Here is a 215,709-nt window from a genome sequence, read left to right as displayed (position 1 = left end):
GGACGGGAAAGGGGCTCTATCTTCCCCACCTCACAGGGCCGGTCTCCTTTCTAGCCAGCTCCTTCTCTCCAACTTCCCGAACCCACTGCAGCTCAAGGCTAAATTATTGGGCTCAGGAGCCACCCTCCCCATGGCCATTTTGGGATTCCTGAACCCCTGGCCTCCCCTCCTCCCCTCTCCGCTTAGGTCACCGCTACCTATCTTGGCCACCTGGATGGTGGGGGCTTCTGAGCCTAAAGGATGGGTGAGAAAGAGGAGGATGCTTGAGAGAAGACAGCGGTGCCTGAGGCCTATGGAAATAGAACGGCGGAGGGGAGAGGAAGAACTGCAGGGTGGCAAGGACAGAGGAGCTGGAAGACGGTGGAAAGAAAAGGAGGACGCTACTGGTTATTAAAGACAGGGCGTTCACACATGTTAGTTTGCTTAATACGTAAGACATCCCTTTAAGGTGGGCATTTTGCGTGGACAGTTTGCAGGTGGGGAAACAGTCCCTGAATGGTGCGTTGGACCAAGGAGCTGCAGACAGTAAGTGGTGGCATTTCGGAAGAGCCTGCGAGAAAGAGAAGGGCAGCAAGGGCAAAGCGGAGCCCTTCCTAACCTACCCAGGTGCCAGGGCAGCACCAGAACTTCGTTACAGCACAATTTGAATATCCGCTTTAACTCTTTTGGAGTTAACTTTCTTTGTTTTTTTTTTTTTTTTCGTTTTTTGTTTTTGTTTTTGTTTTTGTTTTTGTTTTTTTTGAGACGAGTCTCACTCTGTTACCCAGCCTGCAGTGCAGTGTGCAGTGGCGTGATCTCGGCTCACTGCAACCTCTGCCTCCTGGGTTCAAGGGCTTCTCCCGCCTCAGCCTCCCGAGCAGCTGGGATTACAGACGTGCACCACCACACCCGGCTAATTTTTGTATTCTTAGTAGAGATGGGGTTTTGCCATGTTGACCAGGCTGGTCTCGAACTCCTGACCTCAAGGGATCCACCCACTTCGGCCTCTCAAAGTGCTGGGATTACAAGCATGAGCCACTGCGCTTGGCCTGGAGTTAACTTTTATAGTAGGACTGTAGCATCCTGCCTCGCTTTTGGGTACAAAATCGTACATGGCCTGAGGTCAGTCTTCAATACGTACTAGGTGAGTGAGTGAGAGATGGAATGAATGCAATATGAGGAGATGCAAAGAACAAGTGGGATTCAGGCTTTGGGGAGAGAAGAGGCAGTGGAGGGCACTTTTCAGATCACTGTGCCAATAATACCAGGTGTTACTGGCAGGCCATCCCCAGTTTGGCTTGCCTCAGAGCAAGGCGGCAAGTGGCTGCCACCTCAGTGGATGTTATGAAAGAGGTGGGGGAAGACCTCTGGGGAGTTCTCAATCAGGCTGAAGCTGTGCCCACAGCCCCTGAGTCACAGAGGCCCTCCCCCTTCACCTGTGGAGCAGCCATAACAAGGGCAGTGGAGGAAGTGGGGAGCCAAGTTACAATGGACTAAGAATGAGACCTTTACATTCAAAGAGGTTACCCACCACCCCCACCCTTAGCCAGGTGTGTTCCAGGACTTGTTGCTTCCCCAAAGGCTCTGGCTCTACTCTATTTGCTCCTTCCTGCCGTCCATGCCAACAACGAGTATCTGCAGGACTCCAGCCAGAAAGAGGGCTGCAGCCTCCTCGCACAGAATCAAGCCAAGCGAACTGGCCTGATATGCTTCAACTTTTCCACGGCAGCAGACTCAGCTGCCTACTGTTCTGATCAAAGCCTTGTGTCAATCTGGTGCCCCAACTTCTTCTCCTAAGCACGTCAGAGGAAGCCAGCCTGCCTTCCCAGGCTATTAGGAGAGTCAGAGCTGTAATCAATTTGGTTAAATGAAAAATGTGGTGTCCCTGGCTACAGCCTTAATGTTCTCTTAATTCATCAGGACCAGTAGTGTCTGGGTTACAAACCTAATCAAGAGCTCAACATCCCTCTTGCTTATTCCCCCAGGCTTCAGGAGCTGGAAAAGGAAAGAATGGAAAAGACATCCACCCCCTCCACACCCAGCCTATTATTAGATACTTTGCTTTTCAACTGTTCATCATTGTAGAAAGATGAGCCTCTAGTATCTTAGACCAACATCACTCAATTGCATGCCCATCCAGGGCCATCAGGGCAATCCCTCTGCTTCCACACAAGGTCATTTTGAACCCACAAAAGTTGGGGGAGGGCTATCTAACACAGAGTTATTCAGGAAGAAAGTCTATAACTCCCTCAATTACATTGTTTTACCACTTTCTGCTGAATAGTGTGCTTCCTGGTGGCTTCATTTTCTGTTTTTTTCTAGGGAGGGGAGAGAAGAGAGCAGGGAACTGCAGCATCGTGCCCCTGTCACAGCTTTCCCTGGGGACTGAAAGCCCCTGTACTTTTTTCCTGCCTGCCACCCGCCTTCTGCTTAAAGAATTCCCTTTTTGTCCATCCTTGATCGTAGGTCTACTAGCACTTGCAGTACCTCACTCTTGGATTGTTTCTCTGATGTTCTGGTCAGGCCTTCATCCCTGCAAACTTGTTCCAAGCCCTGCTGTCGTCGTTAGAGCAAACAGAAATGAGCTGGGACAGGAGAGCGAGTCTTCATCGCCGCTGACCCTGGCCAGCTCCCATTTCCTTCCTTCTCTTGATACACACAGAAACAAACACCCCTTCAAAAAGCTGTTGTTCTCGCCCTCCCACCTCCTGCACATACCCGTATTATTCTTCCAGAGCAGTTTGTATTGTTCCTGACAATTAAGCAAACAATGACTAAACTCTCCTCTGAAACATGCCTGCTTTACTGGTTGTAACTGAGTAAATGGTTCTTTAAAACTTACAGCCTGGCAAAGTGGCTCATGCCTATAATTCCAGCCCTTTGGGAGGCTGAGGTGGGCAGATCGCGAGGCCAGGAGTTTGAGACCATCCTGGCCAACATGGTGAGACCCCACCTCTACTAAAAATACAAAAATTAGCCAGGTGTGGTGGTGGGTGCCTGTAATCCCAGCTACTCAGGAAGCTGAGGCAGGAGAATCGCTTGAAACCAGAAGGCGGAGGTTGCAGTGAGCCGAGATCACACCACTGTACTCCAGCCTGGGCAAGAAGAGTGAAACTCCGTCTCAAAAAAAAAAAAAAAAAAATTACATGTAAGTCCTATCACTAAAGGTCTTGGTTTTCTTCTTCTAATCTAATTTTGTAGACATACTAAGCTTAAATATACTTTAACTTTTATTTAAATTACCCTATACTACCTATACTCTAGCTCCACTGAGCTATTTTCATTTCCCTAAGCCACATAATAGTAGCTACCTATTTTGCTAAGGCCTTGCTCAGTGTTTATAACCATTATACTACTTACTCTTCAATAATATATGTCTGGCTGGGTGTAGTGGCTCACGCCTGTAATCCCAGCACTTTGGGAGGCTGAAGCAAGCAGATCACCTGAGGTCAGGAGTTCAAGACCAGCCTGGCCAATATGGTGAAACCTTGTCTCTACTAGAAATACAAAAATTAGCCAGGCATGGTGACAGGTGCCTGTAATCCCAACTACTCGGGAGGCTGAGGCAGGAGAATCCTTGTACCTGGGAAGCAGAGGTTGCAGTGAGCTGAGATTGTGTCACTGCACTCCAGCCTGGACAACAAGAGTGAAACTCCATCTCAAAAAAATAATAATAACATATTTCATACTACAGTCAACTTTTAGATATCCCATGATATACTTTCCTTTTTTTTTTATTCTTTTCTCTTCTTTATTTTACTTTATTTATTTATTTATGTATTTTGAGATGGGGGTCTTGCTCTGTCACCCAGTTTGAAGTGCAGTGGCACAATCAGGGCTCACTGCAGCCTTGAGGCTCAAGTGATCTTCCTGCCTCAGCCTCCCTAGTAACTGGGACTACAGGTGTGCACCACCATGCCCCGTTAATTTTTTAATTCTGTGTAGAGATAGGGTCTCTCTATATTGCCCAGGCTGGTTTTGAATTCCCGGACTCAAGCGATCCTCCCATCTCGGCCTCCCAAAGTGCTGGGATTACAAGCATGAGCCACTGAGCCTGACCTCAGAATGCTTTCAATACAGAAGACATGAACTGATCAGATGTGGGGAAAGAAATCAAACATAAGCAAAATAAAGATAAATATAACTATCATATATCATATAATCTACATGATATCTTAGGTTTTGATTAAAAAAGAAAAACCCTAGTCTTCCAACAGGCAGTGAAGGCCAACTCTTCCAAAAAGCTGATTAAGTGGACTATAATTATTTCTTCTCTATGCAATGAACAAAATAAAAACAAATAACTCTGAGCTCAGATGAAACATTTAAATACAACAGAATGGGGAAGACAGAGGACTACTGGATCTATAACATTATACTCCTAGAGGGGAAGCTTTTTAAAGTTTTCAAGATCATATCTGGCATATGGAAGAAAGTCACTAGGATGCAAATAATAATCACAGAATTTTATCAGATCCCAGGAACTAAAGAATATCATGAGGACCTTGTCTTTTCATACAGTAACAATGATTGTTTTTCCTTCTCAAAGGAAATAATAACCTACAACACCAGAGCAGACCCTTCTTCCTTCTGCGATGAAGTACCAGTCACAGTTTTATGTCCCAGGTAAGTTTCGCTGAGCCTCAGTTTTCACCCCTCTCATAGAAGAGAAGGTTCTTCTGAGGTGCTCACCTTCTGGAATGTGAAGAGCAAATGGCTCAGACTACTAATCATACAAGGGCAGGATGTCTCTCCTTACCAGAAGGCAACTGTAGGCTTTGAAGCTACCCATCATGGGGGAGATGAAAAGCAAGTCAGTTGAAACATTTTCTGAATAATTAACCCTGGTGCTTTAATATCCGTGTGTCCATTAAAACTCTCCATAAATTGGAGTTGTATCACAGAACTGCCCTTGGGATGTGCACTAGCTGTGGAAGGCAAGCACCAAAGCACAGGAAGCCACAGCAGACATATGTGGGGAAGAAGCTCTAGGATTCATACAGTCCTTTCTTCAGTATCCCAAGTCCATCTGCCACTCTTCTCTGTAGCTCAGGAGCAAATCTGGAACAAGTCTCTTAAGCTTCATATTTGTCCATGTACCCATCACCTATCCAGTCAATAACATTTACCACGGCCGGGTGCGGTGGCTCACGCCTGTAATCCCAGCACTTTGGAAGGCCGAGGTGGGAGGACCAGCTGAGGTAAGGAGTTAAAGACCAGCCTGACCAACATGCTGAAACCCTGTCTCTACTAAAAATACAAAAATTAGCTGGGCGTGGTGGCGAGCGCCTGTAATCCCAGCTACTTGAGAGGCCGAGGAAGGAGAATCTCTTGAATCTGGGAGGTGGATATTGCAGTGAGCCAAGATTGCACCACATCCTGGGTGACAAGAGCAAAACTCGGTCTCAAAAATGAAAAAGAAAACAAACAAACAAAAACACCCGGAAAAAAGAAATTGCCTGGAGTGCAGATAATACCACCACCCAGGGTATTATCTGTCAGGAGCCCTGCAGGGAGCGGGCAACGTGGAGGGGAACACTTAAACACTTCAAGGATTTCACAGCTTCCTTGATGCAGGCAGTGAGAAACATGTGCCAAAAGAAAAGTATAAGATGCTGTGGGAACCAGAGAGAGAGCCACTAACTCAACCTGGTAGGAGGTCAAGAAATAATGGCAGGCTTCCCTGATGAAATAACCTTTCAGCTACCTCCAGAGGAAAGACTGGTTTTCTAGGTAGGCAATGAAGAGAATGGCATTCTGGGCAAAGACAGCAGTAGTGGGATAAAAGTATACAGTGCACTTATTGAAGAGCTTAAGCACTGGAGTCAGAAAGCTATGTGACTACTCTAACGCCTCAGTTTCCTTATTTGTTAAATGAAGACTTCACCACCTACTTTGAGGGATTGTTGTGAAAATTAAATAGTATAATGGTTCTAAACAGCAAGCAGGGCCTTAACAAAATAGGTAGCTTCTATTATGTGGCTTAAGGAAATGTAAATAGCTCATTGGAGCTAGAGTATAGGGTAGGTTTGGGGAGGAGGGAAAGATCAGAGGCAAAGGCAAACTCATGACAGATTCGGTAGACCAACTGTTTGGATTTTCTTCAGAAGGTAATGGAAACCATTGAAGGAATCTAAGTATGGGAGCAACTTGATCCATTTTATGCTTTTAGAAAAACCACTCACAGCTGGAGTTGGGTTAGAGTGCCTGTAAGTTCCCTTCCTTTGCTGACTTCTGAAAGGAGGCCGCATACTACCTACTGTCGTGCTCACCACTTTGGATTCTGGAGCCAGGCTTCCTGAGTTCCAATCTCGGCTCACCTCTCAGAGGCCATGAGTTAGTGACTTCATTTCATAGCAGCATGGTGAGAGTCAGCTTAGGTTATCTGATATCTAGGACAGTACCTGATGCTCAGTCAGTGCTCAGTGCGTATTGAATATTACAGTAACTGTTATTATTTCTGGCTCCAGAAGACCAGCAAGCCTAATGATGAGTCTCTACATTGTTTGCTCCAGAGAGGTTGAGTGACTTTCCCAAGGAAGCCCAGTGAGTCTGGAAGCCATGGGATAGCTGCCTACCTCCTCATACTGTCTAGGGCCTGGCTGGAGAAAAGTTCAAAAAGGAGGATTGAACACCGTTTGTTAGATCCTGTTCCTACCACCCTAACCCCTGGCCACAGAACATTGATTGCACATGGTCTCATTTCTAGACTCAAGATAGCTGTGTGTGTGTGTGCGTGTGTGCACGCGCATGTGCGCACATGCTAAGACCTACAAGCAAAATATGTTTATTGGGTCTTTTAAATTTTTTATTTATTTTTGTGATGGAGTCTTCCTCTGTTGCCCAGGCTGGAGTACAGTAGTGCGATCTTGGCTCACTGCAACCTCCTCCTCCTCCTGGGTTCAAGCAATTCTCCTGCCTCAGCCTCCCAAGTAGCTGGGATTACAGGCACCCACCACCATGCCTGGCTAATTTTTGTATTTTCAGTAAAGACAGGGTTTCACCATGTCGGCCAGGCTGGTCTTGAACTCCTGACCTCAGGTGATCCATCTGCCTCATCCTCCCAAAGTACTGGGATTACAGGTGTGAGCCACTGCGCCCGGCATTGTTGGGTCTTTTTTCTGGGTTTTGGAGCACTGTCTAGGAGCTTCTGCCCGAAAACGTTCTGCTATCCCAAGGGCAACTTACCTTGGGTCTGACCAGCCTAATGCCGTGGTTTCCTTTCCCTAGTCAGGCCAGGCACCTTAAGAGTTTCCATACATTTGCTTATAAAGTTCCCCATCACTAAGCTCTTCTTGTATGGATTTGCTTTGGTTGCCAGGAATGCCATATACCTGGCCTCAGACCCAACTGAGGTGGCTTTGCTGATGGTGGGTGGAGGAGTTGAGAGCTGAGTACCATGGTAGAGCTGCCACCCACACCCCAGCAGGCCCCTGAAGGCAGGGTCCCTGCCTACAGACCTGAGTGTCTGCCCTCTGGGGCAGCAGGTACCATAGCCTTAAAGAGGCAGCTGAAATGCATTTGTGACTTCAGTGAATTACCCAAACTGGTTTAGGAAAAAAAGAATGTTCACTCAGTTCTCTAAAAGAAGGCTTATATAAGCCTCACTCAACTGCCGGTGGGAGAAAAACCACAGCCTTTAAGGGCATCCATCAGCAGCTATGTTGGGGAGTCGTTAGGAATGGTTTACTGCTTTGCGGAACCACACATCTGAGAGGCGGCTCAAGAGTACTCAGTGGCCTTCCATCTTGTTTATAGGGCTCAGCCTCAGGAGCCAGACTGTCTGGGTGCATCCTGGCTGTCTATGTACCAGCTGAATGGCCTTCAGTCTTCACCTCGCTGAAGCCCAGTTTCCGCATCTGTGAAATGGGCATGATAGTATCCATCTCATTGGGATGTTGTGAAGATTAAATGAGTTAATATATGCAAGGGATCCAGAGCCTGGAATGTACTAAGTGCTGTGTTAGCTTTTATTATTTCTCATCATGAAGTGTGCTAATGTGAAATGCCTTCTTCCTCAGCTTGCCCTAGATGTACATCTTGTTCTGGCTACACAGAAGTCACTGAAGGTACAGAGCACAGACTCCTGGGACCTCTTCCCTGGTTCTTCTCCATTCACACAAAGAGTTGCCTCAGTATTCAAGGGAACCACTGAGCCAAAGTCTGTCCCTAGTCAGAGAACCATTACTGGAACAATTTGCAGCCAATGCCCCTGACTTACCTTAGGTGGTGCTTTAGGGAGCTGCAGTCAAACCAAACTTACGAGGGGAGAAGCAGATAAGGACAGAGAACCCCTGGGGACCTTGTAAACCAGTCTTATTTTAAACATGCCAAGGCTCCATCTTCGGCAAAGCCACATGGCCAGTTTGGCAATAACCTTATTTCAAGTGTCAAGTCAAATCAAATTTTCACTTTTCCTAAGCCTTGCTCTTTCTTCTCTAGCTCCATCACAATGTGCATGCACACTGGAACAAGAAACTTGAAACATTATTTCACATAGTTTCCTTCTATATTAAATTTCAAGCTCCTTGGGTATAGTGCAGTGTCCATGTTCTATACAAATCTACGAAGCCTAGTAAGTGGTTAGTATGCTAGGCACGTAACTGGGATCATCACTGGCTTAGGGATTGGCTCCACCTCAGATAGAATGAGAATCCAAAGCCTGATTTTCAGTCTTAGGTCTACAGCCCAGTCCAGCCTGGGCAATAGCAAGACTCCATCACTAAAAAGATAAAAATTAGACTGGGCATGGTGGCTCACGCCTGTAATCCCAGGACTTTTGGAGGCTGAGGCAAGAGGATAGCTTGAGCCCAAGAGTTAGAGACCAGCCTGGGCAACAGTGAGACCTTATCTCTATTTTTTAAAAAACAGAAAAAAAGAGTAAAAACTAAAAAAAAAAAAAAAAAACCATTAAATCTACAACCTAATCTTCCAAACAGCAAGCAGGTTAGATATACACAATGAACTGAAGAATTTTGTGAGGGGCAAAACATTGCAGAAGATTAGATCCTGATGTCTAACTTTAGGGCAGGTCGCAGACCAGAAAGGGAATGGAGAGTGGCCTTGGGTATTCAAGTCTTTCCACCACCGCTTTCCCTCCCGTGGAACTAGGAGGGGAAAGCAGCTCAATCCTGGTCCTCTGCTGCCCTCTTCTGTTGCTTATTAGAAGCTCCTCCTGGCTTGTCCCGAAGGGCCTGGAAAACAGCCACTTCCTCTTCAACATCCCATCCCACCTGCCCCACCCTATGGTTTCAGTATATTAGTGGATTGATATTACAAGCAAGAAAGATAACTGTGATTGCCATTAGTTCTGACTGGGCTACTAATTTGTCTTCCTGAGCAAAAAAGCAGTAGACTTGGGCACAGCCTTCCTTTTTGTGTGTGTGTGTTTTTTTTTTTGAGACGGAGTCTAGCTCTGTTACCCAGGCTGGAGTGCAGTGGTGCGATCTCGGCTCACTGAAACCTCTGCCTCCTGGGTTCACGCCATTCTCCTGTCTCAGCCTCCCGAGTAGCTGGGACTGCAGGCGCATGCCATCATGCCTAGCTAATTTTTGTACTTTTAGTAGAGACGAAGCTTCACCATGTTGGCCAGGCTGGTCTCAAACTCCTGACCTCGTGATCTGCCCGCCTTGGCCTCCCAAAGTGCTGGGATTACAGGCGTGAGCCACCGCGCCCGGCCAGCCTTTCTTTTAAGAACGCTGGAGTTACCCCCACCTCCAAGGATCTGGCAGATACGGAGCATGCTCCTTATTTTGAACTCTAAAGCTAACAAGTTATCCTATAGAGGCAGATCTTTTTTTTAAGCTTACAAGTGAGGGCACAATTTTGCATCAAAATTCCAGCCTTCCACCCTCACCCACAGGGAAGTATTACCTCATGTGTTACAAGGATTAAATAACATATGTAAAGCCCTAAGAAGACTGGGCGCGGTGGCTCACGCCTGTAATCCCAGCACTTTCGGAGGCTGAGGGAGGCAGATCACTTGAGGCCGGAAGTTGGCCAGGAGTTCAAGATCAGCCTGACCAACATGGTGCAATCCCATCTCTACTAAAAATACAAAAATTAGCCAGCATGGAGGCACAGGCCTGTAATCCCAGCTACTCGGGAGGCTGAGGCATAAGAATCGTTGGAATCCAGGAGGTGGAGGTTACAGTAAGCAGAGATCTCGCCACTGCATTCCAGCTGGGGAGACAGAGTGAGACTCTGTCTCAGTTAAAAAAAAAAAAAAAAAAAAAAAAAAGCCATAAGAACAATATCTGGTAGTTAGTGCTATAGAAGTGTTTTGTTTTTGTTTTTGTTGTTGTTTTTGGGATGGAGTCTCACGCTCTCGCCCAGGCTGGAGTGCAGTGGCGCCATTTTGGCTCACTGCAAGCTCTGCCTCCCGAGTTCATGCCATTCTCCTTCCTCAGCCTCCCAAGTAGCTGGGACTACAGGCACCCATCACCACGCCCGGCTAAGTTTTTGTATTTTTGTATTTCACTGTGTTAGCCAGGATGGTCTTGATCTCCTGACCTCGTGATCCGCCTGCCTCGGCTTCCCAAAGTGCTGGGATTACAGGCATGAGCCACCACGCCCGGCATGTCTTTTTTTTTTTTGAGATGGAGTTTTGCTCTTGTTGCCCAGGCTGGAGTGCAATGGCACGATCTCGGCTCACTACAACCTCCGCCTCCCAGGTTCAAGTGATTCTCCTGCCTCAGCCTCCCTAGTAACTGGGATTACAGGCATGTGCCACCACATCCGGCTAATTTTGTATTTTTAGTAGAGACGGGGTTTCTCCGTGTTGGTCAGGCTGGTCTCGAACTCCCGACCTCAGGTGATCCACCCGCCTCAGCATCCCAAAGTGCTGGGATTACAGGCATGAGCCACCGTGCCCAGAGTGTTTTATTTTTTAAACTCATAGATGTGACAGAGGTCACAGTATTAACAGGACATGGGATTGGAGTCTGGTTCAGCTACTGGCCACAAGCCTTATGCAACTTCTGCCCATATCCCAGTTTAAGTCACACCTCCTCCACAACTGATTCCTTGGTGCTCAGTCTATAGGCCATCTAGCAAAAGAGATAATGACACCTTCCTATGTCCGCCTCCCTGAGGACCTCATCATTCTGGACTCATAAAAAGCCCTCAGCAATAATACATGCCAATTCTGTCTCCAACCCTTGTCCAGTGAAGGTGGCTCTGGGGTAAGGAATTAACAGTGAAGTTTCCGATCAGCACACTTTGGCCCTCTGTCCAGGGCCGCCTTTCCTTGTGGTCATCACTTAAATTGTAATGCCTACACCAAGAGCACCTCGACTCTTCCCATTTTCCCTTTGATCTATACACAAACGTATCCCATGACCAAAGTTTAGAGGAGGTATGCAAAGACCCAGAGGTTTTCTCCGCTAGTAAGGGCTGGAGCCTTACAACCCCTAATAATCTTACTGAAGATTAGTACCTAAACTCAGTGTCATGTTTTTCCCTCCTTCTGGCCAATAGGACCAGCCATCAATATGGCAAGAGGATACATGGCCCTTATGGAAACCGAATGGTGCTATCTGGTGGCCAAGCTGGAGTGGCAGCCAGAGTTGCCCTAAGTTTAGCAGTGGCTCAAAGGACACATACTGAATGAAATCAATGGGAAGGATGTTGAGGTAAGTGCTTGCATATTCAGTCACACTGCCTTATTCTCTCTTCTAACTCCCCTCTGCTTAACTGGACATTCTTTTCCTTGATCCAATAAGACCTACTTTAGTTGTTCACTCTTGCTCCTTGAAGGGTTTGAGTGGAGTGTGAAGTGGTATGGAAATGAAGAGGGCACAGAAACAGGCTGTGGGCACTCATGTCCACCATGTCCTCTGCTAATCTCCTAAGGCATGCCAAAGTCCAGAAGCCTGTGCCCAGGATCTGCCTCTTGTGAAATTGCCTAATATACAGAGGTGTCTGTGGAACACACCATGTTAAGGACTATGGGTTCTTGGTCTCAAGAGGAAAAAGGAAACTAATCATTGAGGCATTTTGGCCATTTGAGGGTGGCCACTTCAAGGCTAAACATGGCTGCTAGATTTCAAGACATCTCTAAAAAATAAAAGTACTCCACAAACAGGGCTATAAAAAAAAATAAATGATCTATCAGTGACTGGAGGTTAAACCCTAAGTCACATTTGCTCGCTCTATTCCCTGCTGGCTGGAAGTAAGAGGAAATGTGGGGACAGCAACAGAGATGAAGCAGGTTCACCAATTCCAGGACCAATACTCTTAGTTCTTTGAGACATGTACAATGTCCTGGACAAGGAACTAGCAAAGCAACCAGACCAAGAGCTCTTCCTTACAATAAGGCTAAGGCCCAGATCAGGGATAAGGCCCGCATATTATTCCAAAGCCCACCTCTCCTAAGGACTGGCTTAGTCAAGTGTTGCTTCATCTATTTAGTTTCCACGCCTGTGACATAGTAACAGTGACTATGATGGATTAAAAGCATTAAAAGAACAAAATTCCAAGTGTGCTATAACTGGCCAGTGGATTAGGATGGCTTCAGAAGCTATGGAGCATCTTAAACACCAGGCATCTCCTAGGAGCTTAGAAAGTCTTGCAAGAGGCCAGGTGCAGTGGCTCACTCCTGTAATCCCAGCACTTTGCGAGGCCGAGCCAAGCAGATCACTTGTGGTCAGGAGTTCAAAACCAGCCTGGCCAACACGGTGAGACCCTGTTTCTACTAAAAGTACAAAAATTAGCTGGGCATGGTGGTGGGCACCTGTAATCCCAACTACTTGGGAGGCTGAGGCAGGAGAATCACTTGAACCCAGGAGGCGGAAGTTGCCGTGAGCCGAGATTGCGCCACTGCACTCCAGCCTCGGTGACAGAGTGAGACCTCATCTCAAAAAAAAAAAAAAAAAGAAGAAAGTCTTGCAAGAGGCAGACCAAGTGATTTAAAAACAGACACTCTCTTGCATGTAATGCCAGCACTTTGGGAGGCCAAGGCAGGATGATCCCCCGCTGAGCACAGGAGTTTGAGACTGGCCTGGACAACATAGTGAGACCCCATCTCTACAAAAAACTTTTTTAAAAATTAGCCAGGGTTGGTGGCCCACACCTGTAGTCCCAGCTACCTGGAAGGCTGAGATGGGAGGACCGCTTGAAGCATGGGAGGTGGAAGCTGCATTGAGCTATGATCATGCCACTGTACTCCAAACTATATGAAAGAGCAAGACCTTGTCTCAAAAAAACAAAAACAAAACCAAAAACCACACACACACACACACACACACACATACATACACACACAACCAGGTACTAACACTCTCTTAAGCAACTTCGACCAACCTACGCTCTCCCTCTACATTCCTTCTGTAAAATATACTCATGGTCTCAGCCTGCTGAGCACCTGTGGCCTGCTCTCACTGAGTAGTATTTGTTCCTAATCATATACTAGTCAAATTGTTATAGTAACTATGTTTTGACTATTACATAAACCAATGAAATGAGTGTGAAAAGAGTTTTTATAAAAACCAGATTGAGTTAGTTGTAAAACTGTCTATTTAGGTGGGTAAAATTCTTACAAAAGATTGGAGAAAATGAGTAAATATTTAGAATTCTAAAATCAAATTCCTAGGCCAGGCGTGGTGGCTCATGTTGGGAGGCTGAGGCAGGTGGATCGCTTGAGGTCAGGAGTTCGAAATCAGCCTGGCCAACATGGTGAAACCCTGTCTGTACTAAAAATACAAAATTAGCCGGGTGTGGTGGTACATGCCTGTAATCCCAGCTACTTTAGAGGCTGAGGCAGGAGAATCACTTGAACCTGGGAGGTGGAGGTTGCAGTGAGTCGAGATCGTGCCATTGCGGCCCAGCCTGGACAACAAGAGTGAAACACTGTCTCAAAAAAAAAAAAAAAATCAAATTTCTTTTGTTGTTCAAATTCTTTATGCATTTTAAAGAAGCTCAATCAAGCTCACATCATAGATAATACATTATGGCTATTATGAATGAAGGCCCTCATCCCCAAACTAATTTTTCTCAATTTTAGTGTTTATTAAATGGATATACATATTTATGATTTAGGTTAAATATATCTTTCTCATCCAATAATTTAACTTTTTTATTAACTGTTGAACTACGTGTCCCGATCATACACAGAAGGGGCTTGTGTGTGTGTGTGTTTGTGTGTGTGCGTGTGTTCGCAGCAGAATCACAGTCAGTGAGAACGTATTGGCAAGGGCAGAAAGGAAGCATGGTTTGAAACCGCACTCTTCTCCAACTTCTAGCTAGGTAAGTTTGCCAGGAGCTAAAAGTTTTGGTGTTTAGAGGGGTGCCTTTGGACATTTATTTTAAATAGAGAAAATAACTTTTGTTTCCTCGGAAAGGCAACTTTTTAATTTCTCAATTTTCCCATGCAAGGGGAGGCAGAAAGAATGTTCTTTGGCCTCCACTCACCTGGAACAGGTCAAATGACCTCACCATTCCATTCCTCTACTGCAATGCAGCCGGTTATCCTGAAAATAAGAAACACACCCAAACTCACCACTTTCTAGCCCTTCATCCTTGCAAAATTAACCCAGAACACAAACAGGGAGCTGGATTATCTGTTCTGTTGTTGACTGGTTTTAAATGTTCCATTTATACTGATAAAAACGTAAGGTGCATTCCTATGTAAGCAATATTGAAACATGAAAAACTTGTTCACATAAATCTGAAGGGAGAAGTGAAAATATACACTTTACAAATTGATTCTTTACATCTTGAAGATGGATTTACAACAGTATTACTTTATACAAATTCCTACTTTATACAATTTTTTGTTTAGGCAGCTTTTCAGTAACATTTCTATAATAAGTTACACAAGAAGCCTCCCAGAAGAAAGCTGAGAAGCTTAAAATAGCCACATTGCAAAGGACTGGTGACAGAGGGGCAAAGAGGGCGAAGCCATCACACTGCTGCTTCATAGTCACTAGGAGTTGAGGGACCCTGACCCACATACATAGCTCAATAAAGGCCGACACTGGGATCTTCATTGCTTTCCTCAGCTCTTCTTCCCAAGAAGCAATGTTTCATCAGAAGGGATTGGGTTTTCTGCAGCACTATGGCAAGGAAAGACTATTTTAATATAGGCTGACACTAGCATGGACTAGTATGTAGTCAGTCTGATAATGAATAACCGGCTCTGGCTTAATGCTTTACAATGGGCAATGACTCTTAAAATCCTTGTTGTCCAATTCTGTCTCCTGTCACAGGTATATAGCATCTGGAATCCATTCCGGTATGTGCTATATGGCAAGAAACATAGGCAAGACTGAGCCCAGAAAAACACCCATGGGTACTAAATACCAATCAATGCCTGCTCCAAGCCAGAAGCAGGTCTTAACAGACTGCCAAATATCCATCAAGATTTTTAAGTGAAATTAAAAGAGGCAGAAACCCATTACAAAGGACCTTCAGAGTACAACCCGAATCAGTAGAGAACCATGTTTCACCCTCTTCCAGGTAGAGATCTACTCTATTCTTAGGCTAATCTTGCACTAACCCAAAGGGCCATGTTGCTTTTGATGGTGGGTATAATGGCAAATTAGGTGCATTTCAGATACTTCTGCCAAAATATCCAAAGCCTCATTTTCTTAAGCTCTTCACTGGAGAATGAAGCAGGGAAATTCAGGTTTTTAACAACCTCCATCACCACAAGTGGCATCTCTCCTTTAGGTTAACTTAAGACAGAAAAATGAATCCCACCTCCTAGGATACTGAAACGAAGCTGTAAAGAAGTCAACTTCCTTTACAGCTAGTCCAAATTACATAACCTTTCTCCAGGATAGAGGATACATATAATCAAGCCCTTTATCCTATATAAGAAATCCCCCAAAGTCTAATCTGGAAGGAAAAACAAAAAACAAACAGTATTCACTTAGGTGAGGTGGAAGGCACACCTCATCTACCCTTTCTTTCTTTACCCACTGACCCTCCTTCTGGCTCAGGCTCTAACTTAACACAGTCCCTTCCCCTCTCCCACCTCACAAAGCTGCAGGACTACTGAGATGGAAACTGAAGTGTCAGTTTCCGTGTGCATTTTATCATTTTCCCCTACAAGTTCAGAGGTTTCTCTGGTACAGGCCAGCTTCACAGCTAATACACAATGAAACATGGTTTTTAGATCACAGCAGTCTGTAGTCACTTTAGGGATACAACAAAAGGCATAAATTGGAAAGTAAACGTTATCTGTGTTCATTAGTAGTGTGATGGTGTACAAGGTAGGAGGAACACTGTAGGAAAACTGGAAGATAAAACCCAGGCTTTGTTATTTACTAGTAGTACAGTGTAGCTTTGGGCAACTGACATTCTCTTTAAATTCAGCATCAACACACGTAAAACGATCAGTGGTTCTCATCCAGGGAAGGAGTGGTTCAAATATACACATGCCTACCTTTTCTAACTCCCTCAGAGATACAAAGATCCGACTTCCTCAAAGATGCTATTGTCAGGGACTGTGTACCACCCACAGGTGAAGAAGAAAAACTAGTGGGGATGGGGGCAGGGGTTGTGCTTACTAAGATGGCAAAAGCTCTCTAAAGGCAGTGGCTTTATATTAGCAGCAGGGTCTCCTTTTAAGCTTAATTTCTCAATGGAAGGTGAGGACTGGGACAGTTGGCATCCTATCTCAATGTCGGGGGTGATGGAGGGGGTTCTAAGAATTTGAATACTAACAAGGCCAAACCACGATGATTCCAAATTGTACTCTGGAGACTATTCTTCTCTATTGGCCCCAGAACCACCAACAGACGAGGAGAAACATCACAACAACTGCAGAAAACTGCAGACAACTAGAAGTCATTCTTAAAGAGATTTAATTATTTGAAGTGCATAAAAGGGGAGGGTACATTTAAATCTCTGCTATATCACAAACTGCTGTTTTTGTTGTTGTTTTATTAAAGACCCACCAGTTTTACTCATCTTCAGGTTTATGGCTATAGAATGTGGGGAAAACAAAAATTGGCAACAGAATAGGAAAAAGTAAGCAAAAGTCTGTTCACCAGAATGTCTTCTTCACTGCAGAACAGACCCCTTTAAAAAAGAAAAGCAAGGAAAATAGCTATGGGCTATCTACAGCCAGTAATGATAGCTACAGTTAGAAAGGAATGAGAAAGGAAACCAGGAGGCAGAGTCTGGGAATTCACAAGTCTCCTCTCAAGACATATACTAAACCCAGACCTCTATGAGGATTAATTTTCCTTAGATTTCCTTCCAACGTCTTAACCCTAAACCAAGTTCCCCTGTCAATTCAAATATAATAAAGGCATCATTCCACAAGGAGGACTGATTTGAGGATTGAAGTGATTTGCCAACATTCTGAGAAAGCTTATTTTAAAAGAGCACGGCTTTAAGATAGGTTCTAGTCCTTGAAGACAGGGGGGTTCTTTGTTAGTGAGGGCTATAGGCATATGGCCCACCAAACAGAGCAGGACACAAAAGAAGAATCCCCTAATGTTGTTTGCAGGCTAACATCCACTGCTACTGCAACCTGGTTGGGCAGAGGCAAAAGCAAGCAGCCCCTTCTGGCTGTGCAACAGTAGAGGGGCAGAAGAAGCTGTGCTCTAATGGCTGTAAATAATCAGCATTTAGTGTTATGTTAGGACGAAGGATTTATTCCACAATATAAACTGTAACATTTGATACAAGCTACCAAAAAATAGGGGAGAAAGGAAGGGACAGGGAGAAAGCCAAAATACAGCTGTGGCAATTACTTACAGAGAAGTCTCTTTTCTACATCACTAGTTCATCAGTGACACTAGAAACTAGACATTTGTGTTCTGTACATCAATCAATCGCTAAAGCACCAACACACTGTTTGGAAGTTTGTTTTGTTTTGTTTTAATTCCAGCCACTGAAACCAACACAGAAGTTATTGCTCAGATAAATAAACCTAGTCTACCAGGAAAAAGAAAAGTGGATAAAGGAAAAGAAGAAACAAACAAAAACCCCCAAAGTGAAAAACTTAAAAATTTCCCCAATGTGGTAACAGAGTAAACAAGGGAGAGCTTCCTCAAATGAGGATTTACTGGAATTTCTGGTGGGTGCCCTTTTGGGCACTGGAAGTGAGTTGGACTCTTAAGCTGGTAAATCCCAGAGAGAGGTAAAATTTTAATGCTGTACATGAAAAGGTGCAAGCTTCAATGCCTTCCAAATTGGTGGGAACCCCTGCAAAAAACAGTCAGCTTTTCAAACCTCAACAACCACAAATAGCTCTTAAGGAAAAAATACAAAAAGTGTCAAAAATTTTTTTAGTTGTTTTTTCTTTTCTTCAAAGAGTCCTGGAAAAATGATCCCGTAAGGAATAGAAATAGCACCGTTTACAGGCTGGTTTGAGTACCAGTCCTGTAGCTTTGCTGAGATTTGAAGAAATCCTCTTGGTTGGAGTCCTGAATTACATTAAGTAGGGGGGTATCTGTTTTTGTGTTTTTACTTTCGGCTTGGTGCGTCCTTCACAGTACAGCGCACACAGATGTAGTCTTCTTTCTCTGCCATCTCTGGGGAGACACCAACACAGACCTGATGAAACCACTGATTGCAGCTGCCATCACACTGGACCCAGTCCACCTGGTTACAAAGAGCAGGAAGATGGGGTTTTCAGAAGAAAAAAATGGATTCAAAATTGGGCAGGCCAGCCTCAAGAAATTCAGGCCGTTTGCCAATAACAGCCACTGTCCCACCACTGGGACCTCTGGCACAACAGCTAAGCCAAATGAGTGTAGCTGGCCCCCTAGCCAAAGCAACCGAGTCAAAGTCATTCTTCAAGTCGTGTCTGCTTTGGGGTTAAGACAGCGCTGCCCTGTGATAAGTAAGCCAAGGGGCATCACATCAGCATCCCTCCCACCTTCTTAGCGCCGGGAAGGTGAAAGCTGGAAGAGCAAGAAAAGGAAAAAGGGAAGAACAAGAGTTTCTTCAAGAAAAGGGAGGAGACCCAGGAACGATGGTAAGAGCACAGATATCAGTGGGGGAAGGGCTGAGCAATCCATTCAGATCAGCTCAAAGCAGATAAGCAGAGGAGAAAGACCCAGCGAGATGAGGTCTAGCTTACAGGGTTTCTGAGTTAAGGGAAAGCACGTCCTCTATGGCCCAAACCTCACTGACCTCATCTCCTTCTGGCTGCAGGCAGCTCACAGCTGGGCAGATGGCATCTTCATCCTCAGAGTCTTCCTGTTCGGAATAGGATGTGTCTGAGGGCAGGGAATGAGTTTCAGCAGAACGAACTAATTCATAGCTACGCTCTCTCTCTAACTTGAAATTGTTCATGTCCTTGGGGTGGCTCAGTTTGATTTTCTTCTTTTTGGGGGTCCGCATTTTCTTAACTCGTTCCCACCGCTCACTGGAGAGGCCCTCTCTTTCCAGGCGTCTCTTCAGTTTTCTCTCAAGACTGTTAATTCCATCTCGCTTCCCTCGGCAACAGTCATTCTGGGTGGAAGATAGGAAAGTTCAATTTTAGCCTATGGGTCACCTATTACTAAAACTGATGAAGCTAAAGAGAACATGTAAATTAGAAATCAGATGATCCCCCAATCTACACGGGAAAAAAATACTGCATCTTAACCACTCCCCTCCCAGTCTTATATAAGACAACCAGTTTGGGTTTAACAAACTTCCTTCCCCTGTCACTGTTAGTGCTACCAAAGGATCACTGGAAAAAGGAATGTTAAAGACGTGATTAGCCTTCCAATTAACCAACCAATACCAGAAGATGGAGAGGTGCCCACTAAGAGTCTTCCTTTCACCAAATCCCTGAATGACTAACTACTATATAGTTTCTGTCTAGGTGTTTATGTCTATCCTTTGACCTATAGGGTCCTGAGGAACCACACTAATAATCTTCCTTCTTGAAGGATGTACACCCCCACACCTCATAGGTGTAAGGTGCATTAACTGAACACATTCAATGATTGTGCCATACTACTTGGTATGGCAAATGAAATTTGCGATGAAAAATGAAATTCTAAATGCCAACATCAGCCCTCATGCTATCTTTAGTGAAGTTCTTCCCTAATTTGGCTTCAGGCTTCCTAGTAGATTTCTATCCTAACTATATTCTCAGGGGCCTTGAATGTGATGGGTCAGTTAGTTCACTAGAAGGAAGTGGCAGCAGCCGCAGTATCCTTAACTATGTTAAGAAACAGGACATTAAGGAGTATCCTTCAAGTAAGTCAGCATTCAAAATGGGTCATCCTCAGTCTAATCACCCAGTCCTCACACCAGCTGTCTGGTTATGTTTCGAGGAGTAAAATAAAGCATACCCCCACCCCAGACTGTGCCTTGCCCCAGAAGCTTCTCAGACACTCACCTTCTCACTGCTGGGTCTCACTGGTGAGCTTCGGTCAGTCTGCTGAGCAGGGCTTGGCTTTGCAAGTAAAGTCTGGTAAAGTTCCTGAATTTCAGGAAGGGATACCTGGAGCAGCTGGGCTTCCATCAATAGTTCATTCACTTCTGGACTAACACCTGTAAAAGACCAGACCAAATCAAAATGATAACAACAAAGGGTGTTTCACATTCACATTTGGGTTTATGAGACAAATAGAAGGACTGCCCCTAATACCACTACTACCCTCTCCTTCTTAAATTACAAATTACCTTCAGTTGAAGTGAGGTTTACTTAATGTGCCTAAAGCCACAATATAATAAACACAGCCAAAACTAGATTTCCTAAGTCTTCTGATTACTAGTATTAATTATACACTGAATCCCCTTCTCATTTAACTTATTGCTAATGCAGAAGAGATTGTACTTCTGCCTTGATGGCTTCTAACAGAAAGCACAGAAACAGACTGATGGCCACAGTGTCAACAGTCTGAGTAGATCAAGGAGCTCTAACCACATTACTAGACACACACTGAGATGCTATGACTAAGGATCAGGACTCTAGCAAATGTGGATTATCCCTAAGATTCTCCACAAGTCTCCTAAGTAATGAAGCAACAAGAGAGCCCATGACTTAGCATCTGACTTAAAAGCCTGGTGTTTATCAGCTGGTGTGGCATGAACCCTTTCATCCTGAGGACAATGGATATAAAGTCTTCCTCTCTGTTCCTTTGCATTTATAAGCCTTCAAATAGTATCCCTTCCCTATTTTGCAAATACATAATAGCCTATATCCTACATTTCAGCATAAAGTCCTTTTTTATGGTATTTGATCATCTATAATAAAAACCTAGTAATACAAGATCACTCATTACTATCCAGCCCTCAACATAATAACAAAATACAAACCATGGAGGGGGATACAACTTCGTCCAGTTGAGAAGGGAGAGTGCAAATATGAGGTTCTGTTGTCCCAGTCATCAGGCAAGGAAAATGATGTTGTGCCAGGAGGTTGAGATACCTAATGGAGGGAAAACGTTTTATAATAAAATCTCTTCAGGATTAAAAATACTCCCATCAGTCCCATGACAGTAGCTTGCATTACCCAGGCAGGCAACCAGGGGAAAAAAAACAAAACAACTTGATTTTCCCCTACTGAAGAGTCTCCTGGCATTTCAGAACTGGCCAAATCAACTCATATCTTCCCAAAGACCAAGCCTTTAATCTTTCCAGTTTTACTTGGACTGATTTCAGAGATGTAAAGAAGACCACTGGGAAATAAGCCACTTTCTCAGTGTGAGAACAGATCATACAGCCTTTTAATCCTTTTCTAATTCTCCTTATTGAAGATTAAAACACGATGAACACCTATGTACCCCCCCTTTGAGTAAATCAAATGAGGACCTGTCAGAAATCATCCATAACCACTTTCCTATCTTCCTTAGTGTTTTATTAAAGGAGCTAGGGGAAACACTCCTTTGACCATGAATTAATATAAGAGTTGTGTCCTTTCCCTCTACTAAGAAAGGTAAACTCCTAGCACATCCTGGGTAAAGAACACCAATGACTCCACTTTGGGAGCGTGCACAAATGCCACAACTCATCTATGCAACAAATATTTAATTCATCATCTACGTCGTCAGGCACTGTATTTCAGAAGCCTGCAAAGAAAGAAAAAACCAAGGAAACAAATATGACAGACTGTTTTTTTTTTTTTTTGGTCTTCATCTTATCAACAATTTAACTCATAAAATCCATGTGTCTGTGCTCATATGGCACAAGAGAGTTGTGGTATCTCTGGTACAGAGATGTTTACCACCTTTAAAAACCATCAGATTAACCTCATAAAGATTGAATACTGTCTTCCTGATTGTACTTTTGTATTGTCTTCACATTCTTTTACTGCAGCCACCTATGGAAGATGACAGAAAACTCTGCCCATCCAGTGATGGTCAAAAGAATCCAGCTTTTAGCAGAAAGATCACAAATAGTGTGTAACCCAGGAGCTTTCCTCTGAAATAACACAGTGCTCAAACAGTTCTTCCAAAAAATATTTTCCCTTAAAGGGCAAAAAGAGATAAAAGGCAGGAAGTGCTTTCCCTTTCTACTAATTGACTTACATGAGAAAGAAACAGGGTAAAAAACTTTTTAGTCAAGCAAAGACTTAAAGATACATCATATATGTATATGTAAAATATAAATGGGTCAGCACACATATAAATGAAAAAATTATTTGTATCTGTGAAAAGCTAAATATATGCTCTGTAGAAAGAGTGCCTGGGAAACAACTTCTAATAAGAGCAGAGGAAACTAAAAGAATATGTTATACCTGCATGGTCTTGAAGTGGGAAGCTACAGGTAAAGTGGGTGCTGTTAACAGTAAAGTGATCACACCACGGGAATAGCAACACCAAAGCTACAGGTTCGAGAGAAAGGTACAGAGCTTTGCAAATTCCAATAACCAACAAGGAAAGTCCAGATTCACCTTGTTTGTGTCTGACACCTGTCCTGCTGAGGCTTGCCATCTGCTATATAACAGTCCTGAGCCCACTCGATCTTGCACAAATTTAAGATTCCCTGACGAAAGCAGTTGCTGGGCTCTGTGCTGCCAGTTCACGGTTCTTTCAATCATATATCGAAGTGCATCTCCCTCAGGAAGGCGAACTCGGATACGCTGAAGGGAGGCGAGCAGGGGCAGAATTTTCTCTAATGGAGGTTTCTCTGACCTCCGACAATGGGGACAAAGCCAGATTCGGGGGCCCTGTGAAATACTGGGTACCGCCACACAACTGGTGTGGAAAGCATCCCTGCAGAGTTCACACTGAATCATAGGGGCAGCTGGGGCCTTCTGACATAGGCAGATTTTTATATCCACATCTTGGACAGACGACAGCAATTTCCCTTCATTGGCGAGTCTGAGAGACTGCAAGGCTTCCATTTCCCTTAGGCGAGCTTCCCCGAGAGTTGCCATCTGAAAAAGAGTTAACAATCAAGGATGATGTCCTAGATAACTTGGCTTTCCCCTAAAACTCAAAGTCCTAGTGGTTAAGAGCATGGGATACTGAGTAGATCATCTGTATTCAAATCCTGACTCTGCCTCATACTAAGCTGTGTGAGTGACCTGGTGCCATGTATTCCATTGTGGCTAAATTTCTGCATGTGTAAAATGGAGGTGATAATAGTGCCCACCTCACAGGGCTGAGATGACAAGTGAGAGATGTGGGATAGGACACTCTTTGCCTGGCACATAGTAAACAAGTTCTCAAAAAATCTGTCACAGTTAAAAAACCATTTCCAATCATCACATCTATCCCCTTTCAGATCCATCATGATTCACCAGATGAAGCACCCTTACAAGGCCAGAATAAACTCTCCATTATCTCTATTAAAAAAAAAAAAAAAAAAAAAAAAAAAGCCTAAAAGCAAATCAGGTAAAGACCTTTGGTATATTAAAAAAAAAAAAAAATCCACTTCTTTTGTAAATATAATACACAGGTAATATGTGTGGGTTATATGATAAACAAGGTAACTTCTGACAGCTTAGAGATGGAAAGCAAATGACTAACCTTTGAGTTCCACCATAAATTAACAGATAACACGTAGGGAGAATTCTTAAAACCAGGGGTCTACAGACAGATGGACAGACTAAAATCTACGAAAGATACTGCATATAAAGTTTCAAACCAACATATATACATCTCAGGAGAGGAGGACTGTAACTTTCAGTTAGTCTTTATAAAAACAAACCACAGATGGAATGGAGGACCTCTGATGGCAGAATTCTGTCTAGAACCTGACTGAATATACAAATATACACTAAAGAACATCTGTGTCAAAATACCTAAATAAATCAAGGCAACTCATGTCTATCGCAAGAGGTCTGGCAGCTACAAAGAAATCAATGGGAGAAGGTGTCCAGATCCACAGATGAACCCATTCAATCTAGTCCCAGTAGCAGGTATACATTCCCACTCTAGAACGGGCAATGCTTCGTGCCATTAAAAGCATCACATAGCTATCCCTTTTTTATCCTGATAAGGTGCTTAATGTGTAACATTAGTTATACATTGCTTCATCTTCTTTAAACTATCATCTTTGAATCAACAGTATTTACTAAATGCAGGTCAGAGATGTAACGTATTCCAGATGAGTATCAAAGTATCCAGTAAACTTTTAAATGTACTTCTTAACTATAAACTAATAAATAAGCATTGCACTTTCATATATCTATTAATATTAGTCTCAATATCTTTAGTTAGCATTCCTGGATCAACCCACAGGCACTAAACAAGACTGTTTCTGTGTCTGCGAGACCCTGACTGGGAACCTACCCTGAAACTTTCCCACGTCTATGCATCTTACCATTCAAAACTCTTAACACTTGACAATTTTCAAAGTCTTTTTAGTAAAACTGAACACTTTCAAGTTACTCTACTTGCCTTCTCCAAATTCCTATAAAACAGAAAGGGTTAGAAATTATTCTTCCCAATAACACAGAAAGGAGAAGAAAAAACCCCTACATACAGCTGAAGCAGTCTCCTTGCTTTCAGTTAAAGCTCTCTCCAGGTCACTCAGACTCTCTAATTTGGTGCTTTTTTTCTTTCCATTTGGCAAGGGCTCCTTTAACTTTCTCTGCTTCCTTTTCAATCCCAAAAGGCCAATATCACATCGAGGACACAGCACCTAATGTGGGACAAAGCACAACCAATGGTAAAATAAATTTCAGATAAAGCATTATGTAGGAAGTCCCAAAATAAAAGCCTAAGCAGTAAAAAGGATGTGCATTTCTTAGTATTGAAGATTTTCTTCAGAACATGCAACCCTGAGACTCTCCTTTACAAAAGGAGGAGGAAGACTCATAAAACATAGACTGATTCCTGATTCAATTAAGTAACAAGTTAAAAATGTGATATATACCGGCTGATCCCAGTCATGATGCACAAGCAAGTTTACAGAAAATACAAAAAGTGCAGTTAAAGCACTTTTAAAAGATGGGGGAGATCATTTATCAGGCTTACTAAATTCAGGTGGGCGAAGCACGGCCAAGTTTAAGAGTCCAATTTCAACACAGAGGAATTTCACCCAATAGGAAAAAATTTTCTTCTTTAGATACTGTTATGCTAAATCAACCAAGAAAACATTTAAAGGTTGCTTCACCAGAAAATTAGAAGAGTCTCCCTGGCTTTATTGGAAGAACAACTCACAGAATATAGATTAATCTGTGATGTCATCTTTGTATGTGATGAACTGCATGTTTTACCAAACTAGGAGATCTAAGGTCTTGCAGATGAGCTGGTTGTAAACTTACCTCTAAGAGAGAATATGGAGAATTCTCAGTCAAGAATGTATTAACAGCACATTCTTTCCAAGCCTGAACCTCAGCTACTAGGGTTTCCAGTCTTGGCAAAGAATTCAGATGTACCGGGATAGATCGGCCTCGTGTAACAAGTTCTATGAGTGTGTCTAACACTGGCACACGTCCTCCAGCCTAATAAATCAAGAAAAATTACAGCAGTTTAGAAAAAAGAACACTTCTATGAAAAACAGGAAAAGCTTAATTCAGATTGGTCCATTGAATACTTCAGATTACTCCATGATCTCAGCATGCTAAATTCACAAACGTTGACTAACCTGCCAGCTGACCAATGATATTGGAGGTAGAAGTGACATTTGTTCCTTCATTACACAGAGAACCTAGTTTGGGTCTTTTGTTGGTGGTGGTGTTTTTTTTCTTCTTCTTCTTTTAAGACGGAGTATCACTCTTGCCTGGGCTGCAATGCAGTGGTGCAATCTCAGCTCACTGCAACCTCTACCTCCTGGGTTCAAGCAATTCTCCTGCCTCAGCCTCCCGAGTAGCTGGGATTACAGGCACCCATCACCACGCCCAACTAATTTTTGTATTTTTAGTAGAGACGGTGTTTCACCATGTTGGCCAGGCTGGTCTCAAATTCCTGGCCTCAAGCAATCCTCCCACCTTGGCCTCCCAAAGTGCTGGGATTACAGTGAGCCACTGTGCCGGGCCTAGAGAACCTAGTTTGTGCTAGGCTCTAAGGATACAAATGTGAACATGGCATATACTGTGGTCCCTTTGTTCTATTTATACCCTTCTAAATTCACTCATCTCATTGGTCCCTATTGACAGTTTGAAAAAATTTCAACAGAAATGAAGGTTTGTAGTAACTCAAGACTTTCATACTGAATTACACAAATAAAAAGCAACAAAACAATATTTTACCCCAATCCACTCACCAATGATTAATTAAAGCAACTCAATATAAATTATTCAGGAAACTAAAATACAAGTTGAGACAGCCCAGTGGTTCTCTAACTTTAGCATGCATAAGAATCATCTGGAAGGCTTGTTTAAACACAGTTTCCTTAGTCCTATCCCCAAATATTCTAATTCAGTGGGTCAGAGGAAGGTCCACAAATTTGCACTTCTAACAAGTTCCCAGGTGAAGCTGCTGTTGCCGATGCTAATACTGCTGGTCTGGGAACTGCATTTTTAGAAAGAGATAGCCAAACTAGAAGGAGAGTAAAAGCATTAAGGTTATGGAGGATGAAATGCATTGGTGTTGCTCTAATACAATGTAAAACTTAGCATCACTAATGGTAGGTCATCCAGATATGTCTCCTGTTGTGATGCAATATAGAATATACAGTATTACCTGACATTTTAATGCATTATATTAAAAAAATGTTTAACCTGGATGCACCAGGGCTTTAAAACTAACTTCCAATTTATAGGAAATACAGAGAATAGAACACTCCACAAAGAAACAATCAAACAAATCCAGAAGGTGGAGCATACCATGGGATAACTGTCTAGTCAATAACATGAGAAAAAGTGGGGTGGGGAGGAAAACGCTACAAGATTAAAAGAAACTTAAAGAGATGACAATTAGGTGCAACATGTGTTTCTGGGTTAGACAAACAGCCATAAGGGACATTTTTGGGACAACTAGGGAAGACTGGGTAGGTTGAGATTTTGCTGCCTTTGATATTTAATCTTACAGAATTAAAACTGTTAGGGCATAAATGTTCTGATGGACACTTAAGAATGTGACTCATAAATTAATGCTATTCCTATGATATTTAATTTAGAAATCTGAGTGCTTCCTATGTGTAAAGCAGAATACTGCATAACATTTAAATAATCCACTAAATAGAAAGTAGTTCCTTGTTGTTAGTCATGTGTATTAGTCCTTAAATATATGATGCATAAAAAAGGTAGGCTACTTTTTCAGGAATGAAGCAAAACTTGCCTTTTGCCCTTAATGGCACTGTTGCAAACATAGTAAGTAGCATATACATATAAAATATGAAGGAAATAAACTCATCCAGAAGCATGCCCTTGCTTTCTGATTTTATACGTCAGCCACTCCTTATTGCCATGACTTCACCTTCTGGCTGCTAGCAATCATGGAGTAAAAAGGAGGACCATGACTAAAACTAATTACTACAATACCAACTATCATTGACAAGTGCCTGCATCTAAAACTCTCATTAACAAAGTTTATGTCCATAGTAAATACTTTCTTTGTTTTTGTTTTTTTTTTGGCTTGCTGGAGTCAGTCCTTAATTATGTAATCTCCTCAAACAATATATCTTCTTTTCCCTATTAACAAGAACAGATGCCCAGATGCAAACATTTGTCTAGAATTGTCCTGTTTGGTATTTCTTGTTAGCAACTAGCCAATTAACACCACTTAAAATTACACAAATATTCAGAAAGCCAGATAGCATTTTTATTTCTAGAATTTGAGGACTTCAACAAAATAGAACTTGAGACTTTTTTTTTTCTCAATAGGTCAGTAACACCTATTGGTTTATGATGATAAGAGATAAGGGAAGACATCCCCCATCAAACACGTTTCAAATTAAGTCATTCAGCCAGTCATCTGAAAACTGGGAAAATCATATTAAAGAATGCATTCTTTTTGTACCTTAACAATGCTACAAGTGAATTTAATTCTTTTTTAAAACTTATATACAGGTCAATAAGTATAACATCTAGCATAAAACCACAAATACCTGGTGGAAATGACTTTGGATACTTTGGATAATTACTTTGGAACTAGGTAGGTTTTATTTCTTTTGTAGGGTTGGGAGGGTACTTTTAAGTCACTACTTCATGAAAATTCTGGGCCTTGGGGCTTAGTTTGGGCATTTAGTCATATAACTAGATTCACTGAATCTAATATTACTGATTGTCTGAACTTCAAAGTTGTGGACAAGCCAACAAGAGATAATCATACTTATCAAAGAGTAGAAAACTACTTTCTTTCACTACTTCACTGTTAGCTCTTTTGCTTCAATCTGCAGTCAAGTACTCAAGTTTGTTATGAAAGACTCCCCAGCTCCCAGAAAAAGTTGGTGACACTGTCTAAGCTTTAAATATTTGAGACAACTGGTCAGGATAATAGCTGGTAAGTACATCCAAATAAGTATGAATAGAATTAGTCTTCTGGTCAACCCCTAAAATACTGAAACTGTACAGCGAGATCCAACGTATTATTCTTCACAACTTTCCAATATTGCTCTTTATGGATGCACTTACACATTCTGTATATACTTTTTAAAACCAACCTGCAGGGCCTCTACATCCTGAAGCCAATCTCTGGCTCTCTGCACTGAGTCTTTCAGAGCTGCACCATTGGGCAGATATGCAGGGATCTCTTCGATTTCCTTTACTGCCGTAGCAAGGCTATTCAATGAATGTCGTGGCCTACAAAATGCAAACAAACATTTCTTAGCATTTTAAATGATGGTTCATTTTTCTTATGGTTACCAAAAAGACTAGCATTTCAAAGGAAATTCAGTATGGCAAATAAATTTTTTCAAATGACATTGTCTATTCCTGTTGAAAATTATCTGCACTGTTTTCTTGCAGAACAGTGCCTATTAACTCTCAGACATTTCTCTTTAAGACTCCTTGGAACCGTATTAACTGTGAGTTTAAACAGCTTCACCTATTTGTAAATATTTTCCTCTCTCAAAGACAGGATATTAACAGGATCCAGGGAAATTTCATTAAACCAACTCTAGAAAAGGTGTGTCCGATTGAATTATTCATTTTATAATCAGAAAAATAAGAAAAAATTAACATTCTTTTATTCAGGTCCCAAAGCAGCTCCAAATATCTCAGCTATTTCTACATGTCTTCCACATGCATAATAACTGCAGCTACTGAGCACTTGCCATACACCAATCATTGTGCTCTGTGTTTAAGATAGAGATAACTGTTCAACCTTCCCAAAGAAAGAGAAGTCTGCTTTTTCACCTGGCCTTGAGGAGACTCTTGGCTTTGTCGTCCCAGTGTTCTGACACTGTGAGCAGTTCCTGCAGCCGGGCCATAGCTTTCTCCACTGCTGAATAGGGGGCCAGCCCTACCCCTAGGTCTATGAGACGTCTCATATCATCTAAAGTAAGGGAGCTGGGGTCTAGGCAAGCTTGTTGCACCTCTTCTAGCCAACGGGCTTGTTCCAAACGGATACGCATCTCAGCAAGCTGTGGAAGTTCAACATCAAATTCAAAGCTGACATCTAGCAAGTCCTGCAGCTCCACAGCACTAGGCATTTCCTCAGAGAGTAGTTTCTGACTATGCTGTTGAAAATCTTCTACACGATTCAAGAGATCCTAAAAAAAAATACACAGGTTGTTGCATTAAAACAGTAATTTCAGTAATTGGCTTCTTTCAAACTTAGAAACTTAAATTCATATTCAATGAGATCCCATTTAATTTTAGTAATAATATAGGTAAATAAGATAATACATAAGCCAACTGACAGCAAATAGTAAGTGACTATAACAGAGACATCCCAGCTTAAACTAGCTGAGGTCACTTTTTTTTTTTTCTGCAACCTCCGCCTCTTGGGTTCAAGCGATTCTCCTGCTTCAGCCTCCCGAGTAGCTGGGACTACAGGCATGCACCACCAAGCCTGGCTAATTTTTCTATTTTTAGTAGAGATGGGGTTTCACCATATTGGTCAGGCTGGTCTTGAACTCCTGACCTCGTGATCCACCTCCTCAGCCTCCCAAAGTGCTGGGGTTACAGGTGTGAGCCACCATGCCCAGCCAAGGTCACTTTCAAAGTAAAAATTTCCAACTTTATTTCCCCTCTGTGGACCTACTACAATCTCTTTATATACACATACCACTCAATGGGTTATTAAAAGCATCTGCAAATAAATGTACATATTAATCATCAAAGATTACTTAGTAATGTCAATCGAGTTTATATACAAAATACAGGATTAGCAAAGTATTCTCCCACACATCCCTCTATGGTTACCTTTAGTAATGGTGTCTGACTGAGGACACATGGAAGAGCATACAGCTGTGTTACAAACTGCCGGAGCTCATTCACTGTCAACTGATTTTGGGATTTCCCTCCACCAGATCGATATCTGTGAAGAAAAAGGCCCAACGAAGCCATGTAAGAGTACATATATGTCCACCACACCCAGGTGGTCACAGAAATTCAAGACAGGAGTCACAACAGGTTTCCAAACATAGGTCGCAAAGAATCCAAACTCACGCAGTCAGAAGCACATACCTAGTTTGCCTTTTGCCATTAAGCAATTGCTGCGCAACAGAGGCACACTTCTCTGCATCCTGTGTGACTAGGCGAAGGTGTCGCAAAAGATCATTGTCTGGGAATTTCTTCATTTCAGATTCTTCAATTAAAGCCTTGAAGCTGACAAGGCCTAGGAATGAAGAAAAAAGTCATATTTTCTGTAATCATTATGTTTATTACTACTGGTATGAAATTCAGAGGAGACTGGTTTTGTCAGTTCTTGTCTAGAAATGTAACTTACAAATTTTTGCAATGCTTTAAATTATTAACAAATTTGTTGATTTGATTTTTGCAGGGTGGTGGCTGAACACGGAGTTTTTTAAACAAGTGCCTAGAGTTGAACTTAAATATAACAATGCTAAGACCTGACATGTTTTAGGGCGGGTACAGTGGCTCACGCCTGTAAATCCCAGCAATTTGCAAGGCCAAGGCAGGAAGATCACTTGAGGCCAGGAGTTTAACACCAGCCTGGTCAACACAGCAAGATCTCATCTCTACAAAATTAAAGAACTTAGCCAGGCATGGTGGCACACAACTGTAGTCCCAACTATTTGACAACCTAAAGCAGGAGGATTACTTAAACCCAGGATTTCAAAGCTGCCGTGAGCCATGACCATGCCACTGCACTCCAGTCGAGATGACAGAGCAAGACCCTGTCTAAAAAAACAAAACAAAACAAAAAAAACCTGGCATGTTTAAAATAGACAAAAAGAAAAAAAACAACTGACTTATGAAAGCAAAGTAAATATAAATCTTATTGTGGCTTGAACCACTTCTTCCTCCTGCATTTTATTCTGCAGTTAGTGAGTAACTAGTGTGCTCAGTTACTAGAGCACAGTAGACTCAGAGACAATGATATTGCTCCTTTCCCCTAAATAAAAGTGGGTGGAGTTACGTGTTGGGCTACAGAAATGAAAGCAAGTGAAAACACTCTGAAAGAGAAATGGACTGGTACAAAAACAGACACACAGACCAATAGAACAGAATAGAGAACCCAGAAATAAAAAGGCACACCTACAACTATCTGATCTTCAACTAATCTAACAAAAACAAGCAATGGAGAAAGGATTCCCTATTCAATAAATGGTGCTGGAATAACAGCTAGCCATATGCAGAAGATTAAAACTGGACCCCTTCCTTACACCATATACAAAAATTAACTCAAGAGGAATGAAAGACTTAAATGTAAAACCCAAAACTATAATAACCCTGGATGACAACCTAGGCAATACCTGTCAGGACACAGGCACAGGCAAAGATTTCATGAACATGCCAAAAGCAACTTCAACAAAAGCAAAAACTGACAAATGGGATCTAATTAAAGAGCTTCTGCACAGCAAAAGAAACTACCATCAGAGTGAATAAACCACCTACAGAATGGGAGAAAATATTTGCAAACTGTGCATCTGACAAAGGTCTAATATCCAGCATATATAAGGAACTTAAAACAAATTTACAAGAAAAAAAACATTAAAAAGTAGGCAAAGGATATGAAAAGATACTTTTCAAAAGAAGACATGCATATGGCCAACAAGCATATGAAAAAAAGCTCAACATCACTGATCATTAGAGAAATGCAAATCAAAACCACAATGAAAGGCTGGGCGCAGTGGCTCACGCCTGTAATCCCAGTACTTTGGGAGGCCGAAGCAAACATATCACAAGGTCAGGAGTTCAAAGCCAGCCTGACCAACATGGTGAAACCCTGTCTCTACTAAAAATACAAAAATTAGCTGGGCGTGTTGGCGCGTGCCTGTAGTCCCAGCTACTCAGGAGGCTGAGGCAGGAGAACTACTTGAACCCAGGAGGTGGAGGTTGCAGTGAGCTGAGATCGCACCACTGCACTCCAGTCTGGGTGACAGAGCAAGACTCCGTCTCAAAAAAACAACAACAACAACAAAAAAACACCACAATGACATATCATCTTATACCAGTCAGAATGGCTATTATTAAAAAGTCAAAAAGTAACATGCTGGCAAGGTTGTGGAGAAAAAGGAACGCATATACACTGTTGGTAGAAGTGTAAATTAGTTCAACTATTGTGGAAGACAGTGTGGTGATTCTTCAAAGATCTAAAGACTGAAATACCATTTGACCGAGCAGAGCAATGCCATTACTGGGTATATACCCAAAGGAATATAAATCATTCCATTTATAAAGACACATGCATGTGTATGTTCACTGCAACACTATTCACAATAGCAAAGACATAGAATCAACCTAAATACCCATCAATGATAGACTGGATAAAGAAAAATGTGGTACATATACACCATGGAATACTATGCAGTCATAAAAAAGAATGAGCTCGTGTCCTTTGCAGGAACATGGATGGAACTGGAGGCAATTAGTTAGCAAACTAACACTAGGAACAGGAAAGCAAATACTGCATATTCTCACTTATAAGTGGGAGCTAAATGATGAAAACACATGGATGCATAGAGGGGAATAACATATGAACAAATACAGGGGAACAACACACAATGGAGCCTATTGGAGGGTGGAGGGCAGGAGGAGGGAGAGGGTCCAGAAAAATAACTAATGGGTACTAAGCTTAATACCTGGATGATGAAATAATCTGTACAACAAACGCCCATGACACAAGTTTATCTATGTAACAAACTTGCACATATACCCCTGAGGTGAAAAGTAAAAAACAAAAAACAAACTATATTTTCATAAAAAAAAAAAGAGAGAGATAAAAAGGGTAGCAGTGACTTTCAAAGGTAATGACAAGTGCCAGGGACCTTAACTTTAATTAGAACTAAGAAGTGATAAACTACCATTTCAGAGACTCCTGATTTAGTGTCATGCTGCCTTTGTCACAAGATGTTTTGTTTTTGTTTTTTTTAAAAAGATTTCAATGCCTTTGTAAGAAATGTGAAATTTTTATTTCTGAGACAAAAATAAAGGTTTCCTAACAATATCATTTTTATTAAGTAAGTGATGTTGCACAACTCATATAACAAAATTTCACTGTGATGTAAGGGCAACTGCCTTATCCACTCTTGGTTTTAAAACCTTCTCTGCTGGTGCTCTGTAAACCCGGCTATGTCGAGGGGCTAACCAAGGATGAGGTCAGGCTGTTTCAAGAAATGTTTTGTTGACTTTAATTTGGCTACATCACAATGAGCCCCAATTTGCCAATCACCAAGTCACTTTCTGTATCACGTACTTTTCTTCTTGTTGATCTTTGCCTCCAAAGCTTCATTCACATTCAAGGCCCATTCGTTGTAAGATTCTGCTCGAAGCTTCAATGCATTCATCATAGGGTAGAGATCATCCAGCGTGTATCTATACCTGGAAATAATACCACCACACTTAGCTTTGAGACGTGTAGCTTTGGAGAAAACTAGATGTTTTATACTTAACATTTCAGCCCTAGAACTGCGGTATCACTGAGCTTTTAGTAAGGATCAACTGTTTTCCATAGGAAAAAAAAATCATTCTTCCTACTTACCGCAATTTATATTTATAAGGAGGACAGGAACACAATTCTTTTACATGATGCAGGCAAACAAGCAGGCCAGGTTTACAAGAACAGGAGATGGCAGACATGAAGCATGTAGTTTTGCATTTTACACACTGACGTTCATCATCTGGCAACAGCTCAAAATCCATTCTTTCCGAATCAATCACGCCCTAGAATAAAGTATACTTTAGAGAGACCTCCAAAGGATAATATAATCCACCAGCCCAAGACAAACATGCAGCAGTACTTGAGTTTGGGAAAAAAAAAAAAAAAAAAAGCTTTACCAAAACAGGGATGCATGATTAAAAATGTGTGGCATACAAAGAAACAAACGACCTAGCAAATATAGGCAAGTTCATTTGTCTAGGGGGATCTCCTTTTTCAGACAAGGCAGGTCCTTATGTTTGGTCATTTTGATCTGAGTATGAACACCATAGGACTGTAAAACTACTGAGATTAGTTATCTGTTCTACTCTAAATTAGCCATGTCCACACTTTGGGTATAGATAAGAGATATAGATAAGAGTAAAAGAAAGGAACATGTTTCCTACTTCTGAGGAAATATGGAGAATCTATTAAAAGGACAAAAATGAAAGAAGATGGGACGAGTGGAAAAGACTATCATGAAATTGAGTTTGGGAAGATGCTGAGTGGTCTCTTAGCCTTTTACAGGAAGTTTTATGAAAGGATGTCATTACCTGAATAGATAGAAAATTTGTGCAATAGGAAAGACTAAAGTCATAATTAAACATTCCCTCCTAAAAGACTGTCAGGAAAAATAAGGTCTTGAACCAGTAAATTTCAACATAATCTGTACCACCGAACATCTAGAGAACCCTTCTTGGATATACCTTTTGTCATTTAAAGACCAAACTTCTATCACCTTTTTTCCCTATCTAAAACTGGATCCTAATCCAGCCTTGAGAATGCCAGTCAGTTTATGAACTACTGGGCTTCTTTCTTTTATTGTCTTATCCTGTATTTTAACCTTTTAACTATTTCATATCTGCCAATTATATGGGCCAACAAAGATGAGGAAGGTAAGGAAAATGCTAATTAGATTTTGGTTTTATTCTTGAATTGGTCATTAAAAAGGACTTCATAGGATGGAGAAAGTTAACATTTTTGTTTAAAATAAGATTAAGGACCAACTCTATGGATTTTAGTTGAGAATCAATCATGTAGTTCATACCTAATTTTAATTTGTAAATTCCATATATGGAAAAAGTCTCAGAGTTCTAAAAATGAGCTACCATTTTTGATGTAAGACTTTGGTAAGTTACTTAAACCCTCTGGGCACTATTTTCCCCCAACTGTAAAATATAAGGGGGTAAGGTAGGTGACCTGCTGTTAAAATGTAATGTGCTGTAGAGAGAGCCAATATTCCAGGATTCTACCCAAAAAGGCACATATTTAAAAAAAAAAAAAAAAAAAAAAACAGTATTACTATTTGCAGATATTATTACTCCAAAAGAATCCATGAAAAAGCTACTGGGAATTAAGTGACTTTAGCAAGGTCTCAGGAGACAAGGTCAATATACAAGTCAATTGTCTCTCTAAATACTAGCAATAAACAATTAGAAATTCAAAGTTTTTAAAGTACAATTTATAATACTGCCAAAAAACATGCAATATAAAATTATACTATGTTCATGAATTGGAAGACTCAATATTATTAAGATATCAATTCTCCCCCAAACTATCCATAGTTTCATGCAGTCTCAATCAAAATTCCAACAGGAATTGATTTGGTAGAAATCAATAAGCTGATTCTAAAATTTACATTAAAAAAAGTAAAAGAGATAAAACAATTTTTTAAAAAAAACAAAGTTAGAAGACTCATAGTACCTGATTTCAAGACTTCTTAGAAAACTACAATAATCAAGACCATTTGGTATTAGCAATAGAATAGATGCATAGATCACCAGAACACAATAGAGTCCAGAAATAGACCCATACTTATGTGGTGAACTGATTTTCAACAAAGGTGCCAAAGCAATTTAATGAAGAAAACATAGTCTTTTCAAGAAATGCTGCTGGAAGAACTAGATATCCACATGTAAAAAAATGAACCTTGACTCATATTTTTGAAAAACAAAAATTACTTGAAATAGATGAAAGACCTAAATGTAAAACTTGAAACTATGAAATTCTAGATGACTTAGTAGGAGAAAATCTTTGTAACTTTGGACTAGGCAAGATTTATTAAATAGGAAACCAAAAAAAACATGATTCACACAAGAAAATAATTAACAAACTGGACTTCATCAAAATGAAAAACTCCTGCTTGCTGAAAGACACTGGTAGGCAAATCAAAGACAAGCCACAGACTGCGAGAAAACATTAGCAAAACACCTATCTGATTTAAAAAAAAAAAAAAAAACTGGTATGCAGAATACATAAAGAATTATTACAAAAATCAAATTTTTTAAAAAAATAAAGGGCAAGCCCGGTGTGGGGGCTCACGCCTGTAATCCCAGCACATTGGGAGGTTGAGCTGGGTGGATAGCTTGAACCCAGGAGTTTGAGACCAGCCTGGGCAACATAGTGAGACCCTGTCTCTACAAAACATTTTTTTTAAAGGGGCAAAACATTTGAACAGCTACTTCAAAGAGACATATGTACATGTGGCAAATAAGACAGTGAATAAAAATTAAAACCACGGGAGATACTACTATACATCTATTACAATGGCCTCAAAGAAAATAGGCTTTAAAAAGACTGCTTAAAATGATATTAAAGTGCGTAAAAATTTTACTAAATAATACCCAGTGACAACATGCAGTTGGATTTCCATAAGCCTTACCAATTTACGGACAGTTTCCCTTAAAGCTTTCTCATCCTCAATCATAATGGCCATGTCTTTCTGAACAGTTGAAGCCACTACAACATCTAGTACATCAGCCTTGGAAGCCATCTTGCAGATCATCTCATCGTGGGAAAACACACAATATCGATGAAGCAAGCGATAATGCTCCACACACTGTCGGCCTAATGGCAGCTGTATCAAAAGACGGAAAGAAAAAAATAACATTCATCTTTCTTCTATTTCCAAACACCTCTGACCCATTATTATCAAATTACCAAACATCACACTATGGGTCTTAACACATATCATTTACCAACCCTAAAACCAGACTCTGGGCCAGGCAGATGGCTCACACCTGTAATTCCAACACTTTGGGAGGCCAAGCCTTGCTTGAGTCTAAAAATTGGAGACCAGCCTGTGCAGTATGGAGACCATCTCTACAAACAAATATAAACATTAGTCGGGTGTGGTGGTGCACGCCTGTAGTCCCAGCTACTCGGGAGGCTGACATGGAAGGATTGCTTGATCCTGGGAGGTAGAAGTTGCAACGAGCCATGATTGCACCACTGCACTCCAGCCTGGGTGACAGAGCGAGACTGTCTCAAAAAAAATTAAAAAAACAAACAAAACACCAGACTCATAAGATTCCTAGCCTAGGCCCTAGGCCTTATTTATCTTTGCATCCCAGAGATCTGTAATGTTACATATCTTAATTAAAAAGTGGTTTTAAAAAAAAAAAAGACCTAGTATATTAACAATGTATTAGGATCTACAACAATGTAGAATCTAATTAGAAGTATGACCTTATATATTTCCTGAAATAATTGTGCTGAACTGGTTTGATCAACCTACTTCAGGGAATAATACTCTGAAAAACTACGTAATGGGGGCCGGGCGCGGTGGCTCATGCCTGTAATCTCAGCACTTCGGGAGACCGAGGCAGGCGGATCACGAGGTCAGGAGATCGAGACCATCCTCGATAACATGGTGAAACCCCGTCTCTACTAAAAATACCAAAAATTAGCCGGGCGTGGTGGTAGGCGCCTGTAGTCCCAGCTACTTGGGAGGCTGAGGCAGGAGAAGGGCGTGAACCCAGGAGGCAGAGCTTGCCGTGAGTGGAGATCGCGCCACTGCACTCCAGCCTGGGTGACAAACCCAGACTCTGTCTCCAAAAAAAAAAAAAAAAAAAACAAAACAAAACAAAACAAAACAACAAAAAACTACGTAATGGAAAATAAGTATAGATATAGCAAGTCCAATTATAACAAAGTTATAATTCATTAGCTTTAACACCACTTAATCTAGAACTTTTTAGGTAAATGAAAAGTATTAATACAAATATAAAAATTAAACTTTACAACTAATGAAACCAAATGTGTCCTTAAATTGCTGTACTGCAGATAATGTAAGCTAGTACTATACAAAGCCTTTAGACTGGAATTATTTGTCAGTTTGCAATGAGATGCTGAGCTTCAGCCAGAAGGTAAATCAATAGACTCCTTTCTTCATCAAGAAAGTCTTGCTACAAAAGAAAAAACATCAGCTGAACTAAGCAGTATGCTTAGGTAATTCATGCTTGATTTACACTGTGGTACAAGTGCTTTATCTCATTGCAGACTGGTAAACAATTTGCAGACTGACCATTTGAGCAGTAATGGATCAAGGCAACTATCCGTGTGACATTTATTTATTTTTTTGAGACAGAGTTTCAGTCTGTTGCCCAGGCTGGAGTGCAATGGCATGATCTTGGCTCACAGCGACCTCCACCTCCTGGGTTCAAGTGATTCTCCTGCCTCAGCCTCCAAAGTAATTGAGATTACAGGCGCCCACCGCCACACCTAATTTTTGTATTTTTAGTAGAGATGGGGTTTCACCATGTTGGCCAGGCTGGTCTCGAACTCCTGACCTCAGGTGATCTGCCCACCTTGGCTTCCGAAAGTGCTGGGATTACAGGCATGAGCCACCACACCCAGCCCACATGACACTTTAAAACATTATATTCCATTTCCTCAGGAAAAACAATAAATTTGAAAAGGTTCACTAAATTGTAATTACATACCCAATCAACAGTGCAGAAGTTAACAGCCTCAGCAAAATTAAAACCCTGGTTAAAACCACTGTGGTAGGCTCTTGGAAATGTAATCACAAACTCCCCAGCACACTGATTAGTTCGGTAAACCTAAAGAGACAGAAATTGAAGATTTTTGAGTTTCTTAAAGAGTGACATTCTTACTAAAGACAATCTGGACACAGACTACTAGATAATTTTCAAAAAAAGGCAGCTTTCTGAAATTGAGCCAGAAAAAACAAATTACTATAGTAGAATATCACCTAGAGATACTAATTTATGTCACAAGATGGAGCAGTATCCCAGACTACCAAAGTTGATTAGTATCTGAACACAAAACAAAAATGTGGCCATATTAAGGTTCAAGGTATAATTTTTAAAAACAGCTACAATTAAGAATATCCTAATATATTATTATTACCCCTCAAGTAGTATCTTCTACCACCAATTAAAGCAATCCCACTCTATTTCAAGAATCTCATAACATACAGAGCTCCTCCTCATTTGGAACTCAAACTTACCTCCCATCATTCCCTTCTTCCTACCACCACCCTCACCCCAAAAGTACCTATATTGCTCTAGGCACACAAATCCTTATACTGAGCTTATTATTATATAATAATATTAGATTCCTTTTCAAGTGTCTACATTTCTACATCAATGCTTACCTAGTGTATGGTCCCCCAGAACAAAAGCATCAACATCTACTAGGAGCTTGTTGGAAATGCAAATCCTCAAGCCCCACTCAGACTAACAAAATAACAGGATCAGAAATTCTAGGAGTGGAGACCAGCCATCTGTGTGGTAATACGGCCTTCAGGGTTCTGTGTAAAGACTACTACCCATCACAGGAACACCATATCTTCTACTTGGAATACTTCCTCCTTCCCTGACTCTGCCAAACGTGATAATTTATCAGAGTTCCAGCTCCTACTACAGATGTCATCTCATTTACGAGCCCTTTCTGATTCTCAATAGTTATAAGATCAGTCTCATAGTTGTCACCACTGTCAAACCACACCACCTTTCCATTATCTGTATAAACATTATCTTTTACTTCAGATTGTGAATCCCTAAATGCACAAGTTCATTCATTCATCTATCTCTGTAGGTCCAGAATCTAACCCCAGAAAGTTTGCTCAATTATTAAAGAACTAGGGTCAGGTCTCAATTAAAGCAATCTACTCTAAACAAATTAGAAAAAACAGTCAACATGAGAAAAGAAAAATATTGAGAAAAAATACCAACTATGAGGACATGGTGAGATTGTGGTGCTTACTGGTGATTATTTTCTAAGCTATGGTCCATGCATAATTTATAATGCCTCAAATGAAAGTCCTTTCTGTTGTCTCCATTGACTAGCCTATGAACCCAAAAGCATAAACTTTAGGTCACAACAAGTTCAAGAATTCACTTTAACACTGTAAATGTATCATTTACATTTTATTTAGCTAAGATGGACTCTTCATACATTTCAATATGGCCTCCCAAATGTCTTCAGAGTATTCTCCAAAAGGAAGCCAGTATAGTTGTACACCATGTAACAACATTTTGGTCACAGACAGACCACATATCAATGGTGGTCCATAAGATTATAATACCATATTTTCACTGTATCTTTTCTGTTTAGATACATTTAAATACACAAATCCTTACTATTGTGTTACAGCTATCTAAGGTATTCAGTACAGTAACATGCTGTACAAATTTGTAGCCTAGCAGCAATAGCCTACACCATACAGCCTAGGTGTGTAGTTGGCTATACCATCTAGGTTTGTGTAAGTACACTCTATGAAGTTCACATGACAAAATCACCTAGCATCGCATTTCTCAGAACATATCCCTATTGTTAGGTGTCCCATGACTGTATAGTTGTCACTTCATTTAGCAACCTCTAGACTTTTCAGTCTAGACTGGGAACCCTAAAATACAAGCTCAAGACCTTGAAATAAATTTTCACTTACAAATATACTAAAACCAATGAATTGCAATTATTACTTGCAAAGGAAGGCCGTTTAGCAATCTAGTTATTAGCTGCAACAAATTAGTTTTTACGGTATCTAAGGATCCAGTCCTACTGAGTAAATGTACAGTACCGCAGCAAAACAGCTGTTTCTGCTATCAAGTCATGCTATGGAAAACACACAACTAAATCAACATCATAAAAAAGTGAATAAAAAGGAAAAAGAGAAGTGGTGAATTAAGCTTGAGTGGCAGGAGGATTAACCCAGAACATACAGGCACTTCATGAGTCATCAGGGTATTGGGGTTCATGATGGTCACAAGCTGATGGAGGAGATCCGGCTGGGACACAAAGAGTTCTGGAGCCAGTTTCTTCATTACATTTTCTAGCTGCTCAGCAGCATAGCCTGGGACTCCATACCAGGTTTTTGGCTCACCCCTGGAAATAGATTATAAAAATAAATCAATCTGCAACACCAACACAAACAAAATGGGTTACCAGTTCATATTTTTCAGACTCGGCTTTGTAAGACTACGCTAAAAATGAATCCGCAAACTGACGAAATATCATTAGAAATGTGAATGTGAGCCGGGTGCTGTGGCTCACGTCTGTAATCCCAGCACTTTGGGAGACCGAGGCGGGTAGATCACGAGGTCAGGAGTTCAAGACCAGCCTGGCCAACATGGTGAAACCCCATCTCTATTAAAAATACAAAAATTAGCCAGGCACGGTGGCAGGCACCTGTAATCCCAGCTACTTGGGAGGCTGAGGCAGAAGACTCACTTGACCCCAGGAGGTGGAGGATCCAGTGAACAGAGATAGCACCATTGCATTCCTGCCTGGGTGACAAGAGCAAGACTCCATCTCAAAAAAAAAAAAAAAAAAAAAAAATGTGATATGAACATATATAATGCATTTTCCCCTTTCACGTATGAATGAACAGAAGACTTTCCATCTGAAGTCCCTCTCCCCACTCTCATTTTTATCTGACTCTTTAGAAAATGCAGACACCTAGAATTTCTCTTTTGTTGTTGTTGTTTTTGTTTTTTTTTTTTTTTTGAGACTCAGTCTTGCTCTGTTGTCTAGGCTGAAGTGCAGTGATGCAATCTTGGCTCACTGCAACCTCTGCCTCCCAGGTTCAAGCAATTCTCCTGCCTCAGCCTCCTGAGTAGCTAGTATTACAGGTGTGCACCACCATGCCCAGCTAATTTTTGTATTTTTAGTGGAGACGGGGTTTCACCATGTTGGCCAGGCTGGTCTCGAACTCCTGACCTCAGGTGAACCGCCCACCTCAGCTTAGTGCTGAGATTACAGGCATGAGCCACCGTGCCCAGCCAATATCCAGAATTTCTAAGAATATAAGGTATCATATTCACTTCAGGATATGTTGTTATCACACTTTCCTAAAGCAACCGACAAGGTAAGGCAACTGTCCATTTTTCTTTTCCCTTGCCCATTCTGGCAGATGAGGTTAAATCAAACACTAATAAGGCAATTCGCATTTCTAAGGAATTCTTATTCTTCAAAGGACTTTAAATTATCAAACAATTTATCTGTATCATCCCTGTGAAGTATGGTAAATATAATATTCATTTTACAGCTGGGAGAAACTGCCTAGGGAAGCAGAATTAATTCTATACATATATATGCCAGTTCTCTTTCTTGTGGTACATCCTCAAATTCCTTGTGTGAGGATTTGAGTGAGTTATAGATTTTCAAATATTTTTATATTTAGAAGAAAAATAGAGAAGAAAACAGATGTGAAGAAATGGCTTGAAGAGTTTAAAAAGTAAAGAAGCCCAAATATCTGCACATCCCCCCTGCCTTGCCCCCTCAATGCGCACACCAAGATAAGGCTCACTCTACTGTGCATAGTGATACCTGATTCAGCACAACAAAAGAGAGGCTGGTCATTACACAGACCTGGAGGACACTGTGGTACCTACTATAATTCACGCTTCTCCCAAAGGGGTATCCAGGCTACCACTGCCACCAAATGGGATTTTCTATAGTAAAAGTAACTTTTATTTAGAATATGCTTTTTCTATAGGTAAAGACTTCTTTTTGTTTTGAGGCAGAGTTTCGCTCTGTTGCCCAGGCAGGAGTGCAATGGTGCGGTCTCTTGGCTCACTGCAACCTCTGCCTCCCAGGTTCAAGTGATTCTGCTCCCTCCACCTCCCAAGTAGCTGGGATTATAGGTGCTCACCACCACACCCAGCTAATTTTTATATTTTTAGTAGAGACGGGGTTTCTCCATGTTGGCCAGGCTGGTCTCGAACTCCCGACCTCAGGTAATCCGCCCATCTTGGCCTCCCAAAGTGCTGGGATTACAGGCGTGAGCCACTGCACCCAGCCTAGACAAAGACTTCTTTACTTCAGATAAAAACTACCTTTCCCCCAGAAATACGTTGTTCTTACAAAGTAGTGTGTGTGCAATTTCAGGGAATTCATGGATGCTCTAGGAATCTTAAGACCCACTGTCTTAACTTGTCAGGATGCCTGTTCTAACGGAAGTGAAAAACCTTAGGGAAAAAAGTAGTTCATTACTCTTTAGACACAGTTAAGACACATCTGCACTGAAAAGGAAAGTTTTCCTATCCAGCATGCATACTACTCATGGGTTCTTTTTGGAACTTCTCACCAGTGCAAGTAGTTAATTGAATAGCTCCAGTGGTCTTCAATATGCCAACAGAATGAAGAAAAGCACATTCCCACATACAACCAAGGAAGTTTCATGCCACATATATCAGCAGTAATATGTGCAAGGACAGACTGCTCCATCACTGGCATGTTGTTCAAATTCCAGCCACTATCAAGATACTCCTAAAAATAAGAAGACAAAAGAGGATAAAGGCTTAGCTATATAATGCTAACATTTTAGAACTCTGTTTCAAAAGGCCAGCTAAAAATATTCTCCTTCAAAATAAAAAACGAAATGTGGAAGAGGAGGGGCCACCATGCTGACCTTCTAGGATGCCCAGAGATTTGTTTTGCCCAGTTTTGAGCTTTGTATAAATGGACTCACACAGCACATACTTCTGTATCTGTCTCTTTTTAAATATATATAGAGGAACATAAGCCATGAGTCCACTTCAACAAAGTTCAAAATCAGGCAAACTAATCTATAGTGTTAGAAGTCAGGATAGGGATTATCCTGAGGGCACAGTGCTTGTCCTGAAAGAGGAAAAGTAGTGAAGGAGAGCAGGCAAAAAGGGAACTTCTGGGGTGCTGGGAATATCCTGTTTCTTGTTTTAGTTAGTGCTGGTTACATGGGTGTGTTCAGTTTGTGGAAATTCATCAGGCTGTATACATATAACTATGTACTTTTCTGATCATATGTAATATTTTCAAAGAAAACTACCAAAAAAAAAAAAAAATCACACTTTCCAAGATAGAAACAGAACCCTTCCTAAGAGTTCGCTAGTATGGAAAAAAATACTCAAAATATTAAAGTTCAAAAATAAATAGACCTGGTCTCAGTCCTTCAGGTTTTCTTCAAAAGGAGAAACCAAGGTTATAAAATCTGAAGGCAAAGAGTGATAAGTAATTTTCCCCTATGACCACAATATAGTGACATAGTTAGGACTAGAACTCTTCTGTAGGCTCTTTCTACTTTTCTTGAAATCATTAAAAATCTGGTAATTAAGGATTTGCTAAAAGTAATCCTAAGTTACCTCAAGCCAGCCAAACAGAATTTCAATAAATACCTCAATTTCCAAGCCACTTATATGCCTACCTCTTCCTCGGGTGAGAGTTTGATTTTCCCATCTCGGACAGGAAAGCCACTGCCAAATTCCTTTGAGGCAATGTCTGCTCCATATTCCACTGTGACATCCTCCTCAATAGTGCTTACCAGTCTCCAAAATTCTTTCTCAACAAGCTCTGTGGGGACCATCTGGAAATACAAGGAATAGAAAAAATGAGTTTCCTCACAAACTGTGACCAATTAAGCTCAGTGATGGGAATCAAAGAACAGCATCCTAAGGAAAAATTGTGTCTATAATGTTCTATAATTGATCTTAGGCAATTCAGGAAACCTCTGATGTCTAAAAGGAATTTCTGTTCCTCTATCACCAGCCAGGCCACAACTGTAAAAGGGAGCCAAGGAAAGCAATTATTTATGACCGGGAGATATTTCTGTGTTTCAAAAAATGTAACATAAACTGTATAGTAATAATGGTTAGTTGTGTCTGAATGACGTATAGCACTGTACAGTTGATAACAGCATAATAATAAGGTTTGTTGTTTCAATGATGCTTGATACTTTGAGATGCTTTCAAATACATTACCTGAGTCCATCCTTTCATTCTTTTCACTGGACCTGTCTGAGAGCAATGTAGGCAACCAACACAAAAAAGACAGTATATAGCAGTGGTCCCCAGTGGACCTGTGTTTTTGGCACCAGGGATGGGTTTCACGGAAGGCAATTTTTCCATGGATGGGGAAGGGCAGGGCACAAGGGCTGGGAGGTGGGGGGGATTAGATTCTCATAAGGAACATGCAGCCTAGATCCTTTGCATAGGCAGTTCACAATAGGGTTTGCCCTCCTATGAGAATCTAATGCAGCTGCTGATCTGACAGGACGCAGAGCTCGGGTGGTAATGTTTGCCCACTGATCACCTCCTGCTGTGTGGCCCTGTTCCTAACAGGCCACCGACTGGTATTGGTCAATGGCCAGGTTGAGAAAGGGTGGTTGGGGACCTCCAGTATATATGATATGACAATAGGAGCAATTTGTAGCAGCATGCCCTTAGAATAAAGAGTCACCAGACTAAATGTCAATCTGTTGTTAATCTGGTGTAAATCCAGAGGCAGGTAACATTTAAATGTCTATCCCTCAATGTCCTCATCTAATATTCCGTCAAAATATACAGTTAACCACAAATAGAAGAGGTTACATGCGAGTCATCAGGATTGGTTAAGCAAACATATTGGCAAATATTATAACACATAAGGAAGTCAAGAGAACTGAAAATTCAAATGGGATATAAATTTAAGTCCATTAAATAAGCAAACATTTTTAAGTAACTAATAGCTGATGTTAGAGGTGCTGGGGAAAAACAAGTTCACTCATATACTGCTGGGATCCATAAACTGATATAGCAACTGGGATGGAATGAGGGAGAATGACTCTCATCTGACCTCAATAATCATCCCAAGAAAATCATCCAATTAAAGAGTACTACACGCATAAAGGGTTTGCTGCAGTGCTTTATTAGTAGTGACAAAAATCATAGCTTAAATATCCAGAATTAAAGCATTACATTTTGGTGTACTCATTTGATGGAGTATTAAATGCTGAATGGAAAATGCTTATGCTTCAAAGTGCATAAAGGGGAATTCAAAATGGACTCATCCTGAAATTTATAATACTAACTTATGATTACATAACAATATACAACAAATGTGTTCCCAATGCATAGTACACCTTGGCACATAGTAGTCATTTAATACATTTTGTGAAGTATTCTTTATATTTGTTGGGCCAAAATGATTGCTGGTGATTTTCTTTATTAGTGTTCTATTACTGGTGCTGTATAATCTGTGTGGAAGAGGTATCTTTAGAGAAATCCTAAAATAAAAAATTAGAATGCTCTTTAAAGTATTGTGAAATTTTAAATACCACAAAACAAATTAAAGTTTTCATTCTGCTTTCTGTGTGATAATGCCTACTAGAGTGAGGCCTCAACTAAAAATGGGTCTTCAGGTACACTTTTCTCCAAAAGCTATTAAAATCCTAAATCAAAGCAGTATATATGTACATACATGGACTGGCATGTTGAAGTAATCAGATTTGAACGCATCTGCCATTTCCCCAAAAGTACGGAGGGTATAGTCCCTGGCTGCTTGTTCAAAGCCAAATGCTTCTTGTGGCTTACTACATTCCTGAAAATAAAGAAAATTACTTTCTAGGTGACACTGAAAACATCAAGTATACTTGGTCAATTATCAAGCTGGCAGATAAAAAACAACGCTTTAATTTGTTTATTTTACTTCTATGCTAGGTCTACATTATAAAAATACACCTGCCTCAAAAATGTGGTTATTTTAATAAGCAAATGAAATACATTTTATTTATTTGCTAATGAGCAAATAAAATGTCAATTTTAACAACCACAACTAGGATAAATTTATATATTTATAAGAGGCAGGCTAAAGATTCGACTTCCTTCAAAATCAAATAATGTTTTCAATACTGAAAATGAGAGTAATAATGTCCTCCTGGGAGTTAAAACTATAAAATCAACATACAATAGATCAAAATAGAGATAAACCACTTGATGGAAACAGAATGGCTCTCAGGCCAGCAATATTTGATTATAATCTAATACTGGGAGTTAACAGGGGCAGTATAAGCTGCCTTAGATCTTCGTGAGCCAATAGACTTAAATATTCCAGATCCACTGATAAGGTCATCCCTATTATGAGGTATTAAATAATTTATCCCTGTCCCATGCCTAATAACCTCCCATTGATGGAGATATCATTATGTTGTAACATAGCTACATGGAAAAGCACTCAAACCTTTATATCCATGCTATACTTAAAATAAACCTCCTTACTATTATAATTCAACCCTAACAAGGGTAATAGACTGACTGCTACATAATATTAATGCAAAATAATCCTAATGGCTGGGTGCGGTGGCTCACACCTGTAATCCGGCACTTTGGGAGGCCGGGGCAGGCGGATCAACTGAGCTCAGGAGTTTGAGACCAGCATGGACAACATGGCAAAACCCTGTCTCTACTGAAAAATACAAAAATTAGCTGGGCATGGTGGTGCAAGCCTGTAGTCCCAGCTACTTGGGAGGCTGAGATGGGAGAATCACTTGAGCTGGGGAGACAGAGGTTGCAGTGAGCTGACATCACGCCACTGCACTCCACTGTACTCCAGCCTGGGCGATAGAGTGAGATCCTGTCTCAAAAAAAAAAAAAAAAAAAATCCTCATGAAGATAATGGTAGATCCTTTTTAGATTTTACCAATGACAGCATGCACTATTAAAAACATCAGTAATCACAGTGCTACATGAAAATGTCTCTATAAATGAAAAAAGCAGATTACTAAAATTACTTATATAATGTAGCTCCATTTGTTTAAAATAGAAAAAAGTCTGGATGAATATACACCAAGACATTAACAGTGGTTATGTATACATTGTGAAAGCATAGCTCTACTTTTTAAGTTGTTCAATGTTTTAATAATTCTTGCAAAGAGCATGTAATGCTTTTTATAAGAATTAAAAAATAATAATAAGATACTTATTACAAATTATCTTCTGCCTCTTAACTACCCACATACATTGTGGAACTCACTTCTAAGACCTCTTTCCTATTCAAGTCCATCCCAGTTTTCTTCACGGGCCTCATTACTGCCGACTGCCAAATCTAAAACTCAAAGGCAGGCCAAGTGAGGTGGCTCAGACCTGTAATCCCAGCAATTTGGAAGGCCGAGGTAGGAGGACTATTTGAGCTCAGGAGTTCGAGACCAGCCCTGGGCAACATGGTGAAACCCCCTCTGTACAAAATATACAAAAATTAGCCAGGCATCATGGCGTGGGCCTGTAGTCCCAGCTACTTGGGGGGCTGAGGTGGGAGAACTGCTTGAGCCAGGGAGGTTGAGCTGCAGTGAGCCATGTTTGTGCCACTGCACTCCAGCCTGGGCAACAAAGTGAGTCCTTATCTAAAAAAAATAAAATAAAATAAAAAATAAATAAAACTCAAAGGCAAAGAAAAATGCCCTAAAAAAAATTTTCTAGTGTTACCTCTACCATTAATTATTACCTGAGCCAAACACTTAGGACACCTCCAGTCTCCCTTGGGAACATCATGGAGAGGTGGGATCAAGCAAAAGGTATGGTAACTGTCATCACAGCCATCACACAACAGTAGCCGGTCTTCATCATTGCCACTGCCACATAAAAGACAGACATACAGGTCCACCTGTAGCAATAAAACAAAGGAACATGAGCTATTATTTGATTTTCTAAAATTCTAGAAATGAAATGGATCTGAGACATAATCTAGTCTCTACATCCTGCTACAAATGCTTCAACCTCTATAAAGGATATTTTAAATAAAAATGTTTCACTTTCTATGAAGGATATTTTGCAATACCTCATGCATACCAAATCTAAAGTGGAATCTCCTAGCTTTCTCAATTGTCGTGTGTTTAAAGTTATTTAAAGACCTAGATTTTAGTAGGTTCCAAAACAAGATGCTAAGGTTATAGGCCAAGAGTGGTGGCACATGTCTGTAGTTCCAACTACTTGGGGAGTTGAGACAGGAGGATTTCTTGAGCCTGGTAGGTCAAAGTTGGAGTGAGCCCTTATTGCACCACTGCACTCTAGCCTGGATGACAGAGACCCTGTCTCAGGAGAAAAAAAAAAAAAGATACCAGGTAATACATTACCAACCTAACCAAAAGTAGAATTTATGAAAGAAAAATACAAGTTTTCCATATTTAAAACAAAACTGTTTTAAAGTTAACCACATTAAACTACCAATTTAGGCCTGGCACGGTGGCTTAAGCCTGTAATCCCAACACTTTTGGGGGCCCTGGCAGGACTGCTTGAAGCCAGGAGTTTGAGACCAGCCTGGGCAATATGGCAAGACACTGCCTCTACAAGAAATTAAAAAAAGAAAAATTAGCCGGACATGGTGGTGCACATCTGTGGTCCCAGCTACTTAAGAGGCTGGGGCAAGAGGATCCCTTGAGCCCAGGAGTTCAAGGCAGCAGTAGCTATGATTGTGTCACTGTACTCCAGCCATCTCTTAAAAAATACAAATAAACTACCACTTTTAATTCTAATTAAGGGGACATGGTTAAGAAGTTCTCCTAATGCCCAGTGATAAAGCATAGTTATTACTTTTTATGGGGTACACTGTATTCCCCCAAAAACTCACATGTTGAAGTCCTAACCCTCAGTGCCTCAGAATGTGACTATATTTGGAAATGAGTCCTTACGGAGGTAATCATCAATATGACTGGTGTCCTTATAAGGACAAAGAGATGCACAGAGGAAAGACCATGTGAAAGACAGCCATCCACAGCCAAGGAAAGAGGGCTCAGAAGAAACCAACCCTGCCAACACCTTGATCTCAAATTTCCCAGCCTACACAACTGTGAAAAAATAAATTTCTGTTGTTTAAGCCACTCAGTCTGTGGCAGGTCCTTATGGCAGCCACAGCAAACTGATACATTACTCAATACTAGAAAGCTGAGAATTCAACTAAATGGGGAGTCTGTTTCAGTCTATTTATTGTAGCAAATAAAAATCTAGCTCTGTCAGTTTTCTGATTGTATTGGGGAGAGGGGGTGGGGCAGAAGGTGACATTTATGGAGAGAACATTCAATTAGAATAATTTCTAGTTCCAAGAAAAAAAAGCACCGTTTCAGGCTCTCAGAAGGGGGCAGAGAAGAACCAGATCCTTTCTAATGCCATCAGGCTTTACTTTTAATAAAAGTTTTCCACAGAATAAACAGCTCCCAGCCCTCTAACTCTGCCATGTCCTCCTCCCTACTCCCAACTGCTTTCCTTTGTTCCTTTTCCTTTTCTTCCTTCCTTCTCTACTTCCTTTTCATTCCTTCCTTCCTCTTCCTTCTTCCTTTCTCTTTTTTGTTCCTTCTTTCCATTTCCTTCCTTCCCTTTGCTAGCTGGAAAGTTGGAAAACACTAACTTGGATTTTTGAGCTAGCCTTCAGCTCATGTAGAAGTGAGCTAGTGACTTATGAGCAATTCTATGTATAATGAGCTAGATTACAGTTCATTATTAGTCAGTGCTAAACTGAATGTATTCCAGAAAATGGCAGTCAATGCTGCCCCGGATGTTACTACCATCTTTATAGTATGATCATGTATTTCCTCATTTATTAACTAACACTATAAACTGACTTCAGAAGATATTTTTATTGTCAGACACTAAGTTAAACAATCTTATTTAAGGCACAAATTTAAGTTTAAACTTGGGGGTAAAGGGGATTAAAGAAAGGAAGGGAAGAGGGAAAAGAGGAAAGAAAAAGGAGAAAGGGAGATGTCACTCACAGCATTGGTGGCTTTTTTGGATCGACTCTTGGGCTTTTCCTTCTCATTTTCTACAATATAATCTTTCCTCTCAATAGGTTCTTGCTTGATGCTACTCTTCATTTCTTTCTCTGTAGGAGGCAATCCAAAATTAGCTCTTTATGATGCTTTTCTCCACTTCCTCAACACATCGTCTCCCTCCCAAAGCACATACTGTACACAAACATAATTTCATGTGTGTTTTCACATTTTAATAGCAATAGCACCCAGTATACTTTATTCAAGGGCTTAAATGCTGATTACTTTATGATAAAATGCAAACTCTTGTGCCATTTAAATTTCAAGATGTAGGTTACTTCTGGAGATCTCCCTCAGGTTTGTATGCTTTCAAAATAGGAATTAGAGTTTTCTTAAGACCAAGACATAACATATACCAATGAAATCAAATTCCTCTTGGCCATGACTACAAGAAACCAACAGTTCACCAACTATACCTCCTCCACATAACACGTTATCTCTCCATGACCTAAGATGACTTCCTGGTCATCCTCCTGGTCTCCAAATTCCTGGTTCTGAAGACTGAGAAGTTTGGCGAAAACACTGGCTATCAATTACTGAACTATCATGTGGTAGGCATTATGTTCAATGCTTTCCATAAAGTATTTAATCCTTCACAACAAACCCATTTCAAAGGTAAGAAAACTGATGTTAAAGTAAATCAAGAAACATCTCTAAGGTTACATAACTAGTTAGCAGTTGTGCCAAGATTACTGTATTACTTTATATTGTATCTCTATTACTTTCCACTGCATTGTGCTGCGTTTCCACTAGCTCATTAATCCCTAGGTTGAACAAATTTTAGTAACTTCTTAATTTGTATGTGCCTCCTATATAGGATATAAGATTTCTCTTAAAAGAATCTTAAATCCACCTCTCAGTGACTTACATCAAGTAACAGCCAAGCAAGCAATTAACTACAATTCAGATTTAGGAAGCATGTCTGTTTGCCTTGCCTGAAATAAATCTATTAAACATTCGGTCAAAGGCACCTATGTTTTTCACAAATTACTTCTTTTAAGTAACTGCATTGAATCAAATTTCAAAGTAGCAACTCGCTACAGCTGAGAAACTCATCCACACTCCTAATATGCATACATATAGTTTCAGTTTCTCTCTCTCACTAGTCAGTTAATTATGAGAACAAGGACATTGTTGATATATTAAGATTTTATTTCTCAAAGCCCAACCCAGTAACTACTATGTACTGGCTGCTCTAATGTTTACTTTTTAATTTTTTTCTATTGACTTTTTCAGCTTATAATGTTTACTTATGAATAGTTATTTTTACTTTATTTACTTATTCTTTCCTATTCATTGATAAATTTTCTTACCATTTTCACATTTTGGAGTTGGACAACCCATTCGACGTCTCAGATTATGAGTTCTGGCTTCTGTTGTCTCCTCAGGCTCTATTTTAATATTCGTGGCCTTAAAAAAATTGTCATATACATGAATATTTCCTTTAAGAAGAAATAATCTTTAAAAATCCAACTGGAATCTCAAGGTGACTACATCCTACCAATTGCCTCTATTAACAGGGCATTCAAAACATACTTCTCTCTCTTCCTAAGGAAGAGAGCTCACCTTTGAAACTACTATTAAAGCATGAATGAGAAATTTAAAAATAGGGAAAAGTTGGCCAGGCACAGTGGCTCACACCTATAATCGCAGCACTATGGGAGGCCGAGGCAGGCAGATCACTTAAGGTCAGGAGTTCAAGACCAGCCTGGCTAACAGTGAAACCCTGTCTCTACTAAAATTACAAAAAGTAGCCGGGCATGGTGGCACGCACCTGTAGTCCCAGCTACTTGGGAGGCTGAGGCAGGAGAATCGCTTGAACCTGGGAGACGGAGGCTGCAGTGAGCTGAGATGGTGCCACTGCACTCCAGCCTGGGTGACAGAGCAAGACTCTGTCTCAAAAAAAAAAAAAACAAAACAAAAAACAAATAGGGAAAAGTCAAAGGATCAAGAACAAATTGTGGCTGGGCGAGGTGGCTCACACCTGTAATCCCAGCATTTTGGGGGGGGCCAAGGCAGGTGGATCACTTGAGGCCAGGAGTTTGAGATCAGCCTGCCATCATGGTAAAACTCCATCTCTAACTAAAAATACAAAAATTAGCCAGATGTTGTGCACACCTGTGGTCCCAGCTACTCAGGAGGCTGAGGCATGAGAATTGCTTGAACCCAGGGGGCAGAGGTTGCAGTGAGCCGAGACCACACCACTATACTCCAGCCTGGGCAACAAGAGCCAATCTCTGTCTCAAAACAAAGAGAAGTATTTCTATTCAAATTCGGAAGAACAACTCTTATTTTCCTCCTAGAAGGTTCTTGGTTCTTATCTATTTGCTTTATGCTTTATTCAATCATCGCACTAAGCCAAATCCTAAGTAGTTATATAAATGTCATAATTCCATTAGCATCTAAGAGTTTGCTGACCTCTTCCAAGGTCTGTCAGTATTTATAGAAAATTTTGCTTCCACAATAATTTTCCATAAATTATTTTAATAAACTATTATTATAAACTACACTTCTAACATCACTAAACTATTAAGGGCTCCTTCCTCATTGAGGGTAGAGAAGCCAATCTCAATTTCTATTATTTCTTAAAGTGCTGATACTTATTGGTAAAGCAAATAAAACCATTTTTGTGGTAATACTGAAGTATTTGTGGAACTGTGCTTTCTCACTTTGCCTGTGTTTATTCATACATTTTAACGATGTCCACTGCTAAAAGAGTTTATTCCATGGGCAATATCATTACTATCAGGTGTCATCAAGGCAGATGTAGGCATCCACAGCACTGGGGCATTTCTTATATACACATGTATAAGATCAAGAATATGCTCAAGAAAGAACTGATTCATAGATTAATTTACTTTAAACATGCTTATGGGCTTCAAATAACCATATTTTCCTATTCTGGGCAGTCTCCTTCATTCAGAAAAAGTGAATCACTAAATTTTTTTCCTATCTCCAACTTACCAAAGTGAAAAACTATTCTCTTATTTATCTATTTCTTCAGAAAACAAAATGGCTGATTTTTTTCATTTTTGATAATTATTGAAAACCAGTTACTGATTTAGTATGATTAATGCAATGAGGTTTCCCAGCTCTAAACAGTTCCCTATATATTATCTCTGAGTCCTAAAACTCACAGATCCATCAGGCTAGGCAGGAATCCAAAACCTTCATACCTCTGGTATGGGAACAAGATCACTAGAAAAATACTCTTCTTCTTCCTTTCCCAGGGAAAGCTTCTCAGAGCAGAAAAATCTTAAAGCAAATAATCCTTCTCCAGCCTGGACAACACAGTGAGACCTTGTCTTTATTAAAATTTTTTTTTAGTTAGCTAGGCATGCATGGCATGCATCTGTAGTTCCAGCTACTTGGGAGGCTGAGGTGGCAGCTATCACCTGAGCCTGGGAGTTCAAAGTTGCAGTAAGCTATGATCATGCCACTGCACTCCAGTCTAGGTGAAAGAGCAAGACCATCTCTAAAAAGAAGAGGCGGCTGGGTGAGGTGGCTCACGCCTGTAATCCCAGCACTTTGGGAGGCCAAGATGGGTGGATCACCAGGTCAGGAGATCGAGACCATCCTGGCCAACACGGTGAAACCCGTCTCTACTAAAAATACAAACCAAATTAGCCGGGCGTGGTGGCACATGCCTGTAGTCCCACCTACTTGGGAGGCTGAGGCAGAAGAATTGCTGGAATCTAGGAGGCGGAGGTTTGCAGTGAGCCAAGATCGCGCCACTGCACTCCAGCCTGGGCAACACAGCGAGACTCTGTCTCTAAAAAAAAAAAAAGTCTGAGAAAAGTGGCTTTAACTGTCTTCTAACCACTCTGTTTAAAAAAACTCCTAATCTTCATGTTTTCTAGCCTTAATCTCCATTAAACAATGCCCAACTTTGTAAGGGTAATGGGCAATCCAAGTAGGAACACAGGAACACCAATTCTTCTAAGGTCTTGACTGGTAACAAGCAGCTGTCTGTCCAGGCAGCATAAACTTAGAAAGACTTCTTCGATTCCTTACCCCTTTGATGGCACAATTCACCCAAGTGTAAAAGCTAGAATACAAACAGCATCCCTTTGTGAGATTAACAAGGTTCAACACTACAAAGAGCATACACATGAGAGAAATCCAGTGCCAGACAGCCATTGGTATTAGGGCTTGAGAATTCCTTCTAAATTAACCTCATGAGGCTCTTACCTCTGCTCTCATGCGTTTTGCTCGTCGGGCTGGGGGGCACGTTTCCGAAGGCTGCACAGACTGCCTCTGGGGAATATCATGGGGTTTGTACTCCTTGTCCTTAGTGTCTGTGGTCAGGTTTGGCTTCTGCAAACACTGGAAATAACAACTGTGCTGATAAATTCCCTCCTTTTGCTTTTTTTTCACATCATAAGTTTCTTGACAAACATATCTAGTATGCCACATGAGTTCGAGTTTGATCCACTTCCAGAGGCTGCACCTCTTAAAATACTCTTCATATCTGTTAAATGGAGGAACTGAAACACCCTTATGATTTAAGCAGTTGGTGTCTTACTACAAGGAAGGGTGTAGCAAATGCAGATCCAAAGTACAAACACATCTTAGCTAGTAACGACCACTTGTTTTCCACTGAAAATGGCAAATTCTTCCCAGGGCCCTCCTCATAGTGGCTCCTACGGACCACAGAGGTTGTGAACCTCCGGATGCTCTGGCCCAACATAGTGCTGCTGGAAGCTCTGCAAAAGGCGCAGAGACCGAGGACGGATGAAATGGCGGCACCTCACCAAGACCTTTTTTTCACGACCTTGTTCCCCGGTGTGCAAGGACTAAAAGGATTCCCTCCTTTTTTAATCTTAGAGAGTTTCAGTGGACTTTTGTAAGGTACATTTTACAACTATTTATGTAGACAACAGGCCTACAACTTTTAAAAATCTAAATAAAAATAAAGACAAGTCTGCAGTTACCAACCACATACATACATCTATACAGGTTTAAAACATTAAAAAAAATTTTTAACAGGTGGTGTTGCTTTGATTTTTCATTGCTGACATCATCAGGTTACAACAGGCCATAGCAGTCTCAAGGCATTCCCAATGAACCACTTGGAATTATTTGTGCTTGTGACTGTCAGTTAATAGAAGGTTCATAGTTAGAAAGGCCCCTTATAAGCTCCCAGAACAATTTTCCATATTAAAAATACCTCATTTTTAACAAGTGTTTGGAATAAAAAAAAAATTAGGAATCCAATATGTTTTCTAGATTTTACAACTGTATAGTTTCAGATACAACTAGCAAAGTTATCCAAAGATATCACCTGAATTGAGAAAACAGGTCATTTGACTAAAGTAGTCTTCCTCACTAGGGTTTCCATTTACCACAGTATATCCCTACAGAGTCTAACTCGCAAGGCAAAGATCAACGGGTAGCCCACAGCAATAACTTTGGTTCTGATCAGAAATGCATCTCTTCTTGCTTTGGTTTTTCTTTTTAGTTTTATTCTAAGCTGGCTAAAGGAGGGTATTTAATGCCAATATAACATTAACACGACAAAATATTGCCACCGAAGCTAATATGAATTTCAGGTAAGCACTACTTTTTCATAACAGGACCCACGAACATCACGAAAAACCTTTGTAAAAGTAAGTTCCACAAGTAACCCTCTAGGGTGTGTTATAGCAGCTATATCTGGAATGAGATACATGGAAATAACAACCTTCCTGAAGCACTAACACTATGGGCACAGTTACTACCATAGAATCTCACTAATGAGATTCGCCCCTTTCCCCCTCACATTTGCAGAAATACAGAGACTGGGGGAAGAACAAAATAAAGTACAAAGCAACAAAATGATAAAATTGATTTCTCATAGTTAAGAAATATTATACTATTAAAAACTGACTCATTACTCGTTAACAAGTAATAAATCTACCACTGGTAAGAGCGCCCTATAAATATTAAATATTCTGCTCATTCTATTTAAACCTACATATTGATTTGATCCAGAAAAGTTAACTATTATATTCTTTTTTTTTTTTTTTTTTGAGACGGAGTTTCACTCTTGTTGCCCAGGCTGGAGTGCTATGGTGCGATCCAGACTCACTGCAACCTCCACCTCCCAGGTTCAAGCAATTCTCCTGCCTCAACCTCCCGAGTAGCTGGGATTACAGGCATGTACCACCATGCCTGGCTGATTTTGTATTTTTAGTAGAGACGGAGTTTCTCCATGTTGAGGCTGGTCTCTAACTCCTGACCTCAGGTGATCAGCCCGCCTCAGCCTCCCAAAGTGCTGGGATTACAGGTGTGAGCCACCGTGCCCAGCCTACGGCCTATTATATTCTTTTTTTTTTTTTTTTTTTGAGACAGAGTCTCACTTTGTCGCCCAGGCTGCAGTGCAGTGGCGCCATCTCGGCTCACTGCAAGCTCCGCCTCCCGGGTTCACGCCATTCTCCTGCCTCAGCCTCCCGAGTAGCTGGGACTACAGGCACCTGCCACCACACCCAGCTATTTTTTTGTATTTTTAGTAGAGATAGGGTTTCACCGTGTTATCCAGGATGGTTTCGATCTCCTGACCTCATGATCCACCCGCCTCAGCCTCCCAAAGTGCTGAGATTACAGGCGTGAGCCACTGCGCCCAGCCACCCGGCCTATTATATTCTTAATAGTCAAGCATTTACATTCTGAAAAAAGTTGGTCAGGCGCGGTGGCTCAAGCCTGTAATCCCAGCACTTTGGGAGGCCAAGGCAGGTAGATCACTTGAGGTCAGGAGTTTGAAACCAGCTTGGCCAACATACTGAAACCCCGTCCTTACTAAAAATACAAAAATTAGCCAAGGTGGTGATGCACGCCTGTAATCCCACCTACTCGGGAGACTGAGGCAGGAGAATCACTTGAACCGGGAGGCATACGTTGCAGTGAGCCGAGATCATGCCACTGCACTCCAGCCTGGGTGACAGAGCAAGACTCTGTCTCAAAAAAAAAAAAAGAAAAGAAAAATTATGAGACAAATTAAACACCCAACAATTGAGAGAAACAAATATTCTGTTTTTTAAAAAAATTTGTATAGAACATTGCCTTCTATTCTATAACAAGTCCTCAGTTGAGCATTTAGAGTATGTTTAATGAAAGCATGCACAGGGGAATAAAACCTGTTCATCATCTAAATTAATCCCCTTTATGTATCCAATGTACCTTCTATTTGAGACACAAAAGTATGAGTGATTAGGAAAATACTAATTAAGCTGAATGACATAAATTGTATTAAGCAGATGATCACAAATTCAGATGCGATATACGTGGCTCCTATCTCCTACTAGTTAGTCTCAACGGTTCCATCATCTATGGTCAGCTTGGTTCTGTAAGGATTTTGCAGATCTAAGAAAATCATGCCCTGTAGTTTTTTAGAATAAATATGAAGAGCTTTATTATTTTGTTCCAAATCGCAATTAAAAATACACACGATATGGTTTTATATCTAATGTTATTAACATACAGATGCTAATTTTAACCTTTACTTGAGAAACTAGGACTTACAGGTGATTAATAACATCATCATGCCATAAGCACATCATCCCAAAGGCAGAGAAATCCCTTAAGACATTTAGAAAACATGATGATGCAAGATTGAGGCCTCTGTTCCACTGGAACAGTGTATCAACTTTTCTCAAGCTTCCTAAAATTTAACTTACACCCTACTTCACCCTTTTGCAATAATTCCTTTACTGTACACCTCTGTTTTTCTTAAGTATATGTTCTTCAATTCTTCTCTCCCTAATAACTATTTCAAAAATCAGAAATAGTTGTAAAAATTTACATACAAGGAATGTTCATCATAGTATTATAATAAAAAACTAGAATTGACCTAAACATTCTACTATAGAAGACATCAAAATAAAGTCTGGCTATAAAAAACGGATTGCCGCAGTCATTAGAAATTGCATTTTCAAAAACTATTCAATGATACGGCAAATGCTCATATGATTAGTAAAAAAACCTAAGATGCAATGATGTATATAAAGAGTACACTTCCAATTTGTGAATGTATGCATAAAAATAGCCGTGAGAGAAATAACAGGTGGAAGGATCAGGAGTGATTTTATATTTGCCATACTTTCCTCCTATGTTTTTAAACTTTCTACAAAGAATGTGTATCACTTCCTAAAACATACTTGGCACAGAGTAAGTCCCTCACAAATATCTACCTATACTGTAGATGCAATGTTTACAAAAGGGTACCTTTAAATACTTATTCCTTTCAGACCCCTTGATTGTATAAATACTTAAGTGCTTTTTAACCATAAAACTACATTGTCTTTTTAAGTATATAAGTGACATGTTTCTAAAATGTTACAACCCACAAAGCATCATTAAAGGGACTCTCTCTCCATTTATTCACTATAACTTCCATACTTAGGAAGAGTTCAAGAAGAGAAAATTAATCTACTACAGGCAACTGTATCTAGATCTGACTATAAGAGGCAAAAAGGTTCCACATTCAACATTCTATTTTTTATTTTTTATGTTTGTTTATTTATTTTTTGAGACAGTCTCATTCTGAGTCTCATTCTGTCACCCAGGCTGGTTTGCAATGGCACGATCTCGGCTCATTGCAACCTCTGCCTCCCGGGTTCAAGCAATTCTCCTGCCTCAGCCTCCCAAGTAGCTTGAGATTACAAGCGCCTACCACCACATCCAGCTAATTTTTTTTTTTTTTTTTTTTTGTATTTTTAGTAAAGGCGGGGTTTTGCCATGTTGGCCAGCCTGATCTCAAACTCCTGACCTCTGGGGATCCACCTGCCTCGGCCTCCCAAAGTGCTGGGATTATAGGCATGAGCCACCGCACCCAGCCTATTTTTTATTTTTTTAAGTTTTTGTTTATTTATTTTTTTTTTGAGACGGGGTCTTGCTCTGTCACCCAGGCTGGAGTGCAGTGGCACAATCTCACCTCACTGCAACCTCCGCCTCCTGGGTTCAAGTGATTCTCCTGCCCCAGCCTCCCAAGTAGCTGGGACTACAGGCACGCACCACCACACCCAGCTAATTTATGTATTTTTAGTGGAGACAGGGTTTCACCATGTTGGCCAGGATGGTCTCCTTCTCTTGACCTCATGATCCGCCCACCTTGGCCTCCCAAAGTGCTGGGATTATAGGTGTGAGCCATCGTGCCCAGCTCACATTCAACATTCTAAACAATTTCATCCATGGGCTCACTAAACATTCACATAATGTATTAAAAAAAAAAATTTTTTTGAATGTCAGATTGGTTACTTTCTTCTAGGCTAAAAAGTGTTCACCTGGAATCAATAAGGGAGAGAGGGAAGAAAAACAAAATCTACTGGATTTAAGCATTACAGATGGTGTGTTTGTGTGTGTATAGTATTAGGACGAGACTTTGTTTAGTGATTTACCCCTCAAAAATTATGTTATTCTCTTCCTACCTCTCTACAGCACAGAAAACAATTCTTAAAGTTATAGGGCTCACTGCTGTAGTCCTAAAATAACTCAAAGGGTGTGAATGGATAATGACACCCTTCTTCTTTCTACCAAGGCCTGGAAATAAATGGGAAGCTTTTACAGTACTGTTTTACCTAAAAGTTTTTAAGTGAATAATTTCACAAATACCATTTTGTCAGAAATGAACATGGCTACATAGGAATTACTAGAAGAGGAACCCATTAGCTATGTAGCATTATAAAATCCCCTTTTACCATATCAACATTCTGACAATCTCCTCAAAAATCTCAGCTGGCAAAAGAGAATAGGTAGGCAAGTTATTTCACAGCTTATACCTTCATATGACAGCCAGGAATACTTTAGCTACTTTAAATTTAAAGAGAATGCAAAGTTGTAACAAGTAGATAATAATCAACTCCTCAGCTTTGGACAGTAAAAAAATTAATTTCCTCCACAATCTTACTCATTCCAGAAACAAACTTCTAAGTATAGCTGCTCTCAAAGCAGAACAAAAACACTAGCGGAAAAAAACACAAAACAAGGTCTTCTTTTTTTTTTTTTTTTTTTCAGATGGAGTCTCAGAGTCTCGCTCTTTGCCCAGGCTTGAGTGAAGTGGCACGATCTCGGCTCACTGTAACCTCCACCTTCTGGGTTCAAGCGGTTCTCCTGTCTCAGCCTCCCTAGTAGCTGGGATTACAGGCACACGCCACCATGCCCAGCTAATTTTTGTATTTTTAGTAGAGACGAGGTTTTGCCATGTTGGCCAGGCTGGTCTCAAACTCCTGTCCTCAGGTGATTCACCTGCCTTGGCCTCCCAAAGTGTTGGGATTACAGGAGTGAGCCACCGCACCCCGCCAAAACAAGGTCTTCTAAAACAAGGTCTTCCAAACACAATCAAGGCTTTTTCATTTCCCTGAAAAGACAATGTACCAATAAGTAGTAAGATAAAACAGGTTAAGGCTAGCCCCCACACTTACCCTTAGGCTGTCTCCAGACAGGAATAAGTTATAGGGGTTGAGGATTCGTTCATAATGCCCTCTGATATGTGAGCCCACTGCTTTGCCAGGAGCAAACCCCATCTTGGTAGCAATTTTGGTCCATTTTCTATCCTTGCAAACAACTGCAAATCCACCTTCTTCTGCAACTAACTGTTAAAACAGCAAAATTAGAGACAACTATACGGAAGTCACTTCTAATCACATCTAAGTATGACTCCAAGGGGAAAATGTTCTTGGCTATGGTTATCTTTTAAAAACATGTTTTGCCAATCAAATATATATATATACATATACATATATATATACACACACACACATATATACACACTATTAATTTGAAGTTAGAAATTTTAAACATCTCTCTTGACAACATGGTCCATAAACATTTTGTCCCCTCTAAGCTAGTTTTCACACCCCCAAAGCAATCATGTGGAAAGAACCAGGTTACCTAAAACTAAATCTCTACCAAAGAAGGGACTGTAATACTTGGTCTTACTCTGGGCTCTTAAATAAGTCTCCAAAAACTAAAGACTAGGATGCATGCCAGCATGTTTGATGGAAAGAATGTAAATTTCAGAATCAAATGGGCCTGGTATTGAATTATGGCTCAGTTTCTTTTTTTTTTTTTTCTGAGACGGAGTTTCTCTCTTGTTGCCCAGCCTGCAGTGCAATGGCACAATCTCAGCTCACTGCAACCTCCGCCTCCTGGATTGAGGCCATTTTCCTGCCTCGGCCTCCTGAGTAGCTGGGATTACAGGCATGTGCCACCAACACCCAGCTAATTTTGTATTTTTAGTAGAGACGGGGTTTCAACATGTTGGTCAGGCTGGTCTCGAACTCCTGACCTCAGGTGATCCACCGACCTCGACCTCCCAAAATGCTGGGAGTACAGGCATGAGCCACCACGCCCGGCCATGGCTCAGCTTTTTTTAGCTTTTTTAATCACCCTGAGCCTCAGTTTCCTTATCTGTAACAAAAAGAAATAGCTTGCAGAATTTTTGTAAAGTGTGAAAATGAGAAAAACAGGTGGCAGCAAAATATTCCACAAGGCTTCAAGACCTGATGATCCTCATCACTCAACTGACTTGAGAATCTCATTTCACACATCTCAAAAAATAAGTTTATTTGTTCTTTCTTTTTTGAGACAGGGTCTCGCTCAGTTACCCAGGCTGGAGTGCAGTGGCGCAATCACAGCTCACTGCAGCCTCCACCTCCTGGGCTCAAGTGATCCTCCCTCCTTAGCCACCCAAAGAGCTGGTACTACAGGCACATGCCACCATGCCTGCCTAATTTCCAAATTTTTTGTAAAGACAGGGTTTCCTTATGTTACCCAGGCTGGTCTCAAGCAATCCTCCTCCCTTGACCTCCCAAAGTGCTGAGAGTACAGGCGTGAACCACCTGGCTGAGCAATAAGTTCCTTTTTAAGGCAAAGAAGATCAAATTCATTCTGTTAGTAAGATTATAAAATAAGTAAGATGGTCATTAGCCCTTTACCTTATTAAGCTGAAATAAGTCCAAGATCTTCCTCTCCACATGTGGAATTTTCAGAGTACTTCCCTGTAACTCCCAGTACTTTGCAATCTGGTCCAAGAAATTCAATTTTACACGAGTTTGGGCCTAAAAGACAAAGAATTGAGTTTTCATCTCATTTAGCTTATTTTAAAGCTCCTATTATCTGCCCATGTGATATTTTCTTTCACAGAATATTTAAGTACAATACCACTTAAAAAATTTTTTAATTTAATGCTCTTTCAGCAAAATCATATAATACCACTTTCTAAATTCAATGAGAAACAGCCAAAAATACACAAAATAAAGCTGGTTAAATAATTATACATGGCCGGCCGGGCACGGTGGCTCATGTCTGTAATCCCAGCACTTTGGGAGGCTGAGGCGAGCGAATCACAAGGTCGGGAGTTCGAGACCAGCCTGGCCAACATGATGAAACCCCCATCTCTACTAACAAAAATCAGCCGAGTGTGGTGGCACATGCCTGGAATCTCAGCTACTCAGGAGGCTGAGGCAGGAGAATTTCTTGAACTCAGGAGGCAGAGGTTGCAGTAAGCTGAGATCACACCACTGTACTCCAGCCTGGATGAGACAGTAAGACTCCGTCTCAAAATAATAATAATTATACGGCTGAGCGGTGGCTCATGGCTGTAATCCCAGCACTTTGGGAGGGCGAGACGGGTGAATCACGAGGTCGTCAGGAGTTCGAGACCAGCCTGGGAGACATGGTGAAATTCCGTCTCTACTAAAATACAAAAAATTAGCTGGGCGTAGTGGCAGGGGCCTGTAATCCCAGCTACTCAGGAGGCTGAGGCAGGAAAATCACCTGAACCTGGGAGGCGGAGGTTGCAGTGAGCCAAGATCATGCCACTGCACTCCAGCCCAGGTGACAGTGCAAGACTCCGTCTCAATAAAACAGAAAAATTAAAAAAAAAAAAAATTATACAGGTGGTAGCTCACACCTGTAATCCCAGCACTTTGGGAGGCCAAAATGGGCAGATCACTTGAGGCCAGGAGTTTGAGACCAGCCTGGCCAACATGGTGAAACCCCATCTCTACTAAAAATACAAAAATTAGCTGGATGTGGTAGTACACGTCTGTAATCCCAACTACTCAGGAGGCCAAGGCAGGAGAATCACTTGAACCTAAGAGGCAGAGGTTGCAGTGAGCTGAGATTGTGCCACTGCACTCCAGCCTTGGCGACAGAACAAGACTCTGTCTCAAAAAAAAAAAAAATATATATATATATATATATATATAATATATAAAAAAATTTATATTATATATAAAATTTATATTATATATAAAAAAATAATATATATATTATATATACACACACATACATTAACTCAACAAAAATTTAATTCAGGCTGGGCATGGTGGCTCATGCCTGTAATCCCAACACTCTCGGAGGCCGAGGCAGTCGCATCACCTGAGGTCAGGATTTCAAGACCAGCCTGGCCAAAATGGTGAAACCCCATCTCTACTAAAAATACCAAAATTAGCCAGGCTTGGTGGCACACACCTGTAATCCCAGCTACTTGGGAGGCTGAGGCAGGAGAATCACTTGAACCCAGGACGCAGAGGTTGCAGTGAACCAGGATAATGCTGCTGCACTCCAGCCTGGGCGACAGAGCGGGACTCCATAACAAAAAAAGTAAAAATTTTAATTGACTGTTAAAAAAAATTTAATTCAGCCCCTACCACGTGACAGACAAGGAATTAAACACTCAGTAAACCTTCCTGTGACGTAAGTAGGCACTCTGAAAGGAACTTAAGTAGTACCGTAAGCACAATTCCATATTACTGTTTAAAATTATATGGCAAGTAAATAAGCTTTTATATGCCCAGCTTTGGGAGGCAGAGGCAGGAGGATCGCTTCAGCCCAGGAGTTTGAGACCAGCCTGGGCAACATACAGAGACCTCATCCCTACAAAAAAAAAATACAATTCTGTGTGTGTGTATCTTCACATATGTAAATATATATATATAAAATATAGGGTCTTGCTCTGTTGCCCAGGCTGGAGTGCAGAGTGCAGTGGCACAACCATGGCTCACTATAGTCTTGACCTCCCAGGCTGAAGCAATCCACCCACCTCAGCCTCCTGAGTAGCTGGAACTACAGGCACACACCATCACACCTGGCTAATTTTTTAAATTATGTTTTAGCAGAGACAGGGTCTCGCTATGTTGCCCTGGCCAACCCTCCTGCCCCAGCCTCCCAAAGTGCTGAGATTACAAGTGTGAGCCACCATGCCTAGCCAATTCGATATTTTAAAGACCTGTTCTCTACAGAAAGAAATGTTCTTATTTGCTCAAATACAAATCTAAAAACAGATTTACAATGGTGATTCTGTAACAATTTTAATATATCGTAATAATTTCAAAGACAGTCCCCCTGGAATACAGGCAAACAGAACAATAGTGAAGACATTACCTCCAATTCATTCAGTCTCTGGATACGTGGCGTAAAATGAAGTTTATCAACATCACATGCAAATGGCGGCTGCCAATCCTAGGAGAAAGCAAAGGCTCTTATTAGAATAACTTATAACCATTTGACATTTAAAAATTTGTTTTAAAATTAAAACCCAGGTTAGGTAAATCTTTTTCTAACCAATCAAACAAAATAGAACACAGAGTAGTGGTTTCTCAACCTTTTGTCCATGAGAGCAGCAAAATATGTATGAATACCCTTTCCCAAATAAATGATACATCACATATACACCTCTCCCCACAAGCCTTCCCACTGAGCAATGTCACTGAGCCTATAAAAAAAAAAAACACTCATTTAGGCAAAAGACACTTTGACTTCTGTATTACCATAGAAGTATCTCATTTTTTATATAACAGCTATATATCTATAACTTTAAAAAACAAATTTAACCTTCCAGTCACATTAACTTTTAATTTTTTTTTTTTTTTGAGATAAGGTTTCACTCTGTTGCCCAGACTTTTAAGTGCAGTGGTGTGATCACAGCTCGTGGAAACCTCTGCCTCCCAAGTATCTGGGACCACAGGTGAACACCACCACACTCAGCTAATTGTTTAAGGTTTTTGTTAGAGACGAGGTGTAGGTACATGTATTGCCCAGATCAATCTTGAACTCTACGGCTCCAATGATCCTCCCACCTTGGCCTCCCAAAGTGCTGAGATTACAAGTGTGAGCCACTGAGCCTGGCCCACACTTTTCTTATTAAATAACTTTTCTTATTAAATTGAGGGTAAATTCTACAGTGGTGTCAGGGGGAGAAAAACTGACATCCAAATCCAATTTTAAAAGTCATCCTTGGCCGGGCAAGGTGGCTCAACCTGTAATCCTAGCACTTTGGGAGGCCGAGGAGGGTGGATCACCTGAGGTCAGGAGTTCAAGACCAGCCTGACCAACATGGTGAAACCCTGTCTCTACTAAAACTACAAAAATTAGCCAGGTGGGGTGGCAGGTGCCTGTAGTCCCAGCTACTCAGGAGGCTGAGACAGGAGAATCGCTTGAACACAAGAGGGAGAGGTTGCAGTGAGCCGAGATCATGCCATTGCACTCCAACCTGGGCAACAGAGCAAGACTTCATCTCAAAAAAAAAAAAAAAAAATTGTCCTTAATACGTATACTCGTATAGACAACTGTTCTCTAGAGAATTTTCCTATCATGGAAGAACTGCCATCATGAGGAAGTAATCAGACAATTAAAAAAATACATATATATATACACACACACATATATATGTATGAATTGTTACCTACAAAGGGAGAAAACTGGAAATGAATGTCTACAACAAGAGAACAGCTAAAGGTATAAAAATGTGTTAATAGGTTTCAGTCTGGGATAATGATGAAAGGGTCTGGAGGTAGACAATGGTGATGGTTGTACAGCAATGTAAATGTACCCAATGCCACTGAACTGTATCCTTAAAAATGGTTACAAAGGCAAAAATTTAATTTTATGTACATTTTAATATTTTAATACAACGAAAAAAGCAAAAAAGGAAAAATGTACCCTGTAGTATAGATCTTTTATTTATTTATTTATTTACTTATTTATTCACTTTTTGGAGACAGAGTTTCGCTCTGTCACCCACGCTGGAGCACAATGATGTGACCTCAGCTCGCTGCAGCCTCCGCCTCCCGGGTTCAAGCGATTCTCCTGCCTGAGCCTCCCGAGTAGCTGGCATTACAGGCATGCGCCACCACGCCCAGCTAATTTTGTATTTTTAGTAGAGATGGGGTTTCACCATGTTGGTCAGGCTGGTCTCAAACTCCTGACCTCAGATGATCCGCCTGCCTCGGCCTCCCAAAGTGCTGGGATTACAGGAATGAGCCACCACACCCAGCCTAGATCTCTATTTACTAATGTGGGAAGATTTTCCCTATATATGTTAAGGGGTCAGGGGGGTGGAACAGGCTTTACAGTAGAAAAATAAAACACTGGAAAGCTATCTAGAGCAAAAAGGCTCACAACGGTGGTTGTCCTTAGTGGTAGGGTTATAGGTAATTTTACATCCTTGTTTGTTTTAAATATAATCCAAAATACATTAAATATTTATTAAATAATAAATGTATTATTTCAGATTGTATGAATATATTAATGAGGAAATTCACAGCCTTTAAACTCAATTTTATACCAAGTTTATCCTAAGAAAACAATTCAACCGGCCCGGTGCAGTGGCTCACACCTGTAATCACATCACTTTGGGAGGATCATGAGGTCAGGAGATCAAGACCATCCTGGCTAACACAAAAAATTAGCCGGGCATGGTGGCACGCGGCTGTAGTCCCAGCTACTCGGGAAGCTGAGGCAGGAAAATGGTGTGAACCCAGGAGGCGGAGTTTGCAGTGAGCTGAGATCGCGCCACCGCACTCTAGCCTGGGTGACAGAGCGAGACTCCGTCTCAAAAAAAAAAAAAAAAAAGAAAGAAAGAAAGAAAGAAAGAAAACAATTCAACCAGCGTTGAATGGCCAGGCTCACTGGATCACACCAGTAATCCCAGCACTCTGGGAGTCTGAGGCAAGCAGATCACCTGAGGTCAGGAGACCAGCCTGGCCAACATGGTAAAACCCTGTCTCTACTAAAAATACAAAAAAAATTAGCCGGGTGTGGTGACACATGCCTGTAGTCCCAGCTACTCAGGAGTCTGAGGCAGGAGAATCGCTTGAGCCCAGGAGGTGGAGGTCGCAGTGAGCTGAGATCATGCCTTTGCACTCCAGCCTGGGCGACAGAGTCAGACTCCGTCTCAAAAATAAATAAATAAATAAATAAATATAAAATAAAAAATAAAGGAAGAAAAAACAAAATACATGAATGAAATTAACTGCAGCATTACATTAGGAATGTACGATTATTATGGTATTACAATAACACTGAATATTATATAGCATTTAAAAGTGCTAGATTTATAAAGAGTTCATAACAATCAATAAGACAAAATAATAACTTACAGAAAAATGGGCAAATTGTATCAACAGCCAAAAGGGAAAAATGGCCAATCGTAAGACTGGCGCCCAACTTCACTCAAAATTCAAGAAATATACAAACTCTCATTGTTTTTACCTATCAGATTAACAGTGCATGCCTTGTGACCCAGCAATTTTATTTTTATTTTATTTTATTATTATTATTTTTTGAGATGGAGTCTCACGCTGTCACCCAGGCTGGAGCACAATGGCATGGTCTTCACTCACTGCAAGCAAGAACTGAACATCCCGGGTTCAAGCAATTCTCCTGCCTCAGTCTCCCAAGCAGCTGTACCACCATGCCTGGCTAATTTTTGTATTTTTAGTAGAGACGGGGTTTCACCATGTTGGCCAGGCTGGTCTTGAACACCTGACCTCAAATGATCCACCTGCCTAAGCCTCCCAAAGTGCTGGGATTACAGGCGTGAGCCACTGCGCCTGGCCGTCACCCAGCAATTTTCTGATAGGAACTTACAAACATCTATTACCACTCACAACCACCTCGATATAGGCAAAAGGAAATTCACTGCAAAATTCCTTCAAGTTAAAATGTAAGCATCTATCAGTAGAGAAAAAGCTAAATAAATGTTGGTATATCTATAACCAACAATAAAAATCACTCAGCTATAATAAAAAATATCTAGATGTTCTAAATATGGAAAGATACCCAAGCTTCAATGAGTAAAAAACTAGAACAAAAACATGTATTAGGTTGGTGCAAATGTAATTGCAGCTTTTGCCATTACTAAAAAAAAAAAAAAATACATATATATGTGGCAAAAGCTGTAATTTTGCCATTACCTACATATACATATGACAAAAAACACAATTACGTTTGCGCCAACCTAATAACGTTGTGTTGAATTTTACATATGCAGATTTTAAATAATATCACAATAATAAGGAAAAAAGAGGCTTTTTTAACATTTCAAATTTGTGCTGTTGGAACTTATCATTATAGATTGCTTTTAGTTTAGAATAAAAATGAGGGCCAGGCACAGTGGCTCATGCCTATAATCTCAGCACTTTGGGCTGCAGCGCCAGGAGGATCACTTGAAGCTAGCAGTTTGAGACCAGTCTCTACCTGTCTCTACCAAAAAATGTAAAAATTAGGCATAGTGGTGCAAACCTGTAGTCCTACCTACTCAGGAGGCTAAGGCAGGAGGATGACTTAAGCCCAGGGGTTCAAGTTTACAGTGAGCTATGATTGTGCCACTGCACTCCCGCTTGGGCAACAGAGCACGAACCCAGCTCTAAAATAAATACATAAATGAAATTTTGTTTTGTTTTAGTGATAACAAAGACTTCAGTAAAAATGCCTGCCGGTGATGCATGATAAAATGTTAAGCTAAAAAGCAAAGGTAATATGGGTAGGCCTTCAAGTGTTTAACATAGTTGTACTGCCTTTTTATGGTTAATGTTTTAAATGTCAGTTAAAAAATACTATACTTTGTTAAAGTTAAAAAAAACCTCCATCTCAAGTGAAAAAGATTAAAGTCTGATTTATTTTTGTTTAGCTCAATAACTAAAAGCTAAAGTAATGTGTTTAATTTGTACAGAACACATCCTAGCAAAAAGAAATCACACTGCTTCTTGATATTCTATGGTAGGCTAAAAGGAAGAGCCTTTATATTGCTCAGAGCTTTGCTTCTAGTGTGTTATAAAAGCTGTTGGTTTTCAGAAATGAATTGATCTGGGTTAAGGTGAGATCAAAAGCCTATCAAAAATAATGTGTCAGAATATAGAAGTAAATGTTCAAATATTTAGTCTTAACATACTTTCAAAATGGCCTGAAAATTTTAACAACTAAGACTTACAGGTGATATATAATGTTATTCCCTGATTGATCAGATAATATACCTTCTAATCCCAAAACACAATTATAAAGATATTAATTTGATGTTCTCAAAAGCCTGTATATTAAAGTTTTACAAATTAAAATGAGCTTCTATCTATATATGAATATATACACAGTATGCTTATTTTAGCCTAAAGCTAAAGTGAATCCTGAAAATGATTCATCAAATGGAAATTAGTACATATCTGTCAATAAGGATGCTCATACAGTGGGTATAATATGTTTAAAACTAAAGAAATAGTTGAGAAGATCATTTTTGCATGAAAAATGGATCACTACAAACTCTGTCATCTCTTCTGGTTATAAAGAATGAGAGAAGAGATAAATGTCATTCAGTTTTGGGACATTCACTGTCAGCTGCAAAACTAGACTCCAATAAAAAAAATTAAATTTATTTGTAATGTTCACTATCATATGGAACTAAAATACCTTTGGCAAAGTCTGTCCACAATGGGACACGAATTTTTTTTTCTTTTCATTTTAAGTAGAGATGAGGTCTCGCGCTATGTTGCCCAGGCTGGTCTTGAACTCCTGGGCTCGAGCAATCCTCACACCTAGGCCTCCCAAAGTGCCAGGATTACAGGTGTGAGGCATGGCAGAAGCCAAGCCATGACTTTTAAATGGGGGGGTAGGGGAAGCCATTATGAAAGGTAAATACAAGAGATCATAATAAAGCTTCTAAGGTGAAAATTTTGAAAAATAATCTTCAAGTTATGTAGCCAAATAAATAATCCAAATCCCCACTTAGAAACGTTGTGATAAAGTTTAACTTGATGCTTAAGTGTCTAAAAGGAATATAATGTAAGCTGGCCAAAAAGTAAAACTTGTACTCCCTACCAATAAAACTGATCATAAATCACTTTTTCTAACATAAAACAGCCTTTTCATACTAACTAGATGTAACAAGAATTTGTAGATTACATGCAGTTCCATATAAATTCCTCGCTGAGATTATTTTAATTTCCTTTACTTTCAAAACTTGAAAGTAAGCCAGGTGTAGTGGGGTTCACACTTTGCGAGGCCAAAAGGGGGAGGGCTGCTTGAGCCTGAGAGCTCAAGACCAACCTAGGGGCTGGGCGTGATGGCTCATGCCTGTAATCACAGCACTTTCGGAGGCCAAGGCGGGCGGATCACCTGATGTCAGGAGTTTGAATCCAGCCTGGCCAACATAGCGAAATCCCATTTCTAATAAAAATACAAAAATTAGCCGGACGTGGTGGCGCATGCCTGATAAAATACCTCTCTCATTCTTTATAACCAGCTACTCAGGAGGCTGAGACAGGAGAATCACTTGAACCCAGGAGGCGGAGGTGGCAGTGAGTGGAGATTGCGCCATTGCACTCCAGCCTGGGTGACAGAGCAAGATTCTGTCTGACAAGAAAAGAAGAGAAGAGAAAAGAGAAGAGACCAGCCTAGACTCGGAAACATATTGAGGCTCTGTCTCTACAAAAAAAAAATTAAGTTAGCCAGGCATGGTGGCATGCATCTGTAGTCCCAGCTAATCAGGAGGCTGAGGTGGGAGGATTAATTGAATCCAGGAGGTCAATCCTTTAGTGAGCCATGATCATGCTACTGCACTGCAGCCTGGTGACAGAGCAAGACTGTCTCAAAAAAACAAACAAAAAAACTTGAAAATGGTTTTATTTTAACCCTTACAAGATAAAGTACAAGAACCTTATTATTTAAAAGTTCAGGCCGGGTGCAGTGGCTCATGCCTGTAATCCCAGCACTTTGGGAGGCCGAGGCAGGCGGATCATGAGGTCAGGAGATCGAGACCATCCTGGCTAACACCGTGAAACCCCGTCTCTACTAAAAAAAAATACAAAAAATTAGCCAGGCGTGGTGGCAGGCGCCTGTAGTCCCAGCTACTCGGGAGACTGAGGTAGGAGAATGGTGTGAACCCAGGAGGCGGAGCTTGCAGTGAGCCAAGATCACACCACTGCACTCCAGACTGGGGACAGAGCGAGACTCTGTCTCAAAAAAAAAAAAAAAGAGAGAAGTTCAATTAGTTTCCTTAGGACTCAAAAATGTATTCCTTAGGAAGGCAATTAAGTAGAAAGTTGAAGCTTCAAAATCCTCAGAGGCCTGAGAAACATCAGGTAAACATTTTCCTCAGTGCCAGCATTAACTTAACAACAACTAAAAGCAGATTTAACTGAGAGAAATGTTTAAAAAATAAAGTCAACCACTGTGAGAACAACTTTCAAAAGATGCTGAAGATTTTTCCAAAAAATGCCAGGAAAATTCACTCTGTAGAGGATCTGCTATTAACATCCACATATTTAATATATTAGAATACTGTTTTTATCCTTCTAATTATAGAAAGGCTGTCATTTTGAGATCTGATAATTGGCAAAATGAAAAAGTATATGCTCTACAGAGGCTACGAAAGTTGGCTCTAACTCCCTGCAGACAAAACCAATTAGAAATCAGTGTCACAAAAGCACATTCTTGTTAGTTTACCAAGAATAACATCAACTAAGGACCAAAGCATTGCTTTAATTGTATATGTTCTATGAAACCCAGTCATCATAGAATAAATACACTTGCAAGTTAGCAAATCTTTCAGGCGAGGATGACAAAATTTAACTTTAATATAAACATCAGAATAACAGATATATGAAACATAAAAGAACACTTTCTCATCAAGTAAATGGTTTTAGGTCAGTAATATGCCCTTAAAACACCTGCACAAATGCAAAAGGTAGAACCAGGTCTATCACAACCATTGTAAACTCCTATAAAAGACAAGCAGAGTTAACTATTTATGAGAGCCCCTGATGGAGTCTAATTGCCACTCACTGATAGGTGTCTATCAGAAAAGTTTTGTACGACAAAGAATTGCATTCAAGGTCTTCCAAACAGGGCCAGGAGCGGTGGCTCACGCCAGTAATCCCAGCACTTTGGGAGGCCCAGACAGGCCTTGAGGCCAGGAGTTCAAGACCAGCCAGGCCAACGTGGCAAAATCAAGTCTCTACAAAAAATACAAAAATTGGCCAGCCATTGTGGCGCACACCTGTCATCCTAACTACTCAGGAGGTTGAGGCATGATAATTGCTTGAACCTGGGAGGCAAAGACTGCACTCCAGCCTAGATGACAAAGTGAGAGCCTGTCTCAAAAGAAAAAAAAAAGTACAGACTACCTTTTAGGACTATGGTGAGAACTGATTTTACAAATATAAAGGTTTTTTTCATTAAATTGTAAAGTAAAAGTAACAATTATAATTATGTTAAGTTCTGACCACTGAAATATGAATTTTGCTATACAAAAAGTGCTGCAACCTCAACTTTCAAGGAGCATCTGACCTCTAAACCTTACTTACCTTTAAGGACCCTATCCTTCCAGTCTAACCCTAGTTGGCATGTAATTGTCAACTAGCACATTTTATCATAGCCACTTTAACACAGGTTAAAGGCCTCCTCTGTATTTCCCCATTTTAACCTCCTCTATATTTTCTCATTGTTATTTCTCCGATGGTCATTTTTTTTAAAACACAGTGAGGCCATTTACCTTTACCTTGTACATCAAAATAGATGTCAAAAAGGACAGATTCTCAAGTCACACTGCCTGGGTTCAAATCCTAGTACTACTGTATGGCTTTGTACTAGGTTAAGTTCCTTGTACCTTACGTATGTGAATAAAGGGATAATTGTGAGAGTTAAGTAAAATAATACAGGTAGAACCCTTAGACAACATTTACTTTACTTTATTTAAGTAAATGGTCAAAAAATATTAGTTTTGGGAAGGTGTGGTGGCTCATGCCTGTAATCTCAGCACTTTGGGAAGCCAAGGCGGGCAGATCACGAGGTCAGGAGTTCGAGAGCAGCCTGGCCAACATGGCAAAACCCAGTCTCTATTAAAAATACAAAAGTTAGCTCGGTGTGGTGGTGCACACCGGTAGTCTCAGCTACTCAGGAGGCAGAGCACGAGAATTGCTTGAACCCAGGAGGCAGATGATGCGGTGAGCAGAGATTGCACCACTGCATTCCAGCCTGGGCAACAGAGCAAGACTCCCAATTAACAACAACAACAACAAAAAAAAGTGCTGGTTTTTCTTAGGAAAATATTCATGTTGCAAAGCTTTCGTTTCCAAGTGGCCTAATGCAGGCTTGTTTTTTGTTTGTTTTTGTTTCTGTTTTTTAAGAGACAAGGTCATCCAGGCTGGAGTGCAATGGCATAAACTTGGCTCATTATAGCCTCAATCTCCTGGGCTCAAGTGATCCTCCCACCTCAGCCTCCAGAGTACCTGGGACTACAGGTGCACACCACCATGACCAGCTAATTTTTTTTTTTTTTAAGAGACAGGGGGTGGGGGGTCTCACTATGTTGCACAGGTTGGTCTCAAACTCCTGGCCTCAAGCGATCCTTTCCACTTTGGCCTCCCAAAGTGCTGGGATTACAGGTGTGAGCCACCACACCCAATCCAACCTTGCTTTTTAAAATAAGAGCACATATTGTTAGATTTCCATGCTTAAAGAGCTTCTAAGATTTTTTTTTAGATATATAGTTCAAGGGTAAAGGCAGACACACTGAGAGTAGAGCTGCTGGGATGGCAATGGAATTGAACTTGTATACTGTAAAAGTTAACACTGTAGCCAGCAAACCTAGGTATGGTTCCATGATAGCAGTATTTCACATTTATTAGGTTGGTGCAAAAGTAATCGCAGTTCTGCCATTAAAGCAAAAATGCAAAAATGGCAAAAACCACAATTACTTTTGCACCAACCTAATACCATGCCATTTCCTGTGTGCCCACTATACAAAACTTCTTGACTGCATGTTCTCTTACTGGGGGCAAAAGCTAAGCAACAGAATAGATTTAAAATAATTTTAATACAAATGTAAGGCTTATTACTGAAGTTTTAGAAAATACACATATTGGCCGGGCGTGGTGGCTCACACCTGTAATCCCAGCACTTTGGGAGGTCGAGGTGGGTGGATCACCTGAGGTCAGGAGTTCGAGACCAGCCTGACCAACATGCAGAAACCCCGTCTCTACTAAATATACAAAAAGCTAAGATCTTAGACCAGCCTGACCAACATGGAGAAACTCCGTCTCTAAATATACAAAAAGCTAAGATCTTAGCTCTACTCCTACTGAGTCATTTCTTTGCAGAATCAAGTTTCCCTTTTTTTTTTTTTTTTCTTTTTGAGACAGGATTTTGCTCTGTCCCTAGGCTGGAATGCAGTGGCACAATCATAGCTCACTGCAGCCTCAAACTCCAGGGCTCATGCAATTCTCTCACCTCAGTCTCCCAAGTATACATGCATGCCACCACATCAGGCTAATTTTTTAAAGAAATTTTTTGTAGAGTCAGAGTCTTGCTATGTTGACTAAGTTGGTCTCAAACTTTTGGGCGCAAGGGATACTCCAACCTTTGGCCTCCCAAAGTGCTGAGATTACAGGTGTGAGCCACCCATCCGACCAAGTTTCCCTTTTTAATACTGCAATAACTCAACGTTTTGTCCTTAGGAGTCCTTTAAAATCTTAAAAATTGAGGACCTCAAAGAATGTTAATTTACATGGATTGTATCTATAGATTATCACATTAAAAATTAAAACTGAAACATTTTAAAAATGAGTTAATCTCTTTAATCTGTAATGCATTGTATTATTTTGCAAATCTCTTTAATGTCTGGTTTAATAGAAATAAACTGGGTTTTAATTTCTTCTCCAATCAGGTGTGGTATATTGTTTTGGTTAAAAGTATGTGAAGTAGGCCGGGTGCAGTGGCTCACACCTGTAATCCCAGCACTTTGGGAGGCCAAGGCGGGTGGATCACGAGGTCAGTTCGAGACCATCGTGGCCAACATAGTGAAACCCTGTCTCTACTTAAAAAAAAAAAAAAAATACAAAAAATTAGCTGGGCATGGTGGCGGGCGCCTGTAATCCCAGTTACTTGGGAGGCTGAGGCAGAATCACTTGAACCCGGGAGGTGGAGGTTGCAGTGAGCCAAGATCACACCACCATTGCACTCCAGCCCGGGCAACAGTGTGAGACTCTGTCTCAAAAAAAAAAAAAAATTATGTGAAGTAAATCTGGCCTCTCACAGATATTTAGTTGAAAGGGGGGAGTTTTCTTGGATCCACTGAAAGGGTCTTGGGAACCCTCCAAGGGTTCTCGGCCCACACCCTGGAAGTAACTGCCCTATTGAACGCCCTGCAGATCACCCCATACAATCTGTCCTTCCAAAGAACTCTTTCCATCCAGATTTAAAACACAGCCCCTTCAAGTGTATTCTCCATTCACTAATAGTGATTTACTGACCACCTATTTTTACAATGTCAACATTTTTAGAAAAGTTATACCTGGGTCAACCCAGTCTTCCCTAAAGTCCTATCACCAAAAAGACCCTGAAAATACCAATGCAATCATGTGGACTTTTAATAGTCATTATTAAAAATAAGTACCAAGGAATGAGAACTTGTACTATAACTTTTACAGATAGGCCACGGTGAAAGCTATCAGTTTTAAAGAACTTGTTTCAAAGATTATTTTAGCTTCTGAATATTAAATACTTGGGAATGCAAAGCACTGTTTCTATGGAATATTATTAAATAAAAATATAGTAGTAATAAAGGGATATACCATGGCATTTACTGTTTAAGCATTAGTCACATTAAATTCCTCTTTCACCACTTTTAATAAAACTTGGTAATAATAATGATCTGTATTGTATTGGTATTGGTATTGGTATTGGTAGGTCCTCTAAACAGGAAAGCATTATTTCTTTCATGTCAATCACAGACATTTTATGATACTTCAATCACTGAATGGGATGAGAAGAAATTTCAGATCCTTCCCCCTACATCAATTATAATTGGTGCACATATTACTTCAGCATGCCTATACCAAGCCATGCTGTAATCAAGTATATGTAATTTCACAGTTTTTCCAAGGAGGTTTTTAGTAACTAGTTTTCATTGTGTTTTTTTCCATACCTAGAATCCAGGGAAGAAAAAATTGCTGGCAGAAAAGTGAGGCTGCCAAGGTTAAGAAAGGATTACATACTTTAAAAAGATTCCGAAAATGATCTGTCTGTCAGGGGGAAGGGATTTGGGAAAGAGGTTGGACTCTGACCCCAACCTTGCCTAAGCAACACCCAAACCTACCTGGGCACTAAGGGCAGGGGAAGCTTAAACATCCCACACCCTAACTTTAAGGCCTCATTAGATCTGTAAACACACGCCTGGAGATTCAACATCAGGGTCAGGAAACGATCAGAAGTGAGACTAAAAATCAGTCTGAGCCTCAAAAAATACTACAAGATGGTAAAATCTTTGTTGTGTCAATATCCCATCTAAAGATGACACATTTGCAATTGTATTAAAGAAAGAAGGGCCGGGCACAGTGGCTCATTATGTCTGTAAGCCCAGCACTTTGGGAGGCCAAGGCGGGTGGATCACTTGAGGTCAGGAGTTCGAGGCCAGCCTGACCAACATGGTGAAACCCCATCTCTACTGAAAATACAAAAACTAGCAGGACGCGGTGGTGGGCGCCTATAATCCCAGCTACTGGGGAGGCTGAGACACGATAATCACTTGAGCCCAGGAGACAGAGGTTGCAAAGTGAGCCGAGACAAGTGAACTGAGATGGTGCCACTGAACTCCAGCCTGGGTGACAGAGCGAGGCTCCACAGGAAAGGGAAAGGGAAAGGCAAAGGGAAAAGGAAAGGAGAAAGGAAAAGGGGAAAGGAAAGGAAAGGAAAGGAGGAAAGAGAAAGGGAAGGGGAAAGGGGAAGGGAAGAGAAAGAGAAAAAGAGAAAGGGAAGGGAAGAGAAAGAGAAAAAGAGAAAGGGAAGGGAAGAGAAATGGGGGAGGTGAGGGGAAGGGAAGAGGGGAAGGGGAGGGAAGGCAGGGGAGGGGAGTAGAAGGGAAGAGGGGAAGGGGGAGGGGAGAGGGAAGGGAGAAGGGATTCGAGGGGAAGGGAGGGGGAGAGGAGGCAGAAGGTAGGGGAGGAGGAAAGGAAGGCAAGGGAGAGGGTAATGGGAAAGTTAAGGAAAGGGGAAGGGAAGGTGAGAGGGAGGGGTGGGGAAGGGGGAGGGTAATGAGAAGGTTAGGGGAAGGGAAAGGGAAAGGGAAGGGGAGAGGGAAGGGAGGGGAAGGGGGAGGGTAGGGGAAGGGAAGGGGAAGAGAAGTGAGAAGGGAAGGGGAGGGGGAGAGAAAGGGGGAAGGGAAGGGGGAAGGGTAGGGGAGGGGAAGGGGGAAGGGGGAAGGGTAGGGGAGGGGAAAGGGGAATGGAAAGGAAAGGAAAGGAATTAAGACAATTCAAGACCAGCCGGAGCACCACGGCGGGACCCTACAAAAAAAAATTTTTTTTTTAAATTAGCTAGGCATGGTAGCATGCACCTGTAGTTCCACCTACCTGGGAGGCTTAAGACAGAGAGAGAGAGAGAGAGCAAGAGAAGCAAGCCTGAGCAACACAGTGAGATACCATCTCTACAAAATGTTAAAACATTATCCAGACATATTGGCACGTGCCTGTAGTCCCATCTACTGCAGTGAGCTACAGTGGCGCTGCTGCATTCCAGCCTGGGAAACACAAGACCTCATCTCTAAAAAATAATAATAAGGCTGAGTGCAGTGGCTCATGCCTGTAATCCCAGCACTTTGGGAGGCCGAGGTGGGCAGATCACTTGAGATCTGGAGTTCGAGACCAGCGAGGTGGGCAGATCACCTGAGGCCGAGGGTTCGAGACCAAGCCTGACCAACATGGAGAAACCCTGTTTCTACTAAAAATACAAAAAATTAGCTGGGTGTGGTGGCACACACCTGTATTCCCAGCTACTCAGGAGGCTGAGGCAGGAGAATCTCAAACTCGGGAGGTAGAGGTTGCAGTAAGCCGAGATCACGCCACTGCACCCAAGCCTTGGCAACAAGAGTGAAACTCTGTCTCATAAATGAATGAATGAATGAATGAATGAAAGGTAGGCCAAATGCAGTGGCTCATGCTTGTAACCCCAGCACTTTGGGAGGCCAACCAACCGGATTGCTTGAGCCTGGAAGTTTGAGACCAGCCTGGGCAAGGCAGCAAAATCTCATCTCTACAAAACATATTTAACACAAAAATTAGGCCAGGCACCATGGCTCACGCCTGTAATCCCAGCACTTTGGGAGGCCGAGGTGGGCAGATCACTTGAGGTCTGGAGTTTGAGACCAGCATGGTCAACATGGCAAAACCCCGTCTCTACTAAAAATACAAAAATTATCTGGGTGTGGTGGCACACACCTGTGATTCCAGCTACTCGGGAGGCTGAGGCAGGAGAATTGCTTGAACCTGGGAGGCAGAGATTGCAGTGAGCCGAGATTGCGCCACTGAACTCCAGCCTGGGTGACAGAGTGAGACTGTCTCAAAGAAAAAATAAATAAATAAATAAATAAAAGAGTTGCAAGAACCTACACCCTAGGCCCCTTTTGCCCTTCCACATAGCATTAAAGGCACCATCTTGAAAGTGGAGACCAGGCCAGCACAAGACATCAAACCTGACAGCGCCTTGATCTTGAGTTCCCAGTCTCCAGTACTGCAAGAAATAAATTTCTATTATTTATAAATTACCCAGTCTCAGATATAGTTATATCAACACAAATGAACTAAGACACTGACCAAGCTTCAAGGCTAGATCTCCTACTTTAAAGAGATAAGGATGTACTAATAATACATAGGCATGCTCAATTTAGGATGGTAGATAAAAGTATGTCAAAAGATCTTAAAAGAAACTTACCCTATGATATATTTCAGACTATGCTGTGTGACTGTAGTAGCGCTGGTATTATCAAATGCTTTACTTCTTTCAAATTTATTGCCATAGTCCAAAGTAAATTTGATTTGAAAGATAACCCACTTTAGCCTAAAATATGAGGAACTTGCAGCCTGATAAAACTGGTTTTCTTTTGAATGGCTGCCTGGTATCAATGGGATATACTCTATAAAAACTGTAATTATCTACTTTTCCAGGGTTTTACAGCTGGGTCTAAAGTTGAGACTTCAGAAATATCACCATTAAGCCACCTAAGTCTGAAATACAAACAATGAACTTAACTATTTTCTCCTTAGCTTCCTAACAACACATTTCCTGGTACCTCCAACCAAATTCTCTTCCTTCCTTGAATATTGTTGTTTTGTAGGAGGATGTCATGACCCTCATTCTCATTCTACACACCTATTTCCTCCCGCAACCCTACTCTAATCCAAGTGAAGCAAAGCCTTCCCAGACAGCTCCCTCTCATCCACCTCCATATACCCCCAACCTTTAACCACTCAGTACATAACTTCTATTCCTTGCATACATCATACTTGCTAATCTTTCTCACCAGTCAATTATGAGTTTCTTTATTTATATTTTTTAAATTTATTTATTTGAGATGGAGTCTTGCTCTGTCACCCAGGCTGGAGTGCAGTGGCGTGATCTCGGCTCACTGCAACCTCTGCCTCCCAGGTTCAAGCAATTCTTCTGCCTCAGCCTCCCAAGTAGCTGGGAATACAGGTGCGTGCCACCATGCCCAGCTAATTTTTATATTTTTAGTAGAGACGGAGCTTCACCATATTGGCCATGCTGGTCTTGAACTACTGACCTCGTCTCAGCCTCCCAAAATGCTGGGATTACAGGCATGAGCCACCTAGGACTTTAACACAATGCACTTACTGACATATCAATAATAAGTACTGAATTGAGACCACAACCAGCTCCAAGGACTCAATTCATTTCTTCATTCAACAGAGTTGATAAAAAGAATTGCCCAGTTTTCTGCAGTAGAACTGAGAAATTACTGATTAATTTGAAGTCAACAGGTAAGATAATTCTTATTTTTTCTTTCTTTTTTATTTTTATTTTGTTTTCTATATTTTGAGGGATTTTGGTGTTTAGATTTTTTTTTTTTTTTTTTTTTGAGAATTCCTCATATTAGCTGCCTAAACCTGTCATGAAATTACTGGGTCTCAAACCTAGCAGCGCTTCCGGAGGAGCTTTTTAAAATTCAAACACTTAGGCCCACCTGAGATTCTAATTCAGTTATTCTGGGATGAACCCCAGAATGACTTTGATGGGAGGCAGAGGCACATTTATATAGGGAGCCCCAAGTCCTAAATACTCTTCCAATGTGAAGCTGAGTGGTCACTGGAGTTGATGAGCCAGGAGTTTACATATAAATGAGCCAACAAACAGTATATGAAGGGGCTAAGTTCATAAATACTGATAAGTAGATAAAACACACAAATCTAAATGGTACTTTGATAACTGTTTACATGCAGCTTACTATTGTTATTAATGAATTCAAGTCTGGGTGGCCAGAAGGAAGAGAGAGAAGACCACGGTCAAAAAAAGACTGTAGGCCGGGCACAGTGGCCCACGCCTGTAATCCCAGCACTTTGGGAGGCCGAGGTGGGTGGATCACAAGGTCAAGAGTTTGAGACCAGCCTGGCCAACATGGTGAAACCCCGTCTCTACTAAAAATACAAAAAAAATTAGCCGGGCATGGTGGCGGGTGCCTGTAATCCCAGCTGCTCTGGAGGCTGAGGCAGGAGAATCGCTTGAACCCAGGAGGCAGAGGTTGCAGTGAGCCAAGACCGTGCCATTGCACTCCAACTCCAGCCTGGGTGACACAGCGAGACTCCCTCTCAAAAAAAAAGAGACTGTAAGGGGAGATGAAAGAGAGAAGCAGGCTAATTTCTGGGATCTATGAAGGGAGCCATTATATATTAAATTAGAAGAACACTGAACTTGGGACTAAAGAGCCATGGTTTGCAACATCCAATTTGTCCTTTCAAGGCTGTGTCACCTTAGGCAAGTCACGTCTCTCAAGCTCAGTTTGTTTCCTTTTCTATAAAATGGATCTGCCTTAGCAGCAAAAACCAACAAATATGTTGCTTTTGTTTTTGTTTTGCTGAACCTACCAGGATACAAAGTATATAAGCAAAAATAATAGATTCATAATTTCCCATTAATCCTCTCATGAAATCACAATTGTATCATTACTATGGTTATATAAAAGGCAATGCAGTAGTTAAGAGCAGTAACTGAGGACCTGCACAGCCTAAGTTCAAATCTGGCTCTACCAGGATTTGGGCAAGATTCCTTCCCTCTTTGGGCCTCACTATGTAAAGAAGGGCTGATATTTTAAGCTGCCCATTTTACAGACAGGTTAACAGAATGAAGCTCTGAAAATAGTCATGACCCTCCTTAAGGTTAGGAGCTCAAGGATAACATGGAAATAATGGAACACATGCCAGAAACCCAACATTTTGATTCCTACTCTAGTATTCTTTCCACAAAATCTCTATTCTCTTGCAGTTTTCATTTCCTAGCTGGCTAATGTTACCCCTCAAAACCAAATTATCTTAGAATCCTAAATCAAATTCTAAACTTTGTTCTTGTCAAAGAAAATCTTGATGAGCAACTATATATTCTATAAATCAAAAATATATTTTAGAAATGGAAGATGGGAAAAGCCACAAGGTTGCCAGAGAAAAACAGTAGTTATAGAGGAACCCAGAAGAATGGGCTGCTACCAAGTACAATCTTTAAAAGCCCCAAACCCATACTCTACCACAAATCCCTGAAGCCAGCCTCCCACTGGAAAATTTGGTGGCTGTTCTCAATTTGTCCAAAATGCATCATATTGGATGAGAGCCTCTCTGAGACAGGGAAAAGTTTAAAGACCTGGAATTTTACAAAGTGGAGGTAATACTCAAATTTCACTGTATAAACTTCTCTTATATCCACCCCTTTCCCCACTGTCCTATAAATAAAAAGATAACAGAATACAAATCCTAAGGGATCCTACCTCCCATCTCTTCCAAGTTAAAGCCTGGCAAGGATGAGATATTACCATCTGGTTTAAATATCACCAAATGATGAGTTGGTATAACCACAGAAAATTGGGAGGATCCTGCCTTAAAGACCTTGTAATTATGTGGGCTTGATAGGGATTTGTTCTTTGTTTCTGGGGTTATGTGATTAGAGTAGTATTAAAATGTTTCAGTATCTGTAGCCTGTAGTATGATGCCCCATAAGAATATGTGCTTAATGAAAAGTTCCAATCAAGTGCTTGAAACACACTAAGTTTAGGCTTTAGTTCTCTGAACATTACAATTTGGTCAAGCCAGTGAGATGGCAAAAATTAACTCAAAAATGCACAAAAATCTGCCTAAGGGCACATAAAGTACATAGCTGGGAAAAGAAATCTTAGCCTAGCTATCTACTCCTAACAAAAATACCTAAGCATTTGACAATTTTAAATGGTACATATACCATTGGGGAGTGTCTTAATACATTTAGAAAGCAGTATTAAGTGACTGATTCAAGACCAAAAAATCCACATTAAAGTCACAATAGAAAGAAATGTAGTATATGGTAGTCCCCATCCTTATGTGGAGGGATACATTCCAAGACCCCCAGCGGATGCCTGAAACCATGGATAGCAAGTACTAAACCCTATATATACTATGTTTTTTCCTATACATACGTACCTATGATAAAATTTAACTTATAAATTAGGCACAGTAAGAGATTAACAATAACAATTAAACAATACACTGTAATAAAAGTTACATGGGGCCGGGTGCGGTGGCTCACACCTGTAATCCCAGAACTTTGGAAGGCTGAGGTGGGCAGATCACTTGAGGTCAGGAGTTCGAGACCAGCCTGGCCAACATGGTAAAACCCCCATCTCTACTAAAAATACAAAAATTAGCTGGGCGTGGTAGCAGGTGCCTGTAGTCTCAGCTACTCAAGAGGCTGAGGCAAGAGAATCGCTTGAGCCCAGGAGGCGGAGGTTGCAGTGAGCCGAGATCACACTACTGCACTCCAGCCTGGGGGACAGAGTGAGACTCTGTCTCCAAAAAATAAATAATAAAAAATAATAATAAAATTACATGAATGTAGTCTTTCTCTCAAAATGTCTTATTGTACTGTCCTCACCTATTTTTGGACAGCGGTTGACAAATTCTATCCAAGGTTTTCCTTTCTGCAGATAAGAGGAGACTACTAGAGGCTGGGCGCAGTGGCTCACACCTGCAATCTCAGCACTTTGGGAGGCTGAGGTAGACAGATCATCTGAGGTCAGGAGTTTGAGACCAGCCTGGCTAACACAGTGAAACCCCATCTCTATTAAAAATACAAAAATTAGTTGGGCGTGGCGGCACGTCGCTGTGATCCCACCTACTCAGGAGGCTGAGGCAGGAGAACCGCTTGAACCCAGAGGCAGAGGTTGCAGTGAGCTGAGATCGTACCATTGCACTCGAACCTAGGCAACAGAACAAGACTCCATCTCAAAAAAAAAAAAAAAGAGGGGACTACTCTCTACATGGGTTTACCTAAGAGGCAATGTTATGAGGTCCAATAACAGAAGATATATTTGAATAAAAAACTGGGAAATTTAAGTTTATATGATTACATAGGGGTCCTAATTAGCTTTTTTTTTTTTTTTTAAATAAGATTGTCTAATTGTTGGTAAATAATAAAATATAGGGAGTAAAATACAGGGAGTCAGTCTTGGTGCAAGGTGAGGCCACAGAGCTGGAATGGGCCTGACCAGCCTTGCACTGTACAAGCACCAATCTAAAGCTAGGACTGAAGCTGCAAGATGACGGACAGGACTCTGGGGGCATTAGCTCCCTCCAACAAATGGTGGTCTCAGGTTTCAAGGGCTGTGGTCACCTCCTTCCTCATGACACCCCTGGACATGGTGGAAGGTCCATTTGCAGTCTCAGTGCCCACTGGTGGCCAGTGAGCTGACACCTTCCTCCAGACTTCAGAGCCTCTCTTATGCCAAGCTGCCCTCCTCTTTCCAATCCCGTACTACAATGGTGTCCTGGAGCCTCTGTACCTATGACCAAATTGTCCCCGCTGTGCCACCTGGTTTTAAGACCCTACCAGCTTCACTGGCACCATGGATGCCTCTGTGAAGATTTTGAGGCACAAGGGCACCAGGACCCTGTGGAGTGGCCTCCCAGCCACCCTGGTGATGACTGTGCCAGCTACCACCAACTACTTCACTGCCTACAACCAACTCAAGGCCTGCCTGTGTGGCTGAGCCCTTACCTCTACATAACCTTGGTAGCTGGTGTGCTGGCCCACCCTGGCACTATCACTGCAATCATCAGTGCCCTGGAGCTTATGCAGACAAAGCTGCAGGTTCAGCATATGTTATACTATGTGCTGGTACCTGTGTTTGAGCTCCGGTGGCTTAGAGTGGTTGGTGCTCACTGTGGCTGTGCCGGGGCCCTACTCTCCTTTGAGATGTGCCCTTCTCAGCCCTGTACTGGTTCAGCTACGAGTTAGTGAAGAGCTGGCTGAATGGGCTCAGACCAAAGGACCTCCATGGTCCCATGACAACCATGGGAGTCAGCTTTGCAGCTGGCAGCATCACCATGATGCTGGCTACAGTGCTGACCCTAACCTTTGTCGTGATGAAGACTCAACACCAGGCCACACTCGGAGTGATGGAAGCTGTGGAAATGACATCCCTGGATGTGGACTCTACCTGGTTGCTCAGAGGTGGATCTGTGCCAAGTCGGGCATCAGAGAGCTCTTTGCAGGCTTCCTCCCTTGGATCATCAAGTCTATCCCCTCCTATGCTATCACGATCACCACTTATGAGTTCAGCAAAAGTCTCTTAAAGAGACTCAATCAGGACCAGCATCTGGGCCATTCAAAGGGGCAAAGAGGCAAGGACCCCCATCTCTCCAACAGATGGGGAAAGAGGGGAGGAGAGACTGAACCAAGTGCCTTTTCCTCAGCCCTAAGGGGAGGATCCTTGTTTCCATTTCCGCTGGGCAACAGCCCCAGGGGTTCAGGGGTAGGCTGCCCCTCTGGGCAGCCCAGGCCTTCCTCAGACACAACTTCTTCCTGCTGCTTCCATCCTGGGGATCATCAATTTCCCACCCTCCAAGTTCAAGACCAAATCTGCTATCTGCCCCTCCCCTATGTTTCCCTCTGTGCTTGCTGTAGCTGGGCCTGCCCCAAGGAGTCAAGAAATCCTGGGACCTGGTCTAGTCTCCCTGCTCCTTTGTTAATTCCTTAAGTCTAAATATAATTAACCTCAATAAATAAATAAATAAAAATAAAATATGACGGTGGCTCTTGTCCTAAAATATTTTCTTAAAAGATCTAGGTAAACATTTTTCCTGCCACTTCTACTTTTCTCCCCACTTTACAAGTAGGATAATTGCAAAATTACTAGACTTCAACTATTGACCCCTCCTGTCAGACATGAATTGAGATTATTTAAATTATGTTAGTAAGTACAATATCCTTCTATTTGCAGGGCTTCCACAACGTCACAGTCATCCCATATTGGGGGAAATTTAAATCACTGTAAACCCTTCTTAATACAAATCTCACCAAACTGAACTCCTGCCTATATACACGCACTACATAAGACACACAAATGCATCTGCAAATTTTCTGAAATAATTTTTAACAGCTCTACCTTTTAAAAAATGTTAATCTCACTAATCTGTTTAGGGACAGGCCGGGCGTGGTGGCTTGTGCCTGTAATCCCAGCACTTTGGGAGGCCTAGGCGGGCGGACTGCTTGAGCTCAGGAGTTCAAGACCAGCCTAGGCAACATGGTGAACCCCATCTCTATTAAAATAAATACAAAAACTAGCTGGGCATGATGGTATGCACCTGTAGTCCCAGTCCCAGCTACTTGGGAGGCTGAGGTGGAAGGATGGCTTGAGCCCAGGAGGCAGAGGTTGCAGTGAGCCAAGATCACATCATGCTGCACTCCAGCCTGGCAACATAGTGAGACCCTGTCTCAAAAAAAATAAATAAAGATTCAGGGACAGAAAAGCTTCGTCTAAACCAATAGAAGGATTATAGTCTATATATTCTAGGGTTTTTTTGTTTGATTGGTTTTTGTCTTTTTTTTGTACAGATAGGGTCTGCTATGGTGCCCAGGCTGGTTTCAAATTCCTATGCTCAAGCAATCCTCCCACCTGCGCCTCCCCAAGTGCTGGAATTATGGGTGTGAGCCACTATGCTGGCTATACTCTCTTTTGATGATGGGTTTTTGCCTTTTTTTGGGGTGGGGGGTGCGGTTTGCCTTTTCAAGTTTCACTTTTACAACATCCCTTCATGGCCAGCCTGGCTAACATAGTGAGACACCATCTCTACAAAAAAATTTGAAAAATTACCCAGGCATGGTGGTGTGTGCCTGTAATCTCAACTAAATGGGGGGCTGAGGTGGGATCACTTGAGCCCAGGAGTTCGAGGCTGCAGGGATCTGTGATTGTGCCACTGCATTACAGTTTGGGCAACAAAACAAGAAAAAAAGAAAACAATCCCTTCACAGCTAGGTGCAGTGGCTCACGCCTGTAGTTCCAGCACTGTGGGAAGCTGAGGTGGGAGGATGGCTTAAGGCCAGGAGTTCGAACCAGCCTGCAACACAGCAAGACCCTGTCCCTAAAAAAATAATAATTCTGGGTGTGGTGGCATGTATACCTGTGGTCCCAGCTATTCAGGAGGCCGAGCTGAGAGGATGGCTTCAGCTCATGAGGTCGAGGCTGCAATGAACTATGATTGCACCACTGCACTCCAGCCTGGGCAACAGAGCAAGACTCTGTCCCCAGGGGACAAGGGGAAATCCCTTCACTATATGGGAAAATGAGGGATGTGTACTTGGCACTAACCCTTGTCTCACTAAATCTGTCCCCAGACTCTTCTTAGCAATGAGCAAATAAAGCTTTGGGATTTAAGCTCCTTGCAATCCATCAATTAATCAGTCTGGACAGTAGCCCTAGGTCAGTGTCAGATCCCCTTAGAGCAGATGACAAGCATATGTTGCAGAAAAATGACTTTGTCCAAGGTCATGATGTAACTAGATTGAAAACTCTACCCACCTATTTTTTAAAATCTAGAAAATACCCCTCCTGTCCTCTTTTACATAATAGAGGAACTGGCTTTTGAAAAGTAATTTTAAGCCCGGCGCGGTGGCTCACGCCTGTAGTCCCAGCATTTTGGGAGGCCGAGGTGGGCGGGTCACCTGTGGTCAGGAGTTCGAGACCAGCCTGACCAACATGGAGAAACCCCATCTCTACTAAAAATACAAAATCAGCCGGGCGTGGTGGCAGGTGCCTGTAATCCCAGCTACCAGGAAGGCTGAGGCAGGAATTACTTGAACCTGGGAGGCGGAGGTTGCGGTGAGCCGAGATCACGCCACTGCATGCACTCCAGCCTGAGCGACAAGCGTGAAACTCCGTCCCAAAAAAAAAGTAATTTTTAAAAAAGAAAAACACGTGATAAATAAAAATATACATTCCCCTTGATAAACCTCATTTTTATCCCTGCAAAATAATAGTTAAATTTCACAGCATTTTACAAGAGATTACCATGTGAAATGAAATCAACAAGTTCTAAAACGTCATTATGTGACCTTCTGCCTGGTGGCATCTCCTATCTCAGAAATGAAGTTATTATTTCAGGGAAGCAGGGAGAAGTCTTTAGATTTTAAGGGACATTAATAGAAAATATTTCCCGATGACCTAATTTTTAAATTGAACCTAACAATCTAACAAGTAATTCATCAGACTCTTCAAATTCTCATTTCCCTAAAACTTCTTTTCCAGAAAGGGACTTTTGTTTTGTTTTTGTTTTTTGAGACGGAGTCTTGCTCTGTCACCAGGCTGGAGTGCAGTGGTGCAATATCGGCTCACTGCAACCTCCACCTCCCGGGTTCAAGTGATTCTCCTGCTTCAGCCTCCCAAGTAGCTTGGGACTACAGGTGCGCACCACCACGCCCAGCTAATTTTTGTACTTTTAGTAAAGACAGGGTTTCACCATGTTGGCCAGGATGGTCTCAATCTCTTGACCTCATGATCCACCTGCCTCGGCCTCCCAAAGTGCTGAGATTACAGGCGTGAGCCACTGCACCCAGCCATTTTGTTTTGTTTGTTTTTGAAACAAAGTCTTGCTCTGTTGCCCAAGCTGGAGTGCAGTGGCGTGATCAGGGCTCATCGCAACCTGGAACTTCTGAGCTCAAGCCATCCTCCCACCTTGGCCTCCCAAGTAGCTGGGACTATAGGTGCATGGCACCATTCCCAGCTAATTTTTTGTCTTTTGTAGAGATAGGGTCTCACTATGTTTCCCATGCTGATCTCAAACTCCTGACCTCAAGCGATCCTCCTGCCTGGAGCCTCCCAAAGTGCTGGAATTACAGGTGAGAGCCACCATGCCTGGATAGAACATCATTCTGTTTCTTGGTTACTACTGATGTCAGCTCTGTTTCGTCAGGCTAAATAACCACTCTGACCAGAAGCCCCTTCCTAAGAAAAGAAAGTTCAGATAAAGTCTGGCCAATACAAAAATGAACAGATAAAGAATGAAGTGATGTTAGCAGAGACTACCCTCCACCCACCAACTGACTCCAACACCTCCATGTGCCAACAGACCTGCAGCCGGTCAAGTTACTTGACATGTCCCAACAAATGTGTAACAAAGCAACAAAGCCATTGACTAAAACTGAGAAATACTATCCCCAACCTAATTGGGCAAAATGACCATCACTGACTGAAGCCTAGAAAGCTCACCTCATAATTGCCCAAATGTCACTTATAACCTGAATAGGACAAAAGCTAAGCTAAGCTGTTCTTTACAAATGAAGATCCCTAGTTTTCTCTCAACTCCAATGCTGCTACTCCACTTTCTGCTCTTCTACCCAGGAAAATAGCTAAAGTAACTATTCTTTACACTTTTGTGTATGCTTGACATTTTTCGTAATAAAATTTTTTAATTTACTCCCTGAAGTGATGGGTCTGGCAGAACAAAATGATTAGTTTTTATATCTGAAAGAAAGCTTAAATGCTTAAAAAAAAAAGCAGCAGCAGCACATATGGGATGACTGTAAGGCCATGTGTAAAGATATATGCTGATGGTGCTTTAAGAAGGATGGTCTACAGTTAAAGGTCTGAGTGTCTTAAATCATGGTGGGGGGTAGAGGACTTAAAAGAATGCATTCAGTCAAATTCTGCATCTTTGTTCCAAACATCCTACAATTATGGAACTGAAATGCCTCACTGTCCTAGAGACATCTTTTCTTCATTAATCTGGTTCATAAACTTGGTTGTAAAAAGCAAATTCAACGAATTCATCTAATAATGACAGAAAAATAAACATTTCTGGAGGAATTTGTGGAAGTGTACAATTTAATTTTTCATTTAATTTTTATTTACAATTTTATTTAAAATTAAATTTTCATTTAATTTTCATATTAATTTTTCCTCTTTAATTCCATGCAAGGACATAGCAGTTAATAAATACTTAAGAAATACTTCTCAATTGCATACCATTCTTATGTCTAAAACAAGTTTCTCACAATCTGGATTTTATAAATCCAGTTATTAGTATCTCAAACTTTAAATAATCAAAAGTCAATGGCAGCAGCCCAAGAATATGGCTTTCCCAAGGTATCAACTAACCCACCCACTCACCCCAAAGAGACTCGTTGGTATGCCCTCTGGTGAGTCCCCTTCAAGAGACCCAAACTGAAATTTGACAATGCGTAGCCCTCCAGTTCCCAACCTTCATTCCATCTTTTTTTTTTTTTTTTTGAGTCTGCCAATGATCTGTACTATAACACGTATATCAGAAAATACCTAATTCTCTTAGAGAAAAAAAAACTGCACAACAATCTCAACACTGAGAGGACTGTCCAAGGATGAAAGCAAGGTACTCCTAGGTTAGTAGTTTTTCAAACCTATAGATGGCATTTGGAAAGAAGTACACGCATAGGCTTCAAAAAACCCTGAACACCAGAAACCTAATTAGCACTTTCATTTTAGGGGCACGGGCTTTCCCTTATCCTTTTCTACAGCCAACCTTAATGGGGTCCAATTAAGGCAACAATGAAAGGTTACAAAAGTCTACAAAAAGGTCCCATTACAGCATTTAAACAGGGTTCGATTTTTTAAATCGAATAGTTTACACTATTTTTTTTGTTGTTGTTGTTGCTGTGTTTGTTTTCTTTTTTGAGCCTGTCGCCCAGGCTAGAGTGCAATGGAGTGATCTCGGCTCACTGCAACCTCTGCCTCCTGGGTTCAAGTGATTCTCCTGCCTCAGCCTCCCGAGTAGCTGGGATTTCAGGCGCCCGCCACCATGCCCAGCTAATTTTTGTATTTTTAGTAGAGACAGGGTTTCGCTATGTCGGCCAGGCTGGTTTTGAACTCCTTACCTCAAGCGATCCGCCCACCTAGGCCTCTCAAAAGTGCTGGGATTACAGGCACGAGCCACTACGCCCAGCCCTGTATTTTTTTGCCCAAGAGAAAATTCCCCCACTGGCAGATTTCTACCCACTTATAAATGTAAACCAATAAACACATTTTTCACTGATCTATCAACATGAAATACTCTAATACTCTAAGTCTAGGCCAACAGGTCATAAAGAAAATTACCCTAGAAACAGAAAGAATAAAATTAAGGGTTAATAATTTTCTCTTAATTTTTCTTATCAGTGTCTCAACAAAATAATTCAGGCCAGGTGCACTGGCCCATGCCTGTAATCCCAGCACTTTGGGAGGCCAAAGTGGGAGAACTGCTTGAAGCCAGGAGTTCAAGACCAGCCTGGGCAACATACTGAGAAACTGCATCCCTACAATTTATTAGAGGCTGAGGAGGGAGAAGCACTTGAGCCCAAGAAGTGGAAGCTGCAGTGAGCCTTGATTGCAACACTGCATGCCAGCCTGGGTGACAGAGTGAGATTTAAAAAAAAAAAAGGAAATTTCAGGCCCTGGCTTTTAATAGAGAATGCTTATTAACGCTTTTCAAAGATAATTCTCTACTCATTTCGCTCTTTTAAAAGTTTAGATTGCATGTTTAAAACCATACCCTATAACCATAGGAAGGGAAGGAAATTTTTCCAGTGGGGGTGGGGACTCAAATCTTTAGCTGACTCATATTTGCAATATCATTCACATTACATTCTTAAAGTCTACAAGTTTTGTTTATTAGTTCACTAAGAATTACAACTGGGTAGATATGTTTGTGGCTACTAATGTGCCCAATTTACCACTGGCAAAGTCAAATTTAGCTAAACACCCATTCAATAACTACAACAAATGAAGTTTGTTTTTGCTTTAAGGCAGACATTTGTGGCCTGGGTGCGGTGGCTCACGCCTGTAATGCCAGCACTTTGGGAGGCCAAGGTGGGTGGATCACCTGAGGTCAGGAGTTCAAGACCAGCCTAACCAACATGGTGAAACCCCGTCTCTACTAAAAATACAAAGCTAGCCGGGCGTGGTGGTGCATGCCCACCCAGCTACTCAGGAGGCTGAGGCAGGAGAATCACTTGAATCCGGGAGGCGGATGTTGCAGTGAGCAACATGACGTTGCGCCATGGCACTCCAGCCTGGGCGACAACAGCAAAACTCCTTCTCAAAAAAAAAAAAAAGTAGACCATTTGTGGCCTGGAACTGTAGGACTTAATCCAACCTCCTACCAGGTTTTTCTCCTGGGCATTATATTCCTAAATTTGTCTTAAAAAGTAGTTAGGGGTCGGGGGAGGGGGGAGGGGGGAGGGAAAGCATTAGGAGATATACTTAATGTAAATGATGAGTTACTGGGTGCAGCACACCAACATGGCACATGTATACATATGTAACAAACCTGCATGTTGTACACATGTACCCTAGAACTTAAAGTATAATAAAAAAAAAGAAAGAAAAAAAAAGTAGTTACAAGTGAGTTCAGGGTTTCTTTTGAGGGAGATGAAAATGTTCTACAATTGATTGTGGTGATGGTTGTACAACTCTGAAAATATCAAAAACCTCTGAATTGCACATCATAAATTGGTGAATTGTATGGTATATTTCAATAAAAGGGTTTTTTTTAAGTAGTTATAAGTTCTTCCTTTGCTCAAGGATGTTTCTACTGATAAGCCTCTTCTCTAAACGTTAAAGGCTTAAAGTGGCCAAAGATACCACAAGTAGGGAAAGATTTCATGACACCAAAGAAATAGGGAAAACAGAGAGAGGGTTAGGCCTAAGTCAATCAAACCCCAAATTAGGGAGAATGATACACTGGAAAGGGAGTAAATGAGCTCCATATCATTAACACTTCTACCATACAAAGAAGTGTGTAAGTTCCTCCCTCTTCTCTAGGAGTGGAACCAATAGGCTCACTCAAAGATGGTGACTGTATTAAAACATTTAAGGGCAGTTTTACACTTGGCTATAAAGATGAAGGAATCAAACTAGTAACCACAAGAAGTTAAAGCTGAAAAATTTTTGTCTCTTGTGCCCTCTGGAGTTTGATTTAAACCTTCTCCTGGCACAAAGAAGAAATCTGTGGAATCTAGGCCGGGCGCGGTGGCTCACGCCTGTAATCCCAGCACTTTGGGAGGCTGAAGCGGGTGGATCACCTGGGGTCAGGAGGCAGAGGCTGTGATGAGCCACTGCACTCCAGGACTGGGCAACAAGAGCAAAACTCCGTCTCAAAAAAAAAAGAAATTTGTGGAATCTATCTATGTCCAAATGTGAGACATTTGAAAGCAAGAAAATAAGTTACTAAAGCCATAAATACATTCCTATCAAAATCTGGGAGACAAAAAAGTATTTACTGAGCAGCCAACTATTTTTCTGCCTAATAGTTACACCCTTAAAATTATTCATCTCCAAATACCACAAAGTGATATGGAAAAATATCATTTGTCCTTAAACAGACATCTAAGTACAGTATCAAGGAGGAAATTACAAATTTGCATTTTAAAGGTGACAAAACCAGAAGCCAAATGAATTGTAAATTTAAGAAGGTTTTGGCCCAGAAAACAAGCCTGGTTATCCTACATAGTTGATATAATTTGAAACTAAGGTTTGTATTAAACTTCAAACTCAGAATTGAAGTATAGTCTTCTTGACTTAATTACGTTTTCTCACATTTATCTTACTATATTTTCAAATTTCTGAGAACCCCTAAGCTGCCATATACAAAATAATGTAAGCACTCTAAGTTTTCAGAAGCCAAGCAGTTTGGGAGTCTCACTGAGAAAGCAGCTATAAACTGAAGCTATATTAAGTACCATTGGTAAAGATACAAAGGTAAGAACAAAAGGAGACAGAAATGTTTTATACTTCTCCTTACCTTCTAACAAGTAAAATACCAATAGTCCCAATTCCCCTTCTAATATAACCATTTGTGTTCCAAAAACTCGGTGAACAAAAATCATCCAGAAATACAGACATTATATATATCACCATGGAAAATATTTCACACTTCTTGAAGGGTTTTTTTGTTGCTATGTATCAACTATATGAAACCACTTGTTCACAGTTAGCTTTCCTAAAAACAAAACAGTTTCTAAAACAAAGACTGTTTACATCTCTTAAGAAGCCTTTGTTCCAACAAGACCCCTCTTCAAGAGCTACAACTTCTGGAAAGATTTCCCTTTTTGTGGTTATATCAACAACAAATACTCTCAAACTCTTTCCATTTGGCAAAGGAGTTTGTTAAACAAAGGAGGAAACAAGTCCCCTCCACACAAAGGAGGTCTCCAAAACAGAGTACTGGTTGTATTTGTAGATTATTGGTGCCTCTTTAACCCCTTTCCTCAGGCTGTACTATGTAGCACTCTCAATACAAAATGGTGGCCATCATGTCTGTCTGACATTCAGAGTGAGAAAAAGGCAATTCGATCACACATTTTGCAAAGATTGCCATTAATATTTTAGCCAAGATGAGGAAATGGGTAGCCAAGCCTAACCAGAGCAACACTATCCTTTCAGGAAAAGGGCCCTCTAAAAGGCAAAGGACAAGAAAACAAGATAAAGGATTTACCCCAGCCCTGGTATACCACAATACCAACATGGAGGACACCTCCCAGGAACCTGACTCCCCACATTTTGGTTACTAAGAACTTAGTCAAGTTACCCAATTTCTGAATAAAATCCCATTATGCAAATGTGCAATATTCATATTCACCCGTCCTAGCATGTGACATAAAGCTACATTACTACAGTGTGAAACATGACCTATTATTCAAGAATTAAAACCTTGGCTCTAACCAGCCCTGTTATAACTTCTGCAGGCCTCTTTGCACTAAGAGAAACGTACTTCCCTTAAGCAGCAAGAATCAACCTTGCCCACTTCGCTGTAAGAAATGGATCTATTTTCAAACATTTCCCTCATATTCGCTGGCCAGTTATTTTCTGAAGCATATATTTCATCTCCATTTTCAAACTTGCTTAAGAAAAACTAAAGTAGGTGTCCATGTTTTAATTTGGGGCAGGGAAGGGTTAAGAAGCCTTATTTTCAGGGATCTCCCTGAAAACAGCTTTCCAAAACATAACGATTACAAACAGAATCCCTACAACTCAAAATGTCATTACAAAAAGCAAGCTGAAGGGAGAAAGGGGTGGGAAGGGGTCTTCCTCCACTTAGGAGTGGGGGTGGGGGAAGAGAGTGGGAGAAGATTCTTAAACAGTAGGAAAGGCAGTTAAACCCCATTCCCAACGGTCCCAGCCCGTCCAACCGCCGCTTAGGCCAACTCGGACTCAGACCCTCCCGAAAGGTGGGCAAAAAAACAGGGGTGTAGGAGCGCACCCAGTTCCGGCCACGGGGGAAGGAGTTGGCCGGGCTCTCCTCAGCGAACGTTGGAGCCGTTACGGATGGTTTCAACAACACCCACCCCTCACTCACTGCCCCCAGGCCCGAGGCGCTGTAGACAGGGCTGGAAGGGCTGCAAGGGCTGCGGTGGGTGACTGCCTTTCAGCGCCCGGAGGCTGAGGGCCGGGGGAAACGAGCACGAAATCTTCGGAGGTCTCTCCGTCTGACATTCCCCTACAAACACGGCCTCGCCCGGACCCCATCCCCACCAGCACAGCCCAGGCCTCCCCGGGGAGCCGAGCGGCTGAGCCAGAAGAAGCCGGGAGTGTGCGCTTTCCGGAGCGCGGGCGGGCATCGGGGCCCACCGCCGCCCGTCCTGCCCCTGGCGCCCCAAAAGTGTCCCCCAGACACTAACGCCCCCCAGAACACATCCGCTCCGGGGCTGGACCCGCGGCTCCTCCCCGCCCCCAGCCAGCGCTGGCCGCCCCCTTCTTGACCCCGGCCCGGGGGACACCTGGAGGCCCGGGGACCAGGCGGTGGAGGGGTGCCCTGGTCTGGAGGGTGGGGCGCCCAGGTGAGGGCCGCTCCGGGCCGACGCCGCCACCACACAAAGGACCAGGGGCTCCCGCCGCCATATTGAAAACTTTCCTCCTCGCACGACAACTCGCAAGTCCCCCACCCCCACCCCACCCCATCACACACCCCCGCACCCCGGGAGCGGAGGCGAGGACCAGCCTGCCGAGCCTCGCCGGGCCCACAGTCCTCCCTCCAGCCCGCGCCTCCGCCGGGCTCCGTGAGGAAACTCCCCCGCGACCACCCCCGGCTCCTGCCATCACTCCATCCGGAACCGAACCCGAACCTCCGGACCCGGCCGCCCGAGCCCCGCGGCGACCCGGCCCTCCCATAGCACCGCCGAAGCCCCCGGTTCTCCCACGCTCCTCATCTCCCACCCTGGAGAAGCCCCCGTCTTCCTCCCCCGGCCTCAACTCCGACCTTCTAGGCAGCCCCAAACTTGAGGCCGGCGGGGCGACCGGCTCCCCGCCCCCCGCGCCTCGGGCCTCCCCGGACCCGCGCGTCCCCGCTCCCTCCCCCAGCCACGAGCTGGATCCAGGGTGCTGGCGTGACTCACCGGCGGCGGCCGCACCTTACAGATCCCAGTCTGCTCGGCTATGGGCCGGATCTTGTGGATGAAAGCGAAGGGGTCCGCGAACTCTTCCCAGCTGGGCTCGAAGACCGGGCACTCGGGGGGAGGCAGGAACTCGCCCAGCGGGCCCGGGCCCCCGAGGGGCAGCGCCGGGCGCGGGCCTGGGTGCAGCCCGGTGGCCGCCTCCATCACCGCAGGCTGGGCAAGGGCGAAGCGAGGATGGGCTCCGGGACCGAGGCTGCGAGCTTCGCTCGGTCCGAGACCCGTGCAGACACAGCTCGGGCAACAGCAAGTCCGAGTTGTACGGGCAACGGCAGCACCTTGGGCTTTTTCAGCCTCCGACGACGACGTCTAGCCGCAAGCCCACGCCGTGCGCCTCCGCCGCCACGGCGAGGAAAAAGAGTCCCACCCCACCCCCACCCACCCACCCTCCGCGCACGGCTCCCCGCCCCGCCCCCGAATCGGGCGGGGCCGCGCCTTCCGCTGTGGATGGAGTTTATCCTTAGGGTTTCAGTTGAGCCAACTTTTATTGACCATTTACTATGTATCAGAGTTCCTGCCCTAAAGAAGTTAAGTCTGGTAGAAAGGATCAGTCCCCTAAGCCAATCATTCAATCATGTCAGTACACAATGGTAGGTGCAGTAAAACCCAGGAGGGGGTTTTGGAAAGAGCATTGGAAACGGAGAAGGATATTCCAGTAGAGATAACAGCTTGAACATACAAATAACATGTTCATGAGAAGGCAATAGTAATAATAATAATAATAACGTAACACTTTTGGGCACTTTCATATCCTAGGCACTGTTCTAATTGCATCGCATGATTAATCACACAACCCTATGAGATAGGTACTCTTATTTCCACTTTACAATAAGGAAAGTGAGGCATAGGTAGGTTAAGCAATTTGCCAAAATTCACATGGCTAATAAGTGATGGACACTATTGGGAAGTGGAGATGTTGCAGGAAAAATAATCATCCACAAACAATCTATGACAAGGTCAGACTTGAGAGGGGCAAAAGACTCTTGAAATAATCCAGACAAGAAATGATAGGACCTAAATTAAGGCAGTGGTGCTGATAATTATGAGGAAGGGATGCAAAGGTAGGAAATAAAATTAGGACATAGTGACAGATTGAGGGGGGACGGTGAGGTATTAAGATTCAGATGTCTGGCGTACCTGCCTGAGTAGATGCTAGCCCGTTGGCATTGCTGGGACATTCACGCCCATTATATACACAAGGGAGTTATTCAAGGGAAGAAGATACTGTGTTCATTTCTGGACATTTTGAATTTGAGGTGTCTCTGGTACATACAGGTAGAAATACACAACGGGGTATACTGAAGGGTATAAATCTGAAGGGGCGAGATCAGAATTGGAGATATAAATCTGGGAGTTATGTGCATGTGGGTGATAGCCGCTATTTAATGCTACCGTGTGTAAAGCACTGTTCTAAACGCTCTGCATGTATTAGCTCACTGAGTCTTCACAACCCACCATATTGAGTAGGTACGATATTATCCTCATTTTGCAGAGCAGGCAACGGAGGCAAAGAGAGGTTAACGAACTTTAAGAGATACGAACACTTTTGAGGCATCTTTTTTTTTTTTCTTTTGACGGAAGACAGGGGACGGGGGACGGGGGTGGGGGGGTAGTGTCCACCAGCCTCAGAAAAAAGGAGGAAGCTCAAAAAGTAGAACGTCAACATTGAAATGACCTCTTTCATCCAGAAAGCTGCCAAACGTATGCAAGGAATGTTTGTCAAGATCTTAGTTCGCTTTCAGATTCACCTAGTGGAAGGAAATCTCTTATGCTTAAGAAGTCTTCAATTAAAAAGGGGGATGGGCGTGGGGGGAGAAGAAAACCGCCTTCCCTTCAACAAATTTTTCCCAGAGGTACCGGGCCCCGGAAAGAGTTTACAGTGGTCCTGGGAGAACGTATTCCTTTTCTTAGCTCTCTAGGGCTTTGGGACCTGGAGCCTTTTCCTGCTCCCTACTGTAATGGAGAATCAAGCCCAGGAGACAGCTAACACACTATGAAAAGAATTATCAGTGCAAGATAGATATGCGATGTGGCAAGTTATAATAGAATCTAGGTAGTGGGTATAGAGGAATTTGATGCAAATTTAAATTTACTGAAAATTTAATAATACTAAATAAAAGTTGGGTAGAAGAATTATTATCGTCGATGGCTCTTTGGTGCGCATTCTGTGCCTCTGAGGGTCTTGATGAAGATTATGTCTTGTCATGTGCTCTCTCGGGAGAGCGTTGACTATTTTCACTCTTAACGTTGGCATCCTACGAGCCAGGTAGGCATAACTTTGAGACAAATTCTAGACTTATATGAGTTATGATTATTATTTAACTGAGATGGACAGGAAGAACAAGCCTAAGAACATCTTTCCCAATTCTCAGCTGCGTCCTACGATTCCCAACTCTCAAGGTCTCCCAGTCCGGCTTCCTCCATTTCCGGTAGTGACCCTAAGTGATGAGATTCTATCGCTCCCAGATCAGGCCGCAGCTGTTTGGCTCCCAACGGACCCGGTGTGACGTTAAGGGAGGGGGCGGTTGCCGGCGTCTTGAGGGGAACCTAGGGACCAACACGACTCTCCGGGAAGGCAGCCGCTCCCCCGCCCGCAGCAGACGCTCCCCTTGCCCTTTATGATGTTTACATGGGCGGAGGGATCCCTCCCAGCTGACAGCCACACCGCGCCGGCCCTTCTTTTTTTAAAGAGCCTAGCCACTGGCGCTGATTGGCCGGTAGCCGGGCGCGTCAGCCTCCGGGGGCGGGGCCCGGGCCGCATTGTCTCGTCTAGGGCCGGCTGGACACCCCAGAGGCCGGACCTGGGCAACCCCAGCCTGGAGGTGCCGGGGCCGGAGCTCCCAGAGGGCTGGGTGCGAGGCCTAGGCGGGGTCAGGTTCGGGTTCCTAGGCCATAGCGGAGCTGCAGCCCAGGCGGCCGGAGCGGAACCCAGCCCCGCTCCGAGTGCCACGTCTCCAGGAACCCCCTCCTTACTCTTGGACAACACTCCGCCCCCGCCCGGGCCTCCGTCCCCCAAACCGCCCTCATTTGTGCAGCGCCAGATCCTTCGGACACATCCCTAGGTGTCTCCATCCTCATCCGATCCATCCAACTCCCAGACACCACGTCTCCAACCGGCTGCACCCCACTCTCCAGCCTGCGCCCCAGATGCAGCCTTCGCCCCTAGATACACCCGCCTGGTGATGAGGCGCTCTTCCCGTTCCTTCCGGTAGCCGCGTTGTGAAGACCACGCTGCCGGCTTGCAAACTTGGGGGGACTTCCTCCCTCCCCTCCCCCTGGGCGCCGTGCAACTGCCCTGGGACCTGGTTCGGGGATGAGGGGGGCAGACCGGGCTCCCCAGCGGCCGGCGCAGCACGTAGCGCACGTGTAGGGCCCGCTCCCCACCCCCTCGCCGCCTCTGACAACTTTCCAGGGCTCCCGGTGTCGTCCGTGAGCCTCCCTTCCGCCCTGGCCTCCGGTCTCTGCCTTGCTCGTGCTTCTACCACCACCCTTCCCCTCCCAACCCGGTGGATCCTCTCGTCTCCCCCAGTCTCCAGTGCACCGGTTTTCCCTCGTCCTCTGCGCAGTCCATCTCAGCTCATCTCTCCAATTCAATGCCATCATCTCTCCTCACCATCTCTCGGTGCCCTGGAATGTTTGCTGTCAGATGTCCCCTGTGAAACCCACAAACCCTTGGTCTTCTTGTTTTATTTTGTGTAGTCCTACAACGTCTTGTTACTACTCCCTATTACAACACTTATAACTCAGTATTTGTCTTTTTTCCGCGGTGTCCCTGCACTCTCCCCATACATGTTCCTCTCCTGCCAGACTGTAAGCCTCTAGAGGGAAGGAGTAATGTCTCTCTCCTTGGCACCAGGCACGTGGCACACGTTCCACAAATATTTGTTGAAAGGGAGGGTAAATGGCCTTGAGTTTCTGTGGCTACCATTGGCTGAGGATGGAGCTTTGGGCTGGACAAAGAAGAATCTGGTTGACCACATGAAGCAGGAAGGAGGCTCAGAACGGTGTTGAGGGAGCCTCCACAATGGGTGGGCACCACAGGTGAGATAAACCCATCCTCCCCCATTCCCTGCCCTGCTTAATTCCCGGGAACCGGCAACCCCTCCTATGCTATCGTCTACTGCTGAGCTGGTCCCTTATGGTGGACTTCTGTGCTCACTGTTCTGCCTTAGCCCCAGCTGTCGGGGCTGCCCTTGGGGACCAGCTCACACCTTGACCAGGCGCTCATTTCTGGGTTTCTGTTCTTGGGAAGCTGGGTCTGGGTCCTGGGAGCCACCTGGTAACTAATAAATACCTCTTCCTCCTCCCATCTGCTCTTCCTCTCCTGTCCTGGAATACCTCTCTGATGACTCATCCCAACTGAGATCCAGGGTAACTTCACCCTCAGTCCTGGGCTTTGGTTTACCTGGGTGTGGGGCTCAAAGGGCTAGACCCTTGTGGGGGTCAGGCGCTGACAAGTGGAACATTCCCAGGGTGCTGCCAGCCCTGCCCACAGGGATTCAGAGGGGCAGAGTTAGCCACACCAGGGCTTCAGGGCGTGTTTCTTCCCATTCCAGTTGAGCAACTTCAGGAGCCCTGGACTCCCAAGGAGCAATCCTGTGAGCTGCTTAGAGAAGCTGTGAGGATTAGAGGGAAACTCATGTTCCCTGTTCAACCCGCAGTGGCACCACCAGCACCCCTAATTTGGGTCTCTGGGCTGAGGGGCCCCTGGCAGCATGCTCAATGGCCTTGGATAGCTGGAATGTTTGGAATTGCCTGTATCTTGGATGAAAGTCTTAACAATAGAATGAAAACTGCTGCAACACTATGTCAGCACTTTACAGACCACCACTGTAAATTCCCAGTTGAAACTGGGAATTTGGAATTCCATGTCCAACCAAATCATTCTGAGTGCCCAGCACAGCGTCTGACACATTAAATGCTACAGGTGAATTCCCTTTTTCCTCTTTCCTGGCAGGAAGCGGGGATATGGGAACCACTAGAAATACTGTAATAACATGAATAAGACAAGGCCATTAGCCGGGAGTAAATCATAGAACATTAGCCCTGTGAAATGAGTGGTATTAGTGTTACCATTTTTCAGATGGAGAAATTGAGACTCAGAAAGGTTAATTAGCCAAAAATCACACAGACAGTAATAGCAGAGCTAGGAAAAGAATGTTCATCCTAGTACCTACCTTTGGTCTTCCCAAAACACCAAACTGACTTTTCTAAAGCTGAAGAAAGAGGACACAGAAGCTTCCTCTCAGATCTCACCACCAGCTGCCCCTTAATCTGCCAACATCGAACCATTCTCTCCCCTCTAGACTACAGTGGCTTCAAACTTTGACTTCTCTCCAGTATTTTTTTGTACATAGCAACAGCAACAAAAGTTTCACAAAACAATATTACCTTTATATGGCCAGGCATGGTGGCTCATGCCTGTAATCCCAACATTTTGGGAGGCCGAGGTGGGCAGATCATGAGGTCAGGAGATCAAGACCATCCTGGCCAACATGGTGAAACCCCGTCTCTACTAAAAATACAAAAATTAGCCTGGCGTGGTGGCATATGCCTGTAGTCCCAGTTACCCGGGAGGCTGAGGCAGGAGAATTGCTTGAACCCAGGAGGCAGAGCTGCAGTGAGCTGAGATCGCACCACTGCACTCCAGCCTGGGCAACAGAGCAAGACTCCATCTCCAAAAGAAAAAAAATAGCCAGGTGTGGTGGCACACACCTGTGGTTCTAGCTACTTGGGAGGCTGAGGTGGGAGGATCACTTGAGCCCAGGAGTTTGAGGCTGCAATGAGCTATGATTGTGCCACTGCACTCCAGCCTAGGTGACAAAGCAAGACCCTGTCTCTAAAAAGTAACAATAATCGGCCGGCACAGTGGCTCATGCCTGTAATCCCAGCACTTTGGGAGGCCGAGGCAGGCAGATCACAAGGTCAGGAGATTGAGACCATCTTGGCTCACACAGTGAAACCCCGTCTCTACTGAAAATACAAAAAATTAGCCGGCCATGGTGGCCGGTGCCTGTAGTCCCAGCTGCTGCAGAGGCTGAGGCAGGAGAATGGCATGAACCTGGGAGGCGGAGCTTGCAGTGAGCCGAGATCGCGCCACTGCACTCCAGCCTGGGTGACAGAGCGAGACTCTGTCTCAAAAATAAAATAATTAAAAAAAAAAAACAATAATCTTAATTTCAGTCACTCCCTCTATATTCCCCATGAACAATGGAATTCTCCCAGAATATCGTCTACATCACATACAAAATCAATAATTATATCTTTTCTCTTCCATTTATTTTTCACCATTTATTTTTTTCACTGGTCTTCATTTATTTATTTATTTATTTATTTTTGAGACAGAGTCTCCCTTTGTCACCCAGGCTGGAGTGCAGTGGCGCGATCTCACTGCAACCTCTACTTCTTGGGTTCAAGAGATCCTCCTGCATCAGCCTCCCGAGTAGCTGGGACTACAGGCACAGGCCACAACGCCCGGCTAATTTTTGTATTTTTAGTAGAGATGGGGTTTCACCATGTTGGCCAGTCTGGTCTTGAACTCCTGACCTCAGGTGATCTGCCTGACTCAGCTGCCCAAAGTGCTGGGATTACAGGTGTGTAATCTGCCACCCTGGCCAGCCACATTTTCCTTCTATCTCTACCCACAGCCCTTCAACCCCAGGGATCACTTAGTGCCTTATCTTTATAGCACCCTATGCTAAACAGGTGCCACATCTAAGACCAAGAGCTAGCACAGAGTCTTCGAACCTCTCAAGACCTGAGTGAGAGCAGGAGTTAAAAACTCAAGTGCCTGTGTAGAAGCCAGACAGGTACATGGGGGAGGTGAGCAAAGTGAAGTCTGTGGGGAGGTGAGAATGCAAGTCCAGCTACTGGGGGCCATCACTACTCAGACCAGGGTTGCACCACGTTTCTACTTTTCAAGAGAAGCCAGTTATTTAGGCTTTTATATAAAAACTCTCCCAGTTTTTGTTTGTTTGATTTTTGTTTGAGACAGAGTCTCCCTCTGTCACCCAGACTGGATTGCAGTGGTGTGATCTCATCTCACTATAAACTCCACCTTCCAGGCTCAAACAATTCTCCTGCCTTGTCTTTCCAAGCAGATGGCATTACAGGCATGTGCTACCACGCCCGGCTAATTTTTCATTTTTAGTAGAGACACGGTTTTGCCATGTCGACCAGGCTGGTCTCAAACTCCTGGCCTCAAGTGATCCGACCACCTCGGCCTCCCAAAGTGCTGGGATTACAGGCGTGAGCCACACCTGTTCAGCTCTCCTAATTCTTTTTTTCCCCCTGGCTGGAGTGCAGTGACATGATCTCAGCTCACTGCAACCTCTGCCTCCCAGGTTCAAGCTATTCTTCTGCCTCAGCCTCCCGAGTAACTGGGACTACAGGCACGTGCCACCGCACCCAGCTAATTTTTTATATTTTTATTAGAGACAGCGTTTCACCATATTGGCCAGGCTGGTCTCGAACTCCTGACCTCATGATCCACCCACCTTAGCCTCCCAAAGTGCTGGGATTACAGGCGTGAGCCACCGCATCCAGCCTCCAATTCTTAAATGTTCAATCTTTCATCAGATTTTTAAGAAACAGTGTGTGGGCTAATCACACATGCCTGTGGCCATACCCCTTCTCCACCTGCCAGAAGAGACTAGTGGGATGATGAGATTCTTGCCCTTCAGAAAAAACAATGGTTGCCAAGGGAGCATTAGCTACGGTACCCAGAGATAAATGCTGGAATGGAGGTGAGCTCCTGGCCCATCCCTACACTATGGGTCTAGTTCATGCTCTTAGGCTTAAAGGAAAACTCTGGCTTCCAGCAAAGTGCAGAGCCCACTCCTGGAACACACACTGGCAACAGGCACACTGTCATGGATGGCCACCCCTAACTGTAATGTGGATGAGGAACCTGGATGGGGTGTCAGGGCTTTTTAATATTTATTTCTCCTTCTCTATTTTTTGCCTCCTCTAAATCCCTTAGAAAAGTGGGAATCAGATGGCAAGATACAGAGAGGTTCTCAGAGTGTTGTGCATCTGTGTGAAAATCTAAAAGAAAAAAAATTGGGATGAGGATTTAGGAATAAGGGAAGATGGAACTCTCAGGTATAATGGGAAAGCAAGCAGTGCTGGTCTGCATGGTTGAAGATGGTAATCATTCCTTACAGAAAAGAGCTAACATTTATTGAGCACTTGCTATATGCCAAGAATGTTCATGTGGATACTCTCTTTTTTTATTTTTAAAAATAATAACTATTTATATAGGATGATCTCTTTTGATCCTCATAAGAACTCTTGAAAGTAGCCATCATTTATTTTTATTTTTATTTATTTTTTGTTAGCCAGCCCTGTCCTGGGTAGCCATCGTTTTTATCTCCATTTTATAGATGAGGAACTGGGGTTCAGAGAGGCTGAGTTATTTGGCCAAGGTCACATGGACAACAAGTCTTGCAGAACCAGATTCCAGCTCTGGCTGTCTGAGTCCCGAATCTGAGCGCTTAACCATCACCCATATGCTGCCCTTCTCTGGAGTACTGCCCAGTCCCCCTGACACCGCTGTGCCCCTAGCACCTAGCATAGTGTTTGTTGAAGAAAGATGACCATTCACCATTATCATGTAGTCCCTATAATTGGCAAGTTAATAAATACTTGTTTAGCATGTTCTCTGGATCAGGTTTTATGCAGAGTGCTATGGCTATAGCACTGAATCGAACAAAGTCCCTGCCCTTTAAGGGCTTATATTCTAATCTAGTGGATGGAGACAGACAATAAACACACACACAAAGAAGTAAGTTAGCTTCTGGTAGAAATGAATGCTGAGAGGCCAAGCGCAGTGACTCACACCTGTAATTCCAGCACTTTGGGAGGCCAAGGCGGGCGGATCACTTGAGGTCAGGAGTTTGAGACCAGCCCAGCCAACATCGCAAAACCCTGTCTCTACTAAAAATATAAAAATTAGCCAGGTGTGGTGGCGCATGCCTGTAATCCCATCTACTCAGAAGGCTGGGGCAGGAGAATCTCTTGAACCCTGGAGGCAGAGGTTGCAGTGAGCCAAGATCGTGCCATTGCACTCCAGCCTGGGCAACAGAGCGAGGCTCTGTCTCAAAAACAAAACAAAACAATGAAATAAATGATGAGAAAAACAGAATACATGATAAAAGTACTGGGAGGCTGGAATGGGAGGAGTGGCAAGCGCTGTTAGACACGATGATCTAAGGCAGCAAAGAGAAGATCAGAGCTCAGATCTGAATGTTAGGAAGACAGCAGTTATTGGAAAATCTATAGTGGAGAGTTCTAAGAAGAACATTGAATGTCATGAAGATATTGTAAAATAAAAAAATAGAAAAAAAATTTTAAAGAGGAACAGCATGTGCAAAGACTCTGAGTCAAGAAACAGCTTGGTATGTCCAATGGACATACCAAGAAAAGAAAAAGAAAAAGAAAGTCCCTGAGGCTGGAGAGTGGGGAGGGAGATGAGGTCAAAGCAGCAGGCAAAATGCTAGATCAGAGGTGGGTGTGGTGGCTTACGCCTGTAATCCCAGCACTTTGGGAGGCTGAGGCGGATGGGTCACTTGAGGTCAAGAGTTTGAGACCAGCCTGGCTAACATGGCAAAACCCCGTTTCTACTAAAAATACAAAAATTAGCCGGGTGTGGTAGCAGGGGCCTGTAATCCCAGCTACCCAGGAGGCTGAGACAGAAGAATCACTTGAATCCAGGAGGTTGGAGGTTGCAGTGAGCTGAGATCGCACCACTGCTCTCCAGCCTGGGTGACAAAGTGAGACTCTGTCTCAAAAAACAAACAGCGGCCGGACGCGGTGGCTCACGCCTGTAATTCCAGCACTTTGGGAGGCCGAGGCGGGCAGATCACAAGGTCAGGAGATCAAGACCACCCTGGCTAACACGGTGAAACCCCGTCTCTACTAAAAATACAAAAAAATTAGCCAGGCGTGGCGGCATGCCCCTGTAGTCCCAGCTGCTGGGGAGGCTGAGGCAGGAGAATGGCATGAACCTGGGAGGCAGAGCTTGCAGTGAGCCAAGATCGCGCCACTACACTCCAGCCTGGGCGACAGAGCGAGACTCCGTCTCAAAAAAAAAAAAACACAAAACAACAACAACAAAAAACAACAACAACAACAACAAAACAACAAAAAAAACCCAAACACTAGATCAGGTGAAAGCCTGCAGACCATGGGTAGGAATTTGGGTTTCATCTTATTTGCAGTGGGAAGGCACTGGGGAATTGTAGGCAGGGAGTGGGTATCACTTGATTTACAACTTGAAAAGGTCTGTCTGACTGCCACGTGGAGAACAGATTGCAGAAGAATCAGGGTAGAGGTGAGAGATCAATTAGGAGGTGGTTGCAGTAGGTCAGAAGATGATTTTGAAAAGTGGTCATATTCTGGGTAAATTTTGGAGGAAAAGGTAGCAGGATTAAATAGACTGTGGAGTATTAAGGAGAAAGAAGGCTGGGTGTGGTGGCTCACACCTATAATTCCAGCACTTTGGGGGCCAAGGCAGGAGGATCATTTGAGGCCAGGAGTTCAAGACAAGCCTGGCCAACATAGCGAGACCTTGTCTCTATATAAAAATCAAGAGTAAAAAAAAAAAAAAAGGAGAGAGGCACCAAGTATAACTCCCTGATTTTTTTTTTCTCTAACGGGTTGAATGGTGGTGCTATATACTGGGGTAGAAAAAACTTGGGGAGGAAATTATTTGGGAGGTAGGAGGAATCCGTAGTTTTATTTTGGTTCTGTTAAAGTTGAGATATCTTATCATCCAATTGAAGATGTTGAATAGTCAGGTAATCTGGAGCTCAGGATAGGGATCAAGATAAGAGTCAGGGCTAGAGATAAGATTTGGGAGTTACCTGATAACATACATACACACATGCATAATATGTGTGTGTGTGTGTGTGTGTGTGTGTGTCTGTGTGTATCTACATTACTTACAGCCATGGGACTGGGATAAAATCACCCAGGGAAAGTGTGTAGGAAGAGAAGAGAGCCCTATGAGACTGCTACATATACAGGTTGGGAAGAGAGTGAGCCAAGAAAGGAAACTAAGAGGGCGCAATCAGCGTGGCAAGAGAGATGCCAGAGCAGAGTCTTTTTTTTTTTTTTTTTTTTTAAGATGGAGTCTCGATCTGTCACCCAGGCTGGAGTGCAGTGGTGCAATCTCGGCTCACTGCAGCCTCCGCTTCCCAGGTTTAAGCGATTCTCCGATCTCAGCCTCCTGAGTAGCTGGGACTACAGGCACACACCACTGCACCCAGCTAGTTTTTGTATTTTTTTTGGAGACGGGGTTTCACCATGTTGGTCAGGCTGGTCTCAAACTCCTGACCTTGTGATCCGCCTGTCTCGGCCTCTCAAAGTGCTGGGATTACAGGTGTGAGCCACCACACCGGGCTGTGCCCCCAGAAAGTCTTTCAAGGAGGCAGTAGCGGTCAACCGAGTCAAAGTTGCAGAAAGGTTGAGTAAGATGAGAAGGGAGAATGTGAAATGAAGTGGGGCTAATTAACAAAGACAACACTTTCAAGGGGCTTTGCTGTGTGCAGTTGTAGAGAAATGGCACAGAACTGGAAAAGAACACGAATTCAGGGAGGCATTTTGCTTTTTGTCTTCTTCCCACTGGGAGATAATAAACCTCCTTTTCCTAGTGATGAGAATTGTCCAGTAGAAAGGGAGAAGTGGATCATGCAGAAGAGAAGAGGATAACTGCAGAGGTGAAGAACTTGGGAAGGCGACGGGGAGGAGGAGTCTGAGCCTAAGCGTCAGTGGAACCAACAGGAGGGAAGGAGAGAATGCAGGAGATACGTAAGGAAGTAGAGGACAGAGTGGGGGTGGGGAGGTGAGTGCTCAGTATCTAAAAAGATACTGATGCTGGTCTTCAGGGTGAATGCGAAGTCATAGCTCCCAGTGATGAAGCACAAACAGGTCACATGTAAGTCCTGCATGTGCATTCCTCTGACAATGGGGAGTAGGTGGCTGGGACACAACAGTAACATCACAGAGGGAGCTTAGCTCAAGGACAGAAAACTGGGGAGACCTTTGTTTGCTGTACCTGGCCTCACCCTCTGTTCATTATTCCTAGAGTGACTGGTCCTTATCACCCCAGCTCCTTTTTTTTTTCTCTCTGTCTCCTGCCTTTTCCAGAAGTCTGTTGAACTCAGAGGGCTGAATGAGAGCAGTCTTCCCTCCGTGACTGGGAAATTACACGGGAGGTACCAAAGGGGAACAGAGCTATGCCTGTGGTGGTGAAACCCTTTAACTGCAATTAGAGCCTTATTCCCTGCCTAAAGCCTTTTTTTTTTTTTTTTTTTGAGACAGAGACAGAGAGGGTCTCACTGTCCCCTAGGTTGGATGGAGTGCAGTGGCACAATCTCAGCTCACTCCAGCCTCGACCTACTGGGCTAAGGCGATCCTCCCACCTCAGCCTCCTGAGTAGCTGGGACTTCAGGCATGTGCCACTATACCTGGCTAATTTTACTTTTTGTAGAGACGGGGTCTCACTATGTTGCCCAGGCTGGTCTCCAACTCCTGGCCTCAAGTGATCCTCCTGCTGTGGCCTCCCAAAATGCTGGGATTACAGGCCTGAGTGCCCACACACTTTCACTGGGTGATCTTTATCCAAGTCCCACCTCACCTGGCCCAAAAGCCCCCACCCCCTTTTTCCCCCCGCCCGAGGTGGAATCTCGCTCTGTTGCCCAGGCTGGAGTACAGTAGCACAATCTCGGTTCACTGCAACCTCCGCCTCCCAGGTTCAAGTGATTCTCCTGCCTCAGCCTCCTGAATAGCTGGGATTACAGGCATGTGCCACCATGCCTGGCTAATTCTTATATTTTTAGTAGAGAAGGGGTTTCGCGATGTTGGCCAGGCTGGTCTCGAACTCCTGACCTCAGGTGATCCACCCTCCTCGACCTCCCAAAGTGCTGGGATTACAGGCGTAAGCTACTGTGCACAGCGGTGTATACACACACACACACACACACACACACACTCACACACATATATTTATGGTCTAGAGAAGAGAGGCCTATTTCTTTTACATGAAGAGGTTTGTATGTGAATCACCTATGGGACTAAAAGTCTTTCCTAAAGGAAGCCAAGTAAGAAAAGTTTAATCTGTAAAGCCTTACTACTATAAGATTTTTTTATCCTCATCCCTGTGATTACCAGGAGATATAAGTATTATTGTTATTTTTTTTTTTTTTCTTAAACAGAGGTGGAGCTCTCCCTGTGTTGCCCAGGCTGGTCTCAGTACTCCTGGGCTCAAGCAATCCTCCTGCCTCAGCCTCCCAAAGAGCTGGGATTCCAGACGTGAGCCACTGTGCCCAGCCTACTTTTATAACTCATCAAAAAGCGAAGTGGCTAAGGGAGAAAAGCATGTTAACCTCTACCAAAATACTAAACTGGAAGGCATCCCTGGAATGGGGAAGATTAGAGAATAGTATGGCCTCAGGAGCACAGAAATCACTGACTACAGCTTTTCTTTTGTGTACTGATCACACAGGGAAAGAATCAAGAAGGGGTGAGAAGGCATATTAAAGCCTTTTCTCTGATAATCTTGAAGCAATCAGAGAAACACATCTCACTAGAGAAAAAACACTCACAGAGGAAGAGAGCAGCATACAAGCACTTCTGAGGCTGAGCCAGCCTGAATTCCAATAACCCAACACGCAGGAAAGGTTTTTTTTTTTTGATTAGAACATGATAACAGAATCATGTTCTAATCAAGGTCTGTGAATAAGATTAAAGATTGGAATAAATTAAGGATACTCTTTATGAAAAAAAGTGACAAAGACACCAATTTGGCATAGCACTTGGCAACACTTGAGGTTTAGTTGTTTTAATAGTTTGATTTGGTTTTAAAAAATGTGGGAGGCATGGTGTGGTGGCTCACGCCGGCAATCCCAGCACTTTCGGAGGCTGATACAGGAAGATCACGTGACTCCAGGAGTTCAAGATGACCCTGGGCAACACAGGGAGAGCTTATCTCTACAAAAAAAAAAAAAATTTTTTTTTAATTAGCTGGCTGTGGTGGTGTGCATCTGTCGTCCCCGCTACTTGGGAGGCTGAGATGGGAGGATCGTTTGAGCCCGAAAGGTCAAGGCTGCAGTGAGCCATGATCACGCCACTGCACTCCAGTCTCAGCAACAGAGCGAGGCCTTGTCTCAAAAAATAAAATAAAAAAGCAGGGGTAAGGAAAGTACAATGGCCATCTGTTTACTCAGATAAATTGACTGTATCAGCCAGGCACGGTGGCTCACATCTGTAAACGCAGCACTTCGGGAGGCTGAGGCGGGCGGATCAAGAGGTCAGGAGATCAAGACCATCCTGGCTAACAAGGTGAAACCCTGTCTCTACTGAAAATACAAAAATTAGTCGGGCATGGTGGTGGGTACCTGTAGTCCCAGCTACTCGGGAGGCTGAGGCAGGAGAATGGCATGAACCCGGGAGGTGGAGCTTGCAGTGAGCTGACACTGTGCCACTGCACTCCAGCCTGGGCAACAGAGTGAGATTCCATCTCAAAAAAAAAAAAAAAAAAAAATTGACTGTATCACTAAAGCTTCAGCCAACCTTCATCATTTTGAGTAGGGGAGACTTTGGGGGAGTTGAATCTCCAAGCATATGAAGTGAACACAACAAATATCATCACGGGACATGTGACCTTCCTTCTTTAGCAGGGAATAAGGCTCTATTGTATCAGGTTCCTAGATCAGATAAAAGGGTGTGCTTGGATGGCGGGCACGGTGGCTCACGCCTGTAATCCCAGCACTTTGGGAGGCTGAGGTGGGCGGATCACTTGAGGTCAGGAGTTCGAGACCAGCCTGGCCAACATGGTAAAACCCCATCTCTACTAAAAATACAAAAATTAGCCAGGCGCAGTGGTGCGTGCCTGTAATCCCAGCTACTCAGGAGGCTGAGGCAGGAGAATCGCTTGAACCCAGGAGGCGGAGGTCATAGGGAGCTGAGATCTTGGAAATAAGTTAACAATGAGGAAAGACAGAATATGGGGGCGGACACGGGGTGGTTAATACAAGTGGGAAAGCCTTCCAGAGGGCAGAAGGGAAGTTCTAGGCATGGACTGGAGGGAGAGAGTCCTCCAGCTGTACACGTTGACTTCTTGCTATAGGAACTGTATCCTGACGCAGACGCGATGCGGTGTTCCATCAGGAAATGCTTCATACTCTCAGTGGGCATCGTATTCCTGTGGCTCTTCATCACTTTGAAAATCCCCAAGGAAACTGAAGATGATCAAAATGTGATGACTATCCAAGGCCTAGTAGCAAGCCTTGAGCCTTGCTCAGTTTGGGAACTGGGAATATAGGGTGGAAATGGTGTGGACAGGCAGATTCTTGAAAACCCCTGGGCTTGCTTCCTTCCTGAGCTTTTCACCTGAGAGCAGGAAGCTCCAAAGGGGATGGGGGTAGGGACCTGGGCCTATTAGTCCATGAAGAAGCTGTATTTATTTTCCTTATTCGTTAAGGTAAAGGAGAGCAAATACTGCTTGAGCCCTGGATATTTCAGCCAATGGCCAGGCATCCTGAGAATGTGCCAGGCTCACTCTAGGGAGAATGGTTGACTCCACCTCTTTCCCTAGAAAAGCTTATGGGAAGCCACTGGGGTGTAAAATTTGTTCTTTTTATGAAAGGATATATATGTTTGCCCTCGTCAATGCCCCAGGAGGCCAGTTATAACAGCAGGAAGGACCCAAGACCACTAGAAGACTGGCAGAACCTCACCTTCAAATATATGGAAAAAATCCAGAAGAGAAGAAAGAGTGAGTACCAACAAGAGGGAGGAATTCAGTATCCCAGGGGAGGTAGGGACAGCCAGAGAGATCAGGCAGATAGGAAGGAAAGCAGAAGAGGGAAGGAGAAAGACAGACTGTGCCCAGGAATATTACAATCTGGCAGACAATTGCCAAGTGTGGTGGCTGATGCCTGTAATCCCAGCACTTTGGGAGGCCTAGGTGAGTAGATCACGAAGTCAGGAGTTCGAGACCAGCCTGGCCAAGATGGTGAAATCCCATCTCTACTAAAAATACAAAAATTAGCTGGGCACACTGGGGGACACCTGTAATCCCAGCTACTCAGGAAGCTGAGGCAGGAGAATCGCTTTAACCTGGGAGGCGGTGGTAGCAGTGAGCCAAGATCGCACCATTGCACTCCAGCCTGGGCAACAGAGTGAGACTCCTTCTCAAAAAAAAAAAAAAAAAAAAAAAAAAAAGAATCTGGCAGTTAATTCTCTCCTCCTTCCCCAAGGCAAATATTTATATATCAGCAGTATGAGGAGGAAGGAGGAAAAAGATAAAGTTGGCTACTACTTTTCTTTTTTTCCCTTCTTGGCCAGTTACTAAAGTTAATTGCTATAAGAAGGTGGAATCACTAGATTAGAGAACATTTGGATTAGAGGGGGTCTTAGAGTCGCATAGTCCAACTCCCCCAGTTTATGGATCAGGAACTAAACTCAGGGCTGAAGGGACTTGCTCAAGTTCACACAATCAGTGGCAGAACTGGGACAAAAACTCCAGGCTCCTGACTTCCAGGGGAAGTCCTTTTCCTAATATACCTCCTTCAAAGGGCAGCTTTGGGAAGATGACAACAATTGACAACAATATAATAATATAATTGACAACAATTATAACTATTATAATAGCCAATATTTATTGAGCCCCTAAACCATACACCACAAAGTTCTAGGCTCAAAGAAGACTGAGCAGAACCCACAGACACTCAACATCACCTAGCTTAGTACTTCTCAAACTTTACTGTGCATACAAGTTACCTGGTGATACTGTGAAAATGCAGCTTCTGATTAAATCTGAGGTAGGGATCGAGATCCTGTATTTGAAATGAGCTTACAGAGCAGCCTGATGTTGCTGGACTAAGGACCACACTTCGAGCAGCAAGGATGTAAACATCCCCTCCGCCAAGGGAAAAACAGGTGGGAAATAAGAGGGAGGAAGGAAGAGTGAAGGTCCCACATAGGATCCCAACCCCTAACCCTTCTGACAACCGTCACTATTACTGTGCACTGACAGTTGTCCCTATTTTTACCTCTCCTCAGCATGGCTGACAGTGGGGATCTCATCAGTGCAGCGAGGGGATGGAAGCAGCCTCTTGTACACATTGGTCTCCCTGTTCCGTGTTTCCTCTAAGGCTGAGCAGAAACGTCTCACGGTGCTGGTCCACCTGGCAGATTCTGACCTCACCTGGCTCAGAGAAACTCTTGCCCATATTTCAAGCCTCTTCAGCCCACAGATCTTGAAAGGGCAGTTGCTACTGATCCATGCTCCATCCGATGCCTACCCCACTGTGGACAGTATCAGGGATGAGGCCTTTCGTGGCGAATTCTACTCCAAGCAGAACGTAGATCATGCCTTCCTCATGAGCTTTGCCACAAAGCTCTCTGATTACTTCCTGTTAATAGAGGACAATGCCTTTTTTGCCCCTAACTTTGTCACCCACATTCATTCAAGGGTGACCACCATGAAGTCCAACTCGTGGGTGCTACTGGAGTTCTCCAATATGGGCTTCCTTGGCAAACTCTTCCACAGCAGGGACCTCCCGCTCCTGGCCCATTTCCTCCTCCTCTTTTACAAGGAGAAATCCCTTGACAGCCTGATTTCTCATTTCCGTACACTCCTGGTCCAGGAAAGCCCAATCCTCTGCAAACCTTTCCTCTTCTACCGCAGGGTCTCCTACACCGCCTTTGATCACAAGCAGAAGGCCACAGCACTTCAGAAAAAGAATGCTGATGGTCCCAACAACCCGCCTGGAGCTGTCTTCACTGATATGCAGGTTTCCGATGTGCATTTCCCCTGGGAGGCCTACACTCTGGATGAGTCATTCTTTTGGACACACAACATTAGTATAGGAAGCCACCTGACAGTGATTCTGAACCATCCAGCAAACCTGAGCAGGGTTCAAGTGATGACGGGCTCCATTGTGGATGGGAGGTACGCCCTGGAGAAGGGGCAGGTGGAGCTGGGCTACCAACCTGAGGGGGTGCCGCAGCACTGCACCAGCTTTGCCTTGCTGGGACATCTTTTGGAGGGGCAGATGGATCAGAAGATACTTCTGAAAGGTATGGGGTACCACGTGAGCTGTGTGAGGCTGATGGTGAAAGCTGGTCAGGCTGGGGGGCTCATGATCAGGCATATCTACCTCTGGGAGAAAAATGACAAATAGCAGCAAGTGGATCAATGCTGAAGATAAATCAGTAGGGGGATGAAAAATTAAAATCTTAAAGCCATTTCATTCTAGTCTATATGAGTGACATAGGGGAGACACAATGGAATGAAGGGCAGACAGAGAAGACTATCAGTCTTTTGGTGCCGCCGAGATGTCAGGAGACTTATTGCTTCCTTTCTATCCAAACAACTCTCATAGGATATCTTTTGCTGTGGCATATATAGCTTATCCGAATTTGGGGAGAGTTTTGGTCACTCCCAAAATCTTTAGATACCTGGGATGCTGAGATCAGCCCAAATCAAGGTGTCTCTGTGTGTACATGCGTGTGCGTGTATGCATTTCTATGTTCACACAGAGGCAGAGGTGGGGATGAGGTATGTGGTCATAGGAGGGCAGGCAGGAAAATCACGGCTGAATCCCTAGAATTGACATCATAAAAAGTCGTGAAAGGGACTCTCATGAGAAGTTAAAATCTCTGAAGTGCAGGAAAGTAGCAGATGGACAAATAGCAATAAAACAAATCCCTTAGCTCTATTATTGAAGCTGTTTCACAGTGCCAATCTAGTTCCCTCCTTTCCTCACCAACAAACTTGGGCACAAATAGGTTTTAACTAGGCTGGGTATGGTGGCTCATGCCAGTAATTGCAGCCTCCCTTAGGAGGCTGAGGTGGGAGGATCTCTTGAGGCCAGCAGTTCAAGACCAACCTAGGCAACACGGCAAGACCCTGTCTCCACAAAAAATTAAAAAGTTAGCTAGCTTGTAGTTGCATGTGCCTGTGGTCCTAGCTACTCAGGAGGCTGAGGCAGGAGGATCACTTGAGCCCAGGAGGTTGAGGCTGCAGTGAGCCATGATTATGCCATTACACTCCAGCCTGGGCAACAGAGTGAGACCCTGTCTCAAAAAAAAAAAAAAGTTTGTAACTAAAGCTTCACTCATCAGCAATTCATTCCTTAACTCCGGTTTCTGCGTGCACACTGGCCTCTGCATCCACAATGCTACCGAAACTCTTCCCTATTTGTCATGACGAGAATAGTCAAAACCCAGTGACTTTTTCAGATCTCATTCTCCCTAACTTTCTGCAGCAATACACAGTTCTAATTATGTCCTCCTTCTCAAAATTGTCCTCTTCCTTTACTTCTGGGATTCATCAGATATTTATTGAGTGCCTACTACATGCCAGGCACAAAAAAAGCCCCTATCTGTGAAGAGGGTTTTTATGGGAGTAAGATATACACAGGTGTGTTAAGCATCACATTGAGGTTAAGTACAGGGTCCTTGGGAGCACAGAATTGCTGTTCCCAAAACATTCTTGAGGATTTAGGAAAGGCTTTTTGGAAGATGTAACATCTAAGCCTAGAGCTGTCAGATCATTAGAGAAAATAGCCAAGTGATATGAGAAGAGAGGCAGGGAGACTTTTCAGTAGAAGCAGCAGCATGCGGTGAAGTGGGCCAGAGGTGAGACAGAGTAAATCATTTAGTGAATCTGGAGATGGAGGGCAAGTCTGGGTGAGGGTAACGCAAAAGATGAAGCCACAGGACTAAGAAAGGGCCAGCTTAAGAAGGTCAAAGGAGGTCAGGCGCAGTAGCTCATGCCTGTAATCCCAGCACTTGGGAGGCTGAGGTGGGTGGATTGCTTGAGTCCAGGAGTTCGAGACCAGCCTGGACAACATAGTGAAAACCCGTCTCTACAAAAAAAAAAAAAAAAAAAAAAAATTAGCCAGGCGTGATGTCATGTACCTGTAATCCCCGCTATTCAAGAGGCTGAGGCGGGAGAATCGCTTAAGCATGGGAGGTGAAGGTCTGCAGAGCCCAATCCTCTGCAGACCTTTCCTCTTCTACCGCAGGGTCTCCTACACCACCTTTGATCACAAGCAGAAGGCCACATCTTGCTGTGAGCCAAGATTGCGCCACTGTACTCTAGCCTGGGTGATAGAGTGAGACCCTGTCTAAAAAAATAAATAAGTAAAAAGAAGGGCCATAGATAATCAAGTGGGGGAAAGAATTGTCTTTTCAACAAATGGTGTTGGAACAACTGAATATCCACATGCAAAAGAATGAAGTTGGGCTAGGCCTGGTGGCTCACACCTGTAATCCCAGCACTTTGGGATGCCAAGGTGGAAGGATTGCCTGAGCCCAGGAGTTCGAGACCAGCCTGGGCAACATGACAAGACCTAGTCTCAGAAAAAAAAAAAAGAGGCCGGGCGTGGTGGCTCACGCCTGTAATCCCAGCACCTTGGGAGGCTGAGGCAGGTGATCGCCTGAGGTCAGGAGTTCTAGACCAGCCTCAACATGGAGAAACCCCATCTCTACTAAAAATACAAAATTAGCCGGGCATGGTGGTGCATACTTGGGAGGCTAAGGCAGGAGAATAGCTTAAACCTGGGAGGCAGAGGTTGTGGTGAGCCGAGATCATGCCATTGCACTCCAGCCTGGGCAAAAAGAGCGAAACTCTGTCTCAAAAAAAAAAAAAAAGAAAGAAAAAGAAAAATTAAATTAAAAAAAAAGAATGAATTTGGACCCCTAACTCACATCATATAAAAAATAAGTCTGGACATGGTGGCTCACGCCTGTAATCCCAGCACTCTGGGAGGCTGAGGCAGGTGGATCACCTGAGGTCAGGAGTTCAAGACCAGCCTGGCCAACATGGTAAAACCCTGTCTCTACTAAAAATAGAAAAATTAGCCAGGTATGGTGGCATGTGCCTGTAATCCTAGCTACTCAGGAGGCTGGGGTAGGAGGATCCCTTGAACCCAGAAGGTGGAGGTTGAAGTGTGCCGAGATCAGGCCACTGCACTCCAGCCTGGGAGACAGAGCAAGACTCCATCCCCCCAAAAAATAAAATAAAAATAAAATAAAAACATAAAAAAGCATTATAGACCTAAATGTAAGAACTAAAACTATAAAATTCTTAGATGAAAACAAAAATATCAATCGTGATCTTGGATTAGGCAAGTTTCTTAAATATGACACCAGAACACAAGCACTCAAAGAATAGATACATTAGACTTCAACAAATTAAATTTTTTTGTGTGCTTCAAAGCAACTATTAAAGTGAAAAGACAACAAACAGCATGGGAAAAAAAATTGCAAATCATATATCTGATAAGAGACTGGTATCCAGAATATAGAAAGAATTCTTTATTTATTTATTTATTTGTTTTTGAGATGGAGTCTCGCTCTGTTGCTCTGTTGCCAGGCTGGAGTGCAGTAGCGCAATCTCTGCTCACTGCAACCTCTGCCTCCCGGGTTCAAGCGATTCTCCTGCCTCAGCCGCCCAAGTAGTTGGGAATATAGGCACTCACCACCACGTCCAGCTAATTTTTTGTATTTTTAGTAGAGATGGGGTTTCACTATGTTGGCCAGGCTGGTCTCAAACTCCTGACCTCATGATCCACCTGCCTTGATCTCCCAAAGTGCTGGGGGTCCAAATTCATTCATTTTTTTTTTAAATTTAATTTTTCTTTCCTTTTTTTTTTTTTTTTTTTGAGACGGAGTTTCGCTCTTGTTGCCCAGGCTGGAGTGCAATGGCGCGATCTCGGCTCACCACAACCTCTGCCTCCCAGGTTCAAGCTATTCTCCTACCTCAGCCTCCCAAGTACGCACCACCATGCCCGGCTAATTTTGTATTTTCAGTAGAGATGGGGTTTCTCCATGTTGAGGCTGGTCTAGAACTCCTGACCTCGGGTGATCTGCCCACCTCGGCCTCCCAAAGTGCTGGGATTATGGATTACAGGCATGAGCCACCGCTCCTGGCCTCCTTTTTTTTTTTTTTTGAGACTAGGTCTTGTCATGTTGCCCAGGCTGGTCTCAAACTCCTGGGCTCAGGCAATCCTTCCACCTTGGCATCCCAAAGTGCTGGGATTACAGGTGTGAGCCACCATGCCTGGGTGGCTATAATTCTTTTTTTAAACGAAAATAAATGTTGTCTAGGATGTGGAGAAATTAGAACCCTCATACATGCTGCTGGGGTTGTAAAATGGTGCAACCACTTTGGAAAAGCATTTAGCAGTTCTTCAAAATGTTAGAATTGCCATATTATCAAGTAATTCCACTCCCAGGTACATACTCAAGAGAATGAAAACATATATTCACACAAAGGCTTATACATGAATGTTCATACCAGCATTATTATAAACAAAGCATGGTAACAATGAACATGTCCATCAACTGATGAATGGGTAAGGAAAATGTAGTACCTTCATACAGTGAAATATTATTCAGCAATAAAAAAGAATGAAGCACAGATACATACACGTATGAACCTTAAAAACATTCTGCTACATGAAATAAGTGAGTCACAGAAGGCTACATATTGTATTATTCATTTATGTGAAGTATCCAGAAGACACAAATCCATAGAAACAGGAAGTAGATTGGTGGCCAGGGGCTGGGGAAAGGGGAATGGGAAATGACTGCTAACAGGTATGGGGTTTCTTTTTGGAATGATGATAATGTTCCGAAATTGACTGTGGTGATTGTTGCACTACTCTGTTAATATGCTAAAAACCATTAAATTGTGAACTTTGAAAAGAATGAATTTTGTGGTATGTGAATTATATCTCAAAAAAAGCTATTTAAAAAACAAACCAGCCAGGAACAGTGCCTCACACTTGCAGTCTCAGCAACTCAGGAGGCTGAGGTGGGAGGATCACTCGAGCCCAGGAGTTCAAGGCTGCAGCGAGCTAAAATCACGCCACTATACTCCAGCCTGGGCAACAGAGCGAGACTCTGTCTCAAAAACAAAAACAAAAGGCTGTAGAAGCAAATGAAAGGGTTTAGGCTATCTTGATTGTAATAGGGAATCATCAAACAGTTTTCAGAAGGACAACAAAATGATCCAAGTTGTGCTTTGAAAAGATCACTATGGGCATCATGTGAGGACTAGATGAAAAGAGGTCACGATGAGGAAAACAATTAAAGAAGAAAATATGGGCCAGGCGTGGTGGCTCACGCCTGTAATTCCAACACTTTCGGAGGCCAAGGCGGGCAGATAGCTTGACCAACATAGTGAAGCCCTGTCTCTACAAAAAAAATACAAAAATTGGCTGGGTGAGGTGGTACATGCCTGTAGTCCCAGCTACTTGGGAGGTTGAGGTGGGAGGATGGCTTCACTCCAGGAGGCAGAGGTTGCAGTGAGCTGAGATCCCACCACTGCACTCCAGCCTGGGCGACAGAGCCAGACCATACCTAAAAAAAAAAAAAAAAAAAAGAAGAAGAAGAAGAAGAAAATATGTATAAGATGTCGATTTCAGTGCCTGGCATATAATAGATATTTGATAAAGGGCACTTCCCTTTTCTTTCTCCATGGACTGAGATCATATCAGGGCACTCTGCCTTAGACAGTGACTGAGGCCTCGTTCTCATGTCTACAGGGGCTGCAAGACAACATAGCTGGGTAAAGTAGGCCTGGTGTAAGACTCCAGTAGCAGCCAGGCATGGTGGCTCATGCCTCTAATCCCAGCACTTTGGGAGGCCAAGGCAGGCGGATCACCTGAGGTCAGGAATTTGAGACCAACCTGACCAACACGGAGAAACCCCATCTCTATTAAAAGCACAAAATTAGTCAGGCATGGTGGTGCATGCCTGTAATCCCAGCTACTTGGGAGGCTGAGACAGGAGAATCTCTTGAACCTGGGAGGCGGAGCTTGCAGTGAGCCGAGATCGCGCCTTTGCACTCCACCCTGGGCAACGAGAGTGAAATTCTGTCTCAAAAAAAAAAAAGGAATCCAGTAGCAAAAGTGTCATTATAACTGACAACTGAGGCTCAGCCTCCAAGTCTGGGGGATGGTGGAGAGTGGTAGGCTCATGCCTAACTCAGGTCTGCATGCTGTCTCTGAAGCTCAGCGTTACTGGACAGGTGCCCTGGGGGAAGGTGGGTCCAGCATTGCAGATCTGGTCATCTGTCAAGAGAAGTTGGAAATTTCAATTTTTATGTTAGACCTCTCAATTTTCTGAATGCTGGCAACTAATTCAGAATGTTATCAACAGATGGTTTTAACACAATGGCCAGGTGCAGTGGCTCACACCTTTAAATCCCAGTGCTTTGGGAGGCTGAGGTGGGAGGATTGCTTGAGCCCGGAGTTCAAGACTAGCCTGGGCAACAGAGTGAGACCCCCACCTCTATAAAATAAAAACAAAAACAAAATAGAATCATCATCAACCACAAAACAACAAAAAACACTACGAGCCACTGTTTTGCTCTGTTCCGGGGAGGCTTTCTCGAGTTAACAGTTTTGCCTCAGGTTACTACGTACTTGATTGGGTTACAACTTCCTGGAAATCATTTTTAGCTTCAGAAGCACTGGTCCCCTAAACGGATTCCTGGGACATACCCCTATCTCTGTCAGTAACACTAAGCTCCTCTGAGCGTGGATTACTCTGCAGATGGCCGAATCGATCTGTTGTTGATTCTATTAAGTCCACTTTCAGAGGTTGGCATTTTCCTCGTACTGACCCACCCACCCACCCTATTTGAGGCTTAACATTGTTTAGGACGAGCCAGCAGGTGATTTACAATGAGTGTTATTATTCAAAAGAAAGTCCTATATTTGCTACAGACTGGGGTGTGGTATCAAAGGTTGGGGGGGCCTGGAGTTTAGGGTGGAGTTCAGGCCAGGTCCTGGCCAAGCCCTCACATGCAGGCGATGTGAGTTCAAGTCATACACAACCAAGTGGGCATGCCATGTCCCTGAGACAGGCCTCCTTTTTGTGTGCTGGGTCGTGGGTTTCACCTTGAAGAAGGTGAATGGTGAGCATGGACAATGAGGGAAGTTATTATGGGGTTGGCAGGGGAAAGGCAGTTAGGAAAGAAAGGAACGTAGGTCACCGCATAGTCCCAGGGGCCCTGGTGATGAGTTCTGAGAATGCCACCCTTCCTGGGCCCTCTTCTCCTTAAAGGCAAAGCCAGGCAAGGGAGGGGGTTTACTGCCTGATTGAGCCTTACTGGCCTCCCATCCCCCAAACCTTCTTCTCTGAGACATTCTTTTTTCCCTAAAGTGGAGGCCTTGCCTTCTGTTGCAAGTGAGGGTTAGGGCAGGGAAAGACAAGAAAGTCAGCTTGATAAAACTTGCTGGCCAGGCACGGTGGCTCATGCCTGTAATCTCAGTACTTTGGGAGGCCGAGGTGGGTGGATCACCTGAGGTCAGGAGTTCGAGACCAGCCTGGCCAACATGGCAAAACCTCGTCTCTACTAAAAATACCAAATAAATTAGCTGGGCATGGTGGTGGGCAACTGTAATCCCAGCTACTCGGGAGGCTGAGGCAGGAGAATCACTTGAACCCAGGAGGCGGAGGTTGCAGTGAGCTGAGATCACGCCATTACACTCCAGCCTGGGTGACAGGAGCAAAACTCTGTCTCAAAAAAAGCAAAAACAAAAACAAAAACAAAAACACAATGTGCCTTAATTTTCCTTGGGGGAAGTGAACTCTGCAAGGAGATCAGCCTTGGTTACCAGAAAGCACAATGCTTCTCTGAGCATAAATGCTGCTGTTGCCCTCCTCCAACTCCTTGCTTGGACTTTTTGGGACAGGTGAGATGCGGAGGTTAAGGGGCCTTGGGCTTGGGCCTGATTTCTGGTTCACTCTAGGCCCTGGTCCCTTCATAAACACTTTCCTCCAAATCTTCTTTCCATGCCCTGACACCTCATTCTGGCCTCTCACAAGCTGGACACCCTCTTACAAAAAGCTCAAGGAATTAAGATTCTGTTTTTGGGAAAGAGGAAGGGTAACATCCTCAAGTTAAGGAAATGTTGCTTAAGAGGATTTTTGGAGGGTTGAGTAAAAGTGAAGGGGCTTTCTAACAAGGAGGTTAAAACCATGGCTTTTGGAGTCTGAAAGGGTTCAAAGTTTACCTGTCATTTACTAGCTGAGTGACTTTGGGAAGTTACTTTAACTTCTGGACCCCATTTTCTCATCCGGTAAAATGGGGTTACGAATACAGGCTCTGAGGATTAAGAGGTGAGAAGTACAATGAATACTTAGAACATTGCTTGGTTCTTAGCACTGAAAAATGTTAGCCATCACTAGTTTTACCAAAGAAAAAAGGAGAAAAGATGATGTGGTTCCCGGCAGGTGTTTGGTGGCTCCCTGACACCCACATACTCTGCACCCTGCCCGGAACCTCCTCCCTCCTTTGTCTGCATTAGTAATCCCTGCTTCCTCTGCAGGAGCCAGCTCAGCGGCCCCTCCTCTGAGCTCCCAGGGCACCTTGAGTTGGATTTGTCTGGACATTGGGTTCCTGTTTTACCTCCAAATCCACTGCTAGAGCTCAGTGGATGTTTGTTGAATTAGTGAATAATCCCTTGCTTTTGTATGTCACTTCAGTTCATAAAGCTCATAGGAATACATTATCTGATTTAATCTTCAGAAGCACACTGCAGGGAAGATCCTGTTTTACGGATTAAAAATATACGTATATGAGAGACCAGTTACCTGCAGTCTGCATGGCTCATGCAGATTGCGACAACCTAGACCCTGCCTGAGGTGCAGCTCCTGGGTCACCTCATGCAACCAAAGGTGGGCGTCTCGGGGAGGTTCCCACCAGCGCAGGGAGGTGGCTTCTGAGCAACCTCACTGAAGTCTCCACCAAATTGCCAGCAGGGCCCAGGTCTTTCCCTGACTGTCCCAGCTCTCTCAATGCAATGAATCTGGGAAACCCAAACATCCTGCCCCTCTTACCCCATCAGACCTGCCCTTCCAGGGATGTGGCTTTCCCTCACCCAGGGAAAAGGCTGAGGTGGCCTCAGGCTGCTGTGGGAGACACGGGTGTCCTCCTTTCTTGGTGACCAGCAATTTGACTTTGGCCAGTGTGAAGAGTGGGGCTCTGACGGGGGTGTGGGAGGAGGAGGAAACGAAGTGGGAGCACAGCCCGCCCCCATCCTCTTTGCAGCCTCTGGGGCTCCCCTCAGGTCTCTCTGGCAGCTGTCTTCCCCACTGACCTCTTTTCCTCCCTCTGTACTGGCCACATCCTTCCTTTATCAAAAGCAGCTGTTTCGGGTTCTCCTGAATTGCCTCTTAGGTGAAAGGCTTTGTGTCTCTTGGTAGCTGTTTCCTGCTGAGTAAGGTGGGACAGGCTCTGGCTTCCCAGGTGAGACTGGAGAGGCCAAGGCAATCCTTCACTCCTGGAGAGCTGGGGAGGAGCCCACACCACTGGGGCAATTGAGACCCCGTCCCCTCCCCTCCCCTCCACTCCACTCCCTTCTCCTCTCTCCACCTCCAGGATCCAGCAGCAATCCTTTTTACTCCAGGTTTCTCATTCATCCAAACATTTACTAAGCTCCTGAGTGCTAAGCACCTGAGAGGAGGGTCTCAGTGTCAGCGTCACCTCCTCCTCGAAGCTTTAGAGCTCTCCCTGGGAATAAGTAAGCTCTTCTTTGGTTACTATGGCTCAAAGGAAGGTGCACAGACAGTGATGCCTCTCAAACTTGGGTTTTAATTCCAGCGCTGTTTACTAGCTGAGAGATTTTATGTTATTTAACCTCTCTGAGCCAGTCTCCCCACCCATGAAACAGGGATTCCAGCTAGCACACAGGGTTGGCACTAGGGCTAAAGGGAGTTCTCCATGTAAGGCAAATGAGAGACACTTGGAGGGCATCAGCTCAACTCTCCCTCTCCAGAAGATGGAGGTGCCTAGCCTTCAGCATTTGTCAAGCCTGGCACCCTCTTTCACCCCATCACATCCTTCCATGGGGGACCACAGGCTTCAGCCCATTCCAAGGGCCTCTGTTGCTCCTGCTGACGTATCCCTAGGGACTCCAGGGCAACTGCCACTCAGCCCTGGTCTCTGGGCTGCCCCCTCACCAGGTCTGGGCTCCTTCTTTGTTAGGAAGCTTCAGACAGGCTCAGGCAGGCAGGACATTTCCACTGTTGCCAGCCCTGCCCCAGGTGGGTGGGGAGGGGCAGATTTCTCCCACCCAGTGGCCTCAGGGCATAGTTCTCCCTTTTCTGGTTAGGCTACTTTAGGAGCCCTGTGCATGCAAGGAGCAATATTGTTAACCATGAGGGCTAACAGATGGGGCAGAGAGACCATCCAGGCTCTCTGGGTCCCCTACAGGCATCATCACCTCCCTTAGGTGTGGTGGTGTCTCTCTGGTAGGAGAAAGAGCAAGAGGTGGGGCAGAGCTGTGGTCTGGATATGTAATTTCAGACATCTGACCTCCAATTGGAATAAGGATTCCAGCTGTCTTTATCTGTAAAACGGAGGTAATATCTTCACAAGGTTACTGTGGCAATCAAATGAGACTAATGTGTGGGAGGGTTCAGAATTGTAAGGCAAGAAACCCATCACAGGACATTACCCAATTTAAAGTCCTTCCATGGCTTCCCCATAGCTTTTGGGGTACAAACATGTTTACCACAGCCTCCGACCAGCTCACTAACCTCATCTCCCACCATCTGACCCACATGGTTCTTGCAGCTGAGCTCATGCCTGCTCTGGGTCTCCTGCATGCGCTACTTCCTGGTCCGGACTTCCTCCATCTAACCAACTACTCATCATCAGCTTTTTAATCTTTCTCAGAGAAGCCTTCCCCGACTCTTCACACAAGGCCAGGGCCGCTTGTTACTTGCCCTCTTCGAACCTTCATTTTTGCACACTTACAACGAGTTGTGTGACTGTCCGAGGTCTGCATCCGCCCACCTCTGTTCCCTGAATGTGGGCTTCCTGAGGATAGGTACTGAGCAGCATGCCGACAGTATCTCCAGGCTTCGCAGAGCATTCAGCACACAGTAGGCATTTTATTTGTTGAAAGAAAAAAGCCGGGCGCGGTGGCTCATGCCTGTAATTCCAGCACTTTGGGAGGCTGAGGTGGGTGGATCACGAGGTCAGGAGTTCGAGACCGGCCTGACCAACATGGTGAAACCCCATCTCTACTAAAAATACAAAAATTAGCGGGCATGGTGGGGCACGCCTGTAATCCCAGCTACTCAGGAGGCTGAGGCAGGAGAATAGCTTGAACCTGGAAGACAGAGGTTGCAGTGAGCAGAGATCACGCCACTGCACTCCAGCCTGGGGGACAGAGCAAGAGTCTGTCTCAAAAAAAAAGGAAAAAAAAAAAAAAAGGCAACTGACTCAGAGGCAGCTCCACCCCCAGGCCCTCAGGCTCTTCATCCACTCTCCTTAGCCTGAAGTCTGTGGCATTCACAGTCCTCCCCAGCTCCACTCGACTCAGCAACTGCTCTTAGTCCAGCAGAGGAATCAGGAGCTGACTTTCCTCCTTGCTCCTCCATATCAAAACTCAAAATTCCGGTCACTTGCATCTTCCTTCTTGACTCCCTTTCATGAGACCAGAGAATGCATGGCCTGTTTACCATGTCACCTCAGTTTCTAGTTTGGGGCTGTTGTGTAGATGGATCACTTGCCTATTAGTAAACCTCCTGAGGATGGCTCCCATCCCTCCCTGTTAGGCAAAGAGCAGAGCCTCTTGAATCCAAAGGCTTGAGCACAGGTCCAAGTCCAGCACTGTCCCAGTTGTTAAGGCTTTTGACAAATCAATTACTGAACCAGTTTCCTCATCAGTAAAATAGAATACCACTTCACAGAAGGGTGGAAATCAGGAGGTACACAAATTACGGTGTTCGACACTGCTAAGCACTCTATCTGTGCAGCTCAATGTGATGGAAAACTGTACTTCATTTTCCATGTGGGGTAACTGAGGCATGGAGGGGTTACACATGCGGCTCGCTCACACCACCATTAAAGTAGTCTGAACTCAGGCAAGCTCCCCCAGGAGACCCAAGCCCTTTCCTAACTGCCAGGCTTGCTCTGTTCTCTTAAAGTCAGGGGCAGAAAAGGTGCTCAGTAGTTTCAGATTATTTTGATTCAAATTTGGCCGGGTGTGGTGGCTCATGCCTGTAATCTCAGCACTTTGGGAGGCAGAGGTGGGTGGATCACAAGGTCAGGAGATTGAGACCATCCTGGCTAACAAGGTGAAACCCCGCCTCTACTAAAAATACAAAAAATTAGCTGGGCGTGGTGGCGGGCGCCTGTAGTCCCAGCTACTCAGGAGGCTGAGGCAGGAGAATGGCGTGAACCCGCGAGGCGGAGCTTGCAGTGAGCCGAGATAGCGCCACTGCACTCCAGCCTGGGCGACAGTGCGAGACTCTGTCTCAAAAACAAACAAACAAACAAACAAATTCACCAAGGCAGCTAGGGAGGTTTGTTTCCTGGAGCTCACTTGGAGCTTGTAGAAGTACGTGCTGATGTCACAAACAGGGATGTAGAAACTAAATTTAGAGATTCTCCTTCTCCCTCCTGTATTAACAAGTGAACTAGCTGGGCGTGGTGGCTCATGCCTGTAATCCCAGCACTTTGGGAGGCTGAGGCAGGCGGATCACAAGGTCAGGAGTTCAAGACCACCCTGGCCAATATGGTGAAGCCCCGTCTCTACTAAAAATATAAAAATCAGCTGGGCATGGCGGCGGGCGCCTGTAATCCCAGCTACTTGGGAGGCTGAGGCAGGAGAATTGCTTGAACCCGGGAGGTGGAGGTTGCAGTGAGCTGAGATCATACCACTGCACTCTAGCCTGGGTAACAGAGCGAGACTCCTAAAAAAATAATAATAAAATAAAATAAAACAAATGAACTCCCACCTTGTTCTTGCAAGGGAGGACAAGAAATTACAGCGTAATGATGAGACAAGAAGAAATTACTGTGTTCAAAAGAGGTGAAGGAACTTGAGTCCCTAACACTATTTCAAATTTCTTTGTTTTTTTTTTTTTTTTTTTTTTTGAGACAGAGTCTCACTCTGTCACCCAGGCTGGAGTGCAGGGTGCAATCTCGGCTCACTGCAAGCTCCGCCTCCCGGGTTCACGCCATTCTCCTGCCTCAGCTTCCGGAGTAGCTGGGACTACAGATGCCTGCCACCACGCCCGGCTATTTTTTGTATTTTTAGTAGAGACGGGGTTTCACTGTGTTAGCCAGGATGGTCTCAATCTCCTGACCTCGTGATCCGCCCACCTCAGCCTCCCAAAGTGCTGGGATTACAGGCGTGAGCCACCGCACCCGGCCTTATTTCAAATTTCTTAACCTCGGCAAGTTAGCAAACAATTTTTGTCTTTTTTTTTCTTTTGAGACATAGTTTCGCTCTTGTCGCCCAGGCTGGAGAGCAGTGGCCCATTCTTGGCTCATTGCAACCTCCACCTCCCGGGTTCAAGCTACTCTCCTGCCTCAGCCTCCCAAGTAGCTGGGATTACAGGCATGTGCCACCACGCCCAGCTAATTTTGTATTTTTAGTAGAGATGGGGTTTTGCCATATTGGTCAGGCTGGTCTCGAATTCCTGACCTCAGATAATCCGCCTGCCTTGGCCTCCCAGAGTGCTGGGATTACAGGCGTGAGCCACTGTGCCTGGTCATTTCTTCATTTTTTAAAGCTATTGGGCTATGAATGTCAGAATGAGGAACCTTTTTTTTTTTTTTTGAGATGGAGTTTCGCTCTTGTTGCCCAGGCTGGAGTGCAATGGCATGATCTCGGCTCACTGCAACTTCGGCCTCCCGGGTTCAAGCAATTCTCTTGCCTCAGCCTCCTGAGTAGCTGGGATTACAGGCATGCACCACCACGTCCGGCTAATTTGGTATTTTCAGTAGAGATGGGGTTTCTCTGTGTTGGTCAGGCTGGCCTCGAACTCCTGACCTCAGATAATCCACCCGCCTCAGCTTCCCAAAGTGCTGGGATTATAGGCATGAGCCACTGTGCCCGGCCGAGCAATCTTTTTTAAAGCTATATTTTGTTTGGGCCATGAATGTCAGATTGAGGAACCTTTTTTAAAGTATGCACCAACACAGTTTTACTGCATTCTTGTTTCCTTAAATGTCTGAGGCTCCTAGGGCAGTGGTTCTCAACTCTGGCTGCACATTTGCCTCACTTAGGAAGATTTTTACTTACTTATTAATTAATTAATTTTTTTTTTTTTTGAGACAGAGTCTTGCTTTGTCTCCCAGGCTGGAGGGCAATGGTCTGATCACTGATCACTGCAGCCTCAACTTCCCAGGCTCCAGCGATCCTCCCACCTCAGCCTCTTGAGTACCTAGGACTACAGGTAAGCATCACCATGCCCAGCTTATTTTTTCTATTTTGTGTAGAGATGGTATCTCACTATGTGGCCCAGGCTGGTCTCGAACTCCTGGGCCCAAGTGATCCTCCCGCCTTGGCCTCTCAGTGTTGGGATTACAGGTGTGAGCAACTGCACCAGCCTAGGCTAATGGAAATGTTCTGAGCATGTTTAAAGAAGGCTAAACTCTAATGTTCACTGGGTATATTAAATTGACTTATGATCAGTTTATTAGGATGCAACCCATCCTAAGTCGAGGAGCAACTGTATTTGTTAAGAGCTTCCCATGTTATTCTAATATGCAGGCAGAACGGAGAAGCGCTGACCTAGAACCGGTATTCTCAGTGTGGTCTCAGCCAGCATTAGCATTGCCTGGGAACTTGTTAGAAATGAAAATAATCAGGCCTCACCCCAGATCTCCTGAAACTCAAGGGGTAGGACCGGTAATCTGAGTTTACAACTCCTCCAGGGGGTTCTAGTATAGGCTAAAGAACTCTTATGGAGGCACTCAATTTTAAAGCAGAAAATAATCAAAAAGGGTGTCTTACCTAAGTCTGTCCTTTTGTTCTCTGGGAAAAGGAGGGAGAGTTAAACAGCTTCCCAACATGTTCTTGGCATAGTCAGACCTAGAAGTTGGGTTTTGCTCCCCACATGCAGTCCCCTCCTCCGTTGTCCTGTCCACTCTTGCACAGCCTTGTGTCAGACAGTCCACAAAGGATACAATTCCTACCACCCTGTACATGCCTGTTACCTTTCCCATCAAGAGGCAGACTTGATTTCTCCCTGTTAGTTCACTAGGGTGGCTGCAGCAAAGTGCCACAGACTGGGCAGCTTAAAACAACCAAAATGGGCCGGGCACAGTGGCTCACGCTGTAATCCCAGCACTTTGAGAGGCTGAGGCGGGCAGATCATGAGGTCAGGAGATCGAGACCATCCTGGTTAACAAGGTGAAACCCCGTCTCTACTAAAAATACAAAAATTAGCTGGGCATGGTGGCGGGTGCCTGTAGTTCCAGCTACTCGGGAGGCTGAGGCAGGAGAATGGTGTGAACCCGGGAGGCGGAGCTTGCAGTGAGCCGAGATAGTGCCACTGCACTCCAGCCTGGGCAACAGAGTGAGACTCCGTCTCAAAAACAAAACAAAACAAAACAAAACAAAAACAACCAAAATGTATTGTCTTATGGTTCTGGAGGCCAGAAGTCTGAGATCAAGGTGTCAGCAGGGCTGTTTCCTCTAAAGGCACTAAGGAAGGATCTGTTCCGGGCTTCTTTCCTAGCACCTGCTAGCTGTGGCAACATAATGCCAATCTTCACACAGCCTCCTACCTGCCTGTGTGTATATATGTTGAAATGTCTCCATTATAAAGGACCCCAGTCATATTGGATGAGGGGCCCACCCTACTCCAGTAGGACCTCATCTTCATTAATCAAATCTGCAATTACTTTATTTCCAATTAAGGTCACATTCTGAGATACTGGGGGTTAGGAGTTCAAAATTCAGTGTTGGGAAGACACAACATTGTGTCTCCCAGTGAATGTGGACCTTAAGGCCTAAGTCTTTTTCTTGAGACAGGGTCTCATTCTGTCACCCGGGCTGGACTGCAGTGGCATGATCTCGGTTCACTGCAACCTCTGCCTCCCAGGCTCAAGCAATCCTCCTGCCTCAGCCTCCCGAGTAGCTGGGATTACAGGTATGCACCACTACACCTGGCTAATGTTTTGTAGAGACAATGTTTCGCCATGTTGGCCAGGCTGGTCTCAAACTCCTGAGCTCAAGCAATCCGCGTGCCTCAGCCTCCAAAAGTGCTGAGATTACAGTCGTGAGCCGCTGCTTCTGGCCAAGGCTGAGGTCTTAAGAGGCCTCACAGCTTGTTTTTTCTCTCTGGAAGCCAACTGCCATGTAAAGAAGTCCAGCTACACTGCTGGAGAAAAAAGCCCTGTAGGATAAGGGCTAAGGAGAAAGCAAGGGAGGCCCCCGGCCATGCCAGCTGAGACGTAAGATGTGCGAGTGTGGCCATATTTAGTTCTTGAGTGGCCCCAGTCAACTCCACAGAGAGGGTGCACCACCACCAAGCCCTCCCACAAACTACAGAAATGTGAATCAATGGCGGTTGTTTGAAGCCACTAAGTTTTGGGGTAGTCTGTTACATAGCAAGACATAACTGTGACATGCCTCACACAGCACAGGACCTTCGTAATTTATTCTCGATTCCTTCTGTTGGAAACCCTTCTGTCAGAGGCCAATGCCTGCCTATCACTCAGATAAAATATTTGGGTCTCACTGCTAGCGGAGTGGCTGGGAATGAGGACAAAGTTGTGCTTGTATTTAATGAATGGCACTCTCTGACCTACCTAAAAGCTTCTGAGAGCTCGGGTGAGAAGCTGGGCCCCTGGCGTGAGCAGGGGAGGGGGCAGAGAGGTACTGAGGGGCGCTTTGTGCGGGTGGGCTTACAGCCAGAGCTCGGGCGCACAGAGCCAATTGTGTGGGCTCCAGGACACTGGAACCTCGGGGGGTAAGAGGAGGAATACAAGTAGCGAGAGGCCTTGGCTAGGGGAAAATTGGAATAATTAACCATTGAGAATGAGCGTCTTCAAAAGAGCTTAATTTTGGGGAAATGAAGAGCTACAGAGAAGCACAAAGAAGTGATTACTTAGAATAGGAACAGAGGATTATTATATGGAGACCAGTGATGGAAGAGAAAGTGCTTAAATACATAAAGCCCCTTTTCCTCCCCCATGATGGGTTATGGTCCCAATCATATTGATAATAGCGAACACTGATGACCACTTACTGTGTCCCAGGTACTATTCTAAGCACTGTCTATTTAATCCTCAAGATGACCCTGAAGGGGGTACTACTGTTCTAGTCTCATTTTATAGATCAGGAAACAGGCCAGTAACACGACCAAGGCCACACAGTTATGAGGTGGCAAAGCTGGGATTCAAATCCAGGTATTCTGGCTTCAGAGTCTGTGTTCTTCATTACCTGTGCTGCTCTTTTTCTTTCTTTCTTTCTTTTCTTTTTTTTTGAGACACAGTCTTGCTCTGTCACCCAGGCTGGAGTGCAGTGGCACGATCTCGGCTCACTGCAACCTCCATCTCCTGGGTTCAAGCGATTCTCCTGCCTCAGCCTCCCAGATAGCTGGGATTACAGGTGCCTGCCACCATGTCAGCTAATTTTTGTATTTTTAGTAGAGATGGGGTTTCACCATGTTGGACCAGGCTGGTATCGAACTCCTCAGGTGATCTGTCCACCTCGGCCTCCCAAAGTGCTGGGATTACAGGCGTGAGCCACCATGCCTGGCCTGCTCTGTCCTTTCTAAGGCCAGCACTGTCTCATCACACCTCTACAGAGCCTTAATCACAGCAATTAGACATGGCTTGTGCTGGGGCTGGTAAAATCCACTCCAAGGGGCCCAGCCTTCAGGGTTGGGGACTATTTTGTAGTGTGATGCTCTGGAACAAGATGACCACATGGGCGAGGCGCTGCCGCAGAAAATCCTCCATGGGCCTGTCTACTACTTTTCTGATAGCCTGGATGCAGCTCCTCCCAGAATAGGCACTCACAACCCTTTAAGAACCTGCCCAGACTTGATGAGGGATTAAAAAAAAAAAAATCAGACTCCAGATCGGCAAGACAGGATAGGATGTGGGAGGGATGCCTACACCTAAGACACCCTTATCTTTTTTCCATTTCTTCCCAGTTGCTGGGTTCCACATAGAGACATGTGCTGGTCGTGGTGGGGGTGGAGGGTGTTATTTTTATTATTATTTTTTTTTGAGACAGAGTTTCACTCTTGTTGCCCAGGCTGGAGTGCAATGGCGCGATCTCAGCTCCCCACAACCTCTGCCTCCCAGGTTCAAGCAATTTCCTGCCTCAGCCTCCTGAGTAGCTGGGATTACAGCGCCACCACCATGCCTAATTTTAAATTTTCAGTAGAGACAGGGTTCCTCCATGTTGGTCAGGCTGGTCTCGAACTCTCAACCTCAGGTGATCTGCCCACCTCGGCCTCCCAAAGTGCTGGGATTACAGGCATGAGCCACCATGCCTGGCCGAGTGTGTTCTTAACTGGAGGTTTAGTCCAAGTTCCTGAATTTATAAACAAAGACAGCATCCAGAAGAATTACTTGACAAGGTCTCTACCCCTCCCCCAAGTGAGAGAGGGGGTCATCTCTTTTCCCAGGGCTGATATACCGCACTGTCTTTCTTCCCGAAGACTGAGGACTGGGGAGGGGTGGGGAAAGGAAGCACGTGCTGTCAGCTTCCGCATTCTTCCTGTCCGCAAGGGAATTCCATACAGCCTCATTAGCTGAGTCCTGCCACATCCTTTTGAGCAGGTGTTCAAGTCCCCGGTGAAGCCAGCATCAACAGCCCCCTCAGCCTGCTCCTCAGGCTGCCCAGAGTGCCCCAGGAAGTACGCAGAGACAGTCCCAGCTCGACACCCTGAACTTTCACTAGGATTTGGTTTCTAACTTTGTTCCCTCTCTCCCTGGCCAATGAGCCAGCTTCACTGTGAAGGTGCCAGGGATATGAGAATCATCTACATTTATTACCATCCCTTGGATTCTAATTCCCAGACATCTAAGGCTTTCAGTGGTCACCGTCTTTCTCCCACCATAAGTTGGGGCTCCAACTCCTATCTCCCTGCCTCCCAGTGGGTTCAACCGAGCTCAGTACCCGAGTATGCACGGGATGGGGAACCAGGACTGCGTGGCATGTGATTAACACACACCCTGCCCTCAAAGTCTTACGCACTGGGGGAGTCCCTTCCTCTCACTCTTTGGCACGAATCTTTCACTTTGGTCAGAAGATTCCTGTTCCATGGACACACAGCCTACCTGTGTTGAGTTTTCATCTCTTTTCCACCACTCTGCCTTTCACCTTAAGCCCCAGCATTAGGAAGCCTGTTACAGTTCTGAGATAGTATGCTGTTCCCCCAGCCTTGTTCCTTCCTGGTCTGTCTGGCCAACTAACTCAGCCTCCAAAATCCACCGCCATTTACCACAGGTCTGCCCTGCTTCTGGACTTTAGTCACATTTCTCCACATATTTGTCATGTTATATTGTGATTTATTTAGAGCTTCCCCTTCCTAACTTTGTCCTCTTCCAAGCTTAGACTCAGAGGCCAAGTAGGTTTCATGCTCCGTGTGCTGGGGACTCTCGGCCCCATCAGGGCTCGGAAGCAGGTGAGAAAGTGCATGCTCCTGATGGAACTGGGGGCTAGCCTTCACCTGCTTTATCTTACTACTTATTGGTACATTGTCTTTTCAGGGAAATGAAAAGGCCTTCAGTGTGTTTGGAAGATCTTGTTTTAGAAGACCTTATTTTGGCTGGGTGCAGCGGCTCAGGCTTGTAATCCCAGCACTTTGGGAGGCCGAGGCGGGTGGATCACCTGAGGTCAGGAGTTTGAGACCAGCCTGGCCAACATGGCGAAATCCTGTCTCTACTAAAAATACAAAAATTAGCTGGGCATGGTGGCAGGCGCCTAAAATCCCAGCTACTTGGGAGGCTGAGGCAGGAGAATAGCTTGAACCTGGGAGGCTGAGGCAGCAGTGAGCTGAGATCGTGCCATTGCACTCCAGCCTGGGCAACAGAGCAAGACTCAGTCTCAAAAAAAAAAAAAAAAAAAAGTAAAATGAGGTCATAAGGGTAGATTCTAATCCAATAGGACTGATGGCCTTCTAAGAGGAGGCAATCAGGACAGAGGCCAGAGATAGCCATCTGCAAGCCAAGGAGAGAGGCCTCAGAAGAAACTAACCTGCCAACACATCTCGACCTTGGACTTCTAGCCTCCCAAGTGTGAGGCACATTTCTGTTGTTTAAGACACCTCATGTGTGGTGCTTTGTTATGGCAACCTCAGCAGACTAATACAACATCTAAAACTGAATTCTTCTCCAAGCCTAAATAGGAAACATGGAAGGGAGAACATCTCATGCTGTCCAAGCAGCAAGTCACCCATGACCCTTCTCCCTGTGTGCCATGTCAACTGGTCACTAAGCGCTGTGACCCAACCCTTTAACTCTTCCCTCCTCCATCTCACTGCTCTGGTCCAAGCATTGGTTTTTCACCTTGATTACTACAACAGCCACTATCCCTCTACTGTACTGTGCCCAGAAATCTATCCTTCTTGCAACTGTCAAGCAATCCTTTAAGGCAAGATTTCTTTTTTTTTTTTGAGACGGAGTTTCACTCTTGTTGCCCAGGCTGGAGTGCAATGGAGCAATCTCAGCTCACTGTAACCTCCGCCTCCTGGGTTCAAGTGATTCTCCTGCCTCAGCCTCCTGAGTAGCTGGGATTACAGGCATGTCCCAACAGGGCCAGCTAATTTTTTTTTTTTTTTTTTTTGAGACAGAGTCTCGCTGTCTTGCCCAGGCTGGAGTGCAGTGGCACGATCTCAGCTGACTGCAAGCTCCGCCTCCCGGGTTCAGGCCATTCTCCTGCCTCAGCCTCCCAAGTAGCTGGAACTACAGGTGCCCGCCACCACGCCCGGCTAATTTTTTGTATTTTTAGTAGAGCTGGGGTTTCACCGTGTTAGCCAGGATGGTCTCGATCTCCTGACCTCGTGATCCACCTGCCTTGGCCTCCCAAAGTGCTGGCATTACAGGCATGAGCCACTGTGCCCAGCCATGGCCAGCTAATTTTTTAATATTTTTAGTAGAGATGAGGTTTCTCCATGTTGGTCAGGCTGGTCTCGAACTCCCAACCTCAGGTGATCTGCCCACCTCGGCCTCCCAAAGTGCTGGGATTACAGGCATGAGTCACCGCGCCCGGCCTAAGATTTCTTAATCTCAGCAGTATTGACATTTCTGGCAGGATAATTCTTTGTGGTGTGGGCATGTCTGTTCTGTGCTTTGTAGGACTGAGCCACAACCCTGGTCTCTATACGCGACATGCCAGATCCCCCCTACCCGCAGTTGCAACAGTCAAAAACGTCTCTAAACATTGCCAAATGTCCGCTGGAGGGCAAAAGTGTCCCAGGTTGAGAACCACTGCTTTAAGGATGGGTTATCTCTGAATGCAGGCACCTGAATGCCACTAAACATTTTATACAGGAGAAAGTTCAAATTTCTTTGCTCCCCACAACGGCCCCTAACATCTAGAATAATCCATGGCTCATAGTAGGTGCTCAATAAATATTTGAAAAAGAAATCCAAACCAAGGTCATTCAGCCCTGTACCTTTTTCTCTAGTTCCTTCCTCTGTTCCAAATTCCAGCTACAAGCTAGTCAAGATCACCCAAATATAACATGCTTGCGTTTTCCACATTTTTTCCTGTAACAGTCTCTGCCTTGAACCCTGCCCTGTACCCCAACTCACTGTCAGTATCTGGTGCAAGTGCCAGTCCTCCTGGAAAGCTCCCCTCGTCTTGCCTGAGGCTTCCTGTGGCCTCCAGGCACTGTGCATATGTCTCACCCACTCTACTGAGCTTTAAGCAGACGGAAGACAGAAAAAGAGCAGCTTCCTCACTGCAGGTGGGTGTACTAGTGCAGGACACTGAACGCCTAGAAGCAGCAAGATGAGTCACATCACAGAATCTCAGTTCTGAAGGTGGGGATACAGGGTAGAGCTGAGAATAGCACAAGTCTTCATGAGGGAAAAGTTAGGGCCCAAGACCCTTTCACTTTATACAAGCAGAAAACTAACGCATCCAACAGAAAACAAGTTTACACCCTGGGACAGTCAAATCTAAAACTCTGGCCTCAGGTACAGCGCAGACTGTAGGTGAGGAACCAGACTCAAAGCCAGGCAGAACTTACTGACAGTCTGCACTACAGAGACAAACAAACAGTCAAGGTCTCCTGTCCCATCTATGCGTTCTTGGAGGTCAGAAACTGTTGGATTTCTAATAGGTACCGGGCACTTTGGAGGTGCCCTGTCTTCTCTTAAGCCACTTCCCCTTAGTTTTCAGTTCTGCATCACCAAAGTAACCACCCTCCACTCCAAGGACTCCATGGAGCCAGCTGAGCATGGGGACCTGGGTCTTGGGGCAGTTATAAATGGAAGCCTATGGGACCTGCAGGAAGTCATCTAGGTTTAGATCTTGTTATGGCCAAGACTGGGACTAGAGTCTATCTGTCGCATCCTCCAGTAACAACATCCGTGAGAAAGCCAGCCCAGGAAAGGCAATGCTTACCCATGCTCATGCTTCAAGTAGAATAGAGTTGACCATTGCACAATATGGGTTTGAGAGGCATGGGTCCACTTAGATGTGGCTTTTTCAATAAAAGTTGCATTGAGCCCAGGAAAGGCAATGCTTACCCATGCTCATGCTTCAAGTAGAATAGAGTTGACCGTTGCACAATATGGGTTTGAGAGGCATGGGTCCACTTAGATGTGGCTTTTTCAATAAAAGTTGCATTGAGTGTGCCTGCCTTCCCTTTTACCTCTTCAACCCTCTTTTGCCTCTGCCACCCCTGAGATAGCAAGAACTCCTCCTCTTCCTCCTCAAGGTAAAGATGAGGATGAAGACCTTTATAATGATCCATTTCCACTTAATGAACAGTAAATATATTTTCTCTTCTTTTTCTCTAGCTTACTTTCTTATAAGAATGTGATATATAATACATTAATAATGTGTTAATTGGTTGTTTATATTATTGGTAAGGCTTCCAGTGAATGGTAGGTTATTGGTTAAGTTTTGGGGCAGACAAAAGTTATATGTGGATTTGACTGCACAGGGTCAGCATCCCAACCCCTGTGTTGTTCAATGGTCAACTGTGCTTGTTAAGACTCCAAGAGTCTCTCAGTTTCAGGTCACAACCCCAAAGCAAGAATTTCCTCTTCTCCATCCTCACCCTATCAGAGGTTCCATAGTTTGAAAGGAACCCCGGCAAGGCTCTCCCAAGGGACTGGGCCCTATCTGGGGCTTGGAGGTGGGGAGGTGGGAGTTAAGGTCAGGCAAAGACTGAACAAAAACCCTTCCTGTTTATTTCAAAAGTGCAAAAAGAGGGATGGGTCATAGCTGAGAACATGACTTACCTTCCATTCTACCTGGGGGCCAGAAGAGGTATGGCAGCTGCTAGCTTATCCAAATAAATCATCGAGCTTGCTACCCCCAGCTTTAACTGACTCATTCTATCTGGTATCTCATCACAGGAGAGTGCTCAGGGTTAGGAGTCCAACCCTCACTGGATGTTCACCTTCCTGTGGCCTGGGGCATGTGCTCGGGGAGGGGTGGTCTCTCTGCATGATGGATTGAACTGCTAATACGTATGAATTCATGGGCCCAGTGAGAGGAAGAGAAGGAAAGAAAACATCAGCTCACTGGTTTCTGGGTGAAGATGCCGGCAGAGCAGACCAGGGGCACCTGCCAAACATCAACAGATCCAGATCCATTAACAGGCACTTTAATTAATTAATTAATTATTTTTTGGAGACAGAGTTTTGCTCTTGTTGCCCAAGCTGGAGTGCAATGGTGCAATCTTGGCTCACTGCATGCTCCGCCTCCTGGGTTCAAGCGATTCTCCTGCCTCAGCCTCCTGAGTAGCTGAAATTACAGGCATGCGCCACCACGCCCGGCTAATGTTTTGTATTTTTAGTAGAGACGGGGTTTCACCATGTTGGCCAGGCTGGTCTCGAACTCCTGACCTCAGGTGATCCACCCGCCTCGGCCTCCCAAAGTGCTGGGATTACAGGCGTGAGCCACCACATCTGGCAACAGGCACTTTAATAGAGCAGGTTTCTCCAACCTCTTTCCCTTCCTTCTGTGCCCTTATTTCACCTCTACCCAGTACTAGAGGAACCAGTAGGTTAGCAGTCTCCTAGGAATAGCTTTGGAGAAAGACTCTGGAGTAAAATAGAAAAAATCAACCGCTATAGCAAGGGAGACTTGTGTTGCTTACACCAAAGAAAGGGGGCACAAGTAAGGACACACACCCATGTCAGAGCCACGCTATTAGCGAATTAAGACAAATGAACACAGTAGGTTGAGGCCCTTGTCTTTTGGGGACTATGGGGACTGAGGGAAAGGGGGAATATAGCCAAGCAGAAGACTATCAGACCTCTCTGCTCAGAAATGCAAATACACAGGAAGATGCTAAAAAAGGAAGAGGCCCAACACGTGGGGACCGACCAGCACACAAGGCCACAGCCCCTCTGGACCTAAGCATGCAGTTCCATGGTAGGGGCAGTCTGTGACCCTGGGCACTATGCTGTAGGCTCTGGGATTCCATCCTTTTGGCAAATACCCTCCCAGAGATCAAGGAGCAAGGCTCACAGATACTGGGAATAAGTCTCTAGATTAACGCTAGTAACCAGTTTCCTGAAGCCAAAGCAAGGCCATAGATGACATTTAGACAGCCCCAAGGCTCACTGTGCTTAAGAGAGCAAACACATGCTAGAATTGTGTCCAAAAACCAGAGTAGGTAGTTCCAGGCCAAGAGTATGGGTGGCCCTCGCCTTTCTGGCAGGGGCTGGGTTAGGTTCTGCTCAGTGGCCTTGCCAGGAACAGAGCCTGGCTCCATGGAGATTCTCTGTGGTTTAAGAGTACATAAGCTTGCAACCTCTCCTGGCTGAGGGGACTTTAAGCACATTATTTAAAAGCAGCCTGGCCAGGCGAGGTTGGCTCATGCCTGTGATCCCTGCACTTTGGGAGGCTGAGGCGGGTGGATCACCCGAGATCAGGGGTGTGAGACCAGCCTGGCCAACATAGTGAAACCCCACCTCTACTAAAAATACAAAAATTAGCCAGGCATGGTGGCGCATGCCTGTAATCCCAGCTATTCAGGAGGCTGAGGCAGAAGAATTGCTTGAACCTGGAAGGCACAGGTTGCAGTGAGCTGAGATCACGCCACTGCATGCCAGCCCGGGAGAGAGAGTGAGACTCTGTCTCAAAAAAGAAAAAAAAAAAAATAGCTGGGCGTGGTGGCTCACGCCTGTAATCCTAGCACTTTGGGAGGGTGAGGAGGGCAGACTGCCTGAGCTCAGGAGTTCAAGACCAGCTTGGGCAACATGGTGAAACCCTGTCTCCACTAAAATACAAAAAATTAGCCAGGCGTGGCAGTGTGCGCCCATAGTCCCAGCTACTCGGGAGGCTGAGGCGGGAGAATCGCTTGAACCCAGAAGGCGGAGGTTGCAGTGAGCTGAGATCGTGCCACTGCACTCCAGCCTGGGCAACAGAGTGAGACTCCATCTCCAAAAAAATTAAAAAATAAAAAATAATAAAATAATAATAAAAGCAGCCTCCTTGAACCTGGACTGTTCTAGAAGGGGCCATTTGTTTAGTCATTAGCTACTGCCAGAACCTTTTACTAATACATTGATCTCTGAAACCACATGTGAGCAGATATGGCTATGCTTCTGGAACAATAGTTCCTAATTTCCTCATTAGGAACTCCGTTGAGAATAAGAGGTATGGATCTTCTTGCCTAAAAATCTCATAGGCACTTTTAAGATTTACTTCATAGCCAGGCATGAGGTAGTGCCTGTAGGCTACCACATGGGGAGCTGAGGCAGGAGGATGGCTTGAGTCCAGGAGTCCAAGGCTGTAGCATGCTGTGACCACATCTGTGAGAATAACCACTACATTCCAGCGTGTGCAACACAGCGAGACCCTGTCCCTTAAAGTAAGTTGTTTCGTATCTTCATAGTCCTAGGCTGGAGACCACTGTTTTTTTTTGGAATCCTATTTCTTGGACCCTGCATTTGTAAGGCATCAGGACAGAGCCCTCAAGTCTAAGATGGCTGCTGCGGAGAGGCCTGTGAAGGCCACCTCTACTGCCCTCTCTTGGCCATCAGATGGGAGGAGTGGTTACAAGTGCTTGATTCCTTGTGGCACTGAAGTCCTGCAGCTTCTGTCCCAGAATGCTGGGGGCAGATAAACTTACGGCAGCTTTCATCAGAATCTCTAGAAAGCTTACTCTTCCTCGAACTGGGCTGGAGACAAGGGGGTACACATAAGGACCCCTGTGAAGTCGAAGTACTACAGCCTGGGTGCTGAGCCGGCGAAGATGGGTCAGGGTGGTCCGCTCACACAGGAGGGAAGCAGTACCAATCCTCCACTAGACATGCCCTGGCTGGAGGCCCTAGCAGCAGAGGCCACCCTGCCCTTTAACTTAGAAAGACATTAAAGGAAGCTGAGAAGCTTAAAGATGGCCCACTGCCTGGGCAGAATTCCACAGAGTTCCATATCACTTGCAACATCCATTGTATTTGTAGGGGTCAGGGAATAGTGGAATGAGATACACACACAACTGCGGTGCAAGAGACCAGGTGTTACAGGTGCCAGGACCCCTAGAACTCCTCATGCTCATCCTTGCTGTCCAAAGATTCTGTGCCTACTTCATAATCCTTCTCTAGGGCAGCCAGGTCCTCTCGGGCCCAGAGAGCTCCCCTTCCTCCATGCCCTCGTCCACATAACAGTGCATAAATGCCCGTTTGGCATACATCAGGTCAAACTTTTGGTTGAGGCGGGCCCAGGCCTCGGTGATGGCTGTGGTATTGTTTAGCATGCAGACTGCCCGCTGCACCTTGGCTACGGCACCCCCGGGCACCACTGTGGGGGACTGGTAGTTGATGTCAACCTGAGAAAAAACAAAGAAGTATAAGCGCCTGGTTCTGTGTTTCCTGGAAGGGTCTGTACGGGGATCCGCGGAACTAGGGAAGAGGCATTTGTCAACTTGTAAGAAACAAAGATAGAGGAAGATGATCACCACCACAAGGAAACAAACAAGTCTAGAATGAGAGAGCTTCTGCAAGACAAGACTAGTGCCTTCAAAGTCAGTCAAGAAAAAGGGGGCCGGGTGCAGTGGCTCACGCTTGTAATCCCAGCACTTTGGCAGGCCGAGGCGGGTGGATCACCTGAGGTCAGGAGTTCAAGACCAGCCTGGCCAACATGGCGAAACCCCGACTCTACTAAAAATATAAAAAAATTAGCCAGCCTGGTGGCAGGCGCCTGTAACCCCAGCTACTCGGGAGGCTGAGGCAGGAGAATCGCTTGAACCCAGGAGGCGGAGCTTGCAGTGAACCGAGATCGCGCCATTGCACTCCAGCCTGGGGGATAAGAGTGAGACTTCGTCTCAAAAAAAAAAATAAAAAGGGCGGACTCTTATGCTAAGAGACAAATAAGCATAATGCCTGCTCGTTGACTAGATCATGACTGAAAAACTGACAATAAAAAACATTGGGGGCCGGGCACAGTGGCTCACACCTGTAATCCCAACACTTTGGAAGGCTGAGGCAGGCAGATCACTTTGAGGTCAGGAGTTCGAGACCATCCTAGCCAACATGGCGAAACCCCATCTCTACTAAAAATACAAAAAATTAGCTAGGCATGGTGGTGCATGCCTGTAATCCCAGTGACTCAGGAGGCTGAGACAAGAGAATCGTCTGAACCCTGGAGGTGGAGGTTGCAGTGAGCCAAGATGGCACCACTGCACTCCATTCTGGGCAACAGAGCAAGACTCCGTCTTACCCCACTGCCACCCCCCCAAAAAAGTAGTGCATTTAAATGGGTCAGTAAGGCAAAAATAAAGGAAACAGACCTAGATGTTAAATCAAGGGAGTGGCTATACGGGTGTTAAATGAACTAGTACCCCTACTTTCCTGTAGCTTAGAAAACTAAGTTTAAAAAGTGTTAAACTTAGGGAAGATCTCCAATTAGACCTACTTTAACCATTTGTCTACCCAGAATATGTTGTTTTATTTTTTAAAAAATAGGGTCTCGCTCTGTTGCTGAGGCTGGAGTGGGGGGTACAATCATAGCTCACTGCAGCCTAAACCTCCTGGACCCAGGTGATCCTCCCACCTCAGCCTTCTGAGTAGCTAGAACTATAAGCATACACTAGCACGACTGGCTAATTTTTAAAAATATTTTGTACAGATGGAGTCTCACATTGCCCAGGCTGGGCTCAAGCCATCCTCCCACCTCTGCCTCCCAAAGTGCTGGATTGCAGGCCTGAATCACTGCACCCAGCCCAGAATATATAATACATTTTAGTGTTTCTCATCCTCAAAAAAGAAAAAGAAAAAAAAAAAAAAGGTCAACTTCCCATTAGTGTCTCTAGGGACAACAAGCTGACCATGTCCTAAAGGCAGCCTACTGTTCCCTTAAGCAGCTAAAGATCTTCCTAATATGGAGGCAGCAACAGTCTGTTTCCCAGATATCCTACCCCTCATTTCCATTTCTGAGCTACAGGACAACTCTTCCACACTAGCAAGCAGCTATTATTCCTGCCTCTCCTTCCGTTGTGGTCATGTCCACAGCAGTGTCACGGGGCAGGAAAGCTATATATGTTTTCTTTTTTTATTTTTTTTGAGACGGAGTCTTGCTCTATTGCCCAGGCTGGAGTGCAGTGGCGCGATCTTGGGTCACTGCAAGCTCCGCCTCCCAGGTTCATGCCATTCTCCTGCCTCAGCCTCCCCCAGCAGCTGGGACTACAGGGGCATGCCGCCACGCCTGGCTAATTTTTTTTCGTGTTTTTAGTAGAGACGGGGTTTCACCGTGTTAGCCAGGATGGTCTCGATCATCTCCTGACCTTGTGATCCGCCCACCTCGGCCTCCCAAAGTGAGCCACTGCGCCCGGCCGCTATATATGTTTTCTAATGCCACAGCTGCCATATTTAATCTTTCTGGAGTCTTACCTCACAACAAAACCCATAAAACAAACTAGGTCATATGCCCAGCACCCTGGGAAGGTCAACTGATAACAGGGTGGGGCATAAATGAGTGCTTCTTCCTCATTACTGCAAAAGGAAGAGAACGCATCCACAGACGCAGAACACAAGAAGCCTCTGACCTTCTCATCCGCACTTTCCCCATCATCTGATAATGGGCCTCTCTGGCTTCTGAAAGCCTTCCCTTCTGAGCAGGAGCCTATAGCACGGGTTATGTCCCTAGCACAAGTGATGAGGAGGCCATTCTCCCCATGTGACTGGCAGCCCTAGGGAACGCCTTTTTACCAGGCTAAGTAAAATGAAATTGATACTTTCCTTTCAACAAGGCGATCTTTCAAGTAGAACCCACCCTGGCTTACAGTCCAAAGGCCTGGCTTCTAGACCAGCTGAGATCTATCCAGTTAAAGGCATCCTCTAGCAGGGCACAGTGGCTCATACCTGTAACACTTTGGGAGGCCACTGTAGGTGGATCACCCATGTGCAGGAGTCTGAGACCAACCCGGGCAATATGGTGAAGCCCCACCTCTCCAAAAAATACAAAGTTAGCAGGGTGTGATGGCACAAACCTGTGGTCCCAGCTACTGAGAAGGCTGACGCAGGAGGACTGCTTGAGCGCAGGAGGTCGAGGCTGCAGTGAGCCATGATGATGCCAGTGTACTCCAGCCTGGGTGACAGTGAGATCCTGTGCATTTGTTCCTCACACCTGCCCTGCAGGAAGCTCCCTTCTCAGCAGGTACACAGGCCATGTGCTAACTGCCCTTTACCCCCGCTTGCCTTGAAACCTGTGGGACACCAGTCTGCAAAACAAATATTCGCTTGGTTTTAATGGTGGCGATGATGGCATTCTCATCCTTGGGCACCACTTCTCCATGGTAGAGCAGGCAGCAGGCCATGTACTTGCCGTGGCGAGTGTCACACTTGGCCATCTGATTGGAGGGCTCAAAGTAGGCACTGGTGATCTCTGCCACTGAGAGGTGCTCATGGTAGGCCTTCTCAGCTGAGATAATAGGTGAGTAGGTCACCAGGGGAAAGTGGATGCGAGGGTAGGGCACCAGATTGGTCTGGAACTCTGTAAGGTCCATGCTGAGGGCACCATCAAACACAAGGAAGCAGTGATGGAGGACACAATCTGGCTGATGAGGCAGTTCAGGTTGGTATAGGTAGGGCGCAGGTTGTGGCAGCAGAGCTCATAGATGGCCTCATTGTCTACCATGAAGGCAGTCTGAGTGCTCCAGGGTGGTGTGGGTGGTCAAGATGGAGTTATAGGGTTCTACAACTGTCATGGACACTTGGGGGACTGGCTAGATAGCAAATTCCAACTTGAACTTCTTGCCATAGTCAACAGAAAGCCGCTCCATCACCAGGAAGGTAAAGCCTAAGCCAGTGCCATCCCCAAAACTATGGAAGATCAAGAAGCTCTGAAGCCTGGTGCACTGGTCTGTCTGGAGTAGGAGATAACATTGTTAAGGATGTAGATGCCATGTCACCTGTCCCAACCCTCTTCTCCTGAGGAAACTTCTGTGTTGAAAGCTACTATTACCAACTACACTTGCATTCACTTCTGTATTTTAGAAAGACTTTGAAGTATAGTTTATACTTAAGTGTGTGCATCTTTTGGACATACAATGAATGAATGATTTGACATGCATAGACACCTATATAACCAAACCAACAGAGATACAGAAATTCCCATCACCCCGAGAAAGTTCCCTTGTGTCCTTTTGCTTCACCTCCATAGAGGTAAAAAAAAGATCACCTGTCCAGGTGTGGTGGTTCACGCCTGTAATCCCAGCACTTTGGCTTACCAAAGTGCTGGGATGGCAACACCCCAACTCTACAAAAACACACAAAAAGTATCTGGGTGTTGCAGTGTGCACCTGTAGTCCCAGCTACTCAGGAGGCTGAGGCGGGAGGACTGTTTGAACCCAGGAGGTGGAGGTTGCAGTGAGCTGTGACTGCACCACTAGTGGCACTCCAGCCTAGGCGACAGAGCAACTCTCTCAAAAAAGAAAAAAAAAAAAAAAGATCACCTACAGGAGGCTTGGAGTTCCTAGGGAAAAGATGACTTGGAAAGGCAGTGTTGTGCATATGCAATGGTAGGGATGAGGCAGGACAGAGGATTTGCAGTCAGAGAGCCAGGCCCTCTCTGTTTTGTTGCCCTGCCCCCTAGTTACAGCAGAGTGGGAGTGGTGGTGGCATCCTGTTGAACATACAGATTAGCAGGCCTCACCTCAGACTGGAACCCAGGAACCCGCAGCTTTAACAAGTACTCCACGCGATTCTGATACAGCTGTTTCTTGGGTAAGAAAATCATCAGTCTATACCAGACATATGGTAGTGACAGTATAAAAGAAGTCTAACCCTAGGAGGTATTTTATTTTCATTCTTGAGGAAGGGAGCACAGAATCCTACTCCTCAGGTCACTTCCAAGTCCTCAGTCTCTACTGAGCAGCAGAGAGTATGTCCAGGCAATCCCTCTACAGCAACAGGGCCAAAGTCCTGGCTCACAGGCAGCCTCATTCGTGGTTCTCAATGCCTCGGATAGGGGAAGGGTGAACTGGAGAAATGGTTGAGTGCTAAATAGGAGCCCCTCCCACCTGGACAGATCTGCATAGGAGTCTAAGAACAACAAGCTGAGCTGCTGTAGAGATGGATCAAAGGTCAAAGAAGGCTTGGATCAGACAGACCTGGCAAAGTGAGGAACAACCAGGGCAGAAGCTTGAGTCCACAAACTCAAGGCAGAGTAGGTTATTCAGGTTTCCAACCCTAGATCCGTACCCAGGACAGAAAACACATATCCCCTTAAGAGAAGCTGAGTGGACTTGACAGGCCGGAGGAATGATGTCAGGTACGAGCACAGGCTGTGGTTGCCTCCGAGCCAGGAAGAGGGTTAAGGATGCAATGACCTCCTGTAGGTGCCAGAGGCCTGCTCATCAGTTTTCAGATTCGCTCCAGCACCAAATCGATGATCTCCTTCCCCGCAGTGTAGTGGCCACGGGCATAGTTGTTGGCAGCATCTTCCACGCCAGATATCAGCTGTTCAGGGTGGAAGAGCTGCCTATAAATGTCAGTTCTTACCCCATCTTGAGAGGAAGAAAGAACAAAGGTAAAACAAGCTGGTTCATTCCCCAAGGGAATGCCAGACACCAGAACCTTTGCTGCTACGCCTCCCCAGGTACAACTGCTCAACAGAGTGATGATGCATGGCATCCCAGAGGCCCCCACTTCTTTTTCTTTTCTTTTCCTTTTTTTTTTTTTTTTTTGAGACGGAGTTTCACTCTGTTGCCCAGGCTGGAGTGCAATCGCGCGATCTTGGCTCACCACAGCCTCCGTCTCCCGGGTTCAAGCAATTCTCCTGCCTCAGCCTCCCGACCAGAGACCCACTTCTAAGGCCGGGTCCTGCCTGGGCTTGAGATGGGGAGAGCAGGTGGCACCTTCAGGGGTCCCTTCCCTCTGATCACAGCCACTTCATTGTGCTAGGTGAGGAATCAGAGTGGTGTTAAGGAGAATCTCACTTCACTTTCGAATGGGGTAAGAATACAGACTAATGTAAATTTTCACCATGGAAAAAGAAAAGAAAAAAAAAGAATACAGACTAATGAAGAAACCCAGTCCACCATTTAACATCTAAAATAACAGCTTTAAAAAATGGAGGAGGTAGAATTGTCATGATTAGGAAACTGAGGAGATCCAGATGCAGAAGGGAGGAAGCAGGAAAGCCTCCGGAAGCCAGCAACAGCCAAGTTCACATAGGCCCGCGTCCTACATGGGGGCCTATTTCAGTTAAGGCTAAGCAGGAGGCCAGTATGAATGTTCTTGGCTCCCTGCTTCTTACGCAATGGGCCACCCTCAAGAGTCTGAGGACAGGGAAAAGCAAGTTTGAAATTTCTGCTTTTACATCTGCTCCTTTCTGCAGTCTGCATTCTAAGCCTGATCCCTGACTCCTATCTGGCAGTTTCCTGGCAGAGCTGTGCGAATGATCTTCCTCTCAATACAGGAAGCCCCCAGGACCCCTTCTGAGAACACAGTCTAGACAAAAGCAATAGACTTCAGACTTCAATGCTGTTCATGGCAGAAGACTGCTTCCATCTCAAGTATTTTCCCCTTAAGCAGAGCTCCCATCTGACATTGGCGCTAACAAAAACTATGGCCTGGGGGAAGGAGCCCCCACTCCTCTGTCTACTCACCTATGACAGCAGGCTCCAGGTCCACAGACAGCCCAGGACACATGCCTGCCAGGCTGGGTCTCCCTGAAGAAGGTGTTGAAGGAGTCATCACTGCTCCCCAGGGCCTTGTGGCTGGGCATGGTGCCACTGGGCTGGATGTCGTGCTCCAGGCAGTACAGCTCCCAGCAGGCATTGCCCATCTGCACTCCGGCCTGGCCCACATGGATGGAGATGCACTCACACTGCGAGGGTGAGCAGAGGAATATGCCCTGAGTGGTGTGGAGTGAAAGGTGGGGACTTGAAAAGCCTTCCCTGGGAGCACCCCTTGTCTTTCCTCCCTGAAGGCTGAAGCTTAGTGTTACCTAGTCCAAAGTTCAGATGACTGGCAGGGTGCAGTGGCTCATGCCTATAATCCCAGCACTCTGGGAGGCCAAGGCAGGCAGATCACCTGAGGTGAGGAGTTCGAGATTATCCTGGCCAACATAGTGAAATCCCGTCTCTACTAAAAATACAAAATTAGCCGGGCGTGGTGGTGGGCGCCTGTAGTCCCAGCTACTCAGGAGGCTGAGGCAGGAGAATCACTTGAACCCGGGAGGCAGAGGTTGCAGTGAGCCGAGATCACAACACTGCACTACAGCCTAGGTGACAGAGCAAGACTCCATCTCAAAAAAAAAAGCAAAAGCAAACCAAAGAACCAAAGTCCAGAAGACTCGGTTCTCTTTCCAAGTCTTCCCATATTTTAAGCCAAACCACCTTCAGGCCCTCATTTTCCTTCATTCACTCAGAGCTTAAGAAGGTGGTTATGCCTAGGTCTCTGGGGCAGGAACTAGAGAAAGCCAAAACCAAATAGCCAAATCCCACTGCACAGTGTCCTCCCTGCTGTTTGGGGTGCCTTGGGAAAGCTCAGAGTCCTGTATTCCAAGACAGGCCCACCAAGAGCTTCTAGATTCAAGCACTGGGGCCTAGAAAAGGAGGTCTCCCATGGGCAGCAACTGTCTCCCCCACATCCCAAAAGGGCAGAAGACTAAGTTCAGACCTGTGGATCAACTGAGGAAGCAGCCTTGGAGTTAGAGCTAGCCTTCTGAAAGCTCACCCACAAACTCCCCTTTTGGGGGGACAGGCACCTACTCTAGACACCTGTCCCTGCCAACTGCAGTACAGGCAAGCTAATCCAAGCCAGTACTCCTTCATTAAGCGTCGCAGCGGAGACCAGAAGACCCACCCCACCTTTCGACTCTTTTCACTCAGGTAACTCCTATAATGGATAAACCCTCCCTCCCATCTTCTGGTCCTTCACCCAACCCACAGTCTAGGGCACCAATTTAAAAGGGCCGAGCACCTCCCAGATGTAGAAGGGATCTTCTAGGGTGACAGTAGGCAACAGTTTAACAGTCTTAGGAACTACCCTCTAAGACAGCCTCAGAGCCTTTAAGGGGGCTCAGAGCGAGGCGGGGATCAAGAGGTTTCCGGGGGGTACAGGGACCTCTGTGTACCCACCCCAAGTTCTCAGGTTTTTTTTTTTTTTTTTTGCTTTGATTTTTTTGAGACGGAGTTTCGCTCTTGTTGCCCAGGCTAGAGTGCAATGGCGGGATTTCCGCTCAACGCAACCTCAGTCTCCCAGGTTCAAGCGATTCTCCTGCCTCAGCCTCCCGAGTAGCTGGGACTACAGGCATGCGCCACCATGGCTGGCCAATTTTGTATTTTTAGTAGAGACGGGTTTCTCCATGTTGGTCAGGCTGGTCTCGAACTCCCGACCTCAGGTGGTCCGCCCGCCTTGGCCTCCCAAAGTGCTGGGATTACAGGCGTGAGCCACCCGCGCCTGGCCAGGCAAGTTCTCAGTTTTAACAGAGGGACCTCAAGTCCTTGGGCACCAAACAGGAGAAAAGTGGAGTCAAGAACATTCTTTTCAAGGCCCCAAGAGCTTACAAGAATCCCTAGTCAAGTATCGGGCCAAAGGGCGAGGACCTCTACCTCTGGCCAGAGTCGGGAGCCCAAGACAAAGACATTCAGGGGAACAGGTTTTGAACTGGAGAAACCTGTTAGAGCTTCCCAATCATCCTGGGCCTTGCCTCCTGCGCGGGAGTGTGATCTCAGAGGGAGGCGGGGACCGCAGCTACAAGCGGGCACCTCTTCGTCCAGGACCGCAGCGGGAGAAATACGGGGCGGGCCCTAGATCCCCTCCAGGCTCCAGAGCGCAGAGCCGCAGAGCCGACTCCGCTGCCCGACCTTGCGCGAAGCGCACAAGCGACCCCACCACGTTCTCGCCCACGCTTTACCGCTCGCCAGCCTCCCTAGTCCCGCAGCGCTTCTGGGGAGCTCAGAACGTTTCTAGCTCGCACCGCCTCCCGTAGGGGCAGCAGGGTAGAAAAGTGGTGCCGGCACTCCTCGGGCGTCCCCGGGCTTTCTGCAGAGCCCACCTTCGCCCTGAACGCCCAAACACCCCTAGCAGCCCCGCGCAGCCCACCCCACACCCTGGACTGCCGGGGCGCCCTTCCTTTTTGCGCTGCGGGCCCTTCCCACCGACCCCCCGTGCGCCCCCGGCATCCTCCCCATCGTGCGACACCCTCCCCCGCACAGCATGCCGCACCATGGTTGATCCAGTAGTTGAAGGTGGAGGGTCGCTGACTGCAGACACAACACGGGTCTCAAGCAACACCACGAATCCCAACGCGCGGTTACTGGCGTGGCCCTATAAATGTTCGGAGGGCCGCCGGTTGTGTCTCCTGGCGGGGACTCCCATTGGGTCGCAGCTGGACAGAGGCCGTCCCCCGCGCGACTCTCACTGGGCCAGGCCCCCACCGAGGCCCGCCCCTCTCTCCGTTATTGGCCGGCCGCTTACGAAACATTCCCGCCGCAGCGGGTCATTGGGCAGTTTGTAAAGCCAAACGGAGGCAGAGTCTCGGGCGTCCGCGTCTTCCCGGCCGGCTCGACCCTCTTCTCTGTTGGGGTGAGTGCTAGGTCTACGAGGTGGAATCTTTGGGGGAAACACCTTCGTTCTGTTTTAGTTTTAGGACTTTACACCGGTGACACCGCTGACCTGATTCGAAAAGTGTGTCGGCCTTGGAGGAGGGTGTATACTTAAGTTCAGCAACCACTACAGAAGGAAAGATGCTGTGATGAGAACCGACTGCTGGGAGTTTCCAGAGCGGGATAAGGTGCGGCTGGGGTGGGTAGGATAGGCAGACAGGCATGGGAAAGGACATTGCAGGCGCCGGTAGTTGACGTTTACTTTCCTTTTGACCGGAGCAACTGCTCAGGTTCAGGTGACTCAGATTCCCGCAAGAGCAAGGGGTCTGGGCTGGCCAAAGCAGGCTGAGGGCGGCCTGTGGGGTGGAGGTGAAAAGGAGGCGTGGGGCCTTCAATGTTAGGCTGGAGAGCTTGCGTATAATTTCCCTGGCATATAATTTCAAACCATGGAGGGGTTTTGAGCAGAGGAGTGATGTGATCACTGCAGCATTCTGAGTAGTACTTAGATGTTACTTGTGCATTATTTTTTTCCAGTGGTGGTTTCATATTGTTCCATGCTAAAGAACATTCACATACTTTTCCCTTTTTCCAAACTTTTCCTTAGTTGAAATGTTTTACTGCGAAATATCTAAGTGTAACAAATTAGCCCCTTTCTTTTTGGGAGGGTTAATTGGTGTTTGGTTTATCAAATGACTGGCCACCCCACCCAATGATTACCCTTAGTATTTGTGAGGCACATCCCAGAGGAACCCAAAGCATCGCCATCTCCTATTCATCCCCACTTCCCAGTGGACAGGTGATTGCATCTAGTTTGTATAGAATCAGGCTTGGAGACTTGAATTACCTGAGGAAAATCTGCAGCTGATATGACTTTGTGCTGATAGAACTCAGGAAGACCCTGTCACTGGCCAGTGTGACATCAGACCAGCTGTCCCCTGGATGCCTGCACCCATTTTTACACAAGACTCTAGCCATGTCATTCAAAACTGTCCTGAAATGTTTTGAAACGAAATGCCTGTTCAGGTGACTCAAGAAGGTTTAAGTCCAGAGTGCAGAGGTTAACTTCAAAGTCTGAAAAGTATTCTTTGGTCTCAATCCTTGTTAATGGGCTCCATGAGGCTGCCAGCTCTAAAGTAGGTGCCTCTGGTTAGGGGACAAGGTGAGAGAATGTGGGCAAACATCCAAATAAGTGCTTTGAAACCTCATGTATATAAAGAGTTAAGACACGGCTATTCATTGGCTGTCACTACCCCTAGCAAAACAACTCAAATGTTGCAGGCAGAACTATCAATGATTAAAATAAAGCTACCTGGTAATAAACTCAAAACATCATAAACTCAACACTGTCATCTCTTGCTTTCCTCACCTCATGAAGCACTCATTCCACCTGCTGGTAGAGTCAGCCAGTTAAAAACGTCTTTCCATTCCTGAGTTGACTCTAACCCAGGGATTATAAATACATTTGAAACAGTGACATTCAGTGTTATTTATGGAAGTTACACAATCCCCCATCCCCGCCATTGGCAGTATACTTCTTTACATCAAACTGATTAAAACTAATCCTCTTATAAGCTGTTTGGAGTTATTTCTATTATCCAGACTGCCTTCTAGCTTAGAGTTTTATTCCTAACTTTTCCTCCTCCTCTACTCTATATCACCCTACTCAACTCCTTTGCCATCACAGGCACACCATTTTCACACATCTCTTCAGGAATTTGTTCCTGGAAAAAGGGGTCCAATCCAGACCCCAAGAGAGGGTTCTTGGATCTCACACAGGAAGGAATTCAAGGCGAGTCACAGAGTGCACAAGGCGTCCTCAGAAAGCAAGAGGAGGAACGTGCCATCCCTGTTTTAAACTCTTCTTATGTAGGGGTCTTAACCATGTTAAAGCTAAGTTATGTCTACATGCTGGTGGGCTGACAGCATGACAATTTAGGAGTTTGTTGATTGAAAGAAAGTTATCCTTGGCATTTGAGTGTGTAAGTACCTCAAAGCATGATTATAACTATCTTAAAACCATATATTGTTACTCAATGTCAGGACATCTGGACATTCTGCTGTCATAGGAGTTTGTCCTCGCAGGTATTACTAAACTGCTTCCTTAGCCAAAACATCTTATGGGCACGGGTGGTGACTGGCAAGGAATATGCCTTGCTGGTTTTAGACGGAGTTGATTTTTTTTTTTTTTTTTTTTTTTGAGACAGAGTCTCACTGTGTTGCCCAGGCTGGAGTGCAGTGGTGCGATCTCGGCTCACTGCAAGCTCCGCCTCCCGGGTTCACGCCATTCTCCTGCCTCAGCCTCCTGAGTAGCTGAGACTACAGGCACCCGCCACCACGCCCAGAGAATTTTTTGTATTTTTAGTGGGGACGGGGTTTCACTGTGTTAGCCAGGATGGTCTCGATCTCCTGACCTCGTGATCCGCCTGCCTCGGCCTCCCAAAGGGCTGGGATCATAGGCGTGAGCCACCGTGCCCGGCCCCTAGATGGAATTGATTTTTTAAAATGGTATCACCCTGGCTCTCCTATGCTCCTATTTCCCTAACATAATCCTCGATTTATAAGAGATCTCTTAATCTTAAGGAGAGATGAGGTGCGAAGGTCATTCTTCTGTAACTTCTTGCTGATTTTATGGGCATAAGATTGGAGAAGTAAAAATTATCTGTTTGCCCCATCTATGGGCCCAAAGGCGGATGTCTTTATTTCCTGGGTCAGAAAATGGGATGGGCTGGAAGCCTTGTGCCAGCATTATGCAGAATTGTAATCTAGAAGACACAAACTTCACTAGGAGTTAAACAAGTAAAGGGCTAAGATTGGTAATAACCAGACAGCTATCAAAGGTCCTAAGAAGGGCAAAAAAACAGTGACACTCAGGAGGGAGCATCTTTTTGAGATGGAGTCTTGCTCTGTCACCCAGGCTGGAGTGCAATGGCATGATCTCAGTTCACTGCAACTTCCACCTCCCGGGTTCAAGCAGTTCTCTGCCTCAGCCTCCCAAGTAGCTGGGATTACAGGTGCCTGCACCACACCTGGCTGATTTTTTTTTTTCAATCAATTTAGAAAGTTTATTTTGCCAAGGTTGAGCACACACTCATGACATGACACAGCCTCAGGAGATTCTGACAACACGTGCTAAAGGTAGTCGGGGCACAGCTTGGTTTTATACATTTTGGGGAGACGAGACATCAATCAATATGTGTAAGGTGTACACTGGTTCAGTCTGGAAAGGCGGGACAACTCAAAGTGGGGGCTTCCAGGTCATAGGTAGATAAGAGACAAAAGGCTGCATTCTTTTGGGTCTTTGATCAGCCTTTCACTGAATACACAATTTACATGGAGTGGGGAGTAAAGGAATAGTCACGCTGATGCCTTGGTCTGGCTCAGTGGATCTGCATTTTTGCATAAACAATAGGGCAGAAGAAGCAATCATTCATTCATTTGTCTCAGGTGAGCAGAGGGATGACTTTGAGTTCTGTCCGTTGTCCTGCACCTGAGAACTGGGCAGCCTCATCCTGAGCATGACAGAGAAGGGGACCTGGGGCTAGGGAATCCCTGATTCAATCATGCCACTCCTCAGGAGACGTTCGGAGCCCAGGACATGTCGGGAATGAGGAGACACGAGGTGGCCGATTTTTTGTATTTTTAGTAGAGACAGGGTTTCACCATGTTGGCCAGGCTGGTCTTGAACTCTTGATCTCAGGTGATCCGCCTGTGTTGGCCTCCCAAAGTGTTGGGATTACAGGTGTGGGCCACCAGGCCTGGCCACAAGAGCACTTTTAATGGTTGACCAGTTAAGACATGGCTTGTCACTATTCATTGCCTGTCACTACCCCTAGCAAAACAACTCAAATGTTGCATCCAACTGAAGGCGGGCATATCAATGATTAAAATAAAGCTACCTAGTAATGAACTAGGGATTGACGTCTTGGTTATATTTATGCAACCAGGCAGTTTGTTCATATATTTTCTGTAGATCTTCTTCTATTTGACTGGAGGCGTTTACACGAGTGCAGCAGGGTTTATTGATTATAGTGCAAATACTCCCCCTTGTTCAACCAAGTAATCTAGTGCTAATCTATTATCCATTGCTATATTTGCTAAGGAATCAAGGAAGAGTTTTTATTTATCTAAAGCCTCCCCCATTTTATAAGACAGTCTATAGAATGAAGTAAAGTTTCGAAGAGTTGCCTTGGGATAGGCAAATTTTCCCTACGCGGCCAATAAACCATTGGCAGCCCCAACCCCAGCCAATATAAGGCCAGTTGCCTGCTTAGCTCTCAGGTGAGTGATGTTATGTAATTATATATTAAAGAGCTTTGCTTGTTCTATTATACATTGACCCCCGAACCAAACATTATCAATACACTGTGTATCCATGGGTTTCCATGATCCCAAATGAGAGACAAGTTATTTATAGGCTGATTGAATGGATGACCACATAGCCACAGGTATAATCCATTGGGGGTGCAAACCTGTATGGGATGGGAGTTGTTAAGAAGATTGAGTACCTGTAGGAGGGACTGAGGATGTTACTTATCTCTTTCTTTGCAAAACAACAGCTTTAGGTCTTCTAGGGGTTCACAAGTGTAGGTTGTGGTGTCTTTCTCAGGTGCCTGTGGGGACTTGTAAAAAACAGGTTTAATCTTGGACAGGTGTACTCAGCTAGTGAGTCCCTGAAGCTTAACAGCAGTGGAGGTGCTGTGCTTAACAATATTCCCCAATAAGGGCCCTTTCATTTTAGTTGTAATTGATTTTGGGTGATCCTCCTTTCCAAGTTTTTTTTTTTTTTTTTTTTAACAGAGTCTTCCTCTGTCGCCCAGGCTGGAGTACAGTGGCATGATCTTGGTTCACTGCTACCTCCATCTCCCAGTGCAAATGATTCTCCTGCCTCAGCCTCCTGAGTAGCTTGGATGACAGGCACCCACCACCACACCTGGCTAATTTTTGTATTTTTAGTAGAGACGGGGTTTTGCCATGTTGGCCAGGCTGGTCTTGAACTCCTGACCTCAGGTGATCCACCCACCTCAGCCTCCCAAAGTGCTAGGATTACAGGCGTGAGCCATTGTGCCCAGCCTTCTTTCCAGGTTTTTAATAAGACTAAGTCTCCTGGTTGAATAGGGGAGCTACGAATATTTATGGCAGTGGCCTGCCTGACACAGGTATATTGAAGAAACATGCATGTAACATATGACTTTGTTTACGCTGTGGTGAAGACTTAACCCCACACCTGGTCATAGATCCTGCTTATAATTTGATATCTTATTGCCATAAATAATCTGTTCTGTTAGTTTTATGATCTTTATTTTAATGTTAATGCTGGCCAGTTGTATGTGAATCCCAAGAGGGGAAATGTATAGTGAGGTATGTCTGACCCCCAGCTTCCCATTATAACCTGAACTAGTTTTTCAGGGGTTTTTTTTTTTTTTTTTTGAGACGGAGTCTCGCTCTGTCTCCCAGGCTGGAGTGCAGTGGTGCGATCTTGGCTCACTGCAAGCTCCGCCTCCTGGGTTCACGCCATTCTCCTGCCTCAGCCTCCTGAATAGCTGGGACTACAGGCGCCCGCCACCATGCCCGGCTAATTTTTTGTATTTTTAGTAGAGACGGGGTTTCACCATGTTAACCAGGGTGGTCTCGATCTCCTGACCTCGTGATCCGCCCGCCTCGGCCTCCCAAAGTGCTGGGATTACACACGTGAGCCACCGCGCCTGGCCTTTTTCAGGGTATTTTTAAAATTCTCTTTGTCCAAGAGGGGGTTCTGCTCTGTTGGGGGGCTTAGGGTTTTTTTATTTTTTAGTTTATATTCCTCCTTTTTTGTCAAGGTATGCCAGAGGCAGTATTAAAAAACTAACCAGGCTGGGCACAGTGGCTCATGCTTTTAATCCCAGCACTTTGGGAGGCCGAGGCGGGTGGATTACCTGAGGTCAGGAGTTTGAAACCAGCCTGACCAACATGGTGAAACCCCATCTCTACTAAAAATACAAAATTAGCTGGGCGTGGAGGCGCATCCCTGTAAGCCCAGCTACTAGGGAGGCCGAGGCAGGAAAATCGCTTGAACCCAAGAGGCAGAGGTTGCAGTGAGCCAAGATCACACCATTGCACTCTAGCCTGGGTAACAAGAACAAAACTCCATCTCAAAAAAAACAAAAAACAAAACAAAAAAACAAGAAAATGAAACCCCAAAAGTTTACATTTTATCAAGATAATTCCTATGCTATGTTTATTAGGATTTTGGTTGCTAAAACAACTGAGATTTAAAGCGTTAAAGCTTTTTTTTTTTTTGACAGAGTCTCTCACTCTGTCCCCCAGGCTGGAGTGCAATGGCTTGATCTCGGCTCACTGCAACCTCTGCCTCCTGGATTCAAGCTATTCTCCTGCCTCAGCCTCCGAAGTACCTGGGACTACAGGCGCGTGCCACCACTCCCAGCTAATTTTTGTATTTTTAGTACAGATGGGGTTTCACCATGTTGGCCAGGCTGGTCTTGAACTCCTGACCTCAGGTGATCCGCCTGCCTCGGCTTCCCAAAGTGCTGGGATTACAGGTGTGAGCCACCGTGCCCGGCTACCTTTTTTTAATATAAAATTACTCTCTTTATAACTTGCCTTACCAAAAATACATCTTCATTTCCAAAACTTTTTTCATCTCTCTCCCCTACTTACTCATTCCTTTCTACCTTTTTTCATAAGTAACCATTTTCTTTTCTTGAGATGGTGTTTCACTCTTGTTGCCCAGGCTGGAGTACAATGGCACGATCTTGGCTCACCACAACCTCCACCTCCCGGGTTCAAGCGATTCTCCTGCCTCAGCCTCCCAAGTAGCTGGGATTATAGGCATGTACCACCACACCCGGCTAATTTTATATTTTTAGTAGAGATGGGGTTTCTCCATGTTGATCAGGCTGGTCTTGAACTCCCAACCTCAGGTGATCCATCCACCTTGGCCTCCCAAAGTGCTGCGATTACAGGCATGAGCCATTGCACCCAGCTTTTTTTTTTTTTTCCCCCGAGATGGAGTCTTGCTCTGTCGCCCAGGCTGTAGTACAGTGGCATGATCTTGGCTCACTGCAACCTCTGCCTCCCGGGTTCAAGCAATTCTCTTGCCTCAGCCTCCTGAGTAGCTGGGATTACAGGTGCCTGCCACCACGCTTGGCTAATTTTTGTGTTTTTAGTAGAGACGGTGTTTCACTATGTTGGCCAGGCTGGTCTCGAACTTGTGACCTCAGGTGATCCTCCTGCCTCAGCCTCCCAAAGTATTGGGATTACAGGCGTGAGCCACCGTGCCCAGCCATAAGTAACCTTTTTTTTTTTTTGAGTCAGAGTTTTGCTCTTGTTGCCCAAGCTGGAGTGCAATGGCATGATCTTGGCTCACCACAACCTCTGCCTCCCGGGTTCAAGTGTCTGCCCTGCCTCAGCCTCCTGAGTAGCTGGGATTACAGGCATGTGCCACCACGCGCAGCTAATTTTGTATTTTTAGTAGAGAGGGGGTTTCTCCATGTTGGTCAGGCTGGTCTTGAACCCTGACCTCAGGTGATCTGCCCGCCTTGGCCTCCCAAAGTGCTGGGATTACAGGTGTGAGCCACCACACCCAGCCAAGTAACCATTTTCTTCTTTTTTTTTGAGACAGAGTTTTGCTCTTGTTGCCCAGGCTGGAGTGCAATGGTGCCATCTCGGCTTACTGCAAACTCCGCCTCCCGGGTTCAAGCAATTCTCCTGCGTCAGCCTCCCGAGTAGCTGGGATTGCAGGCATGTGCCTCCACGCCCAGCTAATTTTGTATTTTTAGTAGAGACGGGGTTTCACCATGTTGGTCAGGCTGGTCTTGAACTTCTGACCTCAGGTGATCTGCTCACCTCAGCCTCCCAAAGTGCTGGGTTACAGGCGTGAGCCACCGTGCCCGGCCCAAGTAACCATTTTCAAGTCCATAATTTGAATTGACCCTTAGATGGCTTCTGAATTAGACAACATTATTCTTTTTCTCAATAAGACTAGTTCCCAGGAGGCTTTTGCCCTCCAATGCTGCCCAGAGAGAAGCTGAATTAAACAACCCAAAGAATGAAAACCATCAAGACCAGAAGGAAAATGACAGGTGTAAGCTTAGGGCATACAAGCTGAGGGTTGCGTGTGTCACTAGTGAGGCATACACAGCAAATATGCAGCCGAGAAAGGGGACAAGGGGGACTGAGAACCAGTAGGTGCTGGCAAATATGCCTCTGAACCTCAATTTATCCAACAGCCCTGGACAGGGGCCTATAACCCCCAGTTCCCAGTGAATATAAAGAACCATGAGCATCCCATGACTCCTGGGGCTCAGAAGGCTCAACAGGAAAAGGAACAACACAGGGAAGGGAAGGAACGCAAAGGGCACTCACTTGTCTGTGAATCTGAAAACTTAAGAAGCATTTTATAGAGAAAACCATTCCACAGTCCTAGAAACATGTTTTTCCATATCATAAACTTTTCTTAATTGGATATAACTCAGACATCCATCAAGTAATCCAAGGAAAGCTATGGACCAAAATTTTTGTTAGTCTTTATGGAAGTTTGGATTTTTTAGGGTTTGTGTTTGTTTGTTTGTTGTTGTTGTTGTTGTTTTTGAGATGGAGTCTCACTCTGTGGCCCAGGCTGGAGTGCAGTGGTGTGATCATGGCTCACTGCAACCTCCATCTCCCAGGCTTAAGCAATTCTCCTGCCTCAGCCTTCCGAGTAGCTGGGATTACAGGCATGCACCACCATGTCCGGGTAATTTTTGTATTTTCAGTAGTGATGCAGTTTCACCATGTTGGCCAGGCTGGTCTCAAACTGCTGGCTTCAAGTGATCCACCCATTTTGACCTCCCAAAGTGCTGGGATTACAAGCGGGAGCCACCACACCCAGCTGGAAGTTTGGTTTTTAAGAAGCCTTTTTCACATTTTTTTTCTCAGTGTCAAATTAGTCTCTAATATTTCCATTTTATCTAGAACTCACTGAATTGTATAAGAAAAACAAAATCTCAGCCAGGTGCAGTGGCTCATGCCTGTAATGCCAGCAGTTTGTGCGCCTGTATTCCGAGCTATTCGGGAGGCTGAGGCAGGAGAATCGCTTGTACTCGGGAGGCAGAGGTTGCAGTGAGCTAAGATCACGCCACTGAACTCCAGCCTGGGTGACAAGAGCCAAACTCCGTCTCAAAAAAAAAAAAAGAAAAGAAAGTTATCCTTGGCATTTGAGTAAGTATGTCAAAGCATAACTATAATTATTTTTAAAACATATTGTTATGCAATATTGGGACAGCTGGACGTTCTGCTGTCATAGGAGTTTGTTCTTGCAGGCATTACTAAAACATCTTCAAGACATCTTATGGCCATGGGTCGTGACTGGCAAGGAATGTGCCTTGCTGGTTTTAAGCTGGAGTTGATTTTAAAATGGTGTCACCCTGGCTTTCCATGCTCCTGTTTCCTTAACCCCATGGTCAACTCTAGTTTTCAAGCAATCCAAAGTATCCTGATAAACCTGCATCCTTTCTCTCTATATATCCTCCCCATCCTCCTCCACCACATAGCAATGAAGTGACACTGTGAATTGAAGTAACACCCGTCAGTCTGGGCAAGGGAAGGACAAAAGAAGTTCGATGGAGAGGCTTTTATGGGAACAAGAATATCCTGTTAACCTAGTGGTGAAGAATCAAGGTAAACAGAGATAGACCAGGACCATGTTTCAGGATTTATTCTTGAGCCAGTGCCAAGACTGTATAGGCAGTACCTGGCTTTCAAATGGTGGAATTTCTTTCTTTCTTTATTTTATTTTATTTTTTTGAGACTGAGTCTTGCTCTGCCACCCAGGCTGGAGTGCAATGGCGCGATCTCGGCTCACTGCAACCTTGGCCTCCTGGGTTCAAGCGATTCTCCTGCCTCATCCTTCCAAGTAACTGGGATTATAGGCACCCACCACCATGCCCAGCTAATTTTTTTGTATTTTTTGTAGAGACTGGGTCTCACCATGTTGGCCAGGCTGGTCTTCAACTCCTGACCTCAGGTGATCCACCCGCCTCAGCCTCCCAAAGTGCTGGGATTACAGGTGTGAGCCACCGTGCTTGGCCTGGAATTTCTTACAAATACCTTAGAACAGTTGCCCAAGCTGAGTGTCGATATGAGCTTTCTTTTCTTACTGTCTTAGCTTGAAATTTATTTCCCCTTTGACTCAGGCAACTGCTCTCTAGGATAGAACCCCCAGTTTCCAGCCAATGCCTATTTTACATCTCGTTTCAGGGCCCATTCAGGACACAGGGGAGAAGGGATGATGTATAAACCCATGGAGTTGCTCACTCTCCTCTTACCTCCTTGAGGCAGTAAGTGTTCCCAGCCCACATTCTCTCCTCAGTAGTTTCCCTATCATTATGTAAGTCAGAGTTTATCCTGATCCCCAACTTGAAATAGACTGTCTGGGGTCACCAGGTTTGGATTGTGAAGGGACCCTGCCCTCACAGCAGCACAGGCCTTGCTCCTGGCATTCAACATTAGAATTGTTTGTTATGGCGCTGTGCTTCCGGTACACATATGGGCTTGTGTCATACGTTAAAAACTACTCAACATCTATTGTTTCTCTCCGAGGCAAAATGCATTCTAAGTTTCAGCTGACTTCAGGTGAATTTGATGGACACTCCTGCCACTTAACTCTAAATTCTGACACCTACAGATTCCAGGAATTTAATTTTCCAAACACAAGAAAATCTTGGTCATAATTGAATGGTTGGTTAGCACATTAGCTGGGCGTGGCGGCACATGCCTATAGTCCCAGCTACTCAGGAGGCTGAGGCACAAGAATCTCTTGAATCTGGGAGGTGGAGGTTGCAGTGAGAGGAGATCACGCCACTGCACTCAGCCTAGGTGTCAGAGGGAGACTCTTTCTAAAAAAAAAAAAAGAAAAGGAAAAAAAAAAAGTTGCACCTGCTGAGGTTAACATCTTTATTCCCTTACCCTCTGAAGACTTAGCCATGGTCACGACCACATTGAAATACTCTCTCACTAACCTGTATAACGGTTTTCACTGTCTTTTTCAAACAGCATTGAGAAAAAAGTATAGTACCTATTCTATTTTTTTTTTTTTTGAAACAGAGTCTCTGGTACTCAGGCTGGAGTGCAGTGGTGTGATCTTGGCTCACCGTAACCTCAAGCTCCTGAACTCAAGCAATTTTCCTGCCTTGGCCTCCCAAAGTGCTGGGATTGCAGGTGTGAACTGCCACACCTGGCCCCCCGACTATTCCTGTATCAGAAATGTAACTCGCCCACTCACCACCAGCCCACACTCTGAGTTCTCCCATCACTCCACTGCCTGCTCCTCTGCTGATCACAATGGAAGAAGAGATCATGGCATTTGTCATTGACAATGGCTCCAGCACATGCAAAGCTGGCTTTGCTGGGTACAGTTCCCCCTGAGCCATGTTCCCCTCCATCAATGGGCATCCCTGGCACCAGGGCATGATGGTGGGCATAGGCCAGAAGGACTCCTACCTGGGTGATGAGGCCCAAAGCAAGTGCAGCATCCTGACCCTGAAAGTGCCCCGTGGACCACTGCATCATCACCAACTGGGATGACATGGAGAAGATCTGGCACCACACCTTCTACAATTAGCTGCACGTGGCTCCCAAGGAGCACCCAGTGCTGCTGCCTGAGGCCCCTCTGAACCCCAGGGCCAACAGAAATAAGATGACTCGGATTGAGACGTTCAACACCCCAGCAAGGTACATGGCCATCCAGGCTGTGCTGTCCCTGTACACCTCTGGTCACACCACTGGTATTATCATACACAGCCGAGACCCACACGGTGCCCGTCGACAAGGGCTATGCCTTCCCCCATGCTATCCTGCATCTGGATGACTGGCACCTGACCGACCACCCCATGGAGATCTTCAGGGAGCCCAGTTACTGCTTCACCACCACAGCCAAATGGGAGATCGTGCGCAACATCAAGGAGAAGCTGCGGAAATGGCCACCACAGCGTCCTCCTCCTCCCTGGAGAAGATCTAGGAGCTGTCCAAGTGGCTCCAGTGTCTGGAGGCGCTGTTCCAGCCCTCCTTCTTGGGTATGGAATCTTGTGGCATCCACCAGGCCACTTTCAACTCCATAAAGTATGATGTGCACATCCGCAAGGACCTGCTTGCCAACGTGGTGCTGTCTGGCGACACCCCTGTGTACCTGGGCATCACCTACAAGATGCAGAAGATCACGACCCTGGTGCCCAGCTCCAAGAAGATCATCACCTCCCCTGAGCACAAGTCCTTGTGTGGATTGGCAGCTCCATCCTGGCCACCTTCCAGCAGATGTGGATCATCAAGCAGGAGCAGGATGAGTCAAGCCCCTTCATCACCCACTGCAGATGCTTCTAAATGGACTGCAAGCAGATGCGTGTCATGTGCTTCATGGATTAATGTAGAAGTATAAATTTGCCCCTGGCAAATGCATACACCTCATGCTAGCCTCAATAAACCAGAATAAGCCTTTCAAAAGAACTGGTCCTTGAAACTTGTGTATCAGCACTGGATTGTAGAACTTGTTGCTGATTTTGACTTTAACTGTTCCCTTGGTATTTGTTTAATACCCTGTACATATCTTTGATTTATACCCTTAGTACATGTGGCTCAGTAACTTCATGGCTGAGGTGAGGACATGCTTGTGGGAGGGAAGTCTGTGGCTTGGTGAGTCTGTGTGAGCTGCAGTCTCCTTAACTGTGCAGGTACTAATGTGTCGGAGAGCTCAGTGTTCCAGGATTTTCCTTTTATTTTTTTTTTGAGACAGAGTTTCGCTCCAGTTGCCCACGCTGGAGTGCAATGGTGCGATCTTGGCTCACTGCAACCTCCGCCTCCTGGGTCCAAGCGATTCTCCTGCTTCAGCCTCCCAAGTAGCTGGGATTACAGGCATGCGCCACCACAGCTGGCTAATTTTGTATTTTTGGTAGAGACAGGGTTTCTCCATGTTGGTCAGGCTAGTCTGAAACTCCCGACCTTAGGTGATCCACTGCGCCCAGCCATTCTAGGATTTTTCTAGAGCCTGGCAAGAGCTCCTGAACCAGTTTCATTTCTGTCTTGCTGGTCTATTAGTGTTAAGTCTTGAGCTAGAAGCGGTTTACATTTACACCTGTAAATTTACTCATTCTTTTAATTTATGTAAGTTTTTTGTACATAATTCTCAATTTTTAAAGAGATGACCACAAATTTTGGTTTTCCACTGTTATTTATGTAAGGAAAAATAAAGTTATTTATGTAAAGAAAAAAGAAAGTAAACCAAAAAATAAATATAATTCGCTCTAACCTCTAGCTCCATTTTCAAAAGTCTGCATGAACTTCGTTAAATTAGTCCCCTTAAAATGATAACAGTATTCAGCAAAGTTTATTTTAAATTCTCTTCAAAACTATTTACTGAACTATTATAAATTTGTCAGACACTAGGCCATGCACCAAGAGCAAATAGGATATTTATTCTGAGTCCTTATGCTTATGAAATTTATCATCCTTGGAAGTGAGGAAGTAGAGTCAGGTGTTTAATTTTTAAATATGTATACATTTAGGAGATAATGGAAATGAAATGCTATCTGATTTTGAAGGGAAGAACTGATGTTTAGAAAAGTGGGCTTTGTATAGAACCACTACTTACATTCTTTTAAAAATCTTACTGTTGCCAGGCACGGTGGCTCACATCTGTGATCCCAGCATTTTGGGAGGTTGAAGCAGGAGGATCACTTGAGGCCAGGAGTTCCAGACCAGCCTGGGGAACACAGTGAGACCCCACCTCTACCAAAAAAAAAAAAAAAAAAAAAAATAGCCGGGCACAGCAGCATGCAGCTGTAGTCCCAGCTACTCATAGGCTAAGAGGCAGGAGGATCATTTGACCCTCGGAGTTCGAGGTTGCAATGAGCCACAATCATGCCATTGTGCTCCAGCCTCAGTGACAGAGTGAGGCCCTGTCCCAAGAAAAATAAAAACCTTATTGTGAAAACATGTTCAGAAAAGTACACAGAAGATGTACAGCTCAATTTATTACATAGCAACTATCAAGATTTTTAAATGTAGAACATTACCAGCATTGCAGAAGCTCTCCTCATGCCCCCTCCAAATCATTACTCCTACCTTTATCATAAATCAAGTGTCCATATATATGCATGGGTTTGTTTCTGAGCTCTTTTGTTCCACTAGTCTATTTGTCTATCCTTGTGACAAGCTACACTGTCTGTCCAATAGAAAAATTCTCCCACCTTGTTTTTCTCCATGACTGTCTCGGCTACTCCTGTTCCTCTGCATTTTCATTTAACTTTTACAATCACGTTTGTTGAATTTCACACACACAAACTTTTTGAGTTTTTGACTGGGATTTACTGAATTTATACACCAGTTTGAAGTTGAGATTGTTAACAATATTAGGAGTTAACCAACTTTTTTCTTAAAAGGGTTAGATAAGTATTCTAAGCTTTGTGGGCTGAGGCAGAATTGGAGATACTTATATAACCATTTACAAAACATAAAAACCAGCCAGGTGCAGTGGCTCACACCTGTAATTCCAGCACTTTGGGAGTCCAAGGTAGAAGGATCACTTGGGCCCAAGAGTTTGAGACCAGCCTGGGCAACACGGCAAACCCTGTCTCTACCAAAAATACAAATTAGCTGGGCACGCTGGCACGTGCCCGTGTTCCCAGCTACTCAGGAGGCCCAGGTGGGAGGCTCACCTGAGCCTGGGAGGTCGACGCTGCAGTGAGCTGTGATTGTGCCACTGCACTCCAGGCTAGGTAATAGAGTAAGACCCTGTCTCAAAAAAAAAAAAAAGTAAAAACTATTTTTAGCTTGAAAGTTTCTGAGCCTCAGTAGGTACTGGCTGAATGAATTTGGCCTGTGGGCTATAGTTTCCTGGCCCCATGAATTTGTTTTCTTTTACTTTCTCTCAGTAATGTCATATAAGGTTTTGTGTTGTGGTCTTACACATCTACTGTTAGTTATGTCTAGCCCCTAGTTTTCTAGTTCTCTCCTCAGTTGTGCCTAAGCTGCTGTTAAAGAATTCCAGTGAACTTTAAATTTAGAGACAGGGGCTCATTGTTGCCCGGGCTTGAGTATAGTGGCCATCATCATAGCTCACTGAAGCTTCTAACTCCTGGGCTCAAGTGATCCTCTCATATCAGCCTCAAAAGTAGCTGGGACTACAAGCAGGTACCACCGTACCAGGCTATTTTATTTATTTTATTTTTCGTAGAGACAGGGTCTCACTATGTTGCCCATGCTGGTTCCACTGTATTTTTTCTTTCTTTTTTTGAGACGGAATCTCTCCCTGTCCCAGGCTGGAGTGCAGTGGCACGATCTCGGCTCACTCACTGCAACCTCCGCCTCCTGGGTTCAAGCGATTCTCCTGCCTCAGCCTTCCGAGTAGCTGGGATTACAGGTGTGCGCCACCTAATTTTTGTATTTTTACTACAGACAGGGTTTCACATTGGCCAGGCTGGTCTTGAACTCTTGACCTCGTGATCCGCCGGCCTCGGCCTCCCAAAGTGCTGGGATTATGGGCGTGAGCCACCATGTCCAGCCAAGATTTCACTGTATTCTTAATTTTGATTATTGGATTCTTACAAATTCTAGAATTCACTTTTTTAAAAAACATGTCCATGTAGGCTGCTGAAATTCCCAAACTAGTGTCTCTCCTTGAACATGGTAAGCAGTTATTTTAGTCTGATGGCGCCAATGTCTCCAGCCACTGTGGGCCTGCTATCTTGTCTCACATGCCTGGTTACATCTTGTTGTACTCAGGATACTGTATTAGCAAAATTGTAGAAATAATCTGAAGTTTAGGATAATAATAATATCCTCTAGAGAGGGTTTTTGTTTGCTTATCCAAAGAGTTTGGGCAAACTACCACTCTGGGATCACCTTAATCTAATTTCAAGGATTAAGATCCGTAATCGGAGGCTGGGCTGCAGTCCCGAGAACCTGTTTCCTACACCGCCTCACCCTTATTCCTGGGGTGCAAAAGACTGAGGGCTTCAACCAAAAGTGAGGGACACCACCAAGTCCATCGCCCTTTCACAGGCCCTGTACCCTATTTCTGAAAGGCTGCTAAAATCACTGCTAAACCTCTGAATCACCTCCAAGTTTGGCAAATGCTCCCAGGAGAACAGTGGCCCTCACACCAAGCCCATCTCCCAGGGTTTCCATCTCCTCTGCTGTCCTGGTTTAGCAATTCTTCAAAGTCATGTCGGCTCTCTTGGTGCCTTCACACAGATTTCTAAAGTATTTTGTCCAGCCTTTCTAGTTAACCAGTGAGCTGATCAGTCCAAAGGACCTATCCACCATTACCAGAAGCAGAAGTCCTCATAGTTACTCAGTTACATGTGTAGCCTCATATACAACATGGTGACAATTTGTGAAATGTCAGTACACCACTGCCCATCTTTGATTCTGTGTTTTTGTAAAACAACAGACAATTATGTGGAAACAATCAGGCCTTCGCAAAATCAACTGCTCTCCCCAATAGAAAACGGAAGTTTCTATACTCGGAGCAGAAAGCACAGGTTGCCTCTATCTATCCACAGCAAATAGCAGCTGATTCACAAGTATGTACTGAGAGCCCATTATGTGTGAGGGAAATGAAGAAATGACATTTGCATTTTATAGCTGACTAGATAATCAGTTGGTTGACCTTAAGCTAAACCCCAATGTTCAGGTTTCAGCTCTCCTCTGTTTTTTCAATTTATATATTCTTCCCAAGGACATGCAGAAATCTAACTTCCATTGCTTAAATGCCTTTATTTCTTTCAGATCAAACTGAAAAGGCAGAATAGCAACTTGATATTTTTGGCTACTAGGGCAACATTTGGCAGTTCTCAAAAAAGGAAATAGAAATGACCAATACGTATATAAAAGTTTCACTAGAAATAAAATAAATGCAAATTAAAACAATGAAATACTATGGTTTCCTATTCAAGTCGCTATATATTATATATATTTTTTTGTTGAAACTGTTGTTGTTGTTTGAGACAGGGTCTCACTCTGTTGCCCAGGCTGGAGTGCCAGTGGTGTGATCTTGGCTTACTGCAGCCACCATCTTTGGGGCTCAAGTGATCCTCCCACCTGAGCCTCCCAAGTAGCAGGGACTACAGGTATATACCACCATGCCCAGGTAATTTTGTTCATTTTTTAAATAGAGATGGGGTCTCACTATGTTGCCCAGGCTAGTCTCAAACTCAATGTAAAAAATGCTTAGCTTAGGTTCTGGCTTGTGATGTGAGGGGCCATGTGCCCCTAGAGGCATCTACTTGGGTTTTGCTCCTGACTTGAGTGGATAACTCTGTTTTTCTGCAGATGCCGTAATGATGGACATGTGACCATTTGTCAGAAAAACACAGTTCTCTCAATTGCTTACTAAAGCTCATTCAGGCTAACTGGAGAAGGAAGCCACCTTTCCAGGCGAGTAGGTTGGTTGCAAAACTGTGCCCAAGGCCAGCTTGCACTGCAGTCGGGGAGTCCTTAGAAAGTCTGGGGGTAAAGGAATGAGGAAGCAACTAGAAAACAATGGAAGGGACTTCAGATGGTAAGGTTTCTATTTAGTACTTATTTCAATTTTAGGCCTCCTGAATAGTAGAGGTGGTGACAGGAGGATACCTGAAACCTTGGTTATATAATAAACTTCCTTCTACGACGGTGAGTCACTTCAGAATAGAAATGATGGAATAATTGGAAATCAAATTGAAGGCTTAAACAAGTCTGCTGATATCAAACTGTTAGAGCAGCCCCGGAGCTATGGAAATTTGTATCCATGCATCTGGATGGAAGTTTGTATCCTGGGTTGGCACAGAGATTCCAGTTGAACCAAAACTCCATGAGGACCATGCCCAGTAGGTTCAGTAAATGATAATATCCATTAAAGAAGTCTTGCCTACGAACAAAGGAAGAAAATTACTTGTCCAGATAAGGCAAATTATAAACTTTTGTATAATGTGGCAAAGGCCTAACCCTCATATCCTACACCCTCCACTCTCATTCTAAGACAGCCTGAGTAAACAGCCAGGGCTGGGTTTTCCTTGAGTGGCTGCCAGATGGGGTTAAAATCTGCTTCTCACCTTCTAGGCTGTAGCAGTGAGGAGCTAATATAAAAAGAAACTACAAGATTTCAAGGGAAGAGGGACCACACCCATCTTCACAATAAAATGTCATTCTCAACCTAGAGCAGAGGTGCTCAAACATGGTATTAGAGATGCATCCAAAGTAATGTTTCTGGTTAGTGGTTTAAATACTGAGTTTTGAAAATGCTTTACTTTCAGAAAGAATAAATTACTGTAGATGACAAGGGTAGCCATACAACAAAGTCACTCTCAGATATTTGTATGCCTTCTTGAATGAGAAAAAGGCAGACTTTCAACTATTAGTACATAAGCATCTTTTGTTATGTGTCGTCATAGCTAAAAGGTTGAATACTGCTCTTCTAGAACGAGAAAAAGAGGGAGCCCCTGGGCAAAACAGAGCCTAGGGAGAATGCCAGGAAAGAGATGAGATTTTTGGAGGTAAGCACAGTGTCCCAAAACTGGGGGAAAAGGGAGCTTAGGAAATGTGATGCAAAGTGAACTAAGCAGGAGGCATGTACTTGAGGCTTTAGGAAGCAGGATTAACCCTCTGCATGTTCAAGTGGACATGCTGGTACTCAGTATTTATATTAGCACAGAGAAGAAGGCAGCGGAACAGTTATACCACATTAAAGGCCAGTTCTTGTGGGGAGTAGGTTTATCTTTGGAGGTGGACCTGAGTACCCCTCCCCTCAGTTACTCATGGGAAACTCGTTCCAAGGCCACATAGAAACTGTTCTTGTCATCTAGGCAATGCCAGCCAATTGGTCCAATTTCACAGTCTGCGCAGACCAGAAACTTGATGTTGCCCACGTCCTTGGTGAAGCCCACATTCTCAAAAATGAACATGTCCTCAACCAGCCAGTGTTCCTGGAGGAGATCGCCGTCAGGATTGCTGCCGTCAGACAGAGCTGGCTTCTTTCTCATGGAGGGAAGGAAAAGCTGCAGTGGGAGAGAACATAAAGAACGCAGAAGTTGAACTGGCCCAGTTCCATCAACACCCCCGTTCTAGGTACACTTCACATTGCTCCCTAGCAGGAATGACAAAAAAAGAGAAGCCCTCTCGTTAAGCTGTAGACGATGGTGTTGGGTGGCTCTTCTTTGCCTCTGGTCTCTGCCCTGATTCTTTTTTTTTTTTTTGAGACGGATTCTCCCACTGTCGCCCAGGCTGGAATGCAGTGGTGCGATCTCAGCTCACTGCAACCTCCGCCTCCTGGGTTCACGCCATTCTTCTGCCTCAGCCTCCTGAGCAGCTGGGACTACAGGCGCCCGCCACCAAGCCTGGCTAATTTTTTGTATTTTTTTTAGTAAAGATGGCGTTTTACCGTGTTAGCCAGGATGGTCTCGATCTCATCTCTTGACCTCATGATCTGCCTGCCTCGGCCTCCCAAAGTGCTGGGATTACAGGCGTGAGCCTGATTCTTAAGAGAAATGAAAGAGGGGCACCAGCTGGGTGGTCTGGGAACTCGGTTTCACTGCTGTCCTCAACATGGGCCCGACATGGTCCTAGTTTCCCCGGCTCATTATGCTTCAGACACACTGGATTTCTTGCCTTCCTCAAACAGCATTAGTCTGTTCTGCCCTCAGATCTTGGCATGGCTAGCTCCTCCTTGGTAGTCAGCTCAAATGTAGCCTTCTCAGGAGGTCTTCTCTAACCAAACAACCTGAATTAGCTTTACTTACTGCCCACTGTATTTTTTTTTAAATAGTTTTACTGAGGTATAATTGACATATGAACTGCACATATTTTAAATGCACATCAGCTTGGGCAACATAATGAGACCTAGTCTCTACAAAAAGTAGTTTGAAAAAATTAGCCAGGGCTGGGTGTGGTGCTACGCGCCTGTAATCCCAGCACTTTGGGAGGCTGAAGCAGGAGGATCGCCTGAGCTCAGGAGTTCAAGACCAGCCTAGGCAACATAGTGAGACCCCATCTCTACAAAAAACACAAAAATTAGCTGGCTGTGGTGATGCACACCTGTAGTCCCAGCCACTCATGGGGCTGAGGTAAGAGGATCGCTTGAGCCCAGGAGGTCATTGAGGCTGCAGTGAGCTGAGATCACACCACTGCTCTCCAGCCTGGGTGACAGAGCAAGACTCTGTCTCAAAAAAAAAAAAAAAAAAAAAAAAAAAAAATTAGCTGGGCATGGTGGCAAGTGTTTGTACTCCCAGCTACTCAGGAGGCTGAGGTGGGAGGATCACTTGAGCCAGGGAGATTGAGACTGCAGTGAGCCAAGATCATACCACTGTACTCCAACCTGGGTGACAGAGTGAGATCCTGTCTCAAAAAGTAATAAAATAAAACGCACAGTTTATTTCACTTTAGCACATGTATAATGGTGAAACCATTATCATAATCAAGATAATGAACACATTCATTTCCCCTGGAAGTCTCTTCCTGCCACTCCTACTTGTTTACTTCTTGCTTATTTTCTGAAATTATCGTGTTAATTTATTGGCTTACTTATTTACCACCTGTCTACCTCCACTAGAATATCAGCTCCTGGAAAGCAAGGAGCTTACCTTGTTCATTACTAGATCTCTAGTGCTTAGAATAGCAACTGGTATAGAGCAGGATCTCAACTATTTGTTAAGCGAATAAACACAGAATATCTGGCTTTGATCTATTCCATCACTGTTAGGGATATACTGGATTTATCTTATAAAAAGAAAAATCTAGTTCTACAATTTGGAATTATTAGCTCTAGGATGCTTGTACCCTCCAACCTATATGACTTCTCAATCATTAGGAGAAGGCCTCTGGCACACACACAATTGCTTTAATTTCTTCAATATGGATAGTGTATACACTCTTAGCTGTCCCTTATTGATAGTGTATACACTCTTAGCTGTCCCAGACTACTGCAAAATATCATGCCAGCCAAGTTTGTTACCCCTCTGCTCCTCATATGGCTGTTGTCATATCACTTATTTCCCATTTCCCACCCCACGATATACTTTTTTTTTTTTTTGTAATTAGAGATGGGGTCTCTCTACATTGCCCAGGCTGGGTTTGAACTCCTGGGCTCAGGCAATCCTCCAGCCTCAGTCTCCCAAGTAACTGGGGTTACAGTACAAGCCATTGTGTCATACTGTTACTCCAGTCATTCTTTTTGCCTCATGTTAAAGGTCTCCTTAACACTTTGTTCTACCTTAAACAAAAACAGGAACAAGTAGAGGCAAAGAGAGTTAGGAATCAAAATTAAGGAACCAGGAAACCTGAATTCCGGTCGCATCTGTAACTTTCTGTGGGCCTCAATTTTCCTAAATGTATTTCTGGCTTATCCCCTATACTGTAGGTGTGAAATCCCACACATCTTCACATGGATGGAGTAAACTTCAGTGGACTAGTTAAGACATCTAACCAATCAACCAAGAATTCGGTGTGTCCAACAAAACAGAAAACTGACTAAAGCATTAGTGTTCAGGAGGTGCCCAACAAAACATCACCCCCTTCCCTCTCTCGGTTCCCATTTGTAGCACAAAGCGTCACCTGTCCAGTTCTCTCTCCTTTGATTTGAGATTTAAAGGTACTACTATAATTAACGGTCCATTCAAGGCATCATATTGGGTCCTGTTTGCTCTATTCCTCAACATTCCCATTTTAACTTAGACCATCTAAGTCAGGCCCACAAGACTATACTCATATATATGCATATGTATGTGCATCTCTGCCTGGATCTCAACCTATTCACTGCAATGCCAAGGACCATTGCTAGGGCCAGGAGATTAGCTATAACATCTGGAATATAATGAGGCTTTCTGGATAGACTACTGGGGATGGCAACAAAAAAATTAGTATGTAATTTGAGGCAAACTCAACTTGGTGCGAAGTTGCCAGTGAGATCCCTGACCAGATGGGTTGGTTACCTTTGTTCTGTCAGGACCCCAGCGAATCCTGGACAGCCTCTTCAGAACTAGACAGAACACCACAACTCAGTGAGACTCTGCTGATATACTACTAAGAGCACCCTTTTAAAAATAAAATACTACCTTTCTCATTGTAAAAATACATTTTCATTGTAGAAAACTTGGCAAGCATGCTATAATACAGATGAGAATAAAAACTGTTACAATACAGAGTACACTTCTGTTAACTTTTTCGTAATTTTTTCCCTTCTGGGAGTTACTTGTGTTGGTTTCAAAACACATCCGAAAATTCTCTGATAATCCTTCCACCAAGAGTGGAGTCCATACCCCTCTCCTTTGGTCTGGGCAGGCCATGGTGATTGCTTGATGAATATATGCAGTGGAAGTGACAGGCTGGTTAGAAAATGGCATGCAACTTTTGCCATTTCTCATGGGACACGCGCTGGGAGCCTTCAGCCACTGTGTTAGAAGTCCAGCTATCCTGAGGGTGCCATGTGGAGACCAGGCTGGGGGGTCCATGTAGGGACGGAGGTGGCCCCAAATCCTGTTCCAGTGCTCAGGTGTGTGAGCCCTCCCAGCCCACAGGCAGACGCGTGACAGAATGGCCTTTCTGACTGCCATCACAACAGAGACCCCCAGTGAGAACTGCCTCACTAAACCCAGTCGACCCCTAAATTCCTGAGCAAAATACATCATTGTTCGGGCCGGGCACAGTGGCTCATGCCTGTAATCCCAGCATTTTGGGAGGCTGAGGTGGCCGATCACCTGAGGTCAGGAGTTCAAGACCAGCCTGGCCAACATGGTGAAACCCCCATCTGTACTAAAAAATGCAAAAAATTAGCCTGGGCGTGGTGGGGGCACCTGTAATCCCAGCTACTCGGGAGGCTGAGACTGGAGAATCTCTTGAACCCAGGAGGCGGAGGTTAGGTGAGCAGAGATCGTGCCACTGCACTCCAGCATGGGCAACAGAGTGAGACTCCAACTCAAAAAAAAAAAAAAGAAAGAAAAGAAAGAAAAAGATGCTTAACAGCATCCCTGGCTTCTACCCACTAGATGCCAGTAGCACACCTCCCTCATTCTGACAACTAAAAATGTCTCCAGATATTGCTACATGTCCTCTGGAGGTCTGGGGGTGCGGGAGGAATCGAGAAACACACTACTTTAGACTAAAGAACTCTGGAATATAAGATACAGTAAGTGCTAGGCCCTGGATCACCTCAAAGGTAGGAATGGCAGTCTAGTTCTCCAATTGTTCCCATCTGCAGACTACTAGGCTATTCCACTGGGTGGAGCGAGAGAGAAAGCTGTAGGCCACCTCTAGCCAGACTCCTTACACCTTTCTCCAGGCTTAACGGCTGGGAGTGGTCCTTTAACACCTGCAGAGATGAGTAACAGCCCTGCTGTAATTGCCCTAACGGTGGTTTATCTGCAATATGTCACAGTTATAACAAAAAAGAGCTACCCTGAACCTTTTCAGGGTTTACCCCAAGGCTTTAGTTAAGGAGCTCAGCATCTCAGAAGCTGCTTGTTTTCTCTAAGGATGGAACTGCTTTTCCCCACCTTAAAATGTGTGACACAGAGCAGGGAAAGGACTAATAAATAACTGGTTAAAATCTTCCATGAAATTTTCTACCTTCTATTTACGTCATGTCCTAGAAGTTATATTTTTGCTGAAATTAGTATTTGAGAAAAGAAAGGAGAAAACAATTAGGACTGAGAGTAAGGAGAACACTGGGTTGGATTACAGCTGAGTTGCTCGAGTCCAGAAAAAGGGATAGGATTCTTCCAACAGCGCTTTCTCAAGAAATAGGAAATTTCCAGAAATATTGAAGCCATTGTTAAAAAACACAACCAAAAAAAAAAAAAACCCCCACCTTTTTGCCTTTTTAAAAGAGGGAAAACATTTTAAAACACTTAAAATGCATTAAAAAAAATTCTTAAGCCCCTTTCTAGAATAGGGGCCACTGTGTTCACTGAGAAACAAAAAGAAATGTAACATATATAATTTAATTTGCTCACACAATTTTTGGCAAAATCAGTTTAAAATAGTATCAAACAAGAATTAAGAATTTTGACTGATCAGAAGCTGCAGTGAGCCATGCTTTTGACAGAGCACAACGGGGAACGGGGAGGGGAGGGGAGGGAGGAAGGGAAGGGGGGAAAGGAAAACGGGGGAGGGGAGGGGAGGGAGGAAGGGAAGGGGGGAAAGGAAAACGGGGGAGGGGAGGGGAGGGAGGAAGGGAAGGGGGGAAAGGAAAACGGGGGGAGGGGAGGGGGAGGGGATGGGAGGGGAGTGGGAAGGGAAGGGAGGGGAGGGCAGGGCAGGGCAGAAGGGCGCAGCGGCTCACCTGGCCAACATGCTGAAACCCCATCTCTACTAAAAATACAAAAATTAGCTGGGCATGGTGGCGTGCACCTGTAATCCCAGCTACTTGGGAAGCTGAGGTAGGAGAATCACTTGAACCCGGGAGGCGGAGGTTGCAGTGAGCCGAAATCATGCCACTACACTCCAGCCTCGGCGACAGAGTGAGACTCCATCTCAAAAACAAAAGAAAAGAAAAGAAAGATCCTGGCCAGGCACGGTGGCTCATACCTGTAATCCCATCACTTTGGGAGGCCAAAGTGGATGAATCACTTGAGCCCAAAGTGGATGAATCACTTGAGCCCAGGAGTTGGAGACCAGCCTGAGCAATACAGTGAGCGCGTCTTTTTCTTTTTTTCTTTTTTTTTTTTTTTGAGACGGAGTCACCCAGGCTGGAGTGCGGTGGTGCAATCTTGAACTTCTGCCTCCCGGGTTCAAGCGATTCTTGCCCCTCAGCCTCCCAAGTAGCTGGGATTACAGGTGCCCACCAACACGTCCAGATAATTTTTGTATTTTTAGTAGACATGGGATTTCACCATGTCGGCCAGGCAGTTGTTGAGATCCTGACCTCAAGTGATCCGCCCAACTCAGCCTCCCAAAAGAGCTGGGATTACAGGCGTGGGCTATGTTTTTTTTTTAAAGAAAAAAAAATTAAGAATTTTAAAACAAACTATAAACTCCATTTAGAAGTCTCTTAATTTATGTCAGTTTATAAAATTAGACAAAACCTTGCCATGGAAAAGGAGTATGGGAACTAACCTATATTATGGGCTATATACTAGGCACAGTGCTAAGTGCTTTTATACAAATTCTTCCCTCTATCATCATCTTCATTTTACAACAAGCTTGTCCAACCCGCGGCCGGCAAACGGCTCAGAATGGCTTTGAATGCGGCCCAACACAAATTCGGAAACTTTCTTAAAACATTATGAGGTTTTTTTTTGCAATTTATTTTTATTTATTTATTTTTTTTTAGCTCATCAGCTATCGTTAGTGTATTGTGTGTGGCCCAAGACAAGTCTTCCAATATGGCCCAGGGAAGCCAAAAGACTGGACACCCCTGTTTTACACGATAAGCAACCTGCATCTCACGGAGGTTAAATAACTTTTTTTTTTTTTTTTTGAGATGGAGTCTCACTCTGTTGCCCACACTGGAGTGCAGTGACTCAATCTCCGCTGACTGCAACCTCCGCTTCCCAGGTTCAAGCGATTCTCCTGCCTCAGCCTCCCGAGTAGCTGGGATTACAGGCTTGTGCCACCACGCCCAACTAATTTTTGTATTTTTTTTTTTTTGTAGAGATGGGGTTTTGCCATGTTGGCCAGGCTGGTCTCACACTCCTGACCTCAGGTGTTCCGCCCGCCTCAGCCTCCCAAAGTGCTGGGATTACAGTCATGAGCCACCGCGCCCAGCCTAACTCTTTTAATGTTAATGAATGATAAAGTCAGGCCTCAATTCCATGTATGTTTTAATTCCAAGATCCATGTTCTTTCCACTGACTCCATAACGCCACTAACTTCGTAAAATTAATTGAGAACTCTACTCCTAAACCTTGGAAGTCTTAAAAGAACCCCGGGACCTCCACCAATCTCTAGATCAAAAGTCATCAAAATACCTACAAAACAACAGACACAGATTCCTTTTTTCCTTCTTTGATGAAAGGCTGTTTTGGAGGAATGGGTGCTTCTTGTTCTTCTACTAGACATTACACTTCACCATCTGCTCAAGCACGTGAAATAATAAAATGATCTGCATATTTTTAGAAATAATTTTGAATGATAGGATGTGCCTATGGTTGAAATGACACTATATTTGCACTTCAACACAGTTTACCGAAATAAATTTTTTTTTTCAACTTTCTCACTTGCGATGATGGTGGTAGGAAGGGTATAAAAATCCCTAAACTGAAGGGAAAAAAAAAAGTTTTTCTTCGAAATTTACTTCCAGGACGTCAGGGATCTACTGCACTTGAAATACGATTCATCTGGAAAACCAGACGGTTCCAGTGCCTCGGTAAAGTGGGTAGGTTACCAGGGTTATTTTGCCGCGTCCCCTACACCCGTTGTTCCTGGGGATCCTCTGTGGAGCAGATGGGTGCCCGTCATAAATGAGACGGTGAATTCAGGACTGGCGGGTGGGGTCTGAAGTGGGGCGGGAACCCGGCAACACTCGCGGTGAGCGGCGGCCGAGAGGCACCTGCCGAGTCCTGCAAGCTGGCGGGAGCTCGGGAGCCGGAATGGGGCGCCTTCCTTCCACGCGCCCACGGAGCAGTGGCCCTGGACGGCGGCGGGGCGCACGGCCCGCGCTCGAAGCGGCCCCGGGGGCAGAGGGCCGGGCTGGCTGGGCCGGGTGGCCCAGGGAAGGGTTCCCGCGGCAAAAGATGCCGGGGCAGGACCCGGTTCCCTCCCCAGCCTTCAGCGGCCCCAGGGGCAGAGCCTCGCCAAGCTGAGGCCCGAGGGGCGGGGCTTAAGGCCGCGCGAGGAGGGCGCGGTCGCCGGAAATTGAGGAGCCGGGGTTCAGATTCTGACCGCGGCGGCTCGTCGGGAAGACTGCGGGTGTAAACGGCCTCCAACCTGCCTCCCTACCTGTCGGCGAGAGAAGAGAGCTGTCCCTGGCTGCAGCACCCGGGAGCCGCAACGCTGGCACAGCACCGCCTTCCGGTTTCGGCCCTCGGCTGACACTAACTCGCTCAGCGGCTCCGTTGATTCCATTGCCGCTGCCGCCACAGGCTCCTCACCCACGGCTGCGCAGACGCTGTGTCTGCGGCTCGTTCTTCACTGCGCTGGCGCGGCTTGGCAGAGGCGGGGCGGCGAGCGGACGGTCACTACGTCTCTGCGCAGGCGCCCGCTTCCCCGGCGCCTGCGCAAGCGCCTTCATTCATTGCCTAACCTGAGTGGCTAGGTGTCGGCAGGCTTTGTGACAGGGACATTTCTTGGCACCAGTGACACATCTCCATACCCACCTGGTCACTGGGCTTCACTTAATATTAAAACCTAGACAAATCATTAGGTTGACCTTACTGTTTAGTTTTCTGAGATCTGAATTTAGTCTCCTGAATAAATGGGGACATTATTAGGGGCAATGTGAAGGGAATCTGTGTCGGACTTCCCATCAAGTTTTAGCCACATTAGCTTCTTCTATAGGAAACTACTTAGAGGGGCATGTATCTTTTCGGTATTGGAAAAAGATGCGTGGAAGCTTTAATTGCTGGTCTCTTCTACTCATTGTGACCATTTACTATGCGGCAAAACGTGTCAAAGCGCCTTTAGAAACTTACTAAATCATCACAGTTTCCTTACGGGGTCGGTACGCTTGTGCACAAAATGAGAAAGGTAAAGATCAGAAAAAGCAGCACAACTCTAAAGCCACTGCTCTTAATTAACTAGGATTGTCAGGAAAGCAAGATTATTTCAGACAGAACAGTATTATATATGAACAAGGGTGAGAACAAATTTAGGAATGGTTAGTAGACCACTGTGGCTGACCCACATTACACGTGGGGAGAAGGGGTAGTAGAGGTAGGTAAGGCAGAGTGGGCCCAGAGCTCCATGGCTTTAATGTCACGCCAAGGAATTTAACATTAATAACATGAATAATGGGAATCTGTGGAATTTTAGGCCAGAAATAACTGTTCGATATTTACTGTCTGCTGTATGTTAAGTACTGTAATGATCCTACCTGTGCTTCAGAAAGATAACCTATGACTAAATAGAGGGGCTAGATTGAACAGAGGAAAAAGAGTAGAGGTAAGGTATCAGGTAGCTATTACCTCATGAGTCTAGCTCAGAAAGGCCCTGAAGCTAGCAGAGGGAACAAAGATATGGGAATGGACTTGGAACAATTAAAATTGTACAGAACTTAGAAACTAGCTGGATGTCTGTATTGTGATGGGGGTGACACAAAGCAACTGCTGGCTTTCCTAGCTTAGATAACTAAGTAGCTGGTTGCCAGTTATGGGAGCTTAAAAAAATAAGATGAACCACCAAATTAGGGGTATCTCTGTGTATGTATGTGAGCACATGAAAGTGTGTACGATTGTGAAAAGAGTGAAAAAGCTATAAGTTTTACGTGTTGATTTTTCTGTAGAACATTCCATTGTGGCTTCGGTGTATGAACTATTTGTGAAGTTGGTCTGAAACTCATTAGTGAGCACTGAAGACAGCATAGAAGCCATCAGTCCTTCACCCTCCCCTGGATCTCTTCCTGAGATAGGAAAAGCCACGTTTTATAGGCTTTGGTTTAATTAGCAGGCGCAATCCATCTGCCGAAGTCACCAGGCATCTTTTAAGGAAAATAACTTCCTCATGTGGCTCCTCCTTCCTTTTGCTCTGGAAGCATCAGGATTGTTTCAGTTTTGCAGGCCTTCTGCATAGCTGTTTATATCACATGCCATAATTCAAAGCAAATGGAAAAAAGGACTGGTGTGACTGAAACCCTAAAATTCAAGTGGGTGCTAAGTGAATTCAAGATGTCTTTTCTTTATTCCTTTGATTTTCAAGTAACTCCAAGCATGAGGGGGCTAATGAATACGGCAAATCAGGTAAATATTTTACTGATGAGAATCTCCAAAGTGTAAAGTGGCTACCTCTTACCTGTGTCTAACAGAGAAATAGCGGAACTAGTTGGCAAACACACAAGATGAACAGCTTGAAGAGATAGGAGCTACGGCTGATCCCTACATCTTTGCCTCCCAAATATTTACTAAAGGCAATGTTGGTTAGCCACAAACTCTCGGCATTTGAGACCGTTGATTTTTAATATTTTCTTAAAAAAATACAAAGGAAATTAACTCTGTAGGTCAATACAACTCAGGGAAAGAGGGAAAAATGGAATTTCAGAGCAAAAGTTGTTCAGGTTATCACATTCCCACACTCCTAATACCCACAAAACAAGAATTTCACTCCATGACACAGAGGAACATTGAATGATAGCTCAGAAATGTTGATAGCTGAGGTACTGAAACTAACAAAAGGATTTTGGTTGTCCTTGATTATTCTGTCCTGTGATGAATAAAATCTACACTAAAGGACAGGTAAGGAAAACTTAAAGCAGAAAAAAGGCTAAATGTACCAAACACAGCAGTACAAACCACTCCTTGGCAGAAGTGTGCTTCTAAAAGAATGGGGCAGTAATCAGGTAGCTGAACTACTAGGCTACTGTCACTCCCAGCCCATCCCCAAATAAATAGTGTGGAAGTGTAATAGTGTAGTAGTATTTGATTCAACAAAGAAAGGCTTTCACCCCCATTCAAGGCAAACATTGCCATGGCTAGATGAGCTCTGGCAGGTAATAAGATGACTGTAAAATCACAGGTACTTCTAGTTTATCCCCAGTTATACTGAACTCCCACATTGATGTCATCTTCTCTCATCCCAACATTTGTTCACTCTTTTATGCTATCTCCAGTGCAAAAGACCTTGGGGAAATAAAAAGATCCTTCAAATATCTCGGTCTTCCAGCTTATGTAATACTTCAGTGCTGTTCTAGGTTCACTCACAATCAAATTCAGTTTAATTCACTTATTCTAACTTCAATTCTGATATACAAATCCTAACCTCCAAAAGAAGTGTCAGATGAGTCTCTCCGTTGTCCCCAAAGTTTTGTGGGGCTCTCCCTTTTGTTTCCCTCTAGAATGGAACTGTGTTGCCCCTAGCTACCTGTAGATGAGAAAATGTAGTTGTTCCTGGAAAAAAAAAAAAAAAGACTTGGATTTTACCAAGTTTACTTAAATTGGTATCTTTCCAATCATCTAGGCTGGATATTGCCCATATCTAGTAGGCTATACTCATCTTAGTTCTTTGCAACATATGAGGCACAACATACATATAGTACACCAAGCATATGGTAAGTTAGAAATGACAGGAAAGTGCTCCCCAAAGCAGTGGGAGAGGCAATGTGGTCTCTCACATCCATTCAATGGATTCTTTTTCCTGGAATATCTGTTACCCACCCTTCTCATGAACAAGAACCAGGACGACGGGGAGTATGTGTCAAGTAAGTACAATCATCACTGCACTGGTGCCTGTAATCACCCTGTGCACACAGTGAGAAACAGACATTCTGGAAAGGATTTTTGATTCTCCCACTAACTGTCCACTGGACTGGTCACTAGCTCTGGATGGTGCTCCAACAATGGTCACTTCTCGCGGAGAACACAAACACCAGCATCACAGCGCTGGGTTCCCATGGATGTCACGACTTCCCAGCTGTCGATGATAGGGTCATAACATTCAATGCTACTTAGCAGGGAATTACCATCATATCTGAGTGAGAAAGAAGCAGAAGAAAGAAATGAGTCAGCTGCGTTAAGTGGCACGTGCCTGTAATCCCAACTATGCAGGAGGCTGAGGTAAGAGGATTGCTTAAGCCCAGGAGGGAATTTGAGACCAACCTGGGCAACATGGTGAGACCCTGTCTCAATAAAATTTAAAGAAAGAAAGAAAGAAATTCGCCTTCTATTCCTTTCCACACAAGTCCTTCCTTAAGGCTGCCACTGGAGGCCAGGCATGGTGACTCTCACCTGTAATCCTAGCACTTTGGGAGACTGAGGTGGAAGGATTGCTTGAGCCCAGGAGTTGGAGACCAGCCTAGGCAACATAAAAAACTAGTCTGGCACAGTGGCGTGCACCTGTGTTCCCAGCTACTCTACTCAGACTCCAGCCTGGGTGACAGAGCAAGACTCTGTCTCTAAAAAATAAAAAAAATCTAATAAAATCAAGTTGCCACTGGAGATGTCTACCCCTACCCAAGTCTTGTCTCCATCCAAAAATGAGGATCAGATCACATAGACTCTTGCTCTGGCTACATACTGAGTCTGGATTCGTTTCTAAATCCTCACCCTGCAATTGCATAGAGTCTCCCCCGAAGCACTGTGGCCCCTACATAGCATCGTGGAGTGGTCATACTGGTGACAGTTGTCCAGGAATCAGTGCGAATGTTGTATGCTTCAACGGAAGAAAGGTGGGCTGTACCATCAAATCCCCCCACCACATAAATATGGTCATTCAGCAGGGCTACTCCTGCACCTGGGGAAAATGAAGGCATTAGCAAATGAATGGTACTAAGCCTAGAATCTGAATTATAGAAATAAACTATGGTCACTAATGATTAGCTGAGTTCTAGGGTAGATGAGGGATATGGACTGGGCCCACACAGGCCTAGAATAATCTAGTCCAGCACAAGTTATTCCATCTATAAACCCTTTGGCTTGGACTTGAAATGATAAAAGATAAATAATAAAAATGGTTCTCTTCTTCACTTTCATTAACTCAGAGCCCAACCCTTCTAATTAGGAGAAAGGGAGGAAGTGAAAAAAAGGCGGCGATAAAGGCAGATGGAGGGAAAGGAGTTGTGATTATGGTTCTGAAGCAATTTTTACCCAGAGTAAGTAAACTAGAACAGCACAGTGTTCTCTCCTTTTCTATATCCCAGCCTGCTCCACTTCAAAAAGCTCTCAGTGAAGATAAGTAGCTACTTTTTTGTCCTTATGCATTAGAGACTTTATTTAACAGACATTTATTTAACATGTACTACACAGGCAAAATTGTACTAGATATTCTAAAATGTAGGGAGAGAACAAAGACATGAAGGCTTTTGTTTTCAAACTTATAATCTAGTTGTAAGTATCAACTGTCTTTATCCTAATATTTAGAGAAAACAAGAGACAAGGAGGAGAGCAGAATCTCATTTTTACATTAATCTACGTTTTGTCCCGTGCACCACCATTATATATGTAAAGGTCTGACAACATCGCCTATTGTCCCCTCCCTCAGATCTGGTCTTACCAGAACGCTTGGTGGCCATTGGTGTAACATTAGTCCAATGTCCTGTATGAGGGTCGTATTTCTCAACTGAATTTAAGATATTCAAGCCGTCATATCCTCCTGGAAGACAGAGACCATTCCAGAAAGAGTGGAAAATCCTCATGCCCATTCCTGGTCGGTCTTTCTCTGAGTGCTTCAACTAATTATTTTAGTTTCAATTTTCCCACAAGAGTTCCAATAACTCTAAGAGAAATCTGACAGTACACTTATAAGAAAAAGATAATCCCAATTAATGGAAAATATATTAAGACACACCAGGGTTTTACTTGAAGGGAAGTCTATGAACTTCATTCTGGTAAAAAGGAATCCTTACCCACAGTCCATTACCCATTGAGTTCCCTCCCATTCCTGCATCCCAGACTCAATACCTAGACAGTAGATCATTCCACTGGCCACTACGAGTCCGGCACCTTCCCGGGCTGTCTGCATATCTCCCAGCATGCTCCACTGGTCAATGTTTGGATCATACCGCTCCATACTGGTGTGACGCCTGCTTCCATCAAAGCCTCCAGAGACATAGATCATATCTGCTCAGAATAAACAAATTACAGACTATTAGAGAATGAGAGATTTCTAAGAACTCTTTCCTCTACAAATTTTCCAAGGGTCCTTTAAAAGTCTGAGAGCAAAAACAAAGTATTTTTTAATGAGATAAGTCAATTAAGTTTTATAGACAAGGAAGACATCTAAAAAGAATGGGGTAAAATAAAATCCTTAAAAGCATTCAAAGACCACCTGTGAGTTTGCAAAAACACAACTAGTGCCAGTTCCCCACCCAGCACATTGGAACTTGATTTGCCAACTTTGTAGTCAATACTGAAACATCCATGAATATTGAACAGCTTCTATTACACGGGTATTTCTGAAAGCAAAAAGGAGTATTTGTCAGCTGGGCACAGTGGCTCACACCTGTAATCCCAGCACCTTGGGAGGCCGAGGCGGGTAAATCACTTGAGCTCAGGAGTTAGAGATCAGCCTGGGCAACATGGCGAAACCCCGTCTCTACTAAAAATACAAAAATATAGCTGGGCATGGTGATGCATGCCTGTAGTCCCAGCTACTCAGGAAGCTGAGGTGGGAGGATCGCTTGAGCTTGGGGAGATTGAGGCTGCAGTGAGCCGTGATGACACCACTGCACTCCAGCCTGGGCAACAGAGAGACACCCTGTCTCAAATAATAATAATAATAATAACATTTGACCTTAATTTTTTCTCCATATTTCATGCTCCTGCCAGACAACAGGAGAGGTTAAAAACCCTGGTCCAGCCACAGTAAGATGGAAATAATTGCCCTGCACACCCAGCCTACCTCCCAGGGTGGTGGCTCCAGCAAGACCTCGTCGGACATTCATAGGGGCCACAGAATACCAGACCCCATCCTCATCTGCTGTGTAGTCTAGACATTCCACTGAACTAAGGCGGGAACGGCCATCATAGCCACCAATGACGTAGATCCGGTCATGTAGGGACACTGAGGCCACATAACGTCTCTTACGAGTGATGCTCTATGGATTTGGAGAGAAGAGGTACAGAGCATTTCAGTTAGGCAAGTTTTGGGCCTTACCTTTTGCTATCTTCCCTGTTGTATCTGCACACCTCTATGCTTCTTCGCCTGTCATGATGAACCCTCCTTAAGTGGTTCATCCTCAAGTGGCTCCCAAATAGCTACCTACTGAACATGCCTGTTGTGGTGCTCTTAAAGATACAAGCTTTCTGTATATCTGCTTCTTTCCAAGGCTTCCAAAAGATTTAACAGCTTTCTGTTATCCAGTATCTGACTCCTTTCTTTTCCATAAGGTACTGGGTTAAGAGACTGATATCCTTCCATAAAGTGGAAAAGTATTCCCACATTGCTAATCAAAAGGCGAGGATTTATTATAAGAACCTTAAAAGGTAGGAGGGTTGGATTTCCATGTTTTCTCAGAAATTACTATTGTTCATTCAACACTGAGAGACATGCTGAGGGAAACAGATACGAACTTTTTTTTTCTGAGTTAGGATCTCACTATCACCCAGGCTGGTGTGCAGTGGCACAATCACAGTTCACTGGAACCTCGAACTCCTGGGCTCAAGCAATCTTCTGCCACAGCCTCCCAAGTAGCTAGGACTACAGGCATGCACCACCATGCCTGGCTAATTTTTTTGTTTACTTTTTTGTAGAGACAGAGTCTCACCATATTGCCCAGGCTGGTCTTGAACTCCTGGCTTCAAGAGATCCTCCCATCTCAGCCTCCCAAAGGGCTGGGATTATAGGTGTGAGCTACCACGCCCAGCCCAAACTTCTGAGCTCAACTGAACACTAGGTTCAATTCAACACAATTTAACATTCAATTCAGTTTCACACAGCACGACCAATGAAATGTGCTGGGAATTATACAGACAGCTAAGAAAGGCACCTAACTAGTGGTGGCCATCTGAGTTTACCTTGACACAGGGCCACTGACATTTCTAAGGCATAATCTTCTAATCTAAACAGTCAAAAACTGTTAAGTGAGTACCTACTATATGCACAAGACTGTTGTAAGAAACATCCTGTTATTAGGCTTTTCTACTCTTAAGGCTGGATTAGCTATGATCTGGAGCCAGAGACTGAGGACATTTAAGATCCCTCCCAACGAATGGTTTCACCATTATTTACTGGCAAAAAGCTCCACTCCTGAGTCTTGGGGTCATATTTCTCTACCACGTCAATGGGAGACTGCTGGCTTCCGAAGCCCCCAACCACCAAAAGCACTTCATTGGCTCCTGAAGACAAAGGCAGAAAAAAGCTGGGTTAGTTCAGCATCCCTGGATGGGTAACTAGTCACAGGAAAGTGTCAGCAGAAACAGTTTTATGTGGCTGAGGGATGCAATCCGAAATGGGAGATAATCATAAGGCTGTAGAATGGGGAGTTATTTTTCCTTGAGGCTGTAGCTCTCGAGTCTCTGAAACTTAAACTTCTGGACGTTAAAACTCTAGAAAGCAAACTTCAACATGACACTGCACCATTTCTTTTCTTTTCTTTTCTTTTTTTTTTTTTTTTGGAGACAGTGTTTCACTCTTGTTGACCAGGCTGGAGTGCAATGGCGTGATCTCGGCTCACCACAACCTCTGCCTCCTGGGCTCAAACGATTCTCCTGCCTCAGCCTCCCGAGTAGCTAGGATTACAGGCATGTGCCACCATGCCCGGCTAATTTTGTATTTTTAGTAGAGATGGGGTTGGTCAGGCTGGTCCCGAACTCCCAACCTCAAGTGATCCGCCAGCCTCGACCTCCCAAAGTGCTGGGATTACAGGTGTGAGTCACTGTCCCCGCCAACACTGCACCATTTCAACCTATTGAGATGACTGGCTGACATAATCCTTGAGGTCTTAAGTGCAGGTGAGAGGCTAAAGGCACTCTTTGCACTTAGCCTGAAAAACTCAAATTGGGAGGTTTTTTTGTTGTAATGGGGAGAGAACTCTCCTAACCTTGTCACAAAAAAAGCTGCATGTTGAAACTTAGGATCCAAGTGATGGATTTAAAATCTCTTTTTCTTTTTCTGAACTGAGAAAGGGTCTCGCTATATTGCCCAGGCTGATCTCAAAGTCCTAGCCTAAAGTGATTCTCCTGCCTCAGCCTCCCAAAGTGCTGGGATTACAGGAATGAGTCACTGTTCCTGGCCTAAAATCTCTTTTCCATGAACACTTCCTTCTCCAATTTAGTCAACTATATGATCACATTCCCTGCCAATTCATCAAAACCACCAGGCAACAAAAGACTAGAGTTTTAAAGGAAAAGTCTTTTTCTCTAATTTTCCCAAAGAAGCTATTCTGACAGCCTTTATATCTTCCCCTTCCCCTAAGGCCTTACTCTGATAAAATATTTCCTACCTTGGCTCTTAGAGACAGGGTCTTGCTATATTGCCCAGGCTGGTCTCAAACTCCCGGCCTCAAGCGATACTCCTGCCTTAGCCTCCCAAGTAGCTCGGATTACAGGTATGAGCCACAGCACCTGGCTTGGCTTTTTTCAAAGAACAAAGTCTCTTTGAGAAAATCCCCTGTGCATGTGCTCCATTAGAATTCATGGAGAGAATAGTTAGCTGGAGCTTTGGAAAATTCAATCACTAGGAAGCATCTAGGAGACCAAAGTGATCTTGTAAGTAACCTGGACTTGAAAGAGCAAATGTAGTACATTGAAGCTGACAGGAAACACAGATAAACCCCTAATGAAGTAATGGATTTGACAATTATCATCAATTGCTGGGCTAGAATCATTATTTCAAAAGCCAATATATTACTATGAGACATTGTGTGCTTCCTAACAGTGATGAACAGGAAGGACCACACTACCACCTTGTCTTTTTTCCAAAAAATTGAGCCTGACTCTTAACGAGCCTCTAATTTACAGGCAATACATGGGAGAAGAACATGTTAAATGACACTACAAAGATGCAACAGCAGAGTCTAGAATGTGGGAAATTCTACAGGTCGAACAGCTTGGCTTCTTCAAGAAATAAATTGGCTAGGAAAAACCAAAACGGGATGGAAACCTTTTGGATTAAGATGAGACTGAAAAGAGACATGAAATCACGAGCAACGTGTGGACTTTGTCTGGATTCTGATTTGAACAACATTAAGTACTCAAAAACAAACAACAAAAAATTATGGAAAAAAAGTTACACAAACATGTGACAATAAGGAATTGTGTGATTTTAAACAGTGATAATGGCATTCTAGATGTGTCAAAATTTTTTTTCCTTATCTTTTAGAGACACATGTGGAAGTATGACACATAGGGATGGAATAATATCCAGTCTGGAATTTGCTTCAAAATAGCCCAGGCGCAGTGGCTCACGCCTATAATCCCAACACTTTGGGAGGCCAAGGCTGGCAGATCACTTGAGGTAAGGAGTTCGAGGCCAGCCTAGCCAACAAGGCAAAACCCCGTCTCTACTAAAAATACAAAAATTAGCTGAGTCTGGTGGCGCACACCTGAAATCCCAACTACTCAGGTGGCTCAGGCATGAGAATGCTTGAACCCGGGAAGTGGAGGTTGTAGTGAGCTGAGATAGCACCACTACACTCCAGCCTGGGTAATAAGGCAAAACTCCATCTCAAAGAAAAAGCTATGTGTTGATAATTGTTAAAATTGAGTGATGGGTATGGGGGATCATTATATTACTACTTTTATGTTTGAGATTTTTCTTAATAAAACATATACACTCACACATAAACCATGGAGTTTTTCTAAGAGGGCACTTGTCTTATGTACTTGCCAAATAAAGTGGACCCTCTCCAAAGTGAGCCAGCAAGTAGGTCTCAGGAGTCAGCTCCTTCGAAAATCAAAGCATGGCCAGGTGTGGCTCACGCCTGTAATCCTAGCACTTTGGGAGGCCAAAGCAGGTAAATCATCTGAGGTCAGGAATTCAAGACCAGCCTGTCTAACATGGCAAAACCCTGTCTCTACTAAAAATACAAAAATTAGCTGGGTGCGGTGATGTGCACCTGTAGTCTCAGCTACTTGGGAGGCTGAGGCAGGAGAATCACTTGAACTCAGGAGAAAGAGGTTGCAGTGAGCCGAGATTGCACCACTGCACTCCAGACTAGGCAACAGAGCAAGACTCCATCTCAAAAAATAATAATAATAATAATAAATAAATGAATAAATAAATCAAAGCATAAGAATGAAGGGTTCTTTAGTGATTGAACTAATTTTATGTCTGCCTAAAATTACTTCAAGTTGGGAGAAGCTAGGACCACAAGTTATTTGTTTCTTCTTTGGGAACACTATTCCCCTACCTATTCCTTTTTCTTACTCCACCTCTTTTCTTCCTGACTTGAATAGACAAGGTAAGTGTGATCCTTCTATCCAAACACATTTCCCATGTAGATGAATATGATGCCAGCAGATGATATATGTATGAATAAAAATTTCCACACCAACCAAGAGGTACTTCCTGTGCTATGCAAATTTTAAAGTTTTCTATTGATTTTTCAGCTCTTATTTCTGTTGCTTTATATAACTCCCTGCCCCACCCCCCCAGCCCCCCAAATATAAATATATATATCTAAAGAAGTCAGGCACAGTGGCTCATGACTATAATCCTAGCACTCTGGGAGGCCAAAGTGGGCAGATTGCTTGTGCCCAGGGGTTCGAGGCCACTTTGGGTAACATGGTGAGACTCCCATATCCAGAAAAAAATTAAAAAAAAAAAAAATAGCCAGATGTGATGGCAAATGCCTGTAGTCCCAGCTACTCCTGAGGCTGACATGGGAGGACCACTTAAGTCCAGGAGGTTACAGCTGCAGTGAACAAGATCGTGTTCCTGCACTCCAGCCTGGGGAACAGAGTGAGAACTTGTCTCAAAAAATAAAATAAAGTAACACAAAATAAAGAAGGCTGGGCGTGGTGGCTCACGCCTGGAATCACAGCACTTTGGGAGGCTGAGGCGGGTGGATCACTTGAGGTCAGGAGTCCGAGGCCAGCCTGGCCAACATGGTGAAACCCCATCTCTACTAAAAATACAAAAATTAGCCAGGTGTGGTGGTACACACCTGTAGTCCCCCCAGCTACTTGGGAGGGTGAGGCACGAGAATCGCTTGAACCTGGGAGATGCAGGTTGCAGTGAGCAGAGGTCACACCACTGCACTCCAGCCTAGGTGACAGAGCAAGACTCTGTCTCAAAAAAATTAAATACAAACACAAAAATTAGCCAGGTGTGGTGGTGTGCATTTGTAGTCCCAGCTACTCCAGAGACTGAGGCAGGAGAATCACTTGAACCTCGGAGGCGGAGGTTGCAGTGAGCCGAGATCATGCCACTACACTCCAGCCTGGGTGACAAAGCAAGACTGTCTCAAAAATAAAATAAAGAAAAAACCCCTCTCTTTCTTGATATGATTTCATTCAGGCACCTTTTGAAGGGTGGGAGAAAAGAAGTAGAAAGGAAATAGATTATATATTATATTAAAAACCCAGAGAACTGACAGTACTTCCTGTTGGCTGCAATTTTCCCAATAAACATTCTGGTAACTATATGTCTACAGTGGAACTTGGTAAGAGGTGTTGGTGTGATGTGTAAAGGAGTTTGTTTTGTTCTGTTTAAAAGACAAGGCCTTCCTCTGTCACCTAGGCTGGAGTGCAGTGGCACAATCTCAGCTCACCACAGCATCGACCTCCCAGGCTCAAGCAATCCTCCTACCTCAGCCTCCTGAGCAGCTGGGAGCACAGTGTGTGCCACCAAACCCAGCTATTTTTTTTTTTTTTTTAATTTTTTAAAGAGAGGAGGTCTCACTATGTTGCTTAGGCTGGTCTCTAACTCCTGAACTCAAGCGATGCTTCTGCTTCGGCCTCCCAAAGTGCTGGGATTACAGACGTGAGCCACTGTACCAGCCACTCAGGGGTTTTATGGCTCTAAATGGCTGGGATCCTTCGATCACTGATTCCCAAACTTCTTTGCTGTGAAGGACTCTCTTCACTATTTTCCCCGACAGATCCTGTGTTTTGACAGACTGTCTACCAAAGTGAGTTTAAGTAATTAACTTCCCCTCAACTGCCAACAGAGCTTTTGATAACTATGAGAGCAACAGTGTTTCACACTGAATGGATATAATTTTAGTTAAATCTGAAGTCTTTATTTAGCCTGTTCAGCTTTTTCTAGCACAAAAATGATTTTCTTTTAGAAAATTTAAAAATAACTCAAGGACTAGTATAATCACCATCCCCACTCACATATTACCCCTCCCTGTTGAAAAGAATTGAAAAGTATTTTCCTTGTGATTATAAAACATATAATATACATTTTTACTGCTAAAAAACTTGGAAAATACAAACAAGTATTATGAAAAAAAATTACCCATAGTTCCACAATACAAAGACACACCAAAATGTAACATAATTTCCTTCCAGCCTTGTTTCTGCACATTTATAAAACACAAATGGGGGCTGGGCACAGTGGCTAGTGCCTGTAATCCCAGCACTTTGGGAGGCTGAGGTGGGTGGATCACGAGGTCAGGAGTTCGAGACTAGCCTGGCCAACATGGTGAAACCCCATCTCTGGTGAAAATACAAAAATCAGCCGGACATGGTAGCACATGCCTGTAATCCCAGCTACTCAGGAGGCTGAGGCAGGAGAATCGCTTGAACTTTGGAAGCGGAGACTGTAGTGAGCCGAGATCACACCATTGCCCTCCAGCCTGGGTGACAGAGCGAGACTCCATCCAAAAAAAAAAACCAAAACCAAACAAACAAAAAAACCTACAAATGTGACCATATTATATTGTATCCTGATGTTTTTCGTTTTCCAAATATATGAATAACTCTTTTAGTACATGGTTATAATATTCTTAGGCATTTCAGGGTTCATAATTTTGGGTTATAAACAATCACATAAATAACCCTGTGATAAATATCCTGAATATGAAACTTTTCCTGGTTATTTCCTTAAAGAAATGGGAAGAATGCTGAGTAATGAACCTGAATTAGAGAAAAATTTTTTGAGCTAGCCATGGTGGCTCACACCTGTAACCCTAGCACTTTGGGAGGCCAAAGCAGGCAGATCACATGAGCCCAGGAGATCAAGACCAGCCTGAGCAGCATGGCAAAACCCTGTCTCTACTAAAAATACAAAAAATTAGCCAGGTCTGGTGGTGCACCCCTGTAGTCCCAAGTCCCAGCTACCTGGGAGGCTGAGGTGGGAGGATCACTTGAGTCCAGGAAGTGGACGCTGCAGTGAGCCAAAATCATGCCATTGTACTATAGTGACAGAGTGAGACCTTGTATCAAAACAAACAAACAAACAAAATAGATGACCATGGTGGCATACACCTGTAGTCCCAGCTACCAAGGAGACTGAGGTCAGAGGATTGCTTGAGCCCAGGAAGTGAAGTTTCAGTGAACCAAGATCATGCCACTGCACTCTAGCCTAGGAGCCAGAGTGAGACCCTGTCTCAAAAAAAAAAAAAAAAAATTATTTGGAGATATAAGGTGACTTTTTGAAGCTGTTACCAATTATACTCCCACCAACACTATAAAGGTGCCAACTCATTCTACTTTTTGAGGCACTGGATAGTTCTTAAATCTCTGACACTCTGGTAGGCAAAAAATTATGTTTAATTCTTTATTACTAATAAGACCCTATTATTAATTAGGTTGAACTACCCTCCCTTGTATCTAGTGGCCAGCTTTACTTGCCCTTCTGTGAACTGTACACTCAAATCTTTATTGTTTCTCTCATGTGTTCTTTTTTTTTTTTTTTCTTTTTTGAGACAAGGTCTTGCTCTGTTGCCCAGGCTAGAGTGCACTGGTGCAATTATGGCTCACTGCAGCCTCAGCCTCGACCTCCTGGGCTCAAGCATCCTCCTAGCATCCCACTTCAGCTTCCCTAGTAGCTGGGACCACTAATTTTTTTCTTTTCTTTTTTTTTTTTGAGACGGCGTCTTGCTCTGTGGCCCAGGCTGGAGTACAGTGGTGTGATCTTGGCTCACTGCAACCTCTGCCTCCTGGGCTAAAATGATTCTCCTGCCTCAACGTCCCCAATAGCTGGGATTACAGGCATGCGTCACCATGCCTGGCTAATTTTTATACTTGTAGTAGAGACAGGGTTTCACCCTGTTGGCCAGGCTGGTCTCGAATTCCTGGGCTCCATCGCCTGCCTCAGCCTCTCAAAGTGCTGGGATTACAGGTGTGAGCCACTGCTCTTGGCCCTGTCTCATGCATTCTTATGAGCTCTTTACACACAAATGGTTTTAACCCTTTATCTATCTATCTATCTATCTATGAGATGGAGTTTTGCTCTTGTTGCCCAGGCTGGAGTGCAATGGCACGATCTTGGTTCACCACAATCTCCACCTCCCAGGTTCAAGCAATTTCCCGAGTAGCTGGGATTACAGGCATGTGCCACCATGCCCGGCTAATTTTGTATTTTTAGTAGAGACAGGATTTCTCCATGTTGGTCAGGCTGGTCTCAAACTCCCGACCTCAGGTGATCCACCTGCCTCAGCCTCCCAAAGCGCTGGGATTACAGGCATAAGACACCCCGCCTGGCCAACCCTTTAACCCTTAAAGGGTTATTCCAAACCTATGTTCCTAATTTATCATAATTTTGTATATGATTTTTTTATTTATTCAAATACGTTTTTATTCTTTGTCATTTCTTCCACTATTTTGTGCCTAGAAAGTCTTTCTTCCCCAGAACTCCTAAGGTTTTAATGTTTTAACCCTAAGTTGGAGACCAATACTCAAACAATCTGACTCATGTAAAAAAAAGCTAGTGAAAGAGTCAACCTGAAAGAAGCCTGTTTGTTCTCTGCCAATGATGGAGTACTTGTTAAGTGAGATTTTTATCTTTTTAATGAGAAAAGCTTGTCTAGGACATCTTACAAGAACAGTGTGAAAAAGCACATTTCTAAAACTGAAGAACCTGGCAGTGGCATGGTCATTATTTTTAGACGGAGGGGAAGGGAAGTGTGTGTGTGCTGTGATATGTTGTTAGAGAAATAGGGCAGATGCAGGACTGCTAAAATAACAGGGTTCAGAGACTCACATTTCCATTTGCACTGATCTTTAGTTCAAAAAAGGAGACAGCCACAAATTAGAAAAACAATTTCCATTATATCTTCCTTGAGACAGTAATGGGTAAGGTTAATAACAAACCCCTTATTTGGCAGGCTATTTTAACTTGGCTGTCAATTTAATTTCCTTCTACTGTATGCAGAAGAGTCATTATCCTGGTAGCTGGTTTAGCAGCCAATATGCAAAGAGATGGGTAGAGGACATGATGGTAAGAACAATCTACCTTCTAAGGCACTGACAAGGCGATACTAAGAATCTAATTGGAAACTGCTTCAGCATTTCCCTTCTAGAACTTCTGAAAAATAACCTCAAGACTATGAAGATATATAGATTTATAGTTTAATCCCTTAAGGTCTGGGCAATAAGCAAGTTCTCTAACCAAGCAGGAGCCCCTTCTGCTGCCTGTTCAGAGATATGCAGGAAATGTACCTCCAAAGAATCTTCTGGGTTTACTGATTCACAAAAATTTTCATTAGCTTTTAGTTCAATTTAATAAGCAAATAATGAGTGCTATCATGCAAAAAGGAAACATTTTTCTGTGTTGTAAAGTATCTTAGTTAATACATCTAGTAAGAGGTAAACTAGTACCTGCACCAACAGTAACTGCCAAAACCCATGTACTTTCTACCATACTGGGCTCCTTTTCTTCCTCTCTTCATTCCGGAATGGAAAAACCACGTAAGGGGAAGAGAAGAGGTGGGTGGAAGCATATACCACTTACATGCCACTATGTGGCACTAAAATTATCTCTAATTCACAGAATCTAAATAATATTGACAAAAAATTGTAACATATTATGTAATGCCTGACAATGTATAAAGTGCTTTTATATTTTATCTCATTTAATTTCCAAATAATTATGTGAAGTAGATAGAGAAGACATCCTTGATTTATAGGAAAGAAAGCTTAGAGTGGTAAAGTGACTTGTCTGAGATGATAGAAGAAAAGGTCTGAAACGAGGTCTCTGTGCTTCTTATAGTGTTATTTTCAACTACGTTGTCACCTGCAAGAAGTAGTTGAAAAGCATTCCCTCATTCTGCTGAGATACCAGCTTACCTAGGCGAGCCCTTGTCCTGGGTCCCTGCATCTGACTCCGAAGTTCAGGCCTCAGATGAAACTTCTTTGCTTCATCAACCAGATCCCTGCATTGTAAACTACAGCGGATGAAAGGCTGAAATACAGCAGACAGTAGAGTGAGGCACAGGGGATACCTGTAATACTATAAGAGTACAAAGGGCACATGCAAATAATTAACTTCTGACTACAGAAAACCGGTTTGCAAAGCCCTGTGATTCCAGCAGTACTGCTGGTAGTAACTATGCTCTGGGTTTCCAGAAATGATTTTTAAAATTTATTTGAAAAATAGATAATATACTAGATGGATCAAAAATCAAATGATATAAACAGATATGTTGAGCAGTATTTCCCATCTATCTCAGCACTTACATTTGACCATTTTTACATAGTTTGTATGCCCTTCCAGGAATTATGCAAACACAAGTACATAATAACTAATAAGAATTTTAAGTGGAAAACCAAAAAGATTCTGTTATTTTCTGGGTGACAGGAAGAATCATATTTTGTCTGAAATATCTCCCCCAAGGTTCACAGTCCTGTTGTAATTACCATTGTCTATTTCTGACAGCTCTGTACTAGACATCTTTCATTTGCCTCCCAACTCACTCTGTACCCTTTTCCACTCTGCTCTCTGGCTCAGAAGACTGGCCTGTATGAACTGTGTCAATAGGGCTTCCTATGCCTTCTAGATTCTGGTTGGGATCAGCCCAACCAAAGGTCAAGGTTTCTCTCAAGGCAGTGACTCTACATGATTCTCTTTCCTTTAAAGTTCTAGTAACCACTCCTCAACCTTGTCCCTTCAGGCTTAGGGGCTGTTAATAGCTTATGTCCTAGATCCAGGTTATTTCACTGTCTTTTGTTGTTTCTCTGAACTTGCACCTTTGTAAACAGCTTCTTTATTAAAAAAACTCTTCTAAAATTGTCCTATTTTGAGTATAGCATCTATTTCCTGTTGGGACCCTAAAGGACACAGCTCTAATTAAATAGCACCTCTATTAACCTGACCCAAGAAGTTCTTAGTCGAACTGGAAAGGAAAACAAACAATAAATAGTAGTAAACACTTATGTACAAAGACTTGGTTTTAAAAATTTTCACATAGTAACTTACTCAATGCTAACAAGAACCTATGAGGAAGGTACTATTATCATCCCTGTTTTACACATAAGAAAGCTAAGGCACAAATATATTAAGACATATTAAGTTCACAGAGTAAGTGGTGAATTTGGGATTTCAGGCCCGAGTCTGGTTCCAGAGTCTGTGCTCCTAAACACAATGTAAAGAACTAGACACAAGGGATATGTGAATTGGTTGTAAGAAAGACAGAAATCACAAACAGGAGAAAAAGAGTTTGAGATGTGACACTGACCATGCTGCAACTTTTCTAATGTGAACAACTGAAAAACTGTTTGTAGTTAACTAACAGATCTAGGGCTGGGCCAGCAAGAGGAACTCTCTTGCTGGGTTACCTACATATTATAAATCAATGCTCCCTCGAAGTATAGTCCAGGCAACACAGGTGGTATATATGGTAAAAATTATGAAAAAGTATCACAGAGAACTTAAGTTGGAGAAACACTTTTATAAATAAACTCAACATGATATGACTAAATTTGACACCAAAATGCATCAAACTCCTTTCATGCTGGCTTTACCCGAAGTAGAAAATGAAGAGGCTTGCTAAGTGTGGCATAAGGGCAATTTGGAACAATTTATGTTTAATGGAGAAGGGGACAAAGTTTGTTATCAGGTGTTTATATAAAACACTCAGAAGCATGTAAAACAAAAAGACAGCAAAACACAAAATTGAACCACAGATTTTCATTTGTGTCAAGAGCCTGACTTGCCAAGAAATTCACCTTTCTTAGAAATATGCTTGGGGACTACCCAGCACCACTCTCACTGGCATTCCTAGAGGGGCAAAACAGGAGACTCTGTGCCTACATTAAAATACTCAATTTTAAATATATAGCGCTAAGGTAAGAGTTTGTGAAGGTTTTGGATCCTGAGAGTGTCACACTACTTACCTCAGCATCTATTACATCTGTGATATACCTGGGGGTTAGCAGGGGCATCCGCACATACTGTAGCAGGTTAGGCAAGGATTCTTCCCGCTCTTTCTTGGCATGCTTCACCCAGTTGATGACAGCCTCAAAGACTGGCTCTTCAGAATCCACCTGTAAATGTATAATCACACACCGTGGATCCTACTTTTCCAATTAGCTCACCATCTCAAAAAGTAACCACGTTCACTTTCTCCTTCCTGCTTCCCATTGCCCACCACCATTATTTCCCATCTTCCAGAAATAGCTAGGCTCTTGGGAAAACAATTTTTTTCAGATACAGCTAACAGACCAGGAAAAGAATTATAGTCAATTTGGGTAAAAAAAATATATATAAATATATATATTATATATATATATAAATATATATATTATATATATTTATATATATAAATTTATATAATATATATTATATATCTCTCTGTCTAAGATAGATAGTACCTAATAAATCACCAGTCACATATTGGCCTTCGTTTCAGAATTTTTCCCATCCCTGAATTGCTTCTGGTCTTCTCTATAACTTTAAGGAAGGCAGGTGGGGGAATCTGTTGCCTTATTCGAAATCAGTTCTTGAAATAATTTTAAGTCATAATTGTTATCTAATGATCTCCAGGCTCACCCCTCAAATTGTTCATCCAAGCCTCTGAAGCAGGAGCTTCTCTAACATCACTATGTTGCAGTTTTCAAAAGCATTATCGCCTTTCTGCCCATGGACGCCGCTGAAGAAGCATCTTTAAAGTCTCTCTCCTCCCTGCCGTCATGTCGAAGTCAGAGTCTCCTAAAGAGCCCAAACAGCTGAGGAAGCTCTTCATTGGAGGGTTGAGCTTTGAAATAACCAATGAGAGCCTGAGCAATGGGGAACGCTCGCGGACTGTGTGGTAATGAGAGACCCAAACACCAAGCGCTCCAGGGGCTTTGGGTTTGTCACATATGCCACTGTGGAGGAGGTGGATGCAGCCATGAATGCAAGGCCACACAAGGTGGATGGAAGAGTTGTAGAACCAAAGAGAGCTGTCTCAAGAGAAGATTCTCAAAGACCAGGTGCCTATTTAACTGTGAAAAAGATATTTGTTGGCAGCATTAGACACTGAAGAACATCACCTAAGAGATAATTTGAACAGTTTGGAAAAATGGAAGTGATTGAAATCATGACTGACTGAGGCAGTGGCAAGAAAAGGGGCTTTGCCTTTGTAACCTTTGATGACCATGACTCCGTGAATAAGACTGTCATTCAGAAATACCATCCTATGAATGGCCATAACTGTGAAGTTAGGAGAGCCCTGTCAAAGTAAGAGATGGCTAGTGCTTCATCCAGCCAAAGAGGTCAAAGTGGTTCTGGAAACTTTGGTTTGGTCGTGGAGGTGGTTTTGGTTGGGATGACAGCTATGGTGGTGGTGGATATGGCGGCAGTGAGGATGGCTATAATGGATTTGGTAATGATGGAAGCAATTTTGGAGGTAGTGGAAGCTACAGTGATTTTGGCAACTACAACAATCAGTCTTCAAATTTTGGACCCATGAAGGGAGGAAACTTTGGAGGCAGAAGCTCTGGGCCCCTATGGTGGTGGAGGCCAATACTCTGCCAAACCACAAAACCAAGGTGGCTATGGTGCTTTCAGCAGCAGCAGTAGCTATGGCAGTGGCAGAAGATTTTAATTAGGAAACAAAGCTTAGCTGGAGAGGACAGCCAGAGAAGTGACAGGGAAGCTACAGGTTACAACAGATTTGTGAACTCAGCCAAGCACAGTGGTGGCAGGGCCTAACTGCTACAAAGGAGACATGTTTTAGACAAGTACTCATGTGTATGGGCAAAAAACTCGGACTGTATTTGTGACTAATTGTGTAACAGGTTATTTTAGTTTCTGTTCTGTGGAAAGCGTAAAGCATTCCAACAAAGGGTTTTAATGCAGATTTTTTTTTTTTGCACCCATGCTGTTGATTGCTAAATGTAATAGTCTGGTGGTGATGCTGAATAAATGTTTTAAAAAAAAAAAAAAGAAAGAAAAGCATTATCAATTAGCCTTCAAGGAACTATTGTGTATTAGGCACTATGCTATTTGAGAAGATATATTTAATTAATCATCTGGGGAACTTAGGTCTAAGCATACATATGACCAATTAGATAATGTGAGATACACTCTAAAAAAAACCTACACTACATCACTGCAAGGACCTAGGTATATAATAACACCTAGGACTTCCCAAAGACAGACACCTCAATACAGGTCCTGTGTCCCTTCTACCAGCCCCTAGAGAGTACATATTCTAGGAGATACCTTTCAGAGTGTCACTGTGACTAGATAAAAAAACTTTTCCCAAGAACTGTGATACTCTAAAAACGCAGATGTTTCACAAAGTTCATTCATTTGAGGGCTTTACTGAACCCCTCTCTTAACTGCCAGGCACTATCCTGGAAACTGATTACACAATGGTGAACAAATCAGATATGGTGAACAAATCAGATATGATCCTTGCTCTTAACTGGGGAGTCAAACTGCTCAATCAGAAAAATGAACAATCTCACTATTATTGCATACTACATAGGAAAGGTACTGGGGCTATGAGACAGAACATGAGATTTCCTAGTTTAGATTGGTGAGGCAGGGAAGGCCTCCCTGAAGAAGCAACAAATTGAAATCTGATGGATGAGTAGCAGTTAGCCAGGAGGAGTAAGAGAGTACTCCAAGGCAGACAGAAGAGCACACTCAAAAGCACTAGAAATGCATTGTCCAATACACTACCCATGTGTGGCTATTTATATTCACTGTAATTAAAACTAAATTAAAAATCAGCTTCTCAGTTGCATTAACCACATTTCAAGTGCCCAACAGCAACACGGGGCTAGCAGGAGCAAACCAGACACTATAGATATAGAGTACTTCCATCTTCACAGCATGTACTATTGAACAGCTCTGTCCCACAGCAAAAAAGAAGTGGCAGCTTGAGGAAATGACTAGAAGGCTAGTGTAGCAGAGTGAATGAGGGTGATAGAGGAGTAAAATATGAAGCTGGAGAGTTAAGCAAGGGCCAGATACAGAGAGCATCAGAATACTGGATTTGACTCTAAGAGCAACTTGAAATCATCCGAAGGTTTCAAGCAGGCTAGTGATATGATCATATTGATGTTTTGTAAAGATTATCCTGGCTACTATGGGTAGAAGTTTAAAGGGCCAAGAGCTAGAAGAGGTTAGATGCTGCTCTGGTACATTAGGCAAAAGGTGAAGGTGCTTACTGGACTATACTTGTGGCAGTGGTGAGCCACTGGAGAAATACTTGGGAAGTCAAACTAACCCAGGCAATTGTTGGATAAGATGTAGGGGAGGGTATAGAAGGTGTCCTTGATCTTAATTTAAAACTTTTATATGATTGGCAAATAGTTTTAAGCAGATACATGCTAGACTCTGACACATTCTAGGTTAAATTAGATACATCAATTTAAAGATGGAGTTTTTCAATCATGAGCAGAGGTTTTTTAGTTTGTTTTTTTAAGACTAATCAAATGGGCTGGGCGCGGTGGCTCACGCCTGTAATCTCAGCACTTTGGGAGGCCGAGGCGGGTGGATCACGAAGTCAGGAGTTCGAGACGAGCCTGGCCAGGATGGTGAAACCCTGTCTCTATTAAAAATACAAAAATTAGCCAGGTGTGGTGCACACGCCTGCAGTCCCAGCTACTTGGGAGGCTGAGGCAGGAGAATTGTTTGAACCCAGCAGGCAGAGATTGCTGTGAGCCGAGATCGTGCCATTGCACTCCAGCCTGGGCGACAAGAGCGAAACTCTGTCTAAAAAAAAAAAAAAAAAAAAAGACTAATCAAATGAAGCAGCAGGTGTGGAGCAGGAACAAAGAAATCTGTAACTGATTGTGATCAACAGTTGTAAACACCACTGCCCTCAGACCAGCCATGAGCAGATATCATGAGCAGAAGATAGAATAAATTAGAATTGCAAAAAAACAGCTAAGAGGGAAGAAAACACCCAAACATTAATGCCTCACTACAGAGAAAAATAGATTTTCTCCACAATAGACTTTCACAAAGAATTCTCTTGAGTATTAGGTACTGGCATTCTTATTTTATGCTCAGAACAGTCCTGTGTATTCAGCACTAATATCTACATTTTATAGAAGAGGAAACTGAAGATTAGTGGTTAGGTAACACATGCCACCCAGCCAAGACTAAATCCCAGTTAGACTCTAAAACCCATGCTGTTTTAACCAATATGACATCCTGCTTCTCATTGTTTTAAGTACTATTATTTTATTTAATAAGAGGGAGCATTAGCAACTGGGAGTCAGACATCTGGTTCCTATTTCTGGCTGGTATAGGGAACAGAAAAAAATATGTCACTTGCTTTCTTTCCAGAAAAAAAGCAAAGGGCAGTCTTGACACACACTTAAAAAAAAACTATACATAAGAGTTCTCAAGCTGTTTTTCATTTAAGCTTCTAAATAAGGTTAGTTATTTGTTCTCTCTGCCCCATCCAGTTTTATTCCAAAGCCTGTATAGTTCCAAAAGAAATGACTTCTATGATTATTTCCTGATTTGGACAATTAGAAACAAACTGAAAACATGACGAGCTCATAGTTGAGTGATTAAGAGAAGAGACTCTGGAGCCAGACTACTCGAATTTGAAACCTGGCTCTACCACTTACTAGTGGTGGTATGATGGTTAAACTCCAATCTTCACTTTCCTCCTGTGAAAAATGAAGATGTGAGAATTAAATGAGATAAAAACACCAAGAATGGTGCCATTAGAATGGAAGCTCCAGTGGACAGGGATTTTTGTTTTGTTCATAATTTGATCTGCAGTACATGGAACTGTTCTGGGCACACAGTAAGTGTTCAACAAGTATTTAGTAAGTGAACCAACAGTAAATGCTGAATAAGTAATTAGCTATTACATGTAGTGAACGTCAAATCTGTAGTGCTCATTCTATTCATTGTATTTTCCAATATGTGTACAAATCAAGAAAAATCTAGATATTCTAGTGAATTGCCAGTTTCCAAGTCTGAAGAATATGTTTTTTGGCTATACCTGCCACTTCAGCACAAGGATACAATGTCCCACACTAAGAGGCTGAGAACTAAGATTTTAGCAAATTCTTGACTCAATAGCATTTGCAAGAGCAGCTTCTCTGGGCTGATACAGAGCCCAGTATTTCAGGCTGGAAAATAATTCCTCTACAGTTGGAACCAATGTCACCAATGTGCTCTAATCCATTTTCCCTCAGAACAGTCACTAGAGAAAGTGTAAAGAAACACTTGGCTAAAATTTGATAAGAAATATACTTAAGGCCAGGAGCAGTGGCTCACGCCTATAATTTCAGCATTTTGGGAGGCCAAAGTGGGTGGATCACATGAGGTCAGGAGTTCCAGAGCAGCCTGGCCACAATAGTGAAACTCCGTCTCTGCTAAAAATATAAAAAATTAGCTGGTGTAATGGTAGGCGCCTGTAGTCCCAGCTACTTGGGAGGCTGAGGCAGGAGAATCACTTGAACCCAGAAGGTGAAGGTTACAGTGAGCTGAGATCAGACCACTGCACTCCAGCCTGGAAGAAGTATACTTAAGACCTGTTATTATATTACACAAATATCCTAGTTTTAACAAAATAAATCAGGACAGAGTAATCATTTAGTTTATGGAAGTATATTAGAGGCTTTCTTTAAATAGTATTGCCTGAGCCTAGCATTGCTTGAGCCTAGCAGTTCAAGATCAGCCTGCACAACACAGCGAGACCCATCTCAACAAAAATTTTAAAAAATTAGCCCGATGTGGCGATGTGCAGTTCCAGCTACACAGGAGGATGAGGTGGGAGAGCTGCTTGAGCTCAGACATCCAGGCTGCAGTGAGCCATAACTGCACCACTGCACTCCAGCCTGGGTGACAGAGCAAGACCATCTTAAAAGAAAAAAAAAAATTAAAGAATTGGGCCACTGGAGATCAATACTACGGGCTTCAAAGACATCTAATAACTATATTGGACTTCTCACTCCAATTCTTAGCGTAACTACAAACCTATATGCAATAAAAACTCTGCTACTGGTACTCTGATTTAGAATTAGGATTAACTTTTCTTCCGTGTAGGTTAAGTCACTGAATGCCTGCCTGGCACAGGTAGTATCCCCCTGGTAGGTGAAGTATTATTCCTTCTTCTTCCCCCACAAGAGACAGGGTCTCCCTTTGTTGCCTAGGCTAGAGTGCAGTGGTGCGATCATGGCTCACTGCAGCCTCAAACTCCCGGGCTCCAGAGATCCTCCCACCTCAGCCTCTCAAGTAGCTGGGACCACAGGTGCTTACCACCATGCCGGGCTAATTTTATTTTTTTGTAGAGACAGGGTTTTGCCATGTTGCCCAGGCTAGTATCAAACTCCTGGACGCAAGCAGTTCTCCTGCCTCAGCCTCCCAAAGTGCTGGGATTACAGGCATAGGCCACTGCGCCTGGCCTACCATTCCTTTAACATCCAGTTCACGTGTCCCTTCCTTCCATCTGCTGCATCCTCACAACACAGTTATGATTTGGCTCCTGCTTCTGTAGATCCTCACTTCCAAACTTTTGTCTCTTCATTTCTGATCCACTCCTGAGCAAAGGTTTATTCTTCTTTCTTCTATGTAATGTCCTTACTTTGTATAGGCTCATTATTCTCATTATCCTCTTTATAAGATTTTTTTTTTTGTGAATTTTCTGAAAGCAAGAACTATATTTACCCACTTGGGGATCTGTAGCACCTGGCATAGTAAGTGCTACATAGTAGATATTCTCAATAAATGTTTGTGAAATGAGTGAATGGGTAATAGAGAAGTGGTCTACAGATACCTACTTTACTTCCAATTTCTGCTTATTCTATACACTGTTTAATAGTGATTCTTACCCACTGGGATCATATATCTAATTGAAGAAAGTGGCAAACTCCCTCTCCATAAAAATGCAAATAAATTTGGTACAGGAGGGGTTAATGAAATCTTCGAGCCAAAATGCACACTTGATTATGAAGCCCTGATGGTAAGTAACTGCATCCCACTTTGCAAGTTCTGTAATTGCCCAATCTTGAAGAAACCATAACATCAAGACAAATCTGTACCTGAATTTCATCGCACTTGATTAGCTTTTCCACCTCTCCTTGACTCAGAAGAATGAACTCTTCATGCTGTACCACTTCAGGAAAATGCTTCTGGCTAAAAACCTCAGCTGCTTGCATCAGGTCAACACAATTGTGGGTTTCAGCAAAATCCCTAATACCCAGGCAATTAGAAGGGTCCAACTGACTTTCTAAGAACTCACAGCAGGCTTGTTTCACACCTAGGACAGACACAGGCAGCAAACACTTTAGAATAGTTGGACAGGTGTGATCTAGGCTATATTCTTGTATCTCAGCATCTTCTCTACATGTTATCAGATGAACCCTTGTTTCAACACCTAAGAAACAGATTAGAAATTCTATGCTTAAGGAACTTAAACTCTATTTCTGGCTTATGTACTGTGCCACCTTCAGCAAGACCTTTACACCTGTCTCTGCTTAATCTTTAAAATGAGTATTGCAAGATGAATCACATCCAGAGACCTGGCACAATTCAACAAAAATGCCTATAAAACTCTTGGGAATCAAACTATAAAACCAATTACTAATTCAGCATAATGTATCCATTTTCTACTCTACATGAAAACTTACCAAAAGACTAGAGTGAAAGAAAAGCACAAGATAGTAATAACAAATCTCATATTTATCTAATTGAAAAGTTCAGAGTATTTTAATTTTATGACTATGCACTAATGCAAAAGCTTCACACTGTTTAAATCACGTATTAAAAACTAAAAATGTGTCAATTATGTATATATAAAAACTGAAAACATAACTGAATGTTAAAAAAGAAAAACTGGGGACCAGGAATGGTGGCTCGTGCCTATAATTCCAGCACTCTGGGAGGCAAGGTGGGAGGATCACTCAAGCCCACGAGCTTGAGACCAGCCTGAGCAACATAGAGAGAACTCATCTCCACAAAAAAAAAAATTTTTTTTAATTAGCTGGGTGTGGTGGCATGCGCCTGTGGTCCCAGCTACTCAGGAGGCTGAGGTGTGAATTGCTTGAGCCCAAGAATTCAAGGATACAGTGAGCTGTGATTGCACCACTGTGCTCTAATCTGGGTGACAGAGTGAGACTCTGTCTCAAAAACTAAACAAAAAACCTGGGAATTGTAAGGGAAAACAAACCACCTGTAATCCTGTGAAAACATCATACTTTAATATTTTGTGCATCAATTTAAATTTCATTTATCTGAATGAAATACTACCACTTAATGGCCAGATAGATAAAGAGTATCCATGTAGGCTATGTATAGTATCAGTTTTTTATTATATTTCCTTATAGGTGTGTTACATACATGTATGTAAGAAAACACATAATTTCTCCTTCCTCCATTTTTTTTAAAAACAGAAAAGGTGCAAATGCTCTCTTTTATAGAGCCAAATACTCATATCTGGAGAAGTTCCTTTATAGTGCTATTGACATCTGATCTCTTATTGCTCAATGAGACAAAAGCCGTGGCCAGTAAACGTGAACATCCATAGCTTGTCTCCAAAATGTTCATGATTAAGTTTACACTATTAATTTTCAACCTTTCCAGGGCTATTTTGACATAAACAATAGCAAGTTTTAATGTCTGTACCTTTCAACTGAAGCAGACAGGCTGCAGGAAGCAGTTCTTGTACATTCTCCACTGTCACATGTACTGTTTCTGTGTACACAAAGTCCAATAAAATTTCCATGGTAGAGGCAGTCAAACCTTGGATGTCAACATAAGGTTTCCCCTTCTCTGAGAGCTGGAAATTCAAAAGGTATAAAAGAATGATGGTTATAATTCCACAAGATAAAGGCAGAATCTCATATCTAAGAGCTTAGAGATGTTAATAATATTAATTGAACATTTATCTTTAAAAATTATAGGCCAGGCGTGGTGGCTCATGCCTGTAATCCCAGCACTTTGAGAGGCCAAGGCAGGCAGATCGCCTGAGGTCAGGAATTCAAGACCAGCCTGGCCAACACAGTGAAACCCCGTCTCCACTAGAAATAAAGAAATTAGTCGGGCATGGTGGCACATGCCTGTAGTACCAGCTACTCAGGAGGCTGAGGCAGGAGAATTGCTTCAACCCCGGAGGCGGAGGTTGCAGAGAGCCAAGATTGTGCCACTGCACTCCAGCCTGGGCAACAGAGTGAGACTCCAATTCAAAAAAATAAAAAAGTAAGAAAATAAAAAAATAAAATTATGCTCTATTTTTTTGGATTTTTTTTTTTTTTTTTTTTTTTTTTTTGAGACAGAATCTTGCACTGTTGCCCAGGCTGGAGTGCAGTGGCACCATCTCGGCTCACTGCAAGCTCCACCTCCCGGGTTCATGCCATTCTCCTGGCTCAGCCTCCCAAGTAGTTGGGACTACAGGCGCCCGCCACCACGCCCGGCTAATTTTTTGTACTTTTACTAGGGACGGGGTTTCACCGTGTTAGCCAGGATGGTCTTGATCTCCTCATCTCGTGATCCGCCCGCCTCAGCCTCCCAAAGTGCTGGGATTACAGGCGTGAGCCACCTCGCCCGGCCAATTTTGTTGGATTTTAATAAAGCAAATATGGTACATCATCTGTAGCTTTCCAAATGAAGTGGGTAGTTATCTATACCCCAGGAATAAGTAATAGGTGACACTTTCCTGGAATAGCAATTTTGCCAGTGAATAACTTTAAAAATCTATTTCATATTAAAATACAGATGTATTACAGAATAGAATCCAAAAGTTCCATGAACATAACACTGGTCCATGAACTTTTAAGATAAGACACAAAATTTCGAAGAAATTTCATGTTTGTAGAGGACCCTGTGGGTTATAACTCCAGTCTCTCCAGGGTTACCTAGTTCCTATCATCTGTCCTTAGACTACATTTTTTTTTCCTTTTTTGAGACAGGGTCTCGCTCTGTTCCCCAGGCTGGAGTTCAGTGGTGTGATCTCGGCTCACTGCAACCTCTGCCTCCCAGGTTCAAGTGTTTCTCGTGCCTCAGCCTCCCAAATAGCTGGGATTACAGGAGTGCACCACCACAACCAGCTAATTTTTTTTTTTTTTTTTTTTTTTTTGAGACACAGTCTTGCTCTGTTGCCTAGGCTGGAGTGCAGTGGCATAATCTTGGCTCACTTCAAGCTCCACCTCCCAGGTTCAAGCGATTCTCCTGCCTCAGCCTCCTGAGTAGCTGAGGCTACAGGCACGTGCCACCATGCCTGGCTAATTTTTGTGTTTTTAGTAGAGATGGGGTTTCACCATGTTGGCCAGGCTGGTCTTGAACTCCTGACCTCAAGTGATCCGCCCACCTCAGCCTCTCAAAATGCTGGGATTACAGGTGTGAGCCACCATGCCCGGCCCTTAGACTGCATTTAGTAATGATGAGAAAGAACGTGCAGGTCATCCTAAGGGAGTTTCTTATGTAACATCATCTGAATACAAATAAACTATTTGTTACTTTTTCAAAATATTGGGTTAGACTAACTGAATTGTTAGCAGTATATTTAGTCTGAATTGTTAGTAGTATATCTTCTTGAAGCTATGAGTATTGATGAGGCCAGATAATCATAGAAAACTGTTTAGCTAAGAGAAGAAATCTTCAACTTTACAGGAAACTATCTGAAAATACCTTATGAAAATTTTACTAGATCTTAATCTTAGTTTATAAATTCATTTTACTCAAAAAACTCTGGTGCATCTCCATTATTAACTAAATGGCTTTAACATTTTTTATTTCTCCATCAGCCAGAGAATAACCAAAAAGCACTCTCTACCAAAGCCAAGAACAAAATCAATCCCTAACAGTAAAAAAGTCACTAGCACATTATTTTGAAAAAACATATTAGGTTTTATTAACATTTAATACAGTACTAATATTCATCAACAATTACTGTCCCAACACATTAAATGCATTTAATAATTATGATACTGAAATATGTAAGTACATGTATTCCAGAAATTTCTCATTCAATAAACTATATTTCCATCAAATAGTTTAAATATGGAAACAATTTCACTATGTAAGAACTTAGAGCAATTATACATTTTACATTTATATTTTGCTTTAGAATTTTTCAGCATGCTTCTCATTTACTACTATTTCATCTGATTCTCACAGCAACCTGGTAAGGTAGTTAGGTCTGATATTATTACTATTTAAGAGATAAAGGGGGGCCAGGCACGTGGCTCAAGCCTGTAATCCCAGCACTTTGGGAGGCCAGGGCGGGTGGATCACAAGGTCAGGAAATCGAGACCATCCTGGCTAACACGGTGAAACCCCGTCTCCACTAAAAATACTAAGTGGTAGATCTTATCCAGAATCTGCCAAAACATCACACTGTAAAAATTCACAATTATATCAAACTTCTACCATTTTATTCAGTGAAATTAGACAACTAGAGTTCCACGGGAGTTTCATTTGTGTGGGGCTAATTTATCACTTACCTCACTAGTGAACATGGCACAGAAGTAATCACTACAGGCAGCCAGCACAATCCGATGGGCAGGGAAGTCTTTCTGCTCTACTCTCAACGTCACATCACAGAGGGTATTGCTCTTCCTGAGGGAGTTCATTGAATTGAGGATGGATTTAGCATGAGTATTTGTCATTATGTCTTTGGGGGCCATAATGCCTCCCATAAAGCAGTGCGGAGAAAGAACAAAATGGGTCCTTGGATTCTGCAACTACAAGAGAAAAAAAAACAATGAGCATATTCAAAGAACCAGGGAAACTGAACATATTTAATTAGCTTTACAAATTAAGAACCTAAGAGGCTTCTTCAGACCCAAACATACACAAGTTGAGGGCACTCCTATGCCTGGCATCACCACCAACCACTATCTAGCCACTATCTAGTCCATGTAAAAGCTCTCTCTTCTTCCTCTGAATTCCTCTATCACGGTGTGCCTACCACTTGACATTTATTATGATCAATGCTGAAATGTAAGTAGAGATAAACAATATATGTCCTGTAAATCTTGACAAGGTTCTTGTCTCAAATGATAAACTGAAAATATAAAATTTCTTAAAGGTGTTATATCACTACTATTTAATGTCCTTAAGTAGGTAAGTATTTAGAGGGTGAGGATCCTGCTTTATATGTATGCTTTCTATTCTAGAAGTTGCACAGTAAATGTTTAGAATTTAATGTAAGAAAAAGTGTGTATTCAACTTAGAGCAAGAAAGGCCAGTCAGTAAAAATAAACTTTTTTCTAAAGAAGTATCCAAATGATTATGTCTGATGACTTCCAAACATATCTGGATTTCTTCTTAAAATGAAACTTCAGGCCGGGCCCAACAGCTCACTCCTGTAATCCCAGCACTTTAGGAGGCTGAGGTGGGTGGATCAGTTGAGGTCAGGAGTTTGAGATCAGCCTGGCCAACATGGTGAAACCTAGTCTCTACTAAAAATACAAAAAATAGCCAGGCGTGGTGATGCGCGCCTATAATCCTAGCTACCAAGGCTGAGGCCCGAGAATCGCTTGAACCCAGGAGGTGGATGTTGCAGTGAACCAAGCACTCCACTGCACTCACACCACTGCACTCCAGCCTGGGCAACAGAGCGAGACTCTGTCTCAAAAAAAAAAAAAAAAAAAAAAAGAAACTTCAATTGGAGACCCATTACCTACACTGAATAGTGGAAACCACGCAAGTTATCAATGGACTTACACTTGCTTAAGATATTGAAGCTCTTCAACAAGAGGATATTCCTACTCTACATCTGTAAATGTCCATTACTGTTAAAGAATCGATATTGGAATCCAAAACTTTCTGAAATGATCTGGGGGGAAGGAAATCAAACTGTGGTCTCCAAAAGTCCCCAAGTCACAATTAATCTTTCAACAGGAAAAATGAGATCCTAAATTCTCATCTACTTCTGTTTGTAGTTGGCATTTTACTCTATAAGCACTATAGATAATCCCTCCAACAACTCTGCAAGACCCATTTTACAGAAAACGGGGTGATTCATCAAAGCATATGTTTTTCAAAAAGACTTAAGTCAACTTAGTTTCAACTCTAGGGGTGTAAAAAGAGTCTGGAACAAATGTCCATTTACTGTGAAGACAGCCTGGAGGGTGTTTTACCGTTTCCGTGTCAAAATGACAGTAACCCTGGTGTGCAGAGTGGTATTCCTTCTAGGGGATTCCTGCCTCAACACTCCAAGTCTCAGCATATCCTTCATCCTCACCCTTCTGAAGTGACCTATTTTCTAGAACTTTCGTTAACATCTGAATAGAGGGATTCCACTTCGGGAGATTCGGGGCAGGGAATGGGTAGTAAACTCGGGAAAGACTAAATTCTAGAGAAGGAAACGAAGTCCCTCCTCCTGATACCACCAGGCATATGGCCGGCACCGCCAGGTGCAGGTATCGGAGAGGGGGAGTTCAGGGGAAGAGTTGAGAGGGCGACCGAGGCCAGATGCCCCACCCCACCGCCAGCCTTCCTCCTGTCGGGCATGTCTCCCATTCCGCCTTGCAGGGAGACCAAGGATGGGGGGTAGGGCCATAACCCGGAGTTGACGGACAGGAAGGGAAGGGCTGACTGCCATCACTTCCGCGCAACTCACCTCCGCTCCCGAACCCACACAGCCGCGCCGGGCCGGTGCCCAGCCTGTGGGGATGGAGTGGGGCGCGGCGCCAGCAGGCGGCTCAGGAAGAGCCAAAGCGCCGCCGCCGCCGCCCCGACCCGGAGGCTCTGGAGGCTCTGGAGCCGTCCGGGTCTGGTCCCTACGGCCGCGCGACGTGATGACGCAATGCAGCTGGAGCACCGCCCTCCTCCCGCTCCAGAGTCTGCGTCACGTGAGGAGATGGTGTCACGTGACCTGTCTGTACCCTAGTGCGGGGCTTCTGTACGCTGCTAGGAAGCCGAATTACAAAAAGGTCGGGAGGGCAGGGCATGGTGGCTCACGCCTATAATCCCGGCACTTTGGGAGGCCGAGGCGAGCGAATTACCTGAGCTCCGGAGTTCCAGACCTGCCTGGGGATCACGGCAAAACCCCGTTTCTACAAAAAATAAAAAAATAAAAAATTAGCCCGCACCGCGCCTGTAGTCCCAGCTACTCGAGAGGCTGACAGGAGGATCACTTGAGCCAGGCAGCAGAGGTTGCAGTGAGTCAGGATCGCCACTGCACTCCAGCCTGGGCCACAGAATGAGACCCTATAAAAAAAAAAAAAAAAAAAAAGTCCGGGCGTGGCGCCTGTAATCCCAGCACTTTGGGAGGCCGAGGCTGGTGTATTACTTGAGGTCAGGAGTTCGAGACCAGCCTGGTCAAAATGGTGAAACCCCATCTCTACTAAAAATACAAAAAAAATAGCCGGGCGTTGTGGCACGCGCCTGTAATCCCAACTACTCAGGAGGCTAAGGCGGGAGAATAGCTAGAACCCGGGAGGCGGAGGTTGCTGAGCCGAGATCGCGCCATTGCACTCCAGGCTGGGCGACCGACTGAGACTCTGTCTCTTGAAAAAAAAAAAAAAAAAAAAAGCCTGGCGAAGTGGCTCACGCCTGTAATCCCAGCACTTTGGGAGGCCGAGACGGGCGGATCACGAGGTCAGGAGATCGAGACCATTCTGGCTAACACGGTGAAACCCCGTCTCTACTAAAAATACAAAAAAATTGGCTGGGCGTAGTGGCGGGCGCCTGTAGTCCCAGCTACTCGGGAGGCTGAGGCAGGAGAATGGCATGAATCCGGGAGGTGGAGCTTGCAGTGAGCCGAGATCGCGCCCCTGTACTCCAGCCTGGGCGACAGAGCAAGACTCCGTCTCAAAAAAAAAATAAAAAAAGGCTGGATGTTGTGGGGTCCGGCAGGGAGCCTGGGAATGTATCTACAGCTCGGCGATTGGCTGAGCCTGAGTTCTTCCCTACCGCTCACGAAGCAGGGCAGGCAGAGAGAATTCCAACGCTTAATATGCCAAGCATCTGATTGCAGCAAGTATGTTTTACCTTCCAGGTACTGAGGAACTTTTTGACATCGAGAAAACCCACAGAGGCCTCAAATTTCTTCACGTCCATTGTCCACAATGGCCTTTTCGGGCCGAACAACGCTGCGGCGAGAATCCTCTGAGCCTTGCGATCCACAGACCTCAGTATATACTCTGCATCATAATGGGCCCTGTCATCACCACTGAATTGATTCTAAGGAAATTCTAATTAATTCAGGAAATTCTAATTTATTTTGGTGCACTTATCTTAGTGACTGAAAAGGCAAAAGGGTTAATTAATTAGTTCAGCTTATCTGAATGTCTAGACAAATTGTGTTTGGTAATAACTATTTTCCTCTGTGAGCCCTTTGATTCTTTTTTTTTTTTTTTTTTTTTTTTTTTTGAGACGGACTTTTGCTCTGTCGCCCAGGCTGGAGTGCACTGTCGCGATTTCAGCTCACTGCAACCTCCGCCTCCCGGGTTCAAGCGATTCTCCTGCCTCAGCCTCTCCGAGTAGCTGGGACTACAGGTGCGCGCCACCACGCCCGATTAATTTTTGTGTTTTTAATAGAGACGGTGTTTCGCCATCTTGGCCGGGCTGGTCTCGAATTCCTGACCTCGTGATCCGCCCGCCTTGGCCTCCCAAAGTGCTGGGATTACAGGCGTCAGCCACAGCGCCTGGCCCTTTGATTCTTAAGGGTACTAAAACCGTAGCCAAGTGGGTAGCATTCTAAATTTACATTGTGTCCCCATCTTCCATATAATACCTTCGTGATCTAAAACTGTCCCTGACTCACACATTGTAGAGAAGAATGCAAGATTGGTATATTATTAGGGGCATTTTGGAAATATTCGTCGATTTTAATAAAATTTTCCTTCACATATACTCGTGCACATGTAAAACGATGTATGTACAAGATTGTTAACTGCAGCATTGTTTGCAGATTAGATCGACAACAACCTTAAATGTCCATTAGTAGGGGACTGATTCAATAACGTAAAATCCAATACCATGAAGCTGTGAACAATTTATATACTCTATTATTGGTGTAAAAAGGTGGAAGATATATTCATATTTGCTTGGGTATGTGTAACATGTATTTGAAAAGACAAAATAAAGTGGTAACCTTGGTTTCTTTGGGGAAAGGAACTGTTTGGTTGTGAGACAGGGTGAGAAGGAGATTTTTGCCCTTTATAATTTATTTTGCTTTTGAATTTTGCATCATGTGAATTAAAAATAATCTTCAGAGCCTGGTGCGGTGGTGTGCACCTATCTACTTTGTCCTATCTACTTTGGAGACTGAAGCGGGAAGATTGCTTGAGCCCAGAAGTTCGTGACCAGCCTGGGCAACATAGCAAGAGCACGCCTCAAAATATATTTATATGTTCAATTTTTTAAAAAGTAAAAATAGGCTGGGCACAGTGGCTCACGCCTGTAATCCTAACAGTTTGAGAGGCTGAGGCGAGTGGATCACCTGAGGTCAGGAGTTCCAGATCAGCCTGGCCAACATGGCAAAACCCCGTCACTACTAAAAATAAAAAAATTAGCCAGTCATGGTGGCGTGCGCCTGAAATCCCAGCTACTCGGGAGGCTGAGGCCGGAGAATCGCTTGAACCCGGGGAGCAGAGGTTGCAGTGAGCTGAGATAACGCCACTGCACTCCAGCCTGGGCAACAGAGCAAGGCTCCATCTCAAATAAATAAATAAATTAATTAAATTAAATTAAAAGTAAAAATAATTCCTTGTTTTCAGGATGTAAAATAGTATTTTAATGATATTGCCTAATTCCTGACTGCTAAATTAAGGATTTTTCCAAGTATGAGAAGGAACTTAATAAAAGAGGCTTTGTTTAGAGTATGCCCGCTCCTTTTATTTACAAAATAAAAGATGGAGAAGCTGTTAGCAAGATTATCACACCAAAGGAACTAATTCAGACTTCTGACTTTTTTCTTCTTTTATTTCCTCTTTCTTTTTAATATTTGTGGGTACATAGTAGGTGTATATATTTAGGGGGTACAGAGGGATTTTGATACAGGCATATAATGTGTACTAATCACATCATAGAAAGTTGGGTATCCATCCCCTCAAGCATTTATCCTTTGTGTTACAAACAATCCAAGTATACTTTTAGTTATTTTAAAATGTACAATTCAATTATTATTGACTATACTTACCCTGTTCTATCAAATACTAGGTCTTATTCATTCTTTCTACTTTTTCGGTACCCATTACCCTCCCCACCTTCCCCCAACCCCCACTGTCCTTCCCAGCCTCTGGTAATCATCCTTCTACTCTCTATCTCCATGAGTTCAATTGGTTTGATTTTTAGATCCCACAAATAAGTGAGAACATGCAATGTTTGTCTTTCTGTGACTGGTTTATTTCACTTAACATAATGACCTTCAGTTCAATCCATGTTGTTGCAAATGATAGAATCTCATTATTTTTAATGACGGAATAGTACTCCATCATGAATAAGTACCACATTTTCTTTATCCCTTCATCTGTTGATGGACACTTAGATTGCTTCCAAATCTTAGCTATTGTGAACACTGCTGCAACAAACATGGGAGTGCAGATAATCTCTACGATACACTGATTTACTTTCTTTTGTTTTTTTTTTTGAGACAGAGTCTCGCTCTGCTGCCCAGGCTGGAGTGCAGTGGTGCGATCTCAGCTCACTGTAACCTCCGCCTCCCAGGTTCAAGCAATTTTTCTGCCTCAGCCTCCCGAGTAGCTGGGACTACAGGTGCAGGCCACCATGCTTGGCTAATTTTTGTATTTTTAGTAGAGACAATGTTTCACATATTGGCCCCAATGGTCTCCAACTCCTGACCTCGTGATCCACCCACCTCAGCCTCCCAAAGTGCTGGGATTACAGGCATGATCCACCACACACAGTTGATTTACTTTCTTTTGGGTATATACACAGTAGTTGGATTGCTGGATTGTATGGTAGTTCTAGGTTTAGTTTTTTGAGGAGCCTCCAAACTGTTCTCCATAGTGGTTGCACTAATTTACATTTCCACCAACAGTGTACAAGGGTTCCCTTTTCTCCACATTGTTGCCAGCATTTGTTATTGCCTGACTTTTGGATAAAAGCCATTTTAACTGTGATGAGATGATATCTCATGTAATTTTGATTTGCATTTCTCTGATTAATTATGTTGAGCACCTCTTCTTATGCCTGTTTGCCATTTTTATATCTTTTTTTGAGAAATGTCTAAATATTTTGCCCACTTTTATTTTTTAAATATTTATTTATTTATTTTGAGACAGGGTATTATTCTGTCACCCAGACTGGAGTGCAGTGGTATGATCTTGGCTCACTGCAACTGCTGCTCCTCTATGCCGGGCTCTAGCGATCCTCCCACATCAGTCTCCTGAGTAGCTAGTATTACGGGTGCATGCCACCACGCTCTGTAAATTAAAAAAAATTATTTTTTATGAGAAGAGGTCTCACTATTTTGCCCAGACTGGTCTGGAACTCTGGACTAAGCAATCCACCTGCCTCAGCCTCCCAAAGTTGGGATTACAGGTGTGAGCCACTGCACCTGGCCTTAACCAGATATAATCAGATTATTAGATGTTTTTCTATAGAGTTGTTTGAGTCCCTTATATATTCTAGTTATTCATCCCTTGTCAGATGGGTAATTTGCAAATATTTTCTCCCATTCTGTGGATTGTCTCTTCACTTTATTGATGGTTTCCTTTGCTGTGCAGAATCTTTTTAACTTGATGGGATCCCATTTGCCCATTTTTGCTTTGGTTT

The 215,709-nt window shown here is 44.0% G+C and overlaps 5 protein-coding genes, 1 long non-coding RNA gene and 3 pseudogenes across 13 annotated transcripts; 4 read left to right on the top strand and 5 right to left on the bottom strand.

Annotated features, from left to right (window-relative positions):
- Positions 1-16,770: 16,770 nt before the first annotated feature.
- Positions 16,771-100,013, bottom strand: KDM5B (lysine demethylase 5B). 2 transcript variants are annotated; one of them, XM_054461948.1, is made up of 27 exons: positions 97,174-100,013; positions 65,644-65,721; positions 63,192-63,314; positions 61,677-61,847; positions 55,471-55,605; positions 52,593-52,689; positions 51,223-51,332; positions 48,963-49,121; positions 46,944-47,063; positions 44,914-45,072; positions 43,819-44,000; positions 41,453-41,615; positions 39,206-39,325; positions 37,144-37,338; positions 34,326-34,507; positions 34,041-34,165; positions 30,845-30,995; positions 30,581-30,695; positions 29,570-29,925; positions 28,876-29,014; positions 25,595-25,774; positions 24,811-24,969; positions 22,772-23,257; positions 21,196-21,307; positions 20,273-20,427; positions 19,072-19,392; positions 16,771-18,537 (listed from the first exon to the last, which is right to left on the bottom strand). In XM_054461948.1, exons 1-27 carry the CDS (start codon positions 97,375-97,377, stop codon positions 18,400-18,402), a joined length of 4,635 nt encoding a protein of 1,544 aa, XP_054317923.1. In that variant the 5' UTR covers positions 97,378-100,013; the 3' UTR covers positions 16,771-18,399. The 2 variants fall into 2 exon arrangements, with proteins under 2 accessions (XP_054317923.1, XP_063503216.1); XM_063647146.1 differs by having other exon boundaries at positions 16,771-18,467.
- Positions 55,665-56,080, bottom strand: LOC129019589 (cytochrome c oxidase subunit 7C, mitochondrial-like). The gene has a single exon (XM_054462500.2). It carries the CDS (start codon positions 55,967-55,969, stop codon positions 55,778-55,780), a length of 192 nt encoding a protein of 63 aa, XP_054318475.1. The 5' UTR covers positions 55,970-56,080; the 3' UTR covers positions 55,665-55,777.
- LOC129010961 (probable mitochondrial glutathione transporter SLC25A39) lies at positions 82,949-96,540 on the top strand (annotated as a pseudogene).
- Positions 100,014-100,020: 7 nt separating the features above from the next.
- On the top strand, positions 100,021-115,598 carry MGAT4E (alpha-1,3-mannosyl-glycoprotein 4-beta-N-acetylglucosaminyltransferase-like protein MGAT4E). Of its 6 annotated transcripts, none has more exons than NM_001422516.1 (7): positions 100,021-101,271; positions 101,787-102,157; positions 108,885-108,950; positions 111,477-111,573; positions 112,361-112,489; positions 112,912-113,008; positions 114,298-115,489. In NM_001422516.1, exons 5-7 carry the CDS (start codon positions 112,385-112,387, stop codon positions 115,419-115,421), a joined length of 1,326 nt encoding a protein of 441 aa, NP_001409445.1. In that variant the 5' UTR covers positions 100,021-101,271; positions 101,787-102,157; positions 108,885-108,950; positions 111,477-111,573; positions 112,361-112,384; the 3' UTR covers positions 115,422-115,489. The 6 variants fall into 6 exon arrangements, with proteins under 6 accessions (NP_001409445.1, NP_001409446.1, NP_001409447.1 ...); NM_001422517.1 differs by lacking the exon at positions 111,477-111,573 and adding exons at positions 105,212-105,333; positions 109,381-109,448 and having other exon boundaries at positions 112,361-113,008; NM_001422518.1 differs by lacking the exons at positions 108,885-108,950; positions 111,477-111,573 and adding an exon at positions 109,381-109,448 and having other exon boundaries at positions 112,361-113,008.
- A 23,381-nt stretch (positions 115,599-138,979) lies between these two features.
- LOC129030411 (tubulin alpha chain-like) lies at positions 138,980-151,123 on the bottom strand (annotated as a pseudogene).
- LOC129030407 (uncharacterized) lies at positions 151,054-165,205 on the top strand. The gene is made up of 4 exons (XR_010122744.1): positions 151,054-151,195; positions 160,743-160,869; positions 161,449-161,528; positions 162,295-165,205. It is a non-coding gene; the product is annotated as an uncharacterized LOC129030407 (long non-coding RNA).
- Positions 165,206-167,938: 2,733 nt separating this feature from the next.
- Positions 167,939-179,044, bottom strand: RABIF (RAB interacting factor). The gene is made up of 2 exons (XM_054475683.2): positions 178,087-179,044; positions 167,939-170,213 (listed from the first exon to the last, which is right to left on the bottom strand). Exons 1-2 carry the CDS (start codon positions 178,210-178,212, stop codon positions 169,968-169,970), a joined length of 372 nt encoding a protein of 123 aa, XP_054331658.1. The 5' UTR covers positions 178,213-179,044; the 3' UTR covers positions 167,939-169,967.
- A 1,194-nt stretch (positions 179,045-180,238) lies between these two features.
- On the bottom strand, positions 180,239-212,028 carry KLHL12 (kelch like family member 12). 2 transcript variants are annotated; one of them, XM_063647124.1, is made up of 12 exons: positions 211,960-212,028; positions 208,464-208,703; positions 205,648-205,801; positions 204,066-204,283; positions 196,956-197,105; positions 194,910-195,024; positions 185,962-186,068; positions 184,633-184,828; positions 183,693-183,851; positions 183,286-183,384; positions 182,340-182,526; positions 180,239-181,764 (listed from the first exon to the last, which is right to left on the bottom strand). In XM_063647124.1, the coding sequence occupies exons 1-12, from the start codon at positions 212,026-212,028 to the stop codon at positions 181,638-181,640; spliced, it is 1,821 nt and encodes a 606-aa protein (XP_063503194.1). In that variant the 3' UTR covers positions 180,239-181,637. The 2 variants fall into 2 exon arrangements, with proteins under 2 accessions (XP_063503194.1, XP_054331649.1); XM_054475674.2 differs by lacking the exons at positions 183,286-183,384; positions 211,960-212,028 and adding an exon at positions 210,587-211,693.
- LOC129030403 (heterogeneous nuclear ribonucleoprotein A1-like) lies at positions 197,751-199,752 on the top strand (annotated as a pseudogene).
- Positions 212,029-215,709: the final 3,681 nt, after the last annotated feature.

Source organism: Pongo pygmaeus, chromosome 1 (assembly GCF_028885625.2).
Source record: "Pongo pygmaeus isolate AG05252 chromosome 1, NHGRI_mPonPyg2-v2.0_pri, whole genome shotgun sequence".
Classification (NCBI taxonomy): domain Eukaryota; kingdom Metazoa; phylum Chordata; class Mammalia; order Primates; family Hominidae; genus Pongo; species Pongo pygmaeus.
This window is presented reverse-complemented; position numbering and strand designations above follow the sequence as displayed.

Excerpts from the sequence above, each read along its gene's own strand:
- KLHL12 (XM_063647124.1), bottom strand. The coding sequence starts at position 212,028 with ATGGACGTGAAGAAATTTGAGGCCTCTGTGGGTTTTCTCGATGTCAAA. Across the intron at positions 183,852-184,632 it reads TGGAGCCACCACCCTGGGAG|ATATGATCTATGTCTCTGGA; the intron begins GTAGGCTGGGTG and ends TATTCTGAGCAG. Across the intron at positions 181,765-182,339 it reads AGACTCTATGCAATTGCAGG|ATATGATGGTAATTCCCTGC; the intron begins GTGAGGATTTAG and ends TTTCTCACTCAG.
- RABIF (XM_054475683.2), bottom strand. The coding sequence starts at position 178,212 with ATGGAATCAACGGAGCCGCTGAGCGAGTTAGTGTCAGCCGAGGGCCGA. Across the intron at positions 170,214-178,086 it reads CTCTCTTCTCTCGCCGACAG|CTTTTCCTTCCCTCCATGAG; the intron begins GTAGGGAGGCAG and ends CTCCCACTGCAG.
- LOC129019589 (XM_054462500.2), bottom strand. The coding sequence starts at position 55,969 with ATGTTGGGCCAGAGCATCCGGAGGTTCACAACCTCTGTGGTCCGTAGG.
- KDM5B (XM_054461948.1), bottom strand. The coding sequence starts at position 97,377 with ATGGAGGCGGCCACCGGGCTGCACCCAGGCCCGCGCCCGGCGCTGCCC. Across the intron at positions 30,996-34,040 it reads AAAGATCAACAAGAAGAAAA|GCCTTGTCAGCTTCAAGGCT; the intron begins GTACGTGATACA and ends CTTCATTCCTAG. Across the intron at positions 20,428-21,195 it reads AAGTTGTATCCCCCTCCATG|GTGTTAGTCCAGAAGTGAAT; the intron begins GTTTGTATTTTG and ends GGTCTTTTACAG.
- MGAT4E (XM_063670362.1), top strand. The coding sequence starts at position 112,385 with ATGCGGTGTTCCATCAGGAAATGCTTCATACTCTCAGTGGGCATCGTA. Across the intron at positions 112,490-112,911 it reads AAACTGAAGATGATCAAAAT|GAGGCCAGTTATAACAGCAG; the intron begins GTGATGACTATC and ends TCAATGCCCCAG. Across the intron at positions 113,009-114,297 it reads AATCCAGAAGAGAAGAAAGA|CATGGCTGACAGTGGGGATC; the intron begins GTGAGTACCAAC and ends ACCTCTCCTCAG.